The sequence below is a fragment of the Oncorhynchus gorbuscha genome, linkage group LG09 (genome assembly GCF_021184085.1).
Source record: "Oncorhynchus gorbuscha isolate QuinsamMale2020 ecotype Even-year linkage group LG09, OgorEven_v1.0, whole genome shotgun sequence".
In the NCBI taxonomy this organism is placed as follows: domain Eukaryota; kingdom Metazoa; phylum Chordata; class Actinopteri; order Salmoniformes; family Salmonidae; genus Oncorhynchus; species Oncorhynchus gorbuscha.
The window spans coordinates 34,098,391-34,371,208 of NC_060181.1; the positions used below are offsets into that span (position 1 = coordinate 34,098,391).

A 272,818-nucleotide genomic window follows, 5' to 3' on the forward strand; every position below is an offset into this window, starting at 1 on the left:
CGTCTGGTAGGCTCATGTCACTGGGCAGCTCTTGGCTGTGCATCCCTTTGTAGTCTGTAGTAGTTTGCAAGCCCTGCCACGTATGATTCGATCTTAGTCCTGTATTAACGCTTTGCCTGTTTGATGGTTCGTCGGAGGGCATAGCGGGATTTCTTATAAGCTTCCGGGTTAGAGTCCCACTCTTTGAAAGTGTCAGCTCTACCCTTTTGCTCAGTGCGAATGTTGCCTGTAATCCATGGCTTCTGGTTGGGGTATGTACGTACAGTCACTGTGGGGACGACGTCCTTGATGCACTTATTAATAAAGCCAGTGACTGATGTTGTGTACTCCTCAATGCCATCGGAAGAGTCCCGGAATATATTCCAGTCTGTGCTAGCAAAACAGTCCTGTAGCTTAGCATCTGCATCATCTGACCACTTTTTTATTGACCGAGTCACTGATGCTTCCTGCTTAAATTTTTGCTTGTAAGCAGGAATCGGGAGGACAGAATTATGGTCAGATTTGCCATATGGAGGGTGAGGGAGAGCTTTGTATGCTTCTCTGTGTGTGGAGTAAAAGTGGTCAAGAGTTTTTTTCCCTCTGGTTGACAATTTAACATAGAAATGAGGTAAAACAGATTTCCCTGCATTAAAGTCCCCGGTCACTAGGAGCGCTGCCTCTGGATTAACGTTTTCCTGTTTGCTTATGGCAGTATACAGCTCATTGAGTGTGGTCTTGAGTGTGGTCAGTCTGTGGTGGTATGTAGACAGCTACGATAAATACAGATGAAAACTCTCTAGGTAGATAGTGTGGTCTACAGCTTGTCATGATACACTACCTCAGGCGAGCAAAACCTTGAGAATTCTCTAGATATCGTGCACCAGCTGTTGTTTACAAATATACATAGACTGCCACCCCTTGTCTTACCAGAGGCTGCTGTTCTATCCTGCCGATGCAGTGTGTAACCTGCCAGCTGTATGTTAATAATGTCGTCGTTCAGCCACGACTCGGTGAAACATACAGATATTACAGTTTTTAATGTCCCGTTAGTAGGATGTACGTGCTTTTAGCTCGTCCAATTTAATTTCCAGCGATTGTGCGTTGGCCAGTAGTACGGATGGAAAGGGCAGATTAGCCACTCGTCGGAAGATCCTCACAAGGCATCCCGATCTCTTTCTGCGATCTCTTTTCCGTCTCTTTCTCCTGCTAATGACTGGGATGAGGGCCTGTTCCGGTGTCTGGAGTAAATTCCTCTCGTCCAACTCTTGTACTGTTGACAAGAAGGCTAACATGTAATGGAATGTTTTGCCTTGTGTGGTAGGTTTTGTGGGTTTTTACACTCTTGTGTAGTTGTCATAACCAGCAATAAAATAACTTCTGTGGTAGGTTTTGTGGGTTTTGACACTTTTATGTAGGTGTTATAACCATCCATATATTAATATATTAATGCAATATATGTCACAAAAGGTTATGTCAAGGTATTTCAGCTGTTATGACATTTTATGACATGGTTATGACCGTGTCGTAACGTGTTATGACGCTGGGTGTCAAGTAAAGTGTTAACAAATTTTATTTTCACATCACAATGGCAATGTTACCATCAATAAAACTCTTAAATAATTGAAGAGGAAAATAATGGAGCCAACATTTGTTGTCATTGGACAATGAAAACAAATGAATATAGATGAGAAAATTTGAAGGGGGTAAGGAGACATGTATATTGTTATAATCTTTGATGAGCCTTTATGAATAAGGCTAATTATGTATCTTTATGTTTTCAACTTGTCTTTTTGACTAGAGAACATATGTAGACACTAGTATGATGCTAGAGATAATGAATATAAGGTTAAAAAGTGGTGAAATGCACCTCTTCTTATACCTTTGTAGCAACAGTGTAATTACTACAGTGTTGTTGCATAGTAACTTAGTGATTGCTTTGTAATTGCATACCAATGGTTGAGCAGTTTTTGTAATTAAATATGTTTAATGAGTCCCTGATTGTTGTGTGAAAAACTGCTTAATTTCATTTCTGTACAATTCAAATTAAATTACTGAAATTCAATGTAACATCAATAATATGTTGTTACTAGTGTAATAACAGTGTTACACATGTATAAGATACATTTAATGTAAAGTGAGTAATACAGGTTTACAAAGTATTCCTAACATGTGATCTCATAGGGCTGCTCACTTTAGGACCTACAGTATCTTCTCTCTAATCATAATATAGGGCAGGCTACTGAGAGTGTGGCGGCAGCCGGAGGGTTGTTGTCATTAATATCCTATATGCTACCCACTGCCTTTGTGCCCTTGAGTAAGGCACCTAACCCCCCAACACTCATTCAGGGGGGCTGCTCTCTCTCTCTCTCTTTCTCACTCTTTGTGTGTGTGTGTGTGAGATAGTTGTGGTGTGTTGGTTTTGTACTATGAGAGCAGAAAATAAAGAATTGCCATGCAAATTGTACACATATATTATATTCTGATGGATTCCCTCTACCCTTATCCCTACATTCACAGCACTATTAAAAACTCTTGCTACTGAAGGTGTGTATGCATTTGATATGCCTAAAACAATAGACATCCTGCTTTGCCTCTGCTTGGTTTACAGCCACAAAGCAGCCAGCTGCATTTCCCCCTCCATCCAATCAGAACAGCCCAAACAAGAGTCATGTTTCCTTGTTCCTCTGTCCTTATATGGCAGAAAGTAGGCTGGGCTTCTCAGACTGGGGGACTCTTGGAAAATGGTCGCTTGGAAATACTGACAGCTTGTATAAAGAAAAGGATAACAACAGCTTGACCTCAGGTAAACAGAAGATATTTAGCCTTAAGGGCTTTGTATTATCTTTTGAGATGTTATCGGAAAAATAACACTTTATATTTAAGTCAAAAGGGAATCAGTGGTTCATGATACATGTTTGTGGTTGGAGAAACAGGAAATGAGTGTAGTTAGATCAAAATTAATGTGATTTACTCAAATGGATCTCTGAATTGATGTACAGTACATTGGCATGTGCCTTTATCATTTTGTTTTTCTTTAGAAAATCCTGCCGGTGTAATAGGAGGTCAATGATTGTATTTAATGTATCCAGGCGACACACCCACTGGTCTTCCAGATTTTTTTTCCTTGGGCATGATGAGTAAGAGCTAAGCTATGAACTAGGGTTGTATACGATTTGCAGAGCCACACAAATCAGTTAGTGTACACTCCCTTTCATAGGTGACCCAAATGTATGTTGTCCTGTGTGAGGTTTGAATTTAGAAGCCCTGTATCTGAATGAAATACTGTACTTGATTCCAACTGATTGCTAACAGCCATAAATATGAAAAGAAAAGATTGATAATGAAAGATATGTTCTCTTAGAAAGACATGGTCTCTAATTCTATCTCAAATAAGATATAACAGTTAATCTTGGCTTCTGAACCGAAGTCATTATTGACTTGTTGCCCTGGCCTAGTGACTTGTTACTTACTACACAACTAGAGGCTTTGTGAGAGGTGTTACTCAGGAGTATTAAAACTGTAGCTTGATACATAAAGCTAAAAGACACAAAGTGACATAATGCATGTGTGGAATGCAACTTGAGAACTAAGATGCCCAATTTTTTCAGCAGCATTAAAAGTAATAAGATTATTGTGAAACATTGGTCGATCTCCCCCATCTACAAGACAAACTGAAATAGAAACTGTTCAGTTCATTGACTACCCTCACACAACAGCCTGACACTGTCTCTCTCTCTCTCTCTCTCCTTTTGCTTTCTCTTTCTCTTCATCATTATATTTTTCGCTCTCTCTGTCAGAGTCACAGACGCTAACAGCAATGGCTGAGGCCGGGCAAATCAGAAAGACAGCGGCCAAGGTGTTGGGTTGTGTGGAGAAGGTCTCCTCCTTTGCCTCGTCCATCGACCCCCTCTTCGGCATCGTCTCCTCCCTGGTGGGGGTGGTGCGCACAGGCCTGGTGGGCGAGGAGGCGCACGCCCTGGACAAGGACTTCCAGGTGGTACACGGCAAGTTGCAGAGCATCTCGGCGAAAAACCATCAGTGCCTGCGGCAGATCCGTGTAGACGAGGTCAATGAGACGTTCGGCAAGTATGAAGAGTACATCAAGCACCAGTATACCGCCTTCAGCTCCATGGTGACGATGGTGAGGAAGGACCCAGAGGGAGCGCGGCGCCACATGGCCAACTTCGAGCGGGCCTACGAGAGGGACAAGAGTGACCTGAGCCTGGACGTGTACTACCGAGGCGTCATGGGCACCGGGTCGGTGTTTGGAAGGTCCCTGCTGAAGGTGTACCTGGAGCACTGCGACGGAGACCGCAGGGTTATGGAGCACCGGTGCTCTCACCTGGGCCACCTGTTCCACATCGGCCTGATCGCTCTCATGGCCTACACAGCGGTGACGGAGGACGACGAGGAAGAGGTGCGGGAGAAGTGGGCCAAGCGTGTGGAGGACATCCAAGCCAAGATGCAGGAGGTTTTGGGCCAGTGCAAAGAGGAGGAGGAGAGGAGTCCGCCCTAAAGCTTGGGAAAGGGGAGAGGAGGGGGCCCTGTCCAGAAATAACCCCTACTCCCAGTCCTGAAGTGCTACTGGGTGTGCAGTATGTCCTGGGTGTTTCTGCCCTGCTCTAATACATCTCATTCTACTAATCAGCTGCTCATCTTGAGCCTAATTAGCTAAACCAGATATGTTAGAGCAGGGATGGAATAAAAGCCTGCAGACCCCGTTCCAGGTGTTGTTATTCAGGAGGAGGGATGGTCACCCCTGCTCTAACCCCCTTGTTAGAACTGGATAGTTACGCACAATATGGCTGTTGCTCCACCGTGCCCTCTGAGAGGCATTTTTGCCAAATATTTTGCTTAGACCTGTCCAATTTACTCCGATCAACACAAGTGCCAAGGGGTAGGGGCTAAGGGTTGATTGTCGACAGGGCCAGCGATTGAAGGGAGCTTCGGTGGGTTAGAAGTAGAGTTTTGTGGTTAAAACTGTAGAGAAGTGGTTCCCACTTTCTCAGCAACCACACTCATTCAAGTGGACCAAGTAAAACAAGGAAATCATATATTATGTGTATTATGAATAGATGGAAAACCAAATTCACAGTTAAAGCAATCAAAATACGTTTTCTTTTTTTTCACAAAAACTGCATGTTTATTGTGGTTAACTGAACTCTCTGTTATTGTGGCAATTGTTCCTAGTTTGAATTTGTGTTCATACCGCTGCCTTATATTAGGCTACCTGTCAATACTTGCTCTGGTCTGGTAATCTATTATACTCTGTCTTCAATAAAGAAGTCTAAATTATGACCAATATTAGAGTATGTACAAGATATATGACTGAAAACCTAGTACCATTTATCTCTTTCTCACACACAGAATTGTAGAGCACTGCCCCTATTAGTTATCTTGACCTGACCTAAAGATTATGGATAGACCTAAAACATGATATATTGGTCTTACAGTAAAGAATAGCCAGACATGGGGAAAGTTTGCTATGTTGCCTATGGCACCATACATCAGGGGTTCCCAACCTAGGGACCTTTCTTGATTTGAGAGATACAGTTTGCGATTGATAATACCGATCAAAAACTGAGCTAAGCTACGACCTTCTAAAGTCGAGGAGTCAAATAAATCTAACGTTGCTTGGGAAGTAAATGCATACACAACCTAGGTTTCCATCCAATTGGCGACAGCTTTTCATGCGAATATTCTAGAATGCGCATTTTCCCACCAGTGGTGTTTCCGTCATATGGAGTTGTTGCAAAAAATAAATAAATGCGTGATAACGTTATACACGCAAAATGGACTTATTCGCTTAAATGTTCACGTACCGAATAAAAATGAAACGTTCAATATGTTTACATCGCTTTTTCAACTATAATGATAGTTTTGTCACAAAAACTTCTTAATTAAATAGTAAATGTGCCTACTCCGGTCTTGGCACCTGCGCTCTAGTCAACAGCTCCCAGATACAGTGCGGATAGGCTTTGCGATTTGTCTAGTTTACATGATATTATTATGGATAAAAGCGATAATATTTGTATTTGTCAAACGGCAGCTAAACATCGATCATCATGTCAACAGAATAAGACCCTCGGTAAGGCTATTTATTGGAAAGCAGCATCAAGCTCATCACCGTGCACTTTCACCATCCTGTGAAGTTCATCATTATTTATTTCATCTGTAGCCTAATAAACGGCATGGTTTCCCGAGTCGTGGTGGCAGAACTACACACCATATCATTGCGTGACCAAATGTACTTCGATATGATGGTTATCATGTCAATATTTGCACATAAAGGCGTTTCCGCCGCCATATCCCGCATAATACATTTTACTGACAGAAAAAGATCCCACTGTGTCAAACGAACAAATACCTATCTACATTTTTTTTTACATTACACCGACACTTCCTGTTTCCATCACATAGTTGTCGTGACTTTAAAAGAATTACAATATCACTTTACTCGGGTAAAAACTGTGGATGGAAATGTGGTTAGTGTGTGATTAACAATTCGTCGAATCACTTCGGGTAAAATAGAATATGTATAATTAAATTAAGGGTTCCTATAAATTATCATAGTAAATCATATGTAATTCACATTAAGACCACTAGATGTCCCAATTATTTCCCCAACATTTTCCCTGGCAGCAACTGCTCTTACTCAACAAAAACTGTCCTCTGTATCATATCACAACTTTTGGAGATATTTCAACAAAACGATTTTGTGGTATTCATTTTAATTATAATAATTATTATATATTCTTTAAATGTATAATTAGGAAAGCCTTAAAATAAATAATCCGCTTGTTTCGAGAGAAAAAATGTAGATCATTTTTTGTAAAGTAATATGGTGGATGAGTGTGTTGGAGAAACCCCCCCTGGTGGCTAGTTACCGCTTTATGGTTATGAATGTGTCATTTAGACAATGACTAGCCCAGTTAGCGCTAGTTTATGCTAACTTGCTAGCTAACAACTTCACTAGTAGTAAATGCTAGCAAACTAGTTGATTAGCATAAGCGGCTAGGAGTGCTAGCTAGCAAGCTTACTACTAAACCCTCTGAGGTAAAATACATTTAAAAAGATAACATAACTTAATTGCAGTTGCAAATGTTTCCACAGGTGACTGATAGGTTTACAGTTAATGTTATTTTTTTTAGCTATTCTACACAGCATTTTATGTCATATAGCTAGATAGCTAGCCAGCTACATTTTTAAGAGAGAGCTTTTCAATTGACATCTCTCCCCCTGTTTTCAGTCACAGGTGGGGACTGGATTAGGTGTGAGCAGTGCAAGAGGTGGGCTCATGAGTTGTACTCCACTTCTACTGGAGATAGCTTTGTTTGTGACCTATGTACAAATTAGCAATAGCAGAGCATAAGAGAGTTGCCACATCATGATTTATTTTTTAATGTATTTCCTTTATTTAACCAGGTAGGCCAGTTGAGAACAAGTTCTCATTTACAACTGCGACCTGGTCAAGATAAACAAAGCAGTGCGACACAAACAACACAGAGTTACACATGGGATAAACAAACATACACTCAATAACACAATAGAAAAATCTATATACAGTGTGTGCAAATGTAGTAAGATTAGGGAGGTAAGGCAATAAATAGGCCCTAGTGGCGAAATAATTACAATTGAGCATTAACACGAGTGATAGTTATGCAGAAGATGAATGTGCAAGTAGAGATACTGGGGTGCGAAGGAGAAAAAAACAATATGGGGATGAGGTAGTTGGGTGGGCTATTTACTGATGGGCTGTGGACAGGTGCAATGATCGGTAAGCTGCTCTGACAGCTGGTGCTCAAAAGTTAGTGAGGGAGATATAAGACTCCAGCTTCAGTGATTTTGGCAATTCGTTCCAGTCATTGGCAGCAGAGAACTGGAAGGAAAGGCGGTCAAACGAGGAGTTGACTTTGGGGATGACCAGTGAAATATACCTGCTGGAGCGTGTGCTACGGGTGGGTGCTGCTATGGTGACCAGTGAGCTGAGATAAGGCGGGGCTTTACAAAGAGCAAAGACTTATAGATGACCTAGCAAAGACTTATAGATGGCCTGGAGCCAGTGGGTTTGGCAACGAATATGAAGCGAGGGTCAGTCAACGAGAGCATGCAGGTTGCAGTGGTGGGTAGTATGGATGGATTGGAGATGCTTAATACGAGTCTGGAAGGAGAGTTTACATTCCAACCAGACACCTAGGTATTTGTAGTTGTCTACATATTCTAAGTCAGAACCGTCCAGAGTAGTGATGGTAGGCGGGCGGGCAGCGATTGGTTGAAGAGCATGCATTTAGTTTTACTTGCATTTAAGAGCAGTTGGAGGCCACGGAATGAATGTTACACTGAATTAATTAGTTAAGTTATGAGCTGTTGTTATTAAATGTTATATTCCAATGTTATTTAATGGTATTAGTTATTCCATTCCAATATTATATTATAATGAATATTTATTTTAATTAATTTGCACCTGAATGACATTTTTCAAATAATATTTAGGGCATCATTGTAGGGCAATTGTACATCATTGTACATTTAGGGCAATTGTACAACAACAAAGAAAATGTATGTGCAGATGAGTTAAAAAGAGGGACTTTACATCAAATCTCCTCATAGTGCGGATATTAATGGTGACATGTGCAAAACCATTTCCCTCGGGGGCCTGTTACCCCGGTACTTTTAAAAATGCCCCTTTTCTAATAACAACTTTTCATGAATATCTAAAAAAGTGTAAACTGTAGCCATTTATTTCCCTTTATAGTTTATTTGCCTAAGCAGTGGTGTAAAGTACTTAAGTAAAAATACAACTTAAGTAGTTTTTTGGGGGTATCTGTACTTTACTTTACTATTTATATTTTTCACTCCTTTCACTTTTACTTCGCTACATTCCTAAAGAAAATGATGTACTTTTTACTCCATACATTTTCCCTGACACCCAAATGAACTCGTTACATTTTGAATGCTTAGCAAGACAGAAAATGGTCCAAATCGCACACTTATCAAGAGAAAATCCCTACTGCCTCTGATCTGGCGCACTCACTAAACACAAAATGCTTTGTTTTTAAAGCCCTATGGCTAGGTCACACCCCAAGAAGAAAATTGTGCGGTATAAGGAATTTTCATACATAATATAAGGAATTTTCAATTATTTGTACTTTTACTTATGATACTTAAGTATATTTTAGCAACTACATTTACTTTTGATACTTAAGTATATTTAAAACCAAATACTTTTACTTTTACTCAAGTAGTATTTTACTCAGGGACTTTCACTTGTCATACATTAATAGAACATCATTTTCCTCCACTGCGCCTAAGCATGATCTTCATCCACATACCGATTTTTTTTCCAAACGTTGCTCTTTTGGGTCAGCAATTAGACATTGTTTTTAGGGGGGGCTAGTTACCCCCTACTAACCTAACATTTGGGGAAATATTATTATTATTATTATCATAATCATTAAATAGCCTACCTAAAATATATCACGAGTCTTGTTAAACTAGGTAGAATTGCAAGAAATTTGCTTCAAAACAACATATTCCTAGATCCTCAAATTAAACAAAATTAAGCTGTTCCATTCAAATGTGAAAAGGGGGGCCTGGGGAAAAATGGTTTGGAACCTCTGCAAAACGTAACCTGAAACTGGCAAAAGTGTACCTTAACTATTTAACATACAAATATTAGGAAACATGGACAATAAATGTACACTAGAATTGCCTGAATGCAATAAAAATTAATTCAGAAAAAATTACGAGTCAATGGCGTTACATCATACCAAAGAAAATTACTTTCACATCCGATTTGATTTCTGTCGCCTTTCATTTCTTTTAATCTGTCTACATTTTCACAAGAAAATATGCGCACTAAGTCCACCCGACCAGCAGAGTTCCCTGTTGTCAAAACGAGTCAGTCCAGGCATAATGTGACTCTTGTCTATTTCGCTTGCTGTGGTCGGCAACCGATGTTATGCTTTTAGGAAACACAAATATCTACTTAGAAGTTTGCCTAGATTATTGATTCTGCATATCTATGATTTATTCCACCCGGGAAAATAAAGACACCGACACCATATACTTTTAAAGTTTGTGAGAAATCATAACATCAGGTATGTTTGAAAGGGTTTCTCAAAATGTAGTTATCTGACGCATAGTTTCACGTCTACTTCTAAGGACACAATGTAGCTTTACTGAAAATTCGTGCTGCATATTAATTTTCATGTTGTATTTTACACTGTGTGTGATATCAGTAGTCTTCAACTGAGGAAGGCAACAGTGTGCTTGGTTTCCGGGGCGTGACTTTTGTTGGGACAGAATAACTTATTTTAGACTTTTAGACGCAATCAGATGTGCCCTTTGAAAATATTTCTAACCTAATAGTGCTACTATCATTATGTTATTTTATTTGCATGCGTTAAAGTAACAACCTAGGCTAATGTTGACATTATTAAGTCATTTATTACAAGTTAACAATTTAGAAGTCTTTCAAGATTGATCAGTGATGAGAACGATATAGCATACTACTTTTAAATAATTAAAATACACCCTGCAATAGAATATAGATTATTAATAGAATAATCATGTTTTGCTGGCTCCCAATTAGATTCTGATTATATTTTATTATTTATAACATTTCAGACATGGTGCTCCTCATCTTCCTCATAAATCGGTCCTTATGTAGGATACCTGATAAAAATTGAAGGCAAGTCAACGCCATGGGCAACCAAGACAACTTGGAAGATGTGTTTGTAGCTGTCGTTCGTCCAAAGAACCATGTCAGTTTGAGCTCTAAGGAATATCGGGCTAAAGCCTATGAGGTATGCACACATGACTGTAAGTCGCTTTGGATAAAAGCGTCTGCTAAATGGCATATATTATTATTATTATTATTAGGTAAGATTACAGTACCTTTCATAAGATACAGTAGTGATTAGCGACCATTCAACACCTAGCATCTGAAGGTTAGGATCTCTTTGCATAACAGCAAGGGGTTGGACTGAGAGTCGCAGGGTGCTGTGTTTGAGTCCCGGTCTGGAGTACTCCCTGGATTTGTTATGTTGGTGTCAGAAGTGGGATACACATTATTTTGTATACATGCTTAAGTATCCCTGCGAGTAGCAGACTATGGTTAATGCAAAGTGGCAACACCTTTATTAATACATTTAGTGTAAGGAGGCTCAGTTCTGGAAAGCTCCCTGGAAATGCAGCTATAGTTTTTGCCATATCATCCACCCCAAATCTTCTGCAATATAATTTTACTTTAACCCAAATATTGTTAATGGCAAATCACTATTATTTAGCTTATGGTTTGATTTCATAAATGTGTTTCTAGTTCAGTTTATCTTCACCAGTGACATCATGTGTAATTCTGTTATTACCCCTCCTTTAGATCCTGTTGATAGAAGTTCCTTTGGAAGGAAAAGAGAAGAAACGGAAGAAGGTCTTACTGGCGACCAAAATTCAAGCCAATGGGGACACAGCCAGATCCATTTTGGATTATGTAGAAGAAATGACTAAACCCATATCTAACAAAAAGGGTTTTATTGGTAAATAAATATCACTTAGTTGCTTTTGTGTAATTATGGTGGCTTTCCAGATTTGGATGCGATTCATTTGTTAATATAAATGTTCTATGAAGAGTAGAAAGACATTTCAAATAATAATTGTGTCAAAGTACTAATCCCTCTTATGCTGTTGCTCATCACAGGAAAGCGTGTGGTGCACATGAAGAAATTCCATCTCGATGGTGACAATGAAGGAAAAGAGGTCTCCCTCTTTTTTGTGCCAATTAATGTCAAAGGTAGAACTTGACACTAACTTGTCAGCACATAAATCATTTGGTTTACAATAACTTATAAATTATTAGAAATGTTATAAATTGGGGCCTCCTGAGTGGCGCAGTGTTCTAAGGCACTGCATCACAGTGCTTGAGGCGTCACTACAGACCTGGGTTTGATCCCAGGCTGTGTCACAACCGGCTGTGATCGGAAGTCCCATAGGGTGGCGCACAATTGGCCAGTGTCGTCTGAGTTAGGAGAGGGTTTGGCCGGGGGGCTTTACTTGGCTCATCATGTTCTAGTGTCTACTTGTGGCGGGCCGGGCCCGCGCAGGCTGACTTCAGTCGTCAGTGGAACGGTGTTTTCTCCGACACATTGGAGTGCAATTTGAAGGGTCATGTTTTGGAGGATGCATGACTCAACCTTTGCCTCTCCCAAGCCCGTTGGGGAGTTGCAGTGAAGAGACGATCTTAATTGGATCGCAATTGGATATCACAAAATTGGGGTGAAAAAGGGGGTAAAATCCCTTAATAAAATAAGCAAAAAATGAGGTAGAAAAATAATAATGCTAATACTGAGCATTAGTATAGTGCCTTTTGAAAGTATTCAAACCCTTAATTTATTCAACATTTTGTTGTAACAGCTTGAATTCAAAATGGATAAAATGTAGATTTTTTTCTCGCCCATCTACACACAATACTCCATAAAGACAGTGAAAATATGTTTTAGATTTTTAGCAAATTTATTGAAAATGAAATACAGAAATATCTCTTTTACGTAAGTATTCACACCTTTAGTCAATACTTTGTAGAAGCATCTTTGGCAGGGATTACAGCTGTGAGTCTTTCTGGGTATATGTCACTAAGAGCTTTCCACACAAGGATTGTATAACATCAAATCAAATTAATTTATATAGCCCTTCGTACATCAGCTGATATCTCAAAGTGCTGTACAGAAACCCAGCCTAAAACCCCAAACAGCAAGCAATGCAGGTGTAGAAGCACGGTGGCTAGGAAAAACTCCCTAGAAAGGCCAAAACCTAGGAAGAAACCTAGAGAAGAACCAGGCTATGAGGGGTGGACAGTCCTCTTCTGGCTGTGCCGGGTGGAGATTATAACAGAACATGGCCAAGATGTTCAAATGTTCATGAATGACCAGCATGGTCGAATAATTATAAGGCAGAACAGTTGAAACTGGAGCAGCAGCACGGCCAGGTGGTCTGGGGACAGCAAGGAGTCATCATGTCAGGTAGTCCTGGGGCATGGTCCTAGGGCTCAGGTCCTCCGAGAGAGAGAAAGAAGGAGATAATTAGAGAACGCACACTTAAATTCACACAGGACACCGAATAGGACAGGAGAAGTACTCCAGATGTAACAAACTGACCCTAGCCCCCCGACACATAAACTACTGCAGCATAAATACTGGAGGCTGAGACAGGAGGGGTCAGGAGATACTGTGGCCCCATCCGAGGACACCCCCGGACAGGGCCAAACAGGAAGGATATAACTCCACCCACTTTGCCAAAGCACAGCCCCCACACCACTAGAGGGATATCTTCAACCACCAACTTACCATCCTGAGACCAGGCTGAGTATAGCCCACAAAGATCTCCGCCATGGCACAACCCAAGGGGGGGCGCCAACCCAGACAGGATGACTACATCAGTGAATCAACCCACTCAGGTGACGCACCCCTTCCAGGGACGGCATGAGAGAGCCCCAGTAAGCCAGTGACTCAGCCCCTGTAATAGGTTTAGAGGCAGAGAATCCCAGTGGAAAGAGGGGAACCGGCCAGGCAGAGACAGCAAGGTCGGTTCGTTGCTCCAGAGCCTTTCCGTTCACCTTCCCACTCCTGGGCCAGACTACACTCAATCATATGACCCACTGAAGAGATGAGTCTTCAGTAAAGACTTAAAGGTTGAGACCGAGTTTGCGTCTCTGACATGGGTAGGCAGACCATTCCATAAAAATGGAGCTCTATAGGAGAAAGCCCTGCCTCCAGACGTTTGCTTAGAAATTCTAGGGACAATTAGGAGGCCTGCGTCTTGTGACCGTAGCGTACGTGTAGGTATGTACGGCAGGACCAAATCAGAGAGATAGGTAGGAGCAAGCCCATGTAATGCTTTGTAGGTTAGCAGTAAAACCTTGAAATCAGCCCTTGCTTTGACAGGAAGCAGGTGTAGAGAGGCTAGCACTGTAATAGTAGAGTAATATGATCAATTTTTTTGGTTCTAGTCAGGATTCTAGCAGCCGTATTTAGCACTAACTGAAGTTTTACATTTGCCCATTATTCTTTTCAAAATTCTTCAAGCTCTGTTGAATTGGTTGTTGATCATTGCTAGACAACCATTTTCAGGTCTTGCCATAGATTTAAGTTCAAACTGTAACTCGGCCACTCAGGAACATTCACTGTGTTCTTGTTAAGCAACTTCAGTGTATATTTGGCTTTGTGTTTTAAGTTATTGTCCTGCTGAAAGGTGAATTAATCTCCCAGTGTCTGGTGAAAAGCAGACTGAACCAGGTTTTCCTCTAGGGTTTTGCGTGTTCTTAGCTCCATTCTGTTTCTTTTTTGTCCATAAACTCCCCAGCCCTTAATGGTTACAACCATACCCATAACATAATGCAGCCACCACTATGCTTGAAAATATGGAGAGTAGTACTTTGTAATGTGTTGTATTGGATTTGACCCAAACATAACGCTTTGTATATGCTGTTCATTGACTACAGCTCAGCGTTCAACACCATAGTGCCCACGAAGCTTATCAATAAGCTATGGACCTTAGGAATAAACACCTCCCTCTGCAACTGGATCCTGGACTTCCTGACGGGCCGCCCCAGGTGGTAAAGGTAGGCAACAACATGTCTGCCACACCTCAACACTGTACTCCCACAACTGCGTGGCCAAACACGAATACCACACCATCATTAAGTTTGCTGACGACAAAACAGTGTTAGGCCTGATCACCGACAACGACGAGACAGCCTATAGGGAGGAGGTCAGAGAACTGGCAGTGTGGTGCCAGGACAAGAACATCTCCCTCAATGGGAGCAAGACAAAGGAGCTGATCATGGACTACAGGAAAAGGTGGGCCGAACAGGCCCCCATTAACATCAACGGGGCTGTAGTGGAGCGGGTTGAGAGTTTCAAGTTCCTTGGTGTCCACATCACCAACAATCTATTTTTTATTTTTTTATTTCACCTTTATTTAACCAGGTAGGCTAGTTGAGAACAAGTTCTCATTTGCAACTGCGACCTGGCCAAGATAAAGCATAGCAGTGTGAACAGACAACACAGAGTTACACATGGAGTAAACAATTAACAAGTCAATAACACAGTAGAAAAAAAGGGGAGTCTATATACATTGTGTGCAAAAGGCATGAGGAGGTAGGCGAATAATTACAATTTTGCAGATTAACACTGGAGTGATAAATGATCAGATGGTCATGTACATGTAGAGATATTGGTGTGCAAAAGAGAAGAAAAGTAAATAAATAAAAACAGTATGGGGATGAGGTAGGTAAAAATGGGTGGGCTATTTACCGATAGACTATGTACAGCTGCAGCGATCGGTTAGCTGCTCAGATAGCAGATGTTTGAAGTTGGTGAGGGAGATTAAAGTCTCCAACTTCAGCGATTTTTGCAATTCGTTCCAGTCACAGTCAGCAGAGAACTGGAACGAAAGGTGGCCAAATGAGGTGTTGGCTTTAGGGATGATCAGTGAGATACACCTGCTGGAGTGCGTGCTTCGGATGGGTGTTGCCATCGTGACCGGTGAACTGAGATAAGGCGGAGCTTTACCTAGCATGGACTTATAGATGACCTGGAGCCAGTGGGTCTGGCGACGAATATGTAGCGAGGGCCAGCCGACTAGAGCATACAGGTCGCAGTGGTGGGTGGTATAAGGTGCTTTAGTGACAAAACAGATGGCACTGTGATAAACTGCATCCAGTTTGCTGAGTAGAGTGTTGGAAGCAATTTTGTAGATGACATCGCCGAAGTCGAGGATCGTTAGGATAGTCAGTTTTACTAGGGTAAGTTTGGCGGCGTGAGTGAAGGAGGCTTTGTTGCGGAATAGAAAGCCGACTCTAGATTTGATTTTCGATTGGAGATGTTTGATATGAGTCTGGAAGGAGAGTTTACAGTCTAGCCAGACACCCAGGTACTTATAGATGTCCACATATTCAAGGTCGGAACCATCCAGGGTGGTGATGCTGGTCAGGCGTGCGGTGCAGGCAGCGAACGGTTGAAAAGCATGCATTTGGTTTTACTAGCATTTAAGAGCAGTCGGAGGCGACGGAAAGAGTGTTGTATGGCATTAGGTTAGATAGCACAGTGTCCAAGGACGGGCCGGAAGTATATAGAATGGTGTCGTCTGCGTAGAGGTGGATCAGGGAATCGCCCGCAGCAAGAGGTCGGAACCATCCAGGGTGGTGATGCTGGTCAGGCGTGCGGGTGCAGGCAGCGAACGGTTGAAAAGCATGCATTTGGTTTTACTAGCGTTTAAGAGCAGTTGGAGGCCACGGAGCAACATCATTGATATATATAGGAAAAAAGAGTCGGCCCGAGGATTGAACCCTGTGGCACCCCCATAGAGACTGCCAGAGGACCGGACAGCATGCCCTCCCATTTGACACACTGAACTCTGTCTGCAAAGTAGTTGATGAACCAGGCAAGCCAGTCATCCGAAAAACCGAGGCTACTGAGTCTGCCAATAAGAATATGGTGATTGACAGAGTCGAAAGCCTTGGCAAGGTCGATGAAGACGGCTGCACAGTACTGTCTTTTATCGATGGCGGTTATGATATCGTTTAGTACCTTGAGCGTGGCTGAGGTGCACCCGTGACCGGCTCGGAAACCAGATTGCACAGCGGAGAAGGTACGGTGGGATTCGAGATGGTCAGTGACCTGTTTGTTGACTTGGCGTTCGAAGACCTTAGATAGGCAGGGCAGGATGGATATAGGTCTGTAATAGTTTGGGTCCAGGGTGTCTCCCCCTTTGAAGAGGGGGATGACTGCGGCAGCTTTCCAATCCTTGGGGATCTCAGACGATATGAAAGAGAGGTTGAACAGGCTGGTAATGATGGGATGAGGTCAATGTCCTTCCAGGATACCCAGGCCAGGTTGATTAGAAAGGCCTGCTCACAGAAGTGTTTTAGGGAGCGTTTGACAGTGATGAGGGGTGGTTGTTTGACTGTGGCTCCGTAGCGGATATCATGGTCCAAACACACCAAGGCAGTCATGAAGAGGGCACAACAAAACCTTTTCCCCCTCAGGAGACTGAAAATATTTGGCATGGGTCCCCAGATCTTCAAAAAGTTCTATAGCTGCACCATCCAGAGCATCTTGACCGGTGGCATCACCGTCTGGTATGGCAACTGCTCGGCATCTGACCATAAGGCGTACAGTGCTCCTTGGGATGTTTAAAGCTTGGGAAATCTTTTTGTATCCAAATCCGGCTTTAAACTTCTTCACAACAGTATCTCGGACCTGCCTGGTGTGTTCCTTGTTCTCCATGATGCTCTCTGCACTTTTAACGGACCTCTGAGACTATCACAGTGCAGGTGCATTTATACGGAGACTTGATTACACACAGGTGGATTGTATTTATCATCATTAGTCATTTAGGTCAACATTGGATCATTCAGAGATCCTCACTGAACTTCTGGAGAGAGTTTGCTGCACTGAAAGTAAAAGGGGCTGAATAATTTTGCACGCCCAATTTTTCAGTTTTTGATTTGTTAAAAAAGTTTGAAATATCCAATAAATGTCGTTCCACTTCATGATTGTGTCCCACTTGTTGTTGATTCTTCACAAAAAAATACAGTTTTATATCTTTATGTTTGAAGCCTGAAATGTGGCAAAAGTTCGCAAAGTTCAAGGGGGCCGAATACTTTCGCAAGGCACTGTATAGAATGCCCTCTTCAAATCAAAACAGGGGATCCAATATTTGTTTTTTTATTACTTGTTAAACATAATGTCTTTATCTGAGCAATTGTATTACTATAGTTTATTACCATATACTTTTTTTGTTTTTTTGAGCATACAATATCGCTCAGTATTTGTATTACCGGTATTTCTTTTATAGTCTTTTTTGCTGATCTTTATCAAGGGATACAATAATTCCTGACCCTATGGCAAGTGTTAGAACACTTGTATCTGGGGTAATTTTTAAAGCATTCCTTAGAATAATTCCTTAATAATATTGTTTAGCTAACAATGTTTTTTTATTATTGTGTGCTGCTTATTGGTCTTTCGGGAACAGATAATAGCAAACCTATCTACAACCCTGGGAGCCCAAGTTTTTACTGCCTCCAGGATATCATGCGTGTGTGTAGTGAGACCAGCACTCATTTCTCCTCCATCACCTCAAAGATGCTCCTGGCCTTGGACAAGTAAGTCTTTGTCTATGATTTCATATTGAAGTAATTTAGCAGGCGCCCTGATCCACTGTTTTTTCTGTGTATCAAGAGAGCTTAAAACCAGTGTATATGGTAACTTCACTTACTCTACCATCTTCATGGCTGTTGTATTCATGCCACTTCGGGGGCGGTAGGTAGCCCAGAGGTTAGAGGTGGACCGGTAACAGAAAGGTTGTTGGTTTAATTCCCGGGCCGGACGATGAACTAAGTGTTGAACTAGACTGGTTACTGGAGGCCTGCTGGTTTCAGATTATTACTACTATCCACTGCTGTTGTGCCTTTGAGCAGTCTCGTGACTGTGTATGTGTGGTGTCCGGGGGTTGGGATTGGAAATAACATAAGATATTTAAAACGACTTACAGTGCAGTGAGTGACACAGTAGATATTTCACCCACCATAGAGACATTGGTAAGCCTTACCAGAACGTCACCACTAAACCTTGACCTTTGAACTTGTACCTGCCCTATACAGGTGGCTGGAAGAGAAGCACACCATGCCTCACGCCATTGCAGCTCTGTTCCGGCCCGCACCGGTGGACCGAGTCAAGACCAATGTGAGTAACCCTGCATACACCAGCGAGGGCAAACCCAGCGATGGAGATTTGCACATGGGCTACACCGCCTTGGAGATCAAGAGCAAGATGCTGTCACTGGAGAAGGCAGACATGTGCATTCAAAACCCTCTCTACAGCTCAGACCTGCAGTATACCAACCGGGTGAGAGCCCAGATACCGTTTTTTCCAATTCCTACCCTCTCCCGAGGGACGGCTTACAAGACAGTTCACATTTTTGTTTTAGCCCTGCACGGACACACTTTTATTTTAACAGAAATAGTGTGTATCATAATCAAAATATGTGAAGATAAACTACAGTGTTTACGTATCCTCTCCATTTTTGCCTTTTCTAGGTGGACAAAGTTATCATCAACCCTTACTTTGGCCTTGGTGCTCCAGATTACTCTAAAATCCAGATCCCTACTAGAGAAAAGTGGCAGCACGGCTCTAACAATGTGACAGAGGAAAAGTGAGTGTGCCTCCCAAAATTTAACTTCAAAACAACTTAATGAATTCTCCAGACCTGGGTTCAAATAGTATTCTTTTCCCTTCAAATAGTTTGAGCCTGTCTGGATTTGCCAAATAGGTGACATTTCCACATTTGGGACTATTCCATCAGTTCCATTGCGCCAGGCAACCTATCTGGCAGTTTGGGCCTTTTCAAATGCCTCATGACATTGTGACGTTCAAGTGATTGAACGAGGCCTATTCTCTGTCTCCTCCATAGGGAGCACCAGTGGGTGGATGACTTCCCCCTACACCGCAGTGCCTGTGAAGGTGACACAGATCTGCTCACCAAGCTCCTGGAAAGTGGCTTCTCAGTCAAACAGCTGGACAGCGACCACTGGGCCCCCATCCACTACGCCTGCTGGTACATCTCATACGAGTAGTGTTTTGTTCTAGCACGGCTGTACACCAAAACAAGTGGCAGGGCTGCTATTTTGCTGAAAAACTCATCCTAGATTGTAAACCAACCTGTAAAATAACATTTACATTTTACATTTAAGTCATTTAGCAGACGCTCTTATCCAGAGCGACTTACAAATTGGTGCATTCACCTTATGACATCCAGTGGAACAACCACTTTACAATAGTGCATCTAAATATTTTAAGGGGGGAGGGGGTGAGAAGGATTACTTTATCCTATCCTAGGTGTTCCTTAAAGAGGTGGGGTTTCAGGTGTCTCCGGAAGGTGGTGATTGACTCCGCTGTCCTGGCGTCGTGAGGGAGTTTGTTCCACCATTGGGGAGCCAGAGCAGCGAACAGTTTTGACTGAGCTGAGCGGGAACTGTACTTCCTCAGTGGTAGGGAGGCGAGCAGGCCAGAGGTGGATGAACGCAGTGCCCTTATTTGGGTGTAGGGCCTGATCAGAGCCTGGAGGTACTGAGGTGCCGTTCCCCTCACAGCTCCGTAGGCAAGCACCATGGTCTTGTAGCGGATGCGAGCTTCAACTGGAAGCCAGTGGAGAGAGCGGAGGAGCGGGGTGACGTGAGAGAACTTGGGAAGGTTGAACACTAGACGGGCTGCGGCGTTCTGGATGAGTTGTAGGGGTTTAATGGCACAGGCAGGGAGCCCAGCCAACAGCGAGTTGCAGTAATCCAGACGGGAGATGACAAGTGCCTGGATTAGGACCTGCGCCGCTTCCTGTGTGAGGCAGGGTCGTACTCTGCGGATGTTGTAGAGCATGAACCTACAGGAACGGGCCACCGCCTTGATGTTAGTTGAGAACGACAGGGTTGTTGTCCAGGATCACGCCAAGGTTCTTAGCGCTCTGGGAGGAGGACACAATGGAGTTGTCAACCGTGATGGCGAGATCATGGAACGGGCAGTCCTTCCCTGGGAGGAAGAGCAGCTCCGTCTTGCCGAAGTTCAGCTTGAGGTGGTGATCCGTCATCCACACTGATATGTCTGCCAGACATGCAGAGATGCGATTCGCCACCTGGTCATCAGAAGGGGGAAAGGAGAAGATTAATTGTGTGTCGTCTGCATAGCAATGATAGGAGAGACCATGTGAGGTTATGACAGAGCCAAGTGACTTGGTGTATAGCGAGAATAGGAGAGGGCCTAGAACAGAGCCCTGGGGACACCAGTGGTGAGAGCGCGTGGTGAGGAGACAGATTCTCGCCACGCCACCTGGTAGGAGCGACCTGTCAGGTAGGACGCAATCCAAGCGTGGGCCGCGCCGGAGATGCCCAACTCAGAGAGGGTGGAGAGGAGGATCTGATGGTTCACAGTATCGAAGGCAGCCGATAGGTCTAGAAGGATGAGAGCAGAGGAGAGAGAGTTAGCTTTAGCGGTGCGGAGCGCCTCCGTGATACAGAGAAGAGCAGTCTCAGTTGAATGACTAGTCTTGAAACCTGACTGATTTGGATCAAGAAGGTCATTCTGAGAGAGATAGCGGGAGAGCTGACCAAGGACGGCACGTTCAAGAGTTTTGGAGAGAAAAGAAAGAAGGGATACTGGTCTGTAGTTGTTGACATCGGAGGGATCGAGTGTAGGTTTTTTCAGAAGGGGTGCAACTCTCGCTCTCTTGAAGACGGAAGGGACGTAGCCAGCGGTCAGGGATAAGTTGATGAGCGAGGTGAGGTAAGGGAGAAGGTCTCCGGAAATGGTCTGGAGAAGAGAGGAGGGGATAGGGTCGAGCGGGCAGGTTGTTGGGCGGCCGGCCGTCACAAGACGCGAGATTTCATCTGGAGAGAGAGGGAGAAAGAGGTCAGAGCACAGGGTAGGGCAGTGTGAGCAGAACCAGCGGTGTTGTTTGACTTAGCAAACGAGGATCGGATGTCGTCGATCTTCTTTTCAAAATGGTTGACGAAGTCATCTGCAGAGAGGGAGGGGGGAGGGGGAGGAGGATTCAGGAGGGAGGAGAATGTGGCAAAGAGCTTCCTAGGGTTAGAGGCAGATGCTTGGAATTTAGAGTGGTAGAAAGTGGCTTTAGCAGCAGAGACAGAGGAGGAAAATGTAGAGAGGAGGGAGTGAAAGGATGCCAGGTCCGCAGGGAGGCGAGTTTTCCTCCATTTCCGCTCGGCCTTCCGGAGCCCTGTTCTGTGAGCTCGCATTGAGTCGTCAAGCCACGGAGCGGGAGGGGAGGACCGAGCCGGCCTGGAAGATAGGGGACATAGAGAGTCAAAGGATGCAGAAAGGGAGGAGAGGAGGGTTGAGGAGGCAGAATCAGGAGATAGGTTGGAGAAGGTTTGAGCAGAGGGAAGAGATGATAGGATGGAAGAGGAGAGAGTAGCGGGGGAGAGAGAGCGAAGGTTGGGACGGCGCGATACCATCCGAGTAGGGGCAGTGTGGGAAGTGTTGGATGAGAGCGAGAGGGAAAAGGATACAAGGTAGTGGTCGGAGACTTGGAGGGGAGTTGCAATGAGGTTAGTGGAAGAACAGCATCTAGTAAAGATGAGGTCGAGCGTATTGCCTGCCTTGTGAGTAGGGGGGGAAGGTGAGAGGGTGAGGTCAAAAGAGGAGAGGAGTGGAAAGAAGGAGGCAGAGAGAAATAAAGTAAAAATAAAGTGTTCCCCAAATTCCCTAAAGAAAATTAAAGTCTCTAAGGACACTAACATTTATATATATTTGTTTATTGTACAGCTAACGGCAAATAAGAGTAAAATGTCTGTGTTGAATGTAGGTATGGTAAAGTGGAAGCAACAAAGCTACTGCTGGAGAAGGGAAACTGTAACCCCAACCTGCTGAATGGCCAGCTGAGCTCCCTGCTGCACTTTGCAGCTGGAGGGGGCCACTCAGAGATCGTACAGCTTCTGCTCCAGCATCCTGAGATAGACCGGGTAAGACTGAGACAGATGCACTAAAACAGGTTTAGATCCTGACAGGGGTCTCCGACTCTAGTCCTGAGGAGCTATTAGGTGCATAGGCTTTCATGCTAACCCTCCAGTAGCACATCTGATTCCCAGGCTGAAGATCATGCTTAGTTGATTATTTGAATCAGGTTTGTTTGCGATGTGCTCAGTGGTTAAATTGAGCCAGAGCTGCCCAGAGCCAAGCTCCTGCACCTTGGGTGAAAGGGAGAGCCAGTCAGAGCCAAGCTTCTACACCTAACAGGCCAAAAGACAACAGTAGGATAAAAGTATGCTAAATCAAGATTAGGGTTAGTGTTGAACATAAGGCTAAGGTCAAGGGTTAGATTTATGGTTAAGGGACACAGGTTAGGAGAGAATTTTTGCTAACCCTAACCCTTTCCCTAACGTTAAACACAGTCTCCTAACCTGCTACATGAATTATCTTAACCTGCTGCATAAGTTCTCCTAACCTGCTACGAAAAAGAACTTTGGTATCAGTGGCTTGAAAAGAGTGTTTCCCTTATGGGTAAGGTTATGAATGGAACACTAGTCACTTGAATAATGTTTACATATTTTGCATTACTCATCTCATATGTATATACTGTATTCTATTCTACTGTATCGTAGTCTATGCCGCTCTGACATTGCTCGTCCATATATTTATATATTCTTAATTCCATTCCTTTACTTAGATTTGTTTATTTGGTATATGTTGTGAAATTGTTACATTTTACTTATTAGATATTACTGCACTGTCGGAGCTAGAAACACAAGTATTTCGCCACACCCACAATAACATCTGCTAAACACGTGTATGTGACCAATAACATTTGATTTGTTGACTAGTAGGCTCGTGGTTGAGTCGGGGCGTGGACATGAACCTCGGGATAGGTTTAAGTTAAGCATTATGGCTATGGTTAGAGTTGAGCCATGGTGTCAACATGAAGCTAGGGTTATGGTTGAGCCAGGGTATGGACAAGAGGAAAGTGTGGAGTGACAGCAGAAGACAGTGAGCATGCATTAACCATAATCCATACACTTTTGAATTCCAAATTCAACCCCTAAATGTGCTGGAATAAAAGCCTGCACACCCAGTAGCTCTCCAAGACCTGCATTGGAGAACCCTGGTTGAATCCAGTATATCCTCCATCCTATTTGCATTATGACCACATACTGTAGGGTGTGCTGGTACCAGTGGAACTTCATAGCTTAGGATTTCAATATGTTCCCAGTAGTAAGTAGCAGTAAGAAAGTCAGTCACTTTGCTTGCTTGTTTCTATACTCTTATAAGCACATAGAGGATCAGCAAAACAGATCGCCCCTGCAAATCTGTGAAGAGAACAAGCAAAACGAATGGGAGGAGACAGTGAAACTCCTACAGCAAGCCAATAACAAACCAGTGAGTGTGGAGTGTGTGTGTGTCAGTGTGCGTGACTGTATGCTACTCCAACAGACTTGTCAAAGTATTTTATTACCATTAGCAGTTGATGAAACTGTGTGTTCGTTCCGCAGTACGAGAAGGTGCGCATCTACCGTATGGACGGCTCGTACCGCTCGGTGGAGCTGAAGCACGGCAACAACACATCAGTGCAGCAGATTATGGAGGGCATGCGGCTTTCCAAGGACACCCAGCAGTACTTCACCATCTGGATCTGCTCCGAGAACCTCAGTGAGTCACACATACACAGATCCAAAATGGCTGCCCAATATTTGGGCATAGGTATTATATTATTGTATCTGTAGTATCCTATTTCCATGCTACCTGTGCTGATGACACCCTTGGTGTGTGTTTGTATTGTCTTCCATCAGACCTGCAGCTAAAGCCCTACCACAAGCCCCTGCAGCACCTGCGTATCTGGACAGAGATCGTCACTGACCTCACCGTCCTAGACCCCCAGAGGGAGAACCCACAGCTCTTCCTCCGTAGAGATGTCCGTCTGCCCCTCGACATTGAGAAAAAGGTTTGTAACCAATTTGATTCTGATCAACTTTATTATCCCCTTGGGAAATTCTTCTTGCTGCATCTGTAAAGCAAGGATTTGGGATATTGAATATTGCTTAGATCAGTGTTTCTCAACTCTGGTTAAGGGGTACCCAGAGGGTGTGCATGAATTTATTTCAGCCCAGTAATAATAAACATGATTAAACTGTTCAAGGGTTTGGTGTTTAAGTTCATTAATTTGCTCATTAATCCATCCACGATTGGCTTGAATCTTCTCCTCCAGATTGAGGACCCACTGTCCATCCTGATCCTGTTTGATGAGGCCAGACACTGCCTCCTCAAGGGCTTCTTCCCCTCCCCGGACAGCAAGCTGATCACCCTGGCCAGCCTTCTGCTGCAGATCATCTACGGAAACTATGAGAGCAAGAAGCACAAGCAGGGTTTCCTTAAGTAAATATCTTAAATCGGTCCCCGAATTCAGTCAATCTAGCATAATACTCTTCTTTAAAACTGGGGAAATCTTGGTATGATATTTGAAGATAAGGTACATAAAGCTGTGGTAATATGATATACTATTGACATAACTGTCTGTGTAAATGTTTTGTTTTCAACAGTGAGGAAAACCTGAAATCTATTGTCCCAATATCCAAGGTTAAAAGCAAAGCACATCATTGGACAAGCAAGATTCTTCATGAGTATAAGGTCAGGTTTATTTTCATTATTTAGATTTTGTGAAATAACTTGTAAGCATTTATATCTGTGGGGTCAAACTCTTAGCCTTACTTCACCTTATTGGCCCCACAGTGCTTCAGTATGAGTGAGGGTGTGAGCAAAGAGATGCACCACCTCCAGAGGCTCTTCCTGCAGAACTGCTGGGACATCCCAACCTATGGTGCCGCCTTCTTCACAGGCCAGGTCTTCACCAAGGCTAGCTCCAGCAACCACAAAGTGATCCGCGTCTTCGTGGGTGTCAACACCAAGGGCCTGCACCTCATGAACATGGAGACCAAGGTATCCCGGGGGATATTTGTTGGTTGGGGACAGATTCATATGAATACAGAGAGAACCATGTTTAACCATGCAGTATACAGAATACATTCTTATTTAGTTGTCACAAAGTAAGCATGGATGTAAATATCTAAGCATATAAATAAGGCTCAAAAGTATCCAGCTTTGTATATTTTGAATGTTTTCATGTAAATGCCCTCTTACTGATACTGTGCATATGTTTTACTGTGTATTTATAGGTACTTCTTATCAGTCTGGGGTATGGCTCTTTCATGTGGCAGCTAGGGCATGCTGATCAGTACTTTCAGATTCACAGTCTGGAAAATAAGATGAATTTCATTGTGCATACCAAACAGGTAAATATAGGACCTTTCCCAAGTCATTCCAATGGATGTATCTGTGAATATGTTGAATCAATGTGTTGTAGCCTGGAAAACAGTGCAGATGGTATGATTTATAAGAAAATATTTACCATAGAGCTATATGCTAACTGAAGAGTTGATTGTGGGCAATATTACATGAAATTGCTTGTATTCATTGGATCCTTTTCTTCTTTCCTCAATAGGCTGGCCTAATTGTTAAACTGTTAATGAAGTTGAGTGGACAAATGACTCCAAATGACAGAAGTTTAACAGACAAGTATGCATATGGTTGATTCACCATGTACTTTTCCCCCCATTTGTTTTGCTTTCTTGTATTGTAATTTGCTTTTTTGAGGAAAAAGTATTTTTCACCAATTACATAGTTTTGTATCACAATAGAACAAGACATGTTTCACATTTGGTTTATTTGATATTAAGATTTGTTACATTTGACAAATTCTTACATGCTGTAATTTTTATGGTTGTAAATAATGTGTATTTAAAGATTAAATAAATTTAATGAGTTAATAAAATGAATACTATACGAGTGTAATTCCTTCTGTTTTGATGAAAATAGCACTGCCCATATAACTCAATCTTATGAGCACAATTTATTTGTTATCTGTGTGCATTTTGTGGCTAGAAAGGGTTTCAGTTCTGCAATGCAAAGTAAAACGACATTAGGACAAATTAATTCCCTAAAACTTGAAATCAGTGAAAGATAATGAAAATGTAATGTCAGAAATCAGACGGACTGACATCGGTAACTGACACATGAGGGAGCTCTGCTAAAATAAATGACTGAACTTGTCCACAGTACGGTCATTTCAAACGGCTTGAACAAGATAACGTTGTTAAATTTGTATTAAAACGTTTAAAACCATGTGAAATTAATTGAAGTGAGTAATAAGACAAAGATTCAGCCAATTTCTAAGCACAAGGGGAGACGAACGTCATTGTTTACATTATGTAACCATGGTAGCCATGATAGTAGCCTGCTGACATCTTCTGTATCACTGAAAGTCAGTGAAATTGATTTAACTTATATAGAAGTTCATTTATATGGCGATGTTGTGGACAAACCAAAGGTAACTTGAAAATGATATGCTTCGCAACGATACGCTTTAAATTAGTGACATGCGAAATTTGCCCTGCCATCTTGTTTGGAAGCTTGCCAGCCGAGAGCCAGCTTCAGTGTTACATTATAACAATATCTTCACTCAGCAAGTGTTGTAACAATTTGTGGAATGAGACAGGCACAAGTATCATTACTGTAACATTCACCAACAACAGTATCTATAATTGTAACAGTATGGAAATGACAGATGCACTTTGGGCTCTATAGAGCCCCACTGTGGAGGTATCATAATACCCATAAAACCTAGGGGTCAAACAGGGAAATGGTTCCAGTCATTTTTCCACCATTCTTTTTCCCATAGAGAATTGTAGGAACACTTCAAATAAGGGCTGTGTTTTGTGTAGGCTGACACTGGCATGATGTTTTGATAACCATGTATATCTCTCTCGGACAAGGTGACTTTAATCAATATATTTGGTTCTATTTACTCTCAGATTTCAAAAACACTAATTAGCATCAAAGTAGACATAATGAAAGACTACAAATCCCTGCAAGCTCCTACACGTCGTGTCTCTAGCTGACACCTTTGCTAACAGGTATTGTGTCAATTTAAATAACATTTCATTTTTGGGTTGTAAATACAGGTGAATATATTGATAAAAGTCACCCTGTCCTAGAAAGATTTACAAGGTTATAAATGTCACGCCACAGCCCTTATTTTAGGTGTTTCTAAAATCCCCTATGGGAAAAATAAATGGTGGAAAAACTATTGGAACCATTTCCTTGTTTGACCGCTAGGTTTTATGGGTATTATGACTCATACTGTGGTACTCTATTCCATAGCCATGGGAAATAAGGGTGCTGTAGCACCCCCTGAAAAAACAATCTGTAGCGTGGGCAAAGAAATTGCACATCCCTACCCCAAACATCTTCCCGCTGCTATGCTCTATTCAATCTGTGCTACAAATGTAAAGGTAATTTCTGATTTAGCCGACATATGCTGTGTTTACCGTGAATGCAGTCTCTGGTAACATTGCCTTTACATTTCAATCACGCTGTAACGCTGAATTTACAGATTGAATACAGTCCAAAATCTAACCGCTATCTTGTTTCGCAGGGTTAATACAAGTCAGAGATAATGTTGGAAGACATGACTGACCAAAACTCTCCTTTGGAATTAATTCAGGAAAAACCTGTGACATTCCTCACTTTATCAAACAATGAGCTAAAACACTTCCAGAAGAAATAGGAGACTTGAAAAATGTGGAATTATTATCTCTTCAAGGAAACAAATTAACTTCAATACCTTCAGCTGTCCACTCCCTGCACATCCTCAAAGCCCTTGACATCAGTAATAATACAATTGTAAGGCTTCCGGATGAAATCTGTCAGTTGGAGAATATCACACATCTCAATTCAAGCAACAATAAACTCAAACTCCGATTTGACACACTGAACTCTATCAGAGAAGTAGTTGGTAAACCAGGCGAGGCAATTATATGAGAAACCAAGGCTGTCGAGTCTGCCAATAAGAATGTGGTGATTGACAGAGTCGAAAGCCTTGGCCAGGTTGATGAATACGGCTGCACAGTATTGTTTCTTATCGATGGTGGTTATGATGTCGTTTATGACCTTGAGCGTGGCTGAGGTGCACCCATGACCAGCTCTGAAACCAGATTGCATAGCGGAGAAGGTACGGTGGGATTTGAAATGGTCGGTAATCTGTTTGTTAACTTGGCTTTCGAAGACCTTAGAAAGACAGGGTAGGATAGATATAGGTCTGTAGCAGTTTGGGTCTAGAGTGTCACCCCTTTTGAAGAGGAGGATGACCTCGGCAGCTTTCCAATATTTGGGAATCTCAGACGATACGAAAGAGAGGTTGAACAGGCTAGTAATAGGAGTTGCAACAATTTCGGCAGATCATTTTAGAAAGAGAGGGTCCAGATTGTCTAGCCCGGCTGACTTTGCAGCTCTTTCAGAACATCAGCTATCTGGATTTGGGTAAAGGAGAAATGGTGGGGACATTGGTGGGTTGCTGTGGAGGGTGCTGGCAGTTTACCGGGGTAGGGGTGGCCAGGTGGAAAGCATGGCCAGCCGTAGAGAAATGCTTATTGAAATTCTCAATTGTAGTGGATTTATTGGTATTGACAGTGTTTCCTAGCCTCAGAGCAGTGGGCAGCTGGGAGGAGGTGCTCTTATTCTCCATGGACTTTACAGTGTCCTAGAACCTTTTTGAGTTAATACTACAGGATGCACATTTCTGTTTGAAAAAGCTTGCCTTAGCTTTCCTAACTGCCTATGTATATTTGTTCCTAACTTCCCTGAAAAGTTGCATATCACGGGGGCTATTCGATGTTAATGCAGAACACCACAGGATGTTTTTGTGCTGGTCAAGGGCAGACAGGTCTGGAGTGAACCAAGGACTATATCTATTCCTAGTTCTATCTATCTATATGAGGAAGGCACTTTTAAAGAATAGCCAGGTATCATCTACTGACGGGATGAGGTCAATGTCATTCCAGGATACCCCGGCCAGGTCAATTAGAAAGACTTCAGACAACGTAGGGTAGCAGATTCCTGAGAGCATCGGATTCCTGAGAACAGTGGGGATAATACACAAGCATTCCACAGTACATTTCATATTCAAATTGTATTGTTGTGTACTGTATGCTTAGCAAGTGAGGTAATGTTGCAACTTTGTTATTTTGTTATAGAGCACATCTTACAAAAGGCTTTCCGGTCTCTGGCCAATAACTTGCAGGGCGATGACTTAAGATACACACTGAGGAGTTTAAGTCCAAAGAGAATAAACGGTATGACTTGAATCATCATATAAACCTCTAATTTGGCATAGAATTTCAGTGATAATGTTCCTCAATTTCATTTCAGTGTCCAATTACAATCAAGGAATTGATAGGAAATAGAATCACTCAATTTGATTTGACACTCAATTTGATTACTTTGTGTGTGTAGGGCATCCCAGAAGGAAAAAAACATGCAGGCCCTGACTCTGTGGATAGACTTATTCCATAGTGACCAGGAGGCATCTGTCATAGCTGAACAACTTGTGAGGACTCTGATCTTGGCAGGCCTATACACACTCTCCTCAGGTTCAGGCCATCAAGATATATGCCAAAGCCAGAAGACAATGAATACACTATGCCAAATGTGCTATATGAATAGAGGCGTAATTCATGACATTGTGAAGTTGGAAAGTGAGAGGAGTCATTTGTTTTTCATAAATGTACATTTACCAAGTGAATCCATACCAAAGTATTGATTATTGTTTGACCATGAGAATAAATGCAATTGTATATGCATCAACATTGTGTGAAAGTGGTTATTGATGGATTACAAAATAAATTATAATCATAACAGCAACCTACACGAACATAGCCTAAATCTAGGCATATTGCTTTGTAACGTTCACTGGTATAACAAATTCGATTGAATTTGACACCCTTTAGTGACTACAGTAGCTACATCTATACCTATTCTACGGTGTATGTAGTTCAACCAATGTGATTCTCCTATTGGGGCAGTGACATCATATAGCCAGACATCAGTCTAGGTAGTGATAGCCAACCAGAGTGCAGGAAGGCAGCTGCGGAGCGTGGAGTTATTTGACCGACACACTGCACCTAGCAAATGAAATAGCTTTATTTGTTAGGCGGAGGCACGACTAACTTCAGATCTACAGGTGGAGATGCCAAGGAAACAATACAATCTGTCACGTAATTTAATTTAGTGCTATAATGACAATGGATGAAACTATGCCTTTGGACTAAAGAGGGATTTTACTGAGCACTGGGGAACACTATTTTCTGCTAATACTAATAGCCTGGGGCCTTCTGGAAAACCGAATTAGATGTGGTAGAAACGACACCACAACCGGGTAACAGATTTGTTGCAAATTCAAGGAGTCTGGCGCAGTAGCCTACAATATTTTACAACATTTTTAAAGAAACATAAGACGCAACAATGGCTATGCATTTATATCAAGTTAGTAGTATGCTAATAGAAAATACAGTCGGGAAAATGAGTGACAACTTGACATCAGTGGTCCTTGCAGTGTCTGTGATCACCCTAACGTTGGGATATATTTCTAAACTGGTGCTCAAACAGTCACAATCTTCAGAAGAACACAAGGTATGTACATGAAGAATAAATCAATTGAGTTACAGTATATATTACATTATTATTAGGTCCGCTACAGTGAATGTTACAGCATCACGGCGCATTCATAGCCTATTGCATATTGTCCAAAATCACAAAATCATTTGACCTGTGTATTTTATTTTTGTTACTAAATTAATGTTTTTATTTTCTCAGAAATACCCACCATACATACCTTCTAGCATTCCATTTCTGGGTCATGCCATAGCATTTGGGAAAAGTCCCATTGAATTTCTGGAGAACGCATATGAAAAGGTAAGAATACAGTACTGCTGTAAAGTATACTTAATATATTTTAGTGCTCAAAGTGCTACCTATTTTGTTTATAAAACATGCAGTAATAAATTGCATTCACTTTACAATAACTTATTTCATATAATACAGCTTTTGAATCTCTACCTTACTGGTGTATAGCGCCATGTGAAAGTGCCCTTTATTGTAGGTGCTAAAACAAGGTTGATTTTCTTTCTATTCACAGTATGGGCCCGTTGTCAGCTTTACCATGGTGGGCAAAACCTTTACCTACCTTCTGGGTAGTGAGGCAGCCACACTGATGTTCAACAGCAAGAACGAAGATCTCAATGCAGAGGATGTCTATTCTCGATTGACCACGCCAGTTTTTGGAAAAGGGGTTGCCTACGATGTACCTAACCATGTAAGCCAATAAATACTTACAGAGATACTCCCTGTTGCACTCACAAATGTAGAGAGAATGTTACCACACACAACAAAGTGTTGACATAAGTTTGTTTGTCTCGTGTTTCATCTCATAAACCTATCATAAACTAATTATTGATTTATCTAATTTAAGTCCAATTATGCCGCTCATTTTCTTTTGTAGATCTTCCTGGAACAGAAGAAGATGTTTAAGACAGGACTGAACATCGCCCATTTCAAACAGCACGTTGAAATTATAGAGGAGGAAACGAAGGAGTACTTTTCACGATGGGGAGACAGTGGGGAACAAAGTAAGATGACCGAGCCATTACAATTGGTCGGAGTTTCTACAGTATTCCATGTGGAAAGTAATCCAAATGCCCAGTTCCAAATCGACCCCTAGCCCCTACTGTAGCTACTTCATGTAGACCTAAAATGATTGAAAAGCCGTAAGCAGAATGACACATTTCCCACGTGGCCTATAAGATGGCAAAGTTGAATTATTAAGGCAGTATGCTTATCCTTTCAGACCTATAAGAAGAGCTGACTGGATAGGGACTTGGGTGAAGCACAGTGGACTTTAGGTGTCAGCAGTGTAAACTGTTCAGAAAATGAGCCATTCAACACAATTTCCCATCAACATGTTCTCTAGTAATACCTCATGTTTTCAAAATCAAATCAGTTTATTGATCGCGGACACAGATTTGCAGATGTTATCGCAGGGGCAGCGAAAGCTTGTGTTTCTAGCTCCAACAGTGCAGTAATACCTAAACAATACACCATAATCAATGTGTTGTAACTACTGTAATACAGTTTGAACCTTGCTATCCATTTTAAGATAGCTACTTTTTTAATCTGTAAAAGGTAGGGTAGCGATATGATATTACCAAAAGTAGCATTTAGCAGAGCTACCCCTGACACGAATAAAGAGAGTAAGAAGCAAATCAAGTCAACATTTGCTGTCATTTATTGCAGCTATTACATTGCTCAAGAGAGCAGTGATCTCCCCATGCACATACTCAGATACTTAACGGGTTACTAATGACCGCAGCCTTTTGCTTCACACTCTTGATAGAATCTGTTTGCAATGTGTCGCCGTTTATGAGTACGTCACAACGCTTGTTTACACGCCATAACATTTGAGCCATAGCGCAGTCAAAGTTATCCAGTCAGCAATTCTGACCTCTGTTCTCTCTCCCTCTCTGTCTCACTCATTCACTATTTCCATCCATCTCCATCTTCTTATCTCTTCCGCTCTCTCTCTTTCACACCTTCCTTAACACCCCATCTCTTCTACTCCTCCCTCAGACCTGTTTGAGGCCCTGTCGGAGCTGATAATCCTGACGGCCAGTGCCTGTCTGCATGGGAAGGAGATCCGCAGCATGTTGGACGAGAAGGTGGCCCAGCTCTACGCAGACCTGGACGGGGGCTTCAGCCACGCTGCCTGGCTACTGCCCGGCTGGCTGCCCCTGCCCAGTTTCAGGTAAGAGAAAGACTTCATTCATACTGTCCTTTCCTCAACCAAGGGTCATTTCAAACTGTTCCACCTTCAGGTTAGGTTTTTTGTTTGACAGACCAAGTTAGACTGAGTTACCAGAACAGTTGCTGGAAATTAATGATTCATTAAACTTTATTCATTGTTCTATCCTGAGGTTAACGTTTTTGGTGATCGACTGAGTTGGACTTAATTATTATTGTATTCGTTCTGTAATAGCAATATGAGAATATCTTATTTCTATAAGGCAGGAAAAAACAGGTTGTCATTTTTGTACAGGCGACGGGACAGAGCACACAGGGAGATCAAGAACATCTTCTACAAGGTCACCCAGAAACGCAGAAGCTCTGGAGAGAAAGTGGACGATATGCTGCAGACCCTCATAGATGCCACCTACAAGTAAGACATAAGTGGATCAGATGCCAGTATTACTACATGTGGTACAAGTATATGCCTCCATGCCCCCCAACATAACTGAAGTGAATTGATATTTGGTTTAAAGGTGTTCTACAACTGTTGTACCATTTTAGACTGATTCAATCTTAACCATTTTTGCCCTTTTTAAGAGATGGGCGGCCCCTAAATGATGATGAGATAGCGGGCATGCTGATTGGTCTACTCCTGGCCGGACAGCACACATCTTCCACTACTAGTTCCTGGTTGGGCTTCTTCCTTGGCAAAGATAAGGCCCTACAGGACCGCTGCTATGCTGAACAGAAAACTGCATGTGGAGAAGATTTGCCCCCACTCAACTTTGACCAGGTCAGAATCGGCATATTAGACTACACTACAGCTTTGTTGTTGAAAATATGAATTATGTTCTTATACTGCCTTACAAGTGTTGACTACATTCAATCCATTATATTAAATATAGGTACATACATCTTTCTGAATTATTTTGTTGAAACTTATTTAGATCCGTTTATTGACCATATTCTATTTAAACTGGGTAATTTTATATTGATGTAAGCAACTTCAGTGTAGAACCTTTTTTCTAGACTGCTAAACCCACAAGTTCAGCTTTTCATTTGGACAGTTTTTATCATTTAAATATTTGACATGGTCTTTTACTTACCTGTTCTCTTGTTCATACATCAGCTGAAGGACCTGACTTTGTTGGATCGCTGTTTGAAAGAGACCCTCCGACTCCGTCCACCCATCATGACCATGATGAGAATGGCACGCTCTCCTCAGGTGAGCTCAATATCATTATTTGTTGGGAAGTTAACGAATACCCATTAAGTCATTCCTTCTGTCAAGAGATTTTACAAATCCATTAGAATAGCAGTTAATTGAAAAAACGTTTTAGACACTGAATTTAACAGAGAAATGGGAATAATATCAATTGTCCATATATTTATTTATTTACATTAAAATGTTTCCCCAACCCAGCTAAATGCATGTGTGTACAATAGGTGAGTGAGTGACTATTGACCAACCCTGACCCTTTGCTTCAATCCACTCCCAGACTGTAGCAGGCTACACCATCCCAGCTGGTCACCAGGTGTGTGTGTCCCCGACAGTCAACCACTGTCTGCAGGACACCTGGACAGAGAGGATGGAGTTTAGGCCTGACCGCTACCTTAACGACAACCCTGCTGCAGCGGAGAAATTTGCCTATGTGCCCTTTGGTGCAGGTAAGAATACTTAGTAGTTTTTTCATCCCTATTAGCATCTTATACGTTAGGTGATCTGCCGTCTTTAAGAGGAAACAGAAGTGTCAAAGCATGTACACAATGGTAGGGGAAACATCTTTCATGCAGTATGCATTTTGATTCGTAAAATTCTGTCACTAGGTGGGGCTCTTGCTCAATAAATGAACTTTACTCCCATTCCAAGCTGTCTCATGCCACAAAGTTTCAGATCAGACCCTCATTTCCATGACAAAAAAAACGATGTTCACTGTCTTCTAGGCCGTCACCGCTGCATCGGGGAGAACTTTGCCTACGTTCAGATCAAGACCATCTGGTCTACCATGCTGCGCCTTTACGAGTTCAACCTGGTCGATGGTTACTTCCCCACAATCAACTACACAACCATGATCCACACCCCACACAACCCCGTCATCAGATACAAGAGGAGACAACACTAAGAGACACTGAGCGCAAAAACACAGCAGCGAAAAGAGCAAGGCTTTGTCCAAAATGGTTTCCTAGTCTATATGGTACTACTTTCGGCCATAGCCTCATAGGGCTGGCTCTCATAAGGGTCTGGACAAAAGTAGTGCACTATATAGGAAATAGGGAGCCATTTCAGATTTGCCCCAACAACCTTACCTTTAACGGTTTTATTTCGAGAACATTCTTGTACTTGAATTTAGGAACTGTTCAAATTAACGCAGAGTTCTGTCTGAAAATCTAATTCACTTTACTTTTTGTTGCCCCCACCTTATGTTTGCTGTGTTTTTAATTTGCTAGAATGTATTGTAAGCCACAGGAGGCTGGTGAGGGGAGGACGGCTCATAGTAATAGCTGGAATGGATTAGTGTCAAACACATGGAAACCACTTGTTTGATGGGATACCATTCCACTTGTTAAGTTCCAGCCATTACTATGAGCCCGTCCTCTGATTTAAAGGGACACCAGCCACCATTGATGTAAGCCTAAACTGAATCAGTTAGTTTATTCATCAAAAGCTCATCTTTTGTAGCCTGATCCCAGATATAGTCCAACTACCATAGGATTTGGCTATACAACACAAACCGATCTGGAACCAGGCCTCAGCTTTTGGCCGTTCTATTTCAAAATGTCATGGTAATGCATATAGCTTTCAAGCTTCCACTATCTGAAATGTGGTATGGAGTCCACTGTGTAGGAGTGAAAATACTACTGTAAGAATGAATATTACTGGAGTAAAAAAGCACTTAAGCACTGCCTTTTCTAGAGCTGTGAGAAATATTAAAACCACTGATCCTTATCCATTGCTTCATAGAGATCAGTGATCAAACCGACCATCACTGACTTTGTATGTACTGTCCATCCATAATTGTACAAAGATAGAGGACCTAGGCTGGGTCAAACAAAGACCAAGGACTTTAAACGGGGAGGGACAACCTGCACTTGCTTAACAAAAGACACATTTTCTGTTGTGTGCCCTAATAAACACGACTTGGCATATCGAGTGGGAATGTTGGGAGGTCATAGTGTAGTTTGACCAATGTAGTGCCTTGATGATGGAAAATTATTACTCCATTTTATTTAGATTGATTTTATGGCTTGAAGCCTAATTTTGTGAACATCTGCACCTTTTAAATAAAAATTATATCTGAGATCATGCCATGTGAATTCCAGGAGTCGAAATCATGTCCAATTTGTCTTCACACCATAATTGCATTGACCGTACATTTCCCCCATACCAGATTCACATTTTAGCTGAAGTTTTATTTTGTTTTACAACAGTTAGAACTAATTACATGTGTACTTGTAAAATCTGATTGTGTGTCAGTGATGCTGAATTGAAAACAGTGCGACCACATATTTCAAGTGTTAAAATGCATCTTTAATTACATTTCTAACAAAATACCCAGAAAATTCAAAGTTCCTACCTTTACAAAAATATGTCTTCTACAAATTGTAGTCAGTCCAAGAAAGCATTCTAATAAAACACAGTGTAGTGTATATAGATCCTGTAGCAGCCTCCTCAACAGTAAAGTCAAACATTCTCCACGTCAAGAGTTCTCCTAATTCCCGTCTTGGAGAGCTACTGGGCGTGCCAGCCCGGCACTAACAACAATTTACAATAAATCAACCAATCATGGTCTTCCATTTAAGAAACCACGGTTACTTTAATCAGGTGTGTTAGAGCTGGGCTGGAGCAAAGACCTGCACACCCACCCGGTACGTCTCCAGGACTGGAGTTTTCCGGCAAAGCCTGCACTACATATTCTTCCACCCACACAGTATAAATTAAGTTAATCAATGTTTTTTGTTTAAATTAGCATTCCACAAATATACATTTAACGTGATTGTGTTTATCCACAACAAAGAGGCAGACCAAAGTTTACAAACATAGAAGCTGTTTCAAGTGCTGGCGACAAAAAGCCTGATTATAAGATGTCCACACACAAAAAAATGTTCTTGGTCCCCACGTAATATATATAGATATATACTGTACACAGCAGAATGATACAAAATACCAAAGCTCAGCACAAGAAAAGGCAACAGTTTCTTCAAGACAGTTTCAATGTAAATGATAGAAGTCTATCTTCTTATTCCAAAGTGCAATTGAGCATATGAAGAAGAACCTAGGAAGGGAAAAATGAAGTTGTTTAGATCCCAAGACTTAACTCTTGACAAGAACATTAGAAGCATCATCTGCACATATTTTGTGGAGTGATTGAATGAGAGGGCAATTTCTGCTTATGGCATTACATTATTTAACATTAGATCGTATTAGGTAGTATGGTTGGAAGTGTGTGTGTGTGTTACCAGATTGCACGCTCCCCAGTCTCCTCTGCAGCGCCTCCAGTCTGGAGATGTAGTCGGTGAGCGCTCGGTCAGGGTCGTAGTTCTGGAGGTGAGAGCAGGTCAGAGGGTCCCCAGCCATGTGGAACCTGTGTTGTGCAGAGGAAAGGGCGGAACTGGGGGAGTCTCGTCCAGTGCGCCCCCTGCTGGCCCCTCTGATTTCCCCGTACACCTCCACACTCCCTGGATGCAGGTAGGGTGAGTCTGTCCTCATCTCGATACCTGAAGAGGAAGAGAAACAGTTGTCAGTCAGCAGGACAACTTTGAATACCAATGAAAAGGTCATTATTAATTTTCTGCTTTTGTTTGAACCTGGCACTTTAGAATATTCAGGTTATTTATTTAGATTAGCTAGCCATGTGGACCACCTGACCAATCAGCACTTAATTGATTACAAGTGTGTAAGCCTAGGTTAGCAGAGCTTGGTTCTTTACCATTTAACTCAATAACCAGTTCATTCATTCCCAGTTCATTTTCTTTGTGTTGGGGTTAGTGTGAGGGAATGTGATTTCCATACCTGGTGACTGTCCCAGACCATTTCTGTTCACATTGCCAGATGTTATGGACTTCATCCCCGTAGCTTTATGCCATCGCTTGACCAGGAAACGCATTCTGAAAGAACAGAACAGTTTGATTCAAAAAGATGGGATAGAGGACCATTAGAGTACATATATCATAAGTATTAGCTATACCATAGCCTCTTCCTAACAGTTGCAACACCATCCTACCACTTCCGTTCTCATTTTTTACCTGGAGAGGGCGATGGAGACGCGGACAGCCGAGCGGAAGCGCATCAGGCCTCGGCGGTGCTGCGTCGGGGACTCCAGGCTGCAGTGGGAGGGCCGGCCGCCCATGCGAGCAATAAGCGACAGCGTGGCTTCCTCACACTCCTGGAAGCCGCCGAGCAGCAGCAGCAGGTACTTCTTCTGGTAGATGAGGGCCTTGCGGAAACTCTCGGAGCGCAGGTACTTGCCATACATCCTCTAGAGAAGGGGAACAGAAGAGAGAGAAAGGAGTGTTGTAATAGTGTAAGTTAAGTGGGTTTTATAGATGTGCAACAATTATTTTCTATTCAACTCTGAAAAAGAGTGGAAAAGTGGTCAATTTGTAAAGAGGTGAGTGTAGTGTTATGGAGAGATGCAGGGCAGCTTTAAGCTCACCTTCAGTGTGGCGTTGTCTGTGTCCGGTCCGGTCATGTCTCTGAGGGACTCTGTCCTGATCTCTCCCCTCATTCGGGTCACCTCAGCCTGGGCTAGACACAGGCCCTTCTCCAGCCGGCTCCTCTCCCTGGTCCAGGACTCGCGCTCCGATGAGAACAGAAGGCTGGCCGCCTCATGCTGCTTGTTCACGCCGCCTCTCCTGCTGGACTGGAGGGAGGGATAGAGGTAGAGAGGAGTGATGTTGGGGTGGTGCAAATTAACACAATGTCTCCACACATTTTTACTTCTCTGCCATTTCTAGGTGCTTCTGCAATCCAGTATTGTACTCTCTCTGTCCCATCTCTAGATTCCCATCCTGCCACTGGACCTGTATAGTATTAGACTATTATTGTACTGGTCCCAGACCCGTCACCAGCCCTGAATTGCATTAGATCTAGTATTGTAACTCACGCTGTCCGCTGATCCCAGACCAGCCTGGCGGTAACGTCGAAGCTCATCTTCCAGGCGGAGGACCTGGTTGCGCAGATCGTTCTTCTCCTCTGTCAGATGGCTGACGAAGCCAGTGAGCTCAGCATTCTGCCTCAGCAGCCGCTCTGTCAGGGAGCTGGACTGGCCTCCCGCCAGCAGGGCGGTGTTCTGTAGACACAGCAGAGAAGAAATGTCAGTACTCAGTAGCCACTGAAATGGAATAGCTTACTCCTATATGTGCAGGTGTTGGGCAGGGGGATACTATTTAAGTCTGACTAAGACCAAGGTTTGTTTCCTGTTGGGTTTTCTATGTGGTTTATGTATATAATGTGTGAGCTGAGCTAAGATATTTTTGTAGGACAATAAACAACAATCTAATCAAAGTAGTCTGAAGTGCCATCTCACCTCAGGGACCAAGGGGAGTGCTGGAGACTGCTGCAGCATAGTGATGACCTCATCAATATTGGTCTGCAGCCACGACAGCCCTTCACTGTCCACCTCCGAAGTCAGCCTGTACATACACACATATATGGATTAATCCACACAACATCAATCTACACCTGCACATATGGATCAGTTCACTTCAATGAGAAGTTGAACGGATGTATATAACATGTACAAATGTGTTGAGACAAAGTTGTTAAGTAATTGTGAGATACCTGCCAGAGCCCTTGCTGACCATGGTTCGGATCTTGGCTGCGATGAGCTGCAGTTTGCCCAAGACCTTGTCTGAGTGTTTTGGGCTATGGTGGGGGGCGAGGTTGACCCCTGTCCCAGTGACCTCAAGGAGGGAAGGTGCGCTGGATTCGATAGTAAGCATGTTGCCAGGCTTCTGCTGGAACACCCAGTCTCTGGTCCGGTCAGTGGGAATGCCTCGCCACACAGCCTGCTGCTGGCACAGACACGGTACAGAAAAGTTTAAGCTCAGAAGACACATAGCCTAGTAGAGTTTAAATAACTTATGACCAACAGACTCTCAAATGGCCATAATTGTGGATTATAATACATTATAATTCGGTTGCTGAGTATAAAACAGCTCCACCATAACATTATTACACTACATAGACAAAGGTATGTGAACACCGGCTCGTCGAACATCTCATTCCAAAATCATGGGCATTAATATGTAGTTGGTCCCACCCTAGACCATTATTCCGACTTCATCAAACTTTACAGTTTGCACTATGCATTCGGGCAGGTAGCCTTCTGCTGGCATCCACCAAACCCAGATTAGTCAGATGGTGAAGTGTGATTCATTACTCCAGAGAACGCGTTTCCACTGCTCCAGAGTCCAATGGCAGCGAGCTTTACACCACTCCAGCCGATGCTTGGCATTGCGCATGGTGATCTTAGGCTTGTGTGCGGCTGCTTGGGCCATTTCACGAAGCTCCCGACGAACAGTTATTGTGCTGACGTTGCTTCCAGAGGCAGTTTGGAACTCGGTAGTGATTGTTGCAACTGAGGACAGATGATTTTTACACGCTTCAGCATTCGGCGGTCCCTTCCTGTGAGCTTGTGTGGCTGACCACTTCGTGTTGTTGCTCCTAGACGTTTCCACTTCACAATAACAGCACTTACAATTCACCGGGGCAGCTCTAGCAGGGCAAATATTCCGAACTGAATTGTTGGAAAAGTGGCATCCTATGATGGTGCCACATTGAAAGTTACTGAGCTTTTCAGTAAGGTCATTCTCCTGCCAATGATTGTATATGGATTGCATGGTGTGTGCTCGATTTTATACACCTGTCAGCAATGGGTGTGGCTGAAATAGCCGAATCAACTAATTTGAAGGGATGTCCACATACTCCTGTATAGTATAGTGTATAGTGTGATTATTTTATCATACATAGCCAGGTTCTAACAACAAGAGCTTAATAATCGCAATATATTGTAGTACCAATAGCTAAGAAAACAATACAATATTCCTATTGGATTTTTCTATAAAATGCATTTCAATTGTACCATCTGATTCAAAAGCGCTGTATTTGGTTCATTCAAAGTGTATGAATGTAGGATATAGGAATGTGACCCACGTTTTGGTTATCAGGCTGCTGCTGCATCCCGCTCCCAACCGTCTCCCCCCCTCTCATCTCTCCCAGCCGGACCACTTTCTCCTGCAGCATCTCCTTCTCTTGCTCCAGTCGCTTCCCCTGCTGCACCTCTCTCACCAGCTGCGCCATGGCGTCCCGCGCCTGCTCCCCCAGGCTTTCCAGCTGGCCCCTTGCCTCACGAAGAGCCTCCTGGTCCTGGCATGACCTCTGAGCTGCCGAGGTCAGCTCCTGTTCCCGGCCCACAGCTTCCAGCTTCTGGGCCTCCACCTCGTCCAGCAGACTAACCACCTGAAGAGGGAATAAATAGGAGGTCACAGGATTTCGTGGGAATGCAGAAGTGGAGGTAACTATTGTTACTATAATAGTAATGCCTATGTAATGTTGTCATGACAATTTGAAGAAAGCAGATGCACCACCTGATAAGCCAATAGGGTGGCACAATTTAGTAGGGGTGCAGAATCACATGACATAACTGGTCATAATGCCAACCCAATATTTTCGCTAGCACTTTCTGTGAATCTCCTGTGTGCAGGGCTTTGATAGCAGCCTGGCTGATGCGACCACACAGCGTGAAAGAGCTGTGACTCACTGATCTGGACAGGAGGCCGTTTGTTAATGCTCAGAAATTGTGCGGACTTGATTGGTTCTCTCATCCAGAAGAAAAATCCTGGGGGGTAGAAACTTCGTTGTTTGGATTTGAAAATACAACAGTTGTAATGGAAGGGGGTGGCGCTTGGGGGCCGTGTGTGTTTGAGTTAGAAAGACACGGTGAAGAACCAACCGGTAAAAGTACAGCCCCCTTGCATCATAAGACTTATTGTAAGTAAACTAGTGTGAATGTACTTGTGCGTGTGTGTGTGTGTGTGTGTGTGTGTGTGTGTGTGTGTGTGTGTGTGTGTGTGTGTGTGCATCTGCTTCAGCTACAAACAAACAAACAGCCCACCTGAGCCTGCTTCTTGTCCATCTCCCTCCGCAGTCCCTCCAGAAGAGCTTCGGATGACATCGCCCCTCCCACCACTTCATCCTCCCCACTCTCAGCCCCCTTCCTCTCTGGGCTTTCACTCCAGGAGGAGCCGTGCTGGCGGAGCTCCTTCTCTCTCCCCAGGGCGCTACTCAGCTCCTGGGCCCGGGCTCGCTCTGACTCTAGTTGGATGTGGAGCTGCGAGGCCTGGGTCTGCAGTATGGAGCGCTCCTGTTCGGCCTGGACGGAAAGCTGGGAGGTGGACTGGCGCTCCTGGTCTAGGGCTGAGGTCAGCTGGGCTACGTGACTCTGCTGCTCCTCCAGGGCCAGTTTTAGATCCTGGAGGGAAGGGGCGTAAATACAAAGTGTGAAAAACACAAGTAGACCTACTCCAGTGACTAAGGTGAACACTAAAGTGAAGACGTGTGAAATTACACTGGGACACCTGTCTACTACCTCCCCTAAAAACTGTCTTACCTCCAGCTCCTCGCTCTCCAGCTCCTCTTTCTTGTCAGATTTACACTTCTCCTTCTCGAAGGCCCACTGCATCTCTCTGGCCTTCTTCTGTTCGTCTGCCAGTCTGTCCGTCAGGGTGTCCACCTCAGCAGCCTTCTGTGACACCTCCATTCTAGAAAAAAAGACACCGGTCTGGATCCATCCAACAGCAACTAGGAAGGTAAACTAGATGTGTATGCAATACCAATGCTGGGAAGGTGAGTGTAAGTCGATGTTTGTTTCTGTACATCTCTAAATAGTCTTACCTGAGAATGTTCCGCTCTTTTATGTATCAAACTAAGACACTGATGGTGTGTGTTTGTGTGAGCGTGCATTAAAACCTTACCTGACTGTGTCCAGCTCCTTCAGGTGTTTTTGCTGGGCCTGGAGCGTGGTCTCCAGCTCTAGTTTGGTCTGGGACAGCTCTCCCTTCAGCTCCTCCAGCAGAGCCCTGTCAGCCTGCTGCAGTGTGGGGGGCTCCTGAACGCCACACAAACCAGCCTGAGGGGCTCCTCTCTCCCTCTGCTGCTCAATACCAGGCGACACAGTGGGCTGAACACCTGAGTGGGACAAGCAGCCAGACAAAACAACATGCAAGACATTAGAATCAGCTGCTGTTTGTCCTTTTTAGATTCATTAAATTGGTTGCATTGAGTTGAATAACTGTGACCTCATCTAAGACAATTTACTATAGATATTACTCAATCAAAAAATCTATGAATTTATCCATCCATCCAGCCCCCACACGTTCATCCATCATCCCCATGTGTCCTTACCACCCACCCACACAGCACGAGAAGCAATTGGAGGGCCAGACTACAGACCTTGATTGGATCTGCCAGGCTCCTGGGCTTGGATTTGTTGTAGCTGGACCCGGAGCTGCCGGACCTCTGTCAGCAAACTGCTTCTGTCTGCAGCCTGCAGCATCCCCATGGCATCCCTGTGATGGGCATCCTGTAGATTTACACACAGACACAGTTTAGCCTTGGAACTTAAAAACAATGCAAATGACCACCAAGTTTTCCTACGAAGTGGAGAAATAGACCCTAGACTAAAACTGCTCTATATTTCTTAATTACCTGTTGGCTATATCCCACACTCCAGCTAGCTAATAGTCTAATACCAAGATAAACAGGTAGTGTCTAAGGCTAACCTGAGTTTTAAGTTTAAGTGTACATAGTTTTTCAGTAACCTGCTCAGCTAGCCTGTGCTCCAGATGGTTGAGGTGGATGACAGCGTCGCTAGTGTCCAGCTGGTCCAGACGGGCATAGAGGGTGCTCTTCAGCACACTCCGCTCCCTCACAAACACCTGCTGCACTGCCCCCAGCAGCTCTCCACGCCAGTCCGCACTACCGGGAGTCTGAACATACACAAGCACATAGACATGCATATTTACAGACAATGAGGGGGAAAAAGGGTTTCTGAAGGCTTAATTAAGCCTTAAAAGCTGTGTTTCACTGAACCCATCAAAGTCTTAGCCCTGTCTAAGCCAGGGGAGGGGGGGTTCTACTAAGCTTTATGGAATTGTTTTAAGAAGGTCATACCAAGGATAATTTTGCTATTTTATTTTGAATTTTAAGACCCCTTGAAGTACCAAAAAAAGTATTTTATGAAAATATTTATTTGGCCTTACTGCTATTAGCCCAGACAAACGCATTGAATAACAGATTCACTAAACTTCCAAAGGGTCTATCCTAGATCTCAAAGATATAAGAAAGATCAGGAAACATTTGTTATATATACATACATGTTTTTTTATTTATTTATTACATGTATATAACCTCTTATTTTTGTCACTAAAGTGTCTCCATGTATATTTCCACAATTATTTTTCGACTGGGACCTTCAGACGAGTCTTGTGAGGCCTGTGTGTTTCCTAGAGCCCAAACTCTTCGGACGCTACAGACAGAAGTTGGTAGATCAGCTGTACCAACTTCAGACGAGTCCCAAGATGCTTGTGGGGGTCGTAGAGCATAATGTCTCATGGTCTGACAAACACCGCTCTAGCTTTGTCACCTTTCATGCAGATGCAGAAGTGCGACAAATATCTCTAACTTAAACTGATGTTTTCGGGGGGGATTTATTATGCTAATTCGATTTTAACAGGGACACAGACATCAACCTTGGGGGTTAAACTGAGACCAACAAAACCCCTACGGTATTTAAGTGAGGCTACTAGTACAAAGTATCCACGCTACACAGTACAGATGCTACCAGTACTGTACCTGTGTTTCCCTGCAGTGTGTCTGCATCTGGGCAATGAGGGCCTTGAGGGACTCCACAGTGGCCAGCAAGGCCCCTCGCTCTTTGGGCCAGCCCTGAGCATGGTGGATCAGGCTGGCTGGGTCAGCCTCGCCCTCTGGGATTGGCAGCTCCGACAGGGATAGCACCTGCATACCCTCCTGGTGCACCTCGCGGAGCAGGTTCTGGAGGGGACACATGTACAGAGATACATCTCATAAACATTAAACCATGTGCAAACTAGACATCTACACCAATACACAGATAGGCATACAAAGACCTGCTTAACTTTACATTTCCAAATGCAGTTCTTGTACCTTAATTCTGTCAGGCAGGGCTTCGTCTGTCTCTATCCTGGCTCCCTCTGGCGTGGTCCTGAACTCCTGCTGCAGATTAGGCAGGTCATAACCTGTCCGCTGACTCCATTCAGAACTGCTGTCTGCAATAGGGTACAGACAAGGTTAACATTGCATACCAATGGAAGCAAAAAACTATTTCTTTGAAAAGACATGAAAAATAACATTTTCTCAAATCATGAAAAGCATCCTTCGTCAAACACTAGCAAACATGTGCATCAACTCAAAAGACACACACCATGACTCGTAAAATGCTGTGTTTGTTGATAATGTATTGTATACATATTTATGCATTGATTGTGAAGGTGTTATATCGCCTAAGGTATTGTGATTACTAGGGAAAGCATGCAACCTCTTGAGAGACACTTGGCATAGCATTGAATACAGAGGCTCACATTTGGCATGGAGGTGCAATGTGTGACACTACAACAACTTACCACTGGTGTAGCCGTCTTTAAATTGCGATCCTGCGGGACGCTCTGGTCTCGATGAGGGGGCCTGGAGGGCATGAAACCAGGTCAGAACACAGAAGAGTTTGAGTTCCTTTACCTTCCCACTCCCCCATAAAAATGTCAAGCTCATCATCTCGGTCATGTTTATTAAGCACCAAATGAAAGAAAACAGACCGAAACCGGGTTCTGCAACAGAAAACGAAAACAAGCTTCCGGGTAGACTTTTGTTCTGTTACTCACTTCTGTTTTGTGCCTAATGAACACAACTCAGGTCTGCTGAGATGTCACCCAACAAACTCACCTCATGAGAGCGTTGCAGCTTCTCGATGACGGTCTTGAGAGCCCTACACTCCTCTTCCAGCATCTGAGCGTCCTTCTTCAGGGCCTCGCTCTCTGCGATGTGCCGGGCCTCCATGTCCAGGATCTCCGCCGCGTGCAGCTCCTGCATCTGTACAATCTTCTCCTGGTACTCCCCGATCATCTCCTCCACCTCTTCCTCTGACACAGACCTGGGCTGGTCAGATATCTGGGAGGAAAAGGTCTCCGTCTGGGTGCCAGCATCTGTACGAGGCAGACGTTGAGATACATTAAGACCAGACGATTTGTCGGAGGACGTTTGGTTCTCCGCGGCAGAGATCTTCCTAGAGAGCGATGGTTTGTCTTTGGCAGTGGCGGACATTTTTCCCTTGGCTCCATGGCGGTGGTCTTGCGGTTTGACTGCTTTATTTTTCGGATTGGAGGCTGGTACCGGCAGCTGCTGCTGGGGTGAGGGAGACTGAGATGGTGATAGTGGGAATAGTGGTGACGGTGACTCTGTGGTTTTCGCCAAGGCTATTCTGAGCTGTTGGAGCTCCTCTTGGAGCTGTGCAATGGACAGGTCACGGACTTGGAGTTCGTTTTGGAGTTTATCGCTGCACTCCCTGAAGCTGTTAAGGTGTTCTTTGGTAGCAGCTGCCTCTTCTCGGACCTCCTGGAGCTCTTGGAGAAGTTTAGACGCGGTGGCACTGTCACCTTCCGATGAGGCCTGTAAAAGTTCGGAGACACCAAAATCGATACAGAAGTGAAGATATGCCAATAGATATTTTTCCATATTGTTGACTAAAGTTGGAATATTCTTCCATGCAGCAATATACACTTACCAGGTGGAGTTCTCCCTTGAGATGTGCTATGGTCATCTCTCTCTCCTTCGGTACAAAACAAATATTTAAATGGTCGGATTGGTTAATCACTGAAAAGACTACAAACATACAACTTCCCATTTGATCAACATTTTTAAATGTACCGTTATCCACACAAAATGGACAGTTAATAAAATTGACAATTGAGTCTGGCACCCAGACTGCGACTCCCATAGTTCTTTGCTCTGCTGAACACTGGTTGATTGGGACTGTGTTCATACCTGTAGCAGCTCCTGTAGTTTGTCACAGCGTTCCCTGTAGCTGCTGAGCTCCTCTTTGGTGGCAGCGGCCTCCTCTTTGACCTCCTTCAGCTGCCGATGGAGCTCTGACACCTTGGCCTCACCGCCTCCCAATGACACCTGCTGTCAAAGGTAGAAGTGTTAGGTGTTAGAATTTCTAGAATTTGGAATTCAAGACAATGAATTTAAGGGAATGTCAAGAACAAGAAAGTATCGCAGTACTTTAGCAACACTGAGGCAGTAGAATTGTATTGTGTCTGTGCCTATGGTAAACGGAGGAACTCCCTTTGTTTCTTACCCTTTGAAGATCTTCTTGAAGCTTTGCTATTGCAACCTCTTTTGCCTAAAAAAGGAAAATATGTGATAATTGTAACTCCCTTTCAAGCAACAAGTTGAATAGAGCACTAATCAAACATGGTTATTGAGTGTGATATTACATACCTTGAGCTCCTGCTGGAGTTTATTGCTGTTCTCCTTGTAACTGCTGAGCTGTGCTTTGGTGGCTGAAGCCTCGTCTTTGACCTCCTGTAGTTCCTGTATCATTCCAGATACAGCCGGCTCGTTTTCTCCAGAAGATGGAGTCTGGTTCAGAGTTCAAAGAGATAGCAGCTTGTCAGCAATTAAACTGTGAAAAACATTACAGGCAGTGTAGGCTACAGGTAATCCACTCATCGATGGGAAGTACTACAGGCTAACTCTAACACCTAAAAAGTGAATTTATAGGAGGCAGTGCAGGCTAGAGCCAACTTAACCTTAGCCTTAACTTATTGCCTATTGGAGATAAGGCCTACCTCTTCGGCCAGAAATGTTCTCTGGAATCCACCAGGCTTGGTCGTCCTCATCTGATTGAGCAAATCCATGAGCATGACCAGCCTCTTCTCGTACTCCAACACCTCCTCCTCGGAACTGGAGAGCAGCTGCTTCTGCATCTCCTGGTCCTTCTGTATGCCACTCAGTCCCACCTCCAGCTCGCGAAGCTTCTCCGTCAGGAGGATCACCTTCCCCGTGGGGCCCTGTTTGGCTCCTTGGATCTCCGCTGCTCGGGACGTTCCTGCAAACCCAAAGTCCGGTACCTCCATCTGTCCCTGGGGATCCTGGTGGCCAAATTCTTTGGTTCTCTGGCCCTTGGACTCCTGCGATTGATGCAACTGTTGCTGGATGGCGCCGAGTTGGGCCTGGCTGACAAGCGCGGCCGCCACCCTCTCCCTCAGCTTGTCCTCCAGGTCCTGGACCTTGCGCTGGAGCTCGTCGGCGTCCTCCTGGGCACGCTCCACCAGGAACCGGCAGCGGGTCAGTTCAGAATCCCTTTCTCTGACACAGGCTTCAAGTTCCTGGACGCGGAGGCTCAGCTCCTCCAACCTGGAGGTGGCGCTCTGTTCCAGCGCCTGGATCTGAGCCTGTACCACCAAGAATTCTGCAGTCTTCTCCCTGAGGGCATCTTGCAGCTCCATCGCGGTGTCGTCCGACTGCTCCTTTTCCGATTCGGCTAATGCTAGCCTGCTCTCCTGCAAGCACCGGTACCTCTCCAGGAGCATGCATTGCTCGGCTTTGATGGTGTCCAGCTCTTGGGTGGCCAGGTCCATCTTTTGCTTCATTTCGTCGTACTCCTCCTTGCTGGGACCTCCGACCTGGCTCTCCAACTGGCCCTTGAGCTCCTCATCCGTCTCTGAGGATTGCTTCCGCTCGATGTTGGCTAGCTCCTCCTGGAGCTTGTCGATGACGGCGTTTAGCTGCTCCAGCTCCTCCTCGCTGTTCTTCTTCAGGCGCTGCTGCTCGCTCCGCATGCACTCCACCTGGGACTCGAGCTCCCACAGTAGTTCGTCCCTCGCATTGATTTCCTGAAGGGAAAGATGGAGCAGCGAATGTAGGTATAAGGACGAAGATGTGGAGGAAAAGGACTGGCTCATGCTTTCTGGTAAACCTCTGAGACAGTTGTGCCACGGCAAGATAGTTAATATTGATAACATTTTTGTGATATATTATCTATGGTTGAAACTCAATCAGGTAACAACAGTACTTCAGGAACAAATTCTGATTCGTTGGACATTTCTAGGGTGTTCCAAGTGTTCTCAGATGTTTAGTAAGCCAACATAAAAACCATATATCACAAGACAACAGAGCATGGGAGGCCCACTTATCAAAACCTAAAATGGTAGGTTAAGTCAAAACAAAAAAAATAAATAAATGGCTGTCACACAACACACACACTGATCCACTATCACAGAGATATACATATATGTGGACAGAAGATCAAATGGTCTGTCTGTAACATATATGTATATGGGGTTACCTTGTTATCAGGGGCTGATTCCGTGTGTTGAAGCTTAGCCATCTGCTCACTAAGAAGGGCTATTTCCCTGTCCTTCTCCTCCATCACCTTCAAAAATGTATCATATGTTCATATATATCATATAATCTGCTGGCTTTCAACACATAAAAAAATCACCCTTAATAAACTGGGACTAAGACAATAGGGAAGGAACATTTATGGCGGATTTGTTTATCCTTAGGGTGGGGATACTACCTATCACCTCTACCATATTAGCCTAACAGGTCCCACATTTGTTGCTTTGGCTAATGTGGCTTTGTTTAGCAGATGGAAACCACATGTCAACCTTGTTGGATTAAGGATTACCTATAGTAAATGTTAGCCTTTTTCGTGGCTATTTGTTGTCTTTTACCTGGTAGCTGCTAGTCTAACTGTCTGGCATATCTAAATGTTAGCCTAGCTGTGGCTAAGCTATCAACATGCTATCCTAGCGTTGTGTCCCAGGCTACCTACATGCTAGCCTAGCGTAGTGGCCCAGGCTGCCTACATACTAGCTTGGTTATGTGGTGGCTAAGGCTACCTACATGCTAACCTAGCTGTGTGGGGAGCGAAGGCTACCTACATGCTAACCTAGCTGTGTGGGGGGCGAAGGCTACCTACATGCTAGCCTAGCTGTGTGGGTGGCTAAGGCTACCTACATGCTAGCTTAGCTGTGTGGGGGGGCTAAGGCTACCTACCTACATGCTAGCCTAGCTGTGTGGGGGGCTAAGGCTACCTACATGCTAGCCAAGCTGTGTGGGGGCTAAGGCTACCTACAGTTGAAGTTGGAAGTGTACATACACTAAGGTTGGAGTCATTAACACTTGTTTTTCAACCACTCCACAAATTTCTTGTTAACAAACTATAGTTTTGGCAAGTCGGTTAGAACATCTACTTTGTGCATGACAAGTTATTTTTCCAACAATTGTTTACAGACAGATTACTTAATTTATAATTCACTGTATCACAATTCCAGTGGACCAGAAGTTTACATACACTAAGTTGACTGTGCCTTCAAACAGCTTGGAAAATTCCAGAAAACAATGTCATGGCTTTAGAAGCTTCTGATACTCTAATTGACATCAATAGAGTCAATTGGAGGTGAACCCGTGGATGTATTTGAAGGCCTACCCTCAGACTGAGTGCCTCTTTGCTTGACATTATGGGAAAATCCAAATAAATCAGCCAAGAAGAAAACAACATCTTAGAAACAAAATTGTAGACCTCCACAAGTCTGGTTCATCCTTGGGAGAAATTTCCAAACGTCTGAAGTATCACGTTCATCTGTACAAACAATAGTAAGCAAGTATAAACAGCATGGGACCACGCAGCTGTCATACCGCTCAGGAAGGAGACGCGTTCTGTCTCCTAGAGATGAACGTACTTTGGTGTGAAAATTGCAAATCAATCCCAGAACAACAGCAAAGGACCTTGTGAAGATGCTGGAAGAAACAGGTACATAACTATCTATCCCACAGTAAAATATCAACATCACCTGAAAGGCCGCTCAGCAAGGAAGAAGCCACTGCTCCAAAACCGCCATAAAAAAATCAGACTACGGTTTTCAACTGCACATGGGGACAAAAAAAAAAATACTTTTTGGAGAAATGTCCTCTGGTCTGATGAAACAAAAATAGAACTATTTGGCCATATTGACCATCTTTATGTTTGGAGGTAAAAAGAACACCATCCCAACCGTGAAGCATGGGGGTGGCAGCATCATGTTGTGGGGGTGCTTTGCTGCAGGAGGGACTGATGCACTTCACAAAATAGATGGCATCATGAGGTAGGAAAATTATGTGGATATATTGAAGCAACATCTCAAGACATCGGTCAGGAAGTTAAAGCTTGGTCGCAAATGGGTCTTCCAAATGGACAATGACCCCAAGCATACTTCCAAAGTTGTGGCCATTTTGTTTTTGGCTAAGGTGTATGTAAACGTCCAACTTCAACTGTACATGCTAGCCTAGCTGTGTTGGCCGATTACCTGGAGCAGGTGGTCCTTGGTCTCCAGGTCTTTCTGCTGGGTGCTCAGCTCCTTCCTCTGGATCTCCAGCTGCATGTCGAGCTGCTGCACCTCATCACTCTTGTTCTCCAGCTCCTCCCGGAACTGCTCCAGCTGCTCCTCCAGGTTACTGATCTGGAAGGGAGGAGGGGAAAGGGGAGAGTCAAGCTGGAGTGTTGTGTGTTCTTATCCATCTAACTGAGGACCAGGGCAACGACACATGAACAGAGGACTTGAAATCTAAGTGGGACCTGTCTTGTGTCCATCATTGGCTATTGTAGGAGCGTGATTTGAGGCGAAGTGAAAGATGGCGGGCAAAGGGTTGCAACAAGTAGGGGAATGGTCTACTTTATGTAAACCATCGGGGGAGGTGATAACCAATCAAGGTTTTCGCTGGCTAGCTTTGACACAGTGCTGGACTGGCTACTTAGAAATTCCCTTCCAAACATGTGAAAGAAAGAAACTCCCATAAGACCAATACATTACCTCTTTCTCTTTCCTGTCCAGAGCCTCTCTTTCAGTCTGTAGCTGAGCCTCCAGTGATGAGTCCCCAAGCTCACAAACAGACACATCCTGCCTCTTATCATCCACCTGAAACAGACATGCATGCAAGCAAGCAACGTGCACACGCAATACGTTATTATTTAGCGACCAGTCATGCGCGATGCATGCACACACAAGCAAACATACACACATCACACGCACGATTATATACAAGCATACACACAAATATCAGGTTAGCCACACACACACAGCCATACATCATATACAGTATCTGTTATGTCATGCACTTAATCAGCTGGGCAGTAGCAAGGTATGGGGACATTTCTTTCACTGCTCTGTTTCAGCCTGCCAACAGTGATATTGGTTTCAATACTCATTACTATGGGCACACACATTCTCAGCCATGATGTCGGGTATGCAGGTACACTTAGTCTCCTTTGTCAATGCACACATACACCCATATATATGCAAATATAGCTTCACGCTGTCACTCTCTACCAGAACACACTCATTCTGACACGAACATGCACACGCACTCCATTCTCTCTCTCTCACACACACACACACGTTATGTTCTCCTATCCTCGTGCGGACTTAAAATGTATTTCCATTGAAAATCCCTAATAGTAACCCTAACCACTAAGCTTAAAATAGCCTTTGTCCTTGTTTCTACTATCCTTCTGGTGACTGAGATTTAAGGTCCCCACTAGGAAAATAGAACCCCCCCCCACACAAACACACTCCCGCTGGGGAGCAATCTTGGCAGTCGCTAGTCTTAACACAGCATCATCAACAGCAGTGGCGGGAAGGAGTGGGGGAACTGTCTTTTTCTCTCTCTCTCCCTTTACCCTCTCCCCACTCCTCTTTTTCCCACTCGCTCTTTCTCTACTTGTCCCTCCTCTCTTTTCCATCTTCCTCTTTTTGTTGTTCTTGCAGTCTCTATCCCACTTCATCCATCCCCCCTTCCTCCGCACCCATCTCTCTTTTCTCTCTCACCGTCTCGGTGCTGGCCAGCAGCGCCTGCTCCAGCTCGCGGATGCGACCCTCCAGCTTGTCAATCTCCTCGTTGCGCTCGCCCACCTCGCGCTGCTGCTGCTCGGACGCCAGCAGCAGCTCGCTGCACCAGTCCGTCTTCTCCCTCAGATGCTGGGTCAGCTGGTCCACCTGCGAGAGGAGAGGGATGAGGAGGAGGAGAAAGGAGAGGGAGGGAAAGAGGGGTTTCAGTGTGGATCGTACAGTCTGTAGCTTCAGTGTATCACTGTGGCTAGCTAGTAGTAACAACATAGTAGCTGGGAGGTCAGCTGATCCACCTGCCATTTTGAAGAGAGGGGGAAAAGAGAAGAGGTAGTAGGGCTGGGAATTGCCAGGAACGTCACGGTACGATATTATCACGATACTTAGGTGCTGTTGCGATTGTCATGATTTTATATGTATTGCGATTCAAAATTGCAATAAAATCGCAGTATCATGTTCCAAACATATTGCTCACTAAATGTCTGCTGCAGAAAGGCAGAGAGCATTAGGAAATTAGTTTTGATGAGTCATGGAAATAAAAGTGCTGGAAACATGTTGGCTCACGCTATAACATAACAGAGTTTTGGTATAGGTACAGCCGGCAGGCACCAGCTAACGCTACATAGCAAAAAATGTGTTTTTTACTAATCGATACTTGGCGTCAAAGTATCGAAAAAATATTGCCCCCCCCAAAAAACTGCGATATGTAACTATACATTTTCCTCCCATCACTAGGGGCTAGAGGGAAAGAGGGAGAGAGGATAATGTAAACAGGAGCAATATTATGAGGTCAGATGATCCTCACCTGCTATATGGTAGGGAAAGGGAGATGAATAGGGGAAAGAGGGAGATGAATAGGGAAAGAGGGAGAAAGGGGGGGAAGAGGGAGGTTTTGAGTGCAGCTAATGATATTTAATGGAAGGTCCTTTTCAATGACGCTAGCACCACTAATCGCTGGGATCCACCTGCTATGGTAGACAGAGGAATATTCAACGGGACGAAAAGGAGAAAGAGAGCAGAGGAAGGGAAAGAGGGGGGCTCTAATGTGGTTTGCAATGACAGGCTGCTACCATGCAACTGATGGAATTTTGGTAAGAGAGAGAGGCTGTTTCAATGCAACTAATAGCAATACCTGGGAGGTCAGCTGATCCACCTGCCATGGGAGAGAAGCAAAGAGGAAGAGAAGCAAAGAGGAAGAGGAGGAAAAAGGGAGAGATAATGGCCTTTAATGAGTATAGCAGTGACTAATAGGAGAAGGTGATGGGAGAAGGAATGGTTCTATGATTCTGATAGCAGAGAAAGGCTGCTGTGACATTGTCAACTGCATATAGCTTAGCGAAAACAAGCCCTTACAGTATCAATAATGGTGTTTAAATAATTCTGATAATTCTGAGTTACTTGTAGTGACACATTTCCACAACACATGCCACTATAATACAGTTAAAGACTGAACACAAACAACAGTATGGTAACAAATGTAAAACATAGCTGATGGCAACAGCAAGGAGAGCCACTGCCACAGCATGCCAAAGAGATGTGGAGCTATGATGATGCTAATGACTTTTAGCAGAAACCAGCCGCAACAACTCGGTTGACAGTAAACCAGAGAGAAGCAGTATATCACAGCTGTTATGATAGCAGATGCAATTATAATGCAAAGACAGACCTCCATGGTCCAGATGATGATGCTCAGCAGACATATCCTAATGTAATATCTAATTACATTTACTAGCTACAACATGGTGCGAGAGTAAATACAACCTCTCCATGGACACCGCTTTTTTTGAAAGATAAAAAATATATTAAGTGTTTAGGACAAGACCACTGTTAAAACCATTAATGTTCAATAAAACGTTCTATAAAAAAAACTAGAATACTAGTTGTACAAAACGCATTACAAATCACACAATACCCACAGCCCCCTCAGTTGATAAACAAATCACCATGGCGATGATTGACAAATCAGCCCTCACCCCAAAAAAACACATCAAAAATCACATCCAGCATATAAACTCAGCAAAAAAAGAACCGTTCTTTCACTATCAACTGCGTTTATTTTCAGCAAGCTTACCATGTGTAAATATTTGTATAAACATAAGATTCATCAACTGAGACATAAACTGAACATGTTCCACAGACATGTGACTAACATAAATGGATTAATGTGTCCCTGAACAAAGGGGAGGGGTCAAAAGTAACAATCAGTATCTGGTGTGGCCACCAGCTGCATTAAGTACTGCAGTGCATCTCCTCCTCGTGGACTGCACCAGATTTGCAAGTTCTTGCTGTAAGATGTTACCCCACTCTTACAAGGCACCTGCAAGTTACCGGACATTTCTGGGGTGAATGGCCCTAGCCCTCACCAACAAGACCCAGACGTGCTCAATGGGATTGAGATCCGGGCTCTTTGCTGGCCATGGCAGAACACTCACCGAACGGGCAGTATGGCTGGTAGCATTGTCATGCTGGAGGGTCATGTCAGGATGAGCCTGCATGAAGGGTACCACATGAGGGAGGATGCCTTATAACGCACATCGTTGAGATGACAACAAGAATGACAACAAGCTCAGTCCGATGATGCTGTGACACACCGCCCCAGACCATGACGGACTCTCCACCTCCAAATCGATCCCGCTCCAGAGTATAGGCTTCGGTGTAACGCTCATTCCTTCGACGATAAACGCGAATCCGACCATCACCCCTGGTGAGACAAAACCGCGACTCGTCAGTGAAGAGAACTTTGTGCCAGTCCTGTCTGGTCCAGCGACGGTGGGTTTGTACCCATATGCAATGTTGTTTGCCAGTGATGTCTGGTGAGGACCTGCTTTACAACAGGCCTACAAGCACTCAGTCCAGCCTCTCTTAGCCTATTGCGGACAGTCTGAGCACTGATGGAGGGGGATTGTGCGTTCCTGGTGTAACTCGGCAGCTGTTGTTGTGCAGGTGTTGTTACACGTGGTCTGCCATTGTGATGACGATCAGCTGTCCGTCCTGTCCTCCTGTAGCGCTGTCTTAGGCATCTCATAGTACAGATATTGCAATTTATTTCCCTGGTCACATCTGCAATCCTCATTCCTCCTTGCGGAATGCCTAAGGCACATTCACGCAGATGAGCAGGGACCCTCGGCATCTTTCTTTCGGTGCTTTTCAGAGTCAGTAGAAATGCCTCTTTAGTGTCCTAAGTTTTCATAAATGTGACCTTAATTTCCTACCATCTGTAAGCTGTTAGTGCCTAAACGACCGTTCCACAGGTGCATGTTCATTAATTGTTTATTGAACAAGCATGGGAAACAGTGTTCAAACCCTTTACAATTAAGATCTGTGAAGTTATTTGGATTTTTACAAATTTTCTTTGAAAGACAGGGTCCTGAAAGAGGGAGGGTTATTTTTTTGCTGAGTTTATGTCCATTATCCTTCAGTTCCAGTTTGACTAGTCCGGGATCATATTTGGGTAACCACAGGCAATTCTACCTCCCCACTGTCCTGGCTGACACTGAGCCCTCATGTACAGAGCAACAACAGTCAATTTTTACAAGACGAGCATATACATTACTGCCTTTCCCATTGTGAGGGAACAAAAGGAGGGAGAAACTGCCTGTGGGGTCCAACAGGGCTCAATGCTGGGGCTATTGCGGAACTGAACTGTTACCTCTCTGCTTCTTTGCTCAGAGCCGGGCTGCAGCTTCTGGCTGTTCTTCAGCTGCTGCTCCAGATTCAAGATCTCCTGCTGGAAGACGTCCCTCTCGTGTTCCCGGTCAACGGCCTGCTCCTGGGGTTCAGAGATGAAGACAAAGCCTTTAAAGGAGAGTTGCTATGGGAAATACCCATATCAAATTAAATTATATATACATTGAATCAGAAATACATGGATGATGAATAAATTATGGATCAAGTGTAGTGTTTTATGCACTGCCTAACCCCCAATAACCAAAGTGCACATTCATATAACATTCATGTAAATCTGTATTCTATTAAACGATAGACTTCCCTATCATTTACATTTAAGTCATTTAGCAGACGCTCTTATGGTCCTCCCCCATCCACCCCATTCATCCATCTCTCCCATCTCTATCCATATCCATCCGTACAGCCATGCATCCATCCTCCCCATTCCCTCCCCTCTATTTCTTACATCCAGGAACCTCCGATTCTTCTCCAGTTGTTTCTCCAGAGCCTGGATCTGCTGCAGCAGGTCGCCGCTCTCAGTCTTGCGGGCATGCTCCAGCTCAATGACCCGGTTGATCTGCTCCTCCAGCTCAGCCTCCAGTGTTTTCACCTGGTGCAGAAGGTCCAGGCTCTCTTTCTCCGCCTGCCGCTGCACCTCTACCTTCTCAGCCATCAGCTTCTCTGTCTCCTCCAGGAGGTCTGGGGGTGAAGGGAGGGAGGGACGGACGGAAGGCGTCACATAAGGTGGCTTTGGAGGGGAGGAGTCAATGATTTTGGACATACAGGTTTGATTCCAGCAATGAACAGGACAGGATGCTGAGATGGAGTTGTTGTGGACTGTCAATAATCCGAAAATCAGTTACAGGCCTGTCAGCGTTACGATTGGTTTCAAATCTAAGTATATTTAGCTGTTTTTGTCTCAGAACTTCTAAACTTGCGTTTTACGCATTTTAACAGCATTACAGTATTGAGATGGCTGCTTTCAGCAAAATGTCACCAATACAGTCCTCCATTTCAGAATCATGTAGCTACTGTATATAACAGACAATCTCACACCCAGTATCTTCCCAACATATCCCTTTAGTAACCCACTGCCATCATTTAACCAACATTGAACCAACCAACATCGCTTACCCCCAGAGAAGATCGAACCCCATTGTATTAGTACAACAGATAAAAAGGTAAGAGAGTGCAAACCACAGACCAACGACGTAGACAGTGCTGTGATGGTGCAATATCCATGCCCCATATGCATTTGCAGGCAAGGGGTGGGACAAATTCCTAATTGAGCAATCATCTTACTCCAAAGGTAGCAGATATTGTCACGATGTTAGCATGGACAATGTGAAGTAAGGTTAGGGTGAGCTAAACTCTTCTGAACATTTACATCAAGGGATTTTAATTTAGGAGCAAAGATGATTGCCAATAAGGAAATACTTATGCTTACAGTACCAACGTCTCAAAATACAGTTCATCAGATTCCTTCAATCGTGCTCAATCATAAATAAAATGAGAATGTTCACGCTGACCCATAAGACATTAACATGACAAACCATGATATAGAAAAGGGAATCAAAAGAAAAAGCGTAAGCAAGGGTTAGTGATTGAGTGAGTGAGCCCATAGCAAGCAAGCTCCAAGCTTTTTTTGTGAGTTGCTGATTCTGGCGTTTAAAAAAAAAAAATACAGTACCAGTCAAATGTTTGGACACACCTACTCGTTCAAGGGTTTTCTTTATTTTTGATATTTTCTACATTGTAGAATAATAGTGAAGACATCAACACTATGAAATAACATATGGAATTGTTATGGGATTTTTTATGAATAATGGCTAAATGATGTATACATTTAACGTAGAACTATAACTAAAGAGAATACTACCCTGTCACTGTATGAATGTATGAATCTTATTATAATCGTAACACTGAATATAATGCGTGTAGTTTTAGTCAAGAATTAGAATTCTGTTCCTTGTTAGAAACGAATGGAGCTATCGTCAGACCGGCTGGAATACTGTGTTCCTTACAGGACATTCTGTCCCCACCCAGGGAGGGGAGAGACCTTGGGCTTGTAGTAGATTGTTTAACAGGTGGCAGACAATTTGTGAGTAGGAGAAGACTTGTGAACTATATTGCCCTTATATGTGAGAGGGACATTTATGACGAAATGTGAGGTATATAGACCAATGTACCGGAAATGATAGGGAGAACGTTCCCGTGAATAAACATTTAACTATTGTACTATTGTAGACTGGGCCTCTGTCTGTCTTCATTTATATCAGTATCCTTCAAATCCTGATCAAGCATACTGGTTAATGAACACGAGAACTAAATTCTCCTGACAGTAATTGTGCCTTTTTAAAAGTTAATATGTGGAATGTCTTTCCTTAATGTGCTTGAGTCAATCAGTTGTGTTGTGACAATGTAGGGAGGTATACAGAAGATAGCCCTATTTGGTAAAAGAACAAGTCCATATTATGGCAAGAACAGCTCAAATAAGCAATGAGAAATGACAGTACATCATTACTTTAAGACATGAAGGTCAGTCAATACGGAAAATTTCAATAACTTTGTGCTGTCGCAAAAAACATCAAGCACTATGATGAAACTGGCTCTCATGAGGACTGCCACAGGAAAGGAAGACCCATAGTTACCTCTGCTGCAGAAGATAAGTTCATTAGAGTTACCAGCCTCAGAAATTTCAGCCCTAATAAAAGCTTCACTGAGTTCAAATAACAGACATCTCAACATCAACTGTTCAGAGGAGATTTGTTGCAAAGAACCCACTACTAAAGGACACCAATAATAAGAAGAGACTAGCTTGGGCCAAGAAACACAAGCAATGGACATTAGACCGGTGGAAATCTGTGAGATTTTTGGTTCCAACTGCAGTGTCTTTGTGAGACGCAGAGTAGGTGAACGGATGATCTCCACATGTGTGGTTCCCACTGTGAAGTATGGAGGTGGTGTGATGGTGCTTTGCTGGTGACACTGATTTATTTAGAATTCAATGCACACTTAACCAGCATGACTACCACAGCATTCTGCATCGATACGCCATCCCATCTGGTTTGTGCTTAGTGGGACTATCATTTGTCTTTCAACAGGACAATCACCCAACACACCTTCAGGCTGTGTACAGGCTATTTGACCAAGAAAGAGAGTGATGGCATGCTGCATCAGAAGACCTGGCCTCCACAAATCACCCGACCTCAACCCAATTGAGATGGTTCGAGATGAGTCTGACCGCAGAGCGAAGAAAAAGCAGCCAACAAGGGCTCAGCATATGTGGGAACTCCAACACTGCTGGAAAAACATTCCTCATGAAGCTGGTTGAGAGAATGCCAAGAGTGTGCAAAGCTGTCATCAAGGCAAAGGGTTGCTATAAAATATATTTAGATTGGTTTAAAACTGTTTTAGTTACTACATGATTCCATATGTGGTATTTATTAGTGTTGATGTCTTCACTATTATCCTACAATGGAGAAAATAGTATAAATAAATAAAAACACTTGAACGAGTAGGTGTGTCCAAACTTTTGACTGGTACTGTATGTATTTGTTAAGTGCCACTCGACTAGAGACAAAAAAGTAACAGACTGGCCATGCTCTGATGTGGGACACACCTGCTTCAGGTGCTGCATCGACTGCAGCTTCAACTAGGCCTATAGGAAGAATAAGAAAGCACAGTATTTCAACATGCACTTGTTTTGTCATAAAAAGGAGGAAGACTGGAGGAGAAAGGATGTGAGAGGTGAAAGCGAGAGGTGAAAACGAGAGGGTGGGGCCTCCCTGCATGTGCTGTGGTGGTATTGGTTAAAGCTGTGTCGGCAGAGGATGGATGAGACAATGCTGTAACGTGAGAGCCGGCGTGAGGTGTTCCTAAAATGGCCCCCTGTACATTGAATTCATGTGCTTGTCAAATACTTGCCATTTCATTATGGATTATTCCTTAACCTATGGAATACCTTGAAATAGTACTGGATAGAGGTAATGAATCAGAAAATTATTTAAAAATGTTTTGCTGTGTTTCTTATTAGACAAGTCAAGGTAGTTCCTCCCTGTTTCAGTCAACTTAATTATATTTGTTGCCTAATGAACACGACGCAGGTGAGACTTTTCAGATGCAGTACTTGTGTAACACATGTTCCAGGATTCTGTTTTATCCCAGAGGATTTCCATCAAAAACAGTTATCAATTGTAAACTTCATTACAACATGAATTCATCATGGTCACCCTTTCTACAGGAATTTAGCAAAGTACAGTAATAACAAAGTACATTAATAAAAATGACAAGAATTTATAACACAGAATAAAAATTGTTACAATGTCATTGAGTGGTAACACAATAACAATGAGTGGCTCCTGCTAAGCTGACATACTGTGTGATGACATGAGTCATACAAATAGTCAAATGTAGATCTAATCAAGGAAATAAACCAACCTTCTGTATGCAAAAGAACATGGGCCTGTTTTATCTTCGTCATAGGACCCACAGAAATAAAATGACTGTCAAATTGCAATGGTCTGAAGGGCTTTTCTCATAATACCAGTATTTCTATTTCAATGATACGACCCCCACTTCACCTTGCCCACTCTTTGGAGTAGTGATGTCATATAAGACGTAGTCACAGTTCTCTATTATCATCAACTGCTTGTTTTTGAGCATCTGTATTGGAATAGGAACTGTGCATATCCAATACACTTTACATGATATGAAAGTAACATTTTTACGATTATTTCACTGTGTAGAATACTTGAATGTTTGTCAAAATTTATATTTTGTTCCATTCAGACACACAAGGAGTAAGTGGTGGGGTACATACGTAACTCGCGGGGGCCGGCATGCTCCCTCATGGCGTCCTGTTGCCGTGACAGTATCTCACGCTCTTCCTGCATCTGCAGCCTCTCCTGCTCCAGTTCGTGTAGGCGGCTGCTCGTCACCTGCAGGAGCCAATGACAATCAGTTAGAGTCAGGTTGACGATATGGTTAGCCAATTAAAAAAGGACAAAAACAAACTGCCCTTGCAGTGTGCGAAGTTGCCCGACAGAGGTAAAATTTTAAACCTATGGGAAACAACTTGCAACATAATTGTCCACCATTTTCTTTAAATCTGCATGGATAGTTTTGAGACAATATTTACCTAGTGGGCATAACTGCTTGAAATGACATAATTACATCAGAGCATGTCACCCTAAACGGTTATAAAACACAGTGATTATGGTGGTTGTAGACTGAAGAGTGGGTCTGTCTTACCTGCAGCTCCTGTTCCAGGCTTAGCTGTAGCTCCTCCTTCTGACGCACCTGCTCCTCCAGCGCAGCACGTTCCCCTGTGTAGCCATCAATCAGACCTGGGGGGGGGGGTGTTAATATATAGATTTAGAGATTGTTGAGTGAAACATTCACACAATCACACACATAGTATCAGTTAAAGCACACATTAAAGCGAAAATACAGACCCGCACAACCAAAATCAAGGCGATAAACTCCAAAAACATAGTACCTTTGGAAAGCATTCAGACCCCTTGACTTTTTACATTTTGTTACGTTACAGCCTTATTCTAAAATTGATTAAATAAATACAAATCCTCAGCAATGTACACACAATACACCATAATGACAAAAGAAAAACAGTCTAGAAATGTTTGCAAATTTATTGAAAAGAAAAAACAGAAATACCTTATTTACATAAGTATTCAGACCCTTTGCTATGAGACTCGAAATTAAGTTCAGGTGCATCCTCTTTCCATTGATCACCCTTGAGATGTTTCTACAACTTCATTGGAGTCCACCTGTGGTAAATGCAATTGATTGGACATGATTTGGAAATGCACACCTGTCTATATAAGGTACCACAGTTGACAGTGCATGTCAGAGCAAAAACCAAGCCATTAGGTTGAAGGAATTGTCCGTAGAGCTCTGAGACAGGTCAGATCTAGGAAAGGGTACCAAAACATTTCTGCAGCATTGAAGGTCAACAAGAACACAGTGGCCTCCATTATTCTTAAATGGAAGAATTTTGGAACCACCAAGACTCTTCCTACAGCTGTCCGCCCGGCCAAACTGAGCAATTTTGGGGGAGAAGGGCTTTTGTCTGGGAGGTGACCAAGAACCCGATGATCACTCTGAAAGAGCTCTAGAGTTCCTCTGTTGAGATGAGAGAACCTTCCAGAAGGACAACCATCTCTGCAGCACTCCACCAATCAGGCCTTTATGGTAAGAGTGGCCAGGCGGAAGCCACTCCTCAGTAAAAGGCACATGACAGCCCACTTGGAGTTTGCCAAAAAGGCACCTAAATACTCTCAGACCATGAGAAACAAGATTCTCTGGTCTGACGTAACCAAGATTGAACTCTGAATGCCAAGCGTCACGTCTGGAGGAAACCTGGCCCCATCCGTATGGTGAAGCATGGTGGTGGCAGAATCATGGTGTGGGGATGTTTTTTCAGCGGCAGGGACTGGTAGACTAGTCAGGATCAAGGGAAAGATGAATGGAGATCTTTGATGAAAACCTGCTCCAGAGCTCTTAGGACCTCAGACTGGGGCGAAGGCTCACCTTCCAGTAAGACAACGACCCTAAGTACACAGTCAAGACAACGCAGGAGTAGCTTCGGGACAAGTCTCTGAATGTCCTTGACCGGCACAGCTGGGGCCCGGACTTAAACCTGATCGAACATCGCTGGAAACACCTAAAAATAGCTGTGCAGCAACACTCCCCATCCAACCTGACAGAGCAAATACAGGTGTGCCAAGCTTGTAGCGTCATACCCAAGAAGACTTGAGGCTGTAATCGCTGCCAAAGGTGCTTCAACAAAGTAATGATTAAAGGGTTTGAATACTTAAGTAAATGTAATTTTTTATTTTTTATTTTTAACACATTAAAAAAAATGTTTCTTTTTGCTTTGTCATTATGTGGTATTGTGTGTAGATTGAGGAGGGAAAAAATATATTTAATCAAATTTAAAATAAGGCTGTAATGTAACAAAAGGCACTGTTTGTGCACAACACTATACAAATATGCTACATCCAAAAAGCACTCACATGTAACACCCACCCACTCCTCCCCAAGGCACACACAAACACAAAAATATTCAGACAAACAAACACAGGCAGAATGTCAGACCAATTTAACTAGACAGAGTGTAGTCTAGAGGGCTAAGCTGCCAACAAATGCAATGAAATATTCTATTATTAAACATCTTGTTACCGGTCACTAGGCAAATGCACTACTGGCATGTAATTCAGCTGATGATAAATCTGTTTGGAAGACGTGAGTGCATACTAGCAATGTTCCCAAAGATCTGATAGAGATTCCTTACAAAATCATATCTAGTATGTAGTAGCTATACTAAATAGGTGAGGCAAATATGTTTGTCAGATGTTCTTCCAAGAACATTGTTGTGTTGATGAGTTACATAAGGTTTCGGTGCTCCAAGTGATCTCTTTGTTTACTGTAAACACAAATAATTTGAATGGGTGGCTCGACCCTTCTGTTTTCATTTATTCTGTTAGTATTACAAAAGTATACGAACCCACGTAGAAGTAACACATTTATCACAACTAAGGAATGCATCTTAGTTACATTCCCAACATTTAATCATTCACAGTGGATTAGACCACTCCAAGAAAGCCTTCTACATAAAATTGACAACTCATATATGGGCCAACCTTTAAGATTTCAATACTGTCACTAACGAGGTTTCCATCCAACCTTTTAAGCGAGTAAAGTACGTCAGTTAAAAAAAACATCACGACAGGCCTGATGGAAACAGCTAATTTGTCCGTAAACTTTCCAAATGTTCACAAAACAAAAACACACAATATTTTTTATTTATTTAACCAGGCAAGTAAATTAAGAACAAATTCTTATTTACAATGACGTACTGGCCAATGTGGGATCTTTGTGTCTGTAAAATTAATTATGCAAGAAATGGCGGTGGAAACGATTTTATGTGCAAATGTTGATAAAATCACCATCATATCAAAGTAAACTTGGAGTCATGTAATCATGATCAGGTTGTGTTGCCCTCCCACTTGGACTTGGGAAAGCATGAAGAATATTAGGCTACAGGTGGGGCCTGTAGCCTAACTTCACAGGGCGGTGAAAGTGCACAGCGATTTACTTTGTATTTTTTGCAATTTTACCCTCTTTTCGACACAATTTCGTGATATCCAATTACGATCTTGTCTCATCGCTGCAACTCCTCAATGGGCTTGGGCTCAGGAGAGGCAAAGGTCGAGCCATGCGCCCTCCAAAGCATGACCCTCCAAGCCACACTGTTTCTTAACACCTGCCCGCTTAACCCGGAAGCCAGCTGCACCAATGTGTCGGCGGAAACACCTTTCAACTGTCGACCGAGGGTCAGCTTGCAGGCGCCCGGCCCGCCACAAGGAGTCGCTAGAGCGCGATGAGCCAAGTAAACCCCCCCGGCCAAAACCTCCCCGAACCAGGACAACGCTGGGCCAATTGTGCGCCGCCCTATGGGACTCCCAGGCTGTAGTGACGCAACACTCCGATGCAGTGCCTTAGGCCGCTGCGCCACTAGGGAGGCCTGCACGGTGATGAGTTTGATGCTCCTTTCTAAATCGAGGGTCTTATTCTGGTGACATGATGATAGATGCTTGGCTGCAGTTTGACAACTAAAAATAATCGTGCTCTTTTGTCAATAATCTCATGTAGGCTATACCTGCACTGTATCTAAGACCTGTTGGCTAGAGCGTACATGCCAACACCAGAGTGAGCACATTCGCTATATAAACGCCATTTGTGTGACAAAACCATCAGTAGAGTTGAAAATGTGATAGAAACACATTTACCCTGTTTAAAAAATATATATATATATTGGTAAATGGTCATTTAACCACAAAAAGAATTTCTATGCACACTACGTCATCACGCATAGGCTTTAATCCGTAACAAGTAAATTTGATGGAAACATCTCCGATGGGAAAACGCTAGAAGAAAAATGTATGCAAAATAATATATATATTCACATGACAATCTGGTCACCAATTGGATGGAAATCTAGCTAGTGTCAATTGATACAAATGTTGTTTGTGCGTTGAATGAAAAGGTTAACGAGCACAGCAACACTATATTAATTGATTACTTGTAACTATGCACCATGTTAGCTAACACAACTAAAATGACAGGGTAGTTTAAACAATAACTCATGTGTTAACTCATTACTCATATGTTGAAACTTGGAATGCTGCTCTCGTGGCAAGGGGCCGTTTACCAGAAACTCAGCACTCTTGGATCTGCATTCCTCTGGTGATAAGAGGTTGATTGTCAGAATTAATCCACCAACCAACAATTCACGGTTTGTTAAGGAAGTTACGATTTATAATAAAGCTGATAAAAATAAAAGTTGATAATTGAGTACTGATGAGACGGCTCTGGTCTTACGTATCGTGTCATTTTATTAGGCCACAGTCATGAAGCCTATATGCATCTTGATAATATCAGATGTCTGATATAGCCTAACACTGGAAACTTGTGATGGCCTCCTGGCTTCACCCTCCAGGTACTGCAACAGCCAAAACTGGTTGAAATAATCTCATTAAAGACAGAAATGGCAGTTTTGCCCTCTGGGTAGTGATGGGAGGGGGGAATCAATACACTTACAGATAGCAATATTATTTTGGACAATATAAATTACTTTGACTCCAAGTATAATTTTTTGTTGTTGTTGCTTGGTAGTGTTAGACGGCGCTAGTCAGCTGTACCGGCACCAAAACTATATTTTTCATCCTATTGTTCGTTCTCCATCTTCTTTTTAAATAGTGAGCCAACATGTTTTCAGCACTTTTATTTCCATGACTGATCAAAACTAAATTTACTCATGCTCAGGAAGGAATCCCTTATGGCTGAAACGCATAAGGCTCTTCTAGTCTTATGAGAGAATCTGTGTCATCTCTGTCTCATGGAAACAAATTGTGTATGGTTAGGTGCAAATAGAGGACCATCAATCAGGGTGCAAATCAAACTAACCACTGTGCTGACACTGGCTGCCACACACGCATGCACACACTGCAACTCACTTGCATTAAAGACACTTTAAACTTTTAGAATGGACAGCACTGTCTCACCAAATGTGTAATCTCTGCACACACTTGAGGTCCTTTGCTACAAAATGTCCACAATGGCATCCCGATGTCATTATATTTCCTTGAGCAATGCAGTTAAACCCCACAGCAACTAGTCCCTGGGCACCGATGACATGGATGTTGATTAAGGCAGCCCCCCGCACCTCTGATTCAGAGAAGTTGGGTTAAATGTGTTGGACAAATTTCGGTTGAATGCATTCAGTTGTGCAACTGACTAGGTATCCCCTTTCCCCTTCTTAAAAGGTCTATGTCTCGCTCTAATGCTCTACTATAAAACCTATCCTCTGCAAAACATAATACAGAACTACATCATAACTCCCCCCAAGAGACTTGAGTGGTCTCAGAGCCTGGCTAACATTTTCAGAATCAGGCGACCATGAGCCTGTTCCTCAGTCTTCATTGAAATCAGTTTTCCACACCAAAAGCTAGGTATTACATAGTGAATCAGACAGGACAAAAGCAGGAAATCATGACGGCTTGACATTAACCGTGTTTGAATATGTGGATGGGGGAGCAAACACAATGGAGGAAGACCGAGTCATTTTGGATGGAGGCGTGCTTGAAAGCTTTTAAGAGCCTGAAATGCATGTTGAAATATGTAGGCTAATACAGCCGGTCAAATCACGTAATTGCACGTAGTAGTGATTTATTAAACTTTAAATGTCTGGGTGATGTTTTCTTTTTAGTATACGAGTCTGAATAAGATTGTCCTTCTACCCTATGCGTGAGTCGTGAAAAAAAGCAAATGTAGAGGCAGAAACACTTAAAGTACTCTCCTTATCTTATTTGTCCAGCTACATTTGGCTGCGTGTATTTACTCTATTTAAAAAAAAAACTGCAAGTCGCATTTCAGAAACGTACGCAGATGAAGACATATCCCAAACTTCAACAATGCTGGTGAACATTACAGTTGAAGTCGGAAGTTTACATACAGTGCCTTGCGAAAGTATTCGGCCCCCTTGAACTTTGCGACCTTTTGCCACATTTCAGGCTTCAAACATAAAGATATAAAACTATTTTTTTGTGAAGAATCAACAACAAGTGGGACACAATCATGAAGTGGAACGACATTTATTGGATATTTCAAACTTTTTTAACAAATCAAAAACTGAAAAATTGGGCGTGCAAAATTATTCAGCCCCCTTAAGTTAATACTTTGTAGCGCCACCTTTTGCTGCGATTACAGCTGTAAGTCGCTTGGGGTATGTCTCTATCAGTTTTGCACATCAAGAGACTGAAATGTTTTCCCATTCCTCCTTGCAAAACAGCTCGAGCTCAGTGAGGTTGGATGGAGAGCATTTGTGAACAGCAGTTTTCAGTTCTTTCCACAGATTCTCGATTGGATTCAGGTCTGGACTTTGACTTGGCCATTCTAACACCTGGATATGTTTATTTTTGAACCATTCCATTGTAGATTTTGCTTTATGTTTTGGATCATTGTCTTGTTGGAAGAAAAATCTCCGTCCCAGTCTCAGGTCTTTTGCAGACTCCATCAGGTTCTTCCAGAATGGTCCTGTATTTGGCTCCATCCATCTTCGCATCAATTTTAACCATCTTCCCTGTCCCTGCTGAAGAAAAGCAGGCCCAAACCATGATGCTGCCACCACCATGTTTGACAGTGGGGATGTTGTGTTCAGGGTGATGAGCTGGGTTGCTTTTACGCCAAACATAACGTTTTGCATTGTTGCCAAAAAGTTCAATTTTGGTTTCATCTGACCAGAGCACCTTCTTCCACATGTTTGGTGCGTCTCCCAGGTGGCTTGTGGCAAACTTTAAACGACACTTTTTATGGATATCTTTAAGAAATGGCTTTCTTCTTGCCAATCTTCCATAAAGGCCAGATTTGTGCAATACACGACTGATTGTTGTCCTATGGACAGAGTCTCCCACCCCAGCTGTAGATCTCTGCAGTTAATCCAGAGTGATCATGGGCCTCTTGGCTGCATCTCTGATCAGTCTTCTCCTTGTATGAGCTGAAAGTTTAGAGGGACGGCCAGGTCTTGGTTGATTTGCAGTGGTCTGATACTCCTTCCATTTCAATATTATCGCTTGCACAGTGCTCCTTGCTATGTTTAAAGCTTGGGAAATCTTTTTGTATCCAAATCCGGCTTTAAACTTCTTCACAACAGTATCTCGGACCTGCCTGGTGTGTTCCTTGTTCTTCATGATGCTCTCTGCGCTTTTAACGGACCTCTGAGACTATCACAGTGCAGGTGCATTTATATGGAGACTTGATTACACACAGGTGGATTGTATTTATCATCATTAGTCATTTAGGTCAACATTGGATCATTCAGAGATCCTCACTGAACTTCTGGAGAGAGTTTGCTGCACTGAAAGTAAAGGGGCTGAATAATTTTGCACGCCCAATTTTTCAGTTTATGATTTGTTAAAAAAGTTTGAAATATCCAATAAATGTCGGTCCACTTCATGATTGTGTCCCACTTGTTGTTGATTCTTCACAAAAAATACAGTTTTATATCTTTATGTTTGAAGCCTGAAATGTGGCAAAAGGTCGCAAAGTTCAAGGGGGCCGAAAACTTTCGCAAGGCGCTGTACATCTTAGCCAAAAACATTTAAACTCAGTTTCACAATTCCTGAGATTTAATCCTAGTAAGAATTCACTGTTTTAGGTCAGTTAGGATCACCACTATTTTAAGAATGTGAAATGTCAGAATAATAGTACAGAGAATGATTTATTTCAGCTTTTATTTTTCACATCACATTCCCAGTTGGTCAGAAGTTTACATACATTCAATTAGTATTTGGTAGCATTGCCTTTAAATTGTTTAACTTGGTGCAAACGTTTCGGGTAGCCTTCCACAAGCTTCCCACAATAAATTGGCTGAATTCTGGCCCATTCCACCAGACAGAGCTGGTGTAACTGAGTCAGGTTTCTAGACCTCCTTGCTCACACACGCATTTTCAGTTCTGTCCACAAATTTTCTATAGGATTGAGGTCAGGGCTTTGTGATGGCCACTCCAATACCAGACTTTGTTGTCCTTAAGCCATAACTTTGGAAGTATGCTTGGGGTCATTGTCCATTTGGAAGACCCCTTTGCGACCAAGCTTTAACTTTCTGAGTGATGTCTTGAGATGTATGTGGATATATTGAAGCAACTTTTCCTACCTCATGATGCCATCTACGTTATGTTATGTCAATATAGGTCATTGATAAACATCCATTTTCAGGTCTAGCCATACATTTTAGAGTTGATTTAAATCAAAACTCACTCGCCCACTCAGGAACATTCAAAGTCTTCTTGGTAAGCAACTCCAGTGTAGAATTGGCCTTGTGTTCTAGGATATTGTCTTGGTGAAAGGTGAATTAATCTCCCAGTGTCCGTTGGAAAGCAGACTGATCCAGGTTTGCCTCTAGTAATTTTACCTGCTATTTGGTTTCTTTTTTATCCTGAGAAGCTCCACAGTCCTTATGATGCAGCCACCACTATACTTGAAACTATGGAAAGTGGTACTCAGTAATGTGTTGTATTGGATTTGCACCAAACATAACACTTTTATTCAGGACAAAAAGTAAATTGCTTTGCCACTTCTTTTGCGGTATTACTTTAGTGCCTTGTTTGCAAATAGGATGCATGTTTTGTCATATTTTATTCTGTACAGGCTTCCTTCTTTTCACTCTGTCAATTATGTTAGTATTGTAGAGCAACTACAACGTTGTTGATACATCATTTTTCCACCCATCACAGCCATTACACTCTGTAACTGTTTTAAAGTCACCATTGGCCTCATGGTGAAATCCCTGAGGTTTCCTTCCTCTCTGGCAACTGAGCTGGGAAGGAAACCTGTATCTTTGTAGTGACTGGGTGTATTCATACACCATCCAAAGTGAAATGAATAACTTAACCATGCTCAAAGGGATATTCAATGTCTGCTTTTTTTAAAAACCCATCAACCAATAGGTAACCTTCTTTGCGAGGCATTGGAAAACCTCCCCAGTCTTTGTGGTTGAATCTGTGTTTGAAATTCATTGCTGGACATAGGAACCTTACAGAATATTGTCTGTGTGGGGTACAGAGATGAGGTAGTCATTCAGAAATCATGTTAACCTCTCTTGGGTAGGGGGCAGTATTTTGATGTCCGGATGAAAAGCGTGCCCAAACTAAACTGCCTGTTACTCAGGCCCAGAAGCTAGGATCTGCATATAATTGGTAGATTTGAATAGAACACACTCTAAAACTGTTAAAGTTGTGTCCGAGTATAACAGAACTGATATGGCAGGTGAAACCCAGAGGACAAGGCCAAGTCCTCCCAGATTGCAGATCCTAGGGCTTCCACTAGATGTCAACAGTCTTCAGAAAGAGTTTCAGGCTGGTTTTCAGAAAAATTTGCCAGAAATTTTCGTTTTTCTAGGTGGCTCCCATTTTGGCTGTAGTGTTTCCAAGCGCGCTGACGAGATCATTTATTTACGTATTAGGGTACCTAAGGTTTGATTATAAACGTGGACTTGTTTGGAAAAGTTTATTAGTAACGTTTGGGATTCATTTTGTATGCATTTTGATGGAGGGAAACTGGGTAGATTATTGACTGAAGTGCGCCAGCTAAACTGAGTTTATATGGATATAAAGAAGGACATTATCGAACAAAAGGACCGTTTGTGATGTAACTGGGACCTTTTGGAGTGCCAACAGAAGATCAAAGGTAAGGCATTTTTTATATCGCTATTTCTGACTTTCGTGTCGCACCTGCCCAGTTGAAATGTGTTTTTCATGTGTTTGTATGCAGGGCGCTGTCCTCAGATAATCACATGGTATGCTTTCGCCGTAAAGCTTTTTTGAAATCAGACACAGCGGCTGGATTAAGCTTTATGTATTACACTTGTGATTTTATGAAAGTTAAATAATACTGTATTTTGAATTTCACGCTCTGCAATTTCACCGGTTGTTGGCCAGGTGGGACGCTACCTGAAGTAGAACACTATTATTGCACACAAAGTGAGTCCATGTAACTTATGTGACTTGATAAGCAAATTTCTACTTATTTAAGCTTGCCATAACAAAGGCGCTGAACATTTCAGCTTTTAATTTTTTATTAATTACTACAAAATTCCAAAAAACATAATTCCACTTTGACATTGAATATTGTCTGTATGCCAGTGACAAAAACATTCTCAAATTAATTAAAAATTCAGTCTGTAACAACAAAATGTTGAAATAGTCAAGGCGTGTGAATACTTTCTGAAGGCCTTGTACATGTTACTATTAACAAGCCAATGGATGAAAATATGTCTTAATTTGCTTAACAGTGTGTGGAACTGAGCGTTGTTAGTGAATCGGGTGGGCTGTGTCACGTGTGTGAACCTGTCACGCCTCTCGTCGGTCAGCTGTTCCTGATAGGGATGTCACATCATAATCTCTACCTCCGACAAGGATGTTTGGCATGGAGCAATTGAATGTGCTGATGGCGCAGAATGTGTCACTCCACTATTAAAAACATGGTAAATTGGAGCATAAATCTCTTAATACTAGATTTCAAGTGTAGTGTATGTAAATGTAATTGTTCAAACAATTGCTACATCTTTAATTACACAGACACTTCCCTTTGCCATCTAAAGTACTCACACACCCTCTCTACAGTATATATTCATTTCTGTTTCACCCACAGATCCCCTAGCCATATGACTCACCAAATCACACAACACACACCATCCCCCACAAACAACCCCAGGCACACACTTCCACACTTTCGTCATATGGCATTCTCACTGCCCTTCAAACACACACACACACACACCCACCCACATTTAAAAACAACCCCAACCCCATCCACAAACACAACACCCCCCCCCCCCCCCACTAACCCTCAGCCCTGTGGAGCTCCAGGGCCAGCTGCTCGCGGGCACGCCCCTCCTCCACCAGCCTCTCCTGCAGATCCTCCTGCCGCCGCAGCAGATCGCCCATCTCCTGGTTGTGGCGGAAGGACTCGCGCATCAGCTCCGTCTGGGTGACGCGTGCATGTTCCAGCTGATTAGGGTTGGTAAGATGGGTGGAGAGACAAAGATAATGACTTTAGTGAGCAAAGAACCTATGAGGAAATACTGGTTGAGGTGGTGAATAATTCTGAGTTAGAAGTTCCGATACATAAAGCCATGAAACAAGTTGGTCCACACAGTGCGGCTCAGTAGGTAAAAAAGCATGGCACTAGCAACACCAGGGTTGTGGATTCGATTCCTACTGTGATCACATATACAAGAAATGTGCGCCCTCAGTGCACTGAAAGTTGTTTTGGATTTTAAAAATCTGCTCAATGGAACACGTTATATTATTAAATATATCCCATGCCATGAATGAATGGGCATCTCTTCTGTCATTTAGGACATAACCTCTCATTATGGACAATATGCTGAGCCTTGTGACAGTCAGTATAATGTCATATTTATGATCACCAGTAATGGTTTCCAGTTAGTGTCCTAAGAGAAAGTAAAACAATTATGACCACTTAATCAAAGCTGTAGCCCACTTCAGGATAATGGATGATTTCACTTCGCACATAAGATACACAGAGTGAAACAGTGGGTTCACAACACACATGGCCTGTATTGTTATGCTTAAAGGAGTATCCCAATAACAACTACAGGGCAATGTACAGATGTGTGGAGATGGTTAGCTGTATACAGTTCAGTGGTAAATCTTGATTTGTACAGTGGCACATCATGACAGTGTAAATATTCTCACTCGCTTCAAGTACTAACATACTGAACCTGCATAGCTACAACTAGGCCTATTGCCTTATCATTGTGGGATAATTGTACACATGCGGTCATTTTCTATAAAGTTATGTTGGTGAAAATGCATGCCATATAAGTATTCTTATTAAAATGAGTAAACCTATGCCCCAGTTTGACACTGATCAAGGAACCAACAGAACATGTATGACATGCCATTTCAATCATAACCCTTTAACTTCGGACACAGATGAGGCACGTTTAGTAGACATTGCCCTGTGACGCATTCACAAAAGCCTTCTTTCCTGGCTGAATTATCATGGAATTGCTATTGTGCAATAAACCCCTGACTTATTAGCACCACAACTCACATGCAGTTGGTTTTACAGGGCGAGACTCCCACAACAGCAAAGGTCATACTGCAACATTATGACAACCAGGATGTAGTCACGCGACTGTGCCACGCTGAAATCTTGGAGTCATTTTTTGCTCACCTGCTCAGATGAAAGCAGAGCAGGTAGATCTAGGACTGTATACAATACTCTCACTGTGTTTTACACTGCACAAGTTGCCCAGTCAAAACTATTGCTGCCAATTAAGTTAGCAGGATAATGTATATGTGTAGACTTCCGATATAGCAGGGGTATGGAAGTCATGAACTGTATAAAATAATGGACAAAACTGCCGTTCAGAGCATCAAGTCAACCAAATGAAAGACACTTTCATTCAGATAAATAAGATAACTGTCCAGACTGAGTCAGATCTACTCACTAGTTATACAGTTTCATATAGGTTACATGGCAGCCCAGCAGCTGAATGGTAACTTACTGTATAGGGTGGTGTGGGGAGGGAGATCTTAGAGATCACCTTAAGGAGGTGACCATTGGTCCTGTGGTTGACGTGTGATATTTGAGTCTGTACCACCACCGCATTTTTCTCATTGAGGACGCTCGAGAGGGGGAAAGGCCGGGGCAGGGGCACACGAGATTCCACCTCATACACATCCTGATCTTCCCCTTCCACCCACATGGCCTGGTGGCTCGAATTCCAGTATGAGCGGTAGGAATCCATGGTGGTAGACAATTTAACTGCTTTCAATGACCTACTAGTTTATCCTTGTAGTGCTTTCCATCCTCTTCCCTCCAGTGTTCCTTTCAGCATCTACAATGCACCTGCTACCATGGATGGAGTCTTCAGCGGAGGCCCAAGAGGGAACAGCAGCGGAGAGCAGACAAGTCCCGATGACGTAGCCGGGTTCTAGGCAACAGTTTCTACGGAGCTGCCAAGCACAGAGCCTTGGGTAAACACACAAGTCGCAGTTCAGACTCAGATCCACAAGCATGGCGTACCACAGTGAAGAGACAAAAAAGGTCCCAGGTAAATACTGAGAACTAGGTAAACCCTTGAAACAACAAAACAAAGTTTTAAGTCAGAAAATAAGAGATCCCGCTAGTGCTTCTCCTCGTGTAATCCTTCCTGGGGGAGAAAGTTTGAAGTCACATCTTGCACATGTGAATCCTGAGTGCAACTGGGGAGGGATAAAATAAAAGAGAAACCTAGCTTTAAGATCCCTAGCTTTAAGATCTCTCAGTCAGGCTTTTCTCTCTGTCTATTTTACTCACTCTTTCAGAGCACAGCGTGACCCTGCCCCTCAGCAGTACTCACTCCCACTCCCTCGCTCCCTCCCTATGGAAGCTCATTAACAATTCCATGCCGCCACAGCAACACAGCACCGATCCGCAGGGAAGGGAAGCCTCCCGGTCCCCCCTTAACTGCTTTACACAATGGGCAGCCAACCAAGGGTGAACTCTGAAGCCGCCAGTGGGGCTCTCGCTGCACTTCTTTCTCTTCTGTCAAACTCTCTCTCCCTCTTTCATTCTCCCTCTCATTCTTGATCTATCCCTGTAGCCTCTAACTTCTTTCTGTTGTTTGTCACCAGTTTTCTAGCTCATTCTAGCTCCATGTTCCTCACTCTTGCCCGCTCCCCGTCTACTAATATCCCAGCCTGACTTTCACTGTGTATCTCGGTCTCTCAAACAGACACAAAAGAAGAGGTTGCGGTCTAAACTGTTCTCCCAGAGGGTTTTGCAGCAGGCAGTCTCTCTCTCTTTCACTTCCTGGATGCATAGCATCGGCAGGGTATTGTTCAGTGAAAAGGGGGAGGGAATAGTCAGCGTGGTTTCAACCCCCTGGGCTAGTTGGGCAGGTATAGCTTTGCAAATAGATATTTTCCCTCTCCCTCACACCCTCATACACACACAGCCTTTTGCAGGAGCTTGTCAAACCAGATTTATATTCCACGTCAGTGCAGATGAACTGATGTTGGCATTGTCTCCTTCGATCTTGTGAGCAAGTGAACTGTAAAACAGTAATGGACCTACACAATCAACACGTCGGCCCAACATGTCGCTCTCAATGATCTATAATAGGAGGATTAGTGAGCAACACCTACTCCAGCAAATGATTTCCAAAGCCAACCGACAGGACACTTAACATTCCAGAGAAACTCATTACATTAAGCCTTATTCACACAACCTGGCCCTCCAGACAGGAAACAACGATCCACAATCATTAATGATCATTCACTCACAAGGAACCAATGCAGATCTAATCAATTCATTCTGGAAGGAATAACATTAAAGGGAGTTAGGAACTGTCCCCAGAGTCATATGAACACGTGGATACAATTTGTTATGTATCTGTGTCCAGTATGAAGGAAGTTAGAGGTAGTTTCGTGAGCCAATGCTAACTAGCATGGTAGCTATTCCCATACAGTGGGCCAAAAACTTATTTAGTCAGCCACCAATTGTGCAAGTTCTCCCACTTAAAAAGATGAGGCCTGTAATTTGCATCATAGGTACACTTCAACTATGACAGACAAAATTAGAAAAAAAAATCCAGAAATTCACATTGAGATTTATGAATTTATTTGCAAATTATGGTGGAAAATAAGTATTTGGTCACCTACAAACAAGCAAGATTTCTGGCTCTCACAGACCTGTAACTTCTTCTTTAAGAGGCTCCTCTGTCCTTCACTCGTTACCTGTATTAATGGCACCTGTTTGAACTTGTTATCAGTATAAAAGACACCTGTCCACAACCTCAAACAATCACACTCCAAACTCCACTATGGCCAAGACCAAAGAGCTGTCAAAGGACACCAGAAACAAAATTGTAGACCTGCACCAGGCTGGGAAGACTGAATCTGCAATAGGTAAGCAGCTTGGTTTGAAGAAATCAACTGTGGGAGCAATTATTAGGAAATGGAAGACATACAAGACTACTGATAATCTCCCTCGATCTGGGGCTCCACGCAAGATCTCACCCCGTGGGATCAAATTGATCACAAGAACGGTGAGCAAAAATCCCCGAACCACACGGGGGGACCTAGTGAATGACCTGCAGATAGCTGGGACCAAAGTAACAAAGCCTACCATCAGTAACGCACTACGCCGCCAGGGACTCAAATCCTGCAGTGCCAGACATGTACTGGCTTAAGCAGGGGGACATGTCCAGGCCCGTCTGAAGTTTGCTGTAGAGCATTTGGATGATCCAGAAGAAGATTGGGAGAATGTCATATGGTCAGATGAAAGCAAAATATAACTTTTTGGTAAAAACTCAACTCGTCGTGTTTGGAGGACAAAGAATGCTGTGTTGCATCCAAAGAACACCATACCTACTGTGAAGCATGGGGGTGGAAAAATCATGCTTTGGGGCTGTTTTTCTGCAAAGGGACCAGGAAGACTGATCCGTGTAAAGGAAAGAATGAATGGGGCCATGTATCGTGAGATTGAGTGAAAACCTCCTTCCATCAGCAAGGGCAGTGAAGATAAAACGTGGCTGGGTCTTTCAGCATGACAATGATCCCAAACACACCGCCCGGGCAACGAAGGAGTGGCTTCGTAAGAAGCATTTCAAAGTCTCCAGATCTCAACCCCATAGAAAATCTTTGGAGTGAGTTGAAAGTCCGTGCTGCCCAGCAACAGCCCCAAAACATCACTGCTCTAGAGGAGATCTGCATGGAGGAATGGGCCAAAATAACAGCAACAATGTGTGAAAACCTTGTGAAGACTTACAGAAAACATTTGACCTCTGTCTTTGCCAACAAAGGGTATTTAACAAAGTATTGAGATAAACTTTTGTTATTGACCAAATACTTATTTTCCACCATAATTTGCAAATAAATTCATTAAAAATACAATGTGATTTTCTGGATTTTTTTCTCTCATTTTGTCTGTCATAGTTGAAGTGTACCTATGATGAAAATTACAGGCCTCTCATCTTTTTAAGTGGGAGAACTTGCACAATTGGTGGCTGACTAAATACATTTTTGCCCCACTGTATATGTCCAGTAATTGCTCTAACGCAAGTTAGCAATTGCGATAGCGCTAGTTGGCAACCTCCATCAAACTGAAAGCTGCGACACAGAAATGGTATCCACAAGTTTCTGACTCTGGGGAAGTAGATAAAAAGGGCCTCATTGGCAAAATCCCGAACTATCCCTTTAAATGAACCATTCGGTCTTGTGAAGGCGGAGAGCTTGATTGATTTCTGAGCTTTCCTTCCCATCACTAGGCAGTTACAGTGCCTTCAGAAAGTATTCATACCGCTTGACAAAAGGACTTTCACTTTCTTGTTCTGAAGTTAATCCAGCATTTATTTGGCTGTATGCTTGGGGTCATTGTCCTGTTGGAACGTAAAATATTTTTCCCAGTCTAAGGTTGTTTGTACTCTAAAGCAGGTTATCATCAAGGATTTTCCTGTATTTTGCTCCATTCACTGTTTCCTCTATCCTTACCAGTCTCCCATTTACCTGCCACTGAAAAGTATCACCATAGCATGATGCTGCCACCACCATGCTTTACGGTAGGGATGGTGTTAGACAGGGGATGAGCAGAACCTGTTTTTCCTCATAGCACTTTGCATTCAGGCCAAAGAGTTTTGTCTCACCAGAACACCATCTTTTGCCTTATGCTCTCAGTCTTACACGTTCCCTTGAGCAAATTCTATGTGTGCTGTCATGTGCCTTTTTCTCAAGAGTGGCTTCAGTCTGACCACTCTCCCATAAAGCCCAGATTGGTGAAGTGCTATGGAGATGGTTGTCCTTCTGGCAGGTTTTCCCATCTCAGCCAAGGAACTCTGAAGTTCTGTCAGAGTGGTCATTGGGTTCTTGGTCACCTCCCTGACCAAGGTCCTTCTTGCTCAGTTTGGTCCGACAGCCAGCTCTACCCACAGTCTGGGTAGTTCCATATTTTTTCATTGATGGAGACTACTTTGCTCTTGGAATCTTTCAACACTCTAGAAATGCCAGTTCCACTGTGTTTTTTCACTGTTCCCCTCTAATCTGACTTAAACGTGAAAAGCTGTCATCAAGGCAAAGGGTGGCTACTTTGAAGAATCTCATATAGAAAATATATTTTTATTTGGTTACAACATGATTCCATGTGTTATTTCATAGTTTTGATGTCTTCACTATTATTCTATAATGTAGAAAATAGTCCAAACAAAAGAAAAAGCCCTGAATGAGTAGGTATCTAAACGTTTGACTGGTACTGTATGTAAATGAGATATTTCTATATTTCATTTTCAATAAATATTTTCACTTGTCATTATGGGGTATTCTGTGTAGATAAAATATCCATTTTGAAATCTGGCTGTAACAACAAAATGTGGAATAAGTCAAGGGGTATGAATACTTTCTGAAGGCACTCTCTCACCATTTTTAAATTACACTTAGTATTTGACATGTATTCACATAATCCTCGGTCAACATTCCATACAAAAAAAAAATATTTGATTGATTTAAGGTTGAAACTTTAAACTTGCCGACTGGTTCAGAGTACACAAACTGCTGACTTTATTGGGCTGCCCGGGTAGGGAGCTAGAGATATTGTATTTATCTCCACACATGCTCACACAGTCTATCTGTGTAACATCAAGCTAAAGTTACAGGTAGCTTGTTTGGTTTTTAAACACCTGATATGAGCGCTCTTAAAGGCGTATTGGAATATGCTTATATCATACAACATGATTCAAGAGAAGTTTCCACACAAAGTTGAGCCTTTTTCCATCAAATGGAAGCAAGCAGTGAATCACTAAAACCTACACTGACCCCAGCACAACATTATTTCAATGTTAAACCAATGTTGATGTTTTATGGATCAACACAACCATCATAAACTCAGTGATTTCTGTAGCGTTGACACTACATTAATTATTGTCCTCGACTACTACACTGAGTAATAGGACAAACGGAAAAAAAGAAGTAGCATGATGCAGAAACTGTACCACATTTGAATGATGTATAAAGTATATCTAGGTTGGCAGAGGACAGATGCACAGTGCACGGGCAGTAGTAGTAGCCTGAGGGGGAGGAGTCGTCAGAGTTCAACTGGATTAGAATAGGGGGAGGAAGGGAGACAAAGCTCTATGCAAATCGGCCAGTATCTACAGGCAACCGCTAGGAATGAGACAGCCCTATTGTGTGGTGAATGAATTCTAGCTACAGCTATCTCCTTGCAAAGAGGATTCTGCAGTCTCATCTCTAAAGGGACTGGGTGTGACCAGACTCAAATACCACAGGGGGTTATGACTGTGCAAAAGGCATTGTGTATTGTCAGTGACTGGCCATTTACACTTTTGACAATAACTGCATGCATGTCATGTATTTCACAAAGAGTACATGAATGTAGTTGTAGCTTCCTAGAACTTAACAGCCACAGCTAACTTGAATTAAGTAACAATATGGGAATATTAAGACCATGTTTAGGTGACAAAGCCATTCATTACCAACAGTTGTACAGCGCTGGTATTTTGCTCACACACAGTACCCGGAACGGTGTATTTACAGCATGTGGCCTACCGCCAGGGCAGTGATGATACCAGTAAAGCAATATTATTTTCATGCCAAAAATGAAAACACAAAGCAGACTGAACACTTTGGTCCTTTAAAAACCTGCTGTATGTAAAATATTGTGTGCTATAGCTTGCAAAACAAATGTGACTCTGGATGACAACATGATGTTTGTTTCCAACATCAGAGCCGTTTTCTTAAAATAGTTAAATTCGCTATGTGTTTTGTTTCCTTGCCGCGATGTGAATAGCAAAACTGATATCACTGATATCGCTAGAATTTTAAGAAAATGATAGCGCTAGATACAGTGAGTATTGGGACAATTAAATGTTTTCATGTTGTACCTGCTCGTCAAACATCTCATTACAAAATCATGGGCATTAATATAGAGTTGGTCCCCCCTTTGCTGCTATAACAGCCTCCACTCTTCTGGGAAGGTTTTCCACTAGATGTTGGAACATTGCAGCAGGTACTTTCTTCCATTCAACCACAAGAGTATTAGTGAGGTCGGGCACTGATGTTGGGCATTTAGGCCTGGCTTCGCAGTCAGCGTTCCAATTCATCCCAAAGGCATTCGATAAGGTTTGAAGTCAGGGCTCTGTGCAAGTCAGTCAAGTTCTTCCAAACCGATCGACAAGCCATTTCTGTATGGACCTCACTTTGTACACAGGGAGGGGCATTGTCATGTTGAAACAAAGTTTGAAGCACAGAATTGTCTAGAATGTAATTGTATGCTGTAACATTAAGATGCCCCTTCACTGGAACTAAGGGGCCTAGTCCAAACCATGAACAGCAGCCCCAGACCATTATTTCTTCTCCACCAAACTTTACAGTTGGACTGAATCATGGTGAAGCGTGATTCGTCACTCCAGAGAACGCATTTCCACTGCTCCAATGGAGGAGAGCTTTACACCACCCCAGCCGACGCTTGGCATTGCGCATGATGATCTTTGGCTTGTGTGCGGCTGCTCGGCCATGGAAAATAATTTCACAAAGCAGTTATTGTGCTGATGTTGCTTCCAGAGGCAGTTTGGAACTAGGTAGTGAGAATTGACTCGTACGCGCTACGTGATTCTGCACTCGGTAGTCCCATTCTGTGAGCTGGTGTGGCTTAACACTTCGCGGCTGAGCCATTGTTGCTCCTAAATGTTTCCACTTCACAATAACATAACTTACAGTTGACCGGGGTAGCTCTAGCAGGGCAGAAATTTAACAAACTGACTTGTTGGAAAGGTGGCATTCTATGACGGTGCCATGTTGAAAGCCACTGACCTCTTCAGTAAGGCAATTCTACAGCCAATGTTTGTCTATGGAGATTGCATGGCTGCGTGCACAATTTTATACACCTGTCAGCAACGGGTGTGGCTGAAATAGCAGAATCCACAACTTTTAAGGGGTGTCCACGTACTTTTGAATATACCGTGCATTCGGAAAGTATTCAGACGCCTTAACTTTTTCCATATTTTGTTACGTTAGAGCCTTTTCTTTTTTTCCCCCTCATGAATCAATTCATTTGATTGGACATGGTTTGGAAAGGCAAACACCTGTCTACACCTGTATGTCAGATCAAAAACCAAGCCATGAGGTCGAAGGAATTGTCCATAGACAAGACAGGATTGTGTCGAGGCACAGATGTGGATACCAAAATAATGTCTGCAGCATGGAATAAGTTTGGAACCACCAAGACTCTTCCGAGAGCTGGCCGCCCGGCCAAACTGAGCAATCAGAAAGACCTTGGTCATGGAGGTGACCAAGAACTTGATGATCCCTCTGACAGAACTACAGAGTTCCTATGTGGAGATGGGAGAACCTTCCAGAAGGGCAATCATCTCTGCAGCACTCTACCAATCAAGCCAAGATGATTGAGTGGAGAGACGGAAGTCACTCCTCAGTAAAAGGCACATGACAGCCCGCTTGGAGTTTGCCAAAAGGCACCTAAAGATTTTCAGACCATGAGAAACAAGATTCTCTGGTCTGATGAAACCAAGATTGAACTCTTTGGCCTGAATAACAACCTGGCACCATCCCTACGGTGAAGCATGGTGGCAGCAGCATCATGCTGTGACGATGTTTTTCAGTGGCAGGGACTGGGAGACTAGTCAGGATCAAGGAAAGATGAATGGAGCAAAGTACAGAGAGATCCATGATGAAAACCTGCTCCAGTGCTCTTAGGACTTCAGACTGGGGTGAAGGTTCATCTAACAACAGGACAACGACCATAAGCACACTGCCAAGACAACACAGGAGTGGCTTCGGGACAAGTCTCTGAATTGCATGACATAAGTATTTGATACATCAGAAAAGCAGAACTTAATATTTTGTACAGAAACCTTTGTTTGCAATTAGAGATCATATGTTTCCTTTAGTTCTTGACCAGGTTTGCACACACTGCAGCAGGGATTTTGGCCCACTCCTCCATACAGACCTTCTTCAGATCCTTCAGGTTTCGGGGCTGTCGCTAGGCAATATGGACTTTCAGCTCCCTCCAAAGATTTTCTATTGCGTTCAGGTCTGGAGACAGGCTAGGCCACTCCAGGACCTTGAGATGCTTCTTACGGAGCCACTCCTTTGTTGCTCTGACTGAGGGTTTCGGGTCATTGTCATGCTGGAAGAGCCAGCCACGACCCATCTTCAATGCACTTACTGATTGAAGGAGGTTGTTGGCCAAGATCTCACGATACATGGCCCCATCTATCCTCCCCTCAATATGGTGCAGTCGTCCTGTCCCCTTTGCAGAAAAGCATCCCCAAAGAATGATGTTTCCACCTCCATGCTTCACAGTTGGGATGGTGTTCTTGGGGTTGTCCTCATCCTTCTCCTTCCTCCAAACACAGCAAGTGGGGTTTAGACCAAAAAGCTCTATTGTCGTCTCATCAGACCACATGACCTTCTCCCATTCCTCCTCTGGATCATCCAGATGGTCATTGGCAAACTTCAGATGGGCCTGGACATGCGCTGGCTTGAGCAGGGGGACCTTGCGTGTGCTGCAGGATTTTAATCCATGACGGCGTAGTGTGTTACTAATGGTTTTCTTTGAGACTGTGGTCCCAGCTCTCTTCAGGTCATTGACCAGGTCCTGCCATGTAGTTCTGGGCTGATCCCTCACCTTCCGCATGATCATTGATGCCCCACGAGGTGAGATCTTGCATGGACAGAGGGTGATTGGCCGTCATCTTGAACTTCTTCCATTTTCTAATAATTGCGCCAACAGTTGTTGCCTTCTCACCAAGCTGCTTGCCTATTGTCCTGTAGCCCATCCCAGCCTTGTGCAGGTCTACAATTTTATCCTTGATGTCCTTACACAGCTCTCTAGTCTTGGCCATTGTGGAGAGGTTGGAGTCTGTTTGAGTGTGTGGACAGGTGTCTTTTATACAGGTAAACAGGTGCAGTTAATACAGGTAATGAGTGGAGAACAGGAGGGCTTCTTACTGAAAAATTGGGCGTGCAAAATTATTCAGCCCCCGTAAGTTAATACTTTGTAGCTCCACCTTTTGCTGCGATTACAGCTGTAAGTCGCTTGGGGTATGTCAGTTTTGCACATCAAGAGACTGAAATTTTTTCCCATTTCTCCTTGCAAAACAGCTCGAGCTCAGTGAGGTTGGATGGAGAGCATTTGTGAACAGCAGTTTTCAGTTCTTTCCACAGATTCTCGATTGGATTCAGGTCTGGACTTTGACTTGGCCATTCTAACACCTGGATATGTTTATTTTTGAATCATTCCATTGTAAATTTTGCTTTATGTTTTGGATCATTGTCTTTTTGGAAGACAAATCTCCGTCCCAGTCTCAGGTCTTTTGCAGACTCCATCAGGTTCTTCCAGAATGGTCCTGTATTTGGCTCCATCCATCTTCCCATCAATTTTAACCATCTTCCCTGTCCCTGCTGAAGAAAAGCAGGCCCAAACCATGATGCTGCCACCACCATGTTTGACAGTGGGGATGGTGTGTTCAGGGTGATGAGCTGTGTTGCTTTTACGCCAAACATAACGTTTTGCATTGTTGCCAAAAAGTTCAATTTTGGTTTCATCTGACCAGAGCACCTTCTTCCACATGTTTGGTGTGTCTCCCAGGTGGCTTGTGGCAAACTTTAAACAACACTTTATATGGATATCTTTAAGAAATGGCTTTCTTCTTGCCACTCTTCCATAAAGGCCAGATTTGTGCAATATACGACTGATTGTTGTCCTATGGACAGAGTCTCCCACCTCAGCTGTAGATCTTTGCAGTTCATCCAGAGTGATCATGGGCCTCTTGGCTGCATCTCTGATCACTCTTCTCCTTGTATGAGCTGAAAGTTTAGAGGGATGGCCAGGTCTTGGTAGATTTGCAGTGGTCTGATACTCCTTCCATTTCAATATTATCGCTTGCACAGTGCTCCTTGGGATGTTTAAAGCTTGGGTAATCTTTTTGTATCCAAATCCGGCTTTAAACTTCTTCACAACAGTATCTCAGACCTGCCTGGTGTGTTCCTTGTTCTTCATGATGCTCTCTGCGTTTTTAACAGACCTCTGAGTCTATCACATTGCAGGTGCATTTATACGGAGATTGATTACACACAGGTGGATTGTATTTATCATCATTAGTCATTTAGGTCAACATTGGATCATTCAGAGATCCTCACTGAACTTCTGGAGAGAGTTTGCTGCACTGAAAGTAAATGGGTTGAATAATTTTGCAAGCCCAATTTTTCAGTTTTTGATTTGTTAAAACAGTTTGCAATATCCAATAAATGTCGTTCCACTTCATGATTGTGTCCCACTTGTTGTTGATTCTTCACAAAAAAATACAGTTTTATATCTTTATGTTTGAAGCCTGAAATGTGGCAAAAGGTCGCAAAGTTCAAGGGGGACGAATACTTTCGCAAGGCACTGTACCTTTGGTCCCCTAAAATGGGAGATTATGTACAAAAAGTGCTGTAATTTCTAAACAGTTCACCCGATATGGATTAGAATAGCCACAAATTAAAGCTGACAGTCTACACTTTAAAGTCATTAAATCCAAAGTGCTGGAGTACAGAGCAAAAATAATAAAATATGTGTCACTGTCCCAATACTTTTGGAGTTCACTGTATGTCAGAGTGCCTTTAGATTGCTCCACCTTGATTTAATCAAAAACAGCCTTTTAAATGACTGTCAATTTGTACAAGACATCAAAAATAGCTTTTGACACTGATTCACAGGAAAATGTATAGTTAAACAGAACAGATACATTTTCTGTGTGGTCCCACAATTTATTATGCTGTGATGTACCTGATTGGTCGTCTCAGTAATGGCCACCAGCAGTTTCTGCACGGCAGCCTGGAGGCGGGAGCTAATATTCATGAGGTACTCCTCGTTCTCCAGCTGAAGCTCCGGCAACAGGCTGTGACTGTCCGTCATCATCTGCTGGGACATCTCCAGGCCCTCGTCCGTCTCAGTCTCGCCCGACCACACGCTCAGGTTGTCCACCCCAGGCTCGCTTCCCTGGCAACTCTCAGTCGCCAACGCATCTGGGCATGAACGACCAAAATAGAGGGCAAGGTTAATTGTCAGGAGAAAACGCTTAATTGGAAACAATAGTGTTAATTGTCACCAATATCAACCAGTCATTAATTTTATTATTTTTATTCAAAGAATACATTTTTGGCCAAAGCATTTATCAACATATTATAATATAAGGGATAGTATCCCAGATGTTAATCAGACACAAGGCTTCCGAAGACTGGAGTTGCCCATACCTTCCCTGATCTAGTAGACTGAGCACTGTCCTTGTGCCAATATCACATTCAAACTGCTACATAATGTCCAAGTATAATCCATGAAAACAGAGGTTACAGACTCTATCCTAGCTGACTGGTAGTGCCACCCTAGACACGACCACACACAGAACTAAACAGCAAATAACGGACATGATGCTACTGAACAAAATCAGAAATCTTTAAAGGAGTCAGTACTATTGTGCACATTGATAATTATTTTGTTCACCCAAACATCAAGTTCACTTGACAGTCAAATTAACCCTGTCAACAGCTCTAATTCATTGATAAAATACCAGACCGTATGAAAAGTTGTAAAATGGTAAGGGGTTGGTTAAATAGCTAGTTCTCTGAACTGTAAAAATCTAACCACAATAATTCACCTATTTTTGCATTAATGCATAGGTGTCTGTGTGTTTGTTTTATGTGTATATGTGCACACTACAGTATCTGTGTGTACACACATATGCATGTTTCGTGTGTGTCGAGAGGGCAGGCAGCTGTTTACTTGACTTTGGAGCTTAAAAGGATACTGCGAGGTTCTGGCATTTACGGCCTTGACCTACTTACCCAGAGTCAGATGAACTTGTGGATACCATTTTTATGTGTCTGCGTACAGTATGAAGGAAGTTAGAGTTAACATCACAAGCCAATGCTAACTAGCGTTAGCGCAATGACTGGAAGTCTACAGGTACGGTAGCATTGCTACTGTACCTGTAGACTTCGTTATTTCACTTAAATGCCAGAATCTGGCAGTATCCTCTTAAGCCTGTAGACACAGAAGGGAGAGAGACAATATGGCTACGCTTGGCAGGGTGTTGTTTCTTAAACACACTTGTCACATTTGACGACTCCACCTTTGGGCCACATACCAACATACGAGAGATGAGACTATACTGTAGACACTAAGGAGTATAATGGCATAACGATTATTGTCTGATAGTTAGGGAGTGGTTGGACCATAAAATTGCAGGTTCAAATCCAGGGTAGGGTATACTGGAGGTTGTGCCCTCGAACAAGTGCACCTGACCTCAATTGACCAGGAAAAACTCTGAGCTCTACAATAAGAGTCTGCCATGTCACCTTCAGAGTTGGATTCATTCCTATGATTCATCAGTTACAGCATGTGATTCTGAAACGATGCCTACTAGTGACAGGTCTGTCAGTCTGGCTGGACTGCTTTTCCTCTGGCAGCTGTGGGAACTTGATTTTTAACAATGTTAGGCGCAGGGCAAACAAAATGCCATGAATTCTATAGTCCCTGGGGGATCAAGTGTATTTCTCTCTCAGTCTGCATAATGAAACAGATTTTTGTGCACTAAGCAGCCATTGGCTGGAATGATGAAAAGATACAAACGTGATCATTTTTCATGTTTTGGTCAGCCTGACGAAGGTTGCATGATGAAAATATTTGTACAATAAAGTGAAATTTGCATTGATATTACATGTATGAATTTCCCCTGTATCCTAGCAGCCTTGTTTGGATCAATGCCATTTAAATTCCATTCAATTCAGGAAGTATACTAATATTTCAATTCCAATTCTCTTCTACGATTTTCAATGAGGAACATTTAGAATTAGAGTTTGGTTCACTTGTTGAATTGACTTGAGTTTAAATGGAATTGACCCCAACCCTGTAATCCAGTTGACTTCCACACAAACTGCATATTGGCAAAATTGATGATACTGTACACACCAAGAGCACAAAACATTTGGAATGCCTTCTAATATTGAGTTGCAACCCCTTTTGCCCTCAGAACAGCCTCAATACGTTAGGGCTTGCACTCTACAAGGTGTCAAAAGTGTTCCACAGGGATGCTGGCTGGTGGAACATTCTTGATACACACTGGAAACTGTTGAGCATGAAAAACCCAGCAGCGTTGCAGTTGTTGACACTCAAACCGGTGTGCCTCCCACACACCGTTCAAAGGCACTTAAATCTTTTGTCTTGCCCATTCACCCTCTGAATGATACACATCCACAATCCATGTCTCAATTGTCTCAAGGCTTAAAAATCCTTCTTTAACCTGTCCCCTCCCCTTCATCTATACTGATTGAAGTGGATTTAACAAATGACATCAATAAAGGATCATAACTTTCACATGGATTCAACTGGTTAGTCTATGTCATGGAAAGAGCAGATGTTCCTAATGTTTTATACGCTCAGTGTACATCCACAATTAATTCAATGTGATGAGTAGCAACTCCTTTATATATTTTAACCTGACTTCCCTTACTCTGATGCCATAGAGAAAGGTAGAAGGTAACCAGTCAGTCAGGACCTCTTTCGATTTTCAAACCAGTATTGCTACTGGCAGGCCTTATTAGCAGCCAATTAAAATTAATATAAAATCAAATCTGACATTTTCCATGGCAATAAGTATTCTCTCTCTCCCCATCTTTCCTTCCGGTCCTGTGTATATTTCTGTCACACAGCGAGCCCTCAACCCTTGCACCTCTTCTGGTTTTGTCTGGATCCATTTAATAAAACCTAAATCATCTTGATGGAGAGAGATAGAGCTCTTCCAAGACTTCGATCCCCAAGGTGGCCTGATTGGTGTCACACGTTTGTCACAGCCCTAGCTACTAATCATGGTCTTCAGTTAAGTGTAATCAGATGTGTTGGTTAGAAATGTAAATGAACTGTGACACCAGTAAGGCCCGGGGAGCCATAATGCTCACTCCATTTTACTTATCAAAACATGCACAGGTGGTAGGGGTTGATTTGGAATTGGCTGCTCAACTAACCTCCCGCAGTCTCTGTGGCAGGCCTGAAGGGCTCGCCAGCAGCTCTCTGCCAGGTGGGTCTCTGTGAGGAGGATGGGGGTACCAGCAGTCCCTCCACGTGGCGTCCAATGGTCTCCTCAGCGGCCGCTGTGGTCTTGAGCACATCACTCAGCACCTGGCGGAGGCTCTCGTTGGCCTTACGCAGCAGATTCCTGAGGAAAGAAGAGAAGAAAAGTTGGTGGGACAAAATATTATGGTCTTTCATTCACTTGAAACAAATGTTTTGGATACGGGTGAGGTTGGCAAGATGCATATCGCACAAGTGCTTTGGTTGTGGTCCTTTGTCATAGTCACTACATAAATCTGTTTTTGAATGAACTCTTTTTTTGTGTTGTAATATTGTTCTTTAAGAGCTCCTGTTGAATTAAGCCACTTATATAAAAATATTACATAGTCATATTCAGTATAGAACACAGCTTATACTTAGACATTTTAGGATAGGTTGGGTCCAATAAAATGTGCAGAGGTAAAATCATGACGTGCACTCGAGTTAAATACATTTTCTACAATATAAATTAAATAGAAACTTGAAACATTTATATCGTTCTATAGTCAAACCTCTCAGTAGTGATGACCTGATGATCTGGACAGGAAGAGCCATCCCCTCCAACTTGTGACGAAACGATTCCACTAACTGCCATCTTCCTCCTGACCTCTTCATCTTCCTCATCTCCTCTCTTCTTCAGCAGACGGACCGGCAGGAGGGAGAAGAACGACAACAGCCCTGTCATCATCACCCGTTTACAGACAAGCACACACTTTCACACTGTGTTGACGATCCCTGGAAACATGAGATAGTGACGGCTAGGCAAGCTAAAGGCATGACCATTATAAGGATGGTGGATTCAAATCAGATGAGTCCCAGTGCGCCCCAGTACACACACACACTCACAAACACATTAACTTCCATGGAAGCGAGGGAAACACTAGTATCTGTGCTGTTATGGCAACAAGTGCACCTGAGACAATTGGCTGATGCAGGAAGTAGAGTGGCTCCCTCTCTTGGTGAGGGAACAGAAATGCTGCTAATTCAGATATACAATCGAGAGATGTTGTCATTTAGGAATGGACGTGAACATTGTGTATACTGGTTGAGGCTGTTGAGGTTTCTGCCATAATCTTTTAACCTTTGAGCAATTTGACATTTAAATGAAATTAAAAACTGTAATAGAGTAGGTACTCTTCATGTCATAATAAGTTAGGCTATAATGCAAAGAGTCCCAACTGAACATCAGTAAATGCAGTCAATAGATTAAAGGGATTGCATGAATTGCAGGTATAACATTAATAACTAAACACATCAAGGGGCCAAAAAGGTTGAGTGACCGCCATCATGGATGTTCCAGGGGCTGATTGTATAAACATAGCCTGAAGACATTTCAATTCACACTACTGAGTGAGTCTCCATTCATCAAACAAAGCATAACATAATGGATTCCGAACGCAATTCCCTTCCATTCACACCCCGAGGGGCAAGTCTCCATTCATCATCACTGAAAAACTGCATTATTATAATGGGTTCTGAACAACTCTGATAGGCTGAGGCGGAAAGTAGTAGAGGTGCAACTGAACTGTAAAATAAATATGACCTTTTCTTTCTGTGAGCCTCTGCTTTTCATTTGTGATTTTGCCCTTTCCTTCTTTCCACTTTGTTTTCTCTCGTTCTCTCCATCGGAGGAATATCCCATCTGCAATCAATAAGCAAGTAGCTTTAATTTATTCAATGATCAAAAAGATAACATTCACGACAACTTAGAATCGTTGTTCGCCGCTTCATATGGTCTTTGAATCAAAATGTTAGAACATTTGTGATGTAGTGGCTTAAACATTAGCTGGTAGCTTAGCTCACCCCTAGTATCAGTTTGTCAAGTAACTGGTGAACTTATTTATACATGCAATCTCTTCAATACAATGAAAAATGCTCACACACACTCAAACAAAGGGAGAAAGTTGCCTGAATGCAATCAAACTCCAGCTATGAACAACCCCAAAAAATACAATCAGGTAAATTGCAGTTAAATAACTTCTTTGCCAAGTTGTCCTCAACATTACAAGATTAGTCTTGAGTGCGTGTGAGGACTCTCGTCACATCACGAACATCGTACCCGGCATCCAATGTCATCATGCAGGTAATGACTAATCATGCAATAAATGTTTTGAGAAAAGCCTGCCGGAGCAAGGGGGTCTGTGTGTTTGTGTGTGTGTGTGTTGCACACCTTAAGTGTGGTCAGGTCTTCCCACAATCATCTTTCAAAATAGATTAATATTTAGTTCAGCATCAATGTCTCAAGGATGTAAAACACAGGGCTTGAATGACAGCTCAAGTACTCAGGTACTCACATCATACCATGATGGTGCTTCAATTCCATCCCACACATCACTTATGAGGACATGGAAAAATGATATCAGGGAAAGTAGGCAAGCACTGTTACATTGAGGCGTGCTAGACCCTTTAGCAATGCCAAAAATCAAAACGAAAAGTTACTATGGCATGGAAACACTTTGGACATGATGTAAAAGGCTATGGCTTAGGCAAAAAAATAACATTGATAAAAAGGGCTAGAAGGAGAAGGGGAACAACTAGAGTAAGGACAGTGTTGTCCTTCAAAAGGCCCCTAGAGGGTTTGTACAAAGCAAACCACACCATGTGAGGTATAATAATATCCCTCAGGTGATCAAGTGGTTGAACCCACTAAGTGTTTCTCAATATGAAGAGCAATGGGGTAGAAGAGACAATACCTGGCAGGTGGATGAAAATCATTGTCAAACTCTTCAATTAACACATAACTACATTCAGCTCCTACTCAGGGTGGTTGCATTTAGTCTTTTAGATTGCATGCTTTGTTGAGCTTAAGACCTATTCAAAGTACCAGTGACTTCCTCAATACGGAACTGGTCAGATGATGCGGATGCTACGCTACAGGGCTGTTTTGCTAACACAGACTGGAATATGTTCCAAGATTCATCCAATGGCATTGAAAAATATACCACCTCAGTCATCGGCGACGTCCCCACAGTGACCATACGTACATATCTCAACCAGAAGCCATGGATAACAGGCTACATCCACATTGAGCTCAAGGTTAGAGCTGCTGCTTTCAAGGAGCGGGACACTAATCCGGACACTTATAAGAAATCCCGCTACGCCTTCAGACGAACCATCAAACAGGAAAAGCGTGAATACAGGATTAAGATTGAATCCTACTACACCGACTGACGCTCGTCAGACGTGGCAGGGTTTGAAAACTATTACGGACTATAAAGGGAAACCCAACCGAGAGCTGCCCAGTGACGTGAGCCTACCAGACGAGCTAAATATCTTTTATACTCGCTACGACGCAAGCAACACTAAAGAATGCATGAGAGTTCCAGCTGTTCCGGATGACTGTGTGATAACGCGCTAGGTAGCCGATGTGAGCAAGACCTTTAAACAGGTCAACATTGACAAAGCCGCGGTGCCAGACGGATTACCAGGACATGTACTCAAAGCACGCGCGGGACAACTGGCAAGGGTCTTCACTAACATTTTCAACCTCTCCCGGTCTCGAGTCTATAATACCAACATGTTTCAAGCAGGCCACCATAGTCCATGTGCCCAAGGAAGAGAAGGTAACCTGCCTAAATGATTACCGCCTCATAGCACTCATGTTGGTAGCCATGAAGTGTTTTGAAAGGCTGGTCATGGCTCACAACAGCATCATCCCGGATACCCTAGACCCAATCCAATTCGCATACCGCCCCAACAGATCCACAGATTACGCAATATCAAATCGCACTCCACATTGCCCTTTCCCACCTAGACAAAAGGAACACCTGTGAGAATGCTGTTCATTGACTACAGCTCAGCGTTCAACACTATAGTGCCCACAAATGTCATCACAAAGCTAAGGACCATGGGACTAAACACTTCCCTCTGCAACTGGATCCTGGACTTCCTGACGGGCCGTCCCCAGGTGGTATGGGTAGGCAACAACACGTCTGCCACGCTGATCATCAACACTGGGGACCCTCAGGGATGTGTGCTTAGTCCCCTCCTGTACTCCCTGTTCACCCATGACTGCGTAGCAAAACACGACTCCAATACCATCATTAAATTTGCTGATGACGGGGGGCGCTGGTGAGCAGCAACATGTGAAGCTGCTTTTTCTTGGTGCTCCGATCCAGGGGCAACAATTTACTATTAATACTTGACCAACACAGTGTTAATTTTGTAACATTTAATTTGGAATCGAACCCAATTCACTAATCTGTCTTTTTTCCCTGAAATGTTTTGCCTTTTAATCGTAAAAACTTGAGACAACAACGGCTACGGGCCACAAAGGAGCAGGCCTCTGCTGAAGCCTCGGGATCACCTGACAAGGACTCTGATCCCCCCCAGACCTAGCCATGGTAATGGCGGCTATCATTAAACAGACTGTGCTGGCTAAGGTGGAGTCACGATCCACTGACCTATCCGTACAAATAGCTATTATTGCCACCGAGATCAACAAAGATTGACTCCGTTAACGAAGACTTGGCGAGACAAGACACCCGTCTGAATAGCCTGGAAGATGGTTCAAATGTTTACTCCGACAAAGTGGTGACACTGGAAGAGCAAGTCAACCGGCTATCAACAGATGTCATCAAACTCCCTTCCAAGTTTGAGGACCTCGAGTACAGACAGCACCGGGGGAACGGTCGCATTTTCAGCTTGAGAGAGGGACTCTAGGCCATAGGCGGAATGCGGCCAACCCAGTCCATAGCTAAAGTGCTACAGGAAATCCTATGCCTTGATTACGCCCCCACTCTTAACCATGCGCACTGAAGCATATAATCCGCACCGAAGAATCGGGAGCCTCCCATAGTAGTTAAATCCCACTACATTTAGGAGAAGGAGGATGTCTTCCGTAAGGCAGCGTGAGCGGCTCCCATCACCCACGACGGCCAGAATATTAGCATTTACCCAGACTACATGGCGACAGTCATGAAGAAGAGGTCAGCCTTAAACGAGGTGAGGGGGTTCCTACACCGCTGTCTAGACACCAAGTATGGCATTCTTTACCAGCTGTACTGAAGATCACTACTCCCTGCCGCAAGCAGAAGACATTCCTAGACCCAACCAAGGACAAAGAATACATTGTCTCGCACCTACATCCACAGGAGGACAGACGACATAAACCTAAGGCTAGACAGTCTCTTTCCATGCCTGAATAGGATACCATTTTTTTTACACTACTACTGGTCAGCAAATACATCTAAATGAGTTTATTGGGTTTCTACATTTGAAAACAAGGATGGCCCAACTTGGGCTATCATGGAGTTACAGGCTCCGGTCTCACGCTTGTGCTCCCTAATGCCCATGAACCTTGGCACCCATGTTTTAAACCCCATTGTTAAGTACTCCCTTAAAATCTGGTCCCAATTCCAAAGTCACTTTAGCCTTAAACAAGCAAGCGGTGTCTCTCCATTAACATCTAATAATCTCTTCCCAACAGAGTGACACGGCATTCCAGTTCTGGCATAGGAACGGTCTGGTGTTTTTTTGTGACCTATTTGTTGATAACACATTCATCTCATTCGATACTCTGAGGGTTGACCATAAAATTCCCAATACCCACTTTTTTAGATACCTGCAAACTCGCAGCTTTGCTCCAAAACAATTCCCTTCATTTCCACTTGAGCCAACTAAGTGTCCAGTCGAGTGGTGCTTAGATCTTAACCCTTATCTGAAGGGCACAATCTCCAGATTATATGACATAATACAGAACATTAATCCACTTTCCTTTGCAAATACAAAATCTGCATGGGAGCAAGACATAGGTGGCGAGCTACCCAATGATATATGGCAACAAAGTGCATCTACACTAGAAGTCGCCCGATTATGATTTTTCAACGCCGATACCGATTATTGGAGGGCCAAAAAAGGCGATACCAATTAAGTCTGCCAATTTTGTATTTATTAATTTGTAATAATGACAATTACAACAATACCGAATGAACACTTATTTTAACTTAATATAATAAATAAATAAAATACATTTAGCCTCAAGTAAATAATGAAACATGTTCAATTTGGTTTAAATAATGCAAAAACAAAGTGTTGGAGAAGAAAGTAAAAGTGCGCTATGTGCTATGTGTTCAGTTCCTTGCTCAGAACATATGAAAGCTGGTGGTTCCTTTTAACATGAGTCTTCAATATTCCCAGGTAAGAAGTTTAAGGTTGTAGTTATTATAGGAATTATAGGACTATTTCCCTCTATACCATTTGTATTTCATTAACCTTTGAATATTGGATGTTCTTATAGGCACTTTAGTATTGCCAATGTAACAGTATAGCTTCCGTCCCTCTCCTCGCTCGACTCGAACCAGCAACACAACGACAACAGCCACCATTGAAGCAGCGTTACCCATGCAGAGCAAGGGGAACAACTACTAGAAGGCTCAGAGCGAGTGACGTTTGAAACTCTATTATCGCGCGCTAACTAGCTAGCCATTTCACTTCGGTTACACCAGCCTCATCTCGGGAGTTGATAGGCTTGATGTCATAAACTGCGCAATGCTTGACGCACAACGAAGAGCTGCTGGCAAAACGCAAAGAAAGTGCTATTTGAATGAATGTTTACGTGCCTGCTTCTGCCTACCAACGCTCAGTCAGATACTTAGATACTAGTATGATTGTATGCTCAGTCAGATTATATCCAATGCAGGACACGCTAGATAATATCTAGTAATATCATCAACCATGTGTAGTTAACTAGTGATTATGATTGATTGTTTTTTATAAGATAAGTTTAATGCTAGCTAGCAACTTAGCTTGGCTTACTGCATTCGCGTAACAGGCAGTCTCCTTGTGGAGTGCAACGAGAGAGAGGCAGGTCATTATTGTGTTGGACTAGTTAACTGTAAGGTTGCAAGATTGGATTCCCCGAGCTGACAAGGTGAAAATCTGTCGTTCTGCCCCTGAACAAGGCAGTTAACCCACCATTCCTAGGCTGTCATTGAAAATAAGAATGTGTTCTTAACGGACTTGCCTAGTTAAATAAAGATTAAATAAAGGTGTAAAAAAAAAAAAAAAAAAAGGCAAATCGGCACCCAAAAAATAACGATTTCCGATTGTTATGAAAACTTGAAATCGGCCCTAATTAAATCGGCCATTCCGATGAATCGGTCAACTTCTAATATACACATCACTCAAATGGCTTACTCAGTATAAGGTTTTGCACATAACTCAAATGACAGATTGGCAACAATAGACCCAAATGTTGACCCCAAGTGTATGAGATGGACACAGTCCTGGTCATGCACTGCTGCTACTCGCTGTTTATTATCTATGCATAGTCCCTTTATCCCTACCTACATGTTTATTTTATTTTACCTTTATTTAACTAGGCAAGTCAGTTAAGAACAAATTCTTATTTTCAATGACGGCCTAGGAACAGTGGGTTAACTGCCTGTTCAGGGGCAAAACGACAGATTTGTACCTTGTCAACTCTGGGATTTGAACTTGCAACCTTTCGGTTACTAGTCCAACGCTCTAACCACTAGGCTATTTAACCTGTAGCCCCGCACATTGTCGTTGTACTGGTACCACCTGTACATAGCCTCGTTATTTTATTGAGCTACTTTTTATTATTTGAGTTTAGTTTATTTGTTAAATATTTTGTTAACTTTTTCTTGAACTGCGTTGTTGGTTAAGGGCTTGTAAGTAAACATTTCACGGTAAGGTCTACCGGTTGTATTTGGCGCATGTGACAATTAAAGTTTAACTTGACGTACTAAGCCAGTGCAACCTTACATCTAATGCCAACCTAGATGTCGTAACCCCAAATACTAAGCAAAGTCTGGTATCAACTGCCTCCATCCAAGACATTCTGCTGTGGAAATCAAACTCACTCATGAAAGCACCATCTGGAAAGCCCCATTGCTAACCTGCTCAGATCCAGGACCTCCGTGCCAAAGCTGCCCTTCAATCCTACGGAGCTCCACAGTCCTCTCTTCCAGCTCTCTCTCCAGCCTCTCTTTATCCTCCACGAACGTCCTCTGCACCGCCTCCGGAGAGATCCCCATGGCGAGTGAGCTCCTGGGGGTCTGCTGCTCCTCTTCCTCCTCAGATTGGGTCTGCATGGCCGAGGTTGTCTCGCGGGCGCTCTTGGAGATTCGTGCCAATTCTCTCTGCTGGGCAAACTCCACTGACATCTGAACTATGACCTAGGAGAGATGCGTATGAGGAATCATAGTGGAATGCTTTAAATTACATTTCGTTAAGTGAAAGAAAAAGATTCAATAAAAAGTAGATTTTCAAATAAATTTGAAAGGCAATTCAATCTAGATAGTACTTAAAGCACTGCTTCCCACAAATAAATGCTAAAAGAGCATATTTGTAACAAAAAACTTTTGGTGCAGCTTAAAATGGTATGCTTGGTATATATGTACTTATGACTACTGTGTGTGTGTTATTTTTAGATGCTCACAGGATTCACTGTGCCCTAGGATACAGTTAGTGCTTTAAACATAAAGGCTACTCATTAAATTAATGGCCAAATGTCTGCACTCTCCAAATTCTCCAAGATTTGTTTCCATGCTTGTTAGTCGTTTAAGTCATTCTACAAGAAGAAAATTGTATTGGGTTATACTCTTCAAAGTACAGTAGGACCTTGTTCAGAAAACTAAAATATTTGTCATCATGAAATTGACTTAAACTATGTAGAAAATCTGAATTGCATACCTACACATATTTAACCAGACACTGTATGATTGAACTGTTGTTAGTACATGAAAGCAACATTTAAGTTTGTCTGTAACCTTCAAGAACTATTTTTTGCGGGATTTAGTATTTGTTCCCGTTCAATATTGCCTGTTTGACAATCAACTTCTTACCTTAGCTATCTCTTCCTCCACCCTCTCCTGGTGTCTCCTCTCCTCCTCGCTGGGCCCTTCGATAGAGCGGACACCCCCGTTGATGCCCTCTGGATCCTGCTTCACCTGTGACCACACCTCCTCCCTCCCCTTCTCTCTCTTTTCCTGCTCCCTCTCTTCTCGGAGTCTGGTGAGCTCGGCACAGTGTTGCTCCTTCAGCGAGGCCACCTCCTGGAGGTACTTGTGGTAGAGCGCTCTCCTCAGCGCCTGCAGCTGCGCAGTCAGGCTCATAGACTTTGCCGGCCCGCGTAGCTCCGCACCCAGGCCCACCAACAACGCCTCCTCCTCCACCAGCTAGATGAGGGGGAGGAATGGACAGGGAAAAGGACAGGAAAAGGATGGACACAGACAAAAATCAATGCGCCGGAGAGAAAAGTGTATGGAAAGAAAAATAGGAGAGAGAAACAGGGATTGAGCAAAAGACAGATGAGAAAATAGAGGGAAAGATCCAGAGGCTTTTCAGAGTGTGCCCCCTCACTTTCCCCTTACGCCTCAGCCACCAGCTAGAGATGAATGCACCAATTCTACTTCCTATGCCTCCAAGGCTGATTGACACACACTGATAAATAGATGTCAGACATCCCATAGAGCAGAGTTTCAGTTCGGATAGAGCACCAGTATGTCCAGTTACAATAGTAAGTCTTTCCTTTTTCTCTCTTTCCGTCTTTCACTCAGTGACTCGTTATTGTGCTATAATGGCGCCTGGTGTTGGTTGCTCTCGTTGCTCCATCAATCTCCCTCCCCCTATTTTTCTCGTCCTTTCCCTCCACCTACTTGTGTTCCCATCTTTCCTTCCCTCACCGGACACCTCTCCATTTCTCACCCTTTCTTTCTGTATTTTCTTTCTCCCTCAATCTCTCAGCTGCTCTCTTCTCATGCTTTCTCCTCGGATGTGCGAGACAGCGTCTCTCGCTGCTAGACTGGAGAGCAAGGGAGGTAGAGGGAGAGAACAAGCGGGTGGTGCAGTGATAGTGAGCGGGAGGCTTGACTGAAATGAACCGGGTCACTCACGCAGATAGAATCATGCAGCCGTAGTCTGGCGTACCGTAGTACTATATTGCCAACACTAGCATCAACGCTACGCTAACCATTTACATAACTGGCACCTCGACTCTGAAACTTCCCCTCAGATAAAAATCCATTTGAATGTGGCCTCTCACTGCAGCAACCACCCAGAGATCTGGGGCAGGTTTTAGCCAAAGGCTGCATTCTCCCCCATCCCCCTCCATCCATCTCTCCTCCTCATCCTTTGCTCGCAGTGACGTCTAATGGAGTGTCTTAATTCAAATCAACATTTGGGCTCAGATCGAGGGGAGGTGGTGTGTAATGGGGAAGATTTGGATAGTGAGATGGAGTGTGCAAACCTTTAGTTCCTCTGCATCCTCTTCCTCTGTCTGCAAGCCAAGCTGGGCAGCACTGAACAGGCTGAAAGACAAGTCAGTTCAAAATGTAAGAAATTAGTAGTCTTAAAAGCAAGCACATTAAAAACACCTTCACTTATGAAATGTAGCACCAATACGTACCGATAACAACTTCACAATGTGGTCAAAGAAAGTTTGCTAAAGCAGAATTCAATATAAAGGCCAAAGACAGTGAAAGGTAAAGGGTAAACAAACATCCGCTATAGTGAATAGCCTACTGGTGAATCTACTAGTATTATCTTTCAACATCTGACTTTTTTAAAGGATGGAATTCATGGTCTGATCCAAGTTCAGTTCATTTCCAACCTCCCAGTGTATGAAATGTACAGGGAACTGCTCCACCCGGGGCGGCAGGGTAGCCTAATGGTTAGAAAGGTTGCAAGTTCAAATCCCTGAGCTGACAAGGTACAAATCTGTCGTTCTTCTCCTGAACAACCCACTGTTCCTAGGCCGTCATTGAAAATAAGAATTTGTTCTTAACTGACTTGCCTAGTAAAATAAAGGTAAAATTAAAATATATATATATTTTTTTAAATTAAAATTCTCCTTTGGGATTAGCTCACTTTACCCTGACCTAAATAAGCCTTCAGGCTTCGATGCCAAAAGGCTCCAAGTATTAATATAATTTAACAGTAGGGGGCAGTAGTATAATTTAATTATACCTATTAGATTAGAAACGGGTTGGGCAACTGGTGGCCCGCGGGCGAAATCCCCTCCCCGTGAAGGCCCTTGGATCAATATTTTTTAGGATAGCAAATCAGTTGGGGTCTCAACTTACTGTTGCAAATTAGAATAGTAGAATACACAAGGCGCAATTTCAAAATTTGGTTGTGCATGTTGGTACGCAGACCAGAAAGCAACTGCTCCCCCTCATGATGAGTTTCGATTTTGTGGACACCACCCCATCAAAGTTGCCCATCCCTGTATTAGAATATGGTTTATCATAGTGTAACCTAACAGCAGGCGTAGAGAGACGCTGGGAGCGGAGTCCACACTTCTGTTTTTCAGGAGAAATGGAAGTTAGGTTGAAAATACTGTATCCCCAAAAACCAGAAACATCTGCTTTCTGCCAACACCCCAAAGAGTGATCATAGTGAAAAAGGACTCTAGAGTAGATGGTAAGCAATACTGTACTCAAATAAAAACCAGTGGAAGTCAAAATATTCCAAATTAGCATGAGTCAACCTGCATGCCCAAAGCGTGGAGACAGAGACAGTCTATTTGTCCAGACTATTTACAGGGCAAATAACAAAATGTCATTTTCAAATTTGGGAGAATTATCCCTTCAATTTTCTATGGATATGAAAACACCTTGAGGAGGGCCAAATGGGGAGACTGATATTTATGCTCCTTGCCTAGATCTGTTGGGCAGGAGAACCCTACTTTTTGGGGTTAGTGACTAACATGACTCTAGTCTAATGCTTTTAACCACCACTGTAAATATTTCATAAGCTGGGCTGTGCTGCTGGCATATAAGGTATCATTGCTTCACTACTCTTCCAATGTTTTACAGAAGGATAAAAGGTTAACTCTAAGAAATTAAATTTGCCACTGTCTGGAAGCGCAACTATTGGTTTTATCATACCCTCTAGGGGTTAATCAAATTGATTCAATGCAATTAAATTGCAACAGGATAAGTAAATGATCTTAATTTTCAATTTAGCCAACATTATATAGGGATTATAGGAGGGAATTATATAGTAGAGGAGATCACTCCATAAAAATGTCAAAATCATTTGATTTTGAGTGAAATCCAAAGTTGTGCTATATATTCATTGGTTATGTCATACAACTTGGAAAATATAAATATTGATACATTTCCCTTTGAAGACAATAGGCATCTAGATACACAGGCTCCAATACGATTCGGTGCAAGTCGGTTTGATTAGAGAACGAATCGATGCGATTCAGTTTGATTCAATGCACTAACATTTGTTGCATAAACACATTAATTTCCATTCTAATATAAAATCTGCTGCTGATGGAACTCATGTGCTGGATCCGGTTGAGCGTACGTCTGTGGTCTGTAAATTATGTATGTTATGGTGTATGTAAAAATTGTAATATATTGTAATATATGCCATTTAGCAGACGCTTTTATCCAAAGCGACTTACAGTCATATGTACTGGGGGGAATGTTTTTGTCCCCCACCTTCGGTTCTGACATCCCCATCATCCTCTGATTAAATAAATGTGATAGAAATTGTAATCTACATAGTCACCAAAAGTATTTATTTATCATACTGCATACTCAAATAAATGTTCAAATCTCACCTTTCTAGTAAAAATAGTTATAAATTGCTGAGGTGTAGTCACTTGAGGACACAAGCTCAAGTACAAATAATAAATATTTTATGATGCATTTCCAATTCAACAAAAATATATGAATAAGGCTTGAAATTACTTGGATGCTTTCTAAATATAGCATAATCAAATTATAAAATGACTAAGATTTCATCTTTATAACTGTAAAATACAAGGTCTCTAGATCAAAATGTCTGCCCCCATCGCTGTGAATGTCTCACAGAGCTCTAGCTTGTTAGGAAGTCTCATTTCATCTCATAATTAAACTTGTCCGTTTATGACAAAAATAAAAGGGATTGTTTAAATTCTATGAATTATTTTAGATTATTGCCAATAAATCGATCTCTGAATGTACTACCCTGATGAACCCACTCTCTTCTGCTGCACTACAATGTAACAATTGCAGGCATATGCTTTGTTAGTGGCTGTGATGTAGGGTTCATCCAGGAGTTAAGACAGTCGGAAGAGCAAATTAAATAGTAGTGGTTTCAGATTTCACATCATATGCCACAAAGGCTCAGAAAATATACTCGTGTCCATGGGAACCAGATTGATTTCGAAGCAAAAATGACAGTACGAACCAGTACCAGATGCACACAGCTCCACTAAAATGGAGACCTTACATCCAAGAGATTTCAACTTGTCATTTTTGTTGATTAACTGTTTGAGCTAGTAACGTATCAATATTTATATTTTACAAATGAACTATGACATAGCCAATGAATACATAGCACAACTCTGGATTTCACCCTCCATATCAAAATTAAATGGTTTTGACAGTTTGGAAGCTTTTACGGAGTGATCTTATCTTCTCTCGCTTAGGCCATGCAGTGAGCCTCGCAAAAGTGATTGCAGTCCTTGTTATGAAATCATCACCTTTACCCTGTATATCTAAAAATTACCATATACACTGAGTGTATGCTATTTCCATGACAGACTGACCAGGTGAATCCAGGTGAAAGCCATGATCCCTTACTGATGTCACTTGTTAAGTCCACTTCAATCATTGTAGATGACAGGGAGGACACCAGTTTAAGAATGATTTTTAAGCCTTGAGACAATTGAGACATGGATTGTGTATGCGTGACATTAATAAGGTGAATGTGCAAGACAAAGATTTTAATGCCACTGAATGGCGTATGATAATAGGTCCCAGGTGCACCAGTTTGAGTGTGTCAAGAACTGCAACGCTGATGGGTTTTTCACGCTCAACAGTTTGTGTGTATCATGAATGTTCCACCACCCAAAGGACATCCAGCCAACTTAACAACTGTGGGAAACATTGGAGTCAACATGGTCAGCATTCCTGTGGAACACTTCTGACACCTTGTAGAGTCCATGCCCGATGAATTGAGGCTGTTCTGAGGGCAAAACAAAGTACAACTCAATATTAGGAATGAGTTCCAAATGTTTTGTACACTGATTGTTTAAAGCAAAACTACCAAACCTATTGCTGATGGCTAATCTGAACAATCAAAATATAAATATATTGTAAGCTCCGTCCAGCAGGTATAGCCAGATGAGTTCTCTCTCCGGTAGCTTACCTTTATTTCAGCAAAACACAATTTAAAACAGAGCATTTGATAATACCTATCAAATTACAGTGACCCAATATTGCGCAAGCCATTTGACAAACATTTGAATGTTGAGTGCAGATGTGTCAGATCTCATTGGTCAGGCTACTGGCATTGCCTGGCGTTGTTCGGCATGCAAAATGACTTGTAGATAAATGACTGTCAAAACAGTTACATGCAGTTCAACGCCGAAGGATAGGACGCATCAGTTGTCATAAAAGTGGAGAGGTCTTTTCAGAAGGTAGAAAGAATGTAAAAATGTGTAAAAATGGTAGAAAGAATGTAAAAATGTGACCCGGCCGTCAGTTGGACCTCAGTAGTCAGTTGAACAGTGTTTCCTCCGACACATTGGTGCGGCTGGCTTCTGGTGTAAGCAGGCGGGTGTTAAGAAGCGCGGTTTGACGGGTCATGTTTCGGAGGACGCATGACTCGACATTCACCTCCCGAGCCCGTTGCAGCAATGAGACAAGAACGGAAAGGGGGCAAAACACCGCCCCCCCCACAAATTTCTTTAAATAAAAAATGACATGGAGCGAAAGGACGAAGAGTCCTGTTTACTGTAGCGGTCTTAACAAATTACATATGGACCTAAAGGCATACTTCAATATATATCAATCATTCATGCAAGTCATATAGCACACATACATCTTGCCGACATCTACATGATACATCGGGGAGATGTAGTGTTAATTTGACATTTTACCTTCATTTAACTAGGCAAGTCAGTTAAGAACAAATTCGTATTTTCAATGACGGCCTAGGAACAGTGGGTTAACTGCCTTGTTCAGAGGCCGAATGACTGATTTTAACCTTGTCAGCTCAGGGATTCAATCTTGTAACCTTTCGATTAGTAGTCCAACGCTCTAACCACTAGGCTACCTGCCACCCGTGTGGAGAGTGTTTGCACATTGGCAAGATGTCACAGAAACTTCAGCATTAGATTGCATTTGCCCTTCAGCCCTGTTTGGATGATGGGTGTCAAAAATACATATATATATGTTTTTTTACATTTTAGCAGTGGTGTAAAGTACTTAAGTAAAAATACTTTGAAGTACTACTTAGGTTTTATTTGATTTAGCCTATATTTAACCAGGTAGATGAGTTAAGAACAAGTTATCATTTACAACTGCGACCTGGCCAAGAAAAAGCAAAGCAGTGCGTACAGGTGCAGGTGCAGTGATCTGTGAGCTGCTCTGACAGTTGGTGCTTAAAGCTATTGAGGGTGATATGAGTCTCTAGCTTCAGTGATTGTTGCAATTTGTTCCAGTCATTGGCAGCAGAGAACTGATAAGAAAGGCGACCAAAGGTGGAATTGGCTTTGGGGGTGACCAGTGAAATATACCTGCTGACGCACATGCTACGGATGGGTGCTGAAATGGTGACCAGTGTGCTGAGATAAGGTGGGGCTTTACCTAGCAAAGACTTATAGATGACCTGGAGCCAGTGGGTTTGGCGATGAATATGAAGCGAGGGCCAGCCAACGAGTGCATACAAGTCGCAGTGGTGGATAGGCTATGGGGCTTTGGTGACAAAACGGATGGCACTGTGATAGACTACATCCAATATGCTGAGTAGAGTGTTGGAGGCTATTTTGTAAATGACATCGCCGAAGTCTAGGATCAGTAGGATAGTCAGTTTTACAAGGGTATGTTTGGCAGCATGAGTGAAGGATGCTTTGTTAAGGAATAGGAAGCTGATTCTAGACTTCATTTTGGACTGGAGAGACTTAATGTGAGTCTGGAAGGATAGTTTACAGTCGAACCAGACACCTAGGTAGTTGTCCACATATTGTAAGTAAGAACCGTCCAGAAAAGTGATGCTTGACGGACAGGCAGACGCGGGCAACGATCGGTTGAAGAGCATGCATTTAGTTTCACTTGCATTTAAGAGCAGTTGAAGGCCACGGAAAATGAGTTGTATGGCATTGATGCTCGTCTGGGGGTTAACACAGTGTCCAAATAAGTGCCAGAAGTATCCAGAATGGTGTCGTCTGCGTAGAGGTGGATCAGACACTCACCAGCAGCAAAAGCGACATCATTGATGTGTACAGAGAAGAGAGTCGGCCCAAGGATTGAACCCTGTGGCACCCCCATAGACTGTCAGAGGTCCGGACAACAGGCCCTCTGATTTGACACACTGAACTCTGCCTGAGAAGTAGTTGGTGAACCAGGCGAGGCAGTCATTGACAGAGTTGAAAGCCTTGGCCAGGTCGATGAAGACAGCTGCACAGTATAGTCTCTTATCGATGGTGATTATGATATCGTTTAGGACCTTGAGCGTGGCTGAGGTGCACCCATCACCAGCTCGGAAACCAGATTGCAAAGCGGAGAAGGAACGGTGGGATTGCAAAGCGGAGAAGGAACGGTGGGATTCGAAATGGTCGGTGATCTGTTTTTAACTTGGCTTTCGAAGGCCTTAGAAAGGCAGGGTAGGATAGATATAAGTCTGTGGCAGTTTGGGTCTAGAGTGCCTCCCCCAGCAGCTTTCCAATATTTGGGAATCTCAGACGATACGAAAGAGGTTGAAACGGCTAGTAATAGGGGTTGCAACAATTTCAGCTGATAATTTTTAGAAAGAGATGGTCCAGATTGTCTAGCCCCACTAATTTGTATGGGTCCAGATTTTGCAGTTCTTTCAGAACATCCAGATAGCTGATTTGGGTGAAGGAGAAATGGGGGAGGCCTGGGCAAGTTGCTGTGGGGGGTGCATGGCTGTTGACCGGGGTAGAAATGCTTATTGAAATTCTCAATTATCGCAGATTTATCGGTGGTGACAGAGTTTCCTAGGCTCAGTGCAGTGGGCAGCTGGGAGGAGGTGCTCTTATTCTCCATGGACTTTACAGTGTCCCAGAATGTTTTGGAGCTTGTGCTGCAGGATGCAAATTTCTGTTTGAAAAAGCTAGCCTTTGCTTTCCTAACCACCTGTGTATTTTGGTTCCTGACTTCCCTGAAAAGTTGCATATCGCGGGGGCTATTTGATGCTAATGGTCAAGGGCAGTCAGGTCTGGAGTGAACCACGGGCTATATCTCTAACTGGTTCTATATTTTTTGAATGGGGCATGCTTTTTAAAGATTGTGAGGAAAGCACTTTTAAAGAATAACCAGGCATCCTCTACTGATGGAATGAGGTCAATATCCTTCCAGGATACCCGGGCAAGGTCGATTAGAAAGGCCTGCTCGCTGAAGTGTTTTAGGGAGCATTTGACAGTGATGAGGGGTGGTCGTTTGACCGCGGCCATTACGGACGCAAGCAATGAGGCAGTGATCACTGAGATTCTGATTGAAGACAGCAGAGGTGTATTTGAAGGGCAGGTTGGTTAGGATGATATCTAGGAGGGTGCCTGTGTTTACAGATTTGGGGTTGTACCTGGTAAATTCATTGATAATTTGTGTGAGATTGAGGGCATCTAGCTTAGATTGTAGAATGACCGGGGTGTTAAGCATGTCCCAGTTTAGATCACCTAGCAGCACGAGCTCTGAAGATAGACGGGGGGCAATCAATTCACATATGGTGTCCAGGGCACAGCTGGGGCCGGAAGGTGGTCTATAGCAAGCGGAAACGGTGAGAGACTTGTTCCTAGAAAGGTGGATTTTTAAAAGTAGAAGCTAAAATTGTTTGGGCACAGACCTGGATAGTATGACAGAACTCTGCAGGCTCTCTCTGCAATAGATTGCAACTCCGCCCACTTGAATGTATGTAACCAAGGCTTTTACAGAAGTCAACAAATGAGAGGGCCTGGGGAATGGGAGTGGAGCAAGGCACTGCAGGGCCTGGATTAACCTCGACATCACCAGAGGAGGAGTGTGCTAAGGGCTATAAGAACTGGTCGTCTAGTATGTTTGGAACCGAGAGTAAAAGGAGCAGGTTTCTGGGCGCGGTAGAATAGATTCAACGCATAATGTACAGACAAAGGTATGGTAGTTTGTTAATACAGTTGGTATTGTCTCTAGACATCAATTAAACAGTTTTTTGGGGAATCTGTACTCCATACATTTTCCCTGACAACCCAAAGTACTTGTTACATTTTGAATTGCTTAGCAGGACAGGAAGTGTGTGAAATTCACGCACTTCTCAAGAGAACACGTGGTCATCCCTATTGTCTATGGTCTGGCAAACTCAATAAACAAAAATAAATGTCAGGGTTGGAGTGTGCCCCTGGCAACCGTACATTTTAAAAACAAGAAAATGGTGCAGTCTGGTTTGCCTAATATATGGAATTTGAAACTATTTTTACTTTTACTTTCACTTTTGATACTTAAGTATATTTTAAAACAAATACTTTCACTCAGGTGGTATTTTACTGGGTGACTTTCACTTTTACTTGAGTCTTTTTCTATTAAAAAAGGTATCTATACCTTTACTCAAGCATGACAATTGGGTACTTTTTCCACCACTGCATTTTAGCAGATGCGACTTACATTTCCATTTAAAAAATATATAGTGTTATTGTTTGTGTACAGATGAGGGGGGAAAAACAATTTAATACAATTGAGAATAAGGCTGTAATATAACAACATGTTGAAAAAGTCAAGGGGTCTGAATACCTTCCGAATGCACTGTACATCACTTTACAGTATATGTTACATCCCTACTATATACACTGATACTAATTAATATATCAGGAGATAAAAGCTATGCTAATAATAATGGACCCAGGACAGGGTGAGAATAAAACTGAAATTTACTTTCAAATTAATAAGGAGATGGCCAATACCTTGGCAAATTAAAGTGGGCCTGAATGGCAACTGTAGAAGTTCACTGCCTGGTGCTTTCAGGTCACAGTGATCTGATAAGTGCTGCTGCACTCTTTCTATGCATGCACAGACACACAGATGAGGGAGATGAAACATCTCACTTATGCACCGGTGGTGTTTCTTCAATAAAATGTACAGTACCAGTCAAAAATGTGGAAACACCTACTCATTTAAGGGTTTTTCTTATTTTTTTTTTAAAAAACTATTTTCAACATTGTAGAATAATAGTAAAGACATTAAATATATGAAACACATAAGGAATCATGTAGTAACCAAAAAAGGGTCAAAAAAATCAAAATATATTTTATATTTGAGATTCTTCAAAGTAGAGACCCTTTGCCTTGACAGCTTTGCACACTCTTGGCATTCTCTCAACCAGCTTCATGAGGTAGTCACCAGGAATTAACAGATGTGGCTTGTTACAGGTAATTTGTGGAATTTCTTTAAGCCAAATCAGTTGTCACAAAACAAAGTAGGGGTGGTATAAGGAAGATGGTATTTTACCAAATATGGCTAAGTCCATATTAAAGCAAGAACAGCTCAAATAAGCAAAGATAAACAACAGTCCATTAACTGAAGGTCAGTCAATCAGGAAAATTTCAAGAAATGTAAGTTTCTCAAGTGCAGTCACAAAAGTCATAAAGCGCTATGATGAAACTGGCTCTCATGAGGACCGCCACAGGAAAGGAAGACCCAGAGTCACCTGTGCTACAGAGGATACGTCCATTAAGAGTTACCAGCCTCAGAAATTTCAGACCAAATAAATGTTTCAGAGTTCAAATAACAGACACATTTCAAAATCAACTGTTCAGGGGAGACTGTGTGAATCAGGCCTTCATGGTAGAATTGCTGCAAAGTAACCACTACTAAAGGACACCAATAAGAAGAAGAGATTTTTGAGATGTGCTGGTCCCCACGGTAGAGTGTAAAACGATGAGCCACATAGAAAGGACAATATGAAGTGCTGGAGAGAATAGGAGAAGTTAATGACTGGATCTGACAGCCAGGTCGTCGTCCCCGGGAGCAGATCTATCACATAAACCTGTTAAAAGCATGGAGAGAAAAACCCCAATTGTCACGTACCCCACACCCACTCAGGAGGCAGCCGCTGTGTATGTGTCACCTACTCTGTCCCCTGCACAAGTACAGGAAGTAAAGACCCTGATCCAGAAAACAGATGTATTTTCAGGGACATCAGGCCGAGTAGATAAACTGTTGGAGAAAATTGGTCAAGTTCTGTACATTACGACCCTGCACCTAGCCAAAGGTTACTGCCAAACTCATCTGACTCCCAGAGCCAAATAAAGACAGCCTTTGCAATCCCTGATGGTTTGTTTCAATACACAGTCATGCCATTCGGCTTACACGGGGCCCCAGCCAACTTTCAACGCACCAGGTCCTAAAACCGAACAGAGCTTATGCCGCAGCCTATTTACATGGCGGATCTACAGCCCAGATTGGGAATCCCACTTACCTAGGGTACAGGCAGTGCTAGACGCCCTTAGGAAAGCAGGACTCATGACAAACCCTGCCAAGTGTTGTGGGTTTAGAGGAAACCGAGTATCTGGCAAGAGGGTTCATCAAATCCCAACTTAAGGTCGAGGCAATTAGAAAATGGCCAAAACCAGGAAATAAGAAGCAGGTTCGAGCCTTCCTAAGGTTGACTAGTTACTTCCGGAAGTTCATCCCAAGTTATGCAGTAGTGGCCGCCCCACTCACCGACATGACTAGTGCCAGAGGGCCAAACATGCTAAGATGGGATGAAAAAGCCAATAAATCATTTAGAACATTAAAGGAGGCTCCCTGCTGTAATCCAGTGCTGGTGATACCAGACTTTGAGCATGAGTTCATTGTTCAGACGGATGCGTCAGAGGTCGGCTTGGGAGCCGTGCTCTCCCAAGAGGTAGATGGGGTGGGAAAGCTGGAACCACGGGAGGCCAACTACTCAGTCTTGAGAAAGAGACTGTGGCAGTAAAGTGGGCTCTAGAAAGCCTGAAATACTACCTGCTAGCACGCCACTTCACTCTACTCAGTGACCATGCCCCACTCACCTGGATGCAGGTGTTTTTTGAGTCTCCAACCGTTTCACTTTGACATAAAACACAGAGCAGGGAAGGAAATGGGAAATGTGGATGGGTTGTCCCCATGCACGCCTATTTTGCTGCGGTAGACCGACCTAGGGGATGCTCAGCATATGTGGGAACTCTTGTAAACTGTTGGAAAAGCTTTCCTCATTAAGATGGTTGAGAATGCCAAGAGTGTGCAAAGCTGTCATCAAGGCAAAGGGTGGCCTTGATGACAGCTTTGCACACTCTTTTTATATAGAATCTCAAATATAAAATATGTTTTGATTTGTTTAACACTTGTTTGATTACTACATTATTCCATGTGTTATTTCATGTTTTTGATGTCTTCACTAGTACTCTACAATGTATAAAATAGTAAAAATAAAGATAAATCCTTGGTGTGTCCAAACTTTGGACTGGTACTTGTGGCAAAGGGGGCCGAGTGATAAATGGCAGATATGTGAGGGCAGAACTAATAAACGGGCTCTGCCCTCACACTAAAATGGCCATCCCCGAAAAGAACGACATATCACACAATGGCCGACCGCCAAAAACAACAATCCCCAGAGGAAAGGGGAACGCTCAGAAGGTGGGGGCGACCCACAGATAAGGGGTCAAAACAAACCAGGAAGAGAGAGGAAGGGGCTGGGGGATCTGTGAACCATAGAGAAAGAGAAAGTAACAATATATAGTAGCTGGTTTATACCATATATGACCTGGACTGTTTGGACTTATCTGTTTGCATTTGGACTAGAGGTCGACCGATTAATTGGCATGGCTGATTAATTAGGGCCAATTTCAAGTTTTCAAAACTATCGGAAATCGCATTTTTGGACGCCGATTACATTGCAATCCAAAAGGGGACTGCGTGACAGGCTGACCACCTGTAACGCAAGTGCAGCAAAGAGCCAAGGTAAGTTTCTAGCTAGCATTAAACGTATCTTATAAAAAACAATCAATCTTAACATAATCACTAGTTAACTACACATGGTTAATGACATTACTAGTTTAACTAGCTTGTCCTGCGTTGCATATAATCAATGCAGTGCATGATAATTTATCATCGAATCACAGCCTACTTCGCCAAATGGGTGATTTGGCCTTTAACAAAAGCGCATTTGAGAAAAAAGCAATCGTTGCACCAAAGAACCTAACCATAAACATCAATGCCTTTCTTAAAATCAATACACAAGTAAAAAATTTTTAAACCTGCATATTTAGTTAAAAGAAATGCATGTTAGCAGGCAATATTAACTTGGGAAATTGTGTCGCTTCTCTTGCGTTCAGTGCAAGCAGAGTCAGAGTATATGCAGCAGTTTGGGATGCCTGGCTCGTTGCGGACTGTTTGAAAACCATTTCTTCCTAACAAAGGCCGTAATTCATTTGCCAGAATTTGACATAATTATGACATAACACTGAAGGTTGTGCAACGTAGCAACAATATTTAGACTTGCCACCCATTGCCACCCATGTTCGATGAAATACGGAATGATTCCGTATGTCACTGAAAGAATAAACATTTGTTTGCGAAATTATAATTCCCGGATATGACCATACCTAATGCTCGTATTTCTGTGTTTATCATATTATAATTAAGTCTATGATTTGATATTTGATAGAGCAGTCTGACTGAGTGGTGGTAAGCAGCAGCAGGCTCATAAGCATTCATTCAAACAGCACTTTCCTGCATTTGCCATCAGCTCTTCGCAATGCTTGAAGCACATCGCTGTTTATTACTTCAAGTCTGTCAACTCCTGAGATTAGGCTGGCAATGCTAAAGTGCCTATAAGAACATCCAATAGTCAAAGGTATATGAAATATTAATGGTATAGAGAGAAAGTCTGATAATTCCTATAATAATTACAACCTAAAACTTCTTAACTGGAAATATTGAAGACTCATGTTAAAAGGAACCACCAGCTTTCATATGTTCTAATGTTCTGAGCAAGGAAATTAAAACGTTAGCTTTTTTTTACATGGCACATATTGCACTTTTACTTTCTTCTCCAACACTGTTTTAAACAGGTTACATTATTTATTTGAGAATAAATTGATTTTATTCATGTATTATATTAAGTTAAAATAAGAGTTCATTCAGTATTGTTGTAATTGTCATTATTGCAACAAAATATATTTTTTTTTACATTTTATTTAAAAAATGGACGATTAATCGTTATCGGCTTTTTTGGGGGTCCTCCAATCGGTATCAGCGTTGAAAAATCATAAACAGTCGACCTCTAGTTTGGACCTGGACATACAGAGAACCCGATTCATATACCGAACCCTGCAATCCTTGACCACGCCTACGGCCTGGGCGGACCAGGACGGAGAAACCAACATACAGGTACTGTACGGTCTTGCTCTAAATTTGTCCTGTTCGATTTTGGTGACGGTCTCCGCTTAATTTGTGACAAACTCTCCTAACCTTGAAGAGGTTACTGTAATACACATACTGTAATGCCCATGAGGTGTTCGTGGACTAAGCAATTCATATGTTGACTTGGATTCCATAAAGTTGGATTTAGTTTGAGCTCAATTATTTGTGTTTATGGGCAATGTGAAAGGGTCGATGGTGATCTTTTGAGAGGCTACTCAGACTCCTTGCTCCGGCCACACCCACAGACAGTCTCTTCTCCGGAATGAGTCTGGATCTGTGTACCTCCCCGACCATTCACAGAATGTGAGCACATTCATGGCCATCTGATTGGTCCAGAAACCAATAGGTTGGACCAGAGCCAAAACACATGTGGGTAAAGAAGAGGTTTCAAAATGTGTCATTGGCTTTGATACTCTGATTGGTTAGACGAGCTTCTCCTCACCAAAAACATCTTCAATGATGGCTTCCTCAGAATAAAGTATGTAGTGAACAACAGAGCAGGGGTCTAACATACCACCTAGATACCAGGGGCTTGTTCAGGTAGATGCAATGGTAGAAAAAATTCAGATAGAAAATGCATCCGTCATCCATTTTAAATGACTGATTCCATTAGTTTGACAGGCGTAGTGCCTAGTATAAACACTGAGAAGTTCATGCATGTGATTTACGTACAGCTATATCTTGGCCAGGTCGCATTTGTAAATGAGAACTTTTTCTCAACTAGCCTACCTGGTTAAATAAAGGTGAAAATATATATATATATATCTAAATCAGTTATCACCATTACCTGAACTGGGCCTCAGTGCCTGTGACCTCATCAAGGTGCTGCTGTAGCACTAGGAGTTCGGTAGAGTAGCGCTCCTCTGTCTCCTTGGCATGCTGCTGGTAGTAGGCCCTAAGGTGCTCCACCTCCAGTCTGTGGCATTCCTCCAGCTGGGCCCGCTGCTGCTGGACGTCGGCCCTCAACTTCTGGACGTCCTCAGCAGTGTGGGAGGAGGGCGAGGCACTGGTCAGCTCCCTCCCATCTGGGTAGAGAGAGATAGTGTAAGCATTAGCATGGCTATGTCGACGGAAGCAGACGGGCTCTATCTTTCCCATTCATTTTGGTATTGAGGCTTGCAGACATTCCAAATGCAGATGGTATAGAATATGGGCACCACATAATTCGGCACCATTTTGGGGTGATTTTGGTTTAGACATACAATGTAGATCAAGATTTACCATCAAGGCCGTGTGTGGAAGTAATAGAGCTGTCGATAAGCTTGCGCAGGCTGGCGATCTCCTCCTGACTGCTGCGCTTCAGATCATTGTACCCCAGCTGTATCACCTCAATCTAAGAATAACAAGTAGTTTGACAGCAGAGTTCATTGGCGTTATCATTAAAATCAATTAGCTAGAGTGCCTTCTGGAAGTATTCACACCCCTTGACTTTCCCCCAAAAATCTAAATCGAAATTGTCACCGGCCTACACACAATACACCGTAGCGTCAAAGTGGAATTATGTTTTTTTTTTTTTTTTTAAAACAAATTAATAAAAAATGAAAAGCTGAAATGTTATGGCAAACCAAAATAAATTCAGGAGTAAAAATTGACTTAACAAGTTGCATGGCCTCAGTCTGTGTTCAATAATAGTTTTAGACATGATTTGTGAATGTACCCCACACATACAATTATCTGTAAGGTCTCTGAATCAAGCAGTGAATTTAAAACACAGATTCAACCGCAAAGATCAGGGAGGTTTTCTAATGCCTTGCAAAAGGCACTACTGGAGGTGAAAAAAAGAAGAAACATTTAATATGCAAGTTATAAATTACACTTTGGATGGTGTATCAATACACCCAGTCACTACAAAGCTACAGGTGTAGTTTAAGGCAAGAGTTTAATTGCTGTGAGAAGAAAAATTAGATCAACATTGTATACTAAACAAAAATAAACATGTGACGTGTTGGTCCCATGTTTCATGAGCTGAAATAAAATCCCAGAAATGTTCTATAAACACAAAAAGCTTATTTCACACACATTTGTTTACATCTCTGATAGTGAGCATTTCTCCTTTGCCAAGATAATCCATCCACCTGACAGGTGTAGCATATGAAGAAGCTGATTGAACAGCATGATCATTGCACAGGTGCACCTTGTGATGGGGACATTAAAAGGCCATTAGAATGTGCAGTTTTGTCACAACACAATGCCACAGATGTCTCAAGTTGACAGAGTGTGCAATTTGCATGCTGACTACTGTGATGTCCACCAGAGCTGTTGCCAGAGAATTTAATGTTAATTTCTCTACCATATGCCACCTCTAACATTGTTTCAGAGAATTTGGCAGTACATCCAAGTGGCCTCACAACCGCAGACCACGTGTAACCACGCCAGCCCAGGGACTCCACACCCAGCTTCTTTACCTAAGAGATCGTCTGCAGACCAGCCACCAAGACAGCTGATGAAACTGTACGTTGCAAAAAAGGATCTGTACACAATTCCTGGAATGTGAAAATGTCCCAGTTCTTCCATGGCTGAAAATGCAGACATGTCTCCCATTGAGCATGTTTGGGATGCTCTGGATTAACGTGGACCACAGCGTGTTCCAGTTCCTGCCAATACCCAGCAACTTCGCACAGCCATTGAAGAGGAGTTGGACAACATCCCACAGGCCACAATCAACAACCTGATCAACTCTACGCAAAGGATATGTGTTGAGCTGCATGAAGCATATGGTAGTCACACCAGATACTGACAGGATTTCTGGTATCTGTGACCAACAGATATTGATTCCCAATCATGTGAAATCCATAGATTAGGGCCAAATTTATTTATTTAAATTGACGGATTTCCTTATTTGAACTTTAACTCAGTAAAAATCTTTGAAAAACAAATTGGAAATGCAATTAACTTTTTGTGCTGAATACAAGTGTTATATTTGGGGCAAATCCAATACAACACATGACGGAATATCTCTCTCCATATTTTCAAGCATAGTGGTGGCTGAATTATGTTATGGGTATGCTTTAATAGTTAAGGACTGAGGAGGTTTTCTGGATAAAAAAAGAAATACACAGGCAAAATCCTAGAGGAAAAGCTGGTTCAGTCTGCTCTCCGACAGACACTGGGAGATGAATTCCCCTTTCAGCAGGACACAAGGCCATATCTACAGTGGAGTTGCTTACCAAATAGACAGTGAATTTTACCCGTAGCGGCCTAGTTACAGTTGTGACTTAAATCTATTTCAAAAGCTATGGAAAGAGCTGAAAATCGTTGTCTAGCAATGATCAACAACCAATTTGACAGATCTTGAAGAACTATGAAAAGAATGGGCAAATGTTGCACAATCCAACCCAGCTGTAATAGCTATCAAAGGTGATTCTAACATGTATCGAATACTTATCTAATCAAGATACATTAGTGTTTTTATTTGAAATCTATTTTTACTTTTTTAATTAATTTTTTTATTTTTTACAAATGCATCATCCAGGTTAGGGGAGGATTTGGCCGGCTGGGTTGTCCTTGTCCCATCGCTCACTAGTGTCTCCTTGTGGCGGCCAGGCTCATGAATGGAGTTTCCTATGACACATTGGTGTGGCTGGCTTCCAGGTTAAGCAGGAAGTGTGTCAAAAAGCAGTGTGGCTTGGCAGGGGTCATGTTTCAGAGGACGCATGGCTGTCAACCTTCACCTCTCCCAAGTCCATACGGGAGTTGCAGCGATGGGAAAAGACTAAATACCAATTGGATATCACGAAATTGGGGAGAAAAAGGGATATAGATATACACACACACACAGTTGAAGTCGGAAGTTCACATACACCTTAGCCCAATACAACTAAACTTAGTTTTCACAATTAATCCTAGTAAAAAATCCCTGTTTTAGGCAAGTTAGGATCACCACTTTATTTTAAGAATTTGAAATGTCAGAATAATAGTAGAGAGAATTATTTATTTCAGCTTTGATTTATTTCATCACATTCCCAGCGTGTCAGAAGTTTACATAAACTCAATTAGAATTTGGTAGCATTGCCTTTAAATTGTTTAACTTGGGTCAAACGTTTCGGTCAGATTGGTAGGCCTTCTAGCTCGCACATGCTTTTTCAGTTCTGCCCACAAATGTTCTATAGGCTTGTGGTCAGGGCTTTGTGATGGCCACTCCAATACCCTGAAATCTGAGCAAGGGTAGCATTCCAGAGGGACATCAGAGACTGTAATGTTCTTTGCTTCACGGAAACATGGCTCACTGGAGAGACGCTATCGGAGGCGGTGCAGCCAGCGGGTTTCTCCACGCATCGCGCCGACAGAAACCAACATCTTTCTGGTAAGAAGAGGGGCGGGGGCGTATGCCTTATGGCTAACGAGACGTGGTGTGATCAAAGAAACATACAGGAACTCAAATCCTTCTGTTCACCTGATTTAGAATCTCACAATCAAATGTCGACCGCATTATCTACCAAGATAATTCTCTTCGATAATAATCACAGCCGTATATATTCCCCCCCAAGCAGACACATCGATGGCTCTGAACAAACTTTATTTGACTCTTTGCAAACTGGAATCCATACATCCTGAGGCTGCATTCATTGTAGCTGGGGATTTTAACAAGGCTAATCTGAAAACAAGACTCCCTAAATTGTATCAGCATATCGATTGCGCAACCAGGGCTGGAAAAACCTTGGATCATTGTTACTCTAACTTCCGCGACGCATATAAGGCCCTGCCCCCCCTCCTTTCGGAAAAGCTGACCACGACTCCATTTAGTTGATCCCTGCCTACAGACAGAAACTAAAACAAGAAGCTCCCACGCTGAGGTCTGTCCAACGCTGGTCCGACCAAGCTGATTCCACACTCCAAGACTGCTTCCATCACGTGGACTGAGATATGTTTCGTATTGCGTCAGATAACAACATTGACGAATACGCTGATTCGGTGTGTGAGTTCATTAGAACGTGCGTTGAAGATGTCGTTCCCATAGCAACGATTAAAACATTCCCTAACCAGAAACCGTGGATTGATGGAAGCATTCGCGTGAAACTGAAAGCGCGAACCACTACTTTTAATCAGGGCAAGGTGACTGGTAACATGACCGAATACAAACAGTGCAGCTATTCCCTCCGCAAGGCTATCAAACAAGCTAAGCGTCAGTACAGAGACAAAGTAGAATCTCAATTCAACGGCTCAGACACAAGAGGCATTTGGCAGGGTCTACAGTCAATCACGGACTACAAGAAGAAAACCAGCCCAGGATGTCTTGCTCCCAGGCAGACTAAATAACTTTTTTGCCCGCTTTGAGGACAATACAGTGCCACTGACACGACCTGCAACGAAAACATGCGGACTCTCCTTCACTGCAGCCGAGGTGAGTAAAACATTTAAACGTGTTAACCCTCGCAAGGCTGCAGGCCCAGACGGCATCCCCAGCCGCGCCCTCAGAGCATGCGCAGACCAGCTGGCCGGTGTGTTTACAGACATATTCAATCAATCCCTATACCAGTCTGCTGTTCCCACATGCTTCAAGAGGGCCACCATTGTTCCTGTTCGCAAGAAAGCTAAGGTAACTGAGCTGAACGACTACCGCCCCGTAGCACTCACTTCCGTCATCATGAAGTGCTTTGAGAGACTAGTCAAGGACCATATCACCTCCACCCTATCTGACACCCTAGACCCACTCCAATTTGCTTACCGCCCAAATAGGGCCAAAGACGATGCAATCTCAACCACACTGCACACTGCCCTAACCCATCTGGACAAGAGGAATACCTATGTGAGAATGCTTTTCATCGACTACAGCTCGGCATTCAACACCATAGTACCCTCCAAGCTTGTCATCAAGCTCGAGACCCTGGGTCTCGACCCCGCCCTGTGCAACTGGGTACTGGACTTCCTGACGGGCCGCCCCCAGGTGGTGAGGGTAGGCAACAACATCTCCACCCCGCTGATCCTCAACACTGGGGCCCCACAAGGGTGCGTTCTGAGCCCTCTCCTGTACTCCCTGTTCACCCACGACTGCGTGGCCACGCACGCCTCCAACTCAATCATCAAGTTTGCGGACGACACAACAGTGGTAGGCTTGATTACCAACAACGACGAGACGGCCTACAGGGAGGAGGTGAGGGCCCTCGGAGTGTGCTGTCAGGAAAATAATCTCACACTCAACGTCAACAAAACTAAGGAGATGATTGTGGACTTCAGGAAACAGCAGAGGGACACCCCCCTATCCACAACGATGGAACAGTAGTGGAGAGGGTAGTAAGTTTTAAGTTCCTCGGCATACACATCACAGACAAACTGAATTGGTCCACTCACACAGACAGCATCGTGAAGAAGGTGCAGCAGCGCCTCTTCAACCTCAGGAGGCTGAAAAATTCAGCTTGTCACCAAAAGCACACAAACTTCTACAGATGCACAATCGAGAGCATCCTGGCGGGCTGCATCACCGCCTGGTACGGCAACTGCTCCGCCCACAACCGCAAGGCTCTCCAGAGGGTAGTGAGGTCTGCACAACGCATCACCGGGGGCAAACTACCTGCCCTCCAGGACACCTACACCACCCGATGTTACAGGAAGGCCATAAAGATCATCAAGGACAACAACCACCCGAGCCACTGCCTGTTCACCCCGCTATCATCCAGAAGGCGAGGTCAGTACAGGTGCATCAAAGCTGGGACCGAGAGACTGAAAAACAGCTTCTATCTCAAGGCCATCAGACTGTTAAACAGCCACCACTAACATTGAGTGGCTGCTGCCAACACACTGACACTGACTCAACTCCGGCCACTTTAATAATGGGAATTGATGGGAAATGATATCAAATATATCACTAGCCACTTTAAACAATGCTACCTAATATAATGTTACGTACCCTACATTATTCATCTCATATGCATACGTATATACTGTACTCTATATCATCGACTGCATCCTTATGTAATACATGTATCACTAGCCACTTTAACTATGCCACTTTGTTTACATACTCATCTCATATGTATATACTGTACTCGATACCATCTACTGTATCTTGCCTATGCTGCTCTGTACCATCACTCATTCATATATCTTTATGTACATATTCTTTATGCCCTTACACTGTGTATAATACAGTAGTTTTGGAATTGTTAGTTAGATTACTTGTTGGTTATTACTGCATTGTCAGAACTAGAAGCACAAGCATTTCGCTACACTCGCATTAACATCTGCTAACCATGTGTATGTGACAAATAACATTTGATTTGATTTTTTGTTGTCCTTAACCCATTTTGCCCCAACTTTGGAAGTATGCTTGGGGTCATTGTCCATTTGGAAGACCCATTTGCGACCAAGCTTCAACTTCCTGACTGATGTCTTGAGATGTTTCTTCAATATATCCATAGAATTTTCCTCCCTCATGATGCCAGCTATTTTGTCAAATGCACCAGTCCCTCCTGCAGCAAAGCACCCCCACAACATGATGCTGCCACCCCCGTGCTTCGCGGTTGGGATGGTGTTCTTCGGCTTGCAAGCCGCCCTCTTTTTCCTCCAAACATGACAATGGTCATTATGGCCAAAAAGTAATATTTTTGTTTCATAAGACCAGAGGATATTTCTCCAAAAGGTACAATCTTTGTCCCCATGTGCAGTTGTAAACCGTAGTCTGGCTTTTTTTAATGGCGGTTTTGGGGCAGTGGCTTCTTCCTTGCTGAGCGGCCTTTCAGGTTATGTCGATATAGTACTCGTTTTACTGTGGATATAGATACTTTTGTACCCGTTTCCTCCAGCATCTTCACAAGGTTAATAGCACGCTGTTGTCCTGGGATTGATTTTCACTTTTTGCACCAAAGTACGTTCATCTCTAGGAAACAGAATGCGTCACCTTCCTGAACGGTATGACGGCTGCATGGTCCCATGGTGTTTATACTGTGTGCTGTTTGTACAGATGAACGTGGTACCTTCAGGCATTTGGAAATTGCTCCCAAGGATGAACCAAACTAGTGGAGGTCTACAATTTTTTCCCCCAAAGGTCTTGGCTGATTTTGAAGGTAGGCCTTGAAATACATCCACAGGTACACCTCCAATTGATGCAAATTATGTCAATTAGCCTATCAGAAGCTTCTAAAGCCATGACATATTTTCTGGAATTTTCCAAGCTGTTTAAAGGCACAGTCAACTTAGTGTATGTACATTTCTGACCCACTGGAATTGTGATAGAGTGAATTATAAGCGAAATAATCTGTCTGTAAATAATTGTTGGAAAAATAACTTGTGTCATGCACAAAGTAGACGTCCTAACAGACTTGCCAAAACTATATAGGTTGCTAACAAGAAATTTGTGGAGTGGTTGAAAAAAACAATTTTAATGACTCCAACCTAAGTGTATGTAAACATCCGACTTCAACTGCATGTGTGTTATATATATATATATATATCTCAATAAATACATGTTAAACATTTTCTTCCAATTTGAGATGTGATTTGTGTTGATCGTTGACAGAACGTGCTAATCGTGTTAATCCCACCTTGCAATCCAACAAAAGGGGTGTGAATACTTAAGGCATTATCATCCATCATATCATTATTAACAAGCACAGTTAGAAGTTAAAAAGCTAAGTGCTAGTGTCCTAGCAATTACTGTACAATAATCAAATCATTGTTGCTTTCATCCCAGTCATAACACTGTGATTATATGTCAAACCCTGACAAGAGGTTGGTGTTGTAACGTCTAAACACAACCAATCAATGACGTTTCATGTTGTTTTTTTCCCACCAATGCATAAATTGAGCATAAACCTCACAAAATGTTAACTAAAATCAACAGTTTTACACACACCGTATTGCCATCTGCCTTCAGTAAGGACTGGAGCTGTAGTAGACGACCATGCTCCTGCTCAATCCTTTCCTTCACCTGCTGAAGGTCTCTACACATTTCTATTGAACGAGACAGAAGAAATGCCCATTACAAATATGTCCTCATGCAGTTATTCTCAGGTACTGTATTTGTATCTTAATTACTAAAAGATATTTCATTTATCATTCATGTAGCTTTATTTGATGTATGTATGCAAATGAAAACTGGGGGAAAATACAATATATACTAATTTGTCATTTTATCATGCCACAGTCAAAATCGTTTGGCAACTTATTTATTTGGACTTTTCCGTTAGTCAGCGACTCATCTCATAGGCTGCATGTTTATGTAGCATTGTTATCATTCGGGTAGACATCCAAACCAATAAAGCACCTTTTGCATCCTGTAAAACAGCACTGGGATCCCTGGTTTCTTCCTTTTCGCATGAATGAAATGTCCAGTCCTCAACATCAGTGGGGTGGAGATACTCCAATAATTCCTCCCCGAAAAGTTTAGCAAAGGACTGTGAAGAGAACGGCAAAATAGCTCTCAAACATCGATGTCTCAGTGAATATTTGATGCACTCGTGTGGTAATAATCAATGTCCAAACCTGAAATAATTAGGTCAAATAACATTCTCAGAAATCGAAAAGTAATTGACAATGCAAAGGAACACAAATCAATACCTGGTTTATTAGGTTTGCTCTGTGTGTCTTATCCTTGTGGGGACATAAAATTACCAAAGGTCCCCATAAGGATAGTAAAACCAGGAAAATTCTCCGCTGTGCAGACATTTCCCACGTCCCCATCAGGACAAAGGCTATTTTAAGTTTAGAGTTACAATTACAGTTCCGGTTAGAATTAGCGTAAGCGTAAGGGATTAGTGGTTATGGTAAGGGTTAGGAGTTAGGTTTACAGGTTAGGGAAAAGTATTTTATGGAAATTAGGTTCCCACAAGGATAGAAGAACATAACACATGCGTGTGTGTAATTAATGTTAACTACCAGGATGAGCTGATTGCATTCTTCAGACACAATTTGCACCACATTCTGGTACTTGGAGCTTTTGGGATCATCTGTGAAGTCTGAGAAAAACGACAAAAGCATACAGTATTATTGTCTTATATTAAGCATAAATAGTACACCATAATTCAATTACTAAAATAAGATGAAAGCAAAAGTGACTGAATAACTTGTGTGAGTCAGTGTCCTGTTTTCTATCTACAGTTTGTAGCATGGTTTAAGTCATGAATGATAGATTAAAATAAACTTCAATGTGGCCCATCTAGCTCCATAACCCCAGATACACACACACACAATGAAAAATGCATGTGCGCACACACAGTGAAACACACACGCCCGTACCCCTTGGTTCTTTGAGGCGGCCCAGCTCAAGTATGCAGGCACGGGCGTCTGTCTGCTCCTGGAGCAGCTCCAGCTGCGCAGCGTGTATCTGAGACAGGCTGATCCGCTGGGCCTCCAGCTGCAGCCTGCACTCCACCTTCACAAATAGACAAGAGTGGAGAGAGCATAAAATTAGATACACCAGAATGTATACACTCACTCAGTCTACCTACTGTGGCACAATATAGACTGTTTCAGGAGTAGGACACAACAATTCCACAGGATTATATGTACTTGTTGCAACTTACACACAATGAATTTAAGGTATTTTTCAGCAATATGACATTATAGAGGTAACACAATTGTCAACCAATATTGGCCCCTCCAAATGTAGGCATGCCTGTTGTTGTTGATATCTGTAAGCAGGAAGTCGGCCCGCTGTGTATGATGCCATATTGCTGAGTGTACATTGTGACCACCATCCCACTCTGTCTGCCGAATTCTCTCTTTGCTCTCGTTTTCCTTAATAGGATGTCGGTGGGCAGAGCTAGGAGGGTCGTCAGTGAAATGGGACACACCTGGGCTCGGGTGTATCCCGTGATGAATACACCTCTTCCTCAATTATTGAGGAGACTCTCTCCATGCAGACACAATGATAGAGGTTGGTTGTGGCAATTTTGTTTGTTTGCTTTGGCACCTTTTAACACCCCTCATTATCACATTTATGCACGCAAACACTCACACACACCATTGCTAATTGTATTTAGTTTACATCAGTTAATAAATATGTTTTGTTATTCCTTTTGTTGTCTCCCTTTTTGTTACGAACTTCATGCCGGTTCGTGACAACCTTTAAACAAACATTCCAAATGGACAGTCCATCCAGCACCTTGTTTGAATGAGAATGCCTGTTTCCCTGATTCAGATTTTATACGCGAGACAGGGGGGAGCACCTGGGCTTTAGCACAACAAATGAGGTGCCAGCTATTATCCATTCTTCAGCCAACAATACAATGGGGAGCTGGCAAGGGTTTGTGGATGTGGATGGATGTGTAAATGCGGATGTGTTGCAGCTACACTAGCATAAAATTGTGATTTTATTTTGATGACAGTGCATTTTGCTGTGCACAGTGTTTTTGTGTTGGTTGGCAACACTGTTGTTTTCATAGTGCTTTGTAAGACAAGAATTGATCCAACCAATTTAAGCGCTATACTATAAATATTACAGTAGGACATCAAATTGATCAAATTGATGTCAAGCACATGCCTGGTAGCCTAATGCATGTAGCTATGTAGAACGTCCTGTTCTTTAGCAAATACTGCTATGAAACAGAGATTGAATAATTGCATACTGCAACTTCCTAAACAAATTCATAGTTCTTACTTTGGTTATTTCACACTGATTATTAGCACAGTCTGGGCAGTACAACACTTGCTGACACAATAACAACCAAGCATATGACTCTTGAAAATAAATATCGGTGACAAAAGAAAAGCTTTGCCTTTCATCACAGTCTTATTACTGGGTGCCCATAGTTTCTCTATGAAGCTTTGCCACCTATTGATTGACCTTCCCAACCCGCTGTACCACTCTCTGATGGATCAAAGGCAGCCACTCAGGCCGGAGCTAAAAGCACAGGCGGATGTGAGCTCAGGTGACATTTACATGCTCTATGGTCTCGTTGTCCCTTTCCTCCTCCTCTCGCTTCGCTACATGGTCCGCCCGACACTCCATCCCATCTACTCTCTTCCCCTGAAAAGAGGAGAAAAGGTAGCCATTGTAACAAGAGTTTAAACATGTGAATATAAAACACATGTTAACAGTGTTGATGAGGTCTGGCGACAACACGTATGGCATATAACACAATGAAGCGCTTACTGAGAAGGCTACACTGTAAACATTGAGACAGCTTTGGAAGCATTTCACAACATATTTTATTAGCAATTCATTAATATCAATGAATACTATGTCATCTCAAATATGGTGTACTTCACTTGCACACAGTACTGATACCAAGAACAAGAGGCAATAGCACCATTAAGTTGTTTTTATAAAGTCATTTATAAATATATGTAAATGTTGCTTATGAAGATGCTCATGAAGATGCTACTGTGTATAGTCTATTAAGGGGTCCTTCCCAGTAAGAGAAATTGAACATAATGTGGTGCACTGATGCAAGATGAGGGACAAATGCTGTGCATCTTTGACAATGCTCTACTGAGGTGAAGCCTTGGACATGTATAACACAGGTGAGACACATATGAGTGGCAGTGACATAAAATGGCTTCTCACCTTCGAGCACTTACTCCCTGCAGGACGGAAAGAAACTACAATGTATACATTTCTCTACATAAAAGCAAAGAAGTTCTTCAGCGAGAGAAAGACATTGATGAAAGATAACGACGTACATGTCATGTCTTTTCATGCTCTTTTTAATCTTTGAAGAGAATAGTTGTCACATAATCTAATTCTTACATAACAGCTTGAGTAAAGCTTGATGATTTCAGCGTAATAATTTAAACAATCTGAAAATGTTACATGGAGTGGAGCGTCAATACTCTGTGTGTTTATGCAACAGGCTCTCCTCCAGACTCTCTGTGCATTGAACCAATTGACGCTCCCCCTTCAGCTTCTCCTGCTTTACAATGAGTGGTATGTGTGGCCTGACAACCACAGACAAAATATTGAGCCTCTTCTTACCTAAGGGTGTACTTATGAGAGCCAGCATCTGTCAGGTGCTTTGTAATCAAGCCTATCAATCACTAGAGTCACAGGCTGAATGAAAAAAGAAACCCGTCAGTGCTAGAACAGGCAAACCTCACCTCAGCCAGGTTTTTAAATAAGCCTTCGGTTCAGTCTACGCAGCGTATGAATACAGATATCATTCACCTGTATCAAATAACGATCAACAATTCTAAGATTTAACAAGGGAGTAATGATACATCGTTGCGTAGTACTGGTTGTGATCATCTGTTAACCTGGTTATTTCAACCATAGTGACGATTGAACGAATGAAAAAAAACTCTATAAAACATTAACAGTTCAATCAGAAAGATTGTTTCATCAAACTTATTAAAAGGCAGGGATTGCGAGCGAGACATAAAGACAGCAATTCAGCAAGGCACTTAACGTTTCGGTAGTGGGGGCCATTCCAGCTAAGAGGACTGCAGCAGTAGCTGCTGCGTGTGAATGCCTACCTGCTTCCCAATGTCGTCTCGCTCTCCGTGGTACCCGAAGCTGGAGTCCTCCTCCCCGGTCCTCTGCTGTGAACTCGACGGAACCTGGCTCTCCATCTGAGCCCGTGACTCCCGCTCTGCTACAGCAGTAGAACCTCTAGCTTTGTTTCTCTCCACCACCTCCTCCTTCTCTCTCTTTTCTTTGGACTGGGCAGAGCGCTGGCGTTTCTTCTTGCCTCGCCGCTGCTGTGTCTTGCGCCTGTCTGACCCAGAGGATGAAGGCTCTACAGCGGAGCTATGCTCAACAGGTCCCTTCCCCACAGTGGAGACCTGAGATGGGGCTGCAGACGGAGCGAGTGTTTGGCTCTGGTGCCGAGCCTCCGGGGTGTGCCGGAGGCGATCTCGCTCTATTTCGGCAGCATGTAAGGAGGAGCGGAGCACCTCTACCTCCCCTTGGAGAGATTTAATCTGGAGATGATGATCCTTGATGGAGCAAGCTAGGACTGCAGACTGAACAGGCTGCTCTCTCTGTTGGAGATGTGATTTGCTCAGAGCAGCTCTCCCTCCCTCCTCTCTCTGCAGTTCCATCTCTCCCTTTCTCTCCTTCAGAGTCTCCCGCTCTCTTTTGAGCTCTTCCTCAAGGTTTTCGTTTTGGGCAATGACCTCTTTGTTTTCCCTCTTGACCTGACTGAGCTCACCTTCCAGCTCATCCAATTCGCCTTCTGTAACAGTCAGCTGCTCGGTAACTTCGGACAGCCTCAATGTGAGTTCCTCCTTTTCTGTCAGAGATACCTTCAGCTTCTCCATCAGCTCAGTAGTGTCTTTCTCTATCGAAGCACTGCCGTTGTCCTCCATTTGGATATTTTCCTTGCTCTCCCTCAGCTCCTGAATCTGCGACTGAAGGCTGGCAAGTTGAGACTCAAACACAAGTGTCTCCTTGAGAATCCTCTCTTCCAACTGCGCCTTTACCTCAACAAGGCACGTATACTCCTCTGTGAGCTCCTGATAGTTCACCTCAAAGTTCTTTTCGGCAAAAGAGAAAGTGTTCCTTTGCTTTTCAATCCCCTCTTGCAACTCTACCACTTGTCGCTGCTTTTGTTCATTTTCTGTGGTGAGAGATATACATTTTTTCGTCTTGGACTCCACTTCCTCTTTCATGGTGTTGTTGGTTTCCATCAAAATCCTATTTTCTGACTCCTGCCCCCTCCATTTGTTGTCCCAGCTCTTTTCTCTCTCCTTGGACTCATTTTCTAGAAACTCATTCTTTTTCAACAGCATTTGGATTTCCCTTTCCATTCTGACACTTTCTTCTCCACGCTTTCGCAGTTCCTCAACCTCCAACTGAAGTTCCTTGAGTTGCGCCACCAGCTCTTCGGCTTTTGAGCTGTGCAGTGCCATCTTTAGGTCGTCTTTCAGTGTAACAATTTGGTGTAACAGCTCGTCCCGCTTGACCTCGTAACCATTCCGCAGTTCCTCCAGGGCTCGGCTGTGCCGAATGGATGCCTCGTTGAGGAGGTTCTCAGCATTGAGATGGCTTTCCCTCTGGAGGTCCTCCCGAAGGAGAATGAGCTCCTCCTCGTGGCTGAAGAGGAGCTGTGTCCTCAGCCTCTCCAGTTCCGACTCCTGTGACTCTGCCATGCGGTCCAGCACTGCGTCCTTTTCACGCTCCATCATCTCCAGTTTGATCTTGTAGTTGGTTGTCTCCGACTCGTGCTTGGCCTCAATCTCCTCTGCTGACTCTGCAGCGGCAGCTAGCTGGGCCTTCAGGTCATCAATGGTTTCCTGGAAGCGCTGCAGATCACCCCGACAACGCTCATGGACAGCAAAGTTATGGGAGGCCTGCTCCATTTTGGCATGGGCTGAGCGGAGGTCCTGGAGCAGGTCAGTCACCTGACCCTGAAAGTTGAGCTTCTCCTGCGCCACCTGGGTCAGCTCCTGTCTGGCCTTCTCATGGAGAGCCTGGGCATCTAGGAGCCTCTGCTGAAGCTCTGCGATCTTGCCCTTAAGCTCGATCACCACCTCGGGACTGGGCGCGGGTTGCTGAGCTCTTAGAAGTGCTAGATCTTCGCGATGCTGCTCCGTGACCCGCTCCAGAGCCGCAGAGTGCTGCAAGCGAAGTTCCAGCTTCATCTGGACGATCTGCTCACCGTACATCTCATCTAGCTCTGCCCGAAGATGCTCCAGCCTGCGGGCTGAGTCCTCCTCTATTCTCTGGATGGTGTCGCTCTCTGACAGGCTCCCCTGATGGCATCGCTTCTGGAGATCTTCCACAGTGCCCATTAGCTGCTGGATTTCACTGGAGGACATCCGCTCCTTCTGCCTAGAGGCTGAGAGTTCGCACCTGCATGACTCTAACTCATCCCTACAGCTATCGCACTCACCCTTACTGATCTCCAATTCAACTCTACAGCTATCCCACTCACCCTTACTGATCTCCAATTCAACTCTACAGCTATCCAACTCACCCTTACTGCTCTCCAGCTCAACCCTATAGCTATTCAACTCACTCTTACTGCTCTCCAGCTCAACCCTACAGCTATCCAACTCACCCTTACTGCCCTCCAGCTCAACCCTACAGCTATCCAACTCACACTTAGTGCTCTCTAAGTCCCTCTTACAGTTATCTAAGTCACTCTTACAGCTCTCCAGCTCTTGAGCCTTTGAGGACATTTGCTGGTTGAGGCCGTTTAAGCATTTCTCAGAGGCCGTCAACTCACCCTTTAGCTGGTGGAGGGAGGAGTCATGTTCTGACATGACTCTCTCTTGCTCGGCAATCAGCAGTTCTTTCTCGTTCATCTTCTGTGCAAAAGTCTCCTCAGTCATCCTTCCCACCTGTGTAAGCTCCACCTTGAGCATGGTCAGTGTACGCTCATGTTCTGTTATTATTGCAGTTTGTTCCGAAATCAGCAGGTCTTTCTCATTTAACCTTTGTGCAATTGATTCTTCTGTTCTTCTTCCCACCTGTGAGGGAAAAGTAAGAATTAGACATACAGGTAAAATGTCAAATATAATTCAAATCTCATACTAAAACGGTATAAATAAAACTTCTACAAAACAGCCCTTAAACTAAATTATGTTTTTGTAAGGTAATAAGCTAATAATAGTAAGCAATGTAATCAGATTTCAAAATGCACCCTGTAATCAACCACCTTTAAAAGAGATCCATTGAATAGATCAATAAATTTCATACAAGCAGACATTTTCACCTGAATGACAGACATTGACTAACAGCAAATACGCAGCCGTCTCACCATATCAGCCTCGTTGAGCCGGTGCTGAAGCTGGCTGACATGCAGCAGATGCTCCTTGCTCATCATTTGCTGCGCTCTGACCTGGCCATCCATCTCCTCCAGCTGCTGCTGATATTGGACGAGCTGCTGCTTGGACTGCAGGAGGTCCTGTGCTGTGCTGCTGTGGCTAGTGTTCCTCAGTGTCTCTCCTGCCTGCAGCTGTCAATCAAACCAGAGGGTGTTCATGTTCCCATGAAAACTGGGGAAAACTACAATATCACCACCACATCTGTTGTATAATTATTAGAAGGGTAATAAAAATCCATGAAATGTTGATAGAGCAGGGTAAAGCTTGAGACAGAATAAGATCGCATAGGACTAGCACAGGTATGTCTAACCTAGAGTTGCAAAATTCCAGTAACTTTCCCCAAATTCCCCGGTTTTCCAGAAATCCCAGTTGGAGGATTCACAGAATTCTGCTTTTCCCCCACTGTTTAAAGGAATATTCCAACAAGGTTCTCTGGAAAACCAGGGAAGGATACCGAAATTTTGCAAACGACCGATGGTTCTCCCAATCACGGCCAGTTGTGATACAGCCGGGAATCGAACCGGGGGCTGTAGTGACGCCTCTAGCACTGAGATGCAGTGCCTTAGACCGCTGCATCACTCGGGAGCCCCTTCATTAGGAATGCTTTTCCACATATGCTGAGTACTTGTTGGCTGCTTTTCCTTCACTCCATGGTCCAACTCATCCCAAACCATCTCAATTGGGTTGCGGTTGGGTGATTGTGGAGGCCAGGTCATCTGATGCAGCACTCCATCACTCTCCTTCTTAGTCAAATAGCCCTTACATAGCCTGGAGGTGTGTTGGGTGATTGTCCTGTTGAAAAACAAATGATAGTGGGACTAAGCACAAACCAGATGGGATGGCGTATCGCTGCAGAATGCTGTGGTAGCCATGCTGGTTAAATGTGCCTTGAATTTGAAATAAATCACTGACAGCGTGACCAGCTAAGCAACCCCACACCATCACAACTCCTCCATGCATCACGGTGGGGACCATACATGCGGAGATCATCCGTTCACCTACTTTACATCTCACAAAGTCATGGGTTGGAAAAAAATCTCAAATTTGGACTCATCAGACCAAAAGGACAGATTTCCACCGGTCTAATGTCCATTGCTCGTGTTTCTTGGCCCAAGAAAGTATCTTCTTATTGGTGTCCTTTAGTAGTGGTTTCTTTGCAGCAATTTCGCAATGATGGCCTGATTTACGCAGTTTCCTCTGAACAGTTGGTGTTGATGTGTCTGTTACTTGAACTCTGTGAAGCATTTATTTGGGCTGCAATCTGAGGTACAGTTAACATTCAAGAACGTATCCTCTGCAGCAGAGATAACTCTGGGTCTCCCTGTCCTGTGGCAGTCCTCATGAGAGCCAGTTTCATCATAGTGTTTGATGGTTTTTCCTTCTTGCAAGCACTTGAAGAATCTTTCAAAGTTCCAGAAATTTTCCACATGACCTTCATGTCTTAAAGTAATGATGGACTGTCGTTTCTCTTTGCTTATTTGAGCTGTTCTTGCCATAATATGGACTTGTTTTTTTCTCTCTTCTGTACACCACCCCTGCATTGTCACAACACAACTGATTGGCTCAAAAACATTAAGTCAAGAAAATCCAAATTAACTTTTAACAAGGCACACCTGTTAATTTAAATGCATTCCAGGTGACAAACTCATGAAGCTGGTTGAGAGAATGTCAAGAGTATGCAAAGCTATCATCAAGGCAAAGGGTGGCGAAACAATATATTTAGATTTGTTTAACACTTTTTTGGTTACTACATAATTCCATGTGTTATTTCCTAGTTTTAAGTTTTCACTATTATTCTACAATGTAGAAAATAGTAAAATATTGAAAAGCCCTGGAATGAGTAGTGTGTCCAAACTATGAACTGGTACTGTACATATGTCTAGTTTCCTGAAACGGGTCACATGTCGCAAGTCCCGACTTCACAGGTGAGCAATTTTAACTTAACTTTAACTGCATTTTTGGGTGAAAATGTGAACTTTCATGTGCCTTACAAACCTGTATGAAAACTGTAAATACGAATAAAATTGTTAAATTACCAACCTTGTTGGTTAAGCCACAGAAACAGACAGCAACCTTCCCACTAATGGATGGGCTGGATAATGAGTGGGCTGGACAAGCCGAGGAGAGAGGATTGGTTTGCCATATAGACTGCTTCCGTCTATTTGAGCCGGTCAGTCTGATGGTAATCCTGTCAAACGCTGCTTTAAAAAAAAAAACGTATCGCGTAGTGGAGCTGCATAAGTGTTTCTCTCCACTTTCTGGAGGACCGAGTTACAAATTCAGTGGAATTAGATTTATGATAGCTAAAGAGATGTTGTACTAATGTTAGCCAGCTGGCTCCCTAGCTAAAGTTATTTGTACTATTCGTATCCCAGAACCATTTGCTTTGCTAGTTAGAGCCCAATGTTAGCTAGCTAGCATTGAATCTGGTTGGTTAGCTCCCAGCAGATTCATGCAGGGTAGTTAGGAGATGATTTGGCACTGTGTTCATTGTTGTTTAACTAGCTAACATTATCTGGCTGGCGCGTTAGCTAACGTTACGTGATATGTGTGATCTTACACGTCGTTTACCTAGCTAGGTTCTTGTTAACCTAGCTAGCTAGCGAGCTAGATACATGTCTTAAGCTAAAGTGTACAACACCCGTTGAATATGGCCGGTGTCAGTAAAATTCAGCAAAAAAGCTAAATGAAATTGTTGCCATCAGAGCTCGTTAGACTGTTGCCATGTTATCCAGGAGGTAGCCAGAGCATCAAGTGCGTGCTCTGAACGCACCGAGAGCAAAACGAGATGGGTGGGGCAAAAGCTTAAGACAGTGTGAACGATGCTGAATGGGAGTAGACAAAGAGCTCTTCACTAGATACCAAAACATTCAAAGGTAATTTTCTCAAAAGTGAGTTTATCATCAACTTTCAAAGCAGAATTACTTTGGAGTACAATAGGCTGAGAGAGGCTGGACTGAGGGCTTGTAGGCCTGTTGTAAGGCAGGTCCTCACCAGACATCACCGGCAACAATGTCGCCTATGGGCACAAACCCACCTCAAAACTGCCGTGTACAATATACCATTTTGTGGCTCTGAGTCTCTACTTTTATCCAATGTAAAAAGCACTTTTTAAATTTTGTTACATAAGACCAAATCCGGGTGGTAAGTCACATTTACATACATAAACTCAGCAACAACAAAAAAACTTCCCTTTTTCAGGACCCGGTCTTTCAAAGATAATTTGTAGAAATCGAAATAACTTCACAGATCTTCATTGTAAAGGGTTTGAACACTGTTTCCCATGCTTGTTCAATGTACCATAAACAATTAATGAACACGCACCTGTGGAATGGTTAAGACACTAACAGTTTGCAGACGGTAGGCAATTAAGGTCACAGTTATGAAAACTTAGGACACTAAAGAGGCCTTTCTACTGACTCTGAAAAACACAATAAAAATGCGTGAACATGCCTTAGGCATGCTGCAAGGAGGCATGAGGACTGCAGATGTGACCAGGGCGATACATTGCAATGTCTGTACTGTGAGACGCCTAAGACAGCACTACAGGGAGACAGGACGGACAGCTGATCGTCCTCGCAGTGGCAGACCACGTGTAACAGTACCTGCACAGGATTGGTACATTCGCACATCACATCTGTGGGACAGGTACAGGATTGTAACAAACAACTGCCTGAGTTACAACAGGAACGTGCAATCCCTCCATCAGTGCTCAGACTGTCCACAATAGGCTGAGAGAGGCTGGACTGAGGGCTTGTAGCCCGGTTGAAAGAAAGGTCCTCACCAGACTTCACCGGCAACAATGCCGCCTATGGGCACAAACCCACTGTCGCTGGACCATACAGGACTGGCAAAAAAGTGCTCTTCACTGACGAGTCGCAGTTTTGTCTCACCAGGGCTGATGGTCGGATTCGTTTATATCATCGAAGGAATGAGCGTTACACCGAGGCCTGTACTCTGGAGTGAGACCTTTTTGAAGGTGGAGGGTCCGTCATGGTTTGGGGCGGTGTGTCACAGCATCATCGAACTGCGCTTGTTGTCATTGCAGGCAATCTCAACGCTCATCTCATCCTGACATGACCCTCCAGCATAACAATGCCACCAGCCATACTGCTCATTCTGTGCATGATTTCCTGCAAGACAGGAATGTCAGTGTTCTGCCATTGCCAGCGAAGAGCCGGGATCTCAACTATTACTTTTGCTTGGGGTCACTTAGAAATGTCCTTGTTTTTTAAAGAAAAGCACATTTTTTGTCCATTAAAATAACATCAAATTGATCAGAAATACAGTGTAGACATTGTTAATGTTGTAAATGACTATCGTAGGTGGAAACAGCAGATTTTTTATGGAATACCTACGTACAGATGCCCATTATCAACAACCATCACTCGTGTGTTCCAATGGCACGTTGTGTTAGCTAATCCAAGTTTATAATTTTAAAAAGGCTAATTGATCATTAGAAAACATTAGTGTCTAGTTTGAGAAACAGACGCCTCAAGTCCTCAAATGGCAGCTTCATGAAATAGTACCTACAAAACACTTGTCTCAACATCAACAGTGAAGAGGCGACTCCGAGATGCTGGCCATCTAGGCAGAGTTGCAAAGAAAAGCCATATATCAGACTGGTCAATAAAAATAAAATGTTAAGATTGGCAAAATAACACTGACACTGGACAGAGGAACTCTGCCTAGAAGGCCAGCATCCTAGAGTCGCATCTTCACTGTTGACATTGAGACTGGTGTTTTGCGGGTACCATTCAATGAAGCTGACAGTTGACGACTTGAGCCATCGGTTTCTCAAACTAGACTCTAATGTACTTGTCCTCTTGCTCAGTTGTGCACCAGGGCCTCCCACTCCTATTTCTATTCTGGTTAGGGACAGTTTGTGCTGTTCTGGGAAGGGAGTATTACACAGCTTTTTATGAGATCTTCAGTTTCTTGGCAATTTCTCACATTGAATAGCCTTCATTCTCAGAACAAGAATAGACTGAGAGTTTCAAAAGAAAGTGCTTTGTTTCTGGACATTTTGAGCCTGTAATCGAACCCACTGTAATCGAACTAGTCTAAAGGCCAATTTTATTGCTTCGTTAATCAGGACAACAGTTTTCAGCTGTGCTAACATAATTGCAAAAGGGTTTTCTAATGATCAATTTGCCTTTTAAAATGATCAACTTCGATTAGCTAACAACGTGCCATTGGAACACAGGAGGGGTTGCTGATAATGGGCCTTGGTACGCCTATGTAGATATTCCTTTTTTTTTATTCTGCCGTTTCCAGCTACAATAGTCATTTACAACAATAGCGTCTACACTGTATTTCTGATCAATTTGATGTTATTTTAAATGGACAAAAAAATTAGCTTTTACTTCTAAGTGACCCCAAACTTTTGAACGGTAGTGTTTTCTTCTTGTATTATAGACTAGGGTGGGATAATATGGTATAGTGTAGTGTATAGATTAGACAAGAATGTCTTACCTGCTGGAACTGAATGTGCAGTTTCTGGCTCTGCTCAGTCATCTCCAAGAACTCCCTCATGACCTCATCCTTCTCTTTGCGAGACTGCTGCAGATTGGCTGTGAGTTGTGTGATGATGCCGTCTCGCTGCTTTAAGGCAGCCTTGAAGTCCTGCAGCTGGAGGAGAAAAAGAAGTGCAGTGTGTATACATTGCATAATAAACATCAGTGATTCACAAGTCACACTTTAGTATGACAAAGAAAACAGTACACTGACTTGACTTGATAAAGACAAAATGTGGTCTCAAAAACAGAAGTAGCTAGTTGTGATATTTAAGGGTAGAGGTGATTTTTGTATTTTATTTTACCTTTATTTAACTAGGCAAGTCAGTTAAGAACAATTTCTTACTTTCAATGACGGCCTAGGAACAGTGGGTTAACTGCCTGTTCAGGGGCAGAACGACAGATTTGTACCTTGTCAGCTCGGGGATTGGAACTTGCAACGCTCTAACCACTAGGCTACCCTAGCGCCCCATTTAAAGGAGTATGGATGGTAATACAACCACCAATCAATGTTTTTAAACCAAACAAGAAAAGGGATGCATTCCATTGAAAAGGGAAATACCAAGAATAGTTTATATGTACTTGTTCCGAGTGTTTGACAATTCACTTGATCTTCACAGAAATCTCATATATTTAAGTAGTAATCTTAATATCAGTATATAAATGCTTAGAAATAGGTTCCTTGACAGATAAGAACGAAAATAAGTAGGCCTAAACTACAAAACTATACAAATTATTGAAATAGAGAACCACAGAAGTGAAAAAAGAAATATTAATCGTAACATGAATTTTTAACAGTGACTCCTGCTGGGTAGCAAAATTATTATCAATATGAGAGCTGCACCCTCAAATGAAGTTCAGCCCCTTAGTGTGGGCTCAGCAAGGCCAACCCATTATGCAATCTGGTTGATGAATTAAGACTCAAACACACACTACAACAAATGTTAATGTTTCATGAACAGTTGCAGATGACAGGTGAAGCAGGTTATCTACTACTTTCTAACTACCAATCTTAATTCCTTCATACATACAGAGCGCATATTACCTGTTGTACCCCCTCTGAGCCGAAAGCCACTCTAAATTCCTCCAGCTCTCGGCTCAGCTCCTCTACCGCCAGAGTCTTGGCAGCCAGCTCTTCCTCCATGACCTGTACACTTCCACCCCTCACCTCCTGCTGAACAGAGCCCACTTCCTCCTGTCGTGGGGGGGGGAGAAGTGGCTAGATTAGCAATTACCTAACATCCAAAACTGACACAGAATGGAGGGAAACGGTAGCTAGCTTAGCATTTAGCTAACCTACAAAACCACCACTAAAGCAATTAGTTAGCATCCAAGGCCGTCACAGAACTGAGGGGAATGGTAGAAATTAACTAGCCAACATCAAACTGCCAAAGACCTGGCAGCCATTAAAGAGCACGGTGCTGATAATGGTGCCCTCTTTCGCTTTACCTCTGTACTTCACTACTCTTTGCTTAATCCGTCACACTCTCTTCATTTTTCTACCTCGCTCCCTCTTCTTTTCCTCCTCAGAATGATTTTACTTCTTTACTCTCAAGCAGAAACAGTCAATCACTGCATTTGTTGTCACTCAGACTCTGTCCCCTCCTTCTCCCTTTTCTCTCTCCCTCCATCCCTCCCTCTTCCTGCCTGCAAATGGCCGGATTACCCGTGTGCCTTGGCAAATGAACAGCTCTTGCATCCCTGTCCAACGCCCTCTTCTCTAGCCACTTCACCATTCCATCCTCCAATCCCTCTTTCTACTTCTCTTCTTCCCTCGGTTTTCCTCTTTATGGTCTGACTGCCAGAGTAATTTACACATCTGAAATGTCAAGCAGCCCCCGTTCCATACTCCCCATCTCTGCTGTTAAAATGGGGTGTAAAAGTTCAAGTATGACGGCAGCAGCCCACGGACAATGCTGCCCTGTAGTCCCTGGCCTTGAATCAAAACCACTTCACAAGCGCACACTGAGGATTCCAGGAGTAGAGAATAAAAAAGCAACTTGGTTAGTGAGTTAGTCGGAGGACAATCTCAGGGTTAGGAGGTCAGAATGCAGTGTGGAGACAGAGCAAAAGTGTTACAGTAAAAAAAAAAGACAGTAGCTGGTTGCCTATTTAATTGTTGTACTGTACCCAGATAAACTCCTTGTAAGTCTCCATTGGGTTCTCGGTCATCTCAAGGCAGCCATTCACCTGTTAATTCACAATACTGTTTGGTAAAGCAGGGAGATTTCATGGTTCAGCTTCCCACTGTTCACTGGTGTACAGAGCACAGAGTGAAGGATATGATTCAATTTAGAATTTTGGTTCTGTCGTCCATGTCAGGCTTTAAAATACTGACTGGCGCCTTCTCCAAACCGTTATACTCGGTGTCACAGGCAAAGCTTTTAATGGCGGCTCTGTAGAAGAGGGGGGTGAGGTGCGACGGGACTACTTTGACTTGTCGAGTTCAGATAAATGCCAGACGGGGACTTGGGGAGCTGAGTGTCTGGCAACAAGCAAGCCAAGTAACATTGTCTGTTCCAAAAGGCAACCTGGGAAAAGGTAGGCCTGTCCAAGGACCTAAGCCCCAAACCGTAACACTAATCCTAGCAAAGGACCTTATTAACAGATCTAAGATCAGCTTACCCTCTCAAATCTGAACCTTAACCACTAGGGGAAATAGTTTTTTAAGGTGAGATAAGACATTTTGCAATTTGGGTGAACTATCCCTTCAAGTACAGTGTATTAACTCCATTTAAAAGTGTTCTCTGGTATAAACTACAACGAAGTTAACTCACCTCGGAGGAGTAGTCTTCGGCTGTGGTGGACACTTCACTATCTGGCTGAAATAGGAAACAAGAAGAGGATTCATCAGACCCTGCATCGGGAGGACCATAATAGGCCCCATAATAGTCACCAGTACAAGTGGCCCACACAAACAAGCAGAGGGAATGGGGCCTCCCAAGTGGTGCAGCGGTCTAAATGCTAGAGGCGTCACTACATATCCAGGTTCGATCCGGGCTGTGTCGCAGCCAGCCGTGACCAGAAGACCCACGAGCTGGCTCACAATTGGCCCAGCATCGTACATGTCAGGGGAGGGTTTAGACAGCCGGGATGTCCTTGTCCCATCGCACTCTTGCCTACCTTATAAGACAGCTCCTTTTCAATGGAATAATGGCCATGATCATTAGAGTCTATTCTAGATGGGCTAATTTCACTTGAACAAGATTAAAAGTTGGAACACCATGGTGCAAGACGAGGATAAATTAAATGAGAGCTTTTATTGTCAGAGTTTATGGAGCAGTAGGCCGATAGTTCCTGTGGCGGGCCGGGCGCATGCACGCTGACACGGTCACCAGTTGGACGGTTTCCTCAGACACATTGGTGCAGCTGGCTTCCGGGTTAAGCGAGCAGTGTGTCAAAAAGCAGTGCGGCTTGGCAGGGTGTGTTTCAGAGGACGCAAGTCTCAACCGTCGCCTCTCCTAAGTCCCTACAGGAGTTGCAGCGATGGGACAAGACTAACTACCAATTGGATATCACGAAATTAGGGGGAAAAAGGGGCAAAAAAATGAATACATTTTTAAATATAATTTTAAAAACAAGCATAGGGAAAAACAAAGCTTCAAAGTGCATTAAATCTGATGGACCATAACATGAGTATGCAGTTTTAGCTAAAACAAGCCCATCCTAGGTCAATATTGAGTGTACAGTTAGAATTCTGCTGTTCATGATATGACAAGGCTATTGCCCTCTCATTTCCGATTAGCATTTGTGCAGCCAGTTCTGGTCAGTTTCGGAAGAAGAATGGGTTAATTATGGCGATGTCAAATGCTGTCAACCCGTTTGACCTACATTCATTGGGGCATTTTGGAAGCATGGGGTGCCACATTCATTAACCGGGCGCAACCTACTTTTATAAGACAGCTTCTTTTCAATGGAATTATCGTTAGCACTCACACAGATCTCTGTGAACCAGTCTGCCTATACAAGTAGCTTGGAGGGGAACACTTTGAAGCTGGTGTTTCCACAGCAACCCCTCTCTGCAAGGGAAGTTGTATGGCTACTTAGAATGTCTCCGTGTTCATTCAATGGTGCGCCCAGGGCCAATTACACCCTTTGTCTTGGAAATGAAAACCCATTGTTTGGAGAACAAACAGACTAAAAACAAAATGGTTTTAACTAAATGTTTGAACCATTTATCAGTCCCATTATTACAAATATGGATTCAGGTAAGTCTGAACTCAAAGGCATGAGTCTAAACTCATGAGCATCTTGGACCTACCTATTTTATCATAAATGACAGAAGTAGGAATTCATGACAAACAGGTGCTGCTCAAAATGTCTGCATGCCTATAGAAATACAGTAGGAGAAAGTGCTGAGCTATAGCTCAAGAATACCGACCACCAAAAGAAAGGACAGGAAGCAGCCACTCTATTCAATCACCTCCGTGTCCATTTTGTGCTGCAAGGCCACAAAGCTCTCCAACCAAAGAATGAGGCGGCTTAAACAGTTTAAAGGCTATTCTGTTGCCACGGCAACCCATCATTTCCTAGTCACATTCGGGTGGCAAGGAGAGAAGAAATACTGTGTGGTTTTTCAGCAACAGAGGGAATGAAAACTAATGTGGTTCGTGACACAAGTAGTACAAAGGAACAGAAGGGAGGGAGAAAAGAGAGGAGTTTTCATTGTTCGGTGTAGGTGCAGAGTTGGGGGTGGCATGGTGCATACAGCTTGGTTGATGCTTGTGAATGCGCTCAAGGTTGTGAGGGGCTTGCCGATTGTCTGTGAAACAGACATTTTTTCAAATTGGTGATGTAAACGGCGAGCTATATTAAAAATGACAGGATAAGACGGTCATTTGAACGAAGGAGAGAATCATTGAGCAAGCTTGCAATGAAGCTTTATAAAGAAATGTCTGAAGAGACAGGAAAAGAAGTCTGAACAAAATTTTCACCAAATCCTTTATCTTTTTGGTTATTATTTTGCTCATTATCTAACCAAAGTTGAAAGAATACTCCAACCCAACCCTCTAACCCTCTAACAATATTCACACAAATAAAATAAATGCAGTTTGCCAGCTGTAACTCAGGTGTTAAACTCAGCAAATCAAGAGGTAACACAGCACTAACAAGGACACTTATTAGCTGCTCCACTGTTCATCCCTTTAACCCAGAGTTTCCCAAACTCGGTCCTAGGGACCCCACGGAGTGCACGTTTTGTTTTTTTGCCCTAGCATTACACAGCTGACTCAAATAATCAACTTTTGATAATTTGAATCAGCTGTGTAGTGTTAGGGCAAAAATCAAAAGGGTCACCGCTTAGGGCACTGAGGAAAGAGTTTGGGAAACACTGCTTCAATATTGCGCCTTTTAAAAACGGCACTCACAAAAGTCGCTCACAGCAACGCATAGGTGGATTCCAGAGACTGTTATCTGAGACTTGAGACACTGCTCATTCTGCTCGAACGGATTCAGACAATGTATTTTATGCAACAAAATGTGAATCCCTTATCAGGCAGTGAATATGCGTGATTACCAAAACCTTTTTATGTCATGTTTGGACAGCATTTTATTATCCAATGTTCTATTCAACATTTCACATGTACATCTTAGTCATTTAGCAGATACTCTATCCAGAGAAACTTACAGTAGTGAGTGCATAAATTATCATACTTTTTCAAGCCAAGCAATTCAAATGTGCATCTTAAACTGTACCAATGCTTTAGAAGTAAAGAGCACATTTAGTGTTAATTCATATATGTGATTCAAGTTACCATGATCTTTCCCTAGATGATCAGTATGGACAATACAGGAAGCCACATAAATATAGGCTACTACTGCTTACAATGTATCCCTACACACATTAGGCTACTTCAACATAGCATCAGCAAAAAAAGAACCTAGAACTAAAATACATGATCCATCTAATCTAGGTCTTGATGAGTGGTTATTAGCTCAATCAGTTCACCCTTGTGATAAATTCAGCACAGAAGACCAATATCATTTTAATAAACTGTAATTTCAGGGCCAGGAGAAATAGCAGTTCTCATCCCTTTTCACACTACTGAGCCAAGCCAGTTTCTTCTCTAGTCTTTTCAACGCAGACTCTCCAAATCAAGCAAGGCTGCACGCTAGGAGAAGCTCAATTCAAATGGTAAATCAATTGTTAGGGATGGTAGAGAAGTTTTTGGCCTTACCTCTATGGTGTACGTCTGGTCGTGTTTGACCGTCTCACCACTGTGCAGGGTCCTGGCGAAGGTAAACTCTGTGGTAGGGGGGTCCAGTTCCCCTCTTCTTCCTACCTCCTCCCCATTCCCCTCCCCCACTGACTGATCTAACTCCTGCTCGGCCTCCCCTCTCGCCGGTCCATCCCCACCCGGGTTGTCGTCTGTTTCTCTCTTTTTCTTCTTCTGCTTCTTCTTCTGTCTGTCGGCATGAGCTTTCCTCTGCCGGTACTCAGCCAACTGGGGTCACACAGGGAGAGGAAAAGCAGACAACAGGCAAGGCAGGGTCAGTGAGGTTAAATACAGAGATTACAGTGTGTCTGCACTGATTAAGAAGCAGTCCAACAAACTTAGCAAAATTCTAGGTTTATTCAGGCTAGAGGCTATGCTACACTGACTATACTATATCTATAGGCTAAATGCTACACTTTACATTCCTTTAAAAAAGCAACCACAATCAACATCAAATTATCTTTGATGATTAGTTCAATTAACCTTTTCTGATAGATGAGGCCTACCCAAGAATCAACTACTTTAGTTGGTGTTACAAATTCAAAAATGTTCTGGGGAAAAAAATCTACAAGAGAAGAAATACCTACAGTAGTGCTACATAGCTTGGTAAAGCTCATGTGAAACATTGCATGCGTCCCGGCGCTAGCAACCTCGGATGTAAATGTGAATCCTTACCGTACATAGGCCCCTAATGACCAACAGTTAGCTTCCTGTTGTGGCTACCCCTAATCTTTTAAATACCCGTTAAAAGGATTACATTTTTTAAACTCCCTATATGTCAAACATCTAATGACTTAAACGCATTGGTAATTTGGTATATGGATAAACTGCTGTTTTCACCACCCCTTAAAGCTTTCGCCATTTACAATTGTCCCCCCTCCCCTAAATATTAGTGTGCAAACTGTTTGATAGGAGAGGAGGATTACATCTGGATCCATGTAAGTCTCGAAGATGGCCAAATGCTACTTAAGCAAATGGCGGTTTTGGAATTAGCGAAAGTCTAAAAGTCGCCCAAAATCCATCCTAATCTACCACGGTGCTCCCTTCATCGAGTTTCAGACTTTCATTTCCATATCCCTTGAGGGGGCAGGCTTTCTTTGAAACAAACGTAGATTGAGTGTGTGTGACTGAGATGGCCGCCGGCGCCGACTGAGATGGCCGCCTCGCTTCGCGTTCCTAGGAAACTATGCAGTTTTTTGTTTTTTTACGTGTTATTTCTTACATTAGTACCCCAGGTCATCTTAGGTTTCATTACATACAGTCGAGAAGAACTACTGAATATAAGATCAGCGTCAACTCACCATCAGTACGACCAAGAATATGTTTTCCGCGACGCGGATCCTGTGTTCTGCCTTACAAACAGGACAACGGAATGGATCGCATGCAGCGACCCAAGGAAACGACTCCGAAAAAGAGGGAAACGCGGCGGTGTTCTGGTCAGACTCCGAAAAAGGGCACATCGCGCACCACTTCCCAGTATTCTTCTTGCCAATGTCCAGTCTCTCGACAACAAGGTTGATGAAATCCGAGCAAGGGTGGCATTCCAGAGGGACATCAGAGACTGCAACGTTCTCTGCTTTACGGAAACATGGCTTACTGGGAAAACACTATCCAGGGCGGTGCAGCCAACGGGTTTCTCCACGCATCGCGCCGACAGAAACAAACATCTATCTGGTAAGAAGAGTGGCGGGGGCGTATGCCTCATGACTAACGGGACATGGTGTGATGAAGGAAACATACAGGAACTCAAATCCTTCTGTTCACCTGATTTAGAATTCCTCACAATCAAATGTAGACCGCATTATCTTCCAAGAGAATTCTCTTCGATTATAATCACAGCCGTATATACCCCCCCCCAAGCAGACACGTCGATGGCTCTGAACGAACTTTATTTAACTCTTTGCAAACTGGAAAACATTTATCCGGAGGCTGCATTCATTGTAGCTGGGGATTTTAACAAAGCCAATCTGAAAACAAGACTCCCTAAATTTTATCAGCATATCGATTGCGCAACCAGGGGTGGTAAAACCTTGGATCATTGTTACTCTAACTTCCGCGACGCATATAAGGCCCTGCCCCGCCCCCCTTTCGGAAAAGCTGACCACGACTCCATTTTGCTGATCCCTGCCTACAGACAGAAATTAAAACAAGAGGCTCCCACACTGAGGTCTGTCCAACGCTGATCAGACCAAGCTGACTCTACACTCCAAGACTGCTTCCATCACGTGGACTGGGACATGCTTCGTATTGCGTCAGATGGGAATATTGACGAATACGCTGATTCGGTGTGCGAGTTCATTAGAACGTGCGTCGAAGATGTCGTTCCCATAGCAACGATAAAAACATTCCCTAACCAGAAACCGTGGATTGATGGCAGCATTCGCGTGAAACTGAAAGCGCGAACCACTGCTTTTAATCAGGGCAAGGTGTCTGGCAACATGACTGAATACAAACAGTGCAGCTATTCCCTCCGTAAGGCTATTAAACAAGCTAAGCGTCAGTACAGAGACAAAGTGGAATCTCAATTCAATGGCTCAGACACAAGAGGCATGTGGCAGGGTCTACAGTCAATCACGGACTACAAGATGAAATCCAGCCCAGTCACGGACCAGGATGTCTTGCTCCCAGGTAGACTAAATAACTTTTTTGCCCGCTTTGAGGACAATACAGTGCCACTGACACGGCCTGCAACGGAAACATGCAGTCTCTCCTTCACTGCAGCCGAGGTGAGTAAGACATTTAAACGTGTTAACCCTCGCAAGGCTGCAGGCCCAGACGGCATCCCCAGCCGCGCCCTCAGAGCATGCGCAGACCAGCTGGCCGGTGTGTTTACGGACATATTCAATCAATCCCTATACCAGTCTGCTGTTCCCACATGCTTCAAGAGGGCCACCATTGTTCCTGTTCCCAAGAAAGCTAAGGTAACTGAGCTAAACGACTACCGCCCCGTAGCACTCACTTCCGTCATCATGAAGTGCTTTGAGAGACTAGTCAAGGACCATATCACCTCCACCCTATCTGACACCCTAGACCCACTCCAATTTGCTTACCGCCCAAATAGGTCCACAGACGATGCAATCTCAACCACACTGCACACTGCCCTAACCAACCTGGACAAGAGGAATACCTATGTGAGAATGCTGTTCATCGACTACAGCTCGGCATTCAACACCATAGTACCCTCCAAGCTCGTCATCAAGCTCGAGACCCTGGGTCTCGACCCCGCCCTGTGCAACTGGGTACTGGACTTCCTGACGGGCCGCCCCCAGGTGGTGAGGGTAGGCAACAACATCTCCTCCCCGCTGATCCTCAACACGGGGGCCCCACAAGGGTGCGTTCTGAGCCCTCTCCTGTACTCCCTGTTCACCCACGACTGCGTGGCCACGCACGCCTCCAACTCAATCATCAAGTTTGCGGACGACACAACAGTGGTAGGCTTGATTACCAACAACGACGAGACTGCCTACAGGGAGGAGGTGAGGGCCCTCGGAGTGTGGTGTCAGGAAAATAACCTCACACTCAACGTCAACAAAACTAAGGAGATGATTGTGGACTTCAGGAAACAGCAGAGGGAACACCCCCCTATCCACATCGATGGAACAGTAGTGGAGAGGGTAGCTAGTTTTAAGTTCCTCGGCATACACATCACAGACAAACTGAATTGGTCCACTCACACTGACAGCGTCGTGAAGAAGGCGCAGCAGCGCCTATTCAACCTCAGGAGGCTGAAGAAATTCGGCTTGTCACCAAAAGCACACAAACTTCTACAGATGCACAATCGAGAGCATCCTGGCGGGCTGTATCACCGCCTGGTACGGCAACTGCTCCGCCCTCAACCGTAAGGCTCTCCAGAGGGTAGTGAGGACTGCACAACGCATCACCGGGGGCAAACTACCTGCCCTCCAGGACACCTACACCACCCGTTGTTACAGGAAGGCCATAAAGATCATCAAGGACATCAACCACCCGAACCACTGCCTGTTCACCCCGCTATCATCCAGAAGGCGAGGTCAGTACAGGTGCATCAAAGCTGGGACCGAGAGACTGAAAAACAGCTTCTATCTCAAGGCCATCAGACTGTTAAACAGCCACCACTAACATTGAGTGGCTGCTGCCAACACACTGTCATTGACACGGACCCAACTCCAGCCATTTTAATAATGGGAATTGATGGGAAATGATGTAAATATATCACTAGCCACTTTAAACAATGCTACCTTATATAATGTTACTTACCCTACATTATTCATCTCATATGCATATGTATATACTGTACTCTACATCATCGACTGCATCCTTATGTAACACATGTATCACTAGCCACTTTAACTATGCCACTTTGTTTACTTTGTCTACACACTCATCTCATATGTATATACTGTACTCGATACCATCTACTGTATGCTGCTCTGTACCATCACTCATTCATATATCCTTATGTACATGTTCCTTATCCCCTTACACTGTGTATAAGACAGTAGTTTTGGAATTGTTAGTTAGATTACTTGTTGGTTATCACTGCATTGTCGGAACTAGAAGCACAAGCATTTCGCTACACTCGCATTAACATCTGCTAACCATGTGTATGTGACAAATAAAATTTGATTTGATTTGATTTGAACAATCCCAGGTTAATCTGGAGCGGCACTTGGACAAATCTGATGCTTATAAGAGTGTATCTACTAGAAGCTGACCTCCCCTGCTCTTCACAAGCTCTAACAGAGCACAGAGACCTGGAGAGAAAATGTAGGCGGCTAATATATTTCAGATGCATCATGCCAGGCCTGCTAAATTGAGGGGTATCAACAGATTAATTGCTCTTATGTTTTAGTTCATGAGAAAAACATTAATTTACATGTAATATGCCAATGTCTAATTTTACAATATGTAAACACAGATAGACTATACACAAATTAGCTCGGAGCATGTACAAACACGCGTACAAAAACTTCCCTTGGTGTGCAGTCTGCACCCACAAACAGACATTTAATTTCCCTCAGTGTATAAACAGCAGGGGTTCTGTACAGTTAATTGCCACAAGGGAACACTGGCACTAATTACATGGATTGGACAGTAAAAGCCCTGATATCCATTATGGATAAGGGGCTGGTGATAGCCACTGAGTGGGGTGAAGTGAAGTGAGTGAGCGTTAATGCAAGAGTCAGTGAACTGAATGGCCGGCTATGGGAGCTGGCTGACAGCAGGGGAGCTCAAACAGCTGGCCCTTATGGGCAACAGGTGTGAGAATGTATTTTTAAAAAGGACACATTTCCAGTAGGAGGGTATCATACTAGAGCTCAATGCAGCTGAACCTAGTGCATGCAGCTCTACAGTTGGCAGGGGTCTGCAACATGTGTCCTGACCCAGGGGCCATTTTTTGGCTCGCCTGCTTTTATTCGGACCCCCAAATTGTGATCCCATTTTGACAGGTTAAGTTCATAATAACCCAGTTAAAGTAGACATTTGAATGAATTTTGGCCATTACAGAGTAGGAGGCCAAGTCTCGAATAAGGTTTTTCAGTCAATCATACTGGTCGAAAATATAAAACGCAACACGTAAAGTGTTGGTTTCATGTTTCATGAGCTGAAATAAAAGATCCCAGAAAAAAAAGCTTATTTCTGTCAAATTAGGTTTAAAAATTTGTAGTGGTAGACAGTACCTTAAGTAAAATAAATACTTAAAAAATTACTACTTAAGTAGTTTATTGGGGTATCTGTACTTTAGTATTTATATATTTTACTTTCCTATTCCTAAAGAAAATGTACTTTTCACTCCATACATTTTCCCTGGCACACAAAAGTACTTGTTACATTTTGAATGCTGAGTTGGACAGGAAAATGGTCCAATTCATGTACTTATCAAGAGAACATCCCTGGTCGTCCCTACTGCCTCTGATCTGACACTACCGGTCAAAAGTTTTAGAATACCTACTCATTCAAGGGTTTTTCATTATTTCCTACAATTTTCTACATTGTAGAATAATAGTGAAGACATCAAAACTATGAAATAACACATATTAAATCATGTAGTAACCAAAACATGTGTTAAACAAATCTAAATATATTTTATATTTGAGATTCTTCAAATAGCCACACTTTGCCTTGATGACAGTTATGCACACTCTTTGCATTCTCTGAACCAGCTTCATGAGTTAGTCACCTGGAATGCATTTCAATTAACATGTATGCCTTGTGAAAAGTTAATTTGTGGAATTTCTTTCCATCTTAATACAGTTGAGCCAATCAGTTGTGTTGTGACAAGGTAGAGGTGGTATTCAGAAGATGGTCTTTTACCAAATAGGGTAAGTCCATATTATAGCAAGAACATCTCAAATAAGCAAAGAGAAACGACAGCACATCAATACTTTTATTAACACATGAAGATGACAAATTTCAAGAATTTTGAACGTTTTTTTAAGTGCAGTATCAAAAACCATCAAGCACTATGATGAAACTGGCTCACATGAGGACCGCCACAGGAATGGAAGACCTAGAGTTACCTCCGCTGCAGAGGATAAGTTAATTGGAGTTACCAGCCCAAATAAATGCTTCACAGAGTTCAAGTAACAGGCACATCAACACCAACTGTTCAGAGGAGAATCAGGCCTTCATGGTCAAATTGCTGTAAAGAAACCACTACTAAACGACACCAATAATAAGAAGAGACTTGCTTGGGCCAAGAAACATTAGCAATGGACATTAGACCGGTGGAAATTTGTCCTTTGGTCTGGATACCAAATTGGAGAATTTTGGTTCCAACCGCCATGTCTTTGTGAGAGGAGGTGTGGGTGAACACATCTCCGCATGTGTATTTCCCACTGTAAAGCATGGTGGTGTTATGGTGTGGGGGTGCTTTGCTGGTGACACTGACTGTTACTTTTGACCACCCCTTTGTTCAGGGACACATTATTCCAGTTCTGTTAGTCGCAGGTCTGTGAAACTTGTTCAGTTTGTCTCAGTTGTTGAATCTTGTTATGTTCATACAAATATTTACACATCTTAAGTTCTGAAAATAAACGCAGTTGATATTGAGAGGATGTTTCTTTTTTTGCTGAGTTTATGTTCAGTCTCGCCAAAAAGCTTGTCCATTTCATGTAGGCAAATATCCACAACACCTCTTATTTCCTTGATTTCTCCAACATGCCAATATTTAGAGTTTGCTTTTTTGGTTATAGGTCTACACTCCCCCCAAGGGGCTCTATAGACACACACATCAAAAGTGTAATTTATATTTTGTTTTTCCTTTCTGTGAGATAAAGTTGTAATTTTGCATGCAAAAATAACATCCCTAATTCTGGAATTGCCCAATATTAAAATCACAGTAGAACACTTGGTGGTAAAGAGGTTGAAAAAGTAAGGGTAGATGTAACTAGGGATGAAACAGTTACCAGTTTCACGATAAACAATGGTCAAATTCCCGATGGTTAGCATTACCATTTCAAATTTGAATTATCTTTAAAACATTGGTTTGAAAAACCCACAGCATTAACCAAAGTTAGCAACAATCTGACGCAGGCACAGCATGCAAAGTGGGTTTTGTTTTGTGTGAAAACATGTCGGAAGGCAGTGACGGCACTCGGGAGATTTGTCACCCTTCTAAGAGGACCAAATCTGAAATGTGGTCGTATTTTTGGTTTTACAAGAGTGCTGAGGGAAACGTAATCAAAGACTGTCACCTTGTCTGCCGTACACGCAAAAAGAATATTGCTACGAAAGGGGGCAACACTTCAAATCTCCAGTTATCTTCGTGACCATCACCTTTATAGCGAATGCAAGGTAACTTTAAGCTCAATGCATTATGTGGGGACTTGGGAATAGGGGAAAATGTCATGGTTTGTCTGTCTAACTTGCTAATAGCTTGTCAATAATGTAAAGTGAAGCCTTCAGCGTTACCTACTCTTGTAAAAATACTACACGTTATTCTGCTGGTGTATGCATCGTGTGTCTGCAGACTCTATATGCCCATTGCACACAATAACATGAGATGTAGTTTAGTCACCCAACCAACAAATTTTGTTCATTTAAAATCTGGCAATCGTCAACTTGGTTGTAAAAGTGTTCCAAAAGGAGAAACACAATATACAATACTGCTGTATTTATGTCAATTGTTGGGCTCATTGCAATTACTATCACTGTCTCATTAATTCTTAAGACTCATTTGTATTTATGTAAATTGTGCATGGGGTCATTGCATATACTCAAATGCAACAAAGTGTGTGTGTGTGTGTGTGTGTGTGTGTGTGTGTGTGTGTGTGTGTGTGTGTGTGTGTGTGTGTGTGTGTGTGTGTGTGTGTGTGTGTGTGTGTGTGTGTGTGTGAATAATAATAATAAAACACAATAATAACAAACGCACAAGAGTTTTTTGAGAATATGCTGGAAGAGTGGGGGATCAACAAGAAAGCTCTAGTCTGCAAAACCACAGACAACGCAACAAACATGATCAAGGCTTTTGAAGAGTTCCCAGATCTGTGGCTTGGGCTCTTTGGCCATAATTGTTACCTGGCCATCACAAAGGCTCTGAAAATTCAGAGTTGACAGAGCAGTCAAGGCCTGCTGTCATCTGGTCCAAGGCTTCTCACAGGGCTGGAAAAGGAGAGAACTGCGAGAAAAGCAAGCTGCCCTCAACATGCCACAGAAGGCTCTGATCCATGATGTGGTAACCCGATGGGGATCTACACACACGATGCTTGAGCGTTTCCTCAGCCAATAGCAGGCAGTCTGTGTGACACTGGCTGGGGAAAGAGGAACATGACATTTGATGCCCAAGGATGCCGACAAAGTGTCATGGAGCAACTGTGCCAGCTCCTTGAACCTCTGAGCAAGTTTACAGATACACTTGCCTCAGAGACATGAGTGACACTGTCAGCCATCAAGCCTGTCCTGGACCACATCATCCGTGACGTTCTGGTGGAAAAGGATACAGAGCCATCCCTGACCAAGGAGATGAAAAGGGTAATGAGAGAATACCTTAACAACAGATACACAGAGAACGCAAAGAGTCATGCACATGGCTTGTTTCATTAACCCCTGCTTCAAAAGGAGCTTTTTAGATGAGCCTAAGCTGCAAAAGCTGACACTGACAGCTGTATCCAGGAGGCCTTGAAGCTGCACAAGTCAGGGAAGAACCACAAAGCGGCATCGGAGGGGAAATGTCTGGCTAGGTTGGGGGCAATGCATCAGAGCTGCCTCACCTTGCCAGGAAGCTTTTGTGCATCCGAGCAACAGAGTGTTCAGTGTCAGCGGGCACATGGACTCCACTCACAGATCCCTACTTAAACTGGACAAAGTAAATATGCTAACATTTTTTACATTTCAATCTCAAGTGAACAAATATGAATCCATACACGATGTTAGGCCAGCAGAACTGTATTTCTTTATGAAGGAGAGAATGGACATACAATCAGTGCTGTTCATTTGATTTGTTTACATATTTTAATGTAAACACCTGCACATTGGATTTGTTTACATACATGGTTGTATTGTTCTTACATGCACATTGCTTTACTTACTTAAGGTTATGTTCATTTAAACCTGCACTAGGGAAACTTTTACCTCTCATGGCCACATGGTGCCATCTTTAATGTTAAAGTTATTATTTTAATGTTTATACACACAAAAAGTGCAGAGTGCCGATAATTGTATTTGTTGTTTTGTTGAAATGATTTCAGTGTGTGTGTGTATCAGTACTTTTTGAACATTTCCAGCACATTTTAACAATACTGCGATAATACTGATAACCGTGATAATTTTGGTCACTAAAATTGTGATATGAAATTTTCATACCGTTTTATCTCTAGACCTAACACTTTATACTTTTGGTTCATACAGATTATATCTTCATAAATACACACTCAGTGTCATTAGGCTAAGTGTAAACTGCAACACGCAACAACTAGGCTTACTTTAACACATAGGGAGGCTGGAGAGTTACTGTATGTCAATAGAGTTTCAGCTAGCATTATCCTTGTACTGTAGTCTAATAGTTTGTAGATGGTCTGAGCAAGTCCAGATCTGTGGAGATATGCACAGCATAAACAAATTCAATTTATTTTCTCCCAGTAAATTGAAATACTGGGAATACTAGAATACTACCTAGAATACTTAGGCAAATGATGCTGTGTTGCCCTATTTGGCAGAGGACCATCGAGTTGGATAAGCATATGGGACTGCAGCCTACGTAGGTGCATAATGCCATCTGCATCCTCAAAGATGGAGCAAGTGACAATGTTTTGCAAACATTCTTTATCTGGGACAAACATGTAGCCTACTTGGCAGTCAGCGAGCGTAAATCGTCGCTGCTTATTCATATAGCACTCTAAGCACTTCAAATCTAAATACTGGCTTGTTGGACGATAATTCTAGAGATTTCTGCATCAAGCATTCCACCTCATTGAGTTGTTTCACAAAGGTTAGCTAATGCAGCCACTGGTGCCTTTACAAGAGAGCGATTATCTGTTCCTCAGTGTCACTGCTTATCCCCACAGATAATAACGATAGATTAACAAAATTCATGCCGAAAAGAGCACACTGTACCATGCTAATGTTTTTTGGGGGCTTTCTATTTGATCAATTATGGCACATAGAGTAATGTTTGCGGTAAGTGAGTGATCGTTCATTTAAACAGAGAGCATTCCCATTATAGATAGCCTAGTGGGTACAGAAAACAAACTACGGTGAAAACATTTGTGTAACCCAATGTAAAGGCACAGATTAAAACACAATGAACAAGAATCAACATAAATAACCAGATTCAATTTGGCAGTAGTGCAGTTATAGGCCTATATATGTGGAACCTTAATCACATTTGTAACACCCGCCTTCATTGCCAAAACAAATACAAGAAAGACTTATTTCCGGTTCCGGTTGGAGCGAGTGGTCGCATCTGCACGTCGCTCCAACGGGTAGTATAACTTTTTCATTATATTTCATTATATCACAACGGTTTGATTTGTCTTATCTTAGCAATTTCTTCTCAGCTAGCTACATAGCCGTCTTTGTATCAAAGATAATTGCGTAATTATCGTATTTCGCCGTCCTAACGTAGTCTTCACTAGCCAGCTAGCTAACGTCCACTGATTAGCTGCACTGAGAAACTTTTACACTCAACTGAACGACTTGATTAGTTTAGTGTTAGCTACCTACATAGCCGTCTTTGCTGTCTTCGTATCATCGTATCATCGTATCCAAGATAATTGTGTTGTTTAGGTTTAGAGTGTGTAGTCTTAGAGTGATTATCTTAATTTACCGAGGTTAGCTAGCCAGCTATTTGTCGTCCTTAACGTAGGTGACTCTGCTAGCTAGCCAACAGCTAGCCAACGCTAGCCAACGTCTTCTGTATAGAACTCAACTACCCGGTCGCATTCACAGGTTGTATCACATTTTCACTTCATTTCATTACAGTACAACGGTTTGATTTGTTCGATCGTAGCTAGCTACTTAGCTAGCTACATAGCCGTCTTTGTATCAAAGATAATTGTGTAGTCTAGAGCGATTTTCTAGGTTCGCTAGCCATCTATTGTCGTTCTTTTAACGCAACGTAACGTAAACAACACTGCTAGCTAGCCTGCTAGCCCCCGAATAGCAACACTGCAGAAACTATTACACTCAACGGAATGACTTGATTAGTGTAGTGTCAACAACGCACCCACTGCCAGCTGGCCTACTTCAGCAGTACTGTATCATTTTAATCATTTTAGTCAATAAGATTCTTGCTACGTAGCTTAACTTTCTGAACATTCGAGACGTGTAGTCCACTTGTCATTCCAATCTCCTTTGCATTAGCGTAGCCTCTTCTGTAGCCTGTCAACTATGTGTCTGTTTATCCCTGTTCTCTCCTCTCTGCACAGACCATACAAACGCTCCTCACCGCGTGGCCGCGGCCACCCTACTCTGGTGGTCCCAGCGCGCACGACCCACGTGGAGTTCCAGGTCTCCGGTAGCCTCTGGAACTGCCAATCTGCGGTCAACAAGGCAGAGTTCATCTCAGCCTATGCCTCCCTCCAGTCCCTCGACTTCTTGGCACTGACGGAAACATGGATCACCACAGACAACACTGCTACTCCTACTGCTCTCTCTTCGTCCGCCCACGTGTTCTCGCACACCCCGAGAGCATCTGGTCAGCGGGGTGGTGGCACCGGGATCCTCATCTCTCCCAAGTGGTCATTCTCTCTTTCTCCCCTTACCCATCTGTCTATCGCCTCCTTTGAATTCCATGCTGTCACAGTTACTAGCCCTTTCAAGCTTAACATCCTTATCATTTATCGCCCTCCAGGTTCCCTCGGAGAGTTCATCAATGAGCTTGATGCCTTGATAAGCTCCTTTCCTGAGGACGGCTCACCTCTCACAGTTCTGGGCGACTTTAACCTCCCCACGTCTACCTTTGACTCTTTCCTCTCTGCCTCCTTCTTTCCACTCCTCTCCTCTTTTGACCTCACCCTCTCACCTTCCCCCTACTCACAAGGCAGGCAATACGCTCGACCTCATCTTTACTAGATGCTGTTCTTCCACTAACCTCACTGCAACTCCCCTCCAAGTCTCCGACCACTGCCTTGTATCCTTTTCCCTCTCGCTCTCATCCAACACCTCCCACACTGCCCCTACTCGGATGGTATCGCGCCGTCCCAACCTTCGCTCTCTCTCCCCCGCTACTCTCTCCTCTTCCATCCTATCATCTCTTCCCTCCGCTCAAACCTTCTCCCACCTATCTCCTGATTCTGCCTCCTCAACCCTCCTCTCCTCCCTCTCTGCATCCCTTGACTCTCTATGTCCCCTATCCTCCAGGCCGGCTCGGTCCTCCCCTCCCGCTCCGTGGCTCGATGACTCATTGCGAGCTCACAGAACAGGGCTCCGGGCAGCCGAGCGGAAATGGAGGAAAACTCGCCTCCCTGCGGACCTGGCATCCTTTCACTCCCTCCTCTCTACATTCTCCTCCTCTGTCTCTGCTGCTAAAGCCACTTTCTACCACGCTAAATTCCAAGCATCTGCCTCTAACCCTAGGAAGCTCTTTGCCACCTTCTCCTCCCTCCTGAATCCTCCGCCCCCTCCCCCCCTCCCTCTCTGCAGATGACTTCGTCAACCATTTTGAAAAGAAGGTCGACGACATCCGATCCTCGTTTGCTAAGTCAAACGACACCGCTGGTTCTGCTCACACTGCCCTACCCTGTGCTCTGACCTCTTTCTCCCCTCTCTCTCCAGATGAAATCTCGCGTCTTGTGACGGCCGGCCGCCCAACAACCTGCCCGCTTGACCCTATCCCCTCCTCTCTTCTCCAGACCATTTCCGGAGACCTTCTCCCTTACCTCACCTCGCTCATCAACTCATCCCTGACCGTTGGCTACGTCCCTTCCGTCTTCAAGAGAGCGAGAGTTGCACCCCTTCTGAAAAAACCTACACTTGATCCCTCCGATGTCAACAATTACAGACCAGTATCCCTTCTTTCTTTTCTCTCCAAAACTCTTGAACGTGCCGTCCTTGGCCAGCTCTCCCGCTATCTCTCTCTGAATGACCTTCTTGATCCAAATCAGTCAGGTTTCAAGACTAGTCATTCAACTGAGACTGCTCTCCTCTGTATCACGGAGGCGCTCCGCACTGCTAAAGCTAACTCTCTCTCCTCTGCTCTCATCCTTCTAGATCTATCGGCTGCCTTCGATACTGTGAACCATCAGATCCTCCTCTCCACCCTCTCCGAGTTGGGCATCTCCGGCGCGGCCCACGCTTGGATTGCGTCCTACCTGACAGGTCGCTCCTACCAGGTGGCGTGGCGAGAATCTGTCTCCTCACCACGCGCTCTCACCACTGGTGTCCCCCAGGGCTCTGTTCTTGGCCCTCTCCTATTCTCGCTATACACCAAGTCACTTGGCTCTGTCATAACCTCACATGGTCTCTCTTATCATTGCTATGCAGACGACACACAATTAATCTTCTCCTTTCCCCCTTCTGATGACCAGGTGGCGAATCGCATCTCTGCATGTCTGGCAGACATATCAGTGTGGATGACGGATCACCACCTCAAGCTGAACCTCGGCAAGACGGAGCTGCTCTTCCTCCCGGGGAAGGACTGCCCGTTCCATGATCTCGCCATCACGGTCGACAACTCCATTGTGTCCTCCTCCCAGAGCGCCAAGAACCTTGGCGTGATCCTGGACAACACCCTGTCGTTCTCAACTAACATCAAGGCGGTGGCCCGTTCCTGTAGGTTCATGCTCTACAACATCCGCAGAGTACGACCCTGCCTCACACAGGAAGCGGCGCAGGTCCTAATCCAGGCACTTGTCATCTCCCGTCTGGATTACTGCAACTCGCTGTTGGCTGGGCTCCCTGCCTGTGCCATTAAACCCCTTCAACTCATCCAGAACGCCGCAGCCCGTCTGGTGTTCAACCTTCCCAAGTTCTCTCACGTCACCCCGCTCCTCCGTTCTCTCCACTGGCTTCCAGTTGAAGCTCGCATCCGCTACAAGACCATGGTGCTTGCCTACGGAGCTGTGAGGGGAACGGCACCTCAGTACCTCCAGGCTCTGATCAGGCCCTACACCCAAACAAGGGCACTGCGTTCATCCACCTCTGGCCTGCTCGCCTCCCTACCACTGAGGAAGTACAGCTCCCGCTCAGCCCAGTCAAAACTGTTCGCTGCCCTGGCCCCCCCAATGGTGGAACAAACTCCCTCACGACGCCAGGACAGCGGAGTCAATCACCACCTTCCGGAGACACCTGAAACCCCACCTCTTTAAGGAATACCTAGGATAGGTTAAGTAATCCCTCTCACCCCACCCCCCCTAAGTTTTAGATGCACTATTGTTAAGTGACTGTCCCACTGGATGTCATAAGGTGAATGCACCAATTTGTAAGTCGCTCTGGATAAGAGCGTCTGCTAAATGACTTAAATGTAAATGTAAATGTAAACTTAGGCTATAGCATTAGATGCTCAGAGGTTAAGTCTGAACAATACACGAACCACACCTGGGTGTACAAACTGGGAGAATTTCAAGGTAACCTAACAGTTTTGTACCTCCAAATGGTCATGAATGTGTTCAGTGGTTGAACTAAGGGCACTCAGCTCTGGTGATCACAATGGCCGATCTTGTATACCATTACACAAGGTAGCTTGAGACCGAAATTAAATCATTAGCGGAGTCGAGGCTGATTAATTCTCCAAAGGCTCTGAACGTACAATCAATATGGACTAAACAGAGTAGGACCACCGTACGGGAGAATAAAACTTGATTCAGGACAAAAGTTGTAATTGCTTGTGAATCGGAAGTAGCACAGACCTTTTTGCTATAGGGATTGCAGGATTGACTCAAAGTGCAACCTCCAAGAGCATAAACAAAATGCCATACACCCAACAATAAGCCCCCAACGTAAAGTCAAGATATCCTTAAAGTAATAGGCCTCTTGTAGACAATTTTATGGACAGAATTTTTTTTCTGGATTAAAACGGGCCTAAAGTAGTGGGAGTGGCAGGGGGTGTGGCAATGGGCATGTTCAGCCCATTGGTGTGGCTGAATTGTGGAGAACATTTTAGAGTCACCCATCTTGGCGGTTTAGAGAAATTTGAATTTTTAGGCCAATTTCCTACAATTATAGAACTTGCTCCATGGAGCTGAGAGAACCTTCTGCAGATTAAAGCTAATTTCCTGCAATTCTATTCATTTTGCCATGGCTAATGCTGCATTATTTTGCTAAAACATAATAACAAAATCAATACTGATCAATTCAGTGTTGTTTTGTATTTTGAAATTATCCCTGACTGACTAGCTTCTACTTCAACTGATTGTAAATTCTTAAAGATTATATTATTGTTATGGGATTTATATGAATAATGACTAGATGATGTATACATTTAACGTAGAAATATAAATAACCGAATACTACCCTGTCACTGTATGAATGTATGAATCTTATTATAATCAAAAACACTGAATATAATGTGTGTAGTTTTAGTCAAGAATTAGAACAAGGACTTTCTGTTCCTTGTTAGAAACAAATGGAGCTATCGTCAGACCGGCTGGAATACTGTGTTCCTTACAGGACATTCTGTCCCCACCCAGGAAGGGGAGAGACCTTGGGCTTGTAGTAGATTGTTTAACAGGTGGCAGATAATTTGAGAAGGCTTGTGAACTATATTGCCATTGTATCTGAGAGGAGGGACATTTATAACGAAATGTGAGGTATATAAATCAATGTACATGGTATTATGAGCAGAGCTCTCGGGAATAAACACTATTGGCTAAGTTTACTGACCTTTTTCCGTTTCATTTAAATAAGAACCTTACAAATTCTTAGAAACAGACAGAGTGTATTAATTGCATTGGAAAAATGAACATGAGAACAAAATTCTCTTGACAATTATTAAAAATAATAATAAATGTATGTATTGTTTTATATTTTTTTCTACATACTTTAAATCTGGTTTTAGTCATTTCAGTTCAAAAACAAAGCTTCTTGCCATCCTAAAAATCATTATTTATTTTACATAAATGGCACTGTTTAGACTTCGCCCCCCTTCCCCCCCAAAAAAACCGACACTTAGGTCACCCGCCCAAGGATTTGAATGGAAGAAAAATCCCTGAATAATATTAAAATCAACTAGGTCTAAACTCCATTTACGTGAACAGTCAAATAGGCTGTGTCAGAGCTTGAAAACACTATTAGTGTCGTTCCTGTGATGAGGTAAGCCAACTTGCTGTTGCTGGCACAATGCCCGAACAGCTTAGAAAACAGCCATCTTGACAGCTGCTGTGATGATCAACAGTTGGCATGTCAACACAGACTTGAGCCAACACTTCATATACTGTTTCTTACTCAATATGTACAGTATGTACTGTATTTTAGTCATCTCATAATATACAGTACCTTCAAAGTATTCACACCCCTTGACTTTCTCCACATTTTCTTGTTTCAACCTAAATTTAAGATGTATTAAATTTAGATGTTGTGTTAATGGCCTACACACAATACCCAATAATGTTAAAGTGGAATTGTTTTTTTTACAAATTAATAAAATATGAAAAGCCTGAATGTCTTGGGTCAAGTATTCAACCACTTTGATATGGCAAGACCAAATACGTTCAGAAGCAAGAACTTCCTTGACAAGTCACAAATTGCATGGACTCACTGTGTGCAATAATAGTGTTTAACATGATTATTTAATTACTACCTCATCTCTGTACCCCACACATACAATTAACTGTAAGGTCCCTCAGTCAAGCAGTGAATTTCAAACAGATTAAACTACGAATACCAGGGAGGTTTACAAATGCCTCGCAAAGAAGTGCACCTACTGGTAGATGGGTAAAAAAATACAATACCTCTTTGAGCATTGTGAAGTTATTAATTACACTTTAGATGGTGTATCAATACACCCAATCACTACAAAGACACAGGTGTCCTTCCCAACTCAGAGGAAGGAAACCTCTCAGGGATTTCACCATGAGGCCAATGGTGACTTTAACCTCTCTTGGGTAGGGGGCAGTATTTTCACCTCTGGATGAAAAGTTTGCCCAAAGTAAACTGCCTGTTACTCAGGCCCAGAGACTAGGATATGAATATAATTGGTAGATCTGGATAGAAAACACTCTAAAAGATTGGGATACCCTCATTATTAGGAACGTGGTTGCAGTTCCTATGGCTTCCACTAGATGTCAGCAGTCTTTAGAAATTGTTCAATGTTTTTCTTTTGAGAAATTAAGAAGTAGTCCTATTCATTGTAAGTGTCACTCCAGGTGGACTCTACTGTTTAAATGCCCATGAACTGGAGCACGCTTCACATTGTTTTTATGTGGAATTAGAAACAGTTTATTCGTCTTAAATTGTATGGATTATTTACGTTTTAGGGTACCTGAGATTGGAATAGGAACGTTGTTTGAAATGCTTGGACCGTTTACAGGTAACTTATTAGATGCTTTGTAGGTATGTTGGGCAAGTTGAAACCGGTGTATTTCTGAATCAAACGTGCCAAATAAATTTAGATTTTTGGGACATAAAGGACATTATCTAACAAAAGGACCGTTTGTGATGTAACTGGGACATTTTGGAGTGCCAACAGAATATCTTCAAAGGTAAGGCATTAATTATATCGCTATTTCTGACTTTTGTGGCGCACCTGTCTGGTGGAAATATGATGTATTTGTTTGTATGCGGGGCGCTGTCCTCAGATAATCGCATGGTTTGCTTTCGCCGTAAAGCCTTTTTGAAATCTGACACAGCGGCTGGATTAACAAGAAGTTAAGCTTTCTTTTGATGTATAACACATTTTCAAGAATGTTAAATATTTGAATTTGGTATTTTTGAATTTCGCGCTCTGCAATTTCACCGGATGTTGGCAAGGTGGGATGCTACCGTCCCAACTGCCCATAAGAAGTTAAAACAGTTACAGAGTTTAATGGCTGTAATAGGAGAGAACTGAGGACGGACACTATAGTTACTCCAAAATACTAATCTAAATGGCAGAGTGAAAAGAAGGAAGCCTGTACAGAATAAAATATTCCAAAACATGCAGCCTGTTTGCAATAAGGCATTAAAGTAACACTGCAAAAAAATTAACTTTATGTCCTGAATACAAAGCATTATGTTTGGGGCAAATCCAATACATCACTGAGTACCACTCTCCATATTTTCAAGCATGGTCGTGGCTGTATCATGTTATGGGTATGCTTGTCATCGACAAGTTCATGGGAGTAACAACATTAACGGTTTGATTTGTTTGATCGTAGCTAGCTACATAGCTAGCTACATAGCCGTCTTTGTATCAAAGATAATTGTGTAGTCTAGAGCGATTTTCTAGGTTAGCTAGCCAGCTATTGTCGTTCTTTTAACGCAACGTAACGTAATCAACACTGCTAGCTAGCCAGCTAGCCCCCGAATAGCAGCACTGTCGAAACTATTACACTCAACGGAACAACTTGATTAGTGTAGTGTCAACAACGCAGCCACTGCCAGCTAGCCTACAAAGTCAACAACGCAGCCACTGCCAGCTAGCCTACTTCAGCAGTACTGTATCATTTTAATAATTTTAGTCAATAAGATTCTTGCTACGTAAGCTTAACTTTCTGAACATTCGAGACGTGTAGTCCACTTGTCATTCCAATCTCCTTTGCATTAGCGTAGCCTCATCTGTAGCCTGTCAACTATGTGTCTGTCTATCCCTGTTCTCTCCTCTCTGCACAGACCATACAAACGCTCCACACCGCGTGGCCGCGGCCACCCTAATCTGGTGGTCCCAGCGCGCACAACCCACGTGGAATTCCAGGTCTCCGGTAGCCTCTGGAACTGCCGATCTGCGGCCAACAAGGCAGAGTTCATCTCAGCCTATGCCTCCCTCCAGTCCCTCGACTTCTTGGCACTGACGGAAACATGGATCACCACAGACAACACTGCTACTCCTACTGCTCTCTCTTCGTCCGCCCACGTGTTCTCGCACACCACGAGAGCTTCTGGTCAGCGGGGTGGTGGCACCGGGATCCTCATCTCTCCCAAGTGGTCATTCTCTCTTTCTCCCCTTACCCATCTGTCTATCGCCTCCTTTGAATTCCATGCTGTCACAGTTACCAGCCCTTTCAAGCTTAACATCCTTATCATTTATCGCCCTCCAGGTTCCCTCGGAGAGTTCATCAATGAGCTTGATGCCTTGATAAGCTCCTTTCCTGAGGACGGCTCACCTCTCACAGTTGTGGGGAGGTTAAAGTCGCCCAGGTCTACCTTCGACTCATTCCTCTCTGCCTCCTTTCCACTCCTCTCCTCTTTTGACCTCACCCTCTCACCTTCCCCCCCTACTCACAAGGCAGGCAATACGCTCGACCTCATCTTTACTAGATGCTGTTCTTCCACTAACCTCATTGCAACTCCCCTCCAAGTCTCCGACCACTACCTTGTATCCTTTTCCCTCTCGCTCTCATCCAACACCTCCCACACTGCCCCTACTCGGATGGTATCGCGCCGTCCCAACCTTCGCTCTCTCTCCCCCGCTACTCTCTCCTCTTCCATCCTATCATCTCTTCCCCTCCGCTCAAACCTTCTCCCACCTATCTCCTGATTCTGCCTCCTCAACCCTCTCCTCCCTCTCTGCATCCTTTGACTCTCTATGTCCCCTATCCTCCAGGCCGGCTCGGTCCTCCCCTCCCGCTCCGTGGCTCGATGACTCATTGCGAGCTCACAGAACAGGGCTCCCGGGCAGCCGAGCGGAAATGGAGGAAAACTCGCCTCCCTGCGGACCTGGCATCCTTTCACTCCCTCCTCTCTACATTTTCCTCCTCTGTCTCTGCTGCTAAAGCCACTTTCTACCACTCTAAATTCCAAGCATCTGCCTCTAACCCTAGGAAGCTCTTTGCCACCTTCTCCTCCCTCCTGAATCCTCCTCCCCCTCCCCCCTCCTCCCTCTCTGCAGATGACTTCATCAACCATTTTGAAAAGAAGGTCGACGACATCCGATCCTCGTTTGCTAAGTCAAACGACACGGCTGGTTCTGCTCACACTGCCCTACCCTGTGCTCTGACCTCTTTCTCCCCTCTCTCTCCAGATGAAATCTCGCGTCTTGTGACGGCCGGCCGCCCAACAACCTGCCCGCTTGACCCTATCCCCTCCTCTCTTCTCCAGACCATTTCCGGAGACCTTCTCCCTTATCTCACCTCGCTCATCAACTCATCCCTGACCGCTGGCTACGTCCCTTCCGTCTTCAAGAGAGCGAGAGTTGCACCCCTTCTGAAAAAACCTACACTCGATCCCTCCGATGTCAACAACTACAGACCAGTATCCCTTCTTTCTTTTCTCTCCAAAACTCTTGAACGTGCCGTCCTTGGCCAGCTCTCCCGCTATCTCTCTCTGAATGACCTTCTTGATCCAAATCAGTCAGGTTTCAAAACTAGTCATTCAACTGAGACTGCTCTCCTCTGTATCACGGAGGGGCTCCGCACTGCTAAAGCTAACTCTCTCTCCTCTGCTCTCATCCTTCTAGATCTATCGGCTGCCTTCGATACTGTGAACCATCAGATCCTCCTCTCCACCCTCTCCGAGTTGGGCATCTCCGGCGCGGCCCACGCTTGGATTGCGTCCTACCTGACAGGTCGCTCCTACCAGGTGGCGTGGCGAGAATCTGTCTCCTCACCACGCGCTCTCACCACTGGTGTCCCCCAGGGCTCTGTTCTAGGCCCTCTCCTATTCTCGCTATACACCAAGTCACTTGGCTCTGTCATAACCTCACATGGTCTCTCCTATCATTGCTATGCAGACGACACACAATTAATCTTCTCCTTTCCCCCTTCTGATGACCAGGTGGCGAATCGCATCTCTGCATGTCTGGCAGACATATCAGTGTGGATGACGGATCACCACCTCAAGCTGAACCTCGGCAAGACGGAGCTGCTCTTCCTCCCGGGGAAGGACTGCCCGTTCCATGATCTCGCCATCACGGTTGACAACTCCATTGTGTCCTCCTCCCAGAGCGCTAAGAACCTTGGCGTGATCCTGGACAACACCCTGTCGTTCTCAACTAACATCAAGGCGGTGGCCCGTTCCTGTAGGTTCATGCTCTACAACATCCGCAGAGTACGACCCTGCCTCACACAGGAAACAGCGCAGGTCCTAATCCAGGCACTTGTCATCTCCCGTCTGGATTACTGCAACTCGCTGTTGGCTGGGCTCCCTGCATGTGCCATTAAACCCCTACAACTCATCCAGAACGCCGCAGCCCGTCTGCTGTTCAACCTTCCCAAGTTCTCTCACGTCACCCCGCTCCTCCGCTCTCTCCACTGGCTTCCAGTTGAAGCTCGCATCCGCTACAAGACCATGGTGCTTGCCTACGGAGCAGTGAGGGGAACGGCACCTCAGTACCTCCAGGCTCTGATCAGGCCCTACACCCAAACAAGGGCACTGCGTTCATCCACCTCTGGCCTGCTCGCCTCCCTACCACTGAGGAAGTACAGTTCCCGCTCAGCCCAGTCAAAACTGTTCGCTGCTCTGGCCCCCCAATGGTGGAACAAACTCCCTCACGACGCCAGGACAGCGGAGTCAATCACCACCTTCCGGAGACACCTGAAACCCCACCTCTTTAAGGAATACCTAGGATAGGATAAGTAATCCCTCTCACCCCCCTTTAAGATTTAGATGCACTATTGTAAAGTGACTGTTCCACTGGATGTCATAAGGTGAATGCACCAATTTGTAAGTCGCTCTGGATAAGAGCGTCTGCTAAATGACTTAAATGTAATGTAAATGTAACATGAATTTGTGCATGAGGCAGAAATGATGGGAGAGTGGAGGGATGTTGAGGCAGACCCTCAGTCTGCTGCGCTCCCCCCTCCACTGAGACTGACCATCAGATCCAGGCACCATCAGCCCAGCAAAATAAAAAGCTAATTATTTAAAATGTATGCTCACTCTTTGGAAATGAACACAACAACGGATCTATTACCGCTGTGATCATATAGCCTACCTCAAAAAATGTCTCGAACTACTATGCATTGGCAGGGCAATTCAAGCAAAGCCAATATGCGGTGATAAGGTATTGGGCCTATAGCTTACTACACAAACCTCATTGAAACAGTACTGTTTCTAATTGGTTAATGCGAGAGATTTCACTCTTGCCTAAATCTGTTCAAAATAAGCTCAATGTGTTTCTATGGGCTTATATTGGACCTAAGGTTGGTCACCTGCTTTCCCGCCTTTGGGACAACAACTCCCATTGTAAGGGCATAGGGTTACATTTAAGTCATGTTAAAACAAAATCTGAGCAGTAGATCTCTGCTTGCATTTTGACTCAAAGTGCTCTTGACTAAGAAGTTTGGTGACCACTGTTCTAGAGTTTCCCTTGTTCACACAATCAATGTTTTCCTTTACAGTGGCAATTGTGATGGAATCAACACAATATTAGCCATTTTCAATGCAACATAACGAAACAAACTACGCAAAATATTTTGTTTTGGCAGAAGGCATCGGAGTAGGATTCTATTGCATTGACATGCACTACTCACCCCATACTCTACACAGACTTGTGCGGCATAAACAAGTAGGCCTAAATGCAAATAGAGCATTGCCATATATGGATCTGTGCAATTTACTTCGAACTGGACTGTGTTTACTGGCCGATTAATTAGGGCCGATTTCAAGTCTTCATAACAATCGGTTATTTGCATTTTTGGACACCGATCATGGCCGATTACGTTGCACTCCACGAGGAGACTGCGTGGCAAGCTGAATACCTGTTATGCGAGTGCAGCAAGGAGCCAAGATAAGGTGCTCGCTAGCATTAAATGTATCTTATAAAAAAACAATCAAACTACACATGGTTGATGATATTACTAGTTTATCTAGCTTGTCCTGTGTTGCATAGAATCGATGGGGTGTCTGTTAAATTTATCATTGACTCACAGCCTACTTCGCCAAAAGGGTGATTTAACAAGCACATTCGAGAAAAAAAACACTGTCGTTGCACCAATGTGTACCTAATCATAAACATCAACGCCTTTCTAAAATCAATACACAAGTATATATTTTTAAACCTGCATATTTAGTTAATATTGCCTGCTAACATTAATTTCTTTTAACTAGGGAAATTGTGTCACTTCTCTTGCTTTCTGTGCAACAGAGTCAGGGTATATGCAGCAGTTTGGGCCGCCTGGCTCGTTGCGAACTAATTTGGCAGAATTGTACGTAATTATGACATAACATTGAAGGTTGTGCATTCTAACAGGAATATTTAGATTTATGGATGCCACCTGTTAGATTTTTACTGTTCCGTATTTCACTGAAAGAAGAAACGTTTTGTTTTCGAAATTATAGTTTCCGAATTTTACCATATTAATGACCTAAGGCTCGTATTTCTGTGTGTTATTATGTTATAATTAAGTCTATGATTTGATATTTGAAAGAGCAGTCTGACTGAGCTGTGGTAGGTAGCAACAGGCTCGTAAGCATTCATTCAAACAGCACTTTTGTGCGTTTGCCAGCAGCTCTTCGCTGTGCTTCAAGCATTGAGCTGTTTATCTTCAAGCCTATCAACTCCCAAGATTAGGCTGGTGTAACCGATGTGAAATGGCTAGCTAGTTAGCGGGGTGCACGCTAATAGCGTTTCAATCGGTGACGTCACTCGCTCAGACCTTGAAGTAGTTGTACAACTTACTCTGCAAGTAAGTGGTACTTGCAGAGTAAGGCTTTTGTGGAGCGATGGGTAACGATGCTTTGTGGGTGGCTGTTGTCGATGTGTTCCTTGTTCGAGCCCAGGTAGGGGCGAGGAGAGGGACGGAAGCTATACTGTTACACTGGCAATACTAAAATGCCTATAAGAACATCCAATAGTCAAAGGTATATGAAATACAAATGGTAGAGAGAAATAGTCCTATAATTCCTATAATAACTACAACCTAAAACGTTTTATCTGGGAATATTGAAGACTCATGTTAAAAGGAACCACCAGCTTTCATATGTTCTCATGTTCTGAGCAAGGAACTTAAACATTATTTTTTACATGGCACATATTGCACTTTTACTTTCTTTTCCACCACATTGTGTTTGCATTATTTAAACCAAATTGAACATGTTTCATTATTTAGTTGAGGCTAAATTGATTTTATTGATGTATTAAGTTAAAATAAAAGTGTTCATTCAGTATTGTTGTAATTGTCATTATTACAAATAAATAAATACATTTATATAAAAAAAATATATATATATAAATAAATTAAATTAAATATAAAAACAGCCCGGTTTTAATCGGTATCGACTTTTTTTTGGTCCTCCAATAAATCGGTATTGGCGTTGAAAAATCATAATCGGTCGACCTCTAGTGTTTACAGCATGAGCGGTTATTAGTAGATGCATTTGTTTTGAGATCAATGCAAGAACTGCAGGAAGCCACATGTGAAAATTGGTTTCATATCCTTTGCTAGTTAGTGAGCAATTAGCCCAGTTATAGGTCATTTGTAGTCAGCAATAGGGGAGTGATTGCTTCCTACAACAGCACAAAATGTATACATTTCTAGCTTATTTTTGTCTTAAAGGGACAGTGTTAGTGTTGTATTTTGAGAAAGGCCTGAATAATCTAAGTAGCCAATAGGCAGAATAATTTGTATTTTTGTAAAGTGGTTTCTTGCATCAAACAACATTTTCAATCATCTCCATGTCTGAAGGACAAGTGGATAAACAGCTTAATGTTAAGCCCTGCATGTTTTTTTTTTCAAAAGTCTCATGGAATGTAGACTTACATTGAACACCACACATTGGCTGCTAAAATAGACTGAATTATAGAACAGCTATTACAATTGTAAAATGTTATGGGATGCATTTTCGCCATTGTTTCTTTATGGTAGGCCACTCTGATAGGCCTCCATTATGATCAAATAGCCACAGTCGCCTACATGGGCACTGTTAAAACTGTACCTTAAAGCGTGTACACTTGACACAATTTTCACAACGTTCAAGTTTGCGCTCAGAAGATTTGAAAGTTGCACAGTGCCAAAAAATAATTGAGGGAACATTGCCCACACCTGTAATTGCTGCCAACGGTGATTCAAACTTTCTATTGACTCTGGGGTATTAATACTTAAGTAAATTAGATATTTCTGTATTTAATTTTCAATAAATTTGCCAGAATATCTACAACCACATTTTCACTTTGTCATTATGGTAGTGCTGAGCAATTAACAAAAAAAAGTGTTGGGGGTGTTTGGTTATTTAACAACTTACTGACCGACGTCGGTTCAATTACTTGAATTCCATTTAGTTCCTTTTTTGAGCCCAAGGCGCCATTTCTCTAGAGGGAAATCAAATCATTTGCGACACAATTCAAGAACTGTGTGTGATGCTGGGCTGAAGGGAGTTAGAGTTTTCATTACGCAAATGTAAAAACTAGTTCAGCTCAGAATCGTGGCAATGAACTATAATCCCATAATCCAATGCACAATTTTTTGGGGGCTTCGACGGAGATGGATCAGAGAGGCGAAGCGAGAGGTTTCACTCTTGCCTAAAACTGTTCAAAATAAGCCCAATGTGCTTCTATGGGCTTATTTTGGACCTAAGCTTGTCGCCTGCCTTCCGCCTTTGGGAGAACAACTCCCATTGTTAGGGAGGAGAGATGAGCATCTCGTCATTAAATATAGATCTCTGGACGGATACACTTTTACGCCTGCTACTTTAAGTTAGATACACACCGACCGAATGAGAGAGGAATGTACACAACGACCAGAGGGACAGAGACAGTTTGTTAAAGTATGCCTTATCTAAGAACTAGTAAAATAATTTTGTCAGACAGCTCTGCAGTATAGGCTACTAAGGTAGGCTAGCTAAATAGGGTGACTAAAGACAGTACAGTATGGGAAGCACTTAGATAACTAGGGATGCACCGATATGACATCTGGCCGATACCGATATGTTCTTTGCCAAAAAAAAACAAATGGTGATAACCAATATTTAAAATGTTTGCAGCCTTTAAGCATTCTACTACAGTTAAATAATTAACACACACACACGGACGCAGCGGTCTAAGGCACTGCATCTTGGGGCAAGAGGCGTCACTACAGTCCCTGCGACTCCTGTGGCGGGCTGCGCGCAGTGCGCGCTAACCAAGGTTGCCAGGTGCACCGGATTGGATGCGTGCTGTGTTATAGAAGCAGTTGATTGGGTTGTGTATCGGAGGACGCATGACTTTCAACCTTCGTCTCTCCGTACAGGGGTTGTAGCGATGTGAGACAAGATATTAGCTACTAAAACAATTGGATAACATGAAATTGGAGAAAAAGGGGTAAAATTCAACAACATTTTTTAAATTTGATTTAAAAATATATATATTTTAAATAAACGTCTTTTATGTTTATGCCAGCAGCATACCACCCTGCATACCAATGCTGGCTTGCTTCTGAAGCTAAGCAGGGTTGGTCCTGGTCAGTTCCTGGATGAGAGACCAGATGCTGCTGGAAGTGGTGTTCTAAAAAATATATCCCAATGCCCCAGGACATTGCTCTGTGTAGGGTGCAGTCTTTTGGATGGGACGTTAAACGGGTGTCCTGACTGAGGTCATTAAAGATCCCATGGCACTTATCGTAAGAGTAGGGGTGTTAACCCCGGTGTCCTGGCTAAATTCCCAATCTGGCCCTCAAACCATCACGGTCACCTAATAATCCCCAGTTTACAATTGCCTCATTAATCCCCCTCTCCCCTGTAACTATTCCACAGGTCGTTGCTGCAAATGAGAACGTGTTCTCAGTCAATTTACCTGGTAAAATAACGGATTAAAAATTGAAATTAAATTAAAATAAAACAGTTCTCCACTACAGATCATGGAGAGGGCTCTTCTGAATGATTATTGAGCAAGTGCCTTTTGGGTCTCTGGGCTCCAAAGAACATCTGAAATGATAGGTTTTATGATTCTCCTCAGGTACAAATTTAGTACATGATGGCTCCAGTCCTTTAAATATTTAGTATAATATTATAACACAAAAGAAAATTGTCAAATGAGAAACTGTTGAGGCACAATTACCATACCATGGAGCAGAGGTACACACAAAAGTACACACTTTATATGAAATGCATTATCGACCTGGCTGTCATTTTTGAATGTGTAGAAAGATGGTGTGGAATTCACTACAAGGCTAAGCTATTGGCGCTGTAAAACACATGAGGTTTGATAAAGCTGAATGAGAAACAGGAAAAGTATGGACTCGGTCTAGGTCTACTACGGTCTCAAATAGGCTAGTATCTTTGAAAGTCCAGTGGGAGTCCAGTGTTTGCTCTATTAATTTAGCATTTATTCAAAAATATGTTTTTTTTAAACGCAATACAAATCTATTTTGAATGGATATTCTCAGTGAATGGAAGTCTAAATACCATGCATGATGGTTTATAGCGGCAGGGTAGCCTAGTGGTTAGAGCGTTGGACTAGTAACCGGAAGGTTGCAAGTTCAAACCCCCGAGCTGACAAGGTACAAATCTGTCCCTGAACAGGCAGTTAACCCACTGTCCCTAGGCCGTCATTGAAAATAAGAATTTGTTCTTAACTGACTTGCCTGGTTACATAAAAAAATCAAAATAAATAGCAGGGATGGGCAACTCCAGTCCTCAGGGGTCGGAGTGGTGTAATTTTATCCTCATCCCTAGCAAACACAACTGATTAAACTAATTGTATTCTAAACTGAAGATCATGTTTAGTTGATTTTTGGAGTCAGGTGTGTTAGCTGGGGCAAAAGTGTGACACCAATCAGGCCCCAGAGGACTGTAGATGCCCATCCATGGTTTATAGGAAGACTCTCAATTGGTTTTGCTCGACTCCTTGTTTCCTCTGGTCCATCCTCTCCTCGCCTCCTTTTGAAAAAGATAGTCGAGGAGCGGAGGCAAGGAAATGCGCTCGTATGAAATGAGAATCCTTCTCCACTCGTGCGTCATCAGGCAAATTACATTTATCATATCTTAAAAATAAATGTGTAATGTGATAAAAACTAATTTAGCTAGTTGTGCAATACATTTGAAGATAAAAGGATAAGTAGTGTATAATGTTTTAAATGTGTAAATGTTTTTCTCCTTCGAGAAAACAACAGCTGATTCAAAGAGGGTGTGGTGTATTTTAAAACTCTTCCTAGCTGCCGGGATGATACTTGTGTATCCTCTACTGAAGTAGGTAATCGAGGAGGGGAGAATACTCAGTTAGCCTACTAATGAATTAACACACTCCTCAACCATTTATCGGTTTCTGGGTCACGGAGGAGAGGCGTACAGACTTTATCCCAATTGAGAATCTGAGAGTCATTACATTTCTTTGAATCTTAGATGGCCTAGGCCTATACTTTTGCAACCACCCCCTGAAGAACTTCTAATGCCAGTCAAGTAAAAATTGGTGTTTGGATTTGATAGACAAGAGGTCAACTTTACATTTCTGACTTACAAAATAATCAGACTTCGTATGCCAAGACCCATCACAAACAACTGAACACATTTAAACCAATAGGACCAGTAGGCCTAAATCCTCTTAATCTATTGCTATTTCCACACAGTTCACCTGGCTGGAGAAAGCCTATAAATCTGACATTTTTGTTCAAGGGTCAAATCAAAGACAGGTGGAGAAGTGATGACAGTAGGGAGTAAAACCAGGTTACATGTGGGTGACCAGGTCAGTCATAGTGTCACAGGGTTGTACAAACAGTTGTCATATTGACACATATCATTGCAAGAGAATTACATCATAAAGAATGCAAATTAGACTAGCTAGATTGTTATTGAATGTTTGTTACCAAACTCTGTATGACTATGTTAAAGAGCCATATGACCTTCCTATGCTTACTACGGTAGTCGGAGTTGAATCATCACAGGTTGGCTACAGAAAGACGTGTCTCATTCAAAATCCTTACTGCTAACGTCACTGAGCATTTAAATATAATCTAGTCAATTTATAGGTTAGTTTTGATTAGCACCTTCCAAAATTGTTTCAGGTGTGGTGACAAAAAGTGATTTCCCTTTATAGCATCTAGCCTTCTTTTCAAATACTGCATAAATACTACTGACTCAAAATACACCTCTAGCGTCATAGGTATGGGTGGTGGAGTGGTGTCAAGTCATGGTATTGTGCATTAGGGCCTAAACTCGTCAAGGGATTAAGGCAGAGGAATGACACTGCAAAGGCAGTAACCTCACATTCTGAAAGGAGTCCAGTATACTTTCCTTCCATCTGTCTCCAAGTACCCTTTTACATTTTTAGACTAAAGCAGTGACGTGATTTTCATCATCCTTCTCAGTTGACTATGACTGTGTTATCGTATCATCTTACAAGTAGGCTACTGTGGACCCCAGGAAGAGTAGCTGCTGATTTTGCAAAAGCTAATGGGGATCCTAATAAAATACCTAAAATACTGTACCAGTTCACTGGATACTTCGAAATTGTTTTGAAAATGCAATGATGGTTGAAATAATAGTTTGTGTGACATCCATCCCTTCTGCATGACATGAAGTTGTTTTACATTACTCAGTTAATCTTATTTGTAACACTGGTTGTTACAGTGTAACGTTAGTATGCTATAAAATAAAATATGTATGAGACCATTTGAGTTTGCTCAAGCTAACTTGGGGCATGTCCTGAAAAACCTGTCACACAATAAGATCAACCTTTTAAATCGCGTGACTAATAAAACCTGACGTTGACCGGAAAGGCTGAACTGGTTAGCTGGCTAACATTCATACTTTTCTTCAAAACTGGTAGATTTTAGGAGGAAACAGCACGTTTCTATGAGATGCCAATGGCTGGGTCGCATGACAAAGGAAGTCCGGCTAGCTTGCTAACCCGGGCTGTCATCCACATCCACATTGGGGGACATGTTTTCTAGTAGTGACAGCAGACAAGGACAGGAACACGGAAGGGGCTTCCAAAACAGCTACTAAATTAAACTATATAAGACAATGTATTAATGAGCACGCGCAGCAATAAATGTTGTTCCCAAGGTTGACTAGTAGAAACACAGAGAAAGTGCTATCATACCTTTGCTTTGCCGGCCTCGAGCTTCTTTTGCCTCTCCTCGTCTTCCATTACCGTTGTCCCTGTGGCTGAGAGAAGAGGAAAGGGGCTTCATGCAATGTGTCAGCGAATACGCTCAGAGTCTGTGGGGAAAGTGTCTGTCTGTTGACATTAAAATGGTTTGGTAATGGTGTCAAATCACTGCGATAAACTCGCATTAGGAGCCGACTCCTTGCTACAGCCACATCTCCGCCGCCATGTTCTCCACGTAAACACGAGACTGATTGTGATGACGTCACATAGGTGGCTTTTTCCGCAGCTACGCCCCTTTGGGATCGTCAGAATGTCACTCACAGTTCAAAACGTTGATTTTATTCTTATTTTTACAGAGGGAAACATACTGTGTGTACACAAGTACAATATAGATTGAAATCATTTGCATGAGTAAATACATATTCTCTTTTCTGTGGAGGTGCAAACAAGATCACTGGGTTGCATCATCACTCATCAGGATTAATTTCACATTGCCCCAGTTAAAAAACAGATCTATTTTAAATTAAATTAAATATGGTCTCGCCATATGATTATTTCTGAAATTGTGGTATTAAAACAAATACAAAATGAGAGCACACTTTGCACACCTAAAATCCTCACAAACTTTTACAGATACACAATTGAGAACATCCTGTATCTCCGCCTGGTACAGCAACCGCAGGGCTCTCCAGGGGGTGGTGCGGTCTGCCCAACGCATCACCGGAGGCAAACTACCTGCCCTCCAGGACACCTACAGCACCCGATGTCACAGGAAGGACAAAAATATATTCAAGGACAACAACCACCCGAGCCACTGCCTGTTCACTCGGCTATTATCCTGAAGGTGAGGTTAAAGGTGCATCAAAGCTGGGACAGAGAGATTGAAAACAGCTTCTATCTCAAGGTCATCAGATTGTTAAATAGCCATCACTAGCATATTAGAGGCTGCTGCCTATATACATAGACTTGAAATCACTGGCCACTTTAATAAATGGAACACTAGGCACTGTAATAATGTTAACATATTTTGCATTACTCATCTCATATGTCTATACTGTATTCTATTATATTCAATTGTATCTTAGTCTATGTCGCTCTGATATTGCTCATCCATATATTTTTACGTATATATTCTTAATTCCATTCCTTAGATGTGTGTATTGTTGTGAAATTGTAAGATATTACTAGTTAGATATTACTGCACTGTTGGAGCTAGAAACACTAGCATTTCACTACACACACAATAACATCTGCTAAACACATGTATGTGACCAATAAAATTTGATTTGGATCACAGTCATAGAACATGTATATTTGACATTTACACACATTGCTTCCACCCCAACCCAATCACAAGTTATACCACATATAGCATTTAGGGAAATTCTCTGGATTCTCCATTGTGCTGGGAAGCCATGATGGCAACCCCTGATATTCAGCATTGTAAATGTGATTTAGGTCAAGAAAGCTCACAGAAAAGAAAAACCAATCCTTTGAAGCTTCTACACAGACCTACATACCGGCAGCAGCAGGAGAAGGTGGTCTGTGTCTTCGGCTGATGGGAGCTGTGCAGCTTATGGTCTGGCAGATCTTGAATTCCACCCATCTTCTCTTTGACATCTTTAGCTACCCACTTCGAATCCCAAATAAAGGTGCTCAGCTCCCACCTGTCAGTTTTTGTTGTCTGTGCAGTACCTTCAGCAAGACCTGCTGCCCATCAGAAAGTTTTTGGCCTTTAATAATGGATGGCTCTGAGGAGTACTATGTCAGTGTCACAGTAACCCAAGAACCACCACAATTGCAGGGCATCAACAAATAGATCAGGAAACTGTAACACAGTGAGTCCACAAAGACACAAGCATTTTGATGGTAAAACTATAGTGGTTGGGTTGTTTTGGTTAAGATTGTTTCCAGTTGATCTTGGAAGAAAGAATAAGAGAGGCTGAGAAGAGACTGATAATAGGCTATGGAACATTAGTGTTGGTCACTCAAATCTATTTCCCTATTGATTTAGTCTTGAGGATCCCAAGCCTGCTAAAAGCGGGGCTGATGAATGACAACAATGCATAGTCGTATCAGATGACCACTGCTGCCATATGAGGTCTCAACAGAATTCCCTAACAAATGCATTTGAGCAAAAAATACAAGGCTGTGATTTGGACTGAATAAAATAAAAATAAATGCATTCAAGGCTTAAATAAATAACCATTGCTTACAATAATAAACCTTTATTTTTTTATATATCACCTTTATCTAACCAGGTAGGCCAGTTGAGAACAAGTTCTCATTTACAACTATGAATTGGCCCAGATAAAGCAAAGTAGTGCGACAAACAACAGAGTTGCACAAACAAAAGTACAGTCAATAACACAATAGAAAAACTATATGTACAGTGTGTGCAAAGAGTAGGGAGGTAAGGCAATAAATAGGCCATAGAGGCAAAATAATTACAATTTAGCATTGACACTGGAGTGATATATGTGCAGATGATGATGTGCAAGTAGAGATACTGTGGTGCAAAAGAGCAAGAAGATTAATAACAATATGGGGATGAGGCAGTTGGGTGTGCTATTTTCAGATTGGCTGTATACAGGTAAACTGCTCTGACAGCTGATGCTTTAAGTTAGAGGGGCCAAAGTTTCTAGCTTCAGTGATTTTTGCAATTTGTTCCAGTCATTGGCAGCAGAGAACTGGAAGGAAAGGAGACCAAAGGAAGTGTTGGCTTTGGGGATGCATAGTGAAATATACCTGCTGGAGCATGTGCTACGGGTGTCCTATATACATGTGTACTTTAGTTATTACAACGCATGAGATTCCCACATTGTAGACTGTACATTGAATATATTCAATGATCATGTACTCTTCCTTGGCAAATAAAGGTGTGGTTCAGGTATGAACCTCTGAGGCATTATTTTTCAGTCATATCAACCTCCATTATTTGAATGATGCTGTGTCTGCATGTATGTATTACAATTATACACTTCAACAGTGTTTACCACTCCTGCTCCTGGGACATCAATGACTACACATTGTAACTATGCAATAGACTAGAAACATGATTGATATGTAATTCATATATACAGGGGAAAAAAACGATGCATATCTAACTCCCTTCATCTGCATTAATCTGAGGACCCAGGATAGTATTTCAATGAGATACTTAATTTCAACCAGTGGAGAATGCTTTATTGAAAGAAGTTCATTATCCAGGTGTTATAAATATATAAATGCATTATAATTATGATAATTGTAATATTATAAATAGAAGTTCAATCTGTACTTCAATGCACATGTGGTGTGCATTATAAAACGAGGAAGAAAGACGAGGTGGGGAGAGAGGTGTAGAAGACAGAAAGGGAAAGAGGTAAGAACAGGGGAAGACCGCATTTGATTCATGAATTACAGTGCTACCCCAATATTCTCCCAGCTCATCACAATTGGGGTGTCTCCTAACCAGCCTTGGGCCCCCAGTTGGCCCGAAGGTTATCTTAAGAGCGGGTGAGGTGGCGATGACGGGACTGGCTTCCTCTCTCACATCAAAACATACCTGCAGACGATGATCATGCTGTGCCCTCTGTGTCAGCCAGTTCAGATGCGGGAGGGGTTCACCAAAACAGCTGATATAACCTAGAGGATTTAGGGAGAAGGGGGAGAGGGATGAAGTGAAGAAGAGAGACTGTTATTGTGTGTGTCTCACCTGGTGTCCGCACTTAGTGGCTATAGAGTACTTTTGTCAAGACCCGGTTGCGAACCCGGGTCTCCGGAGTGAGAACCAACTGAGCCACGAATAGTCGGCAGAACCCAGAAGATGAGGCAGACACAGCAGTACTTGAAACGGTGTATTTAATGAAGTAAAAAGTGAAGTTCTTCAGGAAAACGTGTAACTCCACAACCTCAAAAGGAATTCCACAAGAACAAAGGTAATCCTCCAAGACAAAAACAGTAAATACACAAGGTGGAAGGTAAAGCACAAAAAGCCTCAAAAGATACTCGAAAAACAAACAAACAAGAACAAAAAACAGAATTCCACAAGAGAGTCCACCGGGATCAACAAGAGTTCACAGAGTACTAGGGCTGGGTGCTAACATACAAACACAAAGCAAAGAACAGAGGAAAACAAAGGGTTTAAATACAATCAGGGGAAACGAGGCACAGGTGCAAATAATAATGGGGATCAAGGGAAAACAAAAAGGTCAAAAGGCACAATGGGGGCATCTAGTGACCAAAAACCGGAACAACCCTGGCCAAATCCTGACAACTTTATATGCTGAAAAACAGACACATGAGGACAAACAATAGAAGGTAATGTCAATAGAAGATACTGCATGTGATGGAGACACCTACCTGAAACATTTAAATATAGAGGGCTATGTGTCTCACCACTTGGTTATTGCAAGGCTAACCCCCAGGGAAATCATGACTTGACAGCAACAGATCGTCCAGTGAAAATGGCTGTGTTCATGTGGTGTAAAATCTGAAAATTAGCAGCTGACATCTTAAGGGTTTTTAATTAATGCATGTGAGACAGGTACAACAAGACAGGCAGAGATGGAGAAAAATAACACACAACAGTTTACTTACCTTTGGTTATGGACACTTTTGCCAGCAATAAAGCTTCCACGGCCTGTTCCTCGGACAGTGAACATTTGGCAATGTCTAAATTTTCAACCCCTTGATCAGCTCGCTCTCTGAAAGTAAATAAAACAGCTTATTTTTTTATAGATATGAAAATAACTAAGATATGACCGTTTTATCTAAATCAGCAGCTTTATGATACGTCAATTACAGCCCAGTGCTGCTTACCTGAGATGCCATCTTTGTAGGTGTCCGCTTTGACTTCCTTTGTGTCGCTAACTAGCTAGCCATTTCACACCGGTTACACCCGACTTTAAAAAATCTAAATATACACATTGCGAGATATTTGACGAAATAGACAGACATGCCTATATTTCCCCCATAGGAAACAACGGGAAGGCCGCAGAGTTCCAATATTATTTTTGTTTGTTACATTTTAACTATAAAACAACGTGAGCAGGTCTCATTGTCAACAATAGCGAAACAGGCATTGTGACGTTGAACAATAAACTGGGAATAGAACGTTCGGAAGGCGAGTTGGTGCCACGGTGCTCAAAAGAACTAATAGGAGCTGACAAGGTGAAAAATGCACTAAAATAAGGCATGTTTTTTTCACGATTACTTCATAACGACGGCAAGCAGCTGGAAAATGTGGTCATATTATGAAACTGGGCTCCACGGCGGATGCAATGAACTCGTTTTTATCAGAAAAGAACATTGTCAAAAATTGAATGTGTCCAGTTTACTATCTACAGGGATTACAGAGCACTCTCCTCTGAGTAGGAACCGTTGGCCGGTGTCAGTAAACATCGGGGGAAAAAAGCGTAATTAAATTGTTTCCAGCAGCACATTTACAGTCACCAACGCTCTGGTTAACACGAAAACTGCCTTACCAGCTCTACTAGGGCGAGTAAAATGGTCAGAGTGGTCTCAATTGTGTCTGGGAGTAGCTAGCCAACGCTAGCTTTGGTGCTTGACTGCCGTTGTAAACGCTCAAATCAACCGTACTCCTCGGTCTGAACGTCCAGTGTGCGCTCCGAGAGCGAAACGGTCTGAATTTACAAACGGACAATTTTTCTCTGAATGGAAACACCATAATATTAATCAAATTAATTTAGCTAAATGTCTTAAAATCAATCCAATCTACTATGTTATTACAAAAATATGTTAAATTCTCCGGTAATGCCAATACGGAATTCTATCAAATGCTTCTCAAAGATGCCCCCTGGTGGTCAAACTAGAGAGTTGGCAAGTCAGTCAAGAACAAATTCTTATTTACAATGATGGCCTACCCGAGCCAAACCCTAACGACACAGGGCCAATTGTGCGCCGCCCTACGAGACTCCCAATCACAGCCGGTTGTGATACAGTCTTGAATCAAACCAGGGTCTGTAGTGACACCTCTGCACTGAGCTGTGATGCCTTAGTCCGCTGTTTTACTAGGGAGCCCCAATTTAGATGAGTATAACTTAGGCAAGAACACACGGATGGACCTTCCTGTTTCATTCTCTTTAGAGAGTCAAGGTAATGTACTTGCAAAGTGTTCGTATATGACTGAAAAGCTGGTCCAAGGCAGGCCTATTTTGTTTCCTTGGGTCTACAGACACAATTTAGTTATTAAAGGTCCAATGCAGCAATTTTTATCAATATCAAAAACATTTTTAGGTAACAATTAAGTACCTTTTGTGATTGTTTTCAATTAAAATGGTCAAAAATGAACAAAAATATCTTCTTAGCAAAGAACAATTTCTCAAGCAAGAATTTTGATAGGTCTGTCTGGGAGTGATCTGAGTGGGGAGAGAATCTGAAAACAAACTGTTATTGGTGGAAAGTTTTTTTTTTTTACGTCACCGGGCAGGCCAAAACTCCATCCCACCAAAACAGGCTTAAATTTCAGGCAGTCTTTTCAAACAGCGTTTACATTCAAAGGGCATTATCACAATTTAAACAATTCCATAGTGTTATCCCAACCTCATAATGTGGACATATAAAACACATGTAAATCACAATTTTGACTGCACTGGGCCTTTAAACATACAGCAGCATAACTTTACACTTATACAACTCTGTCATATGGTAAAGAAAGCCAACTATAGCCTATAAGGATGACAGACAATGCAGGGTGATTTACAGAAATGTGTATAAATACCCGCCAAGGAGGCAGTAACACAAATATTCTCAGTTTATACCAATAAACCTCTTATAAATAAAATTTGATTTGAAATAGAAAGTATTGCTATATATTGCATGGCATTACAAACTGCATCCACGGTGATCTAGCGCTGAAGTGAATTGAATGTAAACAAACTGCCTGCTTACTCCTCGTTCGTTGGTAATTGGGAAATGGCATGCAATGTGTGGTAGAGGAGAAACAAAACTCCATTATAAACTGGTTGCATTGAACCCTGAATGCTGATTGGCTGACAGCCGTGGTATATCAGACCGTGTACCATAGGTATGAGAAAATATGTATTTTTCCTGCTCTAATTACGTTGGTAACCAGTTTATAATAGCAATAAGGCACCTCAGGGGTTTGTGATATTTGGCCAATTTACCACCGCTAAGGGCTGTGTCCAGGCAGTTCGCTTTGCATTGTGGCTAAGAACAGCCCTTAGCTGTGGTATATTGGCCATATACCACACCCTCTTATTGCTTCAATAATTTCTTGTTTAGGTAGTTAGCTACACAAGCAAATCAATTTATTGAAAAAGCATTTACAATGTGGTACAAACAACGCGTGCACTGTCAATGGGAGAGTAATTAGCTAGCTAGCTGGTAGCTGCTCTTAGCAACGCTAGCATTTACATACTACTATAACAAAAATATAAATGCAACATGTAAAGTGTTGGTCCCATGTCTCATGAGATAATATAAAATGTCACAAATGTTCCATATGCATAAAAAGCATAGGAGAAAAGCATTTATCCTTCAAGATAATCCATCCACCTGACAGTGTGGTATATCCAGAAGCTGATTAAACAGTATGATCATTACACAGGTGCACCTTCTGCTGGAGATAATAAAAGGTCACTCTAAAATGTGCAGTTTTGTCACGCAACACAATGCCATAGATGTCTCAAGTTGAGGGAGCATGCAATTGGCATGCTGACTGCAGGAATGTCCACCAGAATTGTTGCCAGAGAATTGCATTTTAATTGCTCTACCATAAATCACCTCCAACGTCATTTTAGAGAATTTGGCAGTACCTCTAACCGGACTAAACACCGCAGAACACGTGTAACCATGCCAGCCCACGACTTCCACATCCGACTTCTTCACCTGTGGGATCGTCTGAGACCAGCCACCCGGAAGGCTGATGAAACTGAGGAGTATTTCCGTCTGTAATAAAGCCCTTTTGTGGGGGAAAAATGTATTCTGATTGGTTGGGCTTGGCTCCCAAGTGGGTGGGCCTATGCCCTTCCAGCCACACCCATGCAAAATATTTGTATTTTATTTTACTAGGCAAGTCAGTTAAGAACACATTTTTCTTTACAATGACAGCCTACTCCGGCCAAACCCAGACGACGCTGGGCCAATTGTGCGCCGCCCTATGGGACTCCCAATCACAGCTAGATGTGATGCAGCCTGGTTTCAAACCAGGGACTGCAGTGATGCCTCTTACACTGAGATGCAGTGCTTTAGACCGGTGCGCCACTAGGGAGCCCAATAGATTAGGGCCTAATGAATTTATTTAAATGAACTAATTTCCTTATATAATATATAATAATAATATAATAATATATGCCATTTAGCAGACGCTTTTATCCAAAGCGACTTACAGTCATGTGTGCATACATTCTACGATAACAACATTAGACCATTAGACCATAACAACATTAGACCATAACAACATTAGACCATTAGACCATAACAGCATTAGACCATTAGATCATAACAACATTAGATCATAACAACATTAGACCATTAGATCATAACAACATTAGACCATAACAACATTAGACCATTAGACCATAACAACATTAGACAATTAGATCATAACAACATTAGATCGTAACAACATTAGATCATAACAGCATTAGACCATTAGATCATAACAGCATTAGACCATAACAACATTAGACCTTAACAACATTAGACCATTAGACCATAACAACATTAGACCATAACAACATTAGACCATTAGACCATAACAACATTAGACCATAACAACATTAGATCATAACAACATTAGACCATTAGACCATAACAACATTATATGACCTGTAATTCAGTAAAATCTTGAAAATGTTGCATGTTCTATTTATATTTTTGGCTCAGTATAAATGAGCGTTACTAGGAATTAGCTTGCAAAAAAAATTGAATATCCTGCCATAAATTAAATAAATTTCAATTTATACCCTGCTGATTGTCCGTAGTGTTGGTCCTTATGCATGGGGACATTGAGAAAGATAATCTAATCTAATAGAACATAAATTATACAGACTTTCCAAACGTGGGCCCGGTCTGTTGTAGTCTCACTTTCTCTCTGCTAACATGCCTCATGTCAAAATAAAAGTCCTGCAGGTGTGCCATACCTTGAAAAAAAAGCAATAACTTGGTGGATCTTTAATTTTGATATGAGGTAAGCAGAGAGGAATTGACCTCGTTGAGGAACTGCATGTTTCGACAACAGACCTGGGTTTGGATTTTCTGTTTAATTATACTATGTTCTATTAATATTTTTTCTCAAATTCCCCCATGAATAAGGACCAAGCCTACAATCAACAGAATAAGGCTAAATGTAATTGTATTGAACTATTCTGTTTTTTTTGCAAGATAATTCCAGCGTTGTAAAAAGCAGCTAGCTAGCTAGCGAGCTATGTTAAGTTACAGCAAGCTAACTTTAGTTGTCTCCAAGAAACAATTAAAATATATTGTAAACTGCATCACAGTACTAGCTGTGCCACCAGAGACTGGGTTCGAGCCCAGGCTCTGTCGCAGCCGGTCGTGACCGGGAAGCCCATGGGGCGGTGCACAATTGGCCTAGCGGTACCCACGTGCCATTTCCTCATTGGTTCTACCCACATGGGTGATTGAAAGACGAACTGTTTTGCCGGTAGTCGTGGTAAAAGTGTAGATGCCAATCACCATATAAATTAAACAATGAAAAAGCCTGGAAGTAGGAGAGGTGACTAGAAACGATTCGGTTGACCAAATTAATTGTCGAAGTAGAGGACATTTTGCATTTAATGTAAAATAACAACTCAATGTTTATATCCCAGGACAAATTATCTAGCAACAGCAAGCTAGCTAAATAGGACAAATTAGCTAGCAAGTGCAAGCTAACTAGCTAAATTGCCATAAATGTTTCATGCTTTTCGACCTGTCCCCAAATTAATGTAGTTGGTTCAGAGTTTGTTTTGATATTTTAACCTGCGTGTCGTAATCGCGTTTGGTGTAGGGGGACGAAATACATTTATGCACGATGGCGCACACGCGCAGCCGTGTTAGGCACTGCATCTCAGTGCTAGAGGTGTCACTACAGATCCTGGTTCACTGTATCACAACCGGCCATAATTGGGAGACCCATAGGGTGGCGCACAATTGGCACAGTGCCGTTAGAGTTTGGATGGGGTAGGCTGTCATTGTAAATAAGAATTTGTTCTTAACTGACTTGCCTAGTTAAATAAAGGTTAAATAAAAATGTAATACACATTTATCATAACTAGAAGCAACTGCAATGGAGCATAATTGTGAGGCCCTGTTTTAAATTATGAATTGTTTCTATTCCTTCCTGGTTGGTTGCGTTTCACTATTCCATTTTGTCATGCCATGAACAGCCCACAAACTGAGGGCCTAGAAAGTGACTGAATTCTTTGGCGAAACCAGCGTGCATCTTTATGATCTCTCATCCTGCTTAGGGAAGGCGCAAAGTAGCTTGACTTAATGATTTCAGTAGACATTGGTTGTCTACTATTATTTCACTGGAGGTCTGTAGGTAGAATTGATTGATATATTATCTTGTATTTTTTCCTCTAGGTCTGATGTTATGTCTCGACCGTGTTGAAGATTACATTAATGCCGGGCCTGCTAGGCCTTCACAGAACCCTGTACCAGCTTTTAGCCACTTTGTTGCATCTCCTGCCCAGCTGACCTCTGTCGGTCTTCCCAGGGGTCTTTGCACCGTCACTCCAAATGTCAGTGACTCGAAGCCTTCAGTGGGACTTGAGAATGAGTGTCTGCTGGAGTGCTTTACCTTCATGTGGTGGACGTGAAGATGGGGCGCCAGTGCCAACCAGGGGTGCTCCGCAAGGTCATCACCAATGAGCAAGGTCTGGCTCACTTCCTCCATGGTAAAGGCGCCAGCCAGAAAGTGGTGACCGGCATCACCTCATGGTAACCATGCACCATCACTTGTTCGGGCGAGCACCTGGAGCAACACTGGCCGATGTGGCGAAGTGTCTTCAAGAGCGACAGTGAGATCATTAGCATTCTGGACCGCTTGCCTGAGTCCTCCTTCAGCTCGAGCGAAAACAACAACCTGGAGATTGGATTTGAAGATTTGATTTCCTGGGCTCGCTGGGCCTCAACGCCAAGGACCTCCACCACCTGCTGACCACGGCGCTGCGGATCTTCTCCAACAGTGTCAAGCTCTACCACCCTCGGTGGAGTTCCTGGAAGACGTGTGCGCCGAGTTGGGTGGGGAGGGCCCTGGGCAGTTTGCCAAGTCGGTGGTTTCTCGAAACCTCTACATCCTCATCCACAGCACCAAGTGGGTGAAGGCAAACATTGACTTCCTAAGGCTTCTTTCAAGATGAGTGACCCGGAGCTGCTGGCTCTGCTGCAGGGTGCCTGAGCAAAAATCCTGAACCTCTCTAACGAGTACCTGAAGAGATACCTAAAGAGGCTTCAGGAGAAGCTGGCGTCCCTCGGCTGTCGGAAAGTTGACATCAAGAAACTGATGGTCTGCTACCCCACTGTGCTGTTCATCAGGCCGGATACGCTGAGCTCCAAACTGGACTGACTGTCTGTTAAAGGGAGGGATCACTATGAAGCAGATCCTGGAGAAAGTCCTGAAGTATCAGGGCGACTAGAGGAGCTGTATAAGCTCCGGTATGACTTTGAAAAGAACGGCATCAACATTCTGGACACAAGCCAATAAAGATACGACCCCAAGTTGGAAAGACTGGCTCTCTCGTCAGAGGAATGAGTTGTGTCAACGTTTGGGTTATGATTAGCATTTAATCAGAATTGTTTTTGCACAAATGTTTGCCATTGCTGCCTGAAGCATGACCTCTACATATCACTGTCCTACTCCTAACCTATGAGATTTGATTGTGCATAGCTATATAGCTTCATAAGTATATGTTAGGTAAAAGCAACTCAATCATATAGAGAATCATGTCAGTATCTGGAAACATTATTTTTATGGAAAACAAAGAGTAAGCCTAAGTAAGGTAGTGTCATCATATTTGACCCATGATTTAGATTTTTACAATTGCTGACGAACTATGTATTATAGTACTGTGTCAATGTATTTCTCCGGTTTTGGGGCAGCTTAGTGAACTTCAATGCCTTAAGTTCAGAGGAAACACCACCCGTACCAATGTTTTTACAGAACTGTTAACTGCCAAGAGGCATCAAGACACTATTTATTGTTACTGTGTCCGAATAATGAACGATTCTCAAACTTCTCATTTGCCCGATGAGTTGTCCAATGAGAAATCAGTCAAACCCTTTCTTCTTAGCTTATCTGCCTTAGTGAATGAATGAATGTGAAAAATAAGGATATAATTTTTTACCAAACAAAAGGTTTGGAGAAGGTTAAGTTTGAAATGGATCACAAAATATGATGCATTAGGTTTACAATAAGTACTATTTATGTATGTGCTCTGATTCACACAAATGTATGCCAATAAACAGTAATAAAATATGATAGTTGATACTTTAATTAAACCTAAAAATTCTAAATGTCACTTACTGTATTCTGAAAACTTGATTGCTGAAATGCAAAACATTTTGGGACTGTATTAACAGTGGACTAATGAAATGAATACCAAAAGATTGTTTTGGAGTGATATTTTCCTGTAATGCTTTGATTTAGTATTTATGGCTAATTGAGTGCATTTATATGAAAACATCAACCTGTGGAGAGCCTCTACCTGCTATTAACGGCATTCAATATAATGTTGTATGCATATGCTACAGTGAAAGGCTACAGTGCAATTTTGATTGAATTGAGCAGTCTCCTAACAAAAGAGAATGAGAGAGGGAGATTCTCATTTGGGCAAAAGAACATCCTCTCCTCCGTTCTCCGGAAGCCAATAATGGCTGAGTGGTCGAAGAGAGTATCAATTCATTAGTAGGCAAACGGAAGAGTGTCCTCTCCTCTAGTGGCCTGAAAAAGTACCCAGTTGTTAAACTTGAGTAAAAGTAAAGATACCTTAATCAAAAATGACTCAAGTGAAAGTCACCCAGGAAAACACTACTGCAGTAAAAATATTTGGTGTTAAATATACTTAAAACGTCTTATGGCTGGGGGCAGTATTGAGTATCTTGGATGAATAAGGTGCCCAGAGGTGCCCAGAGTAAACTGCCCGCTACTCAGTCCCAGTTTCTAATATATGCATATTATTAGTATATTTGGATTCTAAAACTGTTTGAATGATGTCTGTGAGTATAACATAACTCATATGGCAGGCAAAAACCTGAGAAAAAATCCAACCAGGAAGTGGGAAATCTGAGGTTGGTCGTTTTACAACTCATTCCCTATTGAAGATACAATCGGATATTGGTCATGTTGCACTTCCTAAGGCTTCCACTAGATGTCAACAGTCTTCAGAACCTTGTTTGATGCTTCTACTGTAAAGGAGGGACTGATAAGGGCTCTTTGAGTCAGTGGTCTGGTAGAGTGCCACAAGCTCGTGACGTGAGAGGTAGCTCGCGTTCCATTGCATTTCTGAAGACAAAGATTTATGTTAAAAACATCCTAAAGATTGATTCTATACATCGTTTGACATGTTTCTACGGACTGTAACGGAACTTTTTGACATTTCGTCTGCTCCTAGTGAACGCGCTTTGTGAGTTTGTATTTGTTTACAAAACGAGCTAACAAAAGTAGCTATTTGGACATAAATGATGGACATTATTGAACAAAACAAACATGTATTGTGGAACTGGGATCCTGGGAGTGCATTCTGATGAAGATCATCAAAGGTAAGTGAATATTTATAATGTTATTTCTGACTTCTGTTGACTGCACAATATGGCGGATATCTTGTTGGCTTGTTTTGTCTCTGAACGCCATACGCAGATTGCATGGTTTGCTTTTTCCATAAAGCTTTTTAAAAAATCTGACACAGCGGTTGCATTAAGGAGAATCGCATCTAAGGTTCCATGCATAACACTTGTTTTTTCATCAACATTTATTATGAGTATTTCAGTAAATTGATGTGGCTCTCTGCAAAATCACCAGATGTTTTTGGAACTACTGAACATAACCCGCCAATGTATACTGAGATTTTTTGATATAAATATGAACTTTATCGAACAAAACATACATGTATTGTGCAACATGAAGTCCTATGAGTGTGATCTGATGAAGATCATCAAAGGTTAGTGATTAATATTTGATCTCTATTTCTGATTTTTGTGACTCCTCTCTTTGGCTGGAAAAATGGCTGTGTTTTTCTTTGACTTGGTTCTGACCTAACATAATCGTTTGTGGTGCTTTCGCCGTAAAGCCAATTTGAAATCGGACACTGTGGTGGGATTAACAAGAAGTGTATCTTTAAAATATTTCTATGTTTGAGGAATTTTAATTATGGAATATCTGTTGTTTTGAATTTGGCGCCCTGCACTTTCACTGGCTCTTGTCATATCGATCCCGTTAGCGGGATCTCAGCCCTAAGAAGTTTTAAGTATCAAAAGTAAATGTAATTGCTCAAAGTATAACTCATTTTCAATTCCTTATATAAAGCAAACCAGACTGCATAATTTTCTTGTTTTAATTTACGGATAGCCAGGGGTACACTCCAACACTCAGACATAATTTCAAATGAAGCATGTGTGTTTAATGAGTCTGCCAGATCAGAGGCAGCAGTAGGGATGACCAGGGATGTTCTCATGATAAGTGTGTGAATTTGACCATTTTCCTGTCCTGCTAAGTATAAAAAATGTAAGGAGTACTTTTTGATGTCAGGGAAAATGTTTGGAGAAAAAAGTACATGATTTTCTTTAGGAATATAGTGAAATAAAGGTCAAAAATATAAATAGTAAAGTAAAGTATTTAAGTAGTATTTTAAAGTATTTTTACTTAAGTACTTTACACCATTGCTCCCTTCCATAGCCACCATTCATCGAGGATACTCAACTATTTGGAAGAGTTTTGAAATCTGCCACACCCACTTAGAATCAGCTTTTGTTTTGACAGAGGAGGAAAAACATGCACACGTTTAAAAACAATATGCTACTTATTGTTTTATCTATAAAATGTATTGCATTACTAATTTAATTTGTTTTGAGATCCACACACTCTAAACGGAATTTGCCCAATGACATGAGAGAAGTAGCGTCTCATTTCAAGCAAGCACATTTCCATCCACGCTGACTCTCCTTAATTAACTTTGACCTTTTTCAAAAGGAGGTGAGAGGACGCAGGAGGTGAGCAAATCGAATTGATAAAAAGCCAGAGAATAGGACACATTTCTCCTAATGGTAGGCAGTTAGCATCAGGTACTACAGTAACTCAAGTCAGATTATTTCAACCTAGAGCTTTATTATGATTGCTTTTGCATGGCCAGTTCTGAGAGCACAAGGAAATATTGGATCAAGAAAAATGTATAAGAACTTCATCACTACCTATCAGAAACTTTAAAAGCCTAGCTGGGTACGAGTCAATCATGACCCACAGGGTTTTAAAACAGGCCTTTTGATTGTCATTAAACTAGAATAGATTGTCATTAACGTTGAATTACCGTACTACACTTTTGAAGCACTTGGTAAGTTTTCAAATGACACCAACTCTGCATATTTGAATTATTGAAACGTTCAAATGATATTCCTCAATTACTTTAAATTATGAATGTTTAATTTCTACTAAATATGAAATACTACATTTCATCAAATATTTATTGAATCTTTACAAGGAATGACATCCCGTATCCCACTAGAAAGGCTTTCTAAGATACTTAATATTTGAAAAATACCTCAGTCAACTTCACAATTCACTATTTTCCAAACCTAGAGCCCAGATTCCATATTTCGGTTTTGCGAGTGTCCTATCTTTTCTGTTGATTGACTCTTTATCCACACCCACACTGGGTGGTTCCCCACATCCACCTCCCAGCTGTGCTTTCCTGAGGTGAACCCTACAGAATCCAAAACGTCTCCGTTAAACGTGCATCGGTCCGGATTATCTGTCAGCTTCTGCTGTGTGCCTGTGTTTCACACACTGGTCAGATCATCAGACAAAGTGAGAAAGTAAAGGGTGAAGAGTAAAGATAAGGAAATACGCTGTCCGTTCCATATAGTGTATAACTTTTCTTTGGTATAGCTACATCATGAAAACTGACTATAAAGACAAGTTGTGACACAAATAAAATGTTATGTTTAACCTTCTCTATCGTCGACAATACATCATATTAATCACAAACATATTCTCTTTTCAGTGTTACTCACTGTGGTTAACAATCACCGGCATCTTCTCCATGAGTCTAAATTTGAGGTTACCCAGGATTTTTTGGGCCACATGTATGAGCACTCCCGTTATAATCTTTGGATTCTGTGGTGTGCACTGCAGCTGGGCCCGACAACCATAAAGGAAAATAATGGGTGAGTGTTTTCCTTACAATGTAAGGAGTCAATGGACAAGGAAAGAGTCCTAACCACTAATGTTAGCATTTTAACCAAAAAACAATGGAAATCAATGAAACCGATATCAACATGTTTTAAATCAGTGCCCAAATCATCTCAGAGATACTTCAAACCAAGTCATTGAGCTACACAATCCTTTCAGAATGCTTGGTTTGTTTATAATTGTACTTACTGTCCATATGGTTTTTGATCAAATTAGGAGTAGCACTTATCAATTAAGAGTATGCTTTGATTTATTGCTAATCCAATATGGCCACTTGATTTCGTATTTCTGCTCGATCATTGCATTCATTCATTCATGATGCACATTGGTGTGTTCCAGTACAATTGTACTCGAGTTGAGCTTGGCACCAAGCTTCTTCCAGCAATTCATGAACACCATCCATTAACATTTTGAGTTGAGCTTGGCACCAAGCTTCTTCCAACAATTCATGAACACCATCCATTAACATTTTGAGATGGGATTTTTAGGCCATATCATTTATGTGTAAGAAGAGTCAGTTCTCTATATCAGTAACAAACAGATTCTATATAATATTTGGGAAATAAAATACGTTGGATGCTTTTGTAGCTCTAGGAATAAGAAAAAAACACAATTGTAATGATATTATGCTAGAATATAGTCAAGAACACACTGGAATATCCTATGGAGATAACAACCGATACCTTAGACAGGAAAACAAATCTGAAGCCATCATCATAATGGATCCTATCTCAACAGCTGCAGCAATGTCCCTCTTTTCTAATCAGCACCAGCTCTTTGGGGGGAATGGTTATCCACAATCATACTGATTGCACTGTATATTGTTGTGGTGATAAGATTATCTAATCCTTACCCTTAAACTGAACTGAAAGCATTGCATGTCTGTTTTCCTAACTAACAGATGCCACATGCAATGTGTGTAGTCTAGGTTTGGGATTACTGTGTACATACCTTCAGAAAGTGCAAATCCTGCTTCTTTAGCTCTTGTTCCAAATTAGTGATACTCTTTGTAAGAGGTGAGATTTGGTCATGAATGATCTTCATTTCTGTGGTTCTGTGGTCATCTTTCCTCTGCTCCTCTTCCTTCCTCAGTTCACCTAGTCTGGCCTTCTCTTCATCTCTCAGAAACTGGTGGAGCTTCTCAAACTCCAACTTATCTGCCTCTCAGTGTCCACCAATTGGGTCTATGCCATTTAAGCATCTTAATTAACAAAAAATACCTGGTTGGGGCTGGAAATATCATGATTTTGGTAGAAAGGTAGAAAACTAGAAGAATACATAGAACATTTTAGAACAATTAATAGAAAACACACATTTTAAAAGCGCAAAGAGAAAAATATTCCATTTATTTCAGATAAAGGACTATGTTTAAATGTTATTTTTGGTCTTCAATTTATAATACACTTACCTTTGTGTTGAACAATATGCTTATATTTCCTCTCACTCCATAATATCTTCAGCTTTGTCACGCCCTGGTCGAAATATATTATGTTTATTCTTCATTTATTTCGGTCAGGCCAAGGTGTGACATGGGTTATTGTGGTGTGTTTTTGTCTTGGGGTTTTGTGGGGTGTCTACGTAGTCTATGGCTGCCTGAGGCGGTTCTCAATCAGAGTCAGGTGATTATCGTTGTCTCTGATCTGGAACCATATTTAAGCAGCCATATTCTTTGAGTGTTTCGTGGGTGATTGTTCCTGTCTTTGTGTTTCACCAGATAGGGCTGTTTCGTTTTTTTTCACATTTTAATTATTTTTGTAGTTTCTGCATGTATAGTTTTTCCTTCATTAAAATATATTATGAATCATCATCACGCTGCATTTTGGTCCGATCCTTGATCCACCTCTTCGTCAGAGGAGGAGATAGAAGAGCGCCGTTACAGAATCATCCACCACAACAGGACCAAGTGGCGTGGTAACAGGCAACAGCAGCAGGAGCAGTGCGACAAGAATTTCTGGACTTGGGAGGAAATCCTTGACGGGAGAGGACCCTGGGCTAAACCAGGGGAGTGTAGCCGCACCAAGGTGCAGCGAGAGAAGGACTGGACATGGGAGGACGAACTGGACGGTGAAGGACCTTGGGCTCAGCCTGGAGAATATCGCCGCCCCAAGGAAGAACTGGAGGCGGAGAAAGCGGAGAGGCGCTGGTATGAGGAGGCAGGACGGTGACGCGGATGGAAGCCTGAGAGTCAGCCCCAAAAATGTCTTGGGGGGGGGGCTCACAGGGGGTATGGCAATGCCAGGTAGGAGACCTGCACAAACTCCCTGTGCTTCCCGGGGGGCTAGAGAGACCGGGCAGGCACCGTGTTATGCTATGGAGCGCACAGTGTCTCCAGTGCGGGTGCATAGCCCGGTGCGGTACATACCAGCTCTTCGTATTGGCCGGGCTAGAGTGGGCATCGAGCCAGGTAAGGTTGGGCAGGCTCGGTGCTCAAGAGCTCCAGTGCGCCTGCACGGTCCGGTCTGTCCAGAGCCACCTCCACACACCAGTCCTCCGGTGGCAGCTCCCCGCACCAGGCTTCCTGTGCGTGTTCTCGGTCCAGTCCCACCAGTGCCAGCACCACGCATCAGGCCTACAGTGCGCCTGGCCTCTCCAGCGCTGCCGGAGTCTCCCGCCTGTTCAGCGCAGCCAGAGCCTTCCTCCTCTACAGCGCTGCTGGAGTCTCCTGCATGTTTAGCGCAGCCAGAGCTGTCAGTCTGCATGGAGCAGCCAGAGCTGCCAGTCTGCATGGAGCAGCCAGAGCTGCCAGTCTGCATGGAGCAGCCAGAGCTGCCAGTCTGCATGGAGCAGCCAGAGCTGTCAGTCTGCATGGAGCAGCCAGAGCTGCCAATCTGCATGGAGCAGCCAGAGCTGCCAGTTTGCATGGAGCAGCCAGAGCTGCCAGTCTGCATAGAGCTGCCAGTCTGCATGGAGCAGCCAGAGCAGCTAGATCCGCCAGTCAGCCAGGATCCGCCAGTCTGCCATGATCTTCCAGATCTGCCAGTCTGCCATGATCTTCCAGATCTGCCAGTCTGCCATGATCTTCCAGATCTGCCAGTCAGCCATGATCTTCCAGATCTGCCAGTCAGCCATGATCTTCCAGATCTGCCAGTCAGCCAGACTCTTCCAGATCTGCCAGTCAGCCAGACTCTTCCAGATCTGCCAGTCAACCAGACTCTTCCAGATCCGCCAGCCAGCCAGGATCTGCCGGAGCCAACTACCTGCCTGAGCTTCCTCTCAGTGCTGAGCTTCCCCTCAGTGCTGAGCTTCCCCTCAGTGCTGAGCTTCCCCTCAGTGCTGAGCTGCCCCTCAGTCCCGAGCTGCCCCTCAGTGCTGAGCTACCTCTCAGTCCCGAGCTGCCCCTCAGTCCCGAGCTGCCCCTCAGTCCAGAGCTGCCCCTCAGTCCCGAGCTGCCGCTCAGTCCCGAGCTGCCCCTCAGTCCCGAGCTGTCCCTTTGTCCCGAGCTGTCCCTCAGTCTCGAGCTGCCCCTCAGTCCCGAGCTGACCCTCAGTCCAGTGGGGTTCCGGGTGAGGACTACTAGACCATGGTCGGCGGCGAGGGTGGACTATCCTAGGATGCGAGGAAGGGGGACTAAGACATTAATAGAGTGGGGTCCCGCGCCGGAGCCGGAGCCGCCACCATGGACAGACGCCCACCCGGACCCTCCCTATTGTTTTGATGTGTGTCCGGGAGTCCGCACCTTAGGGGGGGGGGGGGGGGATCTGTCACGCCCTGGTCGAAATATATTATGTTTATTCTTCATTTATTTCGGTCAGGCCAGGGTGTGACATGGGTTATTGTGGTGTGTTTTTGTCTTGGGGTTTTGTGGGGTGTCTACGTAGTCTATGGCTGCCTGAGGCGGTTCTCAATCAGAGTCAGGTGATTATCGTTGTCTCTGATTGGGAACCATATTTAGGCAGCCATATTCTTTGAGTGTTTTGTGGGTGATTGTTCCTGTCTTTGTGTTTCACCAGATAGGGCTGTTTCGTTTTATTTCACATTTTCATTATTTTTGTAGTTTCTGCATGTATAGTTTTTCCTTCATTAAAATATATTATGAATCATCATCATGCTGCATTTTGGTCCGATCCTTGTTCCACCTCTTCGTCAGAGGAGGAGATAGAAGAGAGCCGTTACAAGCTTGTCCTGCAGAGATTTTAGGTCCAGCTTCAGCTTTTCCTGTTTGATATTGTATGGGTTGTTAATATAGCCATATAGCGTACAACTACATTCACAAAACTACATTCACTGGTCACTTCATATACTGTTTACATATTGTTTCTTACTCAATATGTACAGTATGTATTGTATTTTAGACACAGCTCATCCTAATATACAGAGCCGAAAAGTATTCACACTCCTTGACTTTTTCCACATTTTGTTGTGTTATAGCCTCAATTTAAAATGTATTAAATTGATATTTTGTGTCACTGGCCTACACACAATACCCCCTTTTTTTGTTGTAGAAATCTTGACAAATTCATGAAATATGAAAAGCTATCTGGTGTCAACAATTCACATGATAAGTTGCATGGACTCACTCTGTGTGCAATAATAGTAGTGTTTAACATGATTTTTGAAATGACTACCTCTGTACACCACACATACAATTATAAGGTTCCTAAGTTGTGCAGTGAACTTCAAACACAGAGTCAACCACAAAGACGAGGGAGGTTTTACAATGCCTCGCAAAGAAGGGCGCCTATTGGTAGATGGGTAAAAAAAATAAAAAGCAAACATTGAATATCCATTTGAGCATGGTGAAGTTATTATTTACACTTTGGATGGTGTATCAATACACTCAGTTACTACCGAAGAGGAAGAAAACTGCTCAGGGTTTTCACCATGAGGCCAATGGTGATGTTTAAACATTATAGAGTTTCATCGCTGTGATTGGTGAAAACTGAGGATGGATCAACAACATTGTAGTTACTCCACAATACTAACCTAAATGACAGAGTGAAAAGAAGGAAGCTTGTACAGAATACAAATATTACACAACATGCATCCTGTCTTCAATAAGGCACTGAAGTAAAACTGCAAAAAGGATGACAAGGAAATTAACTTTATGTCCTGAACACAAAGCGTTATTGTTGGGGCAAATCCCACACAACACATCAATGACTTTTCAAGCATGATGGTGGCTGCATCATGTTATGGGTATGGTTGTCATCGGCAAGAACTCGGGAGGTTTTATTAGGACAAAAACATAGTAATAGAGCTAAGCACAGGCTAAATCGAAGAGGAAAATCTGGTTCAGTCTGTTTTACAACAGACACTGTGTCACGGGGGTTGCAAAGATTCGGGAGACATGTAACAAATCAGGGTTGAAACTAGAGGTTGACCAGTTAATCGGAGTGGCTGATTAATTAGGGCCGATTTCAAGTTTTCATAACAATCGCAATAACGATTGTCCAACTCAATAACGAGTCCAACGCAATAACGACCTGCCTCTCTCGTTGCACTCCACAAGGAGCCTGCCTGTAACGCGAATGCAGTAAGCCAAGGTAAGTTGCTAGCTAGCATTAAACTTAGCTTATAACAAACAATCAATCATAATCACTAGTTAACTACACATAGTTCATGATAATACTAGATATTATCTAGCGTGTCCTGCGTTGCATATAATCTGACTGAGCATACAAGCATACAACTATCTAAGTATCTCACTGAGCGGTGGAAGGCAGAAGCAGGCTCGTAAACATTCATTCAAACAGCACTTTCGTGCATTTTCCCAGCAGCTCTTCGTTGTGCGTCAAACATTGCGCAGTTTATGACTTCAAGCCTATCAACTCCTGAGATGAGGCTGGTGTAACCGAAGTGAAATGGCTAGCTAGTTGGTGTGCGCTAATAGCGTTTCAAACGTCACTCGCTCTGAGCCTTCTAGTAGTTGTTCCCCTTGCTATGTATGGGTAACGCTGCTTCGATGGTGGCTGTTGTCGTTGTGTTGCTGGTTCGAGCCCAGGTAGGAGCGAGGAGAGGGACGGAAGCTATACTGTTACACTGGCAATTCTAAAGTGCCTATAAGAGCATCCAATCCAAAAAATGAAAAAATGAAACGGACGATTAATCGGTATCAGCTTTTTTGGTCCTCCAATAGTCTGTATCGGTATCGGCATTGAAAAATCATCGACCTCTAGTTGAAACCCAAACAAAAGAGCGAGGAGTACCTTGAATAAATAACACAAGCGCACGATGAGACCCGTAATCATCTGCACAATCCACAGCCCAAAACACACAGCACAGGTAATCACATGCACCAACGGACATAGTAACAATAATCGACAAGACCATGGTGAACAAATGGCACATATATACAAATACAATCAGGACGATCACAGGAATGCAGTGTGAGTCGATCAGGACCCGATGCAGCTGCCGAAGTTGCGTTGTCGTCGGACGACCCAGTTGCAGCTGCCGAAGTTGCGGCGGCGCCGGATGGACCAGTCGCAACGTCGTCGGACGGGTCGTTCACGCTCGCCCTCAATGGTCGATTATTCTGTCACGTTGGTAACAAAGATTTTGGAGACAGGCACAGGAATGCGTTATAGGGCTTTTATTCAGCCCAAATTACAAATTACAGGTACACTTCAACTATGACAGACAAAATGAGAAAATAAATCCAGAAAATCACATTGTAGGATTTTTTATGAATTTATTTGCAGATTATGGTGGAAAATAAGTATTTGGTCAATAACAAAAGTTTATCTCAATACTTTGTCATTGCCAACAAAGGGTATATAACAGAGGTCACATGTTTTCTGTAAGTCTTCATAAGGTTTTCACACACTGTTGCTGGTATTTTGGCCCATTCCTCCATGCAGATCTCCCCTAGAGCAGTGATGTTTTGGGGCTGTTGCTGGGCAACACGGACTTTCAACTCCCTCCAAAGATTTTCTATGGGGTTGAGATCTGGAGACTGGCTAGGCCACTCCAGGACCTTGAAATGCTTCTTACGAAGCCACTCCTTCATTGCCCGGGCGGTGTGTTTGGGGTCATTGTCATGCTGAAAGACCCAGCCACGTTTCATCTTCAATGCCTTTGCTGATGGAAGGAGGTTTTCACTCAAAATCTGACGATACATGGCCCCATTCATTCTTTCCTTTCCACGGATCAGTCTTCCTGGTCCCTTTGCAGAAAAACAGCCCCAAAGCATGATGTTTCCACCCCCATGCTTCACAGTAGGTATGGTGTTCTTTGGATGCAACTCAGCATTCTTTGTCCTCCAAACACGAAGAGTTGAGTTTTTACCAAAAAGTTATATTTTGGTTTCATCTGACCATATGACATTCTCCTAATCTTCTTCTGGATCATCCAAATGCTCTCTAGCAAACTTCAGACGGGCCTGGACATGTACTTGCTTAAGCAGGGGGACACGTCTGGCACTGCAGGATTTGAGTTCCTGGCAAAATAGTGTGTTACTGATTGTAGGCTTTGTTACTTTGGTCCCAGCTCTCTGCAGGTCATTCACTAGGTCCCCCCGTGTGGTTCTGGAATTTTTGCTCACCGTTCTTGTGATCATTTTGACCCCACGGGGTGAGATCTTGCGTGGAGCCCCAGATCGAGGGAGATTATCAGTGGTCTTGTATGTCTTCCATTTCCTAATAATTACTCCCACAGTTGATTTCTTCAAACCAAGCTGCTTACCTATTGCAGATTCAGTCTTCCCAGCCTGGTGCAGGTCTACAATTTTGTTTCTGGTGTCCTTTGACAGCTCTTTGGTCTTGGCCATAGTGGAGTTTGGAGTGTGACTGTTTGAGGTTGTGGACAGGTGTCTTTTATACTGATAACAAGTTCAAACAGGTGCCATTAATACAGGTAACGAGTGGAGGACAGATGAGCCTCTTAAAGAAGAAGTTACAGGTCTGTGAGAGCCAGAAATCTTGCTTGTTTGTAGGTGATCAAATACTTATTTTCCACCATAATTTGCAAATAAATAAATTAAAAATCCTACAATGTGATTTTCTGGATTTTTTTTTTCTCACATTTTGTCTGTCATAGTTGAAGTGTACCTATGATGAAAATTATAGGCCTCACTCATCTTTTTAAGTGGGAGAACTTGCACAATTGGTGGCTGACTAAATACTTTTTTGCCCCATTGTATATACAAATAAAATTAGTGGGAATAGGGGCCAGGTGTCCACAATGAAAGTTCCAGGGGAATCTGTGACACACTGGGACATAAATCTGCCTTTCAGCACCACAGTAACCTAAAATACAGTGCCATATAAACACTTGAAAATAAAGGCAAGACTTTAAAATGGCTGTCTAGCAATGATCAACAACCAACTTGACAGAGCTTGAAGAATTAAAAATAATAATAATGTGCAAATATTGTACAATCCACGTGTGCAAAGCTCTTAGATACTTATCAAGAAAGACTCACAGCTGTAATCACTGCCAAATATGATTCTAACATGCATTGAGTCAGGGGTATGAATACTTATGAAAATATATCAGTATTTCATTTTCAATACATTTGCAAACATTTGTAAAAACATGTTTTCACTTTGACATTACGGGGTATTGTATGTAGATGGGTGAGAGATAAAAAAAAAAAAATTCAGGCTCCCCAATGGTGGAACAAACTTCCTCACGACGCCAGGACAGCGGAGTCAATCACCACCTTCCGGAGACACCTGAAACCCCACCTCTTTAAGGAATACCTAGGATAGGATAAAGTAATTCTTCCCACCCCCTTAAAATATTTAGATGCACTATTGTAAAGTGGTTGTTCCACTGGATGTCATAAGGTGAATGCACCAATTTGTAAGTCGCTCTGGATAAGAGCGTCTGCTAAATGACTTAAATGTCAAATGTAAATGTAACAAAACAAAATATGGAATAAGTTTAAGGGGTATGAATACTTTCTGAAGGCACCGTAGTTCACAACTGCTAATGCATCCTCTGCGTCCAAATGAAAACTGCTATCAATAGAAATGAATGTGGCTCGTATATTACCTTTATTATATCCCCTTTCCTCAAAGCTTTTACAGTAAAATACCCAAGACGTACCAAACCTGGTGTTCTGAAACATTGTACGATTACTTCCATTTAGTTCTCTAGGATGTTTGCCTTCTGTGCCCAGTAGGTGGCAGTATGTTACAACTGCTCTGTGTTCCTGAATGTGCAACCCTCCGCCAAACTGCCCTGTTTTCAAACACAATGATAAACAGTCCTTGCCAATGACTGATGAGTTATTCAAAGAAAACCCCATTCTGACAAAAAACAAGCACACAATGTAACTTCCATTCTGCCATCCACCACAGCCCCAAAGCGTTTTGAAATTGACACATTTTAAAGTATTTCAGCTTATTCTGCACCCATACATTACATTTTTTCTAAATGGCATGTATTATTTTTATTATAAATAAATTTTAAACAAGCGCAGGTGGTAATTTACACAATATTAATATTACTGAGCTGTTGTTAATACTATATTTGTTCCAGTGTTCTGTATTGAAAAATCAAGGTAAATGAAAAACAGTGTTGTTACTCATTGCACTATATGAGCATTCATTCAAAGTCGTGCTCTATTACATTTTTTAGGCATCTGTAAACTACTTTCTACAAATTGCAAATCCAATCCGACAAAAACCAAAAGAGCTAGCTGTGTTTTTCTTCTGCACGTTGTCTGTCCCATTGCCGACTATCTGCCCACATATTTTCAGGGACACGCACATGCCTCGAATCAGGCCTTCTTGAAGCTCATTGGCATCTTAGATGGGGTTGGTATAGAGGTTTTCTGACGGTCATGGGTCTGTGCAACTTCCATATCAGCAACCCCTCAATATTTTTCACCGGCCCGCAACACTCTGGGGACTGGGTAGATAGGGACTGGAGGGGACAATAATCAACATGTTGAATTGAAAAGGCCACCATTCAAGGTGGTCCCTGAACACACTGCTGGGACAGCAGTCGCTGCTTGGCTACTGGCAGTTTTCAGGGTGTTTTAGCTTTAGAAGTTGAATTTATAAAAGTGAAAGTGAAACTTAAGACTCCAGAGGACTCCCAATCGTGTGCAACTGCAGCCCGTAATTCGGGGCGTTTATGCATGTGGGAATTCCTGCACCGTTTCTTCCTCTTTTGGAAAGTCCCTGAAATGTAGACAGCCTCCTTTTCATAAGACAAGGACATAATGTTTTTACTCTGGTTGGTTGCCTAAACGGAGAGACATACAGTCCATCTGAATAATTTGCAGGTAAGTTGGTTAAGGACCTGATTCCCTTCTGTGTGTTAATTGCGTAGTGTGCCTGTTGTACTGTTAAACATATAGCAAGCTGACATTAAAAGCCCAATCCTTGATTCGTTTTTCAGTCAAATGGTGGTCCGCCTTTTTTTTGTTGCTATAAAGCTGAAGGACAAAGCTGGAGAATGTACATTATTGGATAAAGCTATGGAGGGTAGACCATGAGATAAAAGTTATATTCAAATAGTGCTTTGAAACGATATATTGTTTGTTTACAAAGATATTGTTTGCAAACATTGAAACAACTTGGGTTATGATGGATTAAGACAGCTGTACTGCGCTCATGAGGCATTTCTAAGTTATATGATTTTAGAATAAGTGGGTATGTTGAACTGTCTATTGAACAGATTTAAATAATATAAAAAATACACCTTTAACCATTTAGTAGCTTTGATTTAATTAGCAAGGCCACATGGCAAGCTTGAAGTTGGTTCCAGCTTTTACTTTCGGGTCCATCTTGTACTTTCAAGTACAATCTGTTATACTTTCGTTTCCAGCTCGTACTTTCTGCGATGTCTACAAGACATCTTGGAAAGTACAACCTGGAACTGAAAGTAATAGCTGGAACACACCTCAAGCTTGCCATGAAGCCTTGCTAATTAAGTAGATGTGCAGAGTGGCGACATTTTCCAACCTACTCAGGAGTATGATGGCTCCTAACCACACATAATGTGAAAAAATATATTTGTTTAATATTTTGAAACAATGTCACACCAACATATTTAAGTCTGGTTCTGCTGTCGCCTTTCTTGACCATGTGGCTTGGCCACATGGCCAAGAAAGGTATCAGCAGAACCAGACTTAGGATTTTGACGTTTTTCTTTTAACCTTGCACGTGATTTATTTGTCTTTCCTATCAGGAGTCTTTCCTACCAAACCTCCTGGGTGTCACCATGAGTGTGGTAACATCCAGTCTATCAGGTGATCAGGAGAAGAAACTGCTTTCTCTGTTCGGCCATGTCCGACTCAGTCTGCTGTACAAAGCCAGTGTCCAAGGCTACACGGCAGCTGCCTTTCACGCACGCTGCAACAGCCAGGGACCCACTTTAGTCGCTGCCTACAACAAGGCTGGCTTCCTGTTTGGAGCCTACACCAGCAAAGACTACACTCAGAATGGGCAGCCTATTAATGACGACAAGGCCTTCCTCTACAGCATCAATGATGAAAGACAAAATCCACTGCGTGTGTCTAGTGCCAATGGCCAGTATGGTTTCACAGATGAAAACACTGGCCCGAATTTTGGTGCCTTGGTGTTTCTGTTCAATGACACAGCTACAGTCCAATATAACGCATGGAACAGCTATAACTTTGAGGCAGCACATATGCATGGCGACGACCTGCAGCTGACTGAATGTGAGGTTTACAGAGTGGAGGGTGAGTGATATTTACATACCTACTTAGGAGTATGGTGGCTCCTAACCACAGAAGATATTTCAGTGCACAATTTTGTTTTACATTTTGAAACAATGTCACACCTACATGTCTACGGTTGTTGTAATAACAAACATTATATGTTTTAAAGGTGCTGCACAATCTATTTTTGTTTTTGCATTGTAATTTAAAAGAAAATTCAGAATATAGTAATAGTGGAATTATAGTGCTTTACCGTATTCCTTACCCACCAGTGTTGTGATTGGCTGTGATATTCTCCTATTGATTTCTCCCAACGGAGCGGCATCTGTTGTCAAAATGGGAAGGCTGTTTTGACTTTGTGGCTGCGTTATCTAGTGGGAACCGCTCTAACATTTCCTGGTTGCTAAAATTCTACACTGTTCACTTTATGAGAGAAATCAAGCACTGAATAGTGTAGGGAATAATTGTACTAATAATCTAAATCACTGTGAAATATATTTTCAATAACAACAAATATCGTTTTTACAGAAGTTTTAAATCTGGTGGACCAAAACCGAAGGTTAAAGGCTCAAGCGCGAGTCTCCGCCATGTTACGGGAAATGGGATGCGGAGAAGGTGGAGATTTGTTTTGAATGAAGCCTAGTGCTGTTGCAATTCACCTAGCACTAGGCTGCATTCAAAACAAATCTCTTTGTGAAACACTATCATTCCACTATTACTGCAGATATATTCTGGACATTTTCTGAATTTACTATGCCCAAAAAATTTAAATAATCCTACCTTTGTAAAAGATCATTCAAACTAATTTCTCCCCATTCAGAATTGGGAGGTTGTTTGACAAAGACTTGGAGAAACATGCAGTGGACCTCTGAGTATGTAATGCTAACTTTAAGCATAACTGTAAACACACACACACACACATTACATTACATTGTGCTTAACTATCCCTGCACCTTTCTGACTTTCCAGGAGGAAACGGCAGTTGAAGGAGAAAATCAAGAACTATAAGCCTGATGTCAAGTCAGTGAGTCAGGCCCGGGTTCTCCTCGTGGGTCCTGTTGGGGCTGGCAAGTCCAGCTTCTTCAACTCTGTCAACTCTATCTTCAGAGGAAACATGACCAGTCAGGCCATCTGTGGCAGCGCAGGCACCAGCCTGACCACCCAGGTAATATGTGTATGTGTGCATGGGTGGGTGCTTTCTTATGTCAGTTTGACCAGGTACCACATCTAATGTGTGTGTTGATTATGCATGTGTGTGTTGGTCCCGTGCCATTGGCATGTATTAATGGATGCCAAGGGAAGCCATGCTTCCCCCAAAAATTGACCATGGAAAAAAATAAACAAAATACTGTGTCTTTCATCGCTCAGTGTTTAATACATTTCCTTCACTTCGCAAGAGGCCGAATGTTTTTCACCAGAGAAAGCATCAGGCTAGCTAAAATTTTCATTTTCCTAAATTAGCCATGGGTGGAGATAGGGATTTGGACTTGTGGTTTTACATCATTCTCTGTACTGGCCAATGATTATATCGGTGATTCTGATCCAACCATAAATTCAGACATGGTGTCACTGGCCTGAGAGGATGGAAGTTCAATATGTACCTAAATGTAGGAGTAGGCTAATGATGTTAACTAGCTGGCCTGGCACATCGTTGCCCATGAAAGGAAGTTAGGTTAGGTAGCAAGCATTTTAGCCAGGTAGCCTAGTACAACAAAAAACAAAGTGTGTACTGTGTGAGTCATAGACCATTTAGGCAACATGAAAGGGGTGGATGGTATTGGCGTTTCTCTACAAGTAGGGTAAGTCAACGTGTTTTTTCTACTTGCACGTACACACACACAAATCACTAGGCTATGATGGACATCCACATCATATTTAGCTTATGTTGATTGGACAAAATCGTTTTTTGTTATCTTTCAGTTGTCACTGTGTTAGACTAAACATCGGTGATTAGATTGTTAAAATGTTTAAGTCAAAATGGTGCTGGAATAGTGGAGGCAGTGCCTCTTTTCTTTGCGACTTGCAGTAACTGTTGTTCTAAATCAGTAGTTGTTTAGTACTCCAAAAATGTCAGAAACATTAACTTGACCATGCTGTAGGTCATGTAACTGTTTGTTACATGCAATATGTATTGAGGACTGCTCCGGTTTTGTGATGGAACGAAGGTGTGGTTGAATTTATTCAGCCACTGTGTCTTCTTATTGTCTCGGCCTTAGGTCTGTATATCACGTTGTCAAGGCGTATGAACTAACAGGTTATCGAGCAAACAGCCCAATTATCACAACACATAGGTTATAATATGGCTTTTTCCCCCTGGCTTGGCTTCCCCAGGGATTTTACCCACATGCCACTATTGCCAACCACCCAGGTGCGTGCTGACTGTCTTATCTTTCCCTAGTTCCGTACCTTCACCATCAAGTCGGGGAAGAGTGGTGAGCCTATACCCCTGATCCTGTGTGACACCATGGGACTGGAGGAGGCGTCAGGAGCTGGCTTGGACATGGAGGACATAGTCAACATTTACAAAGGCCATGTTCAGGACCGTTACCAGGTATGCAGACTTGTCTGGAGGCACAACGCCTCCTAGCAGTAGGAGGAGAGACACCATTGATCAAATCTAACAAACCAACAAACAAACAAACAAAAAACTCCATGTTTGTAATTTATAGTTTAATCCCATGACGCCCTTGAGTGAAGATGTACCTGGGTATCGTAAGCATGTCAGTCTGAAGGATCAGATCCACTGTGTAGTGTACGTGGTGGACGCCTGCAGAGTCTCTCTGATGTCTGCCAAAATTGTGGAGAAGTTTGCCGCCATTCGCAAGAAGACCAATCAGATAGGTGAGCGAATGGTGGACGATATGTTTTGAAAAGGGACGAGTCAGTGTCAAATCAATGAGCCTTCTTATAATTGACATATTTGTACATACTGTTATACTGTATATACTTATAGTGTGTCATAGAGCATTATGAAACTGTACGATAAAACAAAAAGGCACAAGAGGATGTGGATATCATTTGCATGAATGTTGTATATTGTGATTATAAGGGGCATTGTGTGATTTATAGCTTTTTTTTCTCTACAGTTTCATAATGCTCTATGAATATGAGGTGCTTTCAACTCCTGTTTCCAAAGAAATACGGAACACCTTATGAAGAAACACTCCATAAGGTGTTCCACGTGTGTACCCTATTTCAATGGGTAACTCTGTATGGAATTCTCTCATATTTAAACATCCTGACATATTCATTGTCTTGTTCTGCATGTTTGTCCTAGGTATTCCCCAACTGGTGTTAATGACCAAAGTGGACGAGGCCTGCCCCCTAGTGTCAGAAGATCTGCAGAATGTTTATATGAGCCACTACATACAAAGGAAGGTGAGCCGTTTGGCAATGGCAATTAAATAAAATGAGTCAATCTTAAATCCTAATCCTTAACGCCTCTTACGTCTTGAGCAGATCGTTATTTATGTATACAAAAGTAAGTGGTCAACCACACTGCATTTGGTGGTGTGTGTGTATCTGTCTTTCAGATCCAGGAGTTGAGTGCATCCCTGGGCATTCCTGTGTCCGGTATTCTGCCAGTGAAGAACTACAGCCAGGAGCTGGAGCTGAATCAGAACACTGATATCCTGATACTCAGTGCTCTGGATCAGATGTTGAACTATGCTGACAGCTTCTTCGAAAACCAGCCTGAAGAGGAAAAGGAAGGGCTCTAACCCTCTTCACAGTCCCACTGTCAAGTGTCAATACTCTGACAAAAATGTTTTGTAGATATTATAACACGTTGCTCTTTCTTACTGCTATCTTTACTTAGACATTTACATTACATTTAAGTCATTTAGCAGACGCTCTTATCCAGAGCGACTTACAAATTGGACCATTTTTTGTGAGCTTTTTACGTGACATGAAAAACACCTTGCCCTAATGTTCCTTTAACACCTTAATTCAGTTTGTGATAGAGCTTTGATGTGACAGTGCAAAGCAAATTCAAGGTCGCATTTGCCTTCTTTCAAGCAGTAGTAACGTACCTAAACAATGCATGCATGTACCAATGCAAACAGACTGTTCCCCAATTGAGTAAAGGGTTAAAGGGAAAGGGTGGGGCCTAGTGAATAATCTTCTGACAAAGCAACTCTACCTGTGGACTGTTTGAAGCATGGGAAAACAATCTATTTACTGTCTCTATAAGAGAATGTCTATTGTATGCAAGTGCCCCAGAGCACAGTAAAGTTGCATCACTGTAATTTGAAAGCATTGTTTATGTAGAGAGTTTTACCCTAATATCGTATGTTATTAATTCTATTCTTGGTAACGCTTTAGGCTTGGGTGATGACACAATGCACTGCAGTGTTGGTTGATTGACAAATTGAGTTGTTGTCCAGAGGACGATATATTGCCTTTCTGTGGCTCCTGTCACCATATTCACTGAACTAGGATAAGACGCAACATGACCAATTCATAGTGCTACAGTGTGTGCTTTCAAAAACAATAAACATAAAACATGAGATAAAGAGAGGTGTGTTTTGAAGCCATCTGGTGGCTACTATACTACTATACTGAGTCCTTGGAGTTACTACTGTAAATTGGAAAGTAAACAAAAACAAATTACTTATTTGACAGGTGTTTTCAAGTTAATGTCTCCGCATGGTATGTAATTATGATATTTCACACATTCTAAAACCACTAAAATCATCTCTCACAGATGCATGTGCACACATACACACACACACACACACACACACACACACACACACACACAGGTAGTTTCACGTTTGTGGTTATTTGTTTCATGTATAATGTTTCCTATATTCAATACATTGATCCAAACACATTTCCTGTTGTGCATTCCTGAGATGTTACATGCAGTATGAATAATAAAGATGACAAAAGTTTCCTCTGAGCTTGGTCAAATGAGAACAAGAATGCAATATTAGTACATTTCATGCATTTGGAAATAAGCAAATATTTCCAATGTCTTTGAAATTCCAGACAAGAATGCAACAATATATGCCAGTGGTTCTTTTATGCACCAAATCCCACATACCAGCAGACATTAGAAATGATAAGGATTCATGCATGAGTAGGCAGACACAGACCCTCCTTTATCTTGTTACCAAAGCTGGTTGGTACATTGAACCTATTGACTGCCACTCTGAAGGTTAAGTGAAAGGTAAACCAGACACTGCCCACCACTACGTTTAAGCAAAGCGGACATAACTCACCGGCTATTAGATGACAGAGGGTCTGGTATCATGCAGTTTCCTGCCTGTGAAAAACCCATTTGTCTCAAAGCCATTTATCACAAAGCAGTTGACCTTTTCTAGACTAGAAATGGGTCGTACAGGAGTGGCCATCTTTGAATGGGCATTTGTTGATTTACCTTGAAGATCTGGAATACAATGTTATTTGTAGAGATACATTAACACCAGTTGTTCTCTTTTGTGGATGTAACACTTCACGTATGCCCACGTACACATAAACATGCACACACTTCGACAACAGCATCCCCACCAAAGTGAACTGTAAATGTATCTTAGGAAATGTCAACATCTGTTAGCTTACAGAAACTATCCAACTTCTCATGCTCCATACCCTCACCCACGGGGCATTAACTGTGTTAATGAGAGTTCATTACCTTTTGTTGTCTAATAAACACTTTTGAAGTGACTTAAAGGCAAACCATCTGGCACCATGGCAGTCGAGCTATATATTGCAATCCACGTTCACTGATTGGAATTATGAGAGGCTCTCTTTGGACCACTCTTTGTATCTAATCCTATCTGTGCAAGTCTTTCGCGTACATCATACATTTTTATCAGCAGGATATGTTTGTTACTTGAACGTATCTCAAGTGAGCAATAGGCCCATATGAGCTGGAGTACTTGATTTAGGCTTGCAGAGCCCAAGAAGAGGAATCTTCTTTAATTTTGGTAATTAATAGAAAATCTATGGCTGTCGGCTCCTCTCCTTGTTCGGGCGGCGTTCAGCGGTTGACATCATCGGCTGCTCCATTTTTCATGTATCCATTTGTTTTGTCTTGTTCCCTGCACACTTGGTTTTCATTCCCCAATCAATCTACATGTATTTATTCCTCTGTTCCCCATCATGTCTTTGTGTAAGATTGTTTGTGTTACTTGTTTGTTGTTGACGCACCAGACTGTTTTTTTTTCTGTTGGAATTTCACAAAGATGTTTATTGTTAAACATAATTCTTGTGACTGTTTTGCGCGTTTTGCCTCAATAAAGTGTGCACCTGTTCACAAATCTCTGCTCTCCTGCACCTGACTTCGCTACCAGTACGCACACACCTGACAATGGCAATCTATGGTTACTTTGGTCATTTATACTCTAATAACGTCGAAAGGATATATTCACATATAGTATTTATTTTTTATATCATTATCTGTCATGACTTCCGCCGAAGTCGGTCCCTCTCCTTGTTCGGGCAGCGTTCGACGTCACCGACCTTCTAGCCATCGCCGATCCACTTTTCATTTTCCATTTGTTTTGTCTTACACACCATGCTTCAATTCCCCAATTACTTGTTCATTTTTTAACCCTCTGTTCCCCCATGTTTTTTGTGAGTAATTGTTTATTGTATTGCGGTCCGTATATGTGGTCTTGTATTTATACAACGTGTATTGTGATATTATTGAGTAAAATTGCTTTCATTACGCATAACTGCTGTCCTGTGCCGGACTCATCTCACCTGCTACACACAGACGCTTTACATTATCCATGAGTTTCTAGTCAATAGACCATGTGGTTCCAGAGAAAATAGCCCAATTAATTAAAAGCATCTAATATCAGCAATGCCATAATTTTCAATTTCAACTAATGACTTTCTTCACATTTGCCACCAGTTTGACTCAAACACTGACAAGAAATACATATTGACATGCTAAAATAAATAAAGGTGTGTAAAAAATCTATATAAAGGATATTTCATGCTGAAACCCTCATATTTAACACCAATGATATCCACTAAGTTGATGGTTTATATGTAGGATAATGTTTAACAGCTTTGTCATTCTAATTTTATATTTTTAAATAATCTTATTGAATTATTTCGGATATTTCATATGTGATAAGGCCATAAAGAGAGTTAGAAAAATTCTGGTAGTTTACTCGTAAACTTCGAAAGTTTCCAGTTATATACCCTCCCTTTGCAAACCAACCCCCAAAACAGCATACGCTCCTAGAATGTGTTACATCCAGTTTTTGTGCAGTTTACAGGCACACATATTTGTTGCCCATTTCAAAAATACTTTCTCATAATGACTCATGACATAGCATTCCTGTGTACAGCCAAACCTGTATTACCCTCGAAAAATATATTAGACCTTGTAATGTCATCAATTCAAATGTTAACAGACAAAGCTGTAGTTGACAGACAATGGAGACATGGGAATTTATAATGGCCAAAGTTCTAAATCACAATTTTGGGTCAAGACAGCAGTGTGTAGCTGTCTAGTCTAGAGGCGTTCTAGAGAAAGAGAGAATGCCTCAGCTATGACACTGAAGAAGGCCATGGCTCATTGGAGTTAAAAGGGAAAAATGGAGTTTGTTGGGTTTTCATGGTGAATAAATGATTCAACGTTATCATTCGTGGTGCCGTTTATCTCATTTCCCCTATGCTATCAAAACCGATGACTGAATTTGACAGAAGAAAGTACAACACAGTTTATGCAAAAATGCACATTATTATCTTCAGACAAAAAGTAATTATATTAAGTCACATGTCATAAGGCGACACCAACTGGGATGATTGATGCCATGTTGGTACGTTACAAACAAAACAATCATATAGAGAGCTGATTGGTGTCACAGTGTTACATGTATGGTGTCAGGGAAAATACCGGGTTTGAGGTTCAACTATAGAGTTAGGGCCCACCATGGCAACACAAACACCCCTAACACGCTCCACTAATTCATCAATAGCAAAGTAGTAAGTGAATGGGAAAGTTCTCTACGGAAATGTACACACACACACACACACACACACACACACACACACACACACACACACACACACACACACACACACACACACACACACACACACACACACACACACACACACACACACACACACACAACAAATCCATAAGCTACAGGACTGTAACAACCTTCGCCTACTCACAGCATGTTATGTAAAATGTATGTTTTGCTCTGCTGTCAAAAAAAGGTCACATCTGATCAGGAACTATCTGTTTCCTGGTTCTCCTCAGGTCATGGTTACAATAACAGTTGTGGCTAATATGCAGAGGCTTGGTGTGTAGTAGTAGGCCTATAGCAGGGGTGTCAAATTCATTCCATGGAGGGCCTAGTGTCTGCAGGTTTTTGTTTTGTCCTTTCAATTAAGTCCTAGACAACCAGGTACTGGAAGTTCCTTACAAATTAGGGACCTTAATTCGTAAATCAAGTACAAGGGAGGAGCGAAATCACGCACACACTCGGCCCTCCATGGAATTAGTTTAACAGCTGTGGCCTATATGAAGCAACCTTTAACATTTCTAAGTATGAACATATACGTGGAACTCTGGGATCCAAGCCCAATTTTCCACAATTCCCCTCCCCCAACATGTTAAAACAATTATAATCTGAAACATAAACTATGATATATTTACTTGTTCAGAGCACATGGGCCACCCCACCAAATAGTTAACAAAAACACTTTCAACTTTCAGAGTTTCTGACGAAGGCTCTGACAAAGGCCTTGAGGCCAATACGTAAAGCTTAATAAAGAGCATTGATACAAGCAAGAGCAGTGTGCGGGTTTCTTTTTTATTCTAATGTTATTCAATTGTTACCATACACTTGCAACAAAGATAGCGCAGATGTGCGAGTGCCTTTTGAATTTTTTACTTTCAGAGTTTCCAAACATGCAATAAACAAAACCTGAATACACATTTCATGGCTCTGCATTGATTTGTTTCTCCGAAAAAAAGCTAATTATTTCTTCAAACTATTTCCTATTTCCTCTCTTAGTTCAGTCAATGCTGTTCAATGGGGTAGTTTTAAATAGAGACAATATATTCAAGTTACGTAAAAGAGCAATAATACTCATTTAGATCAATTGTAACAGATATCCTTTGGGTTATATTTGTGTGGAACAAATCATCTAAAGGGAGAAAAAAAGAGAGTGAAGAGAGATCGGGGCGAGAGAAGATAGAAAAATAGAGAGATGAGAGAGCGTGCTAGTACCTCAGACAGACTGAACAAACACGACTGACTCCAGTCATTACTTGTTTCCTGCCCCAGGGCGTTGGTCTGCCCCTGCCTGTAAAACACTCAGCCTGACCATCTTATCTCATCTTAACCCATCAGCTTTTCCCCTCCCCTTTACAGAAAGACATTAGGTACTAGGAAATACAGTAGTTTCCTTTTCTCAGCTTCTTGTCTCCACTGAAAGACCACTCACAGACTATCTATGATGGTTTTTGGGGCGTTATAATCCTAATGTTACATCAAAACCAAATCAGAACTGTCAGTTAATGTCCTGGGAATGTTATTGGTGTGCTGGGCATAGGGTTGTGTATCGGATTTACAATGCATTAAAACAACAAAACATAAAAGGCACCCAGGTCTCCATGACCAACCCTTTACATGTTGCGTTTATGTTTGCTCAGTGTAATAGCATCTATAGGGGTGGAAGTAACTCTTTTTAATCAAGCCCCCCCCCCCTCACAAAGACTGAGTTTAGTCTGCTGAGGAGGCCTTGGTCCACTAACATTTGGCTCAATTCCCCTCAGCTTTCAACCAGAAGCAATAGTTGGGCCACTTTTCAGTCTATGAATTCCAGGGAGTAGGAAGTTGGGTTGCCTGCATCTGTAAGCAGTGGCTCAGGGACTTGGGAGAACACTAATGAGGGCTGGTGCTCGTTTGGAGGAAGCATTTGGAGGCTGAACCCACCCACCGCCTCACGTCAACATTCAAAATGTTGAATTTCTTAAAAAATATATTAAAAAATGCATGAGTTATAGGTCTCCATTGTCAATGCTTGGTGAGAATGGGACTAAACTTTTCAAGAAAGACCTTGTCACATAAACCAAACACAATCAATTCTATGTTGTTATGCGGTGTACTGTGCAGTGATTGACCACGGTTTCATTCAGTGTGTGTCGTGTGCCATCGGTCCCTATCTCTGCTTGATTTATCATATTGTTTCCAAACCAACATCTTTTCTGGAAACAGATGTTTGGCAGTGCAGCGTGTTCCATGCAATTTCACGTATCTGGCTTCTTTTCATAGCCTTCCAGTGACTCACGTGTCCTTGGCGGCCTTGCCAACATAGCTGTCTGACTGACTGACTCCATTTCAGAGTGCTATCAGGAAATATATGTTCATCATGGATGTGATAGCGCAAGTGTGCTTTATGTGTGAGAACATTAATGCCACAGTCATTCATTCGTTTTTCAGCAAAACTGCAGCCACGTTTTTGCCATCAAGCTGAGGGATGGAGAAATGTAACCACAGCTGTAAATATTTTTTTTATTTAACCTTTATTTAACTAGGCAAGTCAGTTAAGAACAAATTCTTATTTTCAATGACGGCCTAGGAACAGTGGGTTAACTGCCTGTTCAGGGGCAGAACGACAGATTTGTACCTTGTCAGCTCAGGGGTTTGAACTTGCAGCCTTCCGGTTACTAGTCCATCGCTCTAACCACTAGGCTACCCTGCCGCCCCGAATATCACAGTGTCTTAAGCAGCATTTCTGCAGTACCAGACCCAATGGAATTTCATGATGTACGACAAGTGGGCTAGTCAGACAACTTTGATAAACAGAGTTTCTAAGTCCTGAATAATGATGAATATATAATAAAAATCGGGCTCTATTCAACTTCATCTTTGTGAACTATGAAATATAGAGTAATGTCAGAGCTTTTTGTCTGAATTGCTAATATTAGCCGACTTACTCATTGATTCTACTATGTGAAGGAAATGAATAACTAAAGCCTACATTATTTGTAACACCATTAGCATGTTCATTCTCTGACTAAAAAGTAGCAAAATATTTTGAAAGTTAACATTTCTTAGAAATGTCTGCCATTGGAAGTTCAAAGTACTGATATACACTAAGTATACAAAACATTTAGAACACCTGCTCTTTCCATGACAGACTGACCAGGTGAATCCAGGTGAAAGCAATGATCCCGTATTGATGTCACTTGTTAAATCCACTTCAAATCAGTGTAGATGAAAGAGAGGAGACAGGATTGTGTATGTGTGCCATTCAGAGGGTGAATGTGCAAGTCAAAAGATTTCAGTGCCTTTGAATGGGGTGTGGTAGTAGGTTCCAGGCACACCAGTTTGTATCAAGAACTGCAACGCTGCTGGGTTTTTCGCCCTGTGTGTATCAAGAGTGTATCAAGAATGGTCCACCACCCAAAGGACATTCAGCCAACTTCACACAACTGTGGAAAACATTGTAGTCACATGGGCCAGCATCCCTGTGGAACAATTTCGACACCTTGGAGAGTCCATGCCCCGACAAATTGAGGCTGTTCTGAAATTAACACTATACCCTAGTTAATGCTGGGCGTTTCATATCTATTCAATTTTAGGTCCAGCAGGCTGTCCCAACACATAATGACATGAAAACATCTAATAGTTTAAAAGGCCTCTTAGGTTGACACTACATATATATTTTATATCCATTTGAAGATAAGTTATTTATTTTCTTTGATAAGATTACAGACTTTCTCAGGGGACACCATTTCAATTTTACCCCAAGTTTGGGAACCACTGGTATAGGCACTATACTTTACTACCTTCTTTCAAAGTATACTTTTCTGTTCAGTAACACCAGGGGTTGTGTTTATTAGAGAACACAATTGGAAAAATTATTTAATGTTATGCATCGGAAAATTAAGTCTTGGTTGTGCTTCCCTGTCCCCCCCCCCCCATTTGGTGTCTAACGTACACTGCCCAGTAGTAAATCAACTAGACTGTCAGCGGTTTCAAAGTGTCACAAAGCTCTTTGTCTAAAAGCTTCAAGTTACCTTTGTTGGCCTACATGTGACACATTGTAACACTATCTACTGTACATAAAGACAACCAGGAGCAACAGGGAAGCAGAACGCACTATACTGCCCTACTAAGCAAAAAGGCAGTAACTGCTCAATTGGTCAAAAATGAGTTAGCATATATTTAATGTATCAAATATAACTTAATCATGTGGACAAGTATCCTGCCTCGATTGTATTTTGGAGAAAATGGGGGTCATGTTAGCGATAACTGCAAAGACTTAATGTGAAACCAAGGTAAATAAAAGCCATTCTTCTAAATTCCACGCTATTAGCAGTTACTGCCTTTTTGCTTGGTAGGGCAGTATACACTTCCCAATTGGCAAGATTTTAGCTGAAACTGTTGCAATTCAAAACTTTCACCACAAAGAAAGATGAATTCCAAACCAGGATTATAGTGTATAAAAAAATGGAGGGAGCTTTTATTTTAATTTAAAATGATGGTATGCTAAGATTATCTGTTCAATATACACATTGGTAGAATGAAAAAGGTTACTAGTAGAACGTTATATGCAATTTATAAAACATTGGTCAGTATACAAACAAGATTGACCTACAAATGTAGCACCATAAAAATGGCTCTGATTAAGAAAATGTAATACCTGGGTAAGAAAATATACCACAGCGCTAAAACACAAAAATCAATATCAGCGTTGATGCCTTTGATTTAAAAAAAATAAATGCGTAACTGGAGATGAAGAATCATTGAGAACAAGTGAACAACATGGTTGTGTTCATTAAGGCATGCAACAGAAAACATTTTGCAATGGAAAACTTGTTATTGGACAAGTCCATACATTCCCTCCCTGTGTCTGTTTTCTACTGTTTGGTACCTAATGAACACGACTGTGTGTTAGGGAAGCAAGAGCTCAATGAATTACCTTTGACAAAGGAACTATAAAATTACCCTTGTCAAAACACCATCCATTACAGAGCTGTGACTGACAATTGGATACGAGCTTTGCTTTGTATGATAAAATAACGACTATGACATATACGCAACATGCACGCATGCATGAATGTGACCGATTTCTAAGGACTCATTAAAGTTGAGAATGTTTTATTCAAGGATGCCATGTGGGGTGAGGTATTAGTACATTTTCACCCATTTAAGCAGAGTAATGTGCTTGAAGTCACCAGAGAACAATCCCATGGTGACTAGAAAGAGGTTGATCAACAGCTGTTGGATAATTGTGTAGACAGCTGGATTATTGGACTTCAAACACAATAACTCCACCCACACACTCTTCATTAAAACAAAAAGGCACTGGACTGAGCATTCCATTATTGTCAAAGTCAATTCCAGTTGTATAGCGTGTGGGTAGAGAAAGTAATCATTTTGGAGCTATCCCCATAGGTAAAAGGCTTTTGAATGAGTGCTAAATTCAAAATAGCTCAATAGCGACAGGCCTTTTGTTAACACATTGGGATATAGATCTCAACCCCTAATCCAATATTTCTTTGGAGCAGTCTACACTCACTGTAATGGTAAAATATCCCCAAAACACACATGGGGAAAGACAAATGAATGAGCAAATATCCCCTGAAAACACATGGTAAAACAAGGATGTCAATAGAAACGAGAATAAACTATAGTGGCCAATTTCCAGGTTTGAAATAGTGGACAGATTACGGGCTAATTTTGAACAAGGTCATTATGACCCATAAAATACAGCAAAAGTCCAACAGAACTTTGTTGACTTTTTCTCAAACATAGGGAAGATCTCAATTGCATAGGGGATGGACCTCTGGCTTTCTCATCCAATGGGTTTCGAGAAGGAGATGAGCGAGGACGCAAGGACTATGCAATTGAGATATTCCCATAGTTCACATGAAACGCTACTAAAGGGATCACATGAAAAAGTTCAATGGAGCACCAATAGAATGAATGAAAATGTTCACACAGTCCAATTCTCCTCATTGAACTAGATAAGAACTTTTCTTCCTTTTGGGTCAAAGTGTGATTGATGAGAATCAAAATGTGTGGTCTATTTTAAATACAAATATACATACAAAAATGTCCAGAAAAGTGTATTTACATTTTTTCCATTTGTGTGTCACAGTAGCCTTTTCTTCAATTCATGTGTCTGTCATAATATGTTCAGGGGATAACAAACAGTATAAGTTCTCACACGGTCGTCTCACCCTGTTTATTGACCGCCAGTCTCGTATAAAATCTCCTCCACGAATTCAGCGTCTTACTCGACCAAATCCAAAAGCCAGAGGTGATACCCACGATCAACGTCATCAGGTACTTGATCATGAAGACGGTAAAGTCTGGCGACATCTGTGGTTGATGGTGCCCGGGGCACGGCACGGCGTAGTTTTTACACGTCCGACTCACCCAACTCTTCTCCCACTGTTCCCTGAACGCCTGCTCATAGAAGTAGCACGCGATGACGATGGTGGCGGGCACCGTGTAGAGCACGCTGAAGATGCCAATGCGCACCATGAGCTTCTCCAGTTTCTCAGTCTTGGTGCCGTCGTGCTTCATGATGGTCCGGATGCGGAAGAGCGACACGAAGCCTGCCAGAAGGAACGAGGTGCCCAGGGAGAGGTAGATGAAGAGCGGCGCCAGAACGAAACCTCGGAGAGCGTCCACGCTGTTATTGCCCACGTAGCACACGCCGCTCAGAACGTCCCCGTCCACCTGCCCCACCGCCAGGATGGTGATGGTCTTGACGGCAGGTACTGCCCATGCCGCCAGGTGGAAGTACTGCGAGTTGGCTTCGATGGCCTCGTGACCCCACTTCATCCCGGCTGACAAGAACCACGTCAAGGCTAGGATGACCCACCAGATGGAGCTGGCCATGCTGAAAAAGTAAAGTATCATGAACAAAATGGTGCAGCCCTCCTTTTTGGTGCCTTGGACGACCGTTTTGATGTCGCTGTCAAAGCGGTCGTTGCATACCACCTTGTCCCCCAACAAGAAGCCAGCGATGTAGACTATTGACACCATAGTGTAGCAGCCTGATAGGAAAATGATGGGTCGCTCTGGGTAGCTGAACCTCTGCATGTCGACCAAGTAGGTCAAAACCGTGAACAGAGTGGACGAGCAGCATAACACAGACCATATTCCAATCCATATCTTGGCAAATTTCAACTCATCCTCATTGAAGTACATCATGCCATGGGGTTTTGAGGGCTCACAAGGTGCACCACAATACTCCTCCCCAAGAAAACGGTAGTTCAAATAGGGGGGTACTTTCAATGCAACTGGGCATCTAAACTGTCCCTTTACAGTCCTATGCTGCCCATAAGATGATTCTGTTACATCTGATGTAGGATTAATAGGAGCACTTCTATCAGACACGTTTTGCCCGACGCACAACTCACCCGCTCCGTGAACAGGGAAAGATTCACAGGCGAGGCTGTCAGGCCATTGGAAGCCGAATTTATTCATCAGAGCCTCGCAGCCCTGCCTCGCTCTCTCGCAGAGCGAGCGGCACGGAGGCAGTGCTTGTTCCAGCACCGTACAAACGGGAGCATACATGGAACAGAGGAAAAACTTCAGGTCAGGAGAGCATTGAACTTTCACAAGCGGATAAAACTGGTGCACTTCAAGCCCCGCGTCCTCTTGGTTTGTGTGCCCTAATAAATTTGGCATGATAGTCTCGTTATAGGCAATATCCGTACAGAGAGGAATGGAAATAGGTTGGCAAAAGCCATGTTCAGGAACAGACATTCCACGCTCACCATACTGACCATCTGCTTGCGGTAAAAGTGCAAAAATAATCAGAACCAGCAAATGGGAAAACATCCTACAAACTTTGTCGTTCCCCATTCCAAATAAATTCCAACACGCCACTTTCCAACCGCGAGTAAACACGCAGACTCGAGACACACTGGATTATTTTCCAGGATAAAACAAAAGCATACACGACTGTACTGTTTCCTATGACAGGCGACATACGTTACTTTATATCTTTGCCGAGATGGTCGCTTCCACAATTTAGCTCGGCTACTCACAAGAGATTTTAAATCCGTCTGTTATCAGTGTGTAGCCATTATCTGTCTGTGTGACTGTTCGGTTTCCAGTCTCCCACTATTCACGAAGGGAGGAGCCTTGAAACAGATGATAGGTTACATTTTAGGGATCATCTCAATCTTCCAAGATTGTTAATATTTGGTCCCCAAAATTATATATATATTTTTTGTCTATTCTATTTGTTATCCTACTAAACCATGCATTTTAAAACATCATGCAATCTTCCTATTTTTGATTGAAAGTTGCTACATGTGTAATAAAAACTGTATTCAATTTGTATATCTTGCAGTAGAGGTGCTTGGTAAAAATCACCGGGGAACCTGTTCGTTTATATGCCTTGACACTGTGATATATATGCCTAAAGCCAAGACAATAAGAAGACACAGCGGCAGAATAAATTAAACCACACTGGAGAGAAGCAACCACAAAACATATTACATATAACAAACAGTTACATGACTTACAGCATGGTCAAGCAAGTTAATGTTTCCAACATTTTCAGACTAATAAACAACTAGAACCATGGAGAGATATCACAATTCACAAAGAAAACAGGCACTGCCTCCACTATTACAGCATAATTTCAAAATCATCTAATCATCTATGCTTAGTCTAATACAGTGACAAACGATACCAACAATTATTTAGTCCAATCAAAGTAAGCTAAATATGATGCAGCTGTCCATGGTACTGATTTATGAGTGTGTGTGTGTGTGTGTGTGTGTTCATGCAAGTAGAAAATACATTTTGACTCACCCTACCAGTAGAGAGGCGCCAATGTCATCCTTCTCTTTCATGTCATCACGCTTTTAGTTTTTGCTGTCCTAGGCAACCTGGCAAAAATGCTTGCTCGCTAACCTAACTTCCTTTCATGGGCATTGATGCGCCAGGCCAGATAGTTAACATTTGCCTAACGTTACTACATCTTGCTACATGTTGAACTTCCATCCTATCAGGCGAGGGCCACAATGTAAACATTTATGGTTGGATCAGAATCGCCAGTCCAAATCCTTATCTCCATCCATGACTAATTTAGGACAGGACAATGACACAAGATGCAACAATTCAAGTTCTGTCAATTACGTTTAGATTCTAATGTGATCTGATTGGTGTGACGGCAAATCCAAACTGGCTTCCCTTGACACTTTTTTTGGTGTGCCAGGACCATTCACAGCTGAGCTCTCTCAGTTTAGCTCAATGGTGATTGGCTATTATTTTATATATTTTTGTCAATTGAGGCCAAATGCTCGCTGGCTTCCCTTGCATTTAATGCTACATACTCTTTTTGACCAGACAGCATAGATGGGCTACACATACAGACAGAGGGCACTCTTTCATTCGCTTGGATGCTTTCTCTGGTGAGATACATTCAGCCTCTGCTGAACTTGAAGACATTTATGAAACACCGAGAGGAAAGAATTTTAAAAAAAAATTTTCTTGATCATTTTTTGGGGAAGCCTGACTTCTCTTGGCATCCATGAATACACGCCACTGATATGCTGTTAGTATTATTTCCTTACAAACATTAGTGACTTGGTATGTGTTTTCATCACATTTTCGAGGGAAAACTTGCATAATCTGATACAGTTTGACTGATATAGTTTCTATTAAAAGACAGACAAAAATTCACAGATTTTGACATTACAAATGATTTGGGCCGACCAATGCATTTATAATAGTCACACATACGTTATCATTTCATAATCACCTTGGAATCAAATAACTTCCCTAATCATCTTAATTGTCTCTATTAGACAGACCACTAATATAAACCTTATCTACTCTCCCACCACCATGCCATCATATCATATGGGTATTGAAAGTTGCACCCTCCCTCTTCCTTGGAGGCTGGGAGAGAAGGCTGCCGTGGCCCACGCCAGAGGCCCAGCTCTTACTCACGCAGCTGGGCCTGTAGGGGTCTGCTGTCCCTGGTCGGATTAATGCCTGATGGAGAGGAGGTGTGAAATTTAAGCCGATTGTGGAGTGACAGACTCAGAGCTGGCCCCAGTGACCCTACGTGCTGCTGGGGGGGGGGGGTGTAGCAATGCCAGTCAGGCAGAGGAGGAGGATACAGAGGCAACCACAAAAGCGACATATTGCAGCACATATCCCCATACACGTGCACGTACACATGCACATACATGTACACATATGCACGCACGCACACTAATGAATATTAGCAAAAACCCTATCCGTCCCAGCAGCAGTCCGGATCTGACCACATTATCTTGCCTTAATAGGCTGACCTCGCGGCTCCCCCTACTGAATTATGCATGCTTCCCCAGTCCCCCTCCCAGTCCTTGGAAGTCAGCACTTCCCAGCAGATGTGGGTCTCAAAATGCCTGAAATCTGCACTTTTGGAAGAATGTCTCTTTTTCTGCACCACAGATTAGAACACATATTTTGTTTTGTAATGGGCAGCACTGTAAAACTGTCTGATAATGGAAAAGCAGTACTTCAAATGCTGCTTTTTGCATCCCAGATAATGATATTTACAGTATTTTCATGAACAACAGGTGAAAAAAATATTGTTAATTGTATAGTGTTTGAAATCGATGTGCTCTTACTTATTACAGGTCATTGAAAGTGGAGCTATAGGAGTCAATTTTGCTAAATGTTATCTTTTAATCAACCATTTTCAAACCTCACAACTTCATTGTGCCATTATGTCATACTGTTCACTATTACCACTAGCACTCAAATAATAATTCACAGGGTATCATAATGTTTATGAAAACAACTGTCTTGATTATGATTGCGTCATTGCTACTGTAGTACATTAACTGTAGTACATGTCCTATTAATACCACTTTTGACGGAAATAGTTTTTCCTCAATGTTCCTCATGGGTGACCATTCAAAGGCTCACTCCTCGTGAAAGAGGAGCAAAAACTAGACTTGCATCTTGTGTGTCTTGAACTCTCTCTGAAATGGACACATTTTACTTGGTCTCCACACTAAGCTACAGTGTGTTCCAATTACACAGACAGTGCCAGTGTGCAAACACAGCTTGTCCCGGCTCTCGGCATGACCCACCAAGCAAAACAAAAGCCACAAACGAAGGAAATTCACACAGGTTCAGCTTCCAGCATTTTCTACTATGAAAGGATTAGTTCTTAATTCAATTTGAGTTAAAATACAGGGAGAATGTTATTTCAAAATAAGAGGGTACATGAAAGATGGTCAAATGTTGAGAATCATTATTTGGGTGCCTGTAGGGAATGTTTGAATACATTGTCATCGCTACGCTGGTGGTGGTACCAAGTCAAATGTAATATTATAACAGTTACTCTGAATGGGGTTGACATGTTCCCCTCTGCACAATTGTAAGTTGCTGCAAGGGGTGTGTAGGTGTGTGACCGCCTGTATAAGGCCTGCCCCTGTCTTAAAGGAGAACACAGAACATACATTAGTAAACAACACCCTATTCCTCCGTGGCTCCACACAATACGACAATTGGAATGTTTCATTGGACTAGTCCAGGTAATTCCCCATTTTACTCAGTTTTCTTCTCTTTGCTGCCTACTGAATACAACAATGTAGTCTGCAGTCTGTGTGCTGAGTGTACTCCACCAGTGAGCACCACTTCCAATACCGCTGCATGGGAAAGCTGTTTTAGCTTATTCCTGCCTCGGAGCAACAAGCTGACAGACAAGAATGAAAACTCCACTCTCCCTCCTCCCCCACTGCAGATATTATCAACAAACAATAGAGCTCCAAAGAACACAGCGTATCAGGTTGAATCGCCTCGGGGTCTCTGAGTACACTGGTTTAGGAGAGCTGCAGTACAGCAGACTCATGGGGTTGCTCTTCTAAAGTTGATGAGTTGATGAGTGTGAAGAAGAGCATAGTCGTTTTCATCAGTTTACTGCAAACAAGGTTTCAAGCTTTTTAAAATATTTTATTTTATGTAACTAGGCAAGTCAGTTAAGAACAAATTCTTATTTACAATGACGGCCTAGCAGAAGGCAAGTGGCCTCCTGCAAGGATGGGGGCTGGAATAAAAAATAAAAAATAAATATAGGACAAAACACACATCATGACAAGAGAGACACCACAACACAACATAAAGAGAGACCTAAGACAACAACATGGCATGGCAGCAACACATGACTACCCATCATGCTAGCAAGACAACATGAGAACAACATGGTAGCAACACAAAATGGCAGCAGCAAAAACATGGTAGCAGCAGAAAACATGGTACAAACATTCTTGGGCACAGACAACAAAACAAAGAGCAAGAAGGTAGAAACAACAATACATCATGCGAAGCAGCCACAACTGTCAGTAAGAGTGTCCATGATTGAGATAAAACTGTCCAGTTTGAGTGTTTGAGTTTGAGTTGCAGCTTGTTCGAGTCGCTAGCTGCAGCGAACTGAAAAGAGGAGCGACCCAGGAATGTGTGTGCTTTGTGGACCTTTAACAGATTGTGACTGGCAGAACATGTGTTGTATGTGGAGGTTAAGGGCTGCAGTAGGTATCTCAGGTAGGGGGGAGTAAGGCCTAAGAGGGATTTATAAATAAGCAGATATACAGAGATGACCAGTTTACAGAGGAGTATAGAGTGCAGTGATGTGTCCTTTAAAGAGTAATGGTGGCAAATCTGATGGCCGAATGGTAAAGAACATCTAGCCTCTTGAGAGAACCCATACCTGCTGATCTATAAATTAAGTGTCCGTAATATAACATGAGTAGGATGGTCATCTGAATCAGGGTTAGTTTGGCAGCTGGGATTAAAGAGGAGCGATTATGATAGAGGAAACCAAGTCTAAATTTAACTATAGCCTGCAACTTTTATATGTGCTGAGAGAAGGACAGTGTACCGTCTAGCCATACTCCCAAGTACTTTTATGAGGTGACTACTTCAAGCTCTAAACCCTCAGGGGTAGTAATCACACTGGTGGGGAGAGGGGCATTCTTCTTACCAAACCACATGATCTTTGTTTTGGAGAAAGCTTGTTGGACACTAAGAAAGCTTTGTTGTAGAGCGTTTAACACAAAATCTGGGGAGGGGCCAGCTGAGTATAAGACTGTATCATCTGCATATAAATGGATGAGAGAGCTTCCTACTGCCTGAGCTATGTTGTTGATGTAAATTGAGAAGAGTGTGGGGCCTAGGATCAAGCCTTGGGGTATTCCCTTGGTGACATGCAGTGGCTGAGACAGCAGATGTTCAGACTTTACACATTTCACTCTTTGAGAGAGGTAGTTAGCAAACCAGGCCAAAGACCCCTCAAAGACACCAATAATCCTTAGCCGGCCCACAAGAATGGAATGATTTACCGTATCAAAAGCTTTGGCCAAGTCATTAAACATATCTGCATAACATTGCTTCGAATCAAGGGCAATGATGACGTCATTTAGGACCTTCAAGGTTGCAGTGACCAGTGGCGACCCGTCATTCAGGGCAGGTGGGTTTCCACCTGTTTCAAGCACATGTTTTGCAAAAAAAAATATATATACAAATAAATATGTAGGGCATGCCTGTTTTGCATGTTATTTTGGCATTAATACTTGTCATATATCAGTTTGCAAACAATGTTAAAAAAAAACCATATATCATTGAGTTAATAAAGCTGCTTACAAACTAGAGGCCGACCGATTATGATTTTTCAACACCAATACCGATTATTGGAGGGCCAAAAACCCCAAAAAAAATTGATGCCGATTAATCGGACAATTTTTTAAAATGTATTTGTAATAATGACAATTACAACAATACTGAATGAACACTTATTTTAACTTAACATACAGTGGGGCAAAAAAAGTATTTAGTCAGCCACCAATTGTGCAAGTTCTCCCACTTAAAAAAAGGTGAGAGAGGCCTGTAATTTCCATCATAGGTACACTTCAACTATGACAGACAAAATGAGGAAAAAAAATCCAGAAAATCACATTGTAGGATTTTTTTTATGAATTTATTTGCAAATTATGGTGGAAAATAAGTATTTGGTTACCTACAAACAAGCAAGATTTCTGGCTCTCACAGACCTGTAACTTCTTCTTTAAGAGGTTCCTCTGTCCTCCACTCGTTACCTGTATTAATGGCACCACTTTGAAATTGTTATCAGTATAAAAGACACCTGTCCACAACCTCAAACAGTCACACTCCAAACTCTACTATGGCCAAGACCAAAGAGCTGTCAAAGGACACCAGAAACAAAATTGTAGACCTGCACCACGCTGGGAAGACTGAATCTGCAATAGGTAAGCAGCTTGGTTTGAAGAAATCAACTGTGGGAGCAATTATTAGGAAATGGAAGACATACAAGACCACTCATAATCTCCCTCGATCTGGGGCTCCATGCAAGATCTCATCCCGTGGGGTCAAAATGATCACAAGTACGGTGAGCAAAAATCCCAGAACCACACGGGGGGACCTAGTGAATGCCCTGCAGGACCAAAGTAACAAAGCCTACCATCAGTAACACACTACGCCGCCAGGGACTCAAATCCTGCAGTGCCAGACGTGTCCCCATGCTTAAGCCAGTACATGTTCAGGCCCATCTGAAGTTTGCTAGAGAGCATTTGGATGATCCAGAAGAAGATCGGGAGAAAGTCATATGGTCAGATGAAACCAAAATATAACTTTTTGGTAAAAACTCAACTCGTCGTGTTTGAAGGACAAAGAATGCTGAGTTGCATCCAAAGAACACCATACCTACTGTGAAGCATGGGGGTGGAAACATCATGCTTTTCGGCTGTTTTTCTGCAAAGGGACCAGGATGACTGATCCGTGTAAAGGAAAGAATGAATGGGGCCATGTATCGTAAGATTTTGAGTGAAAACCTCCTTCCATCAGCAAGGGCATTGAAGATAAAACGTGGCTGTGTCTTTCAGCATGACAATGATCCCAAACACACCACCCGGGCAAAGAAGGAGTGGCTTCGTAAGAAGCGTTTCAATGTCCCGGAGTGGCCTAGCCAGTCTCCAGATCTCAACCCCATAGAAAATCTTTGGAGGGAGTTGAAAGTCCGTGTTGCCCAGCAACAGCCCCAAAACATCACTGCTCTAGAGGAGATCTGCATGGAGGAATGGGCCAAAATACCAGCAACAGTGTGTGAAAACCTTGTGAAGACTTACAGAAAACGTGTGACCTCTGTTATATACCCTTTGTTGGCAATGACAAAGTATTGAGATAAACTTTTGTTATTGACCAAATACTTATTTTCCACCATAATTTGCAAATAAATTCATTAAAAATCCTACAATGTGAGTTGAAGTGTACTTATGATGAAAATTACAGGCCTCTCATCTTTTTAAGTGGGAGAACTTGCACGATTGGTGGCTGACTAAATACTTTTCCCCCCACTGTAATACATCAATAAAATCAATTGAGCCTCAAGTAAATAATAAAAAAAGGTTACATTTGGTTTAAATAATGCAAAAACAAAGTGTTGGAAAAGAAAGTAAAAGTGCAATATGTAAGAAAGTCAACTTTCCAGTTCCTTGCTCAGAACATGAGAACATATGAAAGCTGGTGGTTACTTTTAACATGAGTCTTCAATATTCCCAGATAAGAAGTTTTAGGTTGTAGTTATTATAGGAATTATAGGACTATTTCCCTCTATACCATTTGTATTTCATTAACCTTTGTGTCAGGATTTGGCCAGGGTTGTTCTGGTTTTTGGTCACATTGTGCCTTTTGACCTTTTGTTTTCCCTTGATCCCCATTATTATTTGCACCTGTGCCTCGTTTCCCCTGATTGTATTTAAACCCTTTGTTTTCCTCTGTTCTTTGCTCTGTGTTTGTATGTTAGCACCCAGCCCTAGTACTCTGAGAACTCTTGTTGATCCCGGTGGACTCTCTTGTGGAATTCTGTTTTTTGTTCTTGTTTGTTTGTTTTTCGAGTATCTTTTGAGGCTTTTTGTGCTTTACCTTCCACCTTGTGGATTTACTTTTTTTCCTGAAGAACTTCACTTTTTACTTCATTAAATACACCGTCTCAAGTACTGCTGTGTCTGCCTCATCTTCTGGGTTCTGTCGACTATTCATGGCTCAGTTGGTTAAGTGACTGTTTCTCACTCCGGAGACCCGGGTTCGTAACCGGGTCCTGACACTTTGACTATTAGATGTTCTTATAGGCACTTTAGTATTGCTAATGTAACAGTATAGCTTCCATACCTCTCCTCGCTCGAACCAGCAACACAACAGCCACCATTGAAGCAGTGTTACCCATGCAGAGCAAGGGGAATAACTACTAGAAGGCTCAGAGCGAGTGACGTTTGAAACGCTATTAGCGCATGCCAACTAGCTAGCCATTTCACTTCGGTTACACCAGCCTCATCTCAGGAGTTGATAGGCTTGAAGTCATAAACTGCGCAATGCTTGACGAACAACGAAGAGCTGCTGGCAAAATGCACGAAAGTGCTGTTTGAATGAATGTTTATGCGCCTGCTTCTGCCTACCACCGCTCAGTCAGATACTTAGGTACTTGTATGCTTCTATGCTCAGTCAGATTATATGCAACGCAGGGTACGCTAGATAATATCTAGTAATATCATCAACCATGTGTAGTTAACTAGTGATTATGATTGATTGTTTTTTATAAGATAAGTTTAATGCTAGCCAGCAACTTACCTTGCCTTACTGCATTCGCGCAACAGGCAGTCTCCTGCAAGCATTGCAACTGGGAAGTCGGAAATCAACAGCTCAAACTGGGAAAGTATGTTTCGAACGGTGATTCAACTCGGATTTGTAAATCCGTCATCTTTCTCTTTAATGACAAAATGTTCAAAATTTGCCCATGAAAGACCGCCGCGCCACTTTCCTGTTCAAGCCCATCACAACAACGTGAGACCAAAAATGTCTTATGCTGCTTCATAAATTATGTAGGATGCCAGAGAGATATGTATACTGTAGCTAAGGAAGTAATACTAAGTGTATGTTGTGTAGTAATTTTCACCAAAGCGGCATTGTAAACACATCGTTCGTGACCGGTGTGTGCTTGTTTGCAAACTTTTTTTGTACAACTTTGACAGTGCTACTGATAGCAGTACACTGTAAGAAAGGCCCATGTTCTGATTTCTGTCGCTTTACATATCAAAAGTGCTGAACAAATAGTTATATTGACTACGTCTGTCGTCACTTGCTCATTAATGTCTTAATCGAAATTTAGGATTGCCCCTTATACCCTTGTTGTCCACTTATGCCATAGTTTGTACATCTCAATTGTCAGTAGAAACCACATTTGTTTAAGCAAGTCAGCCATATCAGCGATGTTTCTTTAAAGGCAGTAAATGAGGCTGAATGAACCGTTTCGCTGCCAGACAAGGCTCTTCTGAAAGCCAGGTGTAGCAGTGGTAAGGTGTTGGGACTGCTGTTAGAACTCTGCTGTTGGGACAGCTTTATGTGGGCCCTAACAGTTTGTGGACACCATTTGTCACCATTATTATAAGGGCACAAGGCAGGACCCAAATGCAGACACAGGAGGCAGATGGTAGAGCTCTGTTATGTGTTATAACAAAGGGAGTAGGCAAAGGCAGGTCTGGGACAGTTGAGAGTTCATAAACCAGGTCAGAGTCCAAACAGTACCAGACGATAGGCAGTCTCTAGGTCAGGCCAGGCAAGGGTCAGAAACCAGATCTGAGTCCACAAACAGTACAAGGGAATAGGCAGGCTATATATAATAATATATGCCATTTAGCAGACGCTTTTATCCAAAGCGACTTACAGTCATGTGTGCATACATTCTACGTATGGGTGGTCCCGGGGATCAAACCCACTACCCTGGCGTTACAAGCGCCATGCTCTACCAACTGAGCTACAGAAGGACAGGCTGGTAGTCTGAACAAGTAGAGTGGTCAGGCAGGAGGGTTTGTAGTCAGGACAGGAAAGGGTCAAAACCAAGAGGACTAGAAATAAACATAGCCTGGGGAAAAATAGGAGCAAGGAAAACCGCTGGTTGACTTGGCAAACAAGATGAACTGGCACAGAGAGACAGGAAATACAGGTATATATACACCGGGGATAATAAGCGACACCTGTAGGGGGTGGAGACAATCACAAGGACAGGTGAATCAGATCAGGGTGTGACAGTTACAGTGCAATTAATGCATTGTTTAGTGTTGTGTTGTGTAGTGGCTTTATTCTTTTTTGCCTCACCGAGATTGTATTTTTTACTGTACCTCTGCTTAGTCTACTAACTAGCGAACAGTGTACAGAAAAATGTTGGAGGTGGAACAACTACTGTATACGGTTTCGCTTCTTGACTATGTCAGAAAGGCAATGGGAATACTGCAACTACTGTATCTCATACCCTGCAGAGGTGATGTCCCGCAGTTCTGAGAAATATTTACAATGCAGAATTGCCATATTCACAGAAAATATAGAGCCAACTCAGTACACGCCAAGCACATGGAATTATGAGAGAGGGTTCATGAAAGGTTTGCTTCAAAACCCTTATATTCAACTAGGTCATGTCCTCGGGGAGAAGGTAGGAAAAGGACACATTGGAAGAGGGGGCATTTTTCTGGTGGAATTTGAAGTGCCAAGATAGATAGTTGCAATTACTGTGTAGGATCTGTTGCATATGCAAAGTATTGTATGTTTATGTCTGTGCCTTGGTTTGAAGTTACTTACTTACTTGAAGAGACATTTTACTCCTTGTACCCTTATACCTCAGCTATAAAATGTTGATTATTTTAGACTGTGTCGAACACTGTAGAATAGATCATCAACGGCCGTTACAGTAACAAACATAATTCATTCACCCTATTGTTGGGAGGAGGTAGGAAAAGCAACACTTGATTTCATAGTCAACTTTTAGTTAAGACTATTATGACTCTAGCAGAAGAGGCTGGTGGGAGGAGCTATAGGAGGACAGGCTCATTGGAATAAATGGAACAGACTCAAACGTGGTTTCCATTAATCCATTCCAGTCATTACAATGAGCCCGTCCTCCTATAGCTCCTCCCACCAGCCTCTGGAGACTAGAGTACTGTGCGTTTAATATATTGTCTCTAGTGTATAAATTAGGCAACTCCGTGCAAGTCTAATTAGCCAGTCAGTTTAATGAATTTATGTGTGTGCATAACAATTAAAGATGAGACTTGAAGAGTAAATCTGCTCTGAAATGTGCTGCTCATTTGCATACATTTATAGACCCCTGAGACAGGATGTAAATAGGCTATGATTGGAAATGTATTCATAAAATATAAATGTAGTGTTTTTGGGGTAAGTTGGCAAGATACTTGGTTTTAAGTTGGCTACTTCTTTCATTCCAGGTGGAAAATTCGGTAAATGTTTCTTCTCACTATTCTCCATGACTTCTGTTCCTGATATCTACAGTCAATGAGATTGGAGCATAGGCCATGGGAAATGAGGCATGTGAAAAAGGACTTGTTTTAGGAGGCAAGCACATGCATGGTACAGTAATACGTAAGTGTGAAACTGTAGGACCTTCGACACATATATTATGGTACCATATGACCATAAATGAATAGAACAGACATGTTCTGAGCTCAACTGTCTTAGAGTCATTGTAACATTGTAACGACTTATAAGATTGTCTCTTGTATACAGTATTTAGAGTATCTCTGGATTATGTTATTATACCATCTAACATTACATTAGAATGACAAGGCACACTCTAAAAGCTCAGCAAAACCTTTGACAAACATTTAAAGATGCAGCACTTACGAATTCGAAATTCGTAGCATATCATACGAATTGCAAAATATATACTGTATATATATATATATATATATATATATATATATATACAGTTGAAGTCGGAAGTTTACATACACCCTAGCCAAATACATTTAAACTCAGTTTTTCACAATTCTTGACATTTAATCCTTGTAAAAATTCCCTGTCTTAGGTCAGTTAGGATCGCCACTTTATTTTAAGAATGTGAAATGTCAGAATAATATTAGAGAGAATGATCTATTTCAACTTTTATTTCTTTCATCACATTCCCAGTGGGTCACAAGTTAACATACACTTAATTAGTATTTGGTAGCATTGCCTTCCACAAGCTTCCCACAATAAGTTGGGTGAATTTTGGCCCATTCCTCCTGACAGAGCTCGTGTAACCCGTACAAATCAGCTGGGCTAGACAATCTGGACCCTCTAATTCTAAAATTATCCACTGCCATTGTAGCAACCCCTATTACCAGTCTGTTCGACCTCCCTTTCGTATCGTTAGAGATCCCTAAATATTGGAAATCTGCTGCGGTCATCCCCCTCTTCAAAGGGGGTGACACTCTAGACCCAAACTGTTATAGACCTATATCCATCCTGCCCTGCCTTTCTAAAGTCTTTGAAAGCCAAGTTAATAAACAGATCACTGACCATTTCAAATCCCACCGTACCTTCTACGCTGTGCAATCCAGTTTCCGAGCTGGTCAAGAGTGCACCTCAGCCACAAGGTACTAAACAATATCATAACCTCCATCAATAAAAGACAGTACTGTGGATCCGTCTTCATCGACCTGGCCAAGGCATTCGACTCTGTAAATCACCAAATTCTTATCGGTAGACTCAACAGCCTTGCTTTCTCAATGACTGCCTCGCCTGGTTCACCAACTACTTCTCAGTTGGTGTTCAGTGTGTCAAATCGGAGGGCCTGTTGTTCGGATCTCTGGCAGTCTCTATGGGGGTACCACAGGGTTCAATTCTCGGGTCGACACTTTTCTCTGTATATATCAATGATGTCTCTCTTGCTGCGGGTGATTCTCTGATCCACCTCTATGCAGACGACACCATTCTGTATACATCTGGCCCTTCCTTGGACACTGTGTTAACTAACCTCCAAACGAGCTTCAATGCCATACAACACTCCTTCCGTGGCCTCCAACTGCTCTTAAACACTAGTAAAACCAAATGCATGCTTTTCAACCTTTCGCTGCCCGCACCCGCCTGACCGCCCGACAAGCATCACTTCTCTGAACGGTTCTGACTTAGAATATGTGGACAACTACAAATACCTTGGTGTCTGGCTAGACTGTAAACTCTCCTTCCAGACTCATAATAAACATCTCCAATCCAAAATTAAATCTAGAACCGGCTTCCTATTTTGCAACAAAGCATCCTTCACTCACACCGCCAAACATACCCTCGTAAAACTGACTATCCTACCGATCCTCGACTTCAAAGATGTCATTTACAAAATAGCTTCCAATACTCTTCTCAGCAAACTGGATGCAGTCTATCATAGTGCCGTCCATTTGGTCACCAAAGCCCCTTATACCACCCACCACTACGACCTGTATGCTCTAGTCGGCTGGCCCTCGTTACATGTTCGTCGCCAGACCCACTGGCTCCAGGTCATCTATAAGTCTTTGCTAGGTAAAGCCGCGGCTTATCTCAGCTCACTTGTCACGATAACAATACCCACCCGTAGTAAACGCTCCAGCAGGTATATCTCACTGGTCATCTCAAAAGCCAACACCTCCTTTGGCCGACTTTCCTTCTAGTTCTCTGCTGCCAATGACTGGAACAAATTGCAAACATCACTGAAGCTGAAACTTTAAATTTTCCTCACTAACTTTAAACATCAGCTGTCTGAGCAGTGTCATGACGTTGGCCTGGGGGGTTGGTTTATGACAGTCATAAATACCTCTTTCCCACTTTTTCCTCTCTACCCTACTAGGTTACATTTGCAAAACCCTTGGTTAACATAGAGATTCTGGGAGCGTCAGAATGTGGGGGGAAATTAACTATATTCTGGTAATCCGAACAATTGAACATATTCAGTGGTACTTAATGAATATGATGTCAGTTCGTTTGTCATCTGAGACATTCTCATCAATGATAAGATGACATAAACTTTACAGTGGAAAGTCTACACATCAGAGTTATCGGATTCATATGGAATTGTTGATCAATTTAAATGTTTGAATATTAAATTATTTGTGATGGGATGAAATGTGATTTTAGCTCCTAAAATGAGAGATTTGGATTTTCATAAGATAAGGCTGCTCACTCAGTGGCTCACCCATGTGAAGAGACAGAGGTTGTAAACTATGTCACACACCCCTTTACTCACTTCCTATATAAAGCCTTGACGACAATAGCACTTCCTGTTCCGATGAGGCAGAATGACGATCCTATGTCAGAATGGTTCAGAAAATAACTACAGGACGAAGCCAACATCAGCAGAAGCTTTGGTTGCGAATGGTATGAACTTTGAACTCTTTTCATTACAGAAGTGATACATTCTAGCTGTTGAGTTAGCAACCGCAGCTGCAAACGCAGGTTAGGAAGGAACAGACAGAGTATCCCGTCTATCACACAATGATGTTACTACAACGTATTCAATTGACAACCAGAGACATTCTTCAAAGGACAGAGGACTCGGTTTGGAAACACGGCCTTCCATCTACCACCAACCTACTGAAGCGCAGCTCAGAGTAAATATTTATTGCATTTTCCTTTTCCAAATGGGTGGTAATTTAGAATGCATAAGATACTGTATTTACGATAGCACAGCTTCGCCTCTGTTCCTATCTTCCCGCTCTTTCACTCAACCCAGCCCCCTTTCCTTTGTGTAACAAGCTGTCATATCTGTTCCGCCAGCTAGGGACGTTTTCATTTATGACGTAAATTGTAATCAAGTTATGAGTAATTATTTGTATGTGTGATTAGTTAGGTATTTAGAAAATAAATGATTAAACCCAATTTTGTATTGCTGATTCAAATTGTTAACCAGGGTTCTTGCAGATAACCAAGAATTTACAACTTTCAGATTATGAGACTGAAGTAAAATGAAGATTAATGTTGACTGCTATTGATGTAAAATATTACTAGTTAGTTTATTCGGAAGATAACAGCTCTATAAATATTATTTTGTTGTGCCCGACTCTCTAGTTAATTACATTTACATGACTAGCTCAATCAGGTGATATTAATTAGTGAGAAATTATTTTATAGAATAGCATGTTTTATCAATTAATCCGGCATAGCCAAAGACACGACAGCAGCTAACCGATCACTGCAGCTGTACATAGCCCATCTGTAAATAGCCCACCCAATCTACCTACCTAATATAATAATAATAATAATAATAATAATAATAATATATAATAATAATATATGCCATTTAGCAGACGCTTTTATCCAAAGCGACTTACAGTCATGTGTGCATACATTCTACGTATGGGTGGTCCCGGGGATCGAACCCACTACCCTGGCGTTACAAGCGCCATGCTCTACCAACTGAGCTACAAATCATCCCCATATGGTTTTGATTTACTTTTCTGCTCTTTTGCACACCAGTATTTCTACTTGCACATCACCATCTGCACATCTATCACTCCAGTGTTAATTTGCTAAATTGTAATTACTCCGCTACTATGGCCTATTTATTGTCTTACCTCCTCACGCCATTTGCACACACTATATATAGACTTCCTTTTTTCTATTGTGTACGCTTGTTCATTCCATGTGTAACTCTGTGTTGTTGTTTGTGTCGCACTGCTTTGCTTTCACTTGGCCAGGTCGCAGTTGTAAATGAGAACTGGTTCTCAACTAGCCTACCTGGTCAAATAAAGGTTGAAAAAAAACTGAGTCAGGTTTGTAGGCTTCCTTGCTCACACATGCATTTTCAGTTCTGCCCACACATTTTCTATGGGATTGAGGTTAGGGCTTTATGATGGCCACTCCAATACCTTGACTTTGTTGTCCTTAAGCCATTTTGCCACAACTTTGGAAGTATGCTTGGGGTCATTGTCCATTTGGAAGACCATTTGCGACCAAGCTTTAACTTCCTTCTTGATGTCTTGAGATGTTGCTTCAATATATCCACATAATTTTCTTTCCTCATGATGCCATCTATTTTGTGAAGTGCACCAGTCCCTCCTGCAGCAAAGCACCCCCACAACATGATGCTGCCACCCCCGTGCTTCACGATTGGGATGGTGTTCTTCGGCTTGCAAGCGTCCTCCTTTTTCCTCCAATCATAACAATGGTCATTATGGCCAAACAGTTCTATTTTTGTTTCATCAGACCAGAGGACATTTCTCCAAAAAGTACGATCTTTGTCCCCATGTGCAGTTGTAAACTGTAGTTTGGATTTTTTTATGGCGGTTTTGGAGCAGTGGCTTCTTCCTTGTGAGCGGCCTTTCAGGTTATGTTGATATTGGACTTGTTTTGCTGTGGATATAGATACTTTTGTACCTGTTTCCTCCAGCATCTTCACAAGGTCATTTGCTGTTGTTCTGGGATTGATTTGCACTTTTCGCACCAAAGTAAGTTCATCTCTGAGCGGTATGATGGACGCGTGTTCCCATGGTGTTTATACTTGCGTACTATTGTTTGTACAGATGAATGTGGTACCTTCAGGCGTTTGGAAATTTCTCCCAAGCATGAACCAGAGTCGTGGAGGTCTACAATTATTTTTCTGAAGTCTTGGCTGATTTCTTTAGATTTTCCCATGATGTCAAGCAAAGAAGCACTGAGTTTGAAGGTAGGCCTTGAAATACATACACAGGTACACGTCCAATTTACTCAAATGATATCAATTAGAAGCTTCTAAAACCATGACACCTCCTATTGACTGTCACGGATTCCTCCGGAACTTTCATTATGCACACCCGGCGCCTATTCCCACTGATTATATAGTTGAAGTCGGAAGTAAACATACACTTAGGTTGGCGTCATTAAAACCCCACAAATTTCTTGTTAATTAACAAACTATAGTTTTGGCAAGTCGGTTAGGACATCTGTTTTGTGCACGACACAAGTAATTTTTCCAACAATTGTTTACAAACAGAATATTTAACTTATAATTCACTGTATCACAATTCCAGTGGGTCAGAAGTTTACATACACTAAGTTGACTGCGCCTTTAAACAGCTTGGACAATTCATGGATTTAGAAGCTTCTGATAGGCTAGTTTACATAATTTGAGTCAATTGGAGGTGTACCTGTGGATGTACAGTGCCTTGCGAAAGTATTCGGCCCCCTTGAACTTTGCGACCTTTTGCCACATTTCAGGCTTCAAACAAAAAGATATAAAACTGTATTTTTTGTGAAGAATCAACAACAAGTGGGACACAATCATGAAGTGGAACGACATTTATTGGATATTTCAAACTTTTTAAACAAATCAAAAACTGAAAAATTGGGCGTGCAAAATTATTCAGCCCCTTTACTTTCAGTGCAGCAAACTCTCTCCAGAAGTTCAGTGAGGATCTCTGAATGATCCAATGTTGACCTAAATGACTAATGATGATAAATATAATCCACCTGTGTGTAATCAAGTCTCCGTATAAATGCACCTGCACTGTGATAGTCTCAGAGGTCCATTAAAAGCGCAGAGGTCGTGGAAAATCGGGGACGCTTGCAAGCCGAAGAACAACCGTGAAGCACGGGGGTGGCAGCATCATGTTGTGGGGGTGCTTTGCTGCAGGAGGGACTGGTGCACTTCACAAAATAGATGGCATCATGAAGTATGAAAATTATATGAATATCTTGAAGCAACATCTCAAGACATCAGTCAGGAAGTTAAAGCTTGGTCGCAAATGTGGCTTCCAAATGAACAATGACCCCAAGCATACTTCCAAAGTTGTGGCAAAATGGCTTAAGGACCTCAAAGTCAAGGTATTGGAGTGGCCATCACAAAGCCCTGACCTAAATCCCATAGAACATTTGTGGACAGAACTGAAAATGCGTGTGCGAGCATGGAGGCCTACAAACCTGACTCAGTTACACCAGCTCTGTCAGGAGGAATGGGCAAAAATTCACCCAACTTATTGTGGGAAGCTTCTGGAAGACTACCCAAAATGTTTGACCCAAGTTACCAAATACTAATTGAATGTATGTAAACTTCTGACCCAATGGGAATGTGATGAAAGAAATAAAAGCTGAAATAAATCATTCTCTCTACTATTATTCTGACATTTCACATTATTTTAAGAAAGTGGTGATCCTAACTGACCTAAGACAGGGCATTTTTACTAGGATTAAATGTCAGCAATTGTGAAAAAATGAGTTTAAATGTATTTGGCTAAGGTGTATGTAAACCTCCGACTTCAACTGTATATGCCCTTTGGTTTCCATTGTGTTGTCGATTAGTGTTACAATGTCCGTTGGTGCGTGTGAGTACCTGTGCTGTGTGTTTTGGCTTTTGTGCCGCTTGTATTGTGCAGATGATTACAGGTCTCGTCCCGTGTGGCATCATTGTGTGCGTGAATGTTATGGGTCTCGCCCCACTGTATTTATTCGAGGTACTCCTCGCTCTTTTGTTTGGGTTTCACCCTGTGTTTTGTTACGTGTTTGTTTGAACTTTGTCCCGTGCCTTTACATGGCACGCCGTAATTTGGGTCAATAAAAACTCCCAGTACGCATTCCTGCGCCTGTCTCCCGATCCCTTAATACCAACATGACAGCCTCGCAACTGTTATTTTACTGCTGCTCTTTAATTATTTGTTATTTATTTTAGATTTATTTTGCCTATATATTTTTTTACTTAACACTTATTTTTCTTAAAACTGCATTATTGGTTAACGGCTTGTAAGTAAGCATTTCACTGTAAGGTCTACAGGTGTTGTATTCGGAGCATGTGACAAATGCATTTTGATTTTGATTTCATTTAATTTGAAGCAGGACTGGGTTAACAACTTTCAGCATGTGGCCCCTATAAGTTTTCCTTCCTCCCAATTGGTATAATGCATTCACCATGTAAATAGCAGGGTTAGCTTGCTCATAGTCCTCATCTCAGATCTGTCCACCTGCTGGGCGGTGACAATCCCCCACACCAATGGGAGGCCAGCGACCATTCAGGCGGTCTCCGCGGCAACCTCAGTTGCCTCATTGTATGCTAGCCCATAGCTCTTGCAAATCAGGCTTGGTGGAATTGAATTGAGAATTGCTTGTGCATGGAGGCTTGTTAGCCAACAACCGAGCGTAAAATTGCCGCCCTTCTATGCCAGCATAACGAGTCAATCGATCTCAAAAGCTTTTCTTTCATTAAAAAGATGTCGCCTGAAGGATTGTCGGTGAACACACACACCAGTTTATAGAGACACATTGCAGATCAGACTGGGAGTTTTTCTTTTTCCTTTTTTTTTAATGAGCAAAAATGCATCTCCTGTTCTTTTAAAGCGCTGACTGGCAGGGGAATACTTCCCAGATATTCAGGCTGTATTGAAAGGGGATTCTGAAATCATTTAAGGGTTTTTGATATCAAGGTTTTTTTTTTTTTAAGGGTTTTTGATATGCATGGATAGAAAAGCTTGATCGATTTCAATTTATGCCTACATGCATTATTAAAATGTTGTAAATTCTGTCCAAAACATGTTTTTGTGCCATTCACTGTGTATTTGTGCCATTCACTTGTATTTGTGCCATTCACTTTGAATCCTTTTTTCTTGAAATAAATTAGTTTTTCCAAGCCTTCTAAATGTTTTGAGTCCAATCATTCAAAGACCAGCATAATGCAAACTTTGAGGGATCCTTTGATTTTCCAAGCATGACTAATATGAATAACACAGCAATGGCTTGGAAAACACACATATTCACTCCCTGAACAATGTCGAGGCACTTTTAATTAAACTTGATCAAAAGATGAATTATGCATATGCCTAATACCATTCCCTCTAAATTCTACAGCACTGCCAGAACCGAGAATGCAGGCTTTGCTCAATCAATATGTGCTATTTGAGAGAAAAATATACATTCCTATTTCCAAGATTGTGAAAAATGATGATATTAATATCTACAATTTGTTTATATGAAGACTAGTTACCATACTGTACATCAACGTTTCTGGGTGGAGATGCTAATGACATATGGTGGATATACACCCAGTGGCCAGTTTACTAGGTAAATCCATCTATCACCGGTTCAGACCCCACTTTGCCTCCAGAACAGCCTGAACTCTTTGGGGCATGGAAACGTTTCTCAATTGGTATCAAGGGACCTAACGTGTGCCAGGAAAACATTCCCAACACTATTACATCACCACCACCAGCCGGTACCGTTGACACTAGGCAGGATGGGGCCATGGACTCATGCTGCTTACTCCAAATCCGGACTCTGCCATCAGCATGACGTACCAGGAACCGGGATTCGTTGGACCAGGTCATGTTTTTCCACTCCTCAATTGTTCAGTGTTATTGTATGCCCACTGGAGCCGCTTCTTCTTGTTTTTAGCTAATAGGAGTGGAACCCAGTGTGGTCATCTGCTGCAATAGCCCATCCGTGACAAGGACCGACAAGTTGTGCGTTCCGAGATGCCGTTCTGCACACCACTGTTGTACTGCTCCTTTATTTGCTGTTTGTGGTCCACGATTCTTGCCATTCTCCTTCTATCTCTCATCAACGATCTGTTTTCACCCACAGGACTGCCACTGAGTGGATTTTTAGCAGCATTCTCTGTAAACCCTAGACACTGTCGTGTGTTAAAAGCCAAGGAGGCCGGCTGTTTCTGAGATACTGGAACCGGCACACCTGGCACGACGATCATAACATGTTCAAAGTCACTTAGGTCACTCGTTTTGCTCGTTCTAACATCCAGTTGAACAATAACTGAATACCTCGATGCCTGTCTGACTCATTTAAGTAGCAAGAAACGGCCACGTGATTGACTGTCCGTAGGATCGAACCATTTTCGTGAAGTGGGTGGTGTACCTAATAAACTGACCACTGAATGTATGTAGCTTATCCATTGGTTATTTAGCAAGGACAACTGTATATCGTAAAGATTAAGGTATGCCTTAAAACAAAATGGTAATTAATGAAAGCAATGGCTCAAAATAGAAAAAGTGCTCTGCCACATTGATATATGACATTTGACAATAAGTTTGAAGCTAAGACTGGCTACTTCAGGGTTGAGGTATTTATTTATAATATTTTCCCAGATTGACCTCTTTCACACAGGAGACCTGTACAAGGCAGGGTAATCTGACCTCCCATAAGTGCTTATAGGGGAAACTTCTGCAGTGTTGACTCAACATGCCCAGGCCCCCTGTCCAACCAGCAGGAGTTTTCAGACTTTCCAAAAGGGGTCGTCCATTTTGGGTTGTGCTCCTGGTGGGAACAGACAGGCCCAAACAAGCCAGCCGACAATGAACCCATACTCCCTCTCCTAGAGATGCCTAACACACCTCTCAATGGGAAGAAAACATGTGGATAAAAAGAACCAACTTCTTCCTGCTGACAAAGTGGCGAAGAATAAATGAAAGCACTCAAGGGTGGCAGCGAGCAACAAAGAGTTGATGAGCTGAATACATTAGGCTACAGAAAGCCTGGTGGGACTTTAAGACTCTCTGTGGTCTCGCTTATACCAATATGATTCCTCCAAATTGCGCCTCACAGCTTTGCTTAGTTTGTTGTTTCCAAGACAAAAGTTCAGAAGCACTTGCAATTTTCTGAATATCTTCGAGCTCTCTCTGTCAGACACAAAGGTGCTTCCCTATAATACATAGAGTGAGGCAGCTACAAGGTTTGCTTTGTAAAGACAATCATGGAAGACAATAGAAAATGGAATAGTGTTTGTTTCATAAGGAACATGCTTTGTCATCTGTTAAATAAAACTTGGATTTTTCTTTACTTCTTTATTCTTTATCCCTAAGGTAGACCAAGATCCAGTTTGTTATGATGTTACACACACACACACATAGCAGCCAATAACTCATCATATCCATGGAAGACATCGACCTGTGGGCCAACATTGCAGCTTTCAGGCCCGATTCTTCCCTCTTTCACACCCCACTTCATTCCAGAACAAAACCATGACTGACAATACTCAAATCTTCTTTCTCAGATTAGCCCCCTGCCTTCTTCTGTTCTCCCTCAATCCCCTCCTCTCGCCCACCCCTGCCCTCTGCTTCTTTTCAAGGCAGCGTATGCTAATAGCTCACTCAATACCCTGAAAATAGCTATCTATTTTCCTGCCTTGCTATTTTACATCTCAAGCGGCTTGTCTTACTCGTTGACAAGGGGACCAGCCTTCCAATTCAGTAGCTTTCACAGCTCTGACAGTTGGATTCCTGAGCCTGCCACTGGTTTCAAATAGAGACTCGTTTAGTCCTAATGAACTATTCTGCACAAACTCCTAAAGGTATGGCGGCTTGTACTAAAAGTGAAAACCTGGTCTATTCATGTTAGCTTTCTTCTCAACCCTCTCTCTCTCTTTCACACTCTGTCTCACACTCTCTCTCGCTATATCAGTCCAGTTTTAGGGTTTACCCTATTTATTTTGTTTATGCTTGGATGACTTGTTAGGCAGGGGATAGAGAGATAGATGTGAAAGATGGGTTGTTTAGCTTTAGTAGGTAGTAACATCACTGCCAATAAACAGCTTGACTCCAACCTTCACACCTTACTTTGTTTTGTTCTGGAGGGAGAAAGAGGAGAGATGGAACAATCGCAAGACTGCAAAAGTTCCAGAGATGTGCAGGGAGATTATGCTAATGACCTCATTCATAGTCAAACCACCTCCGCACATGTCAGGGAGAACTGCATTTGTCCCCTCTAGTGATAAACAAATTATACATGAAATCAATTCCTTCTCTCTCACTACTTTTCCCTGTTGGCCATCCATTGAAGCCTCATGGTCTCTTCTGTTAGGCTAACATGCTGCATTTCTTCTGCTAATGAGAGCATGGGAGCAGCCGCAGTGCTAAGGCCCCCGCCTGCCTGCGCCGAGCAGCTCCTCCCATTACAACCACAGTCAGCGTTAACTAGCCACCTGACGCTAAGTCTCCGAAAGCTAAGAAGCCTAACTGTATCCCAGCCGAGCCACATCAACTTTACTCCCTGTGCTAGCTCTCAGTGGGCTAACTATATTCCTGATGCTTACTAGCCTCCTGGTGCTAGCCCTACATTCTGTAACTTGCCACATCAACTTTTCACCTCACAGCGCCAGCTAATCTCAGTGGGAAAACATTACTAGATGCACTAACAAGCCTTCTATATCACATTTCAGATAAGACCCAAATGCAGACAACGCCTGTAACAACAGTTTATTAATTGAACAGGGGCAGGCAAAAGACAGGTCAAGGGCAGGCAGGGGTCAGTAATCCAGATAGGTGGGGCAAAGTTACAGGATGGCAGGCAGGGTCAGGGTAGGAAGAGGTCAGTAATCCAGATAGGTGTGGCAAAGGTACAGGACGGCAGGCAGGCTCAGTGTCAGGGCAGGCAGAATGGTCAACAAAGGGAAAACAAGTCAACAGGAACAATCGAGAGACCAGAGCAGAGGGAAAAACTCTGGTAGGCTTGACAAAACAAAACTAACTGACAACAGACAAACAGAGAACACAGGTATAAATACACAGGGGATAATGGGGAAGATGGGCGACACCTGGGGGGGGGAGGACAGGAGACAAAGGGCTGCGAGACATGGGTTTAACTCTGGACACATGAAAGGTGGAATGTATATGAAGGGTCCGGGGTAACAGAAGACCAACAGCAGAGAGGCTAAGGATTTTGAAGATGGGAGACAGGCTGATAAACCGGGGGGAGAGTTTACGGGTTTCCACCCGGAGGGGCAGATCCCAGGTGGACAGCCATACATTCCGCCCGAGATGATACCGACGACCCCCTTGTCGTCGATATCTGGAGGTGGTCTTGAGGAGGGCTGACCGAGCTCTCCTCCAGGTATGATGACAGCGGAGGACAAACATCTGGGTAGAAGGTATGCTGACCTCTTCTTCCTGCTCAGGGAAGAGCGGTGGCTGGTACCCCAGGCAACAGTCAAAAGGAGATAGGCCTGTGGCAGAGCAGGGAAGGGTGTTGCGGGTGTATTCAACCTACACCAGCTTCTGGCTCCAGGTGGTGGGGTTGGCAGAGACCAGGCATGACAGAGTAGTCTCTAGGTCCAGATTGGCTTGCTCTGACTGGCCAATGACCCAATGAGGGTGCAGAACACCTTCCAGAACCGGGACGAGAACAGAGGGCCTCCAGTCAGAGACCATGTCGACTGGTAGTCCATGGATCCGGAAGACGTGCTGCACCATGAGCTGGGCAGTACTCTTTGGCAGAGTGTAGTTTGGGGAGAGGAATGAAGTGGGCGGATTTGGAAAACCTATCCACCACTGTCAAGATGGCGGTGTTGCCATCAGATGGGGGAAGACCCATAACAAAGTCCAGGGAGATGTGAGACCAGGGACGGTGAGAGACAGGCAGAGGTTGGAGGAGACCAGTCAGTGCTTTTCGAGGAGTCTTCTATGTGCACATACTGTGCAAGCGGCAATGAATGAGGAGACATCAGGGACCGTGGTAGGCCACCAAAAGCATTGTCGCATAAAAGCCAGGGTCCGACGGGAGCCCAGGTGGCAGGCCAGTCTGGAGGAGTGACCGTGTCAGGCACGAACATCCGGGCCCATCTGGTTTGCCGGGAGTTGAGCCATTTGGTGGTGCGGAGATACTCCAGGTTTTGTGGTTGGTCCATACAACGAACGGATGTTCCGCCCCTTCCAGCCAGTGCTTCCAGTTCTCCAACGTCATCTTCACTGCAAGAAGCTCAGAAGAAGGCGCAGGGATGTAGCTTCAGGTCCAGGGCAGAACGCTGGGACAGGACCGCCCCCACTCCTACATCAGAAGCATCTGCCTCCACCACAAACTGATGGGAAAGGTCAGGATGAACCTAGATGGGAGCAGTGGTGAAGCGGTGTTTGAGGTCCCGGAACGCCCGGTCAGCAGCACACTTCTCTGCCTTAACAAACAGCTGATTCTCCAAGAGGCGTTGAAGAACCTGTCAGCACGTGGACTGGAATATGTTTCGTATTGCGTCAGACAACAACATTGATGAGTACGCTGATTCGGTGTGCGAGTTCATTAGAATGTGCGTCGAAGATGTCATTCCCATAGCAACGATAAAAACATTCCCTAACCAGAAACCGTGGATTGATGGCAGCATTCGCGTGAAACTGAAAGCGCGAACCACTGCTTTTAATCAGGGCAAGGTGTCTGGCAACATGACTGAATACAAACAGTGCAGCTATTCCCTCCGCAAGGCTATTAAACAAGCTAAGCGTCAGTACAGAGACAAAGTGGAATCTCAATTCAACGGCTCAGACACAAGAGGCATGTGGCAGGGTCTACAGTCAATCACGGACTACAAGAAGAAACCCAGCCCAGTCACGGACCAGGATGTCTTGCTCCCAGGCAGACTAAATAACATTTTTGCCCGCTCTGAGGACAATACAGTGCCACTGACACGGCCTGCAACGAAAACATGCGGTCTCTCCTTCACTGCAGCCGAGGTGAGTAAGACATTTAAACGTGTTAACCCTCGCAAGGCTGCAGGCCCAGACGGCATCCCCAGCCGTGCCCTCAGAGCATGCGCAGACCAGCTGGCCGGTGTGTTTACGGACATATTCAATCAATCCCTATACCAGTCTGCTGTTCCCACATGCTGCAAGAGGGCCACCATTGTTCCTGTTCCCAAGAAAGCTAAGGTAACTGAGCTAAACGACTACCGCCCCGTAGCACTCACTTCCGTCATCATGAAGTGCTTTGAGAGACTAGTCAAGGACCATATCACCTCCACCCTACCTGACACCCTAGACCCACTCCAATTTGCTTACCGCCCAAATAGGTCCACAGACGATGCAATCTCAACCACACTGCACACTGCCCTAACCCAACCGGACAAGAGGAATACCTATGTGAGAATGCTTTTCATCGACTACAGCTCGGCATTCAACACCATAGTACCCTCCAAGCTCGTCATCAAGCTCGAGACCCTGGGTCTCGACCCCGCCCTGTGCAACTGGGTACTGGACTTCCTGACGGGACGCCCCCAGGTGGTGAGGGTAGGCAACAACATCTCCTCCCCGCTGATCCTCAACACGGGGGCCCCACAAGGGTGCGTTCTGAGCCCTCTCCTGTACTCCCTGTTCACCCACGACTGCGTGGCCATGCACGCCTCCAACTCAATCATCAAGTTTGCGGACGACACAACAGTGGTAGGCTTGATTACCAACAACGACGAGACGGCCTACAGGGAGGAGGTGAGGGCCCTCGGAGTGTGGTGTCAGGAAAATAACCTCACACTCAACGTCAACAAAACTAAGGAGATGATTGTGGACTTCAGGAAACAGCAGAGGGAACACCCCCTATCCACATCGATGGAACAGTAGTGGAGAGGGTAGCAAGTTTTAAGTTCCTCGGCATACACATCACAGACAAACTGAATTGGTCCACTCACACTGACAGCGTCGTGAAGAAGGCGCAGCAGCGCCTCTTCAACCTCAGGAGGCTGAAGAAATTCGGCTTGTCACCAAAAGCACTCACAAACTTCTACAGATGCACAATCGAGAGCATCCTGGCGGGCTGTATCACCGCCTGGTACGGCAACTGCTCCGCCCTCAACCGTAAGGCTCTCCAGAGGGTAGTGAGGTCTGCACAACGCATCACCGGGGCAAACTACCTGCCCTCCAGGACACCTACACCACCCGATGTTACAGGAAGGCCATAAAGATCATCAAGGACATCAACCACCCGAACCACTGCCTGTTCACCCCGCTATCATCCAGAAGGCGAGGTCAGTACAGGTGCATCAAAGCTGGGACCGAGAGACTGAAAAACAGCTTCTATCTCAAGGCCATCAGACTGTTAAACAGCCACCACTAACATTGAGTGGCTGCTGCCAACACACTGTCATTGACACTGACCCAACTCCAGCCACTTTAATAATGGGAATTGATGGGAAATGATGTAAATATATCACTAGCCACTTTAAACAATGCTACCTTATATAATGTACTTACCCTACATTATTCATCTCATATGCATACGTATATACTGTACTCTACATCATCGACTGCATCCTTATGTAATACATGTATCACTAGCCACTTTAACTATGCCACTTTGTTTACATACTCATCTCATATGTATATACTGTACTCGATACCATCTACTGTATGCTGCTCTGTACCATCACTCATTCATATATCCTTATGTACATATTCTTTATCCCCTTACACTGTGTATAAGTCAGTAGTTTTGGAATTGTTAGTTAGATTACTTGTTGGTTATCACTGCATTGTCGGAACTAGAAGCACAAGCATTTCGCTACACTCGCATTAACATCTGCTAACCATGTGTATGTGACAAATAAAATTTGATTTGATTTGATTTGGATGTGGAGCACATGTTCTTGGGGGGAGCAGGAGAAGATGAGGATGTCATCAATGTAGACGAAGATGAACTGGTTCAAAATGTTGTGGAGAATATCATTTACCAGAGCCTGGAACACAGCAGGGGCGTTGGTGAGGCCAAATGGCATGACCAAATACTCGTGTTGGCTGCTGGCCATGTTGAAGGCTTCCACTCATCCCTCTCCCATGTCCGCACCAGGTGGTAGGCATTCCGTAGATTCAGCTTGGAAAACACTGTGGCCCCCTGGAGCGGCTCGAAGAGATGAGTGGTAGTGATTCTTCACTGTTATTTCAATGAGTCCCCGGTAGTCGATTCATGGGCGCAGTCTTGTCCTTCTCCACAAAGAAGAACCCTGCGCCAGTGGCAAACAATGCAGGACGAATAAATCCTGCAGCTAGGGAGTCCAATGTAGGTCTCCATAGCATTGGTCTCCAGTCCTGTCAGCGAGTACAGTCGTCCCTGGGCGGAGTGGTGCTGGGGAGAAAGGCAATCCCGCAGTCATATGGTCAGTGCGACGGAAGTCAAGTGAACTGGGCCTTGTTGAACACCTCCCGAAGGTCCTGGTACTCCGCGGGAATGGTGGAGAGGTTCAGGGCACCTTCCAAGCCCCCAGGAAGACGTCCCAGGGCAGGTTGCGCTGACTTCAGACAATGGGCATGGCAGAATGGACTCCAGCCCATGATGGCACCAGTAGACCAGTTGATGAGGGGATTGTGTCACTGGAGCCAGGAGAATTCCAAAACAATGGGAATCTGAAGAGACTTGATGAGCTAGGTCTGAGTTAGAATGTCACACCTTGATCTGCCTTACGTGTCTTTGTAATTGTCTCCACCCCCCTCCAGGTGTCCCACATCTTCCCCATTATCCCCTGTGTATTTAGACCTGCGTTCTCTGGTTGTCTGTTGCCAATTAGTTTTGTTTTGTCAAGCCTACCAGCGGTTTTCCCTCTGCTCCTGTCTCTCTGTTGTTCTTGTTCCCCCGGTGTTGACCATTCTGCCTGCCCTGAGCCTGCCTGCCGTCCTACACAGGGGATAATGGGGAAGATGGGGGATACCTGGATGGGGGTGGAGACAATCACAAAGGCAGGTGAGACAGATCAAGGTGTGACATTCTAACTCAGAACTAGCCTCCTTGTGCTATAATAACCACCCTACCCAAGAGAGAGAAGAATAATGATCCCCTTTCACTACCAGGCTTCTTTCTCACACTCTATATTTTACATTACCCTGACAGAAAAGGAGAAAGATGCTATTGACAGGAAAGGAGAAAGATGCTATCTACACGAGTGAGGATATAGGACAAGAAGAGAATGAGAAAATATAGTACAGCACTATGTCAGAGACATACGGCATAGCTAGTAGCGTTAGCATCCACTGATGGACCATTCTTGATACACATGGGAAACTGCTGAGCATGAAAAACCCAGCTGCGTTGCAGTTCTTGACACAAACCGGTGCACTTTACTACTATAACCCATTCAAAGGCACTTATATGTTTTGTCTTGCCCATTCACCCTCTGTATGTCACACGTCACACTACTTTGCAGACAGAGTTCAGTGTGTCAAATCGGAGGGCATGTTGTCCGGTCCTCTGGCAGTCTCTATGGGGGTGCCACAGGGTTCAGTTCTCGGGCTGACTCTTTTCTCTGTATATATCAATGATGTTGCTCTTGCTGCAGGAGATTCCCTGATCCACCTCTACGTAGACGACACCATTCTGTATACTTCTGGCCCTTCCTTGGACACTGTGCTATCCAACCTCCAAATGAGCTTCAATGCCATACAACACTCCTTCCGTGGCCTACAACTGCTCTTAAACGCTAGTAAAACCAAATACATGCTTTTCAACTGTTCGCACCCACATGCCCGACTAGCATTCCACCCTGGATGTTTCCGACCTAGAATATGTGGACATCTATAAGTACCTAGGTGTCTGGCTAGACTGTAAACTCTCCTTCCAGACTCATATCAAACATCTCCAATCCAAAATCAAATCTAGAATCGGCTTTCTATTTCTCAACAAAGCCTCCTTCACTCACACTGCCAAACTTACCCTAGTAAAACTGACTATCCTACCGATCCTCGACTTCGGCGATGACATCTAAAATAGCTTCCAATACTCTACTCAGGAAACTGGATGCAGTTTTTCACAGTGCCATCCGTTTTGTTACTAAAGCACCTTATACCACCCACCATTAATAAGTAAATAATATAAATGATTTATTTAAAATTCATACGATGGGATTTTCTGGATTTTTGTTTTAGATTCCGTCTCTCACAGTTGAAGTGTACCTATGATATAAATTACAGACCTCTACATGCTTTGTAAGTAGGAAAACCTGCAAAATCGGCAGTGTATCAAATACTTGTTCTCCCCACCGTATATAGACAATTTTTTTGTTCTTTTTTTTCTACTGTGTTATTGACGTGTTTATTGTTTACTCCATGTGTAACTCTGTGCTGTTGTCTGTTCACACTGCTATGCTTTATCTTGGCCAGGTCACAGTTGTAAATGAGAACTTGTTCTCAACTACCGGTAGCCTACCTGGTTAAATAAAGGTGAAAAAAATGAAAAAAATACACAATCCATGTCTCAATAGTCTCAAGGCTTATACATCCTTCTTTAATCTGTCTCCTCCTCTTCATCTACAGGAATTAAAGTGGATTTAACAAGTGACATCAATAAGGGATCATAGTTTTCACCTAGATTCACCTGGTCATTGTACGCCATTGAAGGAGCAGGTGTTCTTAATGTTTTGTATACTCAGTGAATAAGGGCACAGGACGAGACCCAGATGCAGACACGGGTGGCAGATGCAGACACGGGTGGCAGATGGTTCGAATCTCTGATTTTTATTACAATCAAAGTGGCAAGCAAGAGAATGGTCGTGGACATGCAAAAGATCATTTCAAGGTCAGAGTCCAGGAGGTACAGAGCGGCAGGCAGGCTCAAGGTCAGGGCAGGTAGAATGGTCAGGCAGGCAGGTTCAGAGTTAAGACAAGCAAGGGTCAAAACTGGGAGGAATAGCAAAAGAGAGATAAGAAAAAGCAGGCGCACGGAAAAACACGCTGATTGACTTGACAAGACAAACTGGAAACAGACAAACTGGCAACAGACAAACAGGGAACACCGGAATAAATACCCAGGGACTCATGGGGAAAACGGGTGACACCTGGAGGTGGGTGGAGACAAACACAAAGACGGGTGAAACAGATCAGGGCCTGACACAGTGTATATTTCAGCATAACTGTGGGAAGTAGGGGTGTTGAGGGTATTGCAGCACCCCCTAATAAATTTAAAAAATGATTCCAAAAGTATATAGTTAATCCTGTCTGAACACTAGGCAGCACACATGCCAAATGTCAAACGGCTTGTTGTGTTGCAGTCAGAAATATAATCCATAGAACCCAGATAGCACATAACGCTCTGAGAACCATATGTTTCTTAGAGCTTGGTGAGAGCATTGTTGTCCTATGATTATTTTGCATTCTACTTTCTCATAACATTTCCTACAGGTTTCCTCAAGGTTCTATTTAAAGTAATGTTCTCAAATTGTTCTATTTCTCTTTGAGCTGTCTGTGGGTAGCTGAAGGCCTTTTGCAAATTTCTAAATACAATTGCAGGAAATACATTTGGCAAGCAAATGCCTACTGCTTTGTCAAGAACTCGGATGAACAGCAATGTTTTTCAAAGTATCTCAGGCCTATCTTGAGGCCATCACCGATACAGTGACAAGCCTAGGCTACACATATTCATGCTATCTTCATCATTGGGCGAGTCAGTGCCACTGGAAAGTTGATTTTGTGGCCTACTGTAACCTACAATATTTATATATTTCCTCCTAAATATATGTATCAATCTGGGTGTCTCCCTTCTTTTTATTGTCCACGGGCCAGGTCAAGACCAAGGTCCGGTTTTCCAAAAGCATCTTAAGGCTTCAGTTCATCATAGAACCATAGGTTCATATGGTTCTAAATATGAACTTAGCCTAAGATGCTTTTGGGAACCCAGGTTGTTTTATTTATCTGTTTGACAGTGTCAGAGTAGCCACTCATTTTGGTCATTTATGTAGTACAGTGGTTCGCAAACTTTTTATATTCCCGTACCCGTTCAAACATTCAAACGCTCTTATAGGACCAGGGCACAAATAATAATAAAAGAATAATCAATAATTTTGCTCTTTATTTAGCCATCTTACATATAACATTTTATTTGTTCATCGAATATTGTGAATAACTGTCACAACTTCCGCCAAAGTTGGTCCCTCTTATTGTTTGAGCGGCGTTCGGCGGTCGACGTCACAGGCCTTCGAGCCATCGCCGATCCATTTTTCATTTTCCATTTATTTTGTCTTTGTTTTACACACCTGGTTTCAACTCCCCAATTACTTGTTCATTATTTAACCTTCTGGTTTCCCCTTCGGTTTTTGTGAGTGGTTGTTTTATTGTAAGTTCGGTCTGATGTTTGTGGGCTTGGTATTATTTCATGTATTTGGAAATTTTTAGTAAAGTTCCTTGTGTTACTCATCTCTGCTGTCCTGCACCTGACTCCTCTGCACCAGCTACACCCAGATCCTTACAATAACTCACCATAGGTTAATGAGAAGGGTATGCTTGAAAGGATGCACATAACTCTGCAATGTTGGGTTGTGTTGGAGAGTCTCAGTCTGTGCCTGTATTTAGTTTTCATGCAAGTGAGGGCCGAGTATCCACTCTCACATAATTACATGGTTGCAAAGGGCATCAGTGTCTTAACAGCACGATTTGTCAAGGCAGGATACTCTGACCGCAGCCCAATCCAGAAATGAGGCAGTGACTTCTGATTCAATTCCATTTTCACAGAACAGCTTGTTGCAATTTCGATGAGGCTCTCTTGTTCAGATATCGGTGGACTGGAGGCAGGGCATGGAAGGGATAACGAATCCAGTTGTTTGTGTCATCCGTTCCGGGAAAGTACAGTTGATGTCGGAAATTTACATACACCTTAGCCAAATACATTTAAACTCAGTTTTCACAATTCCTGACATTTAATCCTAGTAAAAAGGCTCTGTTTTAGGTCAGTTAGGATCACCACTTTCTTAAAATAATGTGAAATGTCAGAATAATAGTAGAGTGACTGATTTATTTCAGCTTTTCTTTCTTTCATCACATTCCCAGTGGGTCAGAAGTTTACATACACTCAATTAGTATTTGGTAACATTGCCTTTCAATTGTTTAACTTGGGTCAAATGTTCTGGGTAGCCTTCCACAGTCTTCCAACTCCAATACCTTGACTTTGTTGTCCTTAAGCCATTTTGCCCATACTTTGGAAGTATACTTGGGGTCATTGTCCATTTGGATGACCCATTTGCGACCAAGCTTTAACTACCTCTTGTCTTGAGGTGCTGCTTCAATATATCCATATAATTTTCCTACCTCATGATGCCATCTATTTTGTGAAGTGCACCAGTCCCTCCTGCAGCAAAGCACCCCCACAACATGATGCTGCCACTCCTGTGCGTCACAGTTGGGATGATATTGTCCATAAGCTTGAGTTCATTTGCACACAAAACAATCATACAATTATGGAAAGACCTGTGTATTGTCCTTGTTAATGCAGACAGAGAAGAGCTCCAACTTCTTAATCATAGCCTCAATTTTGTCCCACACATTAAATATAGTTGTGGAGAGTCCCTGTAATCCTAGATTCAGATCATTCAGGCGAGAAAAAACATCACCCAGATAGGCCAGTCATGTGTGTAACTCGTCATCATGAAAGCGGTCAGACAAGTGAAAATTATGGTCAGTTAAGAAAACTTAGAATCGTCTCTCAATTTAAAAAAAACATGTCAATACTTTGCCCCTTGATAACCAGCGCACTTCTGTATGTTGTAAAAGCGTTATATGCCCTTGTAATTGCATAGGGCAGAAAATACACGAGAGTTCAGGGGCCTTGCTTTAACAAAGTTAACCATTTTCACTGTAGTGTCCAAAACGTCTTTCAAGCTGTCAGGCATTCCTTTGTCAGCAAGAGCTTCTAGGTGGATGCTGCAGTGTACCGAAGTGGCGTCGAGAGCAACTGCTTGCATGCGTGTTACCACTCCACTATGTCGCGCCATCAGTAAAGATACCAACACATCTTGACCACCACAGTCCATTTGAAGTCACAAAGCTGTCCAGTACTTTAAAAATAGCCCCTCCTGTTGTCCTGGTTTCCAGTGGTTTGCAGAAGAGGATGTCTTCCTTAATTGACCCCCCATAAACATAACGGAGCTGTGCCAGGTCCTGTTGACTCATCCAGCTGTAACACATAGAATTCACTGGCTTGTATGCGAAGCATTAATTGTTTCAAAACAACTCCTGTCATGTCACTGATGCATTGTGAAACAGTGTTGTTTGATGAAGCCATTGTCTGTATAGTTTTTTTTTTGCCTTTTCCCCCAGGATTGTCCCAGCAATATTAAGTCCTCCACAATAGTATGGGGCTTGCCTGTCCTAGCCACTCGGTAGCAGACCATATAAGACTCTACTAGCCCCTTCTTATTAATGGTATCTGTTGCTTTTATACTCGAAAGTCATCTTAATTCTTGTTCAAAAACTCCTGTGGCTTATTTTTCTAATTGCCATGTTTTGTTTCTAAATGTCTGTGCAAGAGTGAAGGTTTCAACAAGTTGTGAGATAGTACTTTTGCACATATAACACACTGTGGCTGAGGAAAGGCACTACTTCCCAATATAAGTGAACCCTAAATCAACGTAGTTCTCATCATATTTGCATCTCTTCGATGGTCCAATGTCCCTGTCTGTTGTTTGATGCTTTCCCGGGTAAGGGGGCAGTAGCTCTTCAGCTCCATCATATTCACAACTGTCAGTGTCCATGCTAGCTGGGCTATCAACAAATGTAGAATTACCTCTAATGTAGAAAAAAACTCACCCAAATGTATAGCCCCGTTGAAAAATATAAATTGACTGCTTGAAAATGTTAAAGGGAAATAAAATATTAAAATTTAAAATAAATGTGAATCACATTTTTATTTGGCATACCCTCGACGGCATTATTTGGCGTACCCCAGTTTGGGAATACCTGTTGTAGTATAAAATGTCTCCTGTCACGTAGGTCTAAATAACGTAGGGGAGTATTCATCCTAGGACATATGTCCAAAACAAGTGGTCTCTTGGTACAACTTACCCCAGGTAAGCATAGTGACTGACACAATTTTAACACTATATAGGCCATGGTGTTACCTCATATCCCAGTGACTATGCTTTGCATTACACCTGGGAAGAAAACACTTCAATTTTGGCCTAAAGGGGGGCGAACCAAACTGAGGAAGGCCTTTTTCATAATTTTAACTTGACTGATCACACGAATGCAAGGTGTTTTAAAAATGCTATGCATATTATGTGTGAAACTGACAGAATGCATCATAATGTGTATGGGGTATTTTGATTAGCCATTGGCTCAACTTTTCCCTGGCTAGATGGCAGAATTTACTCCAAAGCAACCATTTTGACTAATTAGCAACAAGGATGGACTTTCTGTTATGCAGGTGAATGACTTAACGGAAACAGAGTCTTTATTCCAGTTTTAAACAAAAGCGATAATCCTGGATATTATCTAGGTAAATGCAAAAACAGGAAAACTGAAATCCACTCGTCAGTAGAGAGGAATGACTGGAGACGCGACCACAGACTGCAGGTCGCTTCAGGAAGGCACCGGCCGTAGCTGACATTGACACCTGCTCACACGCAGCATCTGAAGAAGGTAAAAACACGACAGGGCGGAACAAGGACACAGAACTGCGAACATCAAACAAGGATCCGACAAGGACAGAAGCGGAAAACAGAGGGAGAAATAGGGACTCTAATCAGAGGGCAAAATAGGGGACAGGTGTGAAAAGAGTAAATGAGGTAGTTAGGAGAATGAGGAACAGCTGGGAGCAGGAACGGAACGATAGAGAGAGAGAGCGAGAGAGGGAGAGAGGGAGGGGGAGAGAGAGGGATAGAAAGAGGGAAAGAACCTAATAAGACCAGCAGAGGGAAACGAATAGAAGGGAAGCACAGAGACAAGACATGATAATCAATGACAAAACATGACAGTACCGCCCCACTCACCGAGCGCCTCCTGGCGCACTCGAGGAGGAACCCTGGTGGCAACGGAGGAAATCATCAATCAACGAACGGTCCAGCACGTCCCGAGATGGAATCCAACTCCTCTCCTCAGGACCGTAACCCTCCCAATCCACTAAGTACTGGTGACCACGTCCCCGAGAACGCATGTCCATGATCTTCCGTACCTTGTAAATAGGAGCACCCTCGACAAGGACGGGGGGGGGAAGACGAACGGGGGCGCGAAGAAAGGGCTATGACACAGGAGACATGGAAGACAGGGTGGACGCGACGAAGATGTCGCGGAAGAAGCAGTCGCACAGCGACAGGATTGACGACCTGAGAGACACGGAACGGACCAATGAACCGCGGAGTCAACTTGCGAGAAGCTGTCGTAAGGGGAAGGTTACGAGTGGAAAGCCACACTCTCTGACCGCGACAATACCTAGGACTCTTAATCCTACGTTTATTGGCGGCTCTCACAGTCTGCGCCCTGTAACGGCAAAGTGCAGACCTGACCCTCCTCCAGGTGCGCTCACAACGTTGGACAAAAGCCTGAGCGAAGGGAACGCTGGACTCGGCGAGCTGGGATGAGAACAGAGGAGGCTGGTACCCAAGACTACTCTGAAACGGAGATAGCCCGGTAGCAGACGAAGGAAGCGAGTTGTGAGCGTATTCTGCCCAGGGGAGCTGTTCTGCCCAAGACGCAGGGTTACGAAAAGAAAGGCTGCGTAATATGCGACCAATCGTCTGATTGGCCCTTTCTGCTTGACCGTTAGACTGGGGATGAAAACCAGAAGAGAGACTGACGGAAGCACCAATCAAACGACAGAACTCCCTCCAAAACTGTGATGTGAATTGCGGGCCTCTGTCTGAAACGGCATCTAACGGGAGGCCATGAATTCTGAACACATTCTCAATGATGATTTGTGCCGTCTCCTTAGCGGAAGGAAGCTTAGCGAGGGGAATGAAATGTGCCGCCTTAGAGAACCTATCGACAACCGTAAGAATCACAGTCTTCCCCGCAGACGAAGGCAGACCGGTAATAAAGTCTAAGGCGATGTGAGACCATGGTCGAGAAGGAATGGGAAGCGGTCTGAGACGACCGGCAGGAGGAGAGTTACCTGACTTAGTCTGTGCGCAGTCCGAACAAGCAGCCACGAAACGGCGCGTGTCACGCTCCTGAGTAGGCCACCAAAACCGCTGGCGAATAGAAGCAAGCGTACCCCGAACGCCGGGGTGGCCAGCTAACTTGGCAGAGTGAGCCCACTGAAGAACAGCCAGACGAGTAGAGACAGGAACGAAAAGAAGGTTACTAGGACAAGCGCGCGGCGACGCAGTGTGAGTGAGTGCTTGCTTTACCTGTCTCTCAATTCCCCAGACAGTCAACCCGACAACACGCCCTTCAGGGAGAATCCCCTCGGGGTCGGTAGAAGCCACAGAAGAACTAAAGAGACGGGATAAGGCATCAGGCTTGGTGTTCTTATTTCCCGGGCGATAAGAAATCACGAAATCGAAACGAGCGAAAAACAACGCCCAACGAGCTTGACGTGCATTGAGTCGTTTGGCAGAATGGATGTACTCAAGGTTCTTATGGTCAGTCCAAACGACAAAAGGGACGGTCGCCCCCTCCAACCACTGTCTCCATTCGCCTAGGGCTAAGCGGATGGCGAGCAGTTCGCGGTTACCCACATCATAGTTGCGTTCCGATGGCGACAGGCGATGAGAAAAATAAGCGCAAGTGTCATGCAGGTGAAAGAGGACCCAAAAGCGACTTAACAGAAACAGAGTTTATTCAAGTCCAAACAGAAAACGACAAATCCTGAATCCTTAACAGGAAATGTCCAAACAGGGAATAACAGAAATCCTCTAGTCTGTAGAGGGGAATAACAGGAGAAGCGGCCACAGACTGCAGGTCGCTTCGGGTAGGCGCAGGCCGTAGCTGACAGAGACACCTGCTCACACGCAGCATCTGATGAAGGCAAAAACACGACAGGACAGGGCGATACACAATCACAGCACGGTGAATTCTAAACAAGGAACCGACAGGACAGGAACGGAACACAAAGGAAGAAATAGGGACTCTAATCAGGGAAAGGATCGGGAACAGGTGTGGGAAGACTAAATGATGATTAGGGGAACAGGAACAGCTGGGAGCAGGAACGGAACGATAGAGAGAAGAGAGAGCGAGAGAGTGAGAGAGGGAGGGGAGAGAGAGGGATAGAAAGAGGGAAAGAACCTAATAAGACCAGCAGAGGGAAACGAATAGAATGGGGAGCACAGGGACAAGACATGATAATAAATGACAAACATGACAGTACCCCCACTCACCGAGCGCCTCCTGGCGCACTCGAGGAGGAATCCTGGCGGCAACGGAGGAAATCATCGATGAGTGAACGGTCCAGCACGTCCCGAGACGGAACCCAACTCCTCTCCTCAGGACCGTAACCCTCCCAATCCACTAAGTATTGGTGACCCCGTCCCGAGAACGCATGTCCATGATCTTATGTACCTTGTAAATAGGTGCGCTCTCGACAAGGACGGGAGGGGGAGGGAAGACGAACGGGGGTGCGAAGAAAGGGCTTAACACAGGAGACATGGAAGACAGGATGGACGCGACGAAGATGTCGCGGAAGAAGCAGTCGCACAGCGACAGGATTGACGACCTGGGAGACACGGAACGGACCAATGAACCGCGGAGTCAACTTACGAGAAGCTGTCGTAAGAGGAAGGTTGCGAGTGGAAAGCCACACTCTCTGGCCGCAACAATACCTTGGACTCTTAATCCTGCGTTTATTGGCGGCTCTCACAGTCTTCCCCGCAGACAAAGGCAGACCGGTAATGAAGTCTAAGGCGATGTGAGACCATGGTCGAGAAGGAATGGGGAGCGGTCTGAGACGACCGGCAGGAGGAGAGTTACCCGACTTAGTCTGCGCGCAGTCCGAACAAGCAGCCACGAAACGGCGCGTGTCACGCTCCTGAGTCGGCCACCAAAAGCGCTGGCGAATAGACGCAAGAGTGCCTCGAACACCGGGATGACCAGCTAACTTGGCAGAGTGAGCCCACTGAAGAACAGCCAGACGAGTGGAAACAGGAACGAAAAGGAGGTTACTAGGACAAGCGCGCGGCGACGCAGTGTGCGTGAGTGCTTGCTTAACCTGTCTTTCAATTCCCCAGACTGTTAACCCGACAACACGCCCATAAGGAAGAATCCCCTCGGGATCAGTAGAAGCCACAGAAGAACTAAACAGACGGGATAAGGCATCAGGCTTGGTGTTCTTGCTACCCGGACGGTAAGAAATCACAAACTCGAAACGAGCGAAAAACAACGCCCAACGAGCTTGACGGGCATTAAGTCGTTTGGCAGAACGGATGTACTCAAGGTTCTTATGGTCTGTCCAAACGACAAAAGGAACGGTCGCCCCCTCCAACCACTGTCGCCATTCGCCTAGGGCTAAGCGGATGGCGAGCAGTTCACGGTTACCCACATCATAGTTGCGCTCAGATGGCGACAGGCGATGAGAAAAATAAGCGCAAGGATGAACCTTATCGTCAGACTGGAAGCGCTGGGATAGAATGGCTCCCACGCCTACCTTTGAAGCGTCAACCTCGACAATGAATTGTCTAGTGACGTCAGGAGTAACGAGGATAGGAGCGGACGTAAAACGTTCTTTTAGAAGATCAAAAGCTCCCTGGGCGGAACCGGACCACTTAAAACACGTCTTGACAGAAGTAAGAGCTGTGAGAGGGGCAGCAACTTGACCGAAATTACGAATGAAACGCCGATAGAAATTAGCGAAACCTAAAAAGCGCTGCAACTCGACACGTGACCTTGGAACGGGCCAATCACTGACAGCTTGGACCTTAGCGGAATCCATCTGAATGCCTTCAGCGGAAATAACGGAACCGAGAAAAGTAACGGAGGAGACATGAAAAGAGCACTTCTCAGCCTTTACGTAGAGACAATTCTCTAAAAGGCGCTGTAGAACACGTCGAACGTGCTGAACATGAATCTCGAGTGACGGAGAAAAAATCAGGATATCGTCAAGATAGACAAAAACAAAGATGTTCAGCATGTCTCTCAGAACATCATTAACTAATGCCTGAAAAACAGCTGGCGCATTGGCGAGACCGAACGGCAGAACCCGGTACTCAAAATGCCCTAACGGAGTGTTAAACGCCGTTTTCCACTCGTCCCCCTCTCTGATGCGCACGAGATGGTAAGCGTTACGAAGGTCCAACTTAGTAAAGCACCTGGCTCCCTGCAGAATCTCGAAGGCTGATGACATAAGGGGAAGCGGATAACGATTCTTAACCGTTATGTCATTCAGCCCTCGATAATCCACGCAGGGGCGCAGAGTACCGTCCTTCTTCTTAACAAAAAGAACCCCGCCCCGGCCGGAGAAGAAGAAGGCACTATGGTACCGGCGTCAAGAGACACAGACAAATAATCCTCGAGAGCCTTACGTTCGGGAGCCGACAGAGAGTATAGTCTACCTCGAGGAGGAGTGGTCCCCGGAAGGAGATCAATACTACAATCATACGACCGGTGAGGAGGAAGGGAGTTGGCTCGGGACCGACTGAAGACCGTGCGCAGATCATGATATTCCTCCGGCACTCCTGTCAAATCGCCAGGTTCCTCCTGAGAAGTAGGGACAGAAGAAACGGGAGGGATGGCAGACATTAAACACTTCACATGACAAGAAACGTTCCAGGATAGGATAGAATTACTAGACCAATTAATAGAAGGATTATGACATACTAGCCAGGGATGACCCAAAACAACAGGAGTAAACGGTGAACGGAAAATCAAAAAAGAAATAGTCTCACTGTGGTTACCAGATACTGTGAGAGTTAAAGGTAGTGTCTCAAATTTGATACTGGGAAGATGACTACCATCTAAGGCAAACATGGGCGTAGGCTTGTCTAACGGTCTGAAAGGAATGTTATGTTTCCGAACCCATGCTTCGTCCATGAAACAACCCTCAGCCCCAGAGTCAATCAAGGCACTGCATGTAGCACCCGAACCGGTCCAGCGTAGATGGACCGACATAGTAGTACAAGATCTAGATGAAGAGACCAGAGTAGTAGCGCTCACCAGTAGCCCTCCGCTTACTGATGGGCTCTGGCCTCTTACTGGACATGAATTAACAAAATGTCCAGCAACTCCGCAATAGAGGCACAGGCGGTTGGTGATCCTCCGTTCCCTCTCCTTAGTCGAGATGCGAATCCCTCCCAGCTGCATGGGCTCAGTCTCAAAGCCAGAGGAGGGAGATGGTTGCGATGCGGAGCAGGGAAACACCGTTGATGCGAGCTCTCTTCCACGAGCCCGGTGACGAAGATCTACCCGTCGTTCTATGCGGATGGCGAGAGCAATCAAAGAGTCCACATCTGAAGGAACCTCCCGGGAGAGAATCTCATCCTTAACCACTGCGTGGAGTCCCTCCAGAAAACGAGCGAGCAGCGCCGGCTCGTTCCACTCACTAGAGGCAGCAAGAGTGCGAAACTCAATAGAATAATCCGTTATGGACCGTTCACCTTGGCATAAGGAAGCCAGGGCCCTAGAAGCCTCCCTACCAAAAACTGAACGGTCAAAAACCCGAATCATCTCCTCTTTAAAGTTCTGGAACTTGTTAGAGCAATCAGCCCTTGCCTCCCAGATAGCTGTGCCCCATTCTCGAGCCCGGCCAGTAAGGAGTGAAATGACGTAAGCAACCCGAGCTCTCTCTCTAGAGTATGTGTTGGGTTGGAGAGAGAACACAATCTCACACTGCGTGAGAAAGGAGCGGCACTCAGTGGGCTGCCCGGAGTAGCAAGGTGGGTTATTAACCCTAGGTTCTGGAGGCTCGGCAGGCCAGGAAGTAACAGGTGGCACGAGACGTAGACTCTGGAACTGTCCAGAGAGGTCGGAAACCTGAGCGGCCAGGTTCTCCACGGCATGGCGAGCAGCAGACAATTCCTGCTCGTGTCTGCCGAGCATGGCTCCTTGGATCTTGACGGCAGTGTAACGAGCGTCTGAAGTCGCTGGGTCCATTCCTTGGTCGGTTCCTTCTGTCATGCAGGTGAAAGAGGACCCAAAAGCGACTTAACAGAAACAGAGTTTATTCAAGTCCAAACAGAAAACGACAAATCCTGAATCCTTAACAGGAAATGTCCAAACAGGGAATAACAGAAATCCTCTAGTCTGTAGAGGGGAATAACAGGAGAAGCGGCCACAGACTGCAGGTCGCTCGGGTAGGCGCAGGCCGTAGCTGACAGAGACACCTGCTCACACGCAGCATCTGATGAAGGCAAAAACACGACAGGACAGGGCGATACACAATCACAGCACGGTGAATTCTAAACAAGGAACCGACAGGACAGGAACGGAACACAAAGGAAGAAATAGGGACTCTAATCAGGGGAAAGGATCGGGAACAGGTGTGGGAAGACTAAATGATGATTAGGGGAACAGGAACAGCTGGGAGCAGGAACGGAACGATAGAGAGAAGAGAGAGCGAGAGAGTGAGAGAGGGAGGGGGAGAGAGAGGGATAGAAAGAGGGAAAGAACCTAATAAGACCAGCAGAGGGAAACGAATAGAATGGGGAGCACAGGGACAAGACATGATAATAAATGACAAACATGACAGTACCCCCCACTCACCGAGCGCCTCCTGGCGCACTCGAGGAGGAATCCTGGCGGCAACGGAGGAAATCATCGATGAGTGAACGGTCCAGCACGTCCCGAGACGGAACCCAACTCCTCTCCTCAGGACCGTAACCCTCCCAATCCACTAAGTATTGGTGACCCCGTCCCCGAGAACGCATGTCCATGATCTTATGTACCTTGTAAATAGGTGCGCTCTCGACAAGGACGGGAGGGGGAGGGAAGACGAACGGGGTGCGAAGAAAGGGCTTAACACAGGAGACATGGAAGACAGGATGGACGCGACGAAGATGTCGCGGAAGAAGCAGTCGCACAGCGACAGGATTGACGACCTGGGAGACACGGAACGGACCAATGAACCGCGGAGTCAACTTACGAGAAGCTGTCGTAAGAGGAAGGTTGCGAGTGGAAAGCCACACTCTCTGGCCGCAACAATACCTTGGACTCTTAATCCTGCGTTTATTGGCGGCTCTCACAGTCTTCCCCGCAGACAAAGGCAGACCGGTAATGAAGTCTAAGGCGATGTGAGACCATGGTCGAGAAGGAATGGGGAGCGGTCTGAGACGACCGGCAGGAGGAGAGTTACCCGACTTAGTCTGCGCGCAGTCCGAACAAGCAGCCACGAAACGGCGCGTGTCACGCTCCTGAGTCGGCCACCAAAAGCGCTGGCGAATAGACGCAAGAGTGCCTCGAACACCGGGATGACCAGCTAACTTGGCAGAGTGAGCCCACTGAAGAACAGCCAGACGAGTGGAAACAGGAACGAAAAGGAGGTTACTAGGACAAGCGCGCGGCGACGCAGTGTGCGTGAGTGCTTGCTTAACCTGTCTTTCAATTCCCCAGACTGTTAACCCGACAACACGCCCATAAGGAAGAATCCCCTCGGGATCAGTAGAAGCCACAGAAGAACTAAACAGACGGGATAAGGCATCAGGCTTGGTGTTCTTGCTACCCGGACGGTAAGAAATCACAAACTCGAAACGAGCGAAAAACAACGCCCAACGAGCTTGACGGGCATTAAGTCGTTTGGCAGAACGGATGTACTCAAGGTTCTTATGGTCTGTCCAAACGACAAAAGGAACGGTCGCCCCCTCCAACCACTGTCGCCATTCGCCTAGGGCTAAGCGGATGGCGAGCAGTTCACGGTTACCCACATCATAGTTGCGCTCAGATGGCGACAGGCGATGAGAAAAATAAGCGCAAGGATGAACCTTATCGTCAGACTGGAAGCGCTGGGATAGAATGGCTCCCACGCCTACCTTTGAAGCGTCAACCTCGACAATGAATTGTCTAGTGACGTCAGGAGTAACGAGGATAGGAGCGGACGTAAAACGTTCTTTTAGAAGATCAAAAGCTCCTGGGCGGAACCGGACCACTTAAAACACGTCTTGACAGAAGTAAGAGCTGTGAGAGGGGCAGCAACTTGACCGAAATTACGAATGAAACGCCGATAGAAATTAGCGAAACCTAAAAGCGCTGCAACTCGACACGTGACCTTGGAACGGGCCAATCACTGACAGCTTGGACCTTAGCGGAATCCATCTGAATGCCTTCAGCGGAAATAACGGAACCGAGAAAAGTAACGGAGGAGACATGAAAGAGCACTTCTCAGCCTTTACGTAGAGACAATTCTCTAAAAGGCGCTGTAGAACACGTCGAACGTGCTGAACATGAATCTCGAGTGACGGAGAAAAAATCAGGATATCGTCAAGATAGACAAAAACAAAGATGTTCAGCATGTCTCTCAGAACATCATTAACTAATGCCTGAAAAACAGCTGGCGCATTGGCGAGACCGAACGGCAGAACCCGGTACTCAAAATGCCCTAACGGAGTGTTAAACGCCGTTTTCCACTCGTCCCCCTCTCTGATGCGCACGAGATGGTAAGCGTTACGAAGGTCCAACTTAGTAAAGCACCTGGCTCCCTGCAGAATCTCGAAGGCTGATGACATAAGGGGAAGCGGATAACGATTCTTAACCGTTATGTCATTCAGCCCTCGATAATCCACGCAGGGGCGCAGAGTACCGTCCTTCTTCTTAACAAAAAGAACCCCGCCCCGGCCGGAGAAGAAGAAGGCACTATGGTACCGCGTCAAGAGACACAGACAAATAATCCTCGAGAGCCTTACGTTCGGGAGCCGACAGAGAGTATAGTCTACCTCGAGGAGGAGTGGTCCCCGGAAGGAGATCAATACTACAATCATACGACCGGTGAGGAGGAAGGGAGTTGGCTCGGGACCGACTGAAGACCGTGCGCAGATCATGATATTCCTCCGGCACTCCTGTCAAATCGCCAGGTTCCTCCTGAGAAGTAGGGACAGAAGAAACGGGAGGGATGGCAGACATTAAACACTTCACATGACAAGAAACGTTCCAGGATAGGATAGAATTACTAGACCAATTAATAGAAGGATTATGACATACTAGCCAGGGATGACCCAAAACAACAGGAGTAAACGGTGAACGGAAAATCAAAAAAGAAATAGTCTCACTGTGGTTACCAGATACTGTGAGAGTTAAAGGTAGTGTCTCAAATTTGATACTGGGAAGATGACTACCATCTAAGGCAAACATGGGCGTAGGCTTGTCTAACGGTCTGAAAGGAATGTTATGTTTCCGAACCCATGCTTCGTCCATGAAACAACCCTCAGCCCCAGAGTCAATCAAGGCACTGCATGTAGCACCCGAACCGGTCCAGCGTAGATGGACCGACATAGTAGTACAAGATCTAGATGAAGAGACCAGAGTAGTAGCGCTCACCAGTAGCCCTCCGCTTACTGATGGGCTCTGGCCTCTTACTGGACATGAATTAACAAAATGTCCAGCAACTCCGCAATAGAGGCACAGGCGGTTGGTGATCCTCCGTTCCTCTCCTTAGTCGAGATGCGAATCCCTCCCAGCTGCATGGGCTCAGTCTCAAAGCCAGAGGAGGGAGATGGTTGCGATGCGGAGCAGGGAAACACCGTTGATGCGAGCTCTCTTCCACGAGCCCGGTGACGAAGATCTACCCGTCGTTCTATGCGGATGGCGAGAGCAATCAAAGAGTCCACATCTGAAGGAACCTCCCGGGAGAGAATCTCATCCTTAACCACTGCGTGGAGTCCCTCCAGAAAACGAGCGAGCAGCGCCGGCTCGTTCCACTCACTAGAGGCAGCAAGAGTGCGAAACTCAATAGAATAATCCGTTATGGACCGTTCACCTTGGCATAAGGAAGCCAGGGCCCTAGAAGCCTCCCTACCAAAAACTGAACGGTCAAAAACCCGAATCATCTCCTCTTTAAAGTTCTGGAACTTGTTAGAGCAATCAGCCCTTGCCTCCCAGATAGCTGTGCCCCATTCTCGAGCCCGGCCAGTAAGGAGTGAAATGACGTAAGCAACCCGAGCTCTCTCTCTAGAGTATGTGTTGGGTTGGAGAGAGAACACAATCTCACACTGCGTGAGAAAGGAGCGGCACTCAGTGGGCTGCCCGGAGTAGCAAGGTGGGTTATTAACCCTAGGTTCTGGAGGCTCGGCAGGCCAGGAAGTAACAGGTGGCACGAGACGTAGACTCTGGAACTGTCCAGAGAGGTCGGAAACCTGAGCGGCCAGGTTCTCCACGGCATGGCGAGCAGCAGACAATTCCTGCTCGTGTCTGCCGAGCATGGCTCCTTGGATCTTGACGGCAGTGTAACGAGCGTCTGAAGTCGCTGGGTCCATTCCTTGGTCGGTTCCTTCTGTCATGCAGGTGAAAGAGGACCCAAAAGCGACTTAACAGAAACAGAGTTTATTCAAGTCCAAACAGAAAACGACAAATCCTGAATCCTTAACAGGAAATGTCCAAACAGGGAATAACAGAAATCCTCTAGTCTGTAGAGGGGAATAACAGGAGAAGCGGCCACAGACTGCAGGTCGCCGGGTAGGCGCAGGCCGTAGCTGACAGAGACACCTGCTCACACGCAGCATCTGATGAAGGCAAAAACACGACAGGACAGGGCGATACACAATCACAGCACGGTGAATTCTAAACAAGGAACCGACAGGACAGGAACGGAACACAAAGGAAGAAATAGGGACTCTAATCAGGGGAAAGGATCGGGAACAGGTGTGGGAAGACTAAATGATGATTAGGGGAACAGGAACAGCTGGGAGCAGGAACGGAACGATAGAGAGAAGAGAGAGCGAGAGAGTGAGAGAGGGAGGGGGAGAGAGAGGGATAGAAAGAGGGAAAGAACCTAATAAGACCAGCAGAGGGAAACGAATAGAATGGGGAGCACAGGGACAAGACATGATAATAAATGACAAACATGACAGCAAGGATGGACCTTATCGTCCGAATGGAAGCGCTGGGACAGAATGGCTCCCACGCCCACCTCTGAAGCGTCAACCTCGACAATGAATTGTTTAGTGACGTCAGGAGTAACAAGGATAGGAGCGGATGTAAAACGCTTCTTGAGGAGATCAAAAGCTCCCTGGGCGGAACCGGACCACTTAAAGCACGTCTTGACAGAAGTAAGAGCTGTGAGAGGGGTAGCCACTTGACCGAAATTACGAATGAAACGCCGATAGAAATTAGCGAAACCGAGAAAGCGCTGCAACTCGACACGTGACTTAGGATCGGGCCAATCGCTGACAGCCTGGACCTTAGCGGGATCCATCTGAATGCCTTCAGCGGAAATAACAGAACCGAGAAATGTGACAGAGGAGACATGAAAGGCGCACTTCTCAGCCTTCACGTAGAGACAATTCTCTAAAAGGCGCTGGAGTACACGTCGAACGTGCTGAACATGAATCTCGAGTGACGGAGAAAGAAATCAGGATATCGTCAAGGTAAACGAAAACAAAGATGTTCAGCATGTCTCTCAGTACATCATTAACTAATGCCTGAAAGACAGCTGGAGCATTAGCGAGACCGAACGGCAGAACCCGGTATTCAAAATGCCCTAACGGAGTGTTAAACGCCGTTTTCCACTCGTCCCCCTCTCTGATGCGCACGAGATGGTAAGCGTTACGAAGGTCCAACTTAGTAAAGAACCTGGCTCCCTGCAGAATCTCGAAGGCTGACGACATAAGGGGAAGCGGATAACGATTCTTAACCGTTATGTCATTCAGCCCTCGATAATCCACGCAGGGGCGCAGAGTACCGTCCTTCTTCTTAACAAAAAAACCCCGCTCCGGCGGGAGAGGAAGAAGGCACCACGGTACCGGCGTCGAGAGAAACAGACAGATAATCCTCGAGAGCCTTACGTTCGGGAGCCGACAGAGAGTATAGTCTACCCCGAGGGGGAGTGGTCCCCGGAAGGAGATCAATACAACAATCATACGACCGGTGAGGAGGAAGGGAGTTGGCTCTGGACCGACTGAAGACCATGCGCAGATCATGATATTCCTCCGGCACTCCTGTCAAATCATCAGGTTCCTCCTGAGAAGAGGGGTCAGAAGAAACAGGAGGGATAGCAGACATTATACACTTCACATGACAAGAAACGTTCCAGGATAGGATAGAATTACTAGACCAATTAATAGAAGGATTATGACATACTAGCCAGGGATGACCCAAAACAACAGGTGTAAAAGGTGAACGAAAAATCAAAAAGTAAATGGTCTCACTGTGGTTACCAGATACTGTGAGGGTTAAAGGTAGTGTCTCACATCTGATACTGGGGAGAAGACTACCATCTAAGGCGAACATGGGCGTGGGCTTCCCTAACTGTCTGAGAGGAATGTCATGTTTCCGAGCCCATGCTTCGTCCATAAAACAACCCTCAGCCCCAGAGTCTATCAAGGCACTGCAGGAAGCAGCCGAACCGGTCCAGCGTAGATGGACCGACAAGGTAGTACAGGATCTTGATGGAGAGACCTGAGTAGTAGCGCTCACCAGTAGCCCTCCGCTTACTGATGAGCTTTGGCTTTTACTGGACATGAAATGACAAAATGTCCAGCAGAACCGCAATAGAAGCAAAGGCGGTTGGTGATCCTCCGTTCCCTCTCCTTAGTCGAGATACGAATACCTCCCAGCTGCATGGGCTCAGTCTCTGAGCCGGAGGGAGGAGATGGTTGAGATGCGGAGAGGGGGGACACCGTTAACGCGAGCTCTCTTCCACGAGCTCGTGACGAAGATCTACCCGTCGTTCTATGCGGATGGCAAGTGCAATCAAAGAGTCCACGCTGGAAGGACCCTCCCGGGAGAGAATCTCATCTTTAACCTCAGCGTGGAGTCCCTCCAGAAAACGAGCGAGCAACGCCGGCTCGTTCCAGTCACTGGAGGCAGCAAGAGTGCGAAACTCTATAGAGTAATCCGTTATGGATCGATCACCTTGACATAGGGAAGCCAGGGCCCTGGAAGCCTCCTTACCAAAAACTGAACGATCAAAAACCCGTATCATCTCCTCTTTAAAGTTCAGATAATCGTTAGAACACTCAGCCCTTGCCTCCCAGATAGCTGTGCCTCACTCCCGAGCCCGACCAGTAAGGAGTGATATGACGTAAGCGATCCGAGCTCTCTCTCTTGAGTATGTGTTGGGTTGGAGAGAGAACACAATATCACACTGGGTGAGAAAGGAGCGGCACTCAGTGGGCTGCCCAGAGTAACATGGTGGGTTATTAACCCTAGGTTCCGGAGACTCGGAAGACCAGGAAGCAGCTGGTGGCACGAGACGAAGACTCTGAAACTGTCCTGAGAGGTCGGAAACCTGAGCGGCCAGGGTCTCAACGGCATGACGAGCAGCAGACAATTCCTGCTCGTGTCTGCCGAGCATTGCTCCCTGGATCTCGACGGCAGTGTTGCGAGAATCCGTAGTCGCTGGGTCCATTCTTGGTCGGATCCTTCTGTTATGCAGGTGAATGAGGACCCAAAAGCGACTTAATGGAAACAGAGTCTTTATTTCAGTTTTAAACAAAAGCGATAATCCTGGATATTATCTAGGTAAATGCAAAAACAGGAAAACTGAAATCCACTCGTCAGTAGAGAGGAACGACTGGAGACGCGACCACAGACTGCAGGTCGCTTCAGGAAGGCACCGGCCGTAGCTGACATTGACACCTGCTCACACGCAGCATCTGAAGAAGGTAAAAACACGACAGGGCGGAACAAGGACACAGAACTGCGAACATCAAACAAGGATCCGACAAGGACAGAAGCGGAAAACAGAGGGAGAAATAGGGACTCTAATCAGAGGGCAAAATAGGGGACAGGTGTGAAAAGAGTAAATGAGGTAGTTAGGAGAATGAGGAACAGCTGGGAGCAGGAACGGAACGATAGAGAGAGAGAGAGCGAGAGAGGGAGAGAGGGAGGGGGAGAGAGAGGGATAGAAAGAGGGAAAGAACCTAATAAGACCAGCAGAGGGAAACGAATAGAAGGGAAGCACAGAGACAAGACATGATAATCAATGACAAAACATGACACTTTCATGCTAGGTTCATGACCTTATATTGTATTACACAGTCTAAAAACGATTTAATTTGGTTTAGCTACAAGCATCATGAAACATATAACACAAAATAATACTTTGACTTTGTGAAAATCCGTTTTATTGACACTTTTGCCATGTGGTTTCCTCCTTTTTAAAAACTATTTTAACTTTATTTAACTAGGCAAGTCAGTTAAGAACACATTCTTATTTTCTATGACAGCCTAGGAACAGTGGGTTAACTGCCTGTTCAGGGGCAGAATGACAGATTTGTAACTTGTCAGCTCAGGGGTTTGAACTTGCAACCTACCGGTTACTAGTCCAATGCTCTAACCACTAGGCTACCCTGCCTCCTTCACAAACTTTATGAAATTGTGACCTCTTCCTAAATATTTGGGCACATGATACATTTTGTGTATGGTTTCCTAAGAACAAGGGGTGGCTCAACTAACTCTTTGGCACGACTTATCCCACTCTCCCCTATGCAATCTAACCTCCATTCAAGTTTTGAGGGCATGGCTTTTTAGACAAAACAAGCCATTGTGTACCAAAGCATGTCATAATCAATAACGACTAGAATCCTTTCTATCCTCATTTAAAGCATATTTGTCATGGCCAGGTTTCAACCAAAAGCGAAGTCCATTAGGTTTCACTAAAACCAGTTCACTGTCAGATTTTGTATTTTATCCAACCATCATTCCAAACCGTGATTTCCATGACAAAAAAGTGAGACTTGTCCAAACACCTGTCTAGGGATTGCTGAGAGGGAATCACATTTTTTACCATACAGCTGTGCTCTTGTTGAGCTTTGAGTCAGGACCACTCGAATGCTATTAACATTTTCCAATTAAGTCCTTCTCAAGCAGCAATTGTGTGTCCCCATTTTATCAGCAGCCCTCTTAAAGTGCAATTGAGGTGTGTGTGTGTGTGTGTGTGTGTGTGTGTGTGTGTGTGTGTGTGTGTGTGTGTGTGTGTGTGTGTGTGTGTGTGTGTGTGTGTGTGTGTGTGTGTGTGTGTGTGTGTTTGGAGGAGATTTGGTGGTGGGGGGGACATTGAGGAGTGTGTTGATGGAGGGATGTTAGTGGGTTGGGAGAGAGCGAGTGGGCATTTGTGTGTTGGGGCGGGGGGTATTCATCCAAGAAAAGCTCAAAGACGCTTATAAATCTCTTTGCACCTGCCAGTTATTTCAAATGTAATCCTTAACCTTAATGATGGTCATTTGCTTGCGGTAACTCGTCATTATAACCTACTGTTGGATTTCTCTGCTTTGACATCCTAACTATCCATTCAACAGCTGCTTGGTGTAAAGGACGTTTTTCTCTTGTTGGCACTTCATTGTTTCAGTGGTCAGCCACAATGATATACAGTGCCTTGCAAAACTATTCATCCCCCTTGGCGTTTTCCTATTGTGTTGCATTACAAACTTTAATTTAAATGGATTTTTATTTGGATTTCATGTAATGGACATACACATATAGTCCAAATTGGCGAAGTGAAATGAAAAAAATTACTGTGAAATGAAAAAAAAAAAAGAAAGTAAAACAGAAGTGGTGCGTGCATATGTATTCACCCCCTTTGCTATGAAGCCCCTAAATAAGATCTGGTGCAAACAATTACCTTCAGAAGTCAGATAATTAGTTAAATAAAGTCCACCTGTGTGCAATCTAAGTGTCACATGATCTGTCACATGATCTCAGTATATATACACCTGTTCTGAAAGGCCCCAGAGTCTGCAACACCACGAAACAAGGGGCACCACCAAGCAAGTGGCACCATGAAGACCAAGGGGCTCTCCAAACAGGTCAGGGACAAAGTTATGGAGAAGTACAGATCAGGGTTGGGTTATAAAAAAATATCAGAAACTTTGAACATCCCATAGGACCACTTTAAGCCACAGAGCTGGGGTTTATGGAAGAGTGGCCAGAAAAAGCCATTGCTTAAAGAAAAAATAATAAGCAAACACGTTTGCTGTTTGCCAAAAGGCATGTGGGAGACTCCTCAAACATATGGAAGAAGGTACTCTGGTCAGATGAGACTAGAATTGAGCTATTTGGCCATCAAGGAAAATGCTATGTCTGGCGCAAACCCAACACCTCTCATCACCTGAGAACACCATCCCCACAGTGAAGCGTGGTGGTGGCAGCATCATGCTGTGGGGATGTTATTCATCGGCAGGGACTGGGAAACTGGTCAGAATTGAAGGAATGATGAATGCAGCTAAATACAGGGACATTTTTTTTTAGGGGAAACGTGTTTCAGTCTTCCAGAGATTTGAGACTGCTGTACACCAGCAGAGCCAATCCAACTTTAAGGAGCTGGAGCTGTTTTGCCTTGAAGAATGGGAAAAAAATCCCAGTGGCTAGATGTGCCAAGCTTATAGAGACATACCCCAATAGACTTGCAGCTGCAAAAGGTTTCTGTTTTTTTGTCTTATTTCTTGTTTGTTTCACAATAAACAAATGGCATATTTTGCATCTTCAAAGTGATAGGCGTGTTTTGTAAATCACATGATACAAACCCCCCCAAAAATCCATTTTAATTCCAGGTTGTATGGCAACAAAATACGAAAAATGCCAAGGGGGGTGAATACTTTCGCAAGCCACTGTATACCTCTACCGGTATGCCATCAAGCCCTGGAGTTTTTCCAGACTGAAAGGATTTAATAGCCTCAAAGTTATTCCTACTTTCGCAAGCCACTGTATCACATATATTAGGCATATTCTTGTAGTTATCACACCCACCACCACCCCTCTCATTAGTGTTCCACTCCGTTTTGATTGTAATACCCTATTGAGTGTGAGATTTTTATGTCTCTGTAATTTCCCTTGTAGACAGAGTAGATAGAAAGAAAAGATTTCCCTATATAGAGACTTCAATCATACTTGTAGATATAGAGGCTTAAATATATAGGCTTCAATCATCCTTATAGACAGAAATACAAGGTTTCCCTATATAGAGGCTTCAATCTAGCAAACACTTTGACTACAGTCAGTCTCCCCCCTCTTCCCCCTTTCAAAAAGCTTCCCTACTTGTGTTCACTGCAAGCACACATCAATGAATGCCCGGTGGTGAGGCTTGTGCAAATAACCTGCTGGGCGCTGATAAAAGGATTAATACCGAAAGTTCCTAATCTGCAAAATTACAAATTAAATTCTTCTATTAAAAAAGGATCACCCAGGAGTTGGCTGCTTCTCTTCCTCATGCATTTGATTCCCCCTCTGGCGTGCTGCGTATATGGAGTGATATTAGTGCCAACAGAAACGTGCTATTCTAGCTATAGCGTGTGAGTCAGAGAGATGCTTCGACTTCTGTCTTGGCAAACTGCTTGTGTTTGATAACAAAGAGCAAGAAGTATTGTGAGTAATCATCAGCGCATGGATGGAGGGGGGGGGGGAATTCATCTTGAAATTGAATGCACATCGCAGGGTTGCGATGTGCATTGAACTGAATGTTTGAATGTTGAACTATGCTGGTCAGATGGCTGGTATTTTCTAGTAATTGTTGCGTAACACAACATTTAATGCTTCTCTGTGTTATATAAAAAACTATTGATTATATTCTATGGGTATTTAGGAAAAACAGTGCATGTGAAGTCATAGCCATGGGATTTAGGCATGATGAAGGTGCTGCAGGAGTCCTAAATTTATTTTTTAATTTTTTATTATTCAAAAAAGTAGTACACCGGGCCTTTAAAAGCGGACCGATATAGCGTCTGTAGCACAGACAAACTTATTTTTTCAGCACCCCAACCCCTTGAAAATATAACAGAAAAAATGTTTTTATAATAAAATATGCACCACCACCAACCTATTTCCCATGGCTATGAGTGAAGTAGAAAAGCTCTAGTCATTTTGTTTCTAACGAAAACGTAAAACTTGCCTGATGACACCCTACAGTGCATAGTGTACTAATACCAGATTAGAAAGGATGCCCTGATGAAGTATTCAGTCTCAGTGTCTACCCACACTTTTATTAGTGTGCCTATAGAGATGTATCTACAGTATCTATGTATGATCTTTTTTGACGACTACCACAATGATATAGGTAGAGGAAATTTGACCCCTGCAGTTGATCATGATACAAATGAAATTCAGGAATAAATATCGGCTATGAACGCCAACTTACAGTTACTCCTGAGGTGCTGACCTGTTGCGCCCCCTACAACCACTGTGATTATTATTATTTATGAACCTCTATGAACGTCTGATCATCTTGCCCATGTGCTGTTATAATCTCCACCCGGCACAGCCAGAAGAGGACTGGCCACCCCTCAGAGCCTGGTTCCTCTCTAGGTTTCTTCCTAGGTCCCTGCCTTTCTAGAGTTTTTCCTAGCCACCGTGCTTCGACATCTGCATTGCTTGCTGTTCGGGGTTTTAGGCTGGGTTTCTGTATAGCACTTTGTGACATCGGCTGATGTAAAAAGGGCTTTATAAATATATTTGATTGATTGATGACAATAAATACATTCCAGTTGCATTCCAATCCTCCACTATCCCCTATCCACTTAGATGTGCATAGATGTAAAAGTACTGGATAGGTGATAGCAGCATGGCAGCAGCTCCATAATAAACGGCATCGACTTATTGCACGTCAATTTAAACATGCATTTTCACAGTGCAAAAAGAAGGTCTGTTGTCAAATTGTTGACTCTCACTTTAACTCTAAACGTTGTTTTGGAAACCCAATTAATATGCTTACCAAAATAGAGCCTCTGGTCTGATCCTATGTCTATGGGTATGATGGTTAAACCAGCCATCCTCTGAAGAATCTTCCCATCTCATCATAGGAGCTCTGCTGTGTGCTCTGTTGAGACAGAGGATTACATGGTTTACGACCTAACAATGAGACACTTGATTTATGCTGCACTCAGATGGAGGAAATTACACTTGTATTACTGTTTGCTACATGCTGAATGTGAATATGTGCCAAAAGATTAACCACAGTTCCATATTTGCATAAATCCATAGAGAAAAATATATTAAGTAATGAAATAGGCAACATGTATGGTAACCAAGGGATTAGAATGTGTTTTATCTTGTGTTGGATATAGGCCTAACTGCCCAAAACGAAACACTTATGGAAAAGTTCCAAGGATGCACAATATCTCTCTCTTCCTCTATCCAACTTTACTCACTTCATCGAACCCAAAGTTAATTTGACTGAGAAAAACGATTTGCTTTTCAAAACTGGAGTTAAAAACACAATCTATCCCAATTGTTGTATTCATTAGAGGGTTGTTTTGAAATCACATCAGCCTCACCAAAGTTTGACATGCAATAAAAGGAGGTCAAATCAGCAACAGTGGTCAGCATTCCAGAATGTTCGTTCTTCACATATTTTATTTCCTCATGCAGTTATCTACCACGAGGCTATATCTCAAGGTTATAACATTTTAGGGACGTCCAGTGCAAAGAGGCACCGTCTAACAATATACAGCTCAATTAAAATGAAGCCACATTGTGGTCGTTTCCCATTCTGGGCAAATAAAATCACATAACAGGAGGGTTTGTGATACTGTAAAAAACATTACTAGCCTCCCTTTGCCTCGCTTTAACGTCCCTTTGATATTTTAAGTAGACATTCTGCACCAATATTGAATTTTAAAAGCCTGATATGTTAAATGAAGAAGTGCCCTTTAATATAGACCACATGGAGAATTCAATAAATCATATTTTTTTATATGAATAAAGGCTTGCAAAAGTGCAAACATTCTGCATTTTGGCATGTCCCTCTGTCAACACTGTGTCACTTCTAAGAAGATATCAATCCACTTAATCCAAAAATATATCCAAGTTTCACCATTATTGCAAAGCCTCAGTTATTGTGTTGCTTTGACAGTCATTTCTGAAGATTATTATTTATTTCATGTGATTGGTGATTCATTTGTCTGTCCTTCATTTTAAGGTCCACCCTGTTACATGAACTGAACTCTCATTTTAATATGATGATTTTCTTTCAAAATGTTTTTTTTTACAGGCTAGAAATGTTTTAGCAATGTAAAAAAAGGGTGAAGCTTGCATTCAATTGCCATTCCCTGAATATGTTCTCTTAATGACAGAATGTTAACATTTGGTGAAATATATATATATATTTTTTTTTTTTACCAAGTTATACTTCTCAAATGGCTCACATAGATGTTTTCAGAATAGGATGTTTGGGTGCAGTTTGTAAAGACAACTAATAAGCATTGCTTTGATGGCTTGTATTGAATTTCAGAGAGAAGACTTTACCCATAGTTAACTGTTGTCATCTGTAACGTTAAACTAATTCCCATAAGATTTGATAAGTCATAAATAAATGATGTTCTATTAACTCTTGCATTAATGTTTTCACTTCACAAGGACATGCAAGCCTCAACATGAGCATGCTTGTCACGATCGTCGTAATGAGCGGCGGCGCAGTGTGAGTATAGTTCCACATATTTTTTTTAATCTCTGTGAAACAAACAAAACAATATCCCACAAAACACAGGTGGGGAAATGGCTACCTATATAAACTCCAATCAGAGGCAACGATAAACACCTGCCTCTAATTGGGAACCACATTAGCACCGACATAGAAATAGACATACTAGAACACCCCCTAGTCATGCCCTGACTATAGAGATCCAAGGGGTCTCTATGGTCAGGGTGTGACAATGCTGTTATGAGGCAAAAACATAATACTTTAAAAAAAGGGGTAGTTATTGCTGTGGCACATGTGTTTTAGTATGTTTGCCTTTGGGCATTTTGACAATGAAAGTGATAGGTACAAATAATGTATGAAGCTGTCATGAATCACATACTGGTTTGACTTTGCACGGGCAATAACATAACATCATTTCTACATAAGGCATTCATCAAAACTGGTTACTCAAAAACACATTCTGTCCCCTGCAATGAGAGATCATGTTTGAAGCAATGCATTAGCAACATACAGTATTTTATCTAACATCCCTCTCATTTAGGTATTTATTTAGGACTTATTTTATGATTTTGTTATTTAAACTGAACAAAAATATAAATGCAACATGTAAAGTGTTGGTCCCATGTTTCATGAGCTGAAATAAAAACCCAGAAATGTTCCATACGTCTGAAAAGCTTATTTCTCTCAAATTTTGTGCACAAATTTGTTTACATCCCTGTTAGTGAGCATTTTTCTTTTGTCAAGATAATCCATTCACCTGACAGGTGTGGCATATGAAGAAGCTGATTAAACAGCATGATCAGTACACAGGTGCACCTTGTGCGGGGGACATAAAAGGCCACTCTAAAATGTGCCGTTTTGTCACACAACACAATGCCACAGATGTCTGAGTTTTGATGAAGCATGCAATTGGCATGCTGATTGCAGAATGTCCACCAGAGCGGTTGCCAGAGAATTTGATGTAATTTTCTCTACCATAAGCAGCTTCAAATGTCGTTTAAGAGAATTTGGCAGTATGTCGTGTAACCACGCCAGCCTAAAACCTCCACATCCGGTTTCTTCACCTGCGGTGTTGTCTGAGACCAGCCACCCCGACAACAGATGGAACTGAGGTGTATTTCTGTCTGTTATAAAGCCCTTGATGAGGAAAAACACATTCTAATTGGCTGGGCCTGACTCCCCAGTGGGTGGGCCTGGCTTTCAAATGGGTGGGCCTGGGAAGGCATCGGCCCACCCACTTGGGAGCCAGGCCCAGCCAATCAGAATGAGTTTTTCATCATAAAAGGGCTTTATTAGACAGAAATACTCCTTAGTTTCATCTGTTGTAACTGGCTCCCAAGTTGGTGGACTGATGCCTTCCCAGGCCCATTCATGGCTGTGCCCCTGCTCAGTGATGTGTAAAATCCATAGATTAGGGCCTAATGTATTTATTTAAATTGCCTGAATTCCTAATATGAACTGTAACTCAGTAAAATCGTTGAACTTGTTGCATGTTGCTTCTATATTTTGGTTCAGTATACTTGAATAAACAAGGCTAACTGGACTGTAGGCCAGAGAAACAAGAGCCCACCGATATTATTCAGGCTGAAGGATTAACATCCTACCATTTCTCTCTTGAAAGAGCAAAACAACACCCTTTTCAAAGTTGGTGCCTAGACCTGTTCCCCAGAAAGTTTTACCTCCATTGTGTGACTTAAGTGTTTCATGCTAAATGTAAGCCACTAACACTAGCAGAGGGTTTTCTGCTGAAGGGAAAAGGCCTCTGAATACATAATATAACATGGCTTAAAGCTGTGCCGAGAGTACAGAAGCACACACAAAGTAATTTCATGTATGTTCATCTCAGTAACATTATGCCAGCACACATCAGATGTTTGTTATTGTAGCGACCTCTTTGGATCTCTTGGCGTAACTGGTGTTGCGTTGACAGTTGCTGAACCCGGTTTGGAGTCCCGGTTGGTGCTACCCCGCGAATTTGCTACAATAGTGTGGCGGGGCACCGAAGCGAATTGCGTTCGGCAAGTAGGCGAGGGGATGTGTAGTCAGGCGTCAGGCCATGGATGTGAAGGCATGTAACTATTTTGAGCCCAA

General features: G+C 43.2%; 6 protein-coding genes, 1 long non-coding RNA gene and 1 pseudogene across 16 annotated transcripts; 5 read left to right on the top strand and 3 right to left on the bottom strand.

Moving 5' to 3' along the window:
* The first annotated feature begins 2,687 nt into the window (after positions 1-2,687).
* On the top strand, positions 2,688-5,283 carry LOC124042782 (protein rapunzel-like). The gene is made up of 2 exons (XM_046360895.1): positions 2,688-2,782; positions 3,777-5,283. Exon 2 carries the CDS (start codon positions 3,797-3,799, stop codon positions 4,493-4,495), a length of 699 nt encoding a protein of 232 aa, XP_046216851.1. The 5' UTR covers positions 2,688-2,782; positions 3,777-3,796; the 3' UTR covers positions 4,496-5,283.
* Positions 5,284-9,890: 4,607 nt separating this feature from the next.
* LOC124042783 (krev interaction trapped protein 1-like) lies at positions 9,891-26,370 on the top strand. 5 transcript variants are annotated; one of them, XM_046360896.1, is made up of 17 exons: positions 9,891-10,079; positions 10,609-10,787; positions 11,360-11,516; positions 11,678-11,770; positions 18,010-18,139; positions 18,638-18,881; positions 19,073-19,188; positions 19,447-19,590; positions 22,348-22,504; positions 23,808-23,915; positions 24,029-24,185; positions 24,326-24,477; positions 24,742-24,908; positions 25,073-25,160; positions 25,263-25,469; positions 25,706-25,822; positions 26,032-26,370. In XM_046360896.1, exons 2-17 carry the CDS (start codon positions 10,686-10,688, stop codon positions 26,119-26,121), a joined length of 2,229 nt encoding a protein of 742 aa, XP_046216852.1. In that variant the 5' UTR covers positions 9,891-10,079; positions 10,609-10,685; the 3' UTR covers positions 26,122-26,370. The 5 variants fall into 5 exon arrangements, with proteins under 5 accessions (XP_046216852.1, XP_046216854.1, XP_046216853.1 ...); XM_046360898.1 differs by having other exon boundaries at positions 18,638-18,719; XM_046360897.1 differs by lacking the exon at positions 23,808-23,915.
* A 4,178-nt stretch (positions 26,371-30,548) lies between these two features.
* LOC124043433 (lanosterol 14-alpha demethylase-like) lies at positions 30,549-36,510 on the top strand. The gene is made up of 10 exons (XM_046362040.1): positions 30,549-31,055; positions 31,239-31,337; positions 31,561-31,737; positions 31,924-32,050; positions 33,048-33,222; positions 33,514-33,633; positions 33,801-33,996; positions 34,333-34,428; positions 34,703-34,871; positions 35,148-36,510. Exons 1-10 carry the CDS (start codon positions 30,888-30,890, stop codon positions 35,324-35,326), a joined length of 1,506 nt encoding a protein of 501 aa, XP_046217996.1. The 5' UTR covers positions 30,549-30,887; the 3' UTR covers positions 35,327-36,510.
* Positions 36,511-36,710: 200 nt separating this feature from the next.
* On the bottom strand, positions 36,711-171,424 carry LOC124043434 (A-kinase anchor protein 9-like). 6 transcript variants are annotated; one of them, XM_046362043.1, is made up of 54 exons: positions 171,169-171,424; positions 140,688-140,954; positions 137,289-137,333; positions 136,642-136,701; positions 135,557-135,706; positions 134,471-134,626; positions 128,929-129,126; positions 125,699-128,638; positions 124,167-124,253; positions 122,522-122,657; positions 122,162-122,241; positions 121,551-121,680; positions 121,140-121,237; positions 113,573-113,684; positions 113,139-113,376; positions 99,220-99,280; positions 97,817-98,149; positions 96,869-97,147; positions 89,519-89,637; positions 88,922-89,112; positions 85,689-85,927; positions 72,724-72,886; positions 62,049-62,143; positions 61,618-61,735; positions 60,418-60,456; positions 57,262-57,494; positions 56,779-56,898; positions 53,112-53,279; positions 52,098-52,202; positions 51,594-51,746; positions 49,589-49,675; positions 48,090-49,136; positions 47,740-47,880; positions 47,597-47,641; positions 47,281-47,421; positions 47,021-47,065; positions 46,183-46,905; positions 45,867-45,927; positions 45,391-45,512; positions 45,058-45,258; positions 44,025-44,192; positions 43,657-43,786; positions 43,179-43,392; positions 42,815-42,965; positions 42,320-42,676; positions 41,359-41,664; positions 39,985-40,214; positions 39,731-39,836; positions 39,308-39,493; positions 38,858-39,064; positions 38,448-38,680; positions 38,215-38,309; positions 37,662-37,919; positions 36,711-37,477 (listed from the first exon to the last, which is right to left on the bottom strand). In XM_046362043.1, exons 1-54 carry the CDS (start codon positions 171,214-171,216, stop codon positions 37,434-37,436), a joined length of 12,459 nt encoding a protein of 4,152 aa, XP_046217999.1. In that variant the 5' UTR covers positions 171,217-171,424; the 3' UTR covers positions 36,711-37,433. The 6 variants fall into 6 exon arrangements, with proteins under 6 accessions (XP_046217999.1, XP_046217998.1, XP_046217997.1 ...); XM_046362042.1 differs by having other exon boundaries at positions 47,281-47,418; positions 89,519-89,640; XM_046362041.1 differs by having other exon boundaries at positions 89,519-89,640.
* A 3,320-nt stretch (positions 171,425-174,744) lies between these two features.
* Positions 174,745-176,814, bottom strand: LOC124042786. Its single transcript, XR_006840200.1, has 3 exons — positions 175,981-176,814; positions 175,759-175,865; positions 174,745-174,804 (listed from the first exon to the last, which is right to left on the bottom strand). It is a non-coding gene; the product is annotated as an uncharacterized LOC124042786 (long non-coding RNA).
* LOC124042785 lies at positions 175,407-183,658 on the top strand (annotated as a pseudogene).
* Positions 183,659-197,558: 13,900 nt separating this feature from the next.
* On the top strand, positions 197,559-204,022 carry LOC124043436 (interferon-induced protein 44-like). The gene is made up of 8 exons (XM_046362049.1): positions 197,559-197,726; positions 198,635-199,148; positions 199,948-199,999; positions 200,097-200,292; positions 201,526-201,678; positions 201,797-201,968; positions 202,405-202,505; positions 202,661-204,022. Exons 2-8 carry the CDS (start codon positions 198,668-198,670, stop codon positions 202,844-202,846), a joined length of 1,341 nt encoding a protein of 446 aa, XP_046218005.1. The 5' UTR covers positions 197,559-197,726; positions 198,635-198,667; the 3' UTR covers positions 202,847-204,022.
* A 7,531-nt stretch (positions 204,023-211,553) lies between these two features.
* Positions 211,554-215,196, bottom strand: LOC124043435 (frizzled-1-like). The gene has a single exon (XM_046362048.1). The coding sequence runs from the start codon at positions 214,940-214,942 to the stop codon at positions 213,287-213,289; it is 1,656 nt and encodes a 551-aa protein (XP_046218004.1). The 5' UTR covers positions 214,943-215,196; the 3' UTR covers positions 211,554-213,286.
* Positions 215,197-272,818: the final 57,622 nt, after the last annotated feature.

Excerpts from the sequence above, each read along its gene's own strand:
- LOC124042782 (XM_046360895.1), top strand. The coding sequence starts at position 3,797 with ATGGCTGAGGCCGGGCAAATCAGAAAGACAGCGGCCAAGGTGTTGGGT.
- LOC124042783 (XM_046360896.1), top strand. The coding sequence starts at position 10,686 with ATGGGCAACCAAGACAACTTGGAAGATGTGTTTGTAGCTGTCGTTCGT. Across the intron at positions 24,478-24,741 it reads CCCTCGACATTGAGAAAAAG|ATTGAGGACCCACTGTCCAT; the intron begins GTTTGTAACCAA and ends CTTCTCCTCCAG. Across the intron at positions 25,470-25,705 it reads TCATGAACATGGAGACCAAG|GTACTTCTTATCAGTCTGGG; the intron begins GTATCCCGGGGG and ends GTGTATTTATAG.
- LOC124043434 (XM_046362041.1), bottom strand. The coding sequence starts at position 171,216 with ATGGAAGACGAGGAGAGGCAAAAGAAGCTCGAGGCCGGCAAAGCAAAG. Across the intron at positions 137,334-140,687 it reads ACCAGACGTACACCATAGAG|CCAGATAGTGAAGTGTCCAC; the intron begins GTAAGGCCAAAA and ends TTCCTATTTCAG. Across the intron at positions 61,736-62,048 it reads GCCTGGAACAGGAGCTGCAG|GTGACGAGCAGCCGCCTACA; the intron begins GTAAGACAGACC and ends TGGCTCCTGCAG.
- LOC124043435 (XM_046362048.1), bottom strand. The coding sequence starts at position 214,942 with ATGGGGAACGACAAAGTTTGTAGGATGTTTTCCCATTTGCTGGTTCTG.
- LOC124043433 (XM_046362040.1), top strand. The coding sequence starts at position 30,888 with ATGGCTATGCATTTATATCAAGTTAGTAGTATGCTAATAGAAAATACA. Across the intron at positions 31,338-31,560 it reads TGGAGAACGCATATGAAAAG|TATGGGCCCGTTGTCAGCTT; the intron begins GTAAGAATACAG and ends TTCTATTCACAG. Across the intron at positions 34,429-34,702 it reads GAATGGCACGCTCTCCTCAG|ACTGTAGCAGGCTACACCAT; the intron begins GTGAGCTCAATA and ends ATCCACTCCCAG.
- LOC124043436 (XM_046362049.1), top strand. The coding sequence starts at position 198,668 with ATGAGTGTGGTAACATCCAGTCTATCAGGTGATCAGGAGAAGAAACTG. Across the intron at positions 199,149-199,947 it reads TGAGGTTTACAGAGTGGAGG|AATTGGGAGGTTGTTTGACA; the intron begins GTGAGTGATATT and ends CTCCCCATTCAG. Across the intron at positions 200,293-201,525 it reads GCACCAGCCTGACCACCCAG|TTCCGTACCTTCACCATCAA; the intron begins GTAATATGTGTA and ends ATCTTTCCCTAG.